Raw genomic sequence first — 288,358 nt, forward strand, 5'->3', positions numbered from 1 at the left:
ATGATAAAACATTTCTGATGGTTTTAAATCGAATAAAGTGAAGCTGGACTTTCAGAAATTAGATCAAAATTCAAAACACACTCAGACCTGCAGCGATTTATCGATTCACCTGTTAAATTGATCACAAACTATCTCAATAATCAGTTTCAGGCATTTTAATAAACGGTCCGACTGAATCTTCTCAAAGATTTTGTCTTTTAAATATAATTGGTAGTTTTTGAGTTTCTTAATAAACGAGTCACCCCATTCCTGATCTAATAAACTGATTTTACAACCAATGTTAGCGTTGGCAGTTAAAACTGATGTATTCGCCTTGAGAGAAAGATTCCACTATGTTCCATTCTTTTCAATTATTAATCAACGATTGATTGTTAACATATCTGAGCACTGATTCTAAATTTCCTCAGAAGAAACTAAAGATGCAAATTTGAACAGTTTCCTCAATCAAAACTCATATGTGCAGCGATCATTATTGATTTTAAATTTAAAAAATAATCCAACTGCTGCAGCTGCTGAGTCACATTTAGTTCAATGTTTTACGTTTGGGACTGTTTGGAAAAAAAAATTATCAGAACCACTTCATCAATGTTTCAATGAATCTTTAGAGACAAACAAAAGGCCACAAGTAATAATTTTATTCATTAATCACCCAACCAGCTTAAGTATTTAATTTAGATTACTAATGAAAAGTTTAAATGTAATAGATTCTAATAGTTAATCAGTTTAAGTAATTTTGTAATAAAAACTGTCTAAATTCTGTGATTTCAGCTTCTTCAATGTAAATATTTTCTGGTTTCTTTTCTCTATTACAGTAAATTGAAGATCTTTGGATAAAACAAAACATATGCAGAAACTGATCCACATTTTGTACCTTTTGTTTGACATTGTAGACCAAACAACCGATCAATAAATTCAGAAAATAATCCACGGATGAATAAATAGGAAATATAGTTTAGCTGCAGTTCTTTTATAGTCTATTAAAAATGTTCAGTTTATTGTCCTGTGTGACACAAAAACGCTGTAAGTACGACAGTCACTAAAATTATCAGTAGATTAGCTTCCCAGTGTTTTCTATCAGTAAACTGAGTTTCTTTGGACATGAGAGACACAAAGACGCCACTTTGGACAAACTGTTGAATAACTTTATGTAAAAATGATGATTCTGATATTTTACAGCAACATTTCCTGAATGTTTCAGCGTCGGATGGTAAAGTGGCAGTTACTACATCCTGTTAAACACTCTGTTACAGCTACAAACTATCTACAATATGTTCAAACATCAACAGTTCTGACAGCTGCAGAGAAACTGTCTAATGTCCTGTTTCCAGTATTCACACGAACATGCAACACAAAGAGAAGCAACTAATCCTCATGTTCAAGAAACTGCAACTCTGGAGTTTTACTTGAAAATGGCTCAAAACTCATTTTCAGTTTTCAAAATCATAAGCAATGACATCACTGATGATCAATATTGGATTAATCAGTGCAGTTTAGTTAAAGCGACCCTTTGAAGTGTTTACACGAGCTGATTTCAGTCACTTTAACCGGATGAACTGATCTGCAGCCAAAAGCACATCAGAGGCTGAATGCATGAAATGCTAACGCTAGCAGCCTGCTGTGTATTACTGTGTGTGTCTGTCTTTGTGTTACAGTGTGTGTGTGTGTGTGTGTATGTGCGTGTGTGTGGTGGGGGGGCGGAGAGGGAGCCGGGCGGGCTCCAGCTGTCCGGGGCTCCTCTCGGCTCCATCCACGCTGCTGCCGCCAGCCTGCAGCAGCAGTCTGCCCGCCAGCTGCCCCTCCGCCCCGATCACCTCCACCACAACAGCCCCCAGTACTAACCAGGTTCTCTATCGCCGCCTGCTCCAGAAACTTCTGTGCCGCCTCCAGTTCATTCCGATCTGGAGAGAGAGGGGGAGAGGAGGGGGAGAGGGTGCTTCAGTGTGATGGAGCTAATTAGCTGACAGTTAGCATCTGGCTAACACACGACATGAGCCCGAAGCTGCTGGTTGAACCGGTTCCACAGCTGTCAAACACAACACACTCACACAGTTTTCACATTTTCTCCTCAAACACTGAGGGTGGTTCCCTACAGAGGGACTCCTCCGGTGCTACCAGCCGGTCCGACTGAGAAACATGCCGAGGCTGCAACACGCTTGTTAGCCGCCGTTGAGCAGGAGGCTCGGTTAACATGCTAGCCGGCCAGCGGGACACGTTTCAGGGGACACGAATAAAGTTTTGTGGCCAAATGAAACAGCAGCAACTCGCTGTAAACCTGCGCAGCGCAGGTAGACCCACATCTGGAGGGACTTTTCTGGCATCCTCGCAGCGACTCTGCGGTAACGTTAGCCGGGGCAGGCGTGCGAGGAAGCGGCCGATAGTTTGAATGATACGAGCTAACGGCTAACAGACTAGCGGAGCGGCTACAGCAGGCATGGGCAGGGTCGCTGCTCCGGACCCGCTGCAAGCAGCTGACAGATCAACATCCGTGGAGACGCATCGACACGATGCTGCCATGACAGCGTGTTTAGGTAGCTTCCAGCCGGTATAGCAGCTCAATGACACCGCGCAGCTGCAGTTAGACGACCGGCAGAGTGCGAAGTCAGCAGCGGTGTCAGGCCGGAGCGCTAGCTGGGTTAGCATCAGCAGCTAGCGAGGCATTTCCCTCCTCCCTCCTTCAAACTTTCACCGGCTCACCGGAACAGCTCGCCGTCGCGCAAACACCGCCGCTGCTGGCCCGAGGAGCAGCCTCGGAGCCCGGCCGCGGTGTGTGAGCGGAGCCCGGGGCGGATTCTCACCTGGAGAGACGGTTTTCTCGAGGATAGTGATGAGCTCCATTCCGTCCCCCGGCAGCCTCGCTCTTCACTCGGACAGTTTCGGTTGCCGCGCAGCGCCCACAGCGGATTAGATTTCTTCCACGGAGGTGAGTCGGTGCCAGCCACAGGGCGGGTTCGGTCGGTGCTGGATAGGCGGAGGTTCCCCGGTGCTCGCTCGGTGCTTCTCACTCGGATGTTGCGAGAAACGGTAACGGCTGTGGCGAACAGAAACGTCTCGTGGATTCACCGCCGCCCGTTCGCATCCTGTGTTGTCGGAGGGAAAGGGCCGCGCGCTTCTCTCCCGCGGAGGGATATCACGTAGTGACGCTGCAGGGCGACGTGCTGCGTTCAGGGACCGCAGGACTATTATATTATATTATATTATATTATATTATATTATATTATATTATATTATATTATATTATATTATATTATATTATATTATATTATATTATATTATATTATATTATATTATATTATATTATATTATATTATATTATATTAGATTAGATTAGATTAGATTAGATTATTACACACATATCACAATTTTGCAATAAGCAGCATATTTGCAAACCATAATGTGGCGAATAAAAGTCCTTAAAATACTTTGAAATTAACTGAATTAAATTAAACTTGTGTGATTTTATTTGTCAAGCATTTCAAATGTAGTTTTGAGTAGACATCTGAGTATTCATGAGTAAAACCTTTACAAAACCTGAACAGTAATGTTTTTGCTACTCACACACAGTTTACACTTTTTATGTACATTTTGTCTGTGTTTTTAATAATTATGGATGTAAATGAGGCTGTAAGATGTTGTTTAATAATCTTTATTCATTATGATCGTTTCAGTCATTTTTCAGAATCTATTTCTGTTGTTGAATCTGTTTCATTTGTTCTTCTAATTGTACTTTACTAAAAAGTGGCTTTAATTTGAATTCAGAAATCTTCAGTTTAGTTTGTGTGTAAATATAAGATCTGCTGTGTTTTATTGAAATTAAATTAAGCTTAACAAAATTCAGGAAAATGACTGAAAATGAGCAAAAAAAAATGTCTTCAGTGATGTTTATCCTTTGTTTGATGCAGCTGTTGTCAGTTGATCTATCTATGATGTTTATGAATTCTAAAGTTTTTTTTTTTTTTACCAATCCTTTGACGTTTTATTTACTTTGGTTTTGACCTAAAAACTGATTGAGTCTTAAAGTTCCGACAGTAAAGTGTGACTTCTGAACGCAGCAGGACACTCCTCTTCACGCGCGGCCCCGTTTCCTTCTCTTTGGCGCGCTGTGCCGCACACGCGTTCACGTGAGCGCGCCTTGTTCCGGATCTCAGTACTTTTACTTTTGTGGTACTTTTACTTGAGATTGTGGAACTTTTAACTGAATTAAAGTTTCTGTGAGTTTTTTGTTTGTTTGTTTGTTGTTGAATCCTGATTCCTGATTGGATCGTTGGGTGTTCTCTGTTTATCATTCTAAGCTATGCTAACGAAGAGATTACATGTTGTGAATCTGCGCTACATAAATAAAACTGAATTGAATTAATAAAAAACTTCGGATTCTGAATGTTTTTGTCTTTTTTGTCTTTTATTTGCTTTCAGTCTGAATTAACAGAAATAATTTGTGTTATTGAAGACTAAAACATAAAAAGTTCATTCAAACACACTGGTGTAGAAATGTTTCTCTGAGTACTTTAGTTACATTGAGTTGAAGATACTTTTACTCAAGTAAACCTGTGGTTGAACTGATTGATTTGTGTGTAAACTCGGATCATAAAGTTTTAACTAGTAAATACTGAAGTGAAGTTTGAGTAGAATCGATCAGATTATCTGCTGAGTGAGTTTTTATACTGCAAATCTGTGCTCCAGTAAAAGTACTGTTCATGTTGTACTCAGCTACAAGTAATCTTAATTACTTTTTAAAGCATCATTAACAGCAGAGACCCCCAAAAAATATCAGCTTTTCTCTGCTAAAAATGAACTTTTTCTCAGTTAATATTCAGATGAAGAGCTTGAATGAAACCAACAACAGGAGAGTTCACCTGTTCACACCTGCTGCTCTCTGATTGGTCGGTCTGAGAACACGTTACCTCATTGGTCACAACAAACCAGATAAAAGGTCATCAGTTCATTCAGCAGCTAATTATCTTGAGAGTAGACAAGCTATATTTAATTTTGCGGAAAAATAAACTAAGTGAAGTTAACTTCAGCTTTTAGTTAAAAAATCAAACACAAAACCCACCTGATTTAAATAAACCTCTTTAATTCTAAAACATTATTTTGATGGTTGACGTAATGACAACTTGATGTTTTGTGTGATTTAAACTCTGATTTAAACTCAGATTTAGGCCTTAGTTGATTTAAAATTAAAGTGTTTAAACTTTGTGAAATCTCCCTGAATGTTCAGAACTCAACTTTATACATGTGTATATTTATATATATTTATTTAATACTTGTTTAGTACAGCTGTTGGTTGTTTGTTATACTGTTGTTTTTTTGAAAGTGCCAACAAAGTTTCATTGCAGAAATGCAATGAATCCTTGAATCTTTAAATCCTTTACCAACTTGTGTCTTTGACTTTGATAATTAAGCGCATAACATTTGAAATAATGTTGAAATAACACAACCATTTAATTAATAAGTTATGACAAATAAAAACAAATCAGTTTGTGTAATTTTGCAAACTTAATTAACTTTCACTCAAACTAATGAAAGGAACCATCACTTACGCTGTAAGATTTAAAAAGAAAATCTAATTTACTAATTCAGTAAAAATTTGAAGTGACAAACCTGATTTTGATGCTTGACAGAATAATGATGCATCAACTTCAGAATTTGTAGAATTTAAATCAGATTTCTGCATCCGTCAATTAAAAACTGAACTCAAGCTGAGATAATTTTTTCTTCAAACTAGTTCAGGATTTAAAGTCTAAAGTTAAAATATCTGTGACTGAATCAATATCAGAAAATGCAACAAGCAGATCAAACATCAGCTGTTATCAGGTTAATGTGGTTCAGAAAAACTCAGTGATCTGCTGCTTTGACTGTACATGTGTTTTTAGATGAAAATTGAATAATACATCCACGAAAAAAGTCCAAAAACTCAGAATGAAGCAGAAATATAATCTAAATAACTTATCTTTATTTTCTTGAACATCAAAATAAGGTAATACACTGTTCCAATGTAGTTTAAACTTTTAGAATGTAAATTAAGTCATGTATTAATTGTCTGATAGCGAAAAATAATCAATAAATTATGCCTGAAATTGATTCATGTTGTTGGTTCAAGCCTGCAGCTTCTACAAACTCACAGCAAAAACTAAAATCTAAAAGTGTTTTCAGGTGAAATAATGAAACAGGCGGTAAAAACAAACCCATTGCTTCTTTATTAGTCATTTTACAGTAGTCACTCATACGTAGCTGCCTTGAGTTGGTCTTTTTGTGTCTCTTTTTATTGTTTGTTCCAACTTCTTCCTCATTTTTTCATCATCAACACAATGGAAGAATCATGGACAAAGTATAAAAAAGAACCAAACACAAAGAAAAACAGGATAAAATGCCCCATTTCACAACAAAAAACTACATTTGGCAAACGGTGAGGATGAAGGTGATGAAGACGATGATCCAGTGCATCTTTAAAACATTGACAAAGAGATTCAGCTTTACTAAGACTGAGGAGCAGGTGAGACGTGTCCGGCCGTCTGATTGGATAAGAGCTTTCAGGGATTATTGTCCAATCAGATCTGAACTCCTCACTTGTTGCTGGGTGAACTTTGAAGCATCATGAACAGAGCATGTGAGGCGTCGCCACCACAATACAGTAAAAAACATCAAAATCACAACAAATACAAAAATAAAGTATAAAAAAATGACCATTCACACGTCAACAGTTGATCTGGTGCGTTTATGGCACAACAGGGCGTCATGGCAACAGCTCCTATAATACTTTAATTCACCTCGAAGTTGCAGCAAAACAACGCAGTGCTGCAAAATTCACTCAGATAAAAGAGCAGCTGCAACTGACAGTAATTTCACTGATTCACCTTTTACCAGTTCACTGTGAAAAACCTCCAAACATGAGATTCAGTCACAGCAGCTCAAACATTTAGATTTACAGCCAGTTAAAACCAAACACAAGCAGCAAATTAGAAACAAGACACGAAAACTGAATTTTTCTTGATAAATCATGAGAACGTTGATCACATTTACTTTAATTTTCACTCCTAAACAGAAAATGGACTTTTAATCTCAGTCCAAGACAAAACTTTAGCCCCTGTCAGAAGCTAACGCTAGCTCCTCCTGCCTCCATATTTCCCAGAAAATATTCATTTTTGGTCCCATTTCATGAACTTTATGTTCTCTCAGTGGAACACAGAAACCACTAACTAACATGGTACCAAGAAGCTAATGTCAAAAAAGCTAACCAGCATGGATCAAGCCAGAGTTAGCTCGTTGTTCAAGCTCGCTAATGTGAGCTACATGTTAGCAGCTGAAAACAGAATTTGCCAAATTTCACTTAATAATGTCTGAGAACGATGCTCTTGGTTTACTTAATTTTCACTCGACTAAATAAATCCACTTTTCAGTTGAGCCTAAAGCAAACTGTTAACAATCTCCATCTAGCAGGCTAACATAAGTTAGCTAGCTTGGAAAACGAGTAGTCTGGAGTTAATTTTTTAAATTTTCATTTTTGCATTTTTTGGGTATCTGAGTGGAAACCTGAAACCAGCTAAGTCACATGTAGCAATGAAGCCAACATGGTACCATGAAGCTAATGTGGAAAAAGCAAACCAACATGGATCAAGCCAGAGTTAGCTTGTTGCTTAATTTTATTAATAAGCTAATGTTAACATAGCTGGGGATGGCAATCTCCTGCTAATTTTCTCAACATAATATAATCGACTTTTTTTTCAGTTTTTGTTTTCCTGACTGATTTGCAGACCTGCGCTAACGCTAATCAGTGTTAGCATGTTACCTCAGCTTGCTAAAAGGCTAATTACACAACTTGCTGTCAATGCGGAGCTAAAGTGGGGGAAATGACCACTAGAACCACAAGAACAAAGTGTGGTTAGCTTTCTAGCTACTGCTGGCTAGCCAGAGAAAATGGCTGCTTGTTCTGTCGCCGTGACTTCAACAGTTGACTCTGTTTCACATGTTTGTTCTTCAGGTTGAGAACAGTGCAGAAAGTGAACACCTGAAACTGACAATCGCACCTGTTAGCTGATATGGAGCGATGAGGCTAACAGGACGCTGTGCAGCTAACTTAGCGGAAGCTAACCAACATGGTAAGCAGAACAAGGCAGTAAGACGGAACTAATAGTGATTACTGGTGACTGTAGGCTGATGTGCTTGATGTGGTCGTGAACATGATAAAACACAGAACATGAACAGAACCTGAACAGAACATGTCCCACCCCCTCAGTGCTGCTGCCTCACATGATGGCAGCCGAGTTCACATACATGAAGAAAAACAACAGAAGACATGAAGACTCTCCACCACGTCAGAAACATCACTTATGAAAGTTTGGATTTAAATCTGCAGACAAAGATTTACTGTTTTCACGTGAAACTCTAAAAGAATAACTTAGTTTTAACAATAACTGACAGGAAATTCAGACAGTTTTCACAAGTGAAGCCCCTGAGAAACCACAGAAGCCCATTTCAGCCAAGAAAAGAAGAAAACAGGATCCGTAAATCAGGATTAAAACGGACTAAATCTGAAATAGTAGACTCTAAATTAAATTAGAAGATGGTGAGTCGAGATTACGAGAAATCAATATTATGGGAAGCATTAGATTTACTCCATCACAACCATGAAGTCTATAAATCAGATATGTTGAGACAACTCAGGATATAAAACCTGAAGTCATGATTATGAGAGAGTAATAATCTAAACCCTGATGAGTCACGATTATCTGATATGAAAACAAGATGAGCAGACAGAATATCTAGATTCTGATGAGATAAATCTAGATCACAACAGTCAATATTTCTGGACAAGATATAAATCAAGACTTTGAGACAAATCCAGATTCTGATCATGTAAATTGAAATCATGAACAACCTAAATCAACATTATAAATCCCAGATTCTGATCAATCAAAATCATCCGATTGGAAATAAAAGCAGGACATCAAGATTCTGATATAGTAAACTAAGAACATGACAAACTATCCCGATGTAATAAGTCAAAATTTCAAGACAGTAAATCCAGATTATGGGACAAAAGTCAAGACTATAAAATAAGTCCAGATTTCAAAAAAGTCTTCGATTCTGATTTGGTAAATTAATGTTTTGATAAACTAAATCAAGGAAATAAGTCGAGCTTTAGGTTGGTAAATTATGGGATTTGATAAACTAAACCAAACTTACAAATCCAACATTATAAAATAAATCCAGATTATGAGACAAATCGAGATTCTAAAACATGAACTAGCATTATGATAAACTATATCCAAGATTAGAGAAAAAGTCAAGATCATTACAGTAAATCCAGATTCTGACATGAATTTGAGATTTCATGGCAGTAAATCTAGATTACTGGACAAGTCGAGGTTATTGTGATTAAATTACATGAAGGTTATGAATCAGAATTGTGACATAGTGACTTAAAGACTATAGTAACTCTAGATTCTGAAATAAATCCAGACTTTGAGGCAGTAAATCCAGATTATGAGGTAAATCAAGATCATGAGAGAGTAAAGACAGGTTATCATGACCTCAAGATTAAATCTTTAAGTAAGAAAACCTCCTGATCTCAATTTATCTCAGCGTTGACTCACATCTTATTACTTATTGTCCATGTTTTCTTCTTTTCCAGACAGAAACGGGCTTCAGTAGAACACACATTAAGTTTAATCAACAACGTTCAGGACGTAGAAAAACAACGAAGGAGTGAGAATGAGCAGAAAACTATCAGGAATGTGGAAAATAAATTAAACCTCAAAGAAAACAAAAAACACAAAATACTCCTGAGAAAACACACCATGTAGAAAATCAAAGAGGAGTGATTGAGGCGAATGTGGAGACATCGAGGCTCACACACACACACACACACACACACACACACACACACACACACACACACACACACACACACACACACACACACACACACACACACACACACACACACACACACACACACACACACACACACACACACACACACACACACACACCTGACCAAAGTTCACCTGCCGAGGAAACAAACTAACTGCAGCGTTTAAAGGAACAGTCCCGCATTTTAGACAAGATGGAGTCAGTTTGGAGCTGGTTAGCCTAGCCTAGCTTAGCCTAGCTTAGCCTAGCTCAGCACAAAGACTGGAAGGGAGTGGCTGGTCTGAAGCCACCCGCTAACATGTCCAGCTCAGATCTACTGTCAGAACATGTGATCCAGATGATCACGTGGGAGATTTAATAGTGAAATGATTCCTCCAGTTTACAGTTGCTCGTGTCCAGACTCTGAAACAGTTCATGTTTGTGTTCAGATCAGACCTGAAGCACTGACAGCATTGAATCTGTGCTTGAGGTTTGCTGCCGGAGGTTCACGGCCTGAATAATCCGACTGTAGCTCAGAGAATCAACTCAGCCTGACGAGCCGATGAATCTGTCGGTGGATCAACAGAAGATCAGTTGTCCTTCCAGCTGTTTCAACATCACATCGGTGAATTAAACATGTTGTAGTTTTGGAAGACAAACTACTTCACCGTGTCGGCGACATCGTTTCATCTTCCAACAGGTCGGACACGATTAATGAATGAATTTAGAGAACAGTCAGCGGATTTCTGTGTGAGGACGCTAAATTAAATATGGGCTACTGGACCGGATCATTAGTTGTGGTGGATTGTCATCTTAAAAACACAAGTCCAGCAATGTTTCCAGCGTCTCTAACATGAAGAGGAATTCTTGATTCTTGATCAATAGTGACAACCGTTGTTAGCTGCAGCTGCTAACGGGAGATTTCTGCTGTCTGACAGAAAACATGATGGAGGCGATGAAGAAAATCAGCTGGTTACCGTCGATAGTGGCGCTCTGCTTGAATAAACTTTATTGGAATCGTCTCTGGACAAGCCTGACTCCGGTTTGCTGGATCAACAGACGGCTGTGGTTAGCTTAGCTTAGCACAAAGACTGGAAGCAGAGGGAAACTGTTAGCGTAGCCGCGACCTCCCTGCAGCCTGTGGTGGTTTTAAATATGGCGGTCAGAGCCACAGAAACCCAACATGGACATGATGAGGGCTGGATGAGCAGTGCGGTGATTGGTCGAAGAGCGGGAGGACGGCAGGACAGGAGGGAGGAGGAGACGGGAGGAGGAGGGAGGAGGGCAGGAGAGGAGGGAGGAGGTTTTCAGGGAGGGGGCGTCATTTACAGTAAACTACAGATATATACAAACACCCAAAATTGTACAGAGAACAAATATGTACATGCTCAGGGTTTCTATTTAACTATTACCCACAACTTTCCCAAAGTACATTCTCCTCCTCCTGCTCCTCCTCACCTGTCTGTAGTGTAACCAGGAGGGGGCGGGGCTCGTCAGCCACCTGGACTGCAGTGTCACCTGACATGGAGGACTTTAGCTGTTCTTCAGCAGCGTTCTGTCTTCAGGAGGACAGGAGGAAGAAGAGGAGGAGGCCGGCGTGGAGGAGGAGGAGGAGGACGAAGCAGCGACGGCGGAGGAGGACGAGGACGTGGAGGAGGAGGAGGGGAAGGAGAGCAGCTGTCCGGCCTCAGAGGAGACGAGGCAGCAGGAGCGCAGGTCCGCCGACTGCAGGGAGCTGCAGCGTCGCAACAACGCAACACACTGATCGGTCACCTTCACACAACCTGCAACACACAGGAGATGGTGAGAGAGGAGGAGGTGGTAGAGGAGAAGGAATTAAAGTAGGAGGTGGTAGAGGAGGTGAAAGGAGAAGGAGGTGGAGAAGGTGGTAGAGGAGGAAGTAGTAGAGGAGGTAGAGGAGGAGGTGATAGAGGAGGTAGGGAGGTGGAGGAGGTATAGGAGGAGGTGGTGCAGGAGGACATGGTAGAGGAGCAGGAGGAGGAGGTAGATAAGGAGGTACTAGAGGAGGAGGTGAAAGGAGAAGGAGGCAGAGGAGGAGGAGATAGAAGAGGAGATGGTAGATGAGGTGGTAGAAGAGGTGATAGAGAAGGAGGTGGTAAAAGAGGAGGAGATAGAGGAGGAGATAACAGGTGTGTTTCAGGTGTGTTTACCTGCCAGGTTGATGTGGGTGAGGCTCTCTCTCAGGGGGGAGATGGGGGAGGTGAGGGTGTGCACCGTCTGGTCGGTGATGTTTCCACACTGACTCAGATCTAACCGGGACAGGTGAGGAACGTAACGAACCAGCAGGCGGGACGAGAGGTCCGTCAGGTCCAAACCGGCCAATCGCAGCTCCGTCACGTTCTGGAACCGCCCCACTCTGGTCTCACCGTGAGCTGACGGACCAATCAGAGAGCAGAGAACCTCAGAATGTTCTCTTTTAAACTTTTAAAAGCGAAACCTTCCTGTGTGGAGTGCTGTGATGCGGGTCAGGTGGGCGTCTCACCTGTCCTGGTGTCGGGGGGCGGGGCCAGCAGCTCCCTCAGGTGAGAGTCTTTCAGGTCCTCCACCCTGCTGAGGTCCAGCAGCTTCAGACAGGGACAGACGGCCTGACACAGAGCAGAGACGGCCGGCCACGCACAGCCAGACACATTCAGCTCCAGCAGACCTGAGGACAGGTGAAGACTGGTGAGACGCAGCTTCAGACACAACATCCTGAAAAACTACAGGAGCTTCAGTCAGTTTGTTGTGTTGCATTGCTTTTAAATGACTCCAACTCCTAGTTCTTTATCTGCAGTAACTTTATTTAACGATCAAAGCTTTATTTCATACTATGAATGTTTCCAGAGTTCCAGGTCCTTGAAGGTCATAGACGTGGGTCCAGATTTATCACGTTTTAATGGTTTTTTTTTTCATCATTTCTGAGCCTCCTAACTTCATCGGTACAGCAGATAGACACATGGCAATTTAGGATGAAAAACACATTTGAGTTCTGGATAAAGCTGCTAAATGTTAGTATGAAGGTAAAACATTGCTTCATTAAGTAAAGTTACTGCAGATACAGAATTAAGGGGAGGTTTTCAGGTCTAGCTGATTTCATAAAGGATCAACCTTAGAGCAGCTGCAGACCAGTGACACCAGCAGGTCACACTGTGAATTACAACACCACCTGCATCTACACCTGAAATAGTTCATATCTTTATTATCTAATAAGAAAGCGTGCACACTGACAATCTGTGATATTTAAATTGGAAACAATCATTTCAAAACAAGATGTGGACTATTTCTCTGTCAGCACTGTGTGTGGATGAATACGTGGGTGCTTGGTCCAGGTGAGCCCAGGTGTGTTCATGTTACCTTGTAGGCGGTTGATGAGCCACATGAGCTGCTTCTTGGAGATGTTGGTATAACCCAGGTTCAGGGAGACGGGCTGGCGGCGGATTATACCACTCAACATGGGGGGGGTGATGGAGCGCTGCCGGCTCAGGTCGATCTGAGTCCACAGCCTCTTATCACAGCACCTGGACAGGAGGAATGACAACACCTGAGACTCACCTGCACTCAGAGCAACTCTGAGGTACAACAGGAAGGAAGTAAGGAGACAGAGAACAAGCTCCTCCTTCGTCTGAAACTCTCACTATAAACTGACAACACCTGACAGCAACACCAACAAAACAACATGCATCACTGCATCTGAACTGTGTGGTCCTGGATATAAGACACCGGTACACCTGAGTATAAGACTAGTGTGAATATAAGACACCTGCAGCTGAAGGACCGGTCCTGAATATAAGACTCGTCTCATATGCAGGACTGGTCCTACATTCAGGCGTGCTGTACCGCAGACAGGTGAACAGGTGAGCACTGACCAGCGGCTCCAGGTGCGACACACCCTCATGCAGACGCACAGCTCTCGGTGGCTCAGGTAGGTGAAGACTCGCAGCCAGACATCGCGGGTCATGATGTGGGCGGAGCCACAGTCCAGTGGCAAGCAGCTGGGTTCAGGGCAGGTGGGCGGCGGCCGGACCAGGTGTCGCTCCATCTGAACGGGTCGGGGTGGCGAGGGCACGGCGGGCGGACTGCGCTTCATCATCTGAGAGCGTGGGGCGAGGCGGGACGGCTGCGAGCAGGGCGACGCAGCCATCGCTGACATCATGAGGCCGCTGGCCCCGCCCCCTCCCCCATTGGAGGTGGGGATGGAAGAGGAGGAGGACACGCTGTTCTTTGACGTCTGGTTTTTACTGTTGCTACGGATCTTGTTGCTGCGGCTCCCGCTGCCTTTGACCCCGCCCCCTGCTCCCACGCCGTGTCTGTGATTGGTCAGAACTCCGCTGGCGTTCTCCTTCTCCCCCCCCTCCCTCCCACCTCCTCCCGTCCCTCCTCGTGTCCGTCCATTGCGAGCTTCCTGCCCGTTGCTGCGCTGCTTCCCCGTGAAGCCATCATGCTGCGAGGACGGAGGCATCTGATTGGAGGAGAGGGGCGAGGGTGGGGGCAGGGAGGTGGAGTTTTTCCTGGTCCTGTCAGAGGTGGGCGTGTCCTCATCCTCTCCATCTATCTGCCCTGTTTTTCGCCCTCGTGGCGGTAGTCCCGCCTCTCTCCGCCGGGCCTTGTCCCCACCCCCTCCAGCTGGCTCCTCTTCCCGCTCCTCCTCCTCCCCCCGCCCCCCCTCCCCCTCAGACTCCTCGCTGGCGCTGAACCCGAGTTCGGCGAGTCGGCGGACTCGTTCTCGTTCTCGTTCTCGCTCCCTCTCCCGCTCGCTGCGACTCCGGTCTCGCTCCGCTCGGCCCCCGCTGCTGTTTCCGTAGACAACAGGAGGAGGCGGGGCCGGAGAGGAGGAGGACGGTGAGGAGCCCCCACCCTGCTCCCCTCTCAGTGAGTCGTCGGAGTCGGACTCGGAGTCGGACTCTGAGCTGGAGGAGGACGAGGACGAGGACTCGGGCCGGCGTTCCAGTAGACACATCCTCTTGAAGCGCTCTAATTTCTCTCGGTGATGGGAACGCTGGTCGGCACTTGACGTCCCTCCGCCTCCCCCTCCTCCCCCGCCGCCTCCCCCCGGCTGAGAGGAAGAGGAGGCGGAGCTCTGAAGACCTCCAACTCCGCCCCCTGAGGACGAGGTGGGACCGTTGGACTCCACCCCTTCCTGTTTGGGTTTCTGACAAAGAGAACAGAGGATTGAGCGACTCAACGAAAACAATGCCTGAAAGTTTCAAAAACTAATAATTTAGAATTTCTGTCAAAATGAGTCTTCAATATCTGTAGTGACTCATCAGTTCTGAAAATAAACAGTGACAGGCAGAAAGTGAGTCTGGGCAGATTTCAGGTCATTTTTAGTCACTATAGACACATTATACAACATTCTTGTTAGTTCGCATGTTTTTCTTTAAAAATAATTTGGAATAATTCTAGACAAATTTTAGGTAATTCTGGAGAAGCTCCAAATTTTCATTTATTAATTTTTTTTACTAATTTCTTGTTCCTCTTGGCATGTTGTTTTTTTTGTTTGTTTTCCATTTGTGATCATTCTGGATGCTGGTCATTGTGGAAAGAAATTGAGTAATTCCAGGAAAGTGTTCAGTCGTTTTGAAGAAATTAATATTGGACCATTTCTTGTCAAATTTTAGTAATTTTTGATTTGATCTTTTTTTAAAAAAAATTAAAGAATTATTGGTAATTTTAGCTAAACTGTAGGTTATTTTTGATTTTGTTTTGTCACATTTTTGACAAATTTTCGTCTTTCTGGATAAATTTTGTAATTTTTTTGGTAATTTTTTTTCATTTCAGATCCATTTTTTTGTTTAATGCATTTTCAGTCATTCTTTTTAAGACAAGTTTTGAGTCATTTTTCATGTTTTCATGTCAGGTTGAACATATTTTATGATTTTCAATAATTTCTCGGACAAAGTTTATTTGGAGAAGGGAGTTTGTACTTTTTGCCAGATAAACACTGTTTTGTCTTCTTGGATATGAAGAACACAATGTTCAGATGAAAAGCAGTTTGTTGACTTGACAATGGAGCAGAACTTCAGAATCACAATGATTTATTGCCAAGTAGATTTATACATAGAATGAATTGGTGTTTTGGAGCAAAAATAATAGTAAAATAGTAACATATAGATAAAAAGTGTTTTCTGGAAAATTTCAGCAGTGCTGCAGGATCTCTGATGTGGTGAAAGTCACATTAATTAGGCAGTTCTGGATAGGTGCAGTCTCAAACTTTTTTGCATCACATTAAAGGAAAGGTAACCCAAGTGGTCCAGCAGCTTTAGGACTTGAATTAAGAGCTGTGCAACCTGACAAACACCGACGGCACACGTGTTTTCTAATGTAATACAGAATAGTTTTTACAGCGTATTTTGGCTTCTTCTGGATCAATACAGTTGACCCTCTATCTATAATTCTGCAGTTTCAACCAAATGGATAAAAAGAAAAAAGGCTTCATACCTTTTTGAGGCGTTTCTCGTGGCCACCTTTCATCTGAGAAACAAACAGGAGACTCAGTCAGACTTTTTCCACACACTATGTTAACATCACAGAACTGCAGTTTTAGTGTTCAAACTACAACACATCCCATAATACTGATGCTCACAGTTGGTTAGAGAGAAAATGAACAGAAACCAGATTTAGTGTTTAGACTGTGACATCTGGATGGATGTAAAACTGATCTGGAGTCAGTTTATTTTTTACCAGAACTCAAGATGTGTTTTTCCTCCTAAAATGTCATGAGTTTATCTGCTGTACTGATGAAGTTCTGAGGCTCAGAAATGATGGAAAAAGTCCATTAAAAAGTGATAAATCTGGACCCACTTCTATGTATTTAAAGGGCGTGGAACTCTGGAAATATTCATAGTATGAGGGTAAAACTTCGATTATTACTAAAGTTACTGTAGCTACAGAACCAGCTGACTGAAGAGGTTTGTTTAGGTTTAATTGATATTATTTGTGCTGATCCTACAGAGCAGCTGGGTAAGCAGCCAGAGAATAAAACTAAATAAAGACCGATTCCATATTTAACACCTAATATGGATCAATAACCAATAATCGATGCTGTTTGAGGAGGCTCACCTTCTTCTTGGGCCCACTGTCGGCAGGAAGTTCCTTCTCCTTCTTCCTCTTGTGCCCCCCATCCGCCCTCCCCCCCTCCTCCAGGGAGGGCGGGGCTTTCTTCTTCGGGGGCGGGTCATCGGTGAGCTTCCAGCGTCCCACCTCCCCGTTATCCAGCCGCCGCTTCCCCGAGCCGTCCGCCTGGTCCTACACACAGCAAACAGACACATCTGTGCTCTGGGAAGAACATCTGGAACCAGAACCCCGGCCAGGTTCTCAGGTTCCTCATCAGAAACATGCTGAGAACCTTCAGTGTGAAACTAGGATTAAATCATCAACATTCACCCTGTGAACGCAGTTTTTCTCTGATTTTCTCATTTTAACTCAACCTCATTTCTCTCTGCAATCTAAAGTTCTGCAGTTCCATGGAAACAGAACAACATGAGGAGTAATTTTGACCAAACTTTAAGTGACGTTTTTTCATTCAAGACAAATTTTGAGTCATTTTGGACATTTACTGACCAAAATTAAAAGAGAAATTAAGTTAAGAAAGTGTGGTATTTTTAGTTTTTAGTCATTTTTGAGCCATTTCTTTCATTTAACTCAATTTTAATTCACATTTATTTTTCAACAATGTAATTAAACTGGAATCAACATTTTCACAGGATTTGATAAAGCCATGAATTCTTCTTGAAGAGCTATTTGATTTGAAATGTGACTGAATTTATGTTTATAATGAAACTGCCCATGACTTTTTTTCATCTACCTCACCTGCAATTATGCACAATAAATGTCACATTATTTATAAGTTATATCTCTGTACATATATGTACTACTGATTTGTATTTGTAGATTTCGGTACACATTCCCTTGTTTTTATATATACATATATCTATGTTCATTCTGTTATTTGTACATAAGGAGTAACGTCAGGTGTAGTTTCATTATAATCTATAATTATAACAAAACTCATTCTGATTCTTTTCTTGATTTTTCATCCTCAGCTTTAAATTTTATGCTTGAAATGTGACCTTTAACCTTCCTATAACCTTCAAATTTACTAACATCTTTTATCCTTGGGGTCAGTTTGACTCCAGCAATGTAAACCTCCAGAAAATCAATATAATCAAAATTGTTCCCCAAGTTTATGCGTCGGGTACTTTATGTGTGTTTGTTGGCTCCCTAAATAGTCCTTTAAATAAAGCAACTCCCCACCCACTCCCCTCATACATCCATAATACCTGGTACATGACGATAGAGAACATTACAGATTACAGTAAAATCTAACTGACTGACCTATAATTGCAAACATTTATCTTTTGGGTGTTTTAATGGCTTTATATAACAAGATGGCGCCGCAGATGGCAGCCTTGGCACTAAGAATTTGTTTTTGTTTATTTCCTACTGTGTTTATATATTCCTTTCTAGCTGTAAATTTCTGTATATATGGTGTTATATTTAATTTTATTACCACTATTTTCTTTCTTCTCTGTTCCTCTTTATATAGTTTATTTTTTATTATTCTCTTCTGTATTTCTCGGGTGACACCAACTGCTGAAACCAAATTCCTTGTATGCTGTCAACGTACTTGGCCTTTAAAGCTAATTCTGATATTATTTCAAAGTACATATTTTTGTTATCTATAACATTTGGAATGAAAAATAATTTCTGTTATCAAGAACAGTAACATGTATTATGTTCAGGGTCAATTTGACCCCAAGAAAAAGTAACACAATTTCAGAAAGTTCAGGGCTAAAACCTTTTGAAGATTATAAAATTGCATGTTATGACCTAAATATCACCCAAAACAGTAATACTGTATTTATTCACTTTTCATTCTTGTATATATCGTACATATTATTGCTGTTATGATAATTATTATCATTACTGTACATATGGTTAGTGCTGCTTTGAAAGATGCTTGCTGCTGTAACACTGGAAATTTCCCCTGACGTGGGGATTAATAAAGGATTATTTTATCTTAACAGTCAAAAGAAAATTGTGCAAAATGTTCGTATTTCTTATGTTTTATACTGCTAAAAGCCTGGGGTCAATTTGACCCCAGAGAACACTGATGCGTACATGTATACAGGACATTGAAAACATATCATCGTGTTAATTATATGTTTACCCAGTTGCCACCATTAAGGTAGGAAAAGTCTTTAAATAAGAAGCAAAAAAAATGATGTCAATCATTGATTTAGAGACGTTAAACATTGATTGGGGTCAAAATGACCTCAAACATAATAGGAAGTTAACTAACGTTTAACCAATGTTTACACTCTTGTCTCAGGACGTTTCTGAATCTACTGGGTTTGATGTGAATATTAACACCAGTTCAGCTGCTGCTGGGAATCGAGGTGTTCCAGTGTCTGTACTGGGGTGACTCTCACCTTACTGGTTTTGCCCTCCTTGTGGCACTTGGGACACTCCCAGCAGTTTGGGATCTCGTCGTTGATGATTCCTTCAGCTTTGCCCATCTGAGGAGGAAACAGTCGCATCAGTTGAGATGAAAGCAGCACAATCATCTGCAGATCCAGTGTGAGTTTCAGGACTGTAACTAAACTGATCCTCTGGCTGAGATACCTGTCTCCAGTCTGTTGGGTGTCTGAAGCAGCAGATGGTGTTTCACAGGAATTATTTTTACTCTTACATTCACTAACACACCTTGTTCTCTCTGCTTCAAACAAAAATTTCATTTTTCTCCCAAAAACAGAGCTTTGGTGTGAATGTGGAATTGAAACAGCTCCTCATGTTCTCCTCTCTGCTGCTGCAATGACCCAATTTGTCATCATTAAAGTTTCATTTACAGAAATTTGAGTTAAACCAAAATCTGTGTCTCTGCACCTGAAACAGGATTTATCCACTGAAGATTTCCTCAGAGCACCAGGTCTGTTAGCTGCAGGATGCTAATAGGGTTAGCATTTAAGGCTGCACACTGTGTAGACTTCGCCTCCATATTTAAAAAAATGGGCATTTTCCCCCCAATAAAAACAAAACCAGGACTCAGTCTGTAAATGTATAAGTCCTGAATGTGCAGAAAGTTTTGAACATGAGCAGAAATCTTTTTTGTTTCTGAATGAATTAAAATGAGTTTATGAGCAGATTTAGAGGACTGAAAAATCAAACCTAAAGACGAACTGACGTATCATGGAAATTAAATGCGAAAGAGTAATCCAGAAGACAATAAATGTTTGAAGAACTACACGGAGCTCATGACTCACTTTGTTCCTGGTATTAAACCAGTATGCGCTTGTTTTGCTTTAATCCAAAGATTTACAGTGACTCAATATTTGGAAAATAGTTTAATCTGAGAACATGTGTATAAACAAATGTAGAAATATATATAAGGGTATTCACTGACCTTGGAAGTTTTCCCTTTATAGTTCTTGTATTGACATTACTTTGGAGAAATCTGGTTTCACTTTGGCATGAAAAACAAATTTTGAGTCATTTGAGACAAATTTGTCATGTTGGAAAAACTTCAAGTCCTTTTGGAAAAAATGAATCATTTTAGACAAATTCGAGTCATTTTCGACAAATGTTGAGTCATTTTGGACAAATTTCGCATCATCTGAAACAATTTGAGTCATTTTAGACAAATTTTGAATCATTTGAGACAAATTTCAAGTCATTTTGGACAAACTGAGTTATTTTGGGCAAATTTTGCGTCATTTGAGACACATTCCAGTCATTTGACAAAAAATTTTAGTCATTTTGGACAAATTTCACGTCATCCGAAACAGATTCAAGTCATTTGGGACAAATTTTGAGTCATTTCAGACAAATTTGAGACATTTAGGACAAATTCACGCAGCATGTCACTTAATTATGTTGGATATACTTTATACTGAAATGAAGCAGCAGCTGCACCACTTCTAACAGTTCCAGATAATTGCTGCTGATACATGAATCTGTTTGTTCTGCTGGGCAAAGGTGATGCAGCAGCAGATGTGTGATCAGGTGTGTGATCAGATGTAAGACCAGATGTGTGACCAGGTGACCCACCTTCAGGCAGCTGGGGTGGATGATCTCGTTGCAGATGGTACACTCCATCAGAGAGAGGCTGAATTTCTCATCGTCCGATTCCACCGTGTCCTCCTTTCCCGCCTCTCCACATGCAAAACACACCGCCGTGTGAGGCAACACCGGCTGCAGACAGACAGGTGAGTCAGACAGGTGAGACAGGTGCATCAATATTTTCAACTTTTTAATTCTAAAGCTTCATTTAACGCTAACAAAAGGTCTCCTGCAACATCACTGTTGCATCATAACGTCAGCAGTGTTTGGCTGATGCCATGATGCAACGATTTCAGAACAAAACACAAATAAACTGGACAATATTCTGTCTGCTGTTCCAGGTACAGCTCACAGCTGAATGTGAGTTCTGGTTGGAGGTTATTAACCTCCACAGAAGTCTTTGTCATGGTGCCCCTTGCTAGCTAAACTCCCACAGTGCTCTCTGCTGACCAACATGAATTGTAGTCTGAGTGACGTCTCCTCTGAGCTCTACAGTATTAAACAGTCAGAGGCTCCACCTGGTGGAACAACCAGGTACTACAGTTGATCAATGATACATTTACTGACATGATGTAAAGAAATCAGGTTATCTTCATCTGTTGGAGTTTGTGGAGCCACAGTAAATCCGACCATCAAACACTACATTTATCCTCTAATGCCACATTTACCCTCCAATGCTACATTTACACTCTAATGCTACATTTACCCTCTAACGCTACCTTTACCTTCTAACGTTACATTTACATTCTAATGCTACATCTACCCTCTAACGCTACATTTATCTTCTAATGCTACATTTACCCTCTAACACTACATTTATCTTCTGATGCTACATTTACCCTCTAATGCTACATTTACCCTCCAATGCTACATTTACCTTCAAATGCTACATTTACACTCTACTGTTACATTTACCCTCTAATACTACATTTACCCTCTAACACTACATTTATATGTCTTATCAGAAAAATGGTATCAGATTGAAAGACAAAAAACCCCTCAACCCTAATTACAATGAACAGAATTCAAAAACATGGCTCATTTAAAAATCAAGATTGGAATATTGGTGTTGGTGAATTTTTACTGTTAACGTCAGTGATTAAGTCTAAGGGATGAACAGGTTTTCTTCAGCAAATTAAAACCTGTGATTCAGCTTCAGATTTCAGAATAAACCAGCAGTGATGTCACTTCATAACGACATAAAAAATAATAAATAAAGGAGGAGGAGATGTGCTGGTCCTTCAGCAGACAGCAGATGGCGTCTCTCCTTTATCTTCACCCCTCCTCACCCCTTCTCCTCTTGCATTCCTCTGTCCTCACCCCCATTAACTGAACCAACATCCTCCCGTTTCTTCAGAATCACAAACAGATAAACAAACAAACGGATAAACAAATGTCCAACAGGGATAATCTGAGCAGCAGAGCTCGGTGTGTTAAAGCATCTCCATGGATCAAAGCCAAACCCTCTCACAGCGCCAGCAACCATCTCTGGTTGCCACGGAAACCCAGCATCGTCGCCTGCTGGGCTCCGCTGATGCTATTTGAAGAATCGACACACACACAAAAAACATAAATCACACCTTCAGTGTTTGAAGAAGACTGAGCATGTGTAGGTGTGTGTGTCTATCTCTGTGAGGACATTAGCTCACATCAGAATCAGGCAGCGTCCTCACAGAGATGCCAGAACCAAAGTGTGTGACTTCCTGGAGGTGTAACGGGGGGATTATGTGAACATGTAAATCTGAGCCGTGTGTAGCAGCAGCATGTTCTCAATGTTCTGACCAGAAGTATGCGGACACGTTCTGTTCTGCAGGTTCAGTTTCACATTAATTAAGGATGAATCTCCAGTCAGTGGACACATGAAGTCAGTTAAAGCCACGACAGACACCAGCAGATGTACAAATGTGCAAAGACAGATGTGGAGAACCAGGCCGATGGTGACCTGATGGACTCTACATGAGCTCTCAGTTGTTCTCTGGTTCTGTAGGAGCTAAAAGGAACGTTCTCATCCTGAAATATTCCTGTTAGTGCTACTGAACTGCGACAGCAATGTTTCACATGCTACGCTCGTGGAGGCTATAGCTAGCTGGTTCAGACTGAAGAAGTGTATGACATAGTCTTGTTTAGGTTCATATAGCAGCTTCTTTTGTCTTGTTTGAGCTAACATTAGCTTGTTTAGGTTAACGTAGCAGTTTATTTTTCTTTGTCTAAGCTAACATAGCAGCCTATGTAATCTTATTCAGGCTCGCTAACATTAGCTTTTCTATGCTGACATAGCTTATGTTTTCTTCTTTAGACTAACATAGCAACTTAGGATGTCTTGTTTAGGCTAACGCTGTAGCATAAAAGTAGAAGCTTATTCCATCTTAAAGTATCAGCTTCTGTTATTAAATTAAGGCTAATGTAGGAGCTAACATTACATTATTTAGGCTACAGTAGCAGCTTATTTTATATTCTTAAGGCTAATGTAGCAGCTAATATCATGTTATTTTGATAGGAGTAGAAGCTTATGTTATCTTAAAACAGCTAACGCAGCAGCTAATGTTATCTTAAAACACTACGGTATTTTCTGGTATTTTATTAAGGCTAATGTAGCGGCTAACATTACATTATTTACCCTACAGTAGCAGCTTGTTATATTTTCACAGCTAATGTAGCAGCTAACATCATGTTATTCTGACAAAAGTAACAGCTTATGTTATCTTAATAAAGCTAACACAGCAGCTAATGCTATCTTAAAGTACTAGCTTCTGGTGTTTCATTAAGGCTAATGTATCAGCTAACATTATATTATTGAGGCTACAGTAGCAGCGTATGTTATAGTTGTAAGGCTAATGTAGCAGCTTAAATCATGTTATTTTGACAAAAGTAGCAGATTATGTTACTTTAAAAAAGCTAACGCAGCTGCCAATGTTATCTTAAAGCATGAGCTTCTGTTATTTTCAAAGCTAACGCAGCAGCTAATGTTATCTTAAAGTACCAGTTTTTGGTATTTCATTAAGGCTAATGTAGCGGCTAACATTACAATATTTACCCTACAGTAGCAGCTCATGTTATCTTCTTCAGGCTAATGTAGCAGCTAACGTTACTCTATCGTGCTGTATATGTGCTGCAGGTTCCTGTGGACTAAAGTTTGTGCTGAAATACATTCATTTCACTGTTGTTTTTTTTGGTCTTAAATCTGATGTCAAGTGTTTAGGGATAAACTGTAAACTGCAGATGTTCACCCAGAGAGTTCTGGTTTAGTTTAATTTATATTCAGCCTCAAGGAGATGTTCTGAATTCATCTGAAGATTATTTTAATTCTGATTTGTACATTAACATTAGAATAAGTATAATAGTAAATACTTGTTCCTCCAATCAGTGAATAATCCTGATCATTTGACTGAGATTGTGCAGACTGTTTATATATATTTTGTGTCTGTAGGTTTTGTTATGATTTCAGTCCATCCTGGATGAATGAATATAGAATCTACAGTCTTTATGATGTTATAAGGTCCACACAGCTGCTCTTATGTTCCGTTTTATACATTTACCAAGAAATTCTGAATATTTTTCCAAGTAAACGAACCTCATTATCATTTAGGGAAACAAACGATGCAGTTAGACACTTTATTGGAGGACTGACGGAGATGTTCACACTTTAAATGTTATTCTTGTTAATTCAGTGCTTCATGTGTGGACTAACAGCTCCTTCTGGACGTTGCTGTCCTGAAACGGTGCACGTTGGCGGGTTTACATGTGTCTGATTGTGTGTCACCGGGAGGACCAGCAGTCAGAACACTGATGCTCCTGCAAGGTTCCCGATTGATCCAGAACCTCAGATACCTGCCAATCATCCATCAATCACCTGTCAATCAGTTACTGCTGTGTGTGTGTGTGTATGCGCGCGCTCACCGCCGTGCACTGTCTCAGCAGGCAGGACTGCTTCATCCGGCCGGGCCCTCCGAACTTCTTCATGTCCTTACAGAAGTGGCACTCTCCACACTCGGTCCTCATGCAGGCCTGGCAGCGCCGGCACCGAGTCCGCCTGCGCCTCGCCCCGCCGCCAGCCCCCCCGCCCAGCGCCTTACTGCCCGACATCCCCGAACAAGTCAGCTGGACCGACGGACAGAACAGACAGACAGACGGACAGACAGGACAAACAGCGTCAGACAGGCAGCAGAAATATGGTTCTGATCTCACTCAAACCCTTGAATCAATGAGCCTTAGTCCTGTGAGTTTACCAAATAACTTTCAGGCGTTTCGACAACACATTTCAGTCATTCCCTACGATAATTCATTCTATATAGGCTACAGAATTTTATTAATTTTGGAGGTGCATGTAACATTTTTGAGGCATTTCATAATTATTTTCCCAGGCCATTTATTAACATATTTATGACATTTTTTTAAACCTATTTTTTCTGAAATATCCCAGACTATTCATGAATTTTATGTTTATTTAATATTTCTCAAGCATTGTATTATTTATATTATTTATTATTGTTTTAGATATTTCACTACTTCATTTATTAATAATCTATGTTTGGCATTTTATGAATGCGTTTGTGTTTTGAGTTTTTCATAATTTTTTTGTAGTCATATATTTGCTTACACAACGAGAAAAGATCAGCAACGATTAATGATTAGTCTTTTCAGCTGTTGGTTGTAGGAAACATATTTCTCTGATTTTTTGACAAAACGGTTTCTGAGAAAATAACTGACAGACTGATCGATAAATATGAAAAACTTTAGAAGTGAAAAGCTGCTGATGTTGGATTTTCTTCCAACTTTAAAATCACTTCAGATAAATCATTCTGCTGATTATTTCATTTCAGATTAGTCTCTGATTAAGCGTTTGTTCTCTTAACTGTGGGAGACTGAAAAAAGTTTTAATTTTTCAGCTTTCAGTTCCTCAGATCTGGATGATTATGCTCACAGTCATTGATTTTCTTCTGGCTTGTCGATCAATAATCAGTCTTCTGTCAATATTGAGCAGATCTCTACACATGCTTTTAAACATCTGATTTTCCATTTTCTTACTTCTATTTATTGCACCAACACTTCTGTTCTTGATCCAGCAGATTTTTGTCTTCTTTGAAATACTCATTTTTCTGGAATATTTGACAGTGAATAACTGAAAGGTTACAATAAGAAACTGGAACTGGTTTAATTTTGGCCAAAGATTAAACAATCGTGACAAATGAAACTAAATTGGCTGATGACCTTTTTAAAATGTCCTTTCTGTTTGATTTTCTGGTCTTTGCTGCTGTTCTTTTCATTTTAATAAACCAGTTCAGTGACTCTTGATCTCAGTAAATTAACTGATTAACCGTCTGATCTCTCTTTAATTTGCAGACTGAAGCTCTGAAATATTATTTTTCCTGTAATGAAAATTGAGAATTTTTGGCTTCTCTCCTTTTAAAACTCAATTAAAAAAACAGAAATATATAAACAATGATTAAAAGAGATTTAAAGTTGATGAACCTGAAACAACAGACTGTCTGTAAAACTGATTTCCTCCTCATTTTCTGATCTTTGCTGCCGTTTTTGTTCTTTTCATTTTAATAATCAGAGCTGCAACTAACGACTTTATTACAGATTAATTTCTGTCAATTCATGGATTCACTGTTTGGTCTCTGAGGTCTTTAATTTGCTGCTTTTTTCTGATAGAAGCTCCGTCTGGTTTTAACAGGAAAATCAGAATTTCAAGAAAAACTGAAACTGTCACATTAAGAAGCTGGAAAACTGACTTTTCCTCCACAGAAACAAAAGTTACGTTATTTACTGGAAGTAAAGTCCAAATATTTAAGAAGCTTTAAATGTTTCATCCTTCGACTTCACGTTTGGGTTATTTTTTTAAAGCAAAAAATATAAAAAATTTCCAGATTACAGCATTGTGACAAACTGAAATGTGAACCGAAGGTTTTTAGAAAAATACAGAGTTATTTTCTCATATGTAAAAGTCAAAAATACCATTTTAATCAGCATTTTATATATTTCATTTAGAGTGTTCTTTTTTTCCACCGCTTTTAAATAATACACAACTATTCTGGTTTCTATAATTCCGGTTAAACTTCTCTTGGTGTTTCTATTTAGAAATTTGAACATAAATTCTTCATTCTCTATATAAAACACTTTGAACTACTGGTATGTATGAAATGTACAGTACAAAAAACTTGCCTCATAAATCTACTTTAGTGAATGAAAACAACTGATATGCTTCAGTAAAATGGTTGTTTAACTAATAAAACGATCAACATTTTCAAACGTCCTGTTTTACTTTCACCAAGAGTCCAAAATCTAAAAAAAATATCCAGTTTATGAAGATAAATGACAAAGAAAAGCTTCATCTAAAGTTTGCTTCTACTTTTAAATATGACCAAAATTAAAACCATCAGTAGCCACAGCTCTGACTTGCTCAATCTGATCAGGATATATTGATCAATATTATAACGGGTGAGGAGATTTGAAAGGGATCCAACTAATTTTGTTATATAGTGTATGAACGTGTTATCAATGCAGTGATATTGATCGATCAGTGAAAAGATGAGCTGATAATCAGAATTCAGTCTGTAGACGGAAACAAATGCAGCAGAACAGAAGAAAACTGGATCTGAAATGATTCCAGTCGACTGACTTTATTTGAGTTTTGGACAAAAAGACGTCTGAAAAACATTTTCTTTCTGTTCAAACAAAAGCAGCGAATTATGACAAAACTTCCATAATGAGGCTGGAATCGGACAATATTTGGAGTTTTCTGATTTTTGCTTGATAAATAATCATGTCTGGTTAAAATAAATACATTCCTCGTGTTTTAATGCAGCTTGTTGATAAATCTGGGAGTTGCTGTTGGAATCTGTCTGGATAATCAGTTACTGAGGAACAAACTGCCTTCAGCTAGAAACTGAAAAAACAGATGCAATGATTAATCGATTATTTGTCTGTTATTAAATTAATCCCACACTATTCTGATAATCGGCTGATGATATTATTTAATTTTTTAATAAAGACAGTCAAAGTTCTGTTCTTATCTCGTGACAAACTGAAGATCTTTGAATATTTGAGGAAATTGATTCACATTTTTTCAGAAATAACTTTACTAACTACAACAGCTCTCTCAGAGAGGTGGCTAAAGGATGATTTTTACCAACTGAAACACAAAAATGACCTGGAGTGACCAATGGATTAGTTGATCAATAAAAAAAAATCTATCAGCATCTATTTTGACAAACATGAGCTGCTTCTATCTTCTCAAATGTGAGGATTATAAGCTTTTCTTTGCCAGATATGACGATTATTGGAATAAATACCTGAACTGAGGAACAATTAACATGGTCTTTAATTATTGATTAGATGAAAATCAATCAGCAGATTAACAGTGTGAAGAATTTCGTGAAAATTTTTACTCAGTATTGTGAAACTGTAAGAAAACTGGGCTTTGACTGGCGTTCTCACTATTTTCTGACATTTTAGAGACCATACAGCTAAAAAATAATCATTAACATGCTGGAGACAAACCAGGAAGCTCTGAGCTGCAACCAATAATCATGAATTCATTGATCGCCAGGAACCTTAACTAATAATAATTTATTGATCAAATGAGCTGCTTTCTCTCTTATATGTGACAGCTAATTCAACAAATGTCTTGTTTTGTCCAAAGATCTTCCGTTTACTGTCATAGAGGAAAAAAAACAGAAAATATTCACACTGAAGAAGCAAAGAATACAATTTAGAGTGCTTTTATTTAAAATTACTCAAACTGATTATCAAAACAGCCTGAGATTAATTCAGTGACTGAGAACTAATCCAGTAATTTGAGCAGTTCTACCACATTGTAAACTTGTGTGATATTAACAAACCGTGAAGCTCAGATCTGCAGCAAATACCCGATGAAGCAATCATTTCACGCCCAGGAACATTTCTCGATAACCGTGCTGATAATCAGTTCTTATGAAGCAAAACAATTTTCCAGAGTATTCTGCTCAGATGGCTGTTGGCTGATTTCTTTGTCAGCTGTGATGGAAAGTCAAACAGCTTCAGATTTAACCCCGATGACCAGAAAAAACAACCTGGAGCTAAAACGTGTTTGTGCTTCTTCCGATCATGTCTATACGTTTGACCGGACAAACTGTTAGTCGGTTATTCGATAAGACACCTTGCAGACGCTTCGATAAAGAGTTAAAGGTTAGTTGCAGCCTTTAACAGCGAGCTAACACAAGTTAGCAGCAGGAATAATGAAGATGCGCATCTGGCTCCACTTGGAAGTAGCAGCTAGCGGCTAACGGCTAGCGCGTCACAGTAACCTACATTCAGGAAGCACGAGCAAACACACCGACACCTGCACCGGTAACACACCGATTGTTGTGTTAATTAAATAATCACACACCTGAGAGGACGCACTCTGCCCCCCCACCCGCCCCCAGGCTGTAAAGGTGAGCGTGTTAGCATGTTAGCAGGCTAGCAGTCCGTCTGTCCGCCCCCCGCAGTAAGCTTCCTCTTTCATTATGTCCGAGCTCCGTAAAGAGCCGTTGGGCAGGTGGACGAACGAAAAGTCGGCCGCTAACACTCACCCACACATGGACACTGCGGCTCACCTCTTCGTATCAGGTCGCATGCTCCTGGGTCGCTCATTAGAATGAATATCAGCCACCAGTTAGCCAACGTTAGCTTCTGTGTAGCGCAGCTAGCCGTCCGCTTCCTTGTTTCTTTCTCCGCCAGGCTGCTGTTAGCTCCCGGGCTGCTTCACATGCGTCCCATGGCGTTAGCTCCCGGTGCTCCGGCTAGCTCCCGAGCTAGCCCAACGGCCCCGCGGCGGCTAGAAATGTCTTTATTACCAAACTGATCGATATCGATAAAGTGAAGGGCGCAGTGCTGCTGCCCGTTCACTCCCCCCCTCTCTCTCGCTCGCTCTCTCTCTCTCTCTCTCCCCCCCTCTCTCGCTCGCTCGCTCTCTCTCTCTCTCTCCCCCCCCCCCCTCTCTCTCTCTCTCTCTCTCGCTCGCTCGCTCTCTCTCTCTCTCTCTCTCTCTCTCTCTCTCTCTCTCTCTCTCTCTCGCTCGCTCTCTCTCCCCCTTCAGCACGTTACAACGTGTTCCTCGCTCTTCTTCCCGGGGGGCTTCAAAACACACACAACGGCAGCGTCTTCAGCTGCCTCTCGGTGGTAACCCTCCGCAGGAACTAGGCCCCGCTCACCGCCGCACCGACACCAGCACCGTATCTGGGATAAAGCGCAGCGCACAGCTATTGTTCTCGGCTCTATTGTGTGGCAGTTGGCTGCGGTACCGTGCGTGGCTCGGTTCAGTGTCGTGGGTCGGTGCCGTGACACGTTGAACCCCCGCACTGATTACATCACACAGGTGACCGCAGACACGCGTTGCGCTGCGCTCGGAGGGACACAGGCGGTGAAATAAATAAATAAATGTAGTAAATAAAATATGGCAGAGAAAAGGTGCACGCCCCGCCCCCTGCGTCGTGACGCCACCACGTAGCCGGTGCATAAAGGCATTTTGGGACCTGTATTTTCTTAGTGTGCCGTTTGAAAAATATACATCAAATTAATAAATAACAACAAAAACTAATGTTTTCTTCTCTAAAACATCAGAATTAGATGAAAACGGTTTTTGAAGCAGCTAGATTTCTTGGAAACGCTTGTTTAAAATGAGGACGTGTTTTTTTAAATGTATAATCTGTACAATATGATTATCAACATATGAAAGAATCAGTGCTCAGATGTATTTTTTGTTTATTTTTATTTTTCTGTAATTTTGTACTTTGCTCTTTAAGACCGTAAATTTCCCCACTGTGGGATTAATAAAGACTCGTAATTTTGTAAAATATTGCCCATAATTAATCATTCAAATTAATCAGGCAATTTGGTAGAGTATCTGTGACTGTACTGTTGCTTACCTTAATATTCAATTAGTCAGGTCAAGTTGCTCTTTATATATTGTAGAGTTTTATTGTTAATATGTGAATTAACCAGATCAGATCTGTATAACTGACAAAATTGTAGCATCTTAGTATTTGAATAGTCAGGCAAATTTATATAATTAATAATATTATAGGTTCTTAAATTTGCGTGGTAAATAATTTTCTTCACCCTAGTAGTTATATATTAATTTGTAATTTATATATTATTATAATGTCCTAAACATAATATTTTACAATGTTAGCCTTAGTATCGAAATTACTCAATTAAATTTGTTTTGTATACACTCTTGTAGGATCAGATCTGTTGCAGGGTCTTAACCATAATAACCAAAACCCAAGTCCAAAACCAGTCTAAATTCAGTCCATCAAAACCAGTCTATAACCTGTTTTCAAAAAGTCCCACACCAGTCTCTAACCTGTATAAAAAGAAGTCCAAAACCAGTCTAAACCAAGTCTGAAACTAGTCCGAAAATACTTTCAAAATCAGTTGATCAAGTCGACAACCAGATACTAAGTCAATTTAAGTCCAAAGCCAATCATAATCGAGCTAAACCAGTATAAAACCAGTTTATTGTGACAGTATTTATAATATTCTGACATAAATAACAGACCCCCCTCCCCACTCCCCTCCCCCTGCCCGGCCTCTCCTGATGCTAACAGCTAAGCTAGCTCCGTTAGCCTCAGTGATCAGTGTCCTCGGTAGAGACGCACCAACTCCATCCACACTCCGGTGCTGATAGACCGCTCTGACCTGCCAACATTGCCCGGCACACGGACGGCCCGCTCCCCGCAGAGACGCAGAGTTCAGGAAGCAGGTGATCAAAGCTCTGAAGATGATTAAGCTCTTTTCCCTGAAGCAGCAGAAGAAAGACGAGGAATCTGCTGGAGGAAACAGAACCGGAGCCGGGGGGAAGAAAGCCAGCGCGGCCCAGCTCCGGATACAGAAAGGTAAGCTAGTTACCACCGGCGGCCCGGTTAGCTGTGCTGCCTGCCGGCTGACCAGTTACCAGTAAACCGGCGGTGAACACGACCCCCCACTGACCGGGTACATGAGCCCATAAAACGGCTGTTGTTAGAACTCTGAAGCTATCTGTTAGCACGCTGCTAACCGCAGCTAACGCCGCTAGCTGCTGCTGCATTTGAAAACAAAACGCAGGCAGGAGCTGACCGTTTGAGGCTAGCAGGTTAGCACACAGCTAACACCAAACAACACAAAGTGCGGAACTGTTGTGCTCTGCTGACCAGCAGCACTGACAGCCCCCAAACAGCGGTTTAAAGGCTGGTTAGCTAACAGCAGGTAGCTTTAACCAGCTAACTTGCTGTGTCAGCTCTGTGTCTGATTGTCTGAAGGCTGGCAAACTAGTTCTTTTCACCTGACCGGGTGTGACTGAAGTCAGAGCACACCTGCTGACAGCTAACCAGCTAGTCCAGGTGTTGGAACACTGTTGTCTCTGTGTGGTTCATCATCTTCCTCAGAAAGTCAATGACATTTAGGAGGTTCACAACCTGAACACTCAAAGCTACACACACTGACCAGGTGAATCAGCTGACCAGAGCACACCTGTGAACAGACAGGTGTGACAGGAGGAGGGTGGACCTGAGGAGCTCAAACCAGTCGAAGACTAGTATAAAAACAGTGTTGACTCAGTCCAACACCAGTCAGAAACCAGTCTATCACTAGTCTGAAATTAGTCTAAGACTGGTATAAAACTGGAGTAAGGTCAGTCTGACACCAGTCTACAACCAGTCCTGATCCAGGTTATGACTAGTTCATAACCAGTCCTGAACCAGTCTAACACTAGCCCAAAAGCAGTCTAAGACTAGAATGATAACAGTGTACAGTCAATCCAAATTAAGTCTATAACCAGTCTAAAACCTGTATAAAACTAGTACATAAACAGTCTATAAACTAGTATTAAATAAGTCCAAAACCAGTTTAAAACTAGTCTACAAACAGCCAAAACGAGCCCTGAACTGGTCTAAAACTAGTGTTAAAGCCGTTTAAAATCAGTGACTCCAATACTAGTCTGACGCAGGCTTGTACCAGTCTGAAAGTAGTATAAAAACTGTAAAGTCGGTCCTAAGCCTCTAAAACCAGTTTAAAACCAGTCTAAAGGGTTTATAAAACTGTGTAAAGTCAGCCCCAAACTAGTCTATAACCAGTCCTAAATCCCTTTAACATCAGTATAAAACCAGGTTATAATTAGGCCTAAATCAGCCCAACGCTAGTCTACAACTATTCTAAAAACTGCCAAAAACTAGTTTAAAAGAGTCTAAAACAAGTCCTAAACCAGTTTAAAACGAGAGATGCACCGATTAATTGATTCATCTGTTATCTGTCAACTGTGAAATTAAAGGCCAGTTACAGTGATCAGTTTGAGTGATTTAAATAAAACCTACAATCAGTTTAGGAGCAGCGATTCCTGGATCCTGTGTCCAGTAGTTTGTAAAATTGATTGACACTGATGATAATAATGTGTTTACAGGCTGCATTCAATCAGTGCTTCTGCCCAACCAGCTGCAAATACAGGAGAAGAAGAAATGTTTTTCTAACTTCACTGAACAGTCAGTCCAAAATACTTTCTGATTATTAGTGAAATATTAGATTTTTATGAACGTCACACTTTGTGGTTAACGAGTTTCAGCAGCTTCACTCTCATTTTAATATGAATCAGCTCTAAAACCCTCTGAACTATCCAGCAGCAGTTACTGGCTGTTTTTACTTTCTTTATTTTTCTCTAAAATCTAAAGTCCTGCATCTGTGATTGTTTATTTTACAAAAAATGGGGGAAATCATGGAATCAACATGTCCAACATATGTCAAAACCCTGGAACAAATGTTGTCACCACATACTGTAGATAATTAGCTTTTTTAAAGAATAAAAGAGGATTAAAATTAGATGAAATTAAAAAAAGAGTCAAAAAGCAACCAAAATGAGACCACAAATGACCAAAAGAGATTGAAAAAACCACAAAGCGACAAAAAATGACCACAAATAGATAGAAAATGGCCACAAAGAGACCCAAAACGAGTTCATAACAAACCAGATATGCAGCACATTACCTAGTTTCCTCTTGCTGCAGCAGCTGTTGCTTTGAGTCAGACTTGATTTCCCGGTTGCTGTGGGTGAATAAAAGCTGATTGTGTGTCTGTTTGTGTTGCAGACATCAATGAGTTGAACTTGCCAAAGACGTGTGAGATCAACTTCCCTGATGACGACGACCTCCTCAACTTCAGACTCATCATCTCACCAGACGAGGTGGGTGCTGCTGCTGCTGCCAGAAAACAGTAAAACCTACATACATAGATGTACAGGAGAAAGTCTTAGTAGAAGAAAGTGTTGAATATGTGTGTTAGAGATCAATCAGTTAGTTATTAACTCATAAATTACTCTGCTTACTCTTTTAATAGTTAATTAGTTTGACTCATTTTTAAATACAACGGAACAAAAATAAAATGACGAGAAAGTGATAAAAAGATCAGAAAGTGGCTTAAAACAAGCAAAAAGTGAAACAGACAACCAGAAAGCGATGCAAAATTTACCAAAAATGGACACAAAATGAACAAAAACTGACACAAAACAACCAGTTGGTGATGAAAAATGAGATCCAGTAAGACAAAGACACTTGAGCTGCAACAGTCAGTTCACTTGTTTTCAGCTATGAATTATTATCCAACACTTTTAATAAGGTATCTATTAGTTTGAGTCATTTTAAAGATAGTAAGTAAATCTAAATTCTGTGATTTCAGCTTCTTCAGTGTGAATATTTTCTGGTTTGTTTTCTCTGTGACGGTAAACTGAAGATGTTTGAACTAAACACGACATTTGAGGGAACTCTGATCCACATATTTAACATTTTCTGGCATTTTAGAACCAAACAGCTGATCGATACATCCAGAAAATCAACCACAGACTGATGAAAATAACTGTTAGTTGCAGCTTCTATGTAAAGTTTAACAGGCGTTATCCTTATTTTTAAGATGAAGATGGATGCTGGTTTGCTGAGACTTCTTCTCTGCATTAAACCGAGGACAGACTGAATAACATGTTTGTGTTTGTCTCACAGGGTATTTACAAAGGAGGAAAGTTTGTGTTCAGCTTTAAGGTGAGAAACTCCTTCACCAGAACACAGCAGCTTCACTGATTCCATTCATTCATGGTTAAAGAGCAGCTGAGCAGGTTCACTTTAACAGGTTAAGCCTAATGTTTATAATGATCAGTGTTACAGAGAAATAACATCAGAACCTCCTCAATCATCTGGTTCTTCATCTACAGTAACTTTATTAATAGTCAAAGTTTTACCTTCATACTATGAACATTTCAAGAGTTCCAGACTCTTGAAGTTCATTAAGATGGGTCCAGATTTATCACTTTTTAATGGACTTTTTCCATCATTTCTGAGCCTCAGAACATCATCAGTACAGCAGATAAACTCATGACATTTTAGGATGAAAAACACATCTGAGTTCTGGTAAAAACTGTAGCCAGGTCACCACACAAACACAAAATTACCCCAAAGATTAAAAAAATGATCACAAGAAGATGAAACATCCCAACAGAAGCGCTCAAAATCACTACAGAGAGACACAAAGTCACCACAAAATGATGAAAAAACACCAAGAAATTACGAAAAACCACAAGAGAAACACATGATCTTACCACAAAGTGAGATGAAATCACCACATAGAGACAGTTACCACATAAAGATGCAAAATCACAAGAAGAAGACACAAAATCTGTACAGAAAGAGGTGAAACTACAACAGAAAGATGCACAGTTTAAACACTAAATCTGGTTTCTGCACATTTTCTCTATAACCAACTGTGAGCATCAGTATTATGGGATGTATCATAGTTTCACATAGTCATAGAAACAAGCATCGGTACCCTGGATGTGTTTCTGTTTTCTGATAATTTTCCAGAGAAAACTTTAATGTGGGATCGATGGTTTTGGACAATGAAAGGATCTTTTTACACACATTTTATTAATGTTTTCAGACATTTTATGAATATTTTTCTCTGCTCTGTTGTTTGGAGAGTGTTTGTGAAGTTTCTAGTTGCTGCTGCCTGACTTCACTAAATCTCCAGGACCCAGATGTTAGTTCAGACAGTAATACCAGGATGGAGTCCCTCAGGTCTACTTTCTGTGGTGACAAATAAACTCCCCTTGGTGTTTCAACCTGAGGTGTGTGTGTGTGTGTGTGTGTGTGTGTGTGTGTGTGTGTGTGTGTGTGTGTGTGTGTGTGTGTGTGTGTGTTGCAGGTAGGACAGGGTTACCCCCACGACCCCCCCAAGGTAAAGTGCGAGACGTTGGTGTATCACCCCAACATCGACCTGGAGGGAAACGTCTGCCTAAACATCTTAAGGTGAGTTCAGGTGTTGCGATGAGAACGTTCAGGTGGAGTTTTGGTGTTTCTGACTCTTCTTCTTCTACCTGCAGAGAGGACTGGAAGCCTGTTCTGACAATAAACTCCATCATCTACGGTCTACAGTATCTATTTCTAGTGAGTCCCAGAGTCCACCAAAGACAATCACTGCATTTACTGCTGCTGCTGATTCTCCGTCTTCTCCTTCAACTTCTTCTACTTCTCCTCCTCCTTCTTTTCTTTCTTCTTCTACTCTTTCTTTTACTTCTCCTTTCTTCTTCTCATTTGACATTTGTAGAGTAGAACAGCTATTTTGGTGATAAATTGATGGTGTAATTAACTGACTTCTTCCTCCATCCTTCCTCTGTCCCTCCTTCCTCTCTCCTTCCTCCTCCCTCCCCCCTACCTCCCTCCCTCCTCCCCCACCTCCCTCCCTCCTCCCCCATAGGAGCCAAATCCTGAGGATCCGTTGAACAAGGAGGCAGCAGAGGTTCTCCAGACGAACAGGCGGCTCTTCGAGCAGAACGTCCATCGCTCTCTGCGCGGCGGCTACATTGGCTCCACCTACTTTGAGAGATGTCTTAAATAACTCGGTGTCCCATGATCCTCCAAACTCCTTCCCTCTCCCTCCTCCACCCCTCACCTCCTCCTCCCCCGTCTCCTCCCCCTCCCCTCCTCAGTCCTGCTCGTCGGCCGAAGCAGGAGCTGCAGCGACAGGAAGCAGCACGCCAGAAGACGCTTTTCTGTTTTAAAACAAAAGAAGAAGAAACCCCACCCTCCCCTCCTCCCTCTCCTCCACCCTCTGCCTCCCCCCTCCTCCCATGTTTCTCTGTTTTACTTCCAAGACGCAGCATTCAGCCGTTTACACGCCACGGGGGGGCGCCAACATCACACACCGGACTGGACTCAAAGATGGCCGACAGCGAACCGCTGCCGAGGACGAGGATGATGATGGACAGGGGAGGCGGGTGTAGGTAGTCAGTGAATGTTGCTCGGTGATTCGGTGAACGCCACAGCGCTGATGATGATGATGATGCCCACGTCGTTTATTTTTTTATTATTTTTAATTCTGCGTGGCGAGGACACCTGACATTACACAGGTGGTCAGAAGGACACGCCCCCTCATCCATCCATTACACATCGGTCAGCAGCAGCAAACTCCAAACGCCGTCTCGGACTGTTGCCCCGGCAACCTGACAGTCGCTCCAGTGAAGGAGGAGCTTGTGACCCCAGTGTGGGACGAGCTTGTAAATTGGAGGAAGCAGATGCGCCTTAAACGTTCTCTAATAGGATGGACAGGTCCGTGGTAGTGCCGGCACTGGGGGAGGGGCTAGTGGGAGTAGGAGGAGCTTGTGTTAAATGAGCAGAGGACAGTGTGTGCTGGTGGTGGGAGGGGCTTATGAGACCCAATAAGCTCCTTTTAACATTCCTCAAAGCCGGAGCTCAGGGTGGATTTATCCTCCGACTACAACAGCTGGAGAAGTCAAACCTGCAGGTGGTCGCTGCTGATTGGCTGCGGGTGGTCGGGGGTCTCTGCTGATTAGCTACAGGTGTGACAGGTGGCAGCGAACAAGTGGAAACACGCCGGAGTACATCAGTTTGGAGTTTGCTGCTACGCAACACACACACACGAACACAAATCACACACAGCGTTGATGGGTGGAGCATTGTATCAGGTGGGCGGGGCTGTTGTGGGGTGGGGGCGGTCGTGTGTTTGTTTAAAGGGAGGTGGGCCGGGCTAGGGGGGAGGGCAGCATTTGATTTTCATTTGGGGGGGTTGTTGTGGGTGGGGGCAGAGGGGGAGGGGCTTAAAATGTTACGACTCTATTGTGTATATTGAAACCCCAGCTGTTCACATTGACTGCAATATGATTTATGTTAAATAAAATATGAACTTGACTGATTGTAACTGGTGACGTCAGTTTAACACGACACAAAAACTAGTTCAGATTTTCAGTTTCATTACAGATTAAAAGTGGAGAGTCATTTCAGAGTTAACATATAATAAACTTTATAGATGAAACGCTTTTCTACCGATGTTATAAAATAAAAGCTCAGATTTATCCAAGCAGCTAAAATAATGTTGGATTCATATTTCATATGCCAGAAATATGATAAAATTGAAAAATGTCTGGACAGGAACTACAGAAACACTGCCTCCTACAGGAAAAGAGTGGAACTACAGAAACACTGCTCCCTATAGGCAGAGACAGGAACTACAGAAACGCTGTCCCCGACAGGCAGAAACGGAAAAACTACAGAAACACTGCCCCCTATTTCTAAAGACTGGAACTACTGAAACAATGCCCCCTACACGCAGAAACAGAAAAACTACAGAAACACTGCCTCTACAGGTAAAGACTTGAACTACAGAAACAATGCCCCCTATAGGCGGAGACAGGAACAATAGAAACACTGTCTCCTATAGGCAGAAACAGGAAAACTACCGAAACACTGCCCCTACAGGTAAAGTCTAGAACCACAGAAACACTGTCCTCTGCAGGGACAAACAGAAAAACTACAAAAACACTGCCCCCGACAGGTAAAGACTGTTACTACAGAAACACTGGCCACTACAGGTAAAGGCTGGAGCTACAGAAACACTGCCCCCTATAAGCTGAGACAGGAACTACAGAAACACTGCCCTCTACAGGCAGAAACAGAAAAACTACAGAAACATTGCCCTCTACACGTAAAAACTGGAACTACAGAAACACTGCCATCTAGGCAGAGACAGAAACTATAGAAATACTGTCCTCTACAGGTAGAAGCAGAATCTACGAAAACTCTGCCCCCTACAGGCCGAGACAGGAACAACAGAAACAACAAATCAAAATTCAAATAACTTGCATTCATATTTAATTAATAATTTCCCTTTTATTGCTTTTATTTCCATTTCTGATCATTCTATAAACTGAGAGTCGATAGAAAACCACAATAAAATCTCATGAAAACTGTAATGAGGTTAGATACCGCAAACTGTTTTTGCTGTTTCTCTTTTTACTATACAAAACATTTTAACAATCAGCTATCTGTGCTGAAAACTTCACTATTTAATCTTCTATGAATCAAAGCCACTGATGGTGAATGTTGTTTATGCAGCTGCAGTTCCTCTCATGTCCACTCATGCTGTGGTCAGATTTTGACTGTATTAAAGTAAATGGGGAAAAATTACGAAGGCCTTTCTGTGCCAAGAGGCAAAAGAACTGATGGTGAAAATAAACTGGGACTTTAGGGAATTAATGACAACATTAAATCACAACATTGAGAAAGTACATTAAATGTTTTGATGTAATATTTCAGTTTGTGTAAAAATGATGCTGTAATCTCATAGTTTTGCCTTAATGTCATTTTTTTAACACATCATAAATTTGAAATAGTCTAATCTCAATTTCTGAAAGAGTAAGTCCAAATATTTTACCATAATTATATTCATATTCTTAACATAATTTTTTTTCCCTTGACACAAATGGGCTTCCATACACCCTCATGGTCTCTTTAGAAATACTAAATTTTTTTAAATTTTTCTTATTTACACAAGTTCAATGTCCTTCAACAAAAAGCAGGTTTTCTTGCTCAGTTTGTGTCACAAGCTGATTTTAGTTTTTACAAGAAACATGAGAATCTTATTTCCACATGATCTTTTGTTTATGCTATCCTTTTAAAACAACCTTTTCATGTAATATCAAGATAATTTTGATGTTGATACTACATTTATTTCTATGACCACGTTTACAGGTTTCATTGTCAGAGCACTTTGCTTCTTTTCATTAGAGCTGCAGTTATTTTCGATTAGCAATTGGCAGAAAACTGACGAATATTGTGAAAGAATTGATGATTTTTTGGTTTGGTCTCTTTGGTTTTGTGATTGAATAAAACATGAAAACATGATCTTCACTGTTTTCTGGCATTTTAACATGTAAAATAAGGTGTCATTAAGATGACATACTGACATTAACTGTTAGATGTGTCTATCACAAACTTTCCCTCTGCAAAGCTCATGAACATTCAGGATAACATGAAAAATATTTTGTTGTGTGAAAAGGAGACAATGTTTTTATCTACCAACAGAAACTGAGAATTGTTTTTACGTCACGGTGAGATTAAATATCTGTCAAAACATCTTCAGCCTCCTCCTTCTCCCACCATCCGTCCTGTTCTCCGGTATGACCCTGAGGTCCAGGTCCAGGTCCAGGTCCAGGTCCCTCAGGCCAGCTGGTGCTGTGTGGTCATGAGAACCAGGGGAACCTCCTTGTCTCCGGTGCCCAGGAGAGGGAACATTCTCTCGGTGAACTCGGAGGATCCGTTGAAGCTGTAGATCTCTGAGCCCGACTTGACGTTGTAGAAGGACACCTGACCCTCGTCCACGTCCAGGAAGATGCCCACTTGTCGCAGCTTCTGAGTGCTTTTCACCTGCAGGACACACAAACAGTTTTTAATTAAATCTCCAGAAGCAGAATAGTCAAAATGACACATTGGATGAAAGCAACAGATTTAAATTCTGACTTAAATCGTAAAACGCTTTAGTAAATGTGTGCAGCTGGAGCAGACCTTGGTCAGGGGCGGAGCGGTGAGCGCTCGCAGCTGGCTGCCGCTCCACCAGAGGGCGTAGTATCCGTTAGAGGGACTCATGTCGAACAGGCCTTTCCTCTGAGCAGACTCAGTCACCACGCCCAGTTTCCAGTCTTTACTCTCCCCCACAAACACCTGCAGACACACACAGGTGATCCGGGAACACTTGCACCTGGTTTGAAGATTAACTAAACCTTATCCTGAGTCAAAACATAAACCTGAAACTAAACATGAACATGGACCTAAACATAAACATAAAACTAAACTTAAACCTAAACCTGAGCCTGATCCTGAACCTCAGTTTGATCATAAACTAAAACTGATCCTGAACATGAAAGGAAACCTGAATCTAAACCTGAACCAAAACCTGAATCTAAACCTGAACCTAAACCTGAATCTAAACCTAGACCTTAACCTGAATATAAACCTAAGCCTGACCCTAAACATATACCTGATTGTGAACCTGAATCTCAGTTTGAGCATTAATTAAAACCAACCCTAAACATGAAAGGGAACCTGAACCTAAACATAAACCTGGGCCTAAACATGAGCAAAACCTATCGTGAATCCAGGCCTGATGCTGAACCTGAACATAAACCTAAGCCTGATCCTAAATAGATACATGATCCTGAATCTGATCCTGAATGTATACATAAATGTAAACCTGATCTTAAATCTGACTTTGATCCTGATTCTGAATATAAACCTACACCTGATTCTGAATCTTTAATCTGAACCTGGACATAAATCTAAACCTGATCCTGAGGTTTGTAGTATGAATCCAGATTAATACAATAGCAAGTATGTAGAGTCTAAAGATAAAGTACAGCTGTAAAAAGTGAACCATCATTGGATTACCGAATGCCCAGAGTGAAACCTGATGTCACCTTCCAAACCTTGAATCCCGTTTCATAATGTCTGCCACAGGTTCTAATCTTGATCTTGAAGCTTATCTTGAAACCTGATCAGAAATCTGATCTTAAACCTAATCTTAAAACAAATCATAAACCTGATCCTGATTGGAAAGTTGTTCTCAAACCTGACCTTAACCTCAATCTTAAACCTGATCCTGATCTTAAATCCGGTCTTAAACCTGGTTCTGACCTCCCAGTAGTGGCGTCCGGTGCTGAAACCCTCCTTGGCGATGACACAGGACCAGACATCGAACCTCTGCTGGCTGTTTCTGTAGAACTGCAGCTTCTCGCCTCTCTTCACCTGCTTCCTGTCCTCGGACAGGATGAGGAAAGGATACGCCGTCACCGGGTTCAACGTCACATCCTCTGAAACAGGAAGTAACCAAACCGTCAACCAGAACCACAGAGAGATGCACCCTAGAGTAACCACACTGGGTAAAATGAAAGGAACTCTGAGGAAAAACATCCAGGAAACATCTCCAGCAGGTTCTGGGAGTTTCTGTCTCATTCTAGCTCACTGTGGGTTCATTTTTCACTGCAATCTAAAGTCCTCCAGCTCTATGGAAACAGGACAACATGAAGAAGGAGAGAGAAAACTCAGAAATGTCTTCTGTCAGTAGGAGTCAGAATGATGAAAATCAGAAATGTTTAATTTACTAAAATATAAAAACCTGGATCCATCATCATCATCATCATCATGTTTCCTCAGGTGTTAAAACTCTGAACTAATGTTGTTGCCTTGTACTGCAGATATTCTTCTATGTCCATGTTTCCTCTCCAGACTTTTTCTCACTACTCTGCTCATCAGCTGCAGAAAGATGTTTCCCATGCTCAATGTATCTTCAACAACTTCCTCTGTTCACTGTTTCTGAGCCATGCTGCATTTACTTTATTCATCCAGTAGGTTTGACTTTCCTCTCAGTCTCTCTATGGAAACACTGCCTGCAGTTCACCTGAAAACTCTCTGAATGTTACACAAAAATAAATCTAATTATGCAGCAAAAAAAAAAATACAAAACATGAAAATACTAAAAGGCTATTTTAAACAAAGTGATGAGAGTTGAAGCTCACCCATGTAGACTCGAGCCTTCTTGTGTCCTGCAACACAACAAACATCACAATAACATCTGATTATTACAAACATCTTCAGAACAAACACAAGTACTAATAAAAGCTACTTTTATTGACAGATGACATTTTACTGTCATTTACCTACTACAGGTACTTAAAAATGATGATTTTTACATATAAAAAAATAATGTAAATAAGCAACAGTAAAAGTCTGTTTATACATGAGTGCCTCCAGAATAACTGCATCATATTATATTTACACACATACTGTAATAAGGTTACATGTTGGTCAGAGGAGCATTAATGATCTGAATCTTTCTTAATGACAAGTCTAACTGTGAACCTTCAGCTACGTACCTGAAACCTGTTTGTACTTCTTCAGATCTGAGGGAGACACAAAGCCACAATCAGTAACAGTCAACGTCCTGCAGCTTTAACTCAAACACCTGCTCAGGTGAGCTTCTGCAGAAAGACACTGAGACTCTGAGCCCTGAACTCGGACTTCAGGCTGCGCTGAGTCCTGTCAGCCTCAGCAGAGGGCAACAGAGGCTGATCCAGGAATAATAACAAAATGATGAATGTTTCTGAGGGAAAACTTTCTCTGTAACCTTTGTTTTCTTCTTGAACCTTAAATTACTGTTAAAAGTGTTGAAGAAATTTCACTCTTAGTCCTTTGAAGTTTGGTGTAGTGGGTTGTTTACTGGTATTCCGGCATAACGGTGGGCTGACCAACACAGAGCATGAGTCTGTGAAGGTAATCCGACCCATAACATCTGTAGAGTTCACAATTTACAGGGAAGGTCAGAGGGTAGGGAGGGACTGTATGTAAATACAAGAGTGAATGGTGAATAGTGATTAATTTGCATATGGTTGCTAATCGGTAACAGATGGTAATACAACAAAAAACAAAAGGTGGTTGAATGAAGGAATCTGGCAGACAACAAAAGGTAAGAGATGAGGATTTTGGCAAACAATTGCAAATAGCAAAGGTGCAACAATAAAAGGTAAGAGGAAAGTTTGGCAGACAGCAACACATAAAAGATGAAATAATTGTGGATAAACTTGGGAAATGGAATGAAGAAGTAACATGTGACACTAGAAAGTATCTGTAGCAAAAGATGCGTGCTATTCATCAAAAGTGATGAAGTTCTCACAGTAGGAACATCACAGATGCACATTCAGTCAGACTGATGTTCAGACTCTCGGATTCCAGATGTTGAACTCACCTTTCAGAGACCACTGACTCTTCCTCAGACTGGCCGAGCTTCCTCTCAGACTGAGCATGCTCTCTGCCACCATCAGGTCACCTGATGAAACTACAACACAGACGACACAAACGGTTCACACCTGTCTGGAAACTACAGACACATGTGTAATCGAACATCTGGACCTACAGGAGCCTCTGGAGCCTCGGGATCGAACTTCCCCCATGCGGATGTCGTCCATCTTGTCTTTGATTTCAGACAAACTGCTCTTTACGTCTCCCAGATGGAGTTGAAGCTGGAACTCCGACGCCTCATCAACCTCCTCATTCTGCTCCTCAGACAGAGGAGCTGTGGCCTCCTCAAAGCTCTGAGGACAGGAGAACAGGAGGAGGAGGACAGGTGTTACTATAGGTGTTGGTACAGGTATTACTTCAGGTGCTATAGGTGCTACTACAGCTGCTATTACAGGTATTGCTACAAGTGTTGTTACAGTTATTACTTCAGGTGCTACAGGTGTTGTTACAGGTGTTACTACAGGCGCTACAAGTGTTGGTACAGTTGCTACTAGAGCTGCTACTACAGGTGTTACTACCGGTGCTACATGTATTACTACAGGTGTTACCATAGACTGTATATATACAGTCTATAAGTGTTACAGGTGTTGCTAGAGGTGCTACAAATGTTGCTACAGGTGTTAGTACATTTGCTACTACAGGTGTTGCTACAAGTGTTGCTACAGGTGCTACAGGTGTTGGTACAGGTGTTACTGGAGGTGTTACAGGTGTCATTACAGGTGCTGCTACAGGTGTTGCTCTGCAGGTTCCTGACATTTAAGCCAACAGGTGCTCAGTTCTCACCTGCAGGAACCCGATGTGATCCTGACTGATGGCCTGCATCTCCAGCGTGGCTCTCCTGTCCGTCAGCTGTTCAAGCTCCGCCTCCAGACGGTTCACCAGCCCCTCCCCCTTTGACATCACGGCATCCAGCTGGTTCTGGATCCCGCCCACTACCTGAGACCGGATCCTGTCCAGGGAGGAGGAGACTTCGTCCAGCAGGTGTTCTACCTCGCCACGCTCTCTGTCTGCATAGTTCTGCACATGATAAACACAGCTTATCAGGTGGAAACGCAAAAACAGCTGCAGAACAACAACAACACACAGTTTCTGTGTTGTCATTTTGTGTCTCTGTGATGTTTTGTGTCTGTGTGGTTGTGTTGTGTCTCTGTGTGGTTGTTTTGCGTCTGTGTGGTTGTGTTGTGTCTCTGTGTGGTTGTTTTTTGTCTGTGTGTGGTTGTTTTGTGTCTCTGTGGTCATTTTGTGTTACAGTGACTAAAGATGTCCGACCTGGACTCCCTCCAGTTTCCTCTTCAGCTCGGTCACTCGGATCTCCTTCTCTTTGATCCGGTTCAGGATCTCCTGTTCTGTTCTCGCCACCTGTTTCTGAACACGAAGAAGAAAGGCAGCTTTAACACAAACGGTCCATCAGAACCAGATCAACACTGGATCCTGTTCTGTTTCTACCTGTTTGCCGAGTCTCTCGGTTTGGACCGAGACGGTTTTGTGGGTCCGATGTTCCTCCAGGACGCAGATGGCACAGATGCAGCGCTGACATGTCCTGCAGTACACCTGGACACATGAATGCATCAGGAGTAGACATTCGAATCATGCTAACAAGCTATGCTAACAGGCTAACAAGCTAACTGTCACCTTGGTGGTCTTCATCTTTACCTTTATTTGGTTTAATGTTTAGTGTGTTGTTGTAGTTGTACTGTAGTTCTTTTGATTAAATATTTACTATAAATACATCTAAAATAATTAATGCATTTATTGACACAAAATGTGACAGTATGAATTCTATTCTTTGTTTTTTATAATTTTTTGTATTTATTCTAGTTTATTATTTAATAACTTTATTATTAATGAGATCACAATGTGAGGGATAACCTCCTTAAATAGTATTAATTTTTGACAGTTTGCTCAATACTTGTGCAATACTTCTGTCAATGAAATAGAAAAGGCTCTTTTAAGATACATTTTTACATTGATTTTTTTGCACAAAGTTACCTTTTTAATGTTGAATACAATCTTTTTTAATTTTTCCCCTTATGGTTATTGTCAAGGGAACAGAAGGTTTTTTGACTGATCTGAATATTTAAAATAAAAATGTAGAAATATTTTTATTATCAAACGTATTATTTGCTCTTGTATATTAGAACAAGCTGAAAATAATTATTACTTCTAAAATATTGTTGAATAATTATTACATTAAAAAATAAACGTTATTATTAATACACAGATAGATATTTGACAACAAAAAGTATTGATTGATCTGAAAAATGTCAGCAACAACAACAACAATAATAATAATAAAACAATAATAATAACAACAATCACAATAGGAGTGTAATTCTGCTCACCTCCAGCAGGCGGCGGTGTATGGAGCAGGTGCGTCCCCTCAGGGCCTCCTGTGGGTCCATCAGTGGGTGTTTGGCGTAGAACGGTGTGGTGTGATGCGGCTGCACATGCTCAGTGCAGTAGGAGGCGGTGCAGGTGAGGCAGGAGCTGACGGCCGGCTGTTTAACACCTGTGCACACGTCACACCACACCACCTCCTCACCTGCCGTCACCGCCGCCGACAGAAAGGGGTTCGTGCTCGCCATGTCTGTTACGGTTGCCATGGAGCCCGGCGTGCCGTTACTGACCGGCAGCGGCGGCGGTAAGCCTGCGGCGCCATAACGGGCTAGTTTGTATTTGTCTGCGATGAGAGCGAAGACTTTGTTGATGCTCAGCTGAGGACGTTCATTGAACTGACGCTTACAGAGAGGACAGGTGCAGACTGGACTGGAGGCCCAGTAGCCTCCGATACAAGCCTGCAGAGAAAACAAGCTACACGTCAACTAAGGCCTCAGGTCAACTTAAGGTTCTATCCACCTGTCCAGACCATGCTGATCATTCAGTCTGAGTTTCCAAAGACTTTTAGAACTCTGAATGTTCGAAGGTCTTCTGGAAATATGACAAAATCTGCTGAGTCATAAATATACACACAGAAATGTTAATATTTTGGTTCTGCTGGTTTCTGTCTACAAGCTTCTGGTTTATCTTTGACTCCTCCAGAATTGGTGCAGTTCAACTAAATTTGTTCTTTCTGACTCAGACTTGTTTCTTCAGGTTCTTGATGGATTTAAGTTAGAACTTTGGGGAGACTAGTCTAGAACCTTCATTCTAGCCTGATTGAATCATTTCTTCACCGCGTCTGATGTGTGTTTGGCCTCATTGTCTTGTTGAAACATCCAACTGTGTCCAAGATCAACCTTCTGCTGATGGTTTCAGGTTTTTCTCTAGAATGTGGAGGTTATCCTCCTTCTTCATTGTTCCATTTACTTTGTGTAAAGTTCCAGTTCCACAGAGCATGATACTGACACCTCCACTGATTTGGTTTGGTGTTCTTGGGGTTAAAGGCCTCACCTTCTGTCCTCAAAACATATGTCTGCTCAGTTTTTGTTCCATCTGACCACAGAACTTTCCTCCAGAAGACCTTTTCTTTGTCCATATGATCAAACTTGAGTGGAGCTTTAAGGTTCTGCTTCTAGAGGAAGAACTTCCTTCTTCATGGAGCCTCTCAGCTCATGTTGATGTAAAACATTGTGGACACTGACAGCTGTGTTCCAGCAGCTTATCATTCATTCAGATCTGCTTTTAGCCAATTCCTGGTTGACTCTTGATCATCCTGACTGATTGTCTCTCAGCAGCAGGTGATGGTTTGTGTTTTCTTCCTGATGGTGGCAGCAACACAACTGGACCATGACCTTTATACATACAAACAGATGATTTTGGATCTGAAACTGCTTTGAAATGTCTCCAAGTGACTTTCTGACTTGTTCAAGTCAATGATTTGCTTTTTCGGATCTTTGCTGAGCTCCTCAGACTTTCCCACTGTAGTGTTTGAGTCTAATGAGTGGATCTAATGGGTTCTATTTATTTACTAGATTTACACAACTTTCTACATCACCAAAACTAATTATTTAAGTTGCTGTTTACATATTTTTGACGCAGCAGGTTTTGTCATATTTCCAGAAGAGCTTTAATAAATCTATGAAGAACCAAGACTGACATGATAAACATGGACTTTACCAGTAGATGTAAACATGTTCATGACTACAGGTGGAGGCCTCAGGTGTGGTGCAGCTCACCTGACAGAAGTTGTGTCCACACGGTGTGGAGACGGGATCATTGAACAGGTCCAGGCAGATGGAGCAGGTTAACTCCTGCTCTGAGAACAGCTCCGGAGTTGCAGCCTCGGCCATCGTCATCCTGCAGGACGGAATAGAAGACGTTAGTGAGATCCTGGAGTAGAACATTTCTGCTCCATTGATCTGTTAAAGTGATGCATTCTGTCATTCAGACACTTTAATGTTCCTCATGTGAGACAAAACACATCAGAGTGTCGTTAATAAACTGAGAGAAAACACTTCCCTAGAGCTGGAAGCAACAAACTCAGCTTCATAAAAACTCACATTAGATTCATTACTGGTGATTATTCTTAATCTAAACCTCTGCTCTGTTTTTAATTACAGAAAGCTTTTCTAAATCCTTCACACAACTCAGAGTTTGTTTCCTGTGTCTCTGTGATGGTTCAGTTCAGACTATGTTGTAAAATTGCAGAAAAATGTGTTTTTAAGGCTTATTTTGTCTCTGAGCTCATTTTGTGTCTATTTGTGTTAATTTTACATGTATTTGTGTTCATTTTGTCTCTTTGACGTCATTTTCTGACTGTTTGTGTCGTGTTTTGTATCTTTCTGTGGTCATTGCGCACCTCTTTTTGCTCTGTGACTTTGCAATAAGAACAACTCGGAGTCGTTTCACAAACCACAACCGTGCAGCAGTGAAGCATCAACCAGCTGCAGGTTTCACCGAGGATTCACCACAACCTTCGAAACAAACTGGAGGAGAAGCTGGTCTGCAAACATTTCCTCCATCCTTAAAGATGCAACATTTAGATAAAAAACTTTCACTCTCAGATGACATCTAGACAAAGTTAAAGCAGCAGAGAGCAGCTTCTGTCTGCAGAGAATCACTGATGAACAGATAAACATCGCCAGAGTGCTGAGACACTGAAGGAAACTAAAACCAGACAGATTCTCTACGGAGTTCTGATCCGTCTTTCTCTTCGTTTCTGGGTGAATTTTTGCTGGTGCATCGTGATGGTGTCTGTGATAATAACATTCTCCTGAAGAGGAATTCTCACTGAATCTGAAAATATGAGCACTGCAAAAAAAAAAAAAAATAAATAAATAATTGCGTTCAAAAACTGTCAAAACTGTGACAAGAAAGAGCAAATATATGTAAAACAATGATGTTATCACTGAATAAAATACAATAAAACTGCATAATTTTATGGTCACACTACTATTTGTAAAAATGGAGGCTTCAGATGTGAACATAGTTCAGTTTTTCCTGATGTTTTTACAGTTAACATGTAAATTAATACTTTTACCAGTGATTTTACAAGTTATCTGGAATTTAACAAAACAGGAAAATTCATAAAGATGGTTAAAGAATTATTTATTCTTAAACAGTTTTCTGCTCAAATAAAAGCAAATAGGTGTATTTTTATTTTTGCTGATTTGAATACAGTAAAATATATTGTGGATTTTTGGAATTATTAACTCTCATGTTGTCCTGTGGGTCAAAATTGACCCGTTTTAAAAGAAAAAAAATTTTCACAGTGAAACTTCTGATGTCCACATTTTCAACATTTTTGGGAAATCTTTGAACATTTTTGGTGGAAAAAAGGAAATGTTGAAAAGGTTTATTAAGAACATTCACAAAAAAATCAACCAAAATCCAGCGAAATTCGCTGGATTTTGGTTGATTTTTGTGTGAATGTTCTTAAAGAAAATATTGAAGTTTTACTGACATATGTGTAATCACTTTAGATATTTTTAGGATTTTTTGGGAAGATTTCTACTCATGTTTTGAAAATATTTACAAGAATTTCCTTGCCAAATTTTCGGATTTTTTTAAAAAAAATAATACTTTTAAGGGAAACTTTAAAGGAATTATTGGAATTTTCTTCCTGAAGGTTTTGCAAATTTTCAGAAATTTGGTGAATTTTTTTGCTGATTTTTTGACTTGTTTGTCAGACAAGGAAACAATATTTTTTGGTGCCCATAAATGAGGACAACAGAAGGGTTAAGAACAAAACAGGGAAAGTCTGTAATATGCCAGTAAATAACAGAGTTAAAAGTGTTCATATGTGTGCTTCAAGTGAGAGTTCAGATCTGACAAAAAAACAGCAGCAGTCAGACATTAATGAATTTAAAGAATCTAAACATCTGTTTGGTGTTTTCACGGTTTTTAACGTCACTGAGCCTCAGCAGATATTTCAGCTGCACATTTAAACCTCAGCAGGATGAAGGAACCAGGACAGACCACATTCCTCCTGAAAACACATGAACTGCGACACAGAAACAGCAGCAGGTGAGTCAGAGGAGGAGACGGAGCAGGTGGATGGAGGGGGCGGAGCCACATCACCTGTACATCAGGTGACACAGTTCTATAAATAAACAATCTCAGTTTACTTTCTCACAACCTCCGCTTGTCTCAGAATCTTGTTTTTCTGTTTCAGAATGTTGACCTCTTAATCTGGATTTACAGTCTGACGCTCTCACCTCAGAATCTTTACAATCTGGATTTTTGATCCAAAGTTTTTCTGATCATTTGTACAGAAAAAGTGTTTTCGGTCAGTTCAAATTGTGAAACTGCTTATTCATTGAACAATTCTAGCCAAACAGTTTGTGGCAGAAAAACTGTTGTTGAAGCAGTTTATGATTTAATCACATGAAAATAACAGGACTCAGTTAATAGAGTTAATCTGATCATTTGGTGAGCTGAAGGTTTGTTGAGACTGAACAGAAAGAAACAACCAGCAGCTCCTCAGATGTTGATCTGAATAAACTGGACAGAAACTGGAAGCACTGGAACTGATGCAGCGACAAACTGCTGATTCACTCTCTGTGCTGTTATTTACTGCAGAGGACAAATCTGATGAACAGAAACAAATCCTTCAGAAAGACCATATTTAAAGTTCAGGCTCCAAAGTAAAAACTCAGTGAAGCAAAATGAATCCAGCTGTGATTTCCAATCAGTCTAACTGATGAACATGGTTCTAAAATGAGCTGAGAACAGCAGAACTTTCTCAGTTCTGGATCTATGGACTGTGTCTATCTATGTCTGCATCATGGCTCCACATGGAAAACAACTGAACAGAGGAAGTGAAAAATCTGACTGTGAGACTTTACAAAGTTGGAAACGGATCCAGGAAGGTCTAAAACCAGTGAAGCACAGTGACAACAGTAATCAGGAGGAGACATAGTACCACTAATCAGAGCTCCCTAAATGACTCCATGGTCAGTGAACTACTTTCACAATCTAGCTGTGATAAACAGACGGCAGCTGCTTCAGACGTGGCACAGCGGTTATCAATGGAAATCAGAGTTTGTATGAAGCTCAGACAGTGTGAAAGACACTTCAGAACATCAACCTCTATGGATGAAGGACAAGAACAAAACCTGGCTGCTGCTCAGAAGTAAACTTCCAGATTAAAGTTTGCTAAAAAACATGAAAAGAAGCCTGATGACTGTTGGAGAACATTCTTTGGTCAGATGAAGATAAGACTAGTTGGGCTCAGATGGAGTCCATCATGTTTGGTGTGAACCTGACCAGGACTACCACAGTGAATGCAGAGTCCTGACAGTGAAGCACGGAGGTGGGAGTGTGATGATATGGGTGATGACATTTCTAGATGCACCATGAATGTCTGAGGATAAACCAAAATACTGGCTGATAAGATGAGTCTGCAGAAGCTGGAAGACGAGGAATATTCCAGCAGGAGAACCATCCAAAGAACAACATCACACAAAAGCTTCTACACAGGAACAAAGTGAAACTAGGACCTGGACAATGTGAAGGGATCAGAATGATAAAAGATGGTGCCGTTGAAGAGAAGCAGCAAATCATCCCTCAGAAACACTTTCCAGTCTCAGCTGTGCATCTTTTTAGAGAAGGATTTATTCTGCAGTGGAACTGTGAGCCCATTCTAACAGGAGGCTAACATGTAGCGAACCAGAGGCTAACCAGAGGATCACATTTGGCTAAAAACAGAAAGCTAATATGGAGCTAAAAGGAGGAAAACAGAAGGCTAACGCAGGGCTAACAGGGGGTCAAAAGGAGCTAACAAGAGGCTAAGTGGAGGCTAAAAAACTAACAGGAGGCTAACATGTTGCTAACCAGAGGCTAACCAGGGGATCACATTTGGCTAAAAACAGAAAGCTAATATGAAGCTAAAAGGAGGAAAACAGAAGGCTAACACAGGGCTAACAGGGGGTCATAAGGAGCTAACAAGAGGCTAAGTGGAGGCTAAAAAAACTAACAGGAGGCTAACATGTAGCACAACACACAAAAAGACTACAAAAAGACAGAAAATGTCAAAGTGAGACACAAAATGAGAAAAATGACACACAAAAAACAGAAAGAAGACACAAAACTGCCTCAGAGGCTGTAAAACAGTAAATATTTAAATATGTGCAGAACGTGGAGACAACAGGTTCTGGTGTTTAACATCTAAGGAAACGTGGTGGACGGTGGTTCAAATATTCAGAGAAAGCTTCTTTTTCTCTGGTTTCCGTCATTCTGAGTCCAACTGACAGCAGATATTTCTAATTCTCTCTCCTTCTTTCTTGTTCTCTTTTCACAGAGCTGAAGGACTTTAGATTGAAAAATGAACCACAGTGAAGAAGAAAGAGCCAAACTGCTGCTCAGAGGGTTGAAATTTGTTTCCTTCATCCAGCTGTTGGATGGTGAAGGACAGATGTTCGTCTGCCGGCGTCTCTCAGTTCTTCAGTTCTCACCTGCAGACTGAACTGAGGATCCCAGGTGTGTCTGTCTCGTCCAATCAGGACGGTTGGTCTCAGGTGGGTTCAGTCAGTCTGCTCTCTTTGATTAAAGGAGGCTTTAGTTTGTCCTTCTGGGTTATTCAATGTAGATTTTATCCAATAAATATTAAAAACAGGCAACGTTTACATATTAAACTAGAATCCTCCTGAAACCTTCAGCTGAGTTTGTGGATCAGACGTTTGATCCCTGAACTGATGAGAAAAATCAGCTGATCTCAGTTTTTATGTCGTAAAATCAGATTCAGGTTAAAGAGTTTGTGTAAAATCAATTTAAAATCAATAAAGTAAAACCAAGATGAAACAGAAAGCTGCAGCAGTTTCTTACCTTCCTCAGTGAGAGCCGAGCTGTTTCTGCCGCAAATCCTGAAACTCCTGTCCATCCGTGATGTCATCAGTGGGCGGAGCTGACAGGTGCAGAAGCTGTCAGATGAGTTTGAAGGAGGAGACGCTCGTTCTGCTGCAAATCAGTTTGAATCTCAGTTCAAATATGTAAACTGTGACTGACCAGAAATCACTTCATTGATTCAGCTAAAAAAAAAAGGTTTTCTTTATGCGTTTCCTGTTCATGAAATTTTGACTGAAAACTGCAGGTTTAAATGAAACTGTTAGCAAAACTTCCGAGATATGTTTCGTAAATTAAACTTTAAGCATTAGAAATGATTCATCTGTGGTGATTAAAAAAATGCATCAATATTAAATTCTCTTCAATGCTTGTTTAATTTCCGAATTTAGGTTTTTGTTAAAACTTAAGAACAAATTCAGAGAAACTAAAACACAAAAAGATATTCAATAAAAATACCAAAAAATAAACAACAAACACAAGTAAATAAAGTCAACTCTGACACAAAAGCCTGCATATATATAATTAATGTGAATGTAAAATTGTATTAAATGGAAAAATAATTACAAAATAGCATTTTTAAAATATATATATATATATATATATATTTTTTTTTTAAAAGAATATATCAAACCACCTTTTTTAGTTTTAATTTATCCGAATTTTTTATTGGAATTTATTTAACTTTATATTCATTTTTATTATATGTGTACATACAAAAATAAAAATGTCTGATAAAAATAAATATAAAATAAAAATTCTTGTCATTAACTTTAGTGAAAACTAAAATAAATAATAAAGTCAAAGAAAAAAATAACATAATATAAATTATTACTAATTTAACTGTAAATTTTTATGCAAGAATAAAATTATATATGTATATACACACAATATATATATAAAATTAAATGCAAGAATTTCAATTAAACAATAGCTCAATTAAAAATCTAAATAATTAGATTAATAAAAATAATAATAATTTATGCAAGAATCTACATTTCTACAGGGTTATCATATATAAAATAAATATAAAGTATCAAAATCATCAAAACAAATATAAATTAGTTATAGCATAATATTTACATGATACATTTCAAGTTATTATTCACATAAAAATGAGAAGAATCTAAGTGATATAATATTCAAGTGATGAACTTTGAGAAAGTATTTTTAACGAGGGTCAGTGAACGTGTCCTCAGAGTGGACAACCTTTAACCTCTGACCTGCTGCAGGTGATGATGACGGTTGAAGCTGATCTCTGAGAGGATGAAAGTTTGTCGTGCTTCAACCTGAAACAGACGGACCGGACAGGGAACATTCCTGTCTGTGTGTGTCTTGGATCCAGTTTGGCGGTTTGCATTCCTGCCTCCTTATTGGCCGGTTCAGCCTGTGAGCTGTGCAACTGCTGGGACATCATGACACACCTGGTTCACCTGTTCGGAGGCTCAGCAGCGACAGAAACCAGCTGCTGGTGAAACTAAGAATAACCAACGATGTATTTAAATTTGCTTTATAAATAAATTTAATCTGATCTTAAATTTAATGAGAGCAAAAGCATACTGTGTTTTTTTAATTAAATAAAAGCGCTAAAATAAAGTTACAGTTAAAGTCTGACCCTCTGCAGGAATTTCAGAAGTTAAATATGAAACCAAATAAACTTATATCTATGATGATATGAAGTCAGAAGAATGAGATCAAATGATTTTTAGGTTAAATGATGAGACAGCAGAGTTCGATCAGTTCAAGACTCTTTACTTTAAAAATCAGAAATATTTGTTTAGGTACAAGCTCGGAAAATACACATAATTCAGTTTCAGTTCTGTTTTGAGATCAAACAAACAATAAAATTCAACGTTTGTTCTGAGGATCTTCGGTGTTCGGCTCCTCGTCACATTATTTACACACAGTTCGTCCTCAGAAGTCTTTGTAATGCAGCAACCTGCACAAACACAACACGTTAAAGTCGGTCTGTCTGTTGTCACACATTTAAACCACTATTTGAAAATACGATACGATCTTAATAAATCAGACTCAAAACAACCTCATCGTCATTTTCTGCAGCTGTCTGGTAGAGTTTTGTGTCTTTGTGATCTTTTTTTAGCCTCTTTTTCAACAAACATCTAAAATACTAAAAGCTAACATCCAACAGTTGCTATCTTGCTAAGTGCTAACATGCAAATACTGGCACATTTGATGCTAATGGTTTAGCTTAGGGATAAACATGGATGCTGATTGGCTGTCTCACCTGAAGAGGGGGGCGTGGCCTTTGTTGTTAGCCAATGAGAAGAAGCCGCTGTTTGGGGAGAAGTCGAGGCAGCTGGTTCGATAGACGAACTTGTTCTTGGCAACGGGGAAGTTGGAGAAGACGGTGAGGCTGGCCATGTGTACCTGAGGAGACAGGTGAGGGTTAGTGCTCTTCATCATCACCATCGTCATCATCATCGTCGTCGTCGTCTTACCAGCCGTGCGGCTTCGTCCTCGTCTCGGGAAGCGATTGCGAGGATCTCAGACGAAGGGTTGAAGGCGAGGGAGGTCGCCGAGGTCAGCAGGTTCATCACGGCCTTCAGAGGCTTCGGATTGGCCGAGTTAAGACACGCCTCCTGGGAGTAGATGTTGACCACACCTGACTGAGAGCTGACACACAGACAGCAAGTTAACGATGAACAAACCCCAGATATGACATAGACATGACAGGCAGCTGTCAGCCAATCAGACAGCTGGATGATCATGTGGGCGTGTCTTACCCACAGGCCAGGTACTGTCCGTTAGGAGCCGCAGCGATGGATGACGCCCGAACACAACCGTCATCAGAGAACTTGTTCATACACCGACTGCTGCGCAAATCAAACACATACACCTCCCCCTCCTCTACACACACACACACACACACACACACACACACACACACACACACACACACACACACACACACACACACACACACACACACACACACACACACACACACACACACACACACACACACACACACACACACACACACACACACAGAGAGAGAAGAGTTTTCAGTGTCATGAAGGAGGCTGTTTTAACTTGCTACATCACCACGGTAACTGATGCTGCTCATCTATGTCACCATGGCAACTGATGCTGCTCATCTAACCCGCTCTGAAGAAGCTTCTGTTCAGAGTTTGGGTTCAATGATTCAAACCTCCAGGTGAGCAAAAACTGTGAACAGGTCCAGTATAGTACACAATGTACTGCAGAATGGGTACTTTTACTTTATTTTGATACTTTCACATCAGTAAAACTTTTGCAGGACTTTTACCTTGAACAGATTATTTTTACTGTCTTTGTCTCACCTGAGTTAGCGAAGATTTTGCCGCTGTCTGCAGAAAACGCGACGCCGCTGACGTCTCCGTTGATCTTCATGCTGCGAACCACCTCCTTCGTCTGAACACAGTTTAGAGAATTATTCATCTGATCTTCTCTATCTGACCTTGTTGAAGTCTGATTCAAGTCGTTTTTAATATAAAACAGCCAAATTTAGAGATTTTTGTTTTTGTTTTCTCCAATTCAGTCGAACGTAAAAACATCAAGTGGAGTAACAAGGACTAAAAACCTGAATGTTCTCAGTGAAATTTGATATTTCAGAAGAACGAGGTTCATCTAGACAGTTTCCTTAACAGCAGTGCAACAAGACACCTCGCTCTTTAATGTCCAAAATTTCTTTCTCTTTTCTCCTTGAAACACCAGAAACACCTTCTTTTATCTGTTCTAATGTGTGAAGTTTTCCAGGTGATTAAAGAAGATGATGGAGAAGCAGAACCTTCTGACAGCAGAAGAAGAATCACCTTCAGTGTGAGCAGATGAAGGTATCCTCGAGATCCAGTGAGCAGCAGAGCGCCTCCTTCAGGACACACCGAGAACTCCTTCACCCGAGCTTCATTCAGACCTGGATACAAACAGAGGAAGTTAGACCGTCAAAATAAAAGAAAGAAAATCAAATTGAAGGATGTTCTCAGATTGTCAGAAGGTTCCATCAGGAAAATGAACCAAATCTAAACTGAAAATCATCAGATTTCATCTAATTTATTTACTCTCCATGTGTCTGTCACATTCTCAGCTTCTGTAACGATCTGATGAAGCTCAGTGTCTGTTTTTTGATTCTCTGCTGCTTCCTGTTGAAGCCCTGCAGCAGCTCTGACCTCTGACGGTGTGAACAGGTGAGACTCGGCCTTCCATCATGTCGTACAGGTAGAACATCTTGTTCCTAAAACTGGTGGCGATCACCGTCTCTCCGTCCCGGCTGAACTGAGCCTTGTGGATGGGGAATCTCTCCAGGTGGATGCTCTGGATCTTCGGGTTAGTCTTTCCGTCCACCTGCAGGAGGAACAGGTTACAGTCAGGTGATCATCTCCACCAATCAGGATGGAGGCAGGAGGAGGAACAAACCTGGAAGAGGCAGACTGATTGGTCAAGGCCGGCGGTCAGGATGACCTGAGCTGAGGGATGGAACTGGACGGTGGTGAGTCGGTCCTCTGAGGACCGACAGCTGTTGGCATGGAGACACTTCTTCATCTGATGGACAGAACAGAACTTTAGAGAACCTCAGATGTTCAGTTTGGACCAAAACACTTATGACTGTTTCAGAGTTCTGTTTGTCTGATCTTTTAGATCTTGTTGTTTTCCTACAAAACACTAAATCTACCGTAATTTCCGGACTATAAGCCGCTACTTTTTTCTCACACTTTGAACCCTGCGGCTTATACAACGATGTGGCGAATGTATAGATTTTTACGGGCTAACGAGCTTCATGCCATCAATACATTTAGCCTCGTCACATCAGAATGAAATTACCGAACAGGTCACAGTGGACCAACGAAACTGTTCGAATTAAATCAAACACACTCACACTAAATTCTTCAGATCGGTCATTTTGGCACTTCATACACACCCTCATCATGGAAAACACACGAAGAAATGCATATGATGCAGATTTTAAGTTAGAGGCAATCGATCTGCCTGTTGAAAAGGAAATAGAGCTGCTGCATGTTGGCTTGGCCTCAGCGATTCGATGGAGAGACGTTGGAGTCGGCAGCGTGAACTGACTCAGTGTGTTTTACTGCTGTGTTCCAGGCACTGTTCGGAAAAATGCATTTATTTAATTAAAAGTTAAAAAAAATCTTTCTGTGTAAATATCTCATGTTAAAACGTGGACACCTGCGGCTTATATATGTACAAAACTTTTTTTCTTTTTAACGCTCTTGTCGTCCTGCGGGTCAAATTGATCTGTTTTAAAGTTTGAAAATGTGGAAAAAAATATTTTCACAGTGAAACTTCTGATGTACACATTTTCAACATTTTTGGGAAATTTTTGAACATTTCTGGTGGAAAAAAAGAAACGTTTAAAAAAATGTTTCTTTAAGAACATTCACAACAAATCGTCATTTTGTTGTAAATGTTCTGAAAGAAAATATTAGAAGCTTTACTATATATATATATATATATATATATATATATATATATATATATATATATATATATATATATATTTATTATTTGGGATACATAAAATGTATATATAAAATGTGGGAAAAAATTTTTTTTTTTACACATTTTCAAAATGGGTCATTTTTGACCTGCAGGACGACACGAGGGTTAAACACAAATAAAAGAATCTTAAAATCAATCCTGAACGTAACTGGAAGCCAGTGAAGTGAGGAAAGCAGCAACATTCTGTGCTCGCGTTTCTTTGTTCCCTTTCGACACTTGGCTGCTGCATTTTGAACAAAGTGTCATCTTTTCTGATTCACAAGCTGAAAATTTCTAATGGAAAAAAGACTTTCAGTCACAACTCAGTTTAGATGTTTCTGCAGCATCTCAGATTCTCTTCAGAGTTTTTACATTTGTTATTTAGGACCCAAAACTGTTTTCACACCTGAATTTTTATATTTTCGCCTTCAAAGAAAACCTGTAAATCCGGGTTCAGTATCACCACAAATAAAACTAACAGCCATGAAATATGCTGAGAACAGATAGAATAGTTTCATCAGATCACAACGACTGAATGGATCCAACACTTTAATTATTGGACCCTGAAAATAAACCTGAGGCTGGTTTTGTGTCTCTATAAAGTTCCTGTAAGAGTACATATATGGATGGATCCATATTTCTACTAAAATACAGTCTTTGGTCGACATTTTACCAACTTTTGAGGCTCTAACATCAGAAGAATCTGATCTGACGACATCATGTTACTTTTATAACTCAGAGTGAAAACAGAAAAATTCTCTAAATTCTGCTAAACTTCACAGAACTTAGTTTCATGATTTAAATGAATAAACTCTGAACAGAACCAGAGACGGTGGAGGAACGCTGCCGTGTGAAACGTCTGTCATCGTCATGTTCTGCTGCTAACTGATCAACTCTTCATCATCGTCTGCTGTTCTGCAGTGAACCTGCCACTCAGGTGCTGCGTTCAGGTGACTCACTGACCCTCAGGATGCCGCTGGGCAGACTCTCTGAAGACGCCACGAAGTTCCCCGTCCTCCTCAGCAGGTCATCTTCATCATCATCGTCTTCGTCGTCATCATCATCGTCGTCATCATCAGCAGCTTCAGGAACAAACACACCAAGTTCAGACAGAAGATTCACCTGAAGCAACAGGAAACTGTTTTAGTTTTAAACTCCACCTTTCTTCTTCTTCTTTTTTTTCTTGGTGCCGCTTTCAGCCCACGATGGAGTTCCTCCCATCGCCTTCTGGAACCTGGAACACAGCGCGGTCAGTAAAACGGCTGTGTACAGGTGAGAACAGGTGTGTCCAGGTGTGTACAGGAAGGAGAGCAGTAACTCTGTACTCAGGTGTGTGAAAAGTAAATGTGTTCAGTGTGTTTTAGAAATGTGAAGTGTGTGTATACAGGTGTGTTCAGGTGTGTGTTTAGGTGTGTCCAGGTGTGTTCAGGTGTGTGTTTAGGTGTGAGTCCAGGTGTGTGTTTAGATGTGTGCAGGTGTGTCCAGGTGTGAGTCCACGTGTGTGTTTAGATGTGTGCAGGTGTGTCCAGGTGTGAGTCCAGGTGTGTGTTTAGATGTGTGTCCAGGTGTGTATCCAGGTGTGTACCCAAGTGCGTGTGTATCCAGGTGTGTTTAGGCATGTCCTATGTGTCCAAGTGTTAGTTCAGGTGTGTGTCCAGGTGTGTGTTTAGGTGTGTATCCAGGTGTGCACTTACTGCTCCCTCATCCTCTGCTGTAGTTTCTGTTTGGACATGGTCGACTCGGCGTCTCCCTTCATCAGGTTTCTACGGTAACGATGCCTCATGTCCACCCTGAAACACAGGTGATGTTAGTGTCGTCATAGTAACCGAGGCTGCAGGTGTTCGACCAGAGACTCACTCTTCCTCCAGCTCGTCGTCTTCGTCCACCCAGGCAGCTTTCCTGAGCGGCTGCTGAAGGGCTTCGTCCTCCAACTCGTCGTCTTCATGCTGCACCAGCAGAGCTTCAGCCGGCTCCTCCTCGTCCTCCTGGAGGTTCACAACAAGTTGAAAGTGTTGTTGAAGTCAAGTCCTTCTAGCAGAACATTCAGTGTTGTGTTACTCCTAAAGACCAACTCGGTGTTTCAGCACAGATTCAAGACTGTTTGCACTGAAACAGAAACCATCACCTGTTAGGAAGGTTCTCAGCCAGGACGCACCAAAAACTACTTTTAGCGATAATTATGGAGCCGGATTCAGTAGAACACATCAAGAACTCTGATTTCACACTCAAACACTGATGTTTATGAGAAAGCGAAGATTAAATGAGTGACATTTTAAAGAGAGTCTGGTGGAATACTGGTTTTCATTGATTTCAAGAAGGCTTCTGACTCAATTGACAGAAACAAAACGTTCCAAATTCTACTGGCATATGGAATCCCTATTCCTATTCTTGAAGCAATAGAAGTTATGTATGTCAACACTTGTGCGATAGTCAAGATTCCTGAAGGCAACACAGATCTCTTCTCCATAGACACCGGAGTATTTCAAGGAGACCCTCTACCATCTTTCCTCTTCATCATCTACTTAGACTAAGCACTGAGAAATGCAATCTTTCCCTTCGATGGTCTGACCCTAAAGTGTCGTCAAAGTAGAAAACACCCTGAGAGAAGTCCTCTCAGATCTTGCATTCGCAGATGACATCGCTCTCCGGGAAAACACTCTCAGTGAAGCACAAGACCTTCTGCATCGGGTAGAGTGAGAAACAAGACTGATTGGACTCTTCCTGAATGCTGGAAAGATGAAGTTCATGCACCTTAACCCAACATCTGAGGAGATATTGCATGCACTAGATGGGTCAGAAATCGAAAAAGTTGACGATTGTTCCAACTTATGGTGAAACAGAACCACAAGAATGAGTTTAAAGTCTATTAGTTTATGTTTATAATGGCGCAGAAAAACCTCTTCTTCTGTCACATTTAGTCCTCAAACAAATACCTTTGTCTTGAGCAAGAACACTGATTATTTTCTGTCCTCTTACTCAGGTAAAGTGATGCTTGTCAACAACCAGACAGCCGAATGAGTCCTCACTAACTAGAATCCATAAAGATTTATGAACTTTGTTGTTGGACTAAGATTCTTCTGTCCAGGACTGAGAGAACGTTAAATTATCAGATTTTTGAACTGGGTCTGGTGAGAACTTCACCTCCTCCACGAGTCTCTCCAGCAGCTCGTCCTCGGCCCCGAACACCAGCTCCTCCAGCAGCTTCACCGAGCCGTCCGTCTCCCCCAGCATCGCCAGCCTCTTCACGTTCTTCTGCCGCTTCTCCTCTTCACTCTCCGGGTCGAACGTCAGCGGTCTGGGTCTCTTCGTGGCCGGTGTCCCGTCCTCGTCCTCCGGCAGCTTGATGAGGTTTACGTCCTCCATGTTTCCCCACCGGGCGCAACCGGAGTCCGGCCAGAAAAAACACGAATTTATCGGAACCGAACGAACACGTGAGACCGAATCAACTGAATGTTTTCTGTCGGCATGCAGCAGGAACAGTTCGCACATGCGCAGAACAGTGTTTATGGGATCACGTGTTCACCGGTGACCTCTGAACCAGGAAGAACAACAGTCCGCCGCCTGGTGGTCGGAGCTGCTTTTTGATTGTGTTTAATATTTAATAAAACACTAAATTATTGACACTGAGGTATCTAATGAACGCTACTAATAAATGAAACACAATTTAATAAATTATTTATAAAAATTAAGCTATTCTTAGTGACGTCACGGTGATTTTTACGGAACATTTCGAAAAAGAAAACGGAGACAAAAAATCTACTTCAAGTGTTAATATGAATATTAAAACCTAGTAAGAAGTATTTTTAATTATTCAAAAACCTACAATGTTATTACATGAATTTACCTAATTCAAAAAATCATTAGAAGTTTAAATATTAACATTATCACACTACAATGTTATCAATGCATATACTAACCTTTAATGTTAATGTTACTAACCTATCTGTCTGTCTGTCTGTCAGTAAATATTTACCTGATTGATTTCTATATAAATAACAAAAATAAAGTTAAAATCCAATGTCAATATTAAGAAATACAATATTTTTTCTTAAAATGTCCCTGTCCAATTTAAAAATGATAGTTAAGGCCTCACCATATTACTGGTATATGCATTTATTACCTTCATTAAAAAAAAAGTCAAACCCTCCATGTATTATTCTATTATATACTAAAAGTAATTTCTAAGTACATAAAACGCAATAAACATCAGAAAATATCTCCCAAAACTCAGTTTGTAAATGAATATGTTTTTGGAAAGTTGCATTTTTGACGTTTTATCTCAAAAATTTGACATTTAAGTGTTATTTAGGGTCCGAGCACCGACGGTGCGAAGACCCTATTGGAATGCAAGGAATTATTTATTATTATTATTATTATTATTATTATTATTATTATTATTATTATTATTATTATTATTATTATTATTATTGTTATTATTATTAGGGTCCGAGCACCGACGGTGCGAAGACCCTATTGGAATGCAAGGGTTTATTATTATTATTATTATTATTAGGGTCCGAGCACCGACGGTGCGGAGGACCCTATTGGAATGCAAGGAATTATTTATTATTATTAGGGTCCGAGCACCGAATGGTGCGAAGACCCTATTGGAATGCAAGGAATTATTGATTATTATTATTATTATTATTATTATTATTATTATTATTATTGTTATTATTATTATTATTATTCTTTTCCGGACTTTTGAATTACCTTTTTGGCGGCCTTATCATACCCCAAAACGCATCAAACGTGGCATGCTCATCAGGCCTCGCGAAAAATTTGATATTTTATGGGAGTTGCGCATGTGTGTGGCAAAATGGCTCCATAGCGCCCCCTGGAAAATTGAAAATTTGGTCATTAGGCCAACTTGCACGATGTTTCATGTACAGCTACAAAATTTTGTATGCATATTCAGCACATCAGGAAACCCAAAAAAGTCAATCATGACCACGCCCTAACACCAACAGGAAGTCGGCCATCTTGAATTAGCTGTAAATTTTTCAAAATTAATAACTCATCGGGGATAAGTCCGACAGACGTCAAATTTGGCCAATATATGCAAACACGCGACCTGATGAAAAATTATCAAAATGTTCATTTCATTTCAAAGGGCGTGGCCATGGCGACTCCCAAAAAAATGGATCCTTCACCATGAAACAGGAAGTGGTGTCTAACTCAGCTGCACATGGTCCAATCTGCCTGAAATTTCACGTGTGATCAATGTCCAGCCCTGACAATATCCATGTGGTTATATACATTCACAGTCATAGCGCCACCTTGTGGTAGCAGGAAATTGACATTTTTCACACTTTGATGTGCTATTCTTAGCACGTTGATCAGATTCACCTCAAATATGGTAACATAAGCCTGAACACATTGATGATGATTCCCAAAGAAAATGGTGACTCGTCGTCAAGGGGCGTGTCTGTGGCGGCGCGGCGAATTTCGATTTCTCGCCATAAAAATTGAATTATTAATATCTCAGCTGGAAATGATCCAATCCGGACCAAACTTGATGTGATGGACACCAGTCCGGTTCTGAACACATCCACACTCATAAATTTAGAAATACTCATAGCGCCACCTATTGGCAACAGGAAGAAATTGTCATTACATTTGCACGTGCCATTGCCTGATACTTTGTCATATGATTCTGAAAATTGGTCAGGTGAGTGACCACACATTGACGATGGCACAGTGTGAAGATTTTGACGATTCATAAAACGCTGTTGCCGTGGCAACGTATCGTTGCCGGAATAAACAAAGTACTTTTTGACAGGTTAAAAATGCTCAAATGCTCGCCAAAATTGCCACACATATCTGGACCGGCAACCCATTTCAGATTTTAGGGAAACTGCACATGTGTTTGGCAAAATGGCTCCATAGCGCCACCTGGAAAATTTCAAACATTTACTACGGCCAGTACGTGTCACCTAGAATTATGAAACTTGGTAGGCATATGTAACTCATCAAGACACACAAAAATGTAATTGACAGCCATGCCCAAAACCCAACAGAAAGTCGGCCATTTTGAATTATATGTCATACGTTTTGACGATTTTGGGTCATTTTTGTACATTTTCAAAAGCTATAAACTCACATAGGGTAACACCGAGAGAGCTGAAATTCGGCCAGGATGTACTCCAGGCATGGGTGATCAAAAGTTATCAAAATGCTCACCTTAAGTCTGAGGGCGTGGCCATGGCGGCCTCGTGAATTTTGATGCTTCGCCATGAAACATCAACTGCTGTGTAACTGCCCTAAACATGCTCCAATCTGCCTCAAACTTTACAGGTGTGATCAGAGTCCAGTCCTGATCACATCCATAGGCCGACATAAACTCTCGGTCGCAGCGCCACCTGGTGGTTGGAAGGAAAAGCTCTATAACTAGCCTGGACATGGTCCGATCTGCCTGAAATTTTACGTGTGATCAGAGTCTGACCCTGATCACATCCATAGGCCAATATACACTCTCGGTCGCAGCGCCACCTGGTGGATGGACAGGAAAAGCTCTAGAAGTAGCCTGAATATGCTCCAATCTGCCTGAAATTTTGCACGTGTGATCAGAGTCCAGCCCTCATCGCATCCATAGGCCGACATGCACTCTCGGTCGCAGCGCCACCTGGTGGATGTGCGTGGATTCGCCGACCAGCAAGGATGCGAGGACCCGTCCAACGCTGCTTGCAGCTTTAGTTTACTTTTTGATCGCAACAACTTGTCAAGATATGGAAATGATTTTAATTTGATATTCATTTCCACGTGTAGTAATCCTGACACCACAGCATACAAACTAAACAGGAACTATTAAGGAAGAAGTTTCGGTTATCTCCCTGCCTTGTAAATGGAGAAAATTTATTTTTAAAAAATGCATAAAAGTTTTCTTGGTGCATGAACTGAGGCTGCTGACTGACCTTATATTGCACAATGTTCAATGTCTTTAAATATTTTCACAGTAAGGATTCATCTGTCGATCTATCTATACCTGAAACCTGATCCTCTGTATATAGTCTTCTACATGTTTGTTGTTTTTTTTTTTTTTTAAGAATAAAGTCATCTGTATATAATGCTATGGGCAATTTTTGCACCGTTTTTTTCTTATTTATTCTTGCACTGCCTTTATACTCTTATACTTTCTCCTTTCCTAAGGAAGAAGTTTCGGTTATTTCCCCAGTTATGTTTGAAATGTAACATTACTTCTTCAGCTCAGTGCATCAGTGATCATATTGGTTTAGTGGTTGGAAGTCAATAAAACATTAGCGTCAGTCAAATTGAATGCGTCAGTGGATGGAAGTGGTGGTTGCCTTGTGCTGCTCTTCACTTGACTGCAGCTCCATGGCTCCATCTGCTGGACGGACAGAAGTGCAGCAGCTGATGGCAGCTTCTTTGACCTCACGCTGATGTCAGACCCACAGATTAGGGTTTATTTCAGATATATATAATAGAAAATAGTAATTAAAAAATAAGCTGATGTTGTATTTTTGCAGCAGTGAGTTTTACAGGGTTAAGAGCAACCAGTCAAAGGTTATTACTGAGGATTTTAAACAAAAACATTCAGGCAAACAGTTAACATCATAGGGTGCCTGACATGTTTGTTTTTTTCCGGGTCGATACAGATTTTTTTGTAATCAAGGAGATCAATAACCAAGATTTGGAATCACTACACATTTGCAGAAAAAATAAAGTTTTTGAACAGCACATAAAGTTAAGTTAAAATTAAAATAATCACGAGTTGCAGCCTTTGCTTATTTATGTTTTACACGCTGAAGTTGTCCTTCAGTGTTTCACTGATCAGATTGTGCTGTGGGCAGGAACAAGATCAGAGGGAGGCAGCTGCAGCAGACCCAAAGTAGTTTCACATTCATTTATCTGATCAGATTTCAGGGGGCTTTTTTTTTTTTTTTTTTTTTTTTAAGAAATGGGACCAATAATTGAAAACATGCTAAATATCAGATGGGATCATTGGTGTCACAGGACATCTGCAGACACAGGTCAAAGATTACAAGGAGTTTATTTAACGAATGAAACTAAAACCAACACAGAAAGGATAACTAAACCAAGGTGAAAACAAAAAGGGGAAACCAGACTAATTGTAGGAGAAAGGTTCTGGTTTCAAAGTCTGTGGTCTGGCAGAGAGCGGAAGAATGAAGAACCGGGCCTTCGTGGATTAAGGTGATTGAGAACAGGTGAATCAACCCCCACACCTGTGAGAGAGATGGATGGATGGATGGATGGATGGATGGATGGATGGATGGATGAATGGATGGATGGATGGATGGATAGATAGGTAGGGAGGTAGATGGACCATAGATAGATGGATGGATAGGTAGATCCTGCAGTGGGGAAATTTTCAGTGTGGCAGTAGCAGATAGGAAAAAAGTTAAAAAAAAAAAAAAAAAGCAGCACTCAGTGCACAGATATAAATAGATGCTTTCTCCTTAGAGAAGAAATAGAAATGCTTGTAAAAAAAAAAACCCTGTGAAATTGCACATATTGACTTATTTACATTTTATTGCAGTTACTTCATGGGTGATCTGAACTACTGGGAGCAGGCTTGATTGAACACAGTCTGACTGCTGCAGGAAGGAAGGACCTCCTTCAAACATCGTGGGTGAAGCAGTGTGTCCCTGAAGGAGCTGCCGGTGATGGTCCTGTTTCCTGCAGGGGGTGGGAGATGTCCTCCATGATAGACAACAGCTTTGTCATCATCCTCCTGTCTACCACCAGCCCAGGACAGAGCTTGCTTTCTTAACCAGTTTCTTTAGTCTCTTCCTGTCTGCAGCCGTGATGCTGCTGCTCCAGCAGACCAGTCCATACAGGATGGCTGATACCACCACACAACCATAAAAGGTCCTCAGAATTGCTCCCTGCACCCCGAAGGACCTCAGTTTCCTGAGCAGGTGAAGTCTGTTCTGACCTTTCTTACACCGTGCGTTGGTGTTCTATCTCTAGACATGTTTGAATGTCTTTATCAATAAATGCTCAAACATATGTTGAGTGTCAGCTCAGCTCTTTGTTCCATACATGTAAATGTTCCTATGTGATTGGTGTCTTGCAGTCAGAGTGTAAAGAATTGAAGCTGTCAGAGGCTTTCTGTGGTGAAGAGGCTGCAGGACATCAGCTGCTCCAACAGGTGAAGCCTTTGTTCTTTGGCTCCAACCAGAAGCAGCAATAAATCAGCATGAGCTGCAGCTTATCCACCTCATAGAGTGTATAATAAAGAAACCAAGAGGTTTTAGTTGATAGCTGTCGCTAGCAGTGTGTTGTTCAGGTTGTGAGGAGAAGTAAAAAGCTTAAGGCACCTGGTATTCCCAGGTAGTCTCCCATCCAAATACTAACCAGGCCCAACCCTGCTTAGCTTTGCAGATCAGATGAGATCAGGTGTATTCAGTCTCAGAAACAAACCTCACATGATTCAGATCTCCACTCACACCTTTTATTTGTCGTTTGGTTGCGCCAGTACTAATTGATAGCATCATTGAAGCAAAGTTAGAGTAACATCTTGTAGGACACCTGGTGTAGAGGTAAGTTTTTTGCCTCTCAAATCCACCTTAGTACCTTTATTATCTTCACTTCCTTAATACTTTTGTGTACCATCATTTACAAAAACTAACAGCTACACCCAGTAGGAAGGATAGTGCAGTGGTAAGTTATCTGCCTCTCATCCAGGAGGTCCTTGGTTCGAATCCAGCTCAAGGCTCTTTTAACACTTTTTACACATCCACCCTGCAAGAAAGAGCGCTATCGCAGGTCCTTCATTCCATCTGCTATAAGACTTTACAACATCAGCATCACTGGCTGATGTTAACATAAACTGGACTATATCATTACCACCCCAAACCATAAAATCTGCACTGACATTCTTGCACTGCACATCTCTGCACTTTTAAACTTTATTTTTATTTTTATTTTTTCTGTTAAGCCACTTTACCCTCATCTGTCACCCTTGTATATATTGTAAATATTATTACTATTGTTCTATTATTATTTTATTCTTATCACTATGTCTACTGTTACATAAGCTGCTGTAACAATGTAAATTTCCCCTGGAGTGGGGAGAAATAAAGAACTTTATCTTATCTCATCTCTTATCTTATCTTACACTTTGGCTGCATGACAACCTCTTGCAACCATCATTACAACAAACTCCACCAAGGACCTTGTGTGACAGATAGCTCACACAGAGGGTGTGTGTCTGTCATGTGGACGGTCATGGTTCGAATCCCTGCTGGGAACCTTGTGGAGGGTGATAGTGGAGTGGAAAGGTTGTGGTGTGGAGTGGAGTGTGACTGGACTGGATCTGGGAAAAAGGAAAACCAGGAGATTTACCCATAAGCAAGGCACGAAGGCACGAAGGCACGAAGGCACGAAGGCACGAAGGCACGAAGGCACGAAGGCACGAAGGCACGAAGGCACGAAGGCACGAAGGCACGAAGGCACGAAGGCACGAAGGCACGAAGGCACGAAGGCACGAAGGCACGAAGGCACGAAGGCACGAAGGCACGAAGGCACGAAGGCACGAAGGCACGAAGGCACGAAGGCACGAAGGCACGAAGGCACGAAGGCACGAAGGCACGAAGGCACGAAGGCACGAAGGCACGAAGGCACGAAGGCACGAAGGCACGAAGGCACGAAGGCACGAAGGCACGAAGGCACGAAGGCACGAAGGCAAATTTTGCCCAAATGTAAAAAAAAAGCTTGAGCAGAGTGGGGGATTGAACCTGCACTCTCCAGGCTCCAAACCACCACCACTACCTCTGGACTACCAGTCCTACATACCCAAATACAGGCTTTTCTTCTATTCGTCAAGGCGGTGACATCAACACTGAAAAAAAAAAAAAACAATCCACAAAATCAAAAAAAGAAGATAATCTACCTACAACTTTTAAAGAACACGCTAAAAAACACAATACTAAAAAGTCACACTCTTCTCCTCATCACTCATTTTTACATTTTAACACAATTTCAAAGCCACACAAATCACATTCTTCATGTCAAATCACTTCTCTTCACTACAAATGGGAGAGAACAGCAAACAAATAAAATACAACTTATGGCTTAAATATCTTCAAAATCTCTTTGCTATTCCTCTACATTCAAATTCCTCAACACCACTCAACAATCACCTGCAGGATCTCTTACTTCTTTCTTAGCTCTGACAAAACATCTTCAAGACTCTGAGAAGACAACTCATTTTCAACACATTTGCTGCTTCGTCTAAGTGTCCACACACATCTCCAGTCATCCACAGGCCTCACCACTGATCAGCTGCACAAACTTACATGTTAAACTTCTCCAAAGATAAAATACAGGCCCTTCTGTCTGATCACAACTTTTACTGGTGGCTCATATTTCAAGTTCATTTCCTTGCAAAGTCTTTATTTTGGATTAAAGTGGGATCTGTGACCAGGCAGATCACTTGTTTATTCTTAGCATTTGGATTTCACTGACATTCCTGTCATGTAGAAAAATAGAAATATCTTTGCATTGATTCAGCTAAACTAACTGCAGACACTGAGAGGCGTAAAGTTCAACAAATGCTGTTTTTATTTACTTCACTGGTGACATCAGTAGATGCTTGCAGTGAAACCACCACTGCAAATATTTATGCATTTAAGTATTACAACTGAAAACTCCCTACAAACGTCCACTTCTAACACCACAAACATTGTCCAGAGGAAATGATATTAGCTGAACATAAAAACATGTAAAACAGCTCTGATGCTTTCATCCTGAGCTCCACTCAAACATTTCACTGTGCAGCAGCTCAGCAGTTTGTTTAAGAAAAGCATTTAGGTTCAATCTGTGAAGCCCAAAACCCACCAGCTTTGAAAAATGACACCATTTACCAGAGTCACAAACTGTAAAAACAGAAGGAATTGTTGGATTTTCTATGTGAATGTGTCGCCTCTCTAGTTAACTCACCCGGTTACGTCTCCATCCTGACGCTGCTCTGCTGGACCGGAGCTTCTGGACCAGCCGGGTGGACCTTCCTTCACAGATCTTCCCGGTGGGAGTGATTCTGAGTCGGCCTTGGTTGACTGCAAACTCCTTAAAATGGACACATGAGAGGAAATCGTGGACAAATCGATACAACAGCTTGTTCGGTTTGTCCTGTTCTTAAATGGGTAGAAAACTGCTGAGAGCTCTCAGTTCAATTCAATTTTCAATTCAATTTTATTTATATAGCGCCAATTACAGTCAAATTGTCTCGAGACGCTTTACAGAACCCATATGCCTGACCCCCAGAGCAAGCCAAAAGGCGACAGTGGCAAGGAAAACACCCTTTTAACAGGGAAAAAAACCTCGAGCAGAACCCGGCTCTAATGTGGGGGGAACCATCTGCCTGCTGGCCGGGCGGGTTGAGAGGGACAGAAGAGGTAGAAAGGTAGAGATAGAGGGGTAGAGGTAGAGATAGAGGGGTAGAGATAGAGAGGTGGGGGGGTGGGACACAAGGACCATAAAACACAACCACACATCTGAAGCATCCAGCATCCAGCTCTGGGACCAGGGACACTCGGAGAAAGGACACAGAAAGAAACAGAGTGAATGTAATGCAATAATGGTATATGTAGTAAATACATAGGTAGTTAGAGAAGGGCTCAGTGCATCAAGAGAGGTTCCCCAGCAGTCTAGGCCTATAGCAGCATAACTAGGGGCAAACTAAAGGGACGTCAAGAGGGGAAGTCAGTTGTGCAAATGAAAACACCAGCATACCCCGTCAGGGTCCCCCAGTCAGCCCTAACTATAAGCTTTGTCGAAAAGGAAGGTTTTAAGCCTGGTCTTAAAAATAGAGAGGGTGTCCGCCTCCCGAACCCAAACTGGGAGCTGGTTCCACAGGAGAGGCGCCTGATAACTGAAGGCTCTGCCTCCCATTCTACTTTTAGAGATTCTAGGAACAACAAGTAAGCCTGCAGTCTGAGAGCGAAGAGTTCTGCTAGGATAATATGGTACTATCAGGTCTTTAAGATATGATGGAGATTGGTTGTTAAGAGCTTTATATGTCAGAAGAAGGATTTTGAATTCTATTCTAGATTTAACAGGAAGCCAATGAAGAGAAACCAATATAGGAGAAATATGATCTCTCTTGCTAACTCCCGTCAGTACTCTGGCTGCAGCATTTTGGATCAGCTGTAGATGTTTCAGAGAGCTATTGGGACAACCTGATAATAAGGAATTACAGTAGTCAAGCCTAGAAGTAACAAATGCATGGACTAGTTTTTCTGCATCACTCTGAGACAGGATGTTCCTGATTTTCACAATATTTCTCAGGTGGAAAAAGGAAGTCCTACAGATTTGTTTTATGTGCGAGTTAAAGGACATGTCCTGGTCAAAGATAACACCGATGTTCCTCACAGTAGTACTGGAGGCCAATGTAATGACATCCAGAGTAACTATATGCTTTGAAAGCAATTCTCTAAGATGTTTGGGGCCAAATACAATGACTTCAGTCTTGTCTGAATTTAGTAGTAAGAAATTATAGGTCATCCAGGTCTTTATGTCCTTAAGACAATCTTGCAGTCTAGCTAGCTGATTAGTTTCATTTGGCTTCATAGATAAATACAATTGAGTGTCGTCAGCATAACAATGGAAATTAATACAGTGCTTCCTAATAATGTTGCCTAAGGGAAGCATGTATAATGTGAACAGTATTGGTCCTAAGACAGAACCCTGAGGAACTCCATGATTAACCCTAGTATGCTCAGAAGAGTCATTGTTGACATGCACAAACTGGAACCTGTCTGATAAGTAGGATTTAAACCAGTCCAGTGCTGTCCCTTTAATGCCAATAGAATGTTCTAGTCGCTGTAATAAAAGTTTGTGGTCGATTGTATCGAATGCTGCACTAAGGTCCAATAAAATAAGTATAGAGACCAGTCCATTATCTGACGCTATGAGAAGGTCATTAGTAACTTTCACCAGAGCTGTTTCTGTGCTATGATGCACTCTGAAGCCTGACTGAAACTCTTCAAACAAGCTATTCCTTTGTAAATGTTCACATAATTGATTTGCAACTGTTCTTTCCAGAATTTTGGAGAGAAATGGGAGGTTGGAAACTGGTCTATAGTTGGCTAAAACATCTGGATCTAGAGTGGGCTTTTTAAGTAAAGGTTTGATTACAGCAACCTTAAAAGCCTGTGGTACATAGCCTGTTACTAGAGAGAGATTAATCAGATCTGACATTGAGGAATCAGCTCTGACAGAGTGTTGCTCTGACTCCATGTGTGACTGAGGCTGGAGTGAACAGAGCTGCTGCTGCTCAGATGCAGCTTCTTATTAGCACAACAACAGACGCTGCGTTCACTACGTCTGTGGATGTGGAGCTGATAAAGAGGATCTTCACCACTGACCTGAGCTGCTGCCACACGGTGAGACGTCCAACAGAGTCACTGAGCAGCTGATGATGAAGAAGATGAAGGCTTCAGGAGGAGGTGGAGGAGGAGAAGCTGCAGGGCCACATGAGACACTGAAGAGACAAACCAGAAATGATTCACACACTAGACATGAAGAAAAGAAAACATCAGAGAGTGTAAAATACAAGAATGAGTCCTGAACATCACTGGTGATGAAGCTCGAGGCAGAAAAACTCAAACACAAACTGCCTCAACAACAAGTTCATTTCTATGGTCAAACTGAGAGCAAGAATTCCTGGAATATTTAGTAAATCTAAACTGTATTTCTGAAATTTAATCCAGACAGGAGAAATATTGTGCATTTTAATATTCGTGTGTGCTGTCCCGATAAGCGGCTGGTGAAGGACTTTCTAAGTCTTATTGCCTCTTTTAATGTGGTTCAGTGTGTGTCGGGTCCCACACATGAACACGGACACACGTTAGACCTGGTTCTGTCTTATGGATTGTCTGTGTCGAATATTGAGATCGGTGATAACGTATTCTCTGATCATAAGCCTGTGATTTTTAATGTCAGCTTTCCGTGTGCTGGTCTTAAATCCAGCGCTCCTGCTCGGTACTGTCGGGTTTTTGAACTCTCTCTCTGCCGGTCGCTTCTCCGCTGCTTTTAATCAGCTCTGCGTCCCCTCTAGTTTATCCTCTATGGATACAGAGGAACTCAGCTCATGGTTCCATTCTATTCTGTCAAGGTGTTCTGAACTCCGTGGCTCCTTTAAAGACTGCACATCGTAGAGCAAAACTGGAGCCCTGGTTCAACGACGCAACTGGAGCAGTGAGGAGGGAGTGTGGTAGAGCTGAGCGCAGCTGGAAGAAGGACAAGCTGCAAGTGTCGTTTTTAATTTTAAAAGACCGCTGGAGAGACTATCAGACTGTGGTTAAGGAAGCCAAAAGAGCTCACTTAGCTGGAGTCATTGAGTCAAACCGCCACAACCCTCGAGTTTTATTTAATACCACTGACTCAGTTTTAAATGCTCCCAAGCCGGTTTGCCAGGAAGCATCCATCGAACTGTGCGTCAACTTTCAGGAGTTTTTTATTGATAAAGTTGTTAGTACAAGGGCTCTGATCTCAGCTCCTGCCGTCGACCCCTCTGCCTCTGTCTGCTGCCCGGCTGGGCTCCATAAATTTCAGCCCGTTACTCTGTCGTTTTTCATAGACACTGTCGGCCACATAAAGGGTCCCTCACGACTCCATCCCGCCTCACTTTTTAAAAGAGGTTTTTCCATGTATTGGGCAGTCAGTTTTAACCGTCATTAACAGCTGTCTGTCCACTGGCGTGGTCCCCCACTAGTTTTAAACACGCTGCAGTCCAAACACTGCTGAAGAAACCTGGCCTCGACACCACAGTTTTATCTAACTTCAGAACAATCTCCAAGCTGCCCTTTCTTTCCAGAATTTTAGAGACAGTTGTTCATGCCCAGCTGAAGTCCTCTTTAGATGAGCACAACGTACTGGAGGTTTTTCAGTCTGGTTTTCAGACTCTGCATAGCACGGAGTCAGCACTGCTACGGGTTTTTAATGATGTTCTCCTGGCAAACGACTCTGGGGATGATGCGGTTCTTGTTCTTAGCCAGTCTGCTCTAGCGCGTCTCCAGTTGGCTCAGAATGCTGCTGCTGCCCTCCAAAATATGAGCACATTACGCCTGTTTTAGCCTCCCTCCATTGGCTCCCCGTGCGCTTTAGGGTTGCTTTGAAGGTTCTTTTATTTGTTCTTAAAGCCTTAAATGGTCTGGCCCCTCCCTACCTCTCTGAGCTGCTCCATCCTCATCCATCCTCATCCCTCCTCACCAACCCTCAGCTGTTCAGCTGCTTCTGGAGGTTCCGAGGTCTAGGAGGAAGCTCAGAGGAGATAGAGCCTTCTCTGTTGCTGCTCCCAAATTGTGGAATAATCTCCCTATGCACATCAGAGAGGCTCCCTCACTGGCGGTTTTGAAAAACAAACTTAAAACCTATTTTTATTCACTGGCTTTTAACACAGCATGAGACTCTGCTTCTGTTTTATTGTGCTGCTGTCTTAATATGTGTATGTTTTATTTATTGTTTTAATGTTTTATTTCGTTGTTTATTGTACAGCACTCTGTTTCAGCGGCTGCTGTTTTAAAGCGCTTTAGAAATAAAGTTGAGTTGATTTGAGTTGACTTGCAATTTAAAGTCAGTGTTTCTAGTTAGGGTCCGAGCACCGACTGGTGCGAAGACCCTATTGGAATGCAAGGAATTATTTATTATTATTCTTTGGCGAACTTTTGAATTGCATTTTTGGTGGCCTTATCATACCCCAAAACATGTGAGACTTGGCATGCTCATCAGAACTGGCGAAAAATTTGATATTTTATGGGAGTTGCGCATGTGTGGGGCAAAATGGCTCCATAGCGCCCCCTGGAAAATTGAAAATTTGGTCATTAGGCCAACTTGCACGATGTTTCATGTACAGCTACAAAATTTTGTAGGCATATTCAGCACATCAGGAAACCCAAAAAAGTCAATCATGGCCACGCCCTAACACCAACAGGAAGTCGGCCATCTTGAATTAGCTGTAATTTTTTTTTAATTAATAACTCATCGGGTATAAGTCCGAGAGACTTCAAATTTGGCCAATATATGCAAACACGCGACCTGATGAAAAGTTATCATAATGTTCATCTCATTTCGAAGGGCGTGGCCATGGCGACTCCCAAAAAAATGGATCCTTCGCCATGAAACAGGAAGTGGTGTCCAACTCAGCTGTACATGCTCCAATCTGCCTGAAATTTCACGTGTGATCAGTGTCCAGCCCTGACAACATCCATGGGGTTATATACATTCTCAGTCATAGCGCCACCTTGTGGTAGCAGGAAATTGACATTTTTTACATTTTGAGGTACTATTCTTAGCAGGTTGATCAGATTCACCTCAAATTTGGTGACATAAGCCAGAACACATTGATGATGATTCCCAGAGAAAATGGTGGCTCGTCATCAAAGGGCGTGTCTGTGGCGGCGCGGCGAATTTCGATTTCTCGCCATGAAAATTGAATTATTAATATCTCAGCTGGAAATCTTCCAATCTGGACCAAACTTGATATGGTGGACACCAGTCCGGGTCTGAACATATCCACACTCATAAATTTAGAAATACTCATAGCGCCACCTATTGGCAACAGGAAGTAATTGTCATTACATTTGCACCTACCATTGCCGGAAACTTTGTCATATCATCTTGAAAATTGGTCAGCGGTGTGATTACGCCTAGACGATGCCACAGTGTGAAGATTTTGACAATTCATAAAACACTGTTGCCGTGGCAATGCATCGTTGCTGTAATAAACAAAGTACTTTTTGACAGGTTAAAAATGCTCAAACGCTCGCCAAAATTACCACACATATCTGGACCAGCAACCCATTTGATATTTTAGGGAAACTGCACATGTGTGGCAAAATGGCTCCATAGCGCCACCTGGAAATTTTCAAACAGTTACTACGGCCAGTACGTTTTAGCTAGAATTATGAAACTTGGTAGGCTTATCTAACTCGTCAAGACACACAAAAATGTAATTGACACCCATGCCCAAAACCCAACAGGAAGTCGGCCATTTTGAATTATATGTCATACGTTTTGATGATTTTGGCTCATTTTTAGACATTTTCAAAAGCTATAAACTCAAACAGGGTGACACCGACAGAGCTGAAATTTGACCAGGATGTACTCCAGGCATGGGTGATCAAAAGTTATCAAAATGTTCACCTTAAGTCTGAGGGCGTGGCCATGGCGGCCTCGTGACTTTTGATGCTTCGCCATGAAACATCAACTGCTGTGTAACTGCCCTAAACATGCTCCAATCTGCCTCAAACTTTACAGGTGTGATCAGAGTCCAGTCCTGATCACATCCATAGGCTGACATAAACTCTCGGTCGCAGCGCCACCTGGTGGATGGAAGGAAATGCTCTATAACTAGCCTGGACATGGTCCGATCTGCCTGAAATTTTACATGTGTGATCAGAGTCTGACCCTGATCACATCCATAGGCCAACATGCACTCTCGGTCGCAGCGCCACCTGGTGGACGTGCGTGGATTCGACGACCAGCATGAATGCGAGGACCCGTCCAACGCTGCTTGCAGCTTTAATTAAATTTAACTCAGTCACTTGAATAGTTTGACTCTAAAATGTTGCTGTCATTGAATCGGTCTGTGAACAGATGTTATATTTTTACAGTTGATTCACTGTTTTGTTCTTGATTACGAGTTTATTCAGCAGAAGGAAATCTGATTAAGACACATTTCTATATTTACAGTGACAATGAGCTGCTGAGAGCAAACAGAGGTGACAGTAACTGATGAGTTTATTTCAGAGCATGCTGTTAGACTGGGACTGAACCTCAGCATCAGTCGCAGCTGCAGAGAAGCTGCAGGACGCATTCATCACTGCAGTCGCTGCAGCACATAAGTCACCTTAGACAGCCAGCAACACGTTTCCCAGTGTTTTAGTAGCTTTGTACAGACTCTAACTGACAGATTTACAGCAAACAGTTTGTAAGGCAAACAGACGAGGCGTTGGGGGAAAGGGCGTTTAACGCTGCAGGTAAAGATGCATCACCTGCACAGGTGCAACAAGAGCCACGGCTGGTTTTTAAGTACAAATGCTCCTCAGCGACACAATGCAAAATTAGAACATTTTTAAATGGAGTCTGATGGCAAAAAGCTAAAACGTTCCTGTTGTCTGTTCAGGAGCTTCACAACATAAAACTGATTTTAAAGTCTGGTGGGAAATCCAGAAATAAACAAGGAGGAAGCTGCACTTCAGACATGATGCATCTGTAACTGCAACTGAAGCTGCAGATCCAAAGAAGAAAAACAGTTCAAAAGAAGAAGAAGAAGCAGAAGAAGAAAATCCACACCAGAGAATAAACCACATTAAACAGTCCGTTTCAGCTGAGCAGGAAAATGACAGAAATCCTCAAACAGACATTTTTTTTCTTCAAACCTGGAATCATTTTTATCAGTAAAACTTGAGAAAAGTGCTCGATCACATGATGTAAATGTCTAAATGAAAATCATGAGTTCAGTCGTACATGCAGAGAAAAAGAAGAAGCAGCACTGAGAGAAAATGTTCGTTTTATCAGCTGAGAGACAAAAAGACGAACAGATGAGATGGGAAAAGTCAAAATAATCTGAAAAAAGAGTCAAATTTACAGACAACTGTCCTCATTTCAAAAAAGAAGGCAACAAGAAAGTGAGAGCAGAACTGAAATGATTACCAATGGAAATAAACAGAAAGAGACATGTTTTGATTTAAAAAACTAAATGTTATAAAAAAAATTCACATCATGAGAATAAAGTGATGATATTTTTTACAAACAAGTAAATGTTATCTAAGTTTTAATTTGACGAAACTCACTGAGAATAAAGATTATTAATGACTAAAAAGTCTTAATTTAAAACACTTAGATGTTTGGTCATATTAATTTCAAGGAAAAAGTCAAACAGAAATAAGCTCAAATTATGTCAGAAAGTTAATGTTGAGGGAAAAGTCACTGTGAGATCAATAATGTCTCAATTTTTACACAGAAAGTATGAAATATTATTAAAGTCTATATTTAAACCCAAAAAAGCAAAATTATGATGAAAATAATGAGTAAAGTTTAAAATCAACTAAATTAAATGTTCCAAAAATATTTAAACAAAAAAGTCACAACATTAAAAGAATAAAATCTAAAATAACTTCAGATAAAGTCAATGTTGAGGGAAATGTGAATAAAAAAATTAAATATTACACAGAAATATCTTCATTTAGGACGTTTAAATGTCTGATGAGTAATATTATTGTAAAACCAAAGTTACAAGTATTTGCCAAAAAAGCAAATGTCACAATAAAAGTCTTACATTTAACCCAAAAAAAAAAAAATCACATTATTGGAATATTGGTTTACTTTTAGGAGAAAAACTGAACATTCTGAATTTGTTTTACAACTTTTGTCAACACTTTTATCACATTTTTATCTTTTTACTCTTAATATTGTGACTTGTTTGTTAGTAGAATTATTGTGATATTTAGTTGTGATTTTGTTATTTGTAAAATTATGACATAAACATGAAAAATGTACTCAAATTATCATTTTGTACCTAAAATCAACAATTTACTTTTGTATGCTTTAGAAATAAAAAGATTTTTCTTGTAATATTAATTATTGTTTTACTCATGAAAAACACTTTTACTTGTTAATATTTGAATTCTGTGATATTGTCAATTAAAATTCTATGGCTATTACAACAAACATGTTAAAACGATTCTTTTGTGGCTTTAATGTGACTTCATGAGGTTTTACTGTAGAATTTAACCATCATAACGTTTTAAATTAATCCTGACAAAATCAAATGAACTTTAGTTTTCTCACTTTTTTCTCTTCATTTGTATTTGAATGTTGCTGTTTTTTTTTTTTTTTTTTTTTTAATTTTGACCATAAATTAACAGTAGTTTTAAGAAAGGTGACTTTTAACTCTCAACATCAAGATTTTATTCTCAATAAATTAAACTTGTTCTTCTGAAAGTCTGAGAATGAAAAAGACTTTAAATTATTGATGAATCTGATGATTTTCTGATGTAATCAAAGCGTTGATCAGAAAAGATTCTGATTTACTTCTGAAACTTCTGCTGCTGCTTTTCTGCCTAAACAGTCAAGAATCATGGGAAATTACTTAACACTGCATGTAGAGAACACACACACACACACATCCACAGACACACACACAGACAGACACACACACATCCACAGACACACACAGACAAAACGCAGAAATAAAGTCGACACTAAGTTCAGTTTGTCGTCGCTGCAGGAAGACTTTCAGTTGGATGGTTTGTTCCATCACCCACCCCTACAGTTCACCAGCATGGTACGATCCGCTGAAGGAGGAGGAGTCAGCTGACCTCAGGTGATCTCAGGTGAGTTTCTGGGGCTCACTTCAGTCTGTGTTGGCACATTAAGACCTGACCTGCTCAGAACCTGACGTCTGTCTGCTGGAGGTCACACTGATGACATCACCAGGACAGGTGATGACATCACCAGGACAGGTGTGTTTAGTAATGTTGATGAAGAAGCAGGTGAGTATTTACAGTGTTTTCATCCCAGACTTAAACACGACACCACAAGAATTTCAGTTTATGGACCCGTAACATCCAGGCACAGGCCCAGGTCCAGGCACAGGCCCAGGCCCAGGTCCAGGTCCAGGTCCAGTTCTGGGTCGCTGCGGCTTATCAGGACCTCCGAGTTCTGATCATTACAGGAGCAGCTCCACATCCTGTGAAGCAAATTTAACTTTTTGTTGTATTAATTGATGATGTCATCATTTCTTCTGTCAGGTCTGGATGTGAAACAACTTTAATCGATAATCAGAACAGCTGATCTACATCTATTGATTGATTTAAGCTCCAAGTGTCTCAAAACATTGAACTGCTGCTTTAAATGTTCAGATTCAGCGACTGTCGGTTCAAACTGGTTTTCTCTGAAGAGAACAAACTCTTCACGTGTTCAGGCTGAACATACGTGTCGTTCCTCTGCAGCGGCTTCACGTGTAAAAACAAAAAGTGCAGGTGCAAACTAAACAGTGTAACCAGCAGGCGACAGACCAGGATCTTCACTTCCTGTTTCGTCTCTGAAGCCACTTCCTGCTCCCTGGTCCTTCAATTCGCCCGTCTCTCTCTGATTGGTTGGTCTGCCCCTCTCTTCAGCCAATCAGCTGTGAGTACAGATGAGGCGACAATGGAGAAGGCGAGGATGACGGGATAGTGAGTGTGTGTGTGTGTGTGTGTGTGTGTGTGAGAGAGAGTATGTGTGTGTGTGTGTGTGTGTGTGTGTGTGTGTGTGTGTGTTCCAGGTGTGTGCCGCTCTTCCTTGTTCACCTGCCGACAGGTGGCAGTGGAGGAGCTCCTCTCATCACGGAAACTAAAAAGCAAACAAACAGAGGAAACATGTTACGTTGCTACAGCTAGCGTTAGCCACATGCTAAGAGCTAGTCTCTTGGTTTTAGCATTAGCTTAGCACTATCAGCAGAAACAGTTTCCAGTGCAACTTCAGCAACATCTGCTGCCTTCAAACACTTCTGATAATTCAATAAAACAACCCCAAAATATTAAATACATATCATTAATGTCTTTTCACGTCATGTAGATTTGTTGTTTCTGTGTGCGCGTACATTGTATCTGGAATGGGAAGTCCAGTATGATTAGTCTATTTATTGTTTATGTTGTATTGTGTAGTTTGCTTTTAGTTCTATTATTTTTATCTTAGTTTTATTATTTTTATCTTTTGATCATATTTTTACTCTTCTTTACAGCACCTTGGTCAACTCTGGTTGTTTTAAAGTGCTTAATAAATAAATTTTTGAAAATTCTGACTATAAATAAATGCTAACAATCACATAAAGACAGTAGAAGAAGTAAATATGCACCTCTGTTGGCCTTGCTGGGGTAGATCTTGGTGAAATGTCTGTACTCGTCTGGAGGAGGAAAGTCGTCCCGAGGATGAAACGAATACTTGGACTCAAAATCATCTGCAGGAGGAGGAGACATGAGTTCATTCCATTTCCCACTTCTTCAACCAAAACACTTCAAGTCAGATCAGGATGCAGCAACAGAATCAACAATTACAGTTGGATGAAGGAAAGAGGAGAGAACAGATGGATGGAGGAAAGCACCATGAAAAGAATAAACAAAGATTCACCAACAGAGCCCTGTAATAAAATATGTGCTAGAAGAGTCCCCTTATTGAGGCTTTTCACTGAATCAAGTCAATTTAATTAGGATTTCTGACAAGAAGTTACAAAAAAGACTCTTTCATGTCAGTGAAAAGCAAGAAACACCTAAAATTGCGACTAAATTTGAGATGTTCAGTAGCAAAATCAAAAATAATAGCAACTAATATTTTTCTGTTAATTAGACTACAAAGTAAAAAACTGATCGACTGATTGAGAAGCCAATAAGGGTTGTTAATCAATAACACAGATGATGGACAGACAGAGGTGGACTCACCAACAAAGGAGCGAGGGATGGAGGAGGAGGAAGAGGAGTGTCCGTTGCGGAGGGGAGGGGGAGGCGGGGGAGGAGCGGCGGGGGTGCGGGTGGGAGGGGGAGGGGGCTTTCCTCTGGTGGGGGGGTCAGAGGAGAGGGAGGGGCTACCATGTGTCCTGTAGGGGGGAGGAGGCGGAGCTTCTCTGCCACCCGCCCTCGACGACGACTGGACCGGAACAGGAGGAGCTGAGGGGGAGATCAATATATCTGATCAATTCAACTGATCAATACGTCAATACAGCTGATCAATACCTCAATACAGCTGATCAATCCGTCAATACAACTGATCAATACGTCAATACAGCTGATCAATACAGCTGATCAATACATCAATACAGCTGATCAATCCGTCAATACAGCTGATCAATACAGCTTATCAATACAGCTGATCAATACATCAATACAGCTGATCAATACATCAATACGTCAACACAGCTGATCAATACGTCAACATAGCTGATCAATTTGTCAGTATAGCTGATCAATACATTAATACGGCTGATCAATACATCAATACGGCTGATCAATACGGCTGATCAATACGTCAACACAGCTGATCAATACGTCAACACAGCTGATCAATACGTCTACACAGCTGATCAATACGTCTACACAGCTGATCAATTTGTCAATACGGCTGATCAATACATCAACGCAGCTGATCAATACGTCAACACAGCTGATCAATTTGTCAATACGGCTGATCATTTCATCAATAAAGCTGATCAATACAGATGCTAAAAACAGTAATTTTAAAAAATCTAATAGATCAAAGTAAATGTACCAACACATAATAACTAAATGTATCTGATAAATAAAAATATTTTATTAAGTAAAAAGTTACAACCAAATACTGAAAATTATAAAAAAATTATTATCAATAATCTAACATACAATACATTTAAATTATATTATTTGTTACATAAAGTAAAAATCTGAAATAATACAAATGAAGGAAAAAATATTGCAATTAAAATATTCACATTAATGTAAATATGAAAGAAAACATATTTATTCATATATAAAATGAGTGAAGCAACAACAGAGCTAAAAATTTAAAATCAGTTCAATAAAACTAATTAAATATATCAAATTCAATTAATGGGATGAAAAAATTGGAAGCATCTTTTTAAAAATTGCCTAAAAAACAATCAATAATACAGAAAATAAGGCTGTAAAAAGTTGTGACAGAAACTCACTGGACCTACATTTCCCATAATGCACCTGTTTCCTGTGTAACCTGATGACATCACTTAGCGTGTTGAACCCTCACCTGCTCCTCGACCTGGCGGCTCTCTGACAGGGGGCGGTGGCCTGTTGGCGCCCTGCTGGGAGGGGGTGGGTGACGCAGGTGGGGGTGGAGGGGCAGGGCCTCTGGTGGGGGTGTGGCCTCCAGGTGAGGGGGCGGTCCTCTTGTTGCTGAGCGAGTTGTGGCGCTGTGGCAGTTCGGGCACTGCCTCGCCGCCGACGGTTGGACCGTTAGTGATGCGATAAGGCGGAGGGGGTGGGGCCAGAGAGGAGGAGGAAGGGGTGGAGGCAGGGTTTCCTCCTGAGGTGGGCGGGCGCCTGCTGTTGCCAGGAGACGGAGGAGGTTTGGAGGGGAGGGGCGGGGTGTTGTTGGGAGTTGGGGGGAGGGGCTTCTCTCTGTTGTAGGAGGAGGAGGAGGAGGGAGGGGAGGGGGCATTGCCACGGCGACAGAGGGGTGGAGGCGGAGGGGGGGCGGAGGAGGAGTGCTTCATGCCGGTGGAGGGGGAGGAGCCTGCAGAGGAGGGGGAGGAGGGGGACAGGTTGGGGAGGGAGGGGCGCTGGGAGCGACTCGTCTCCATTGGCGACGACGCCTGAGGGGAGGGGCTCTCTGCATCGTCATGACGATGGCTGGGAGGGCGAGGTGCAGCGCCACGAGTGGAGGGAGAACGTCCAGAGGAGCCGTCTGTAAACAAACAATGAACAAACAATAACAACGGTGGGCTAAAAATACAAATCAAGTATTTATGAACACATTATCACCATAAACAATCAATTAAAAATACAACAGGAAAAGAAAAAGTAAGAAAAACACAGAAATGTAATTAGTGAAAAGCTTTAAAAAAAAAAAAAAACTAAAAATCACAATTACAAAATGTTACAAATATTCAAAACAAATCAAAATTAACTATAAATTTCATAATAAACTGTACCAACAAAATACAAAAAAAATTAAAAAATAAACCAAAAACAAGGAAATAAAATAAGGAAAATATAAAATAATGCAAAAGTATAAATAAATGATGAGAATTGTTAAATAACAAGATAAACAGCAAGAGCACTCGGCGCAGTACTCCGCCAAGGTTGCTCAGTTGACGTATCATTTCCGACGGAAGAAATCTTTAATAAAAAATGACCTTGCGCTGAGTACAAGCATGTGTTATGCATGTGCATGTTATGTATGAATACCAAATTGCATGTAAATTACTCTTATAAAGGTCTGTTGATCAGTTAATCACTTTTGGCAAGCCTTTGTTTTGCTAGTGTTAAAATAACCATTCCCGCCATGCTTTTATTTTGAAGGTGTATTTTTAATATTACGGGCTTTTATTTTGTCACCATTCCAGCGGCATAGGAAGTGTTTATCTAAGAGGCGGTTTCCTGACATGACAAAGACGCTGGCAAAAAGTCCGAAAATTCACATAAAGATGAAAGAAAACGATTCCAGCTGTTGCTGTCTAACAAAGGATGTGTCTAAACTTAGAAGCAGCTGCAATGGAGACAAGCTCTTATGGTGTTTCCCTGAAGAAAGGAGTGAAGGACAGAAAGGTGAATTTGTTTTCAAAATAAGGCTGATGGCTGAACGTAAATAAAGGCTTTGTGAAACATCAAGAGCTTCACCATTGTCTGGCTGGGGTTTGCTACATCATGTGACCTAAATATGTAGCGGACGGCGGGAATTGATGGGACTCAGAAACACCCCACAGTTTAATCATTTGTTCCTTGTATGATTTCCAACTGATAAATCAAAGTCATTTTGTAGTAGGATCGCAATCATGTGATCCATCAGCAGGTAACTGACACACGTCATGGTTACAGCGACGCCGTGTCAGCAGCTATATCTCCTAATGGGAAATCCTTAACAAATCCGTGGATCCAGACTATAAGCTGCATCACTGCCAAAATCTAATCACTTGGTCCTTGTGTCATTTCTGACCTTCCCTGAAAATTTCATCCAAATCTGTTGGTCCATTTTTGAGTAATGTTGCACATGGACAGACAGATTCACAAACAAACGAATGCCAATCGTCACATAACTTCGCCGTTCCTTGGTGGAGTAATTAAAAATAAAAACATTTATTCGCTCCTCACCTCCGACTGGCCTCAGTTTGGGAACTCCACCTGTGAACAGGCCTCCGATTGGTGGAGTAGAACTTGATGGGCTGGATGCTCCGCTCCCATTGGCTCCTGCTGTTGCGGCTCCGCCTCCTTTGGGCTCTGAGAACCACAACCATTGGACAGGTGAGTGAAGGCTCTGCCTCTGGGGGGCGCTGCTCTACACTGACACTATGACGACACTACGATGACATCACGACGACGGATGAGTTAGTGTGTGAGGCGGGATGCAGGTGAGGTCAGGCGACTACACTCAGGTGAGGGGGGGAGATGAGGTGAGGTGACTTTAAATTGAAATGTTTACGCTCCCACGCAGCTCCGGCGACGTCATCGACAGCACAATAGTCGGAAACACGTTAATTATAATTTATGACATCACAGATGATCAGAGCTGTACGCTCACTAATTCAGCAATAATTAATCACAACATTTTATTGACTCTAAGACATTTTATCTGTGAGGTAGGGCTGGAAAAAAGCCAAACTACACCAAGACAAGGTAGGTAAATAAAGGTCACATCATGACTCTTGTACAGTGTTGCATTATGGGTAGTTAGTAGCATGAATGCTGCTAAGCTAACACGTGTTCTGCTGTTTAAAGTCAGTCGGTCCCAAATGTGTTCATTAGCTCTGATGAAAAACTGAAAACTTTCTGAAATAAATGAAACGTTTTGTTCCACAGCGTGAAAACAAACAGCTAGTCGCTAACGGCTAATAACAGAAGTTTTATTGGAAACAAATGTTTGCTACTAAACTCTGAGAGCTTCGGTTGTAGCGCTGCATGTGTTTCTGTTTAACACACAGCTGTAACTGACGGCACTTTAATGTAGTTTTGCTGACTAAATTAATTATTCTTTCGTTTTCGTTCACACTTTTAGGAATCTTTTCCACCAACTTGATGTTGTGACGTATTTCATTGTACGATGGAAATAAATTCATGATGACTGAACAATAAGCATGTTAGTGCTGTATTGGTTTGTACCAGAGTTTGCTCTTATCTCACCATGTCGAGGACAGACGTTTTTCACATCATGTAAAAACTAAAAATCAAAGAATCTGATTGGTTTTGTGTCTGTTCCAGCTCTACTGTGAGATAAAGTGTCTGCAGCTGCTTTTAAAGGATAGTTCTGGTTGATTACAACTCGGTTCATGTCTGTGTTGAACTTTCCTGCAGGAGAAAACAGAAAACTGATTCTGTGACAGCAGCAGGAGGCGATTCGTGATGTTAATGCGGGTAAAAATCAGAGCCGAGTTGAGATTAATCAGAAATATCCTTCAGCAGGATCCTCAGAGCTGTGCAGCAAATATGAAGCTTCATTCTGCCAAAAATCAGACGTCTGCCGCCCACTCAGGCGTCACAAGTTCAGGAACGTTCTCTTGTAATTAAAAACAAACGCATTTTGCGTGATTGATGTCTATCAGATCCAAATATTTATATTGTCAATTATTGGTCATCAGTATCACTGAACAAACCAGTTAGAATCAAAAGCCCTGAAACGTAGTGACAGATTCCATCAGATCAAATGCTCTGAACCACATGTAAGTCAGTAGAAGTCATTTTAAATGAAGGCCTGCTGCTGTTGGAGGATTCATGTGACTCTCTGTTCAGGAAGGAAACTTTGCGTGGACGGCAGACGTGTGACCTGACGCAGCACCAGTGCAGCTGTGCAGGAAGCTGCAGCGTCTGTTTAAGCAGCCGCTCCGTCACCTTCCACCAACCAACAGTTCAACCTGCAGTCTGAGACCACAGAGCCCAAAGAAACAGGAGTTATAGCAGGAATATGAAGAGCCTTCACTGCAGTCAAAGTACAAACGGAGACACAAACAGAAGCGAGCGTCAGATGAGCGACGGGAAAAACGTGAGAAACAAACATGAACAAACAGCAAAATCTGAATCTGATGTGTTTCTGTACAACTTATTTGAATCCTCTGAACTGAATCGTGACATTTCAGGAGGTAATCAGAGCCTCATGTTTTCCTCGTCTTTTTTTATGTCTGTGTGTGAATAGCTGTCATGTGTTTCTAATCGCTCAGTTTTAGATAAGATTGCAGGCAGATGATGGTGCTAATTAGAGGTTTCTAGCTACGGTTAAAATATCAGTTAATTCGTTCCGTTTTGTAATGGTGGGTTTGTTATTTGGACTTTATTCATTTATTGACTGGGTTTGTAAAAGATTGCATTTTACAAAAATCTCTTCATGCATTTTGAATAGATAATTTTAAAAAATATAAATTAAAAAGTAGAAATATGTTTAAAAATTCTGATAAAAAATATTAAGAGCAAATATGTTAAAATGTGATAAACTGCCTCTTTTAAAATGCAGTAAATCCATGTGGTACAAGACTGGGTTAAAGGTAACTCCGTCATTTAGCTCATAATTTGTTTGCTTCAGTTTATGTAATGTTAAAAATGACAAACATAAATTAAGTAAAATCACATTTATGTCAATGAGGTGAAATTGTTGCATAAGGAATGTTTGCTACTATTTGCTGATAATGTGAACACTGTTCCTGTGTGTATTGTTTGAAGGTTTTTCATCTTAACTTATCTTAACTCATCAACTTATGGACTTGTGAAGTTGCTGTCTTTGTTAACCTGTTACTGTGCTACCACTGCAAAATATAAGACAGAAAGAAAAGAAAGCAACTGTCTGATCAATGAGTGGAGTCCAGCTAAAAACAGGCAGACAAAGCATCCAAGTGGGGAAACTGCATATAAACTCTCAAAATCATCAATGAAAATCGCTAGTCCTTCAAAGTGGGGGAACATTTTACAGACCGTTACTGACTTTAAAAATGTACATTTTCCTTTGGTTCTTTGAATTAAGGATCATTTCATCCCAAATCACCTACTACATAGAACAGTGCCTGATCAATCATCTTCTACAGGTCAGCTGATCTCCTACAGGTCAGCTGATCTCCTGACCCCGCCCCCCCGTGGACAGGAACATGGCGGCTGTTTAAACTGAGCAGCGTCCTGCAGCAGCCGTAGTATCAGAGAGATGGAGGTCTTACTCTGGCTGTCCTCGGTCCTGTGCGGCTCCTCGGGCGGCGCCCCCTGCTGTTTGGGCTGGCTCTGCTGCTGGTGTAGGTATTGGTATAAGCGAATGTATGGGTGCTCTGTGGGGGGTGTTTGGCTCTTTGGTGTTTGAGTCTTACTGTCGAGCAGCGGAGCGCTGCGGTCGTTCACCACCGCCACCTTCCTCAGCTTGGTGCCTTTACAGATGTCAGACAGCAGAGCGCCGCGACCTTTGGCCTCGTCCCTGCTGAGCTTCGGGGGGCTGGTGTTGGCCTGGGGGAAGCAGAGGGGCAGTTAAGGCGGCAGTGAGGGTAAATTAAACCCGACAGGCAGGAAACAAGCAGGACCTCAACTAGTGGTGTGTGATACTGCAAGATTTGGTATCGATCCAATACCAAGCAAATACAAGGCCAGTATCGCAGATACTGATACCAATACTCCAGACTAAGTTTTTCAGTAATGTGTAGGTTTAGAACAAAGGTTAGGCGCTGTATATGGTCCAGATCTGGAAGATGGGGTTGTAAATGCTGACAGGGTCTAAGACTCAGACTAATTCCTGGGTCGGTTTTCTGTGCATCACGCAAGAATCTGGGTTGCCGATGAAATCACAACGTGAGGGATGACCTCCTTAAACAGTGTTCATTTTTGACGGTTTGGTCAATATGTGTTCAATACTTCTGTTACTGAAATAGGAAATGCTGTTTTAAGATGCATTTTTACATTAATTTAAAGTATTGATATCTTTACACAGGTATGGTTGAATATCAATACCAACGCTGGTATCGATATTAGCAATATTTGGATCGATCGGCCCACCACTAACCTCAACACATTTAACTGGAAATCACATTAACACATGACCTTTGGAGTAAAGAAGTAAAGAAGCCACTATAAATGTGTTTTATGCTTTCTGTTTCTGTTCATTTGTGTGTTGTTTCTCTCTGTGTTGGTTTATTATTAACTCTTCTAGTTCTATCCCATTCATCACGTTAAACAGAAGCTCACAGGCCTGTCCTGTCATCATAAAGGACATGAACAGGTGATGATGATGATGATGATGATGATGATGACGATGAGCGTCCTTACCTGGCTGAAGGTGGGGGGAGGTGGGGGTCCCCCTGGTGGAGGAGGAGGGGGAGGGATGGGCATCCTGCTGCAGATATAACACACACCTGATCACCCTGAAACACAATCACTGAATATTATTGATCCGATTCATTCATCAACAAAACAGAGAAAAATGTTTTTTCTTTCCTGAAGAACAAACAGATTTTTTTTGTGTTTAATCACAGTCCTGCTCTGATCTGATAGAAAAACAGAATATTTCTCCATCAGACCAAAACCTGACACTGAGTCTGATCTGCTGGTCCAACTGGACCTTCATTACAGTTCTAACAGTTTCGTGATCTATGAGCTGCTCAGGCCTGGAGGAGGTTCACATAGAGATTCTGCAGATTTCTGAGCAGAGAAACCTTCATTCTGTTTGTGACCAGAAGAAATGTGGTTGCTGCTGCTTTCTCTCCATCCAGAGCAGTTGTGGATTATTTAACAGTGGTGTCTCTGCAGACTGTTTAAAACCTGCTTTCCTGTTCTGGTGAATATATTTAAATAAAGACCAGTCCAGTGCTTTCTACCATCAGACCTCAATAAACCTTCTTCATTCAGTAAACTGGCCTGTATCCTGCAGCCGGTCAACAATCAGACCCATCATTTTATTTAACATCCACATTCTGGTTCCGGACTCGTTTATTTTGCTCCTTAAATCAGAACAAACTGCGATTCTGTGGCTGTTCCTCAAGCTAGCTACATTAGCTCCTGGCTAACACCGGCCCGGCTGTGGCTGTATATAGGATGCTAAGCTAACATGTTAGCCTCCGCGCTCATCTGTTCTCCAGCTGTTTGCAGTAATACTGAACATCTGTCCGGTCAGATTGAACCGCAGCACAGCGCTCTGTACGCCGCTGCTTGTTGGCGCTAGCTAACCCTGCTAGCCCAGCCTGCTAGCCCTGTGTTAGCATTAGCAGCAGACCTGTGCAGCATCAGCTCACAGCCGGACAGGTGAGATAATTGTTACCTGCGAGCGTCACCGCCTCTCCGTCGTTTAGCTCATACTCGGATTTCGGCGGTTTTCTGGGTTAAACCTCCGGCTGCGGACCGTTAGCTCCGTTAGCTCGGTTAGCCGTTAGCCTCCGGGCTGCAGAGCTCTGATTTGATTTCTCCTCAGTCAACACAGGAGCACGTGACCTGAGCCGAGGACATGCACTGCTGCAGCTGCATCTCCTGCACCGGAGCATGCTCAGTCAGCACACAGCGACACGACTGATACTGATAATATGACATTAATAATACAGATAGCAACACTAGTAGCAATATGAATTCTAACATTAGAATTAATTATGATACTATCAATGACACGAATAGTAATACTGATGTGAATACTAATGCAAACAAAATACTAACACAAACTATTGATACAAGCTAACACTAATAATAACACTAATACAAATCCTAATTGTGATGATGCTACAATTAATATTAATACTAACATTAATAGCAGTACGAATACTAATATTACGATTTTTATGAATATCAATACTGCTGTTCCTACGAATACTAATAATGATACTAATACTGAACAGCAATACTGAAATGAGCATTAATGGTAATAAAACTAGTAGTACATGCTAATCGTCATAATGATACTACTAAGAATGAAAAACTCACAGGAATACCAATACGATATTTTACTTGGTTACTTGTGTATTTTTATTTATTTCCTGTTTTTATTTTGGTTGATGTTGCAATTATAAATCTTTTTTTCTGTTTAAAAAATGATAAACAATCCTAATTATACATTTTCAGTATATAAATAATAAAAATGAGCATAATAAAATGGGAACAGTAAATGACAAAGTATAAACAATTGGTATTATCATACATTTCAAAACAGAATGGATGATTATTCACAATCATTAGAGCTACAACAATATTATTTGTGTGAAATTTAATCAAGCGAAGTTGTTCTTACAGAAGCTTAAAAACAGTAGAAGAGGAATTGTATGTATTTATTTATTGTATTAATGTTCTACATCTTCGAATGCCTTTAAATTTGTTTCGTTGTCTTTTCATACGTTTCGTCTCATTCAGTTTTTTCTGTTTATGCAGTTTTACTTCAGGTCGGTTGGTGTCACTGTTGGTTAATTTATACCTTTTTTTTTTTTAAATAAAGGTTTTTTTTAGCTAGCCGATGATTGGCTCTACGGCTTAAAACGTCAGGGACAGCCGGCCAATCAGAAAACTCATAGTACCGCGGACATTTCAAAACACAAATGGCGGAGGTTGGAGCGTAAGTGTCAGAAAATATTAAATATTTACGGCTTTATGTTGGCAGTAAACATGTTGAGGATTCATTTGAAGTGTTTTAGAACCACTTTAACGTTCAGGCCGAAGTTTTATGTCCAGAATTATAAACCTAAAATCTTTAAAAACACGAGAATTACTGGCAGTGGGCGGTGATAGTGAGCTAACTGAAGCTAACTAAAGCTAAATGACGTTTGTTACATGAAGCTCTGTTTGTTTGTTTATTGTTTGTTTGCTTTCAGTGCGCTGCAACGCTGTGACCCGGTTCTCCTGGACCCCTGTGGAGACCCGGAGCCGGACTGTGCCGAAGCAGCCCGGATGGTTCTCAACCTCACGGTGTGTTCCTCCACAGTGCTACTCAGCCAGTCATAATGCTGTTTGTAAAGCACGTTTAAAACACCACAAAATCGATCGTATAAGTCGCGTATCAGTTAAATTCACTTTAATTCAATCTATTTCAAATCAGTTTTTAAAAAGAAATTCTGCAAGGGGCAATTAAAAATAGATAACAAGCGATGATTTAATATAACCTGATGTTAAAGCATAACATCATGTGATAAAGAGACGATAAATATTTTGTTAACCTGAACTACAAGTATTTGATGGTGGTTAGTTTATTGATATAGCACTTCTATAAATAATGTATCTCTATATATTGATAAAATGATCATGATCACATGATGCTGACAGCTATGTGTGTCTGTGTGTAGGAAAGTCGTAGAGTCCAGAAAGTTTTGTGGCGTCAGGTGTTTGTTCTGGACTCAATGATGTCGCTCCTGGAAGGTCTCGAATCTGCCCAGCAACTGATGACGCAGTCTTGCCCTCCCCAGCCTGGTAAATACATACAGTAACCACACAGTACACACTCATGGAAACACTGAGGTCTTGACCCATCTGAAAAAGTTTTGACTTGTCAGCTTTGTCTAGATGTCCACCCACCTGTAATGTTTACACTTGTGTGTGTGTGTGTGTGTGTCAGAGGGCGGAGCTCACGGCAGGTGGAAGGCTCTGAAGGCAGACAGCAGGTCGGGGTTGGAGGAGACGGAGACGATGCTCAGATCTCTGCAGGACCGAGTCCAGCAAATACACAACAGAAGAAACACACTCACACAGCTGGTTCAACAGCTGCACAGCAAGGTCAGACACACACACACACACACACACACACACACACACACACACACACACACACACACACACACACACACACACACACACATATGCTCTCCTCCTCAAAGCTCATCTCCTTGTCTCCGCTCCTTGTCTCCTCGTCTCCTCCAGAAGCGGCAGTGTGCACAGCTGGAGGAGTCTCTGCAGAAGGCCCAGGATGCTTTGCAGTCATGTGATCGTCAGCTGAGCCAGCTGAGGGCGGAGTCAGAGGCAGCACTCGGTCAACTGATTGACTGGCAGCGACTCAGAGACGAGTAAGTGAAGCGATGTTACGTGACCCCTGGTTCGGATATTCTGATTGGTCGCTGACTCTGCTTCCTGTCCACCTGTCAGGCTGCAGACCCACCTGTACGCCGTCCAGGACGTCATGCAGATCAACGTGCTGACCTTCAGCCAATCAGAGCTGTGTGTGGAGCTCAGGCCATGGCCCGCCTCCACCCTGTCATCCAGTGAGCTGGAGCCGCTGAAGCTGTCAGTCACCTGGAGCCATGACGACCGCTTCAGACTGCAGGTAGCCTCCAGGTGTTGATGATGTCATCAGGCTCCTGTATCTCTTGAGTCAGAATCACTTTTGAAGAAAACATTTGCTTTTGTTTGTCTGACCCCAGTTGTATTCACAAAGTTAATGCATTGACAAAAATCAAAAACCAGATTTAGATTTAACTTCATCGGTGTCTGTTCCGCTCTGCTGCACTTTAACACTTCCTGTAGTTCTGTCCTGTGAACACGTCGTGTCTTCTGTCTTTTTGTTTTCATCTTGTGTGCCTTTGCTGTTGTTTTGTGTCTCTTGTGTGTCGCTCGGAGCTGTTGTTTGTTCATACGTGTTGTGAGAGCAGATCAGCAGCTGCAACTGTCGTGTGTCTGTTTGGTTCAGTTGTATTGATGGACAGATTGTCTCCTTCACACTGAACCTGTAGCGTCCAGGTGAGTCCACAGCATCTCTCTGTTTGCAGGTTAGTGACGGGACGGTCGGTCTGGTGGACGACTGGATGTCGGGCCGGCGGGTGGAGCTGAGCGCCGCCCTGCTGGGGGTGGTGCAGTGTTACGTGGGGCAGGTGGAGCTGCTGTCGGAGATCCAGGCGCTGAGATCCAGGTGAGGCCTCCGATCAGTGATTAATAAAAGTTCTCATTCAGAACTCCTTTCCTAAACAACACGTCTTGTGTTTGCAGTTTCGCCATCGACTGGCGTCCTGCTCAGCGCCTCCTGATCTACCTGAAGACGGCGTCACTGGTGTGTCACCTGGAGGTGGAGGAGGGGTACCCAACCAGCGGGAAAGCTCGACTCCTGTCAGTGCGACAAGACGGACAACCTCTGGACACATCTGGACTGAAGGTAACAACTTCTGACTCACATTAGTCCAGTTAGTTATTGAGAGCATTTAACTGTCTAAACTCCAAACAGCAGTTGTCTTTTTTCCTTTCCTCACTGTGGACTCATTCATCAAAATCAGCCTCAGATGTAAAACATGAAGCAGTTTCTAAGTCCACACATAGAACACCAACATCTAGACCCCGATGAACACCAGTTTCTGTTTCCTACCAGGAAGTCACATCAACATTTCGTCTAAATATCTGAAAACTGGAACCTTGTCCTGTCAGGCTTTCCACACATCAGATTCTACTGAAGTTAGAGCCTCAAAAGTTGGTGAAATGTACACCAAAGACTGTGTTTTACTAGAAATATGGATCCAGTGGTGGAAAAAAGTTTTCGGACACCCTTGAAATTTTACACAGTCTGAAATATTATCATGAAATATTAATGGGAAAATCTTTTTTGTGTTTCAAAAGGTGTGGCTGCATCAGACAGATACAAATTCAAATGATACTTTTTTGCTTTTCGTTTTTTTTTTTTTTTTGTTTATATTCTAGTTTAGATTAGTAGAGCCTGTTTGCAGGTTCTAAAAGTCAACTACCTGGTGTCTCTGTCTGTGTTTCAGCCTCCTAAAACTGACCTCAGTCTCACCAACTGGTTGGTGTTTCTCTGCAGCAGTTCACTCATCTGATGGACGTTTTATTCTTCTCATTTCTTTTCTTTCTCTGTTTCTCTTCTTTTGCTCTTCGTCCACTAGATGTCGCTCTCTCACCTTCATCCACATTCAGCTCCTTCTGTCTGTGTTTTTTTTGGCATCAAAGTGTAAATAAACTTTTTACACCGACATCAAACCTGCTGAAACATGAATTCTTAAGTACACACTCTGATTCTGACAAATAACTCACTTAACAATAGAAAACACATTTTCTCAGCCTCAAAGTTTTCAGCTTTCTTCACTTTTTACAGTTTATTTTGTTGTCACTTTACTTTAAACAGATAAAACTGCACTTTTTGCTGATCAGTCCACACTTAAGCCTTAAACACTACTATGTTTTAAATACTACTATGGTTAATTTGTTGTTTTAATTTAGTTATTAATTTAAAGGCACAGTTGAGTCTTTCTGGGCCTAAATGTGACTTCCCGACCTTGAATCATATAAAAGAAACAAAGAAAAGTTTAATAGGTTTGTAAACAAAAACAACGATGAGCAGAGCTTTAATTTATGTGTATAAGTAAAGTTCTTACTCCATTAGATCTGCTGGGCTCCAAAAACATGAGAAAGGAGTTTAAATGGTTAAAAAAAAAACACACACACACAAATACAATACACAAAGTTTAAATGTATAGTACACAGGAACATTTTATAAATTAAATGATAGACATAAAAACAACATGAATAAAAAAATCTCTTAAAAAAAATATATAGACCAAAATACACATTTTTCAAAAAGCTTAAAAACCTAAAATACATTTAAAAATGTAAATAAAAGAGTGCATATTTAGTAAAGAATTAGATGATAGAAATAATACACAAAATATTGCATACAATAAAAAACAATAAAATACATTGCATAAGTTTAATAAACTAAAAACATTAAAATTTTAAGCATAAATGGCAAAACATGTTTGATAAAAATCGGAATCTGAACTGATAATAAGAATAATAAAATAGAGAATAATAAGCATCATTTTGAAAAATGAAAAAAATTAACAAACAATGATGAAATTAAAAAATATTTAAAGAAATAGAAATAATACACATAAATAAAATTTTAAATGATTCATACAAAACAAAAAAATAAAATAAACAAAAAATGTAAATAATATTTTTAAAAATAAATTTTTGCTATTAAAAATGTTAAATACTAATCAAACAGATTAACAGATGAATAGTAAATGTAATAAAAATATAAACATTTAACAAACCGGCACAAATATAAAGAGCCTGAATGTGTTTGTGAAGCTGCCATCAGGAGGCGCTGTTTACTGCTGTTTCCCACAATGCACTGCTGCTCTGCTACTGTACTCTGACATAACACACACACATGTACACGTGGTCCGGTAACACACTGCGTCTCCAGCAGAGGTGAAATTAATGATTTTAATCATTAGAGACTTCAGGCGGACTGAATTATTCAGTGTCCTTCTGGTTGTTGTTTATTGAGGCTTCTCTTGCTGCTTGTTGAATAAACAAACTTTTCTTCAAGCGTTAATAATCTTTTGTTTCATGCTGCTGATGAAACAGAAACGTGTCAATGAATATAGAAGGGTTAAATCGTTTTTTAAAAAAGTGTGAACGAGTGAATTCTGCAGGTCAGAATCTAAGTGGAGTTTGGTTTAAGGAATATTTCATTGTGTATATGTTATTTTAACATAACAAAACTGTCTGGAAAATGAAAGATCTGCACTTCTCAGACATTTTAAAATGACACCAGTTTGATTTAAGGTGAAGTTGAAACTGTAAATGTTTATTTCAGGTTTGGTGTCATACGTGTGGAAATATTAAAACGCTGGCTGGAGTTTGGTGTGAGGAAAATCAAAACTTTATTTTATAGACGTCTGTAGTTTGGTATCAAAAGTGAAGAGTTTTAGAAATATCAAAAACATGAATAGTTTGGTTTGAAAAAAGTCAAATCTTCAGGTTTCTGACTGAAGTCATAAATCTGACTGACATGAATCAGTAGAAAAGAGTAAAATCAAAACTCTGGAGTTTAGTTTGTGGCTGTGTTTGGTGTGAGGTTTAACTGTGGTGTGCTGTTTGATGTTGTGTATGGAATCACAGGAGTGTCATTATAAAACACAAATATGTTTAAAAAAAAAAAAATAAATGTGGAAATATAAAGAGGAATGAATTTTAAAAAGTGAATCTGTTAAAAATACGGAAATAAATGTGTAAATATAAAGTGGAATAAATAAAAGAATAGTTAAATCTGTTAAAAAATAAGAAAGTAAATGTGGAAATATAAAGAGGACTAAATAAAAAATAAATCTGTTTTAAAAATAAGGGAATAGATGTGTAAATATAAACAGGAATAAATAAAAAATGTATGAATTAATTTAAAAATATGGAAAAATAAAGGTAAACTTTGTCACTACTCACCCTGGACAGAAAGCCCTGCCCAAAGCCATTTAATTGACAGCTCAGTCCATCAAGTAAAAGCAAAGGCAAAATGGGAAAATAAAAGGAAAAATCAAAGTGAAAACGGAAAAGCAAAGATAAAATTTACCTTTATATTTCCATTTTTTTGCTCTTTATATTTACACATGTATTTTCTTATTTTTTAACAGATTTATTTTTTATTTATTCTTTTATTTATTCCCCTTTATATTAGCACATTTATTTTCTTATTTTTTAACAGATTTATTTTTATTTATTCTTTTATTTATTCCTCTTTATATTTACACATTTATTTTCTTATTTTGTAAAAAAAGGTTATTTTTTAATTTATTCCTCTTTATATTTACACATTTATTTCCTTATTTTTTCAACAGATTAATTTTTTTATTTTTTTTTATGTATTCCTTTTTATTTTTGCACATTTTCCCCTATTTTTTAACAGATTTATTTTTATTTGTTCTCTAAATTATTACTCTTTATATTTATACATTTATTTCCTTATTTTTTTAAACATTTATTTTTTATTTATTCCTCTTTATATTTACATACTTATTTCCTTATTTTTTAACAGATTTATTTTTATTTATTCTTTTATTTATTCCTCTTTATATTTGCACATTTATTTCCTTATTTTTTAACAGATTTAATTTTTTTTATTGTTTATTCCTCTTTATATTTACACATTTATTTCCTTATTATTGTTATTTTTTAGCAGATTTATCTTTTATTATGGCACTCCTGTGATTCCACATTTTTGCCCCAGACTGGGGTTTTTATATTGGAGGACCAGGATTATATTTGTTGTTTGCAGACATGAAGTTTCTTTGACTTCTGAGGAGAAAAACGATGAATCCAGAGTTGAATAATTTCCGATGTCCTTCTGCATGTTCAGCTGGGACACAGTTTCTAAACTTGTTATGTAAGACATCAACAGTGTCAGGAAGCGGCGTCTGAACCGGATTGAAACTGGGACACGTCTCCGCCTGCTGCCTCCTCATTGGTCAGTGGGGATGCTGAGGTCTGGAGGCAGCCGGCCAATCAGGGAGCAGAGATGAAAGTTGGTTATGAGGCTGCATTTCGACCTACTTTCTCCTCGTGTGACTCACTTTTCTTCTGAATCTGTCTGTGAAGCTGCTGCTGCCCCACAAGTCTCCGAAACACTCAGTAAAAACTCCAGCATTTTAGTTTCTCATGTTAGATTCTGTCAGAGAGAAATCAAACCCGGATCAGCTGTCATCACCGAGGTCCTAACTTCACCTGTTGCTACTTCAGACTGAGACCAGGGGAAGGAAAAGCAGAAACAAAGAGTGAAATCATTTTTAAATTGATGGGTTTAGTCGAACGGGGTTAGAAGTGTAGCAGTTTAAGTTTGGTGTCAAAGACAAGTGTTAAATTAACCGAAATGTGAATGAAGTTTGGTGCAAAGAAAAGCAAAATCTAGATGTCTGAAGTTGTCAAGAATTTTAAAAATATCAGAAATCTGAATGGAGTTTGGTAAAACCTGCAGATTTCTGACAGACTACACTAACTCGATTGTAAAGAATGTATCGATGTAAAATCATTAAAATATGACCAGAGTTTGGAGTGAGAAAAGAGAAAGAGAAATCTGCAGGATTCTGACTGAACCTGGGTGCAAAGAATGAAGAATTCTACTTTTAAAACTATGACTATAACAATTAGGAAAGGGTAAAATCATCAGGGATCACTGGGGTTTTGTTAAAACGAGAGTAAAAAGTCTAAAAACTGCAGCAGTTTGACCCAAGTCAGATGTCAAGACGACATCCTAGTTAAATCATCAAAAATCTGAATGGAGTTTGGTGTAAAGAAAGTAAAAGCATGAAATCTGCTCAATTTTGACAGAAATTGAGTATCAGGAATGCAGGATTTTTTTTAAAAAAGCGGGTGTAAAATCATGAAAAATCTGAATGGAGTTTGGTGTGAGGAAAGTAAAAATAGTAAAACTGTAAATGTCTGAGGTTTATGTGAAGAATGAGGAATTATTCTATTTTCAAATGACCAAAATGTGTTTATTTAGCATCAACGGAATGATGCAGTAATCGAGTGTTTACTCGGGTTCATTGTTGAAATCTGCAGTTTTTCTCGACTAAATTCCAGACTTTTGACAGTCGTTCATGTCAGTCAGATTTCCACCAAACTTCACTCAAACTCACCGATTTTACTTTCTTCAAACCAAACTTCATTCAGATTTTTAATAATTTTAAAACTCCTCATTCTTGATGACAAACTTCAGATGAAAAGCTCAGAAACAAAAAGAATGAAACAAAAAACAGACGTTATTCTTCAGTGTATATTTATATATTTATATAATGTCTTTACAACATAAAACAGAATAAAATACATACATCAGAAGGTCTCATTTCCATCAGGTGCAACACTGATACACTCATAATATCTGCACAGGCATATTTTCATATTAACAAACAATAAAGATGCGGAAAACATCTCAGTCCCCAACAGTTCAAGTATCGCTGGATATTTGTGTTTTTGAGTATTTACAGGTTTCATACAGAAGATCTGCTGCATAACGTTGGTATGAGGCACCGCAGCGTCTCATTGGTCGCTGGAGCTGCTGCTTCTGCGTGTGATTGGCTGGTGGTGTTGGAGTCTGAGGCCCTTCCAGCCAATCAGAGTCTGTTTGGAAGTTTCTGGATGTTCCCCAAACAGTCTGGAAGAGTCTGACGTTTCCCGTTTCCTCCAGAGTCAAAGGAGCCGCCGCAAATAAACCAGAATTTAATTTAAAAACTGCAGATCTGTGAGTTCAGCGCAGCTAAAAGAAAAAGATTTGATCCCAAAGTTGGTCAGTTTGTAAATAATTCTGGTTTCTAATAGATTTATGGAAGTTTTCTGCACATGAGGAGGTAAAGGAGACACGATTGTGACGTATGTGACGAGTGATGAAGATTCAGCAATTATCTGCACGACAGTCTTAGTAGAGGCAGAGAACGTATTAAACCACAAATATAGTAAAAATAGGACATATTTACTGTATTCAATCAGAACACATGATGAGTTTTGAGATCATTTTAGTTCAGTCACACAATGAAATATGCTGTAAAAGTTATTTCTACCTGTGGAATTATCAGTGTAGCTAGGCTAGGCTAGCAGTGTTTGAGCTAAGCTAACATTGAGGTTGTAATATTAGCGACTGTTCCTTTAACAGGAGACTCTGGAGCAGCAGCTCTGTGAGCAGACTCTGATTTTGGCGCAAAGCCGTGTGCTGAACAGTGTCAGTCTTTACAGTGTCGACATCACGGCGGCCGGCGAGCGTGGTGATGTCACGGTGAGGTCATCAGGCGTCGATGCGGAAGGACAGCAGCTTCTCAGAGTGCATGTTGTTGAGCGTGCGCAGGTCGGGCAGCTTCAGCAGCAGTTTGGTGAAACGTGGCGAGTCCATGTTGAGGTGGTTGTTGCCAGGGGCGACGGCTGACTTGTTGACCAGCAGGCGCAGAGCTCTGATCAGGTTCTCCTGCAGCTGCTCCACCGACGCCACGTTCTCGATCCCGGACCGGTCTGGAACAGCAGAACACAGATTCAGCTACGGTTAGCTAACTCTCAGAGCTGGTTGCTAACTAGCTAACTCTCAGACCTAGTTGCTAACTAGCTAAATCTCAGCCCTAGTTGCTAACTAGCTAACTCTCAACCCTATTTGCCAATCAGCTAACTCTCAGTGCTGGTTGCTAACTAGCTAACTCTCAGAGCTAGTTGATAATCAGCAAACTCTCAGAGCTGGTTGCTAACTAGCTAACTCTCAGTGCTGGTTGTTAATCAGCTAACTCTCAGATGTGGTTGCTAACTAGCTAACTCTCAGTGCTGGTTGCCAATCAGCTAACTCTCAGAGCTGGTTGCTAATCAGCTAACTCTCAGAGCTGGTTGCTAACTAGCTAACTCTCAGAGCTGGTTGCTAACTAGCTAACGCTCAGAGCTAGTAGATAATCAGCTAACTCTCAGATCTAGTTGCCAATCAGCTAACTCTCAGAGCTAGTAGATAATCAGCTAACTCTCAGATGTGGTTGCTAACTAGCTAACTCTCAGACCTAGTTGCTAACTAGCTAACTCTCAGAGCTGGTTGCTAAATAGTTAATTCTCAGAGCTGGTTGCTAACTAGCTAATTCTCAGACCTAGTTGCCGGTCAGCTAACTCTCAGAGCTGGTTGCTAACCAGCTAACTCTCAGAGCTGGTTGCTAAATAGCTGACTCTGGTTTTGTCTAAATCAGAGACATATTTGGTGAAGTACAGTGACAAATCGACCACCGTTCCAAAGATTGACAGGTGTCATAACAGTGGCTAAGGAGGTGGGGCTTAACAGCAGGTAAATTCAGTTGCTGCTCACCTGCGGACACCAGCACCACGGCGGTGAACAGGCCCAGCTCCTCGGCGTTCAGCTCCAGTGCCGCCAGCTTGTGGCTGAAGTCAAACATGGCTCCCAGCAGCTCGCTCATGCCCATCGCCTTCAGCTCCTCCAGACTGTAGGTGGCGCCGGAGATGAACGTCACCGTCTGCTCCTTCACGTTGAACAGCGTCGCAAAGCGCACCATCAGCACCTGGACAGGAAACAAGCATGTGACTTCTGCACCTCTCAGCATGCACCAATAGAAAGGAATGGCGGTGTGACATCACAGAGTGTCGTACCTCGAAGGTTCCCGCCTTCAGCAGCGTCACCTGGTCGTTCTGCAGCAGAGCGCTGAATCCTGGGATGTGTTTGGCGAACTCCACCACCTCCCTGACGGCCGGTGTGAAGGACAGCGAGAAGTCCTCCCAGATCTGCTGCGGGCTCCTCAGAGGGTCAGCGTGAGGCTGCATGTTCATTGGACACGCCTGTGGAGAGAGGAGCCCACAATCAGCCAATCAGGTTGCAGCTTGCTAAACCCCAAACAGTCATCATCCAATCACAGCTCAGTGCCAACACCACAATGTAAAAATGCTCTCATCAGATTGGTTCTCACCAGAACAATCCCCCTGTGGTTCTTCATTGGACAGTTCTGTTCCTGGGTCACATGATCGGCCAGCCTGTCTCCTCCAATCAGGTTAGTGTTATGCAGGATCCGCCTCCCCCTGCCGTGGTGATGGTTCATGACATTGCGTTCGTTGTTTGGTGACAAGTAGCACCCGGTGCCCAGGTTGTTGTTGTTGTTATGGTGATAGATGGTGTTGAGGCCGTTGGCACGATAACCATTGGGGCAGCGGTTGGGCCCCCAAAGCTCCGCCTCCCCGTTGTGGTGGTGGGCGTGGTTATTCTGTTGCTGCGCGGGATTGGTCAGCTTGTCGTGGGCGTACAGGAAGGTCTCACGGTGAGCGCGGGCGATGGCGGCGACGGTGGAGTCGACACCGGGGCTGGGGGGTGGAGGGGAGGGGGCGGGGCTCTGACAGATTGCGGGTGGGGAGGAGGGGCAGGGGCTCTGACAGAGGGGGGGCGGGGGAGGGGGGGAGGAAGAGAAAGACGACGCCGGAGGGGAGGGGGAGGAGGGGATGAGGGGGAGGGCAGGGGGCTGACGCTGGGCGGCGATGGTGACGCCGGGACATGGCGACGAGGAGGATGAAGAACAAGAGGAGGATGAAGATGCTGAAGATGAAGACGACAGGCTGGCGAGCTGGAAGTCGCTCTGCAGCTGGTTGTTCACCATGTTGTTCATGGCGCTCTGCATCTCTGCCAACATCCGCTGCTTCTCACGCTTCGGGATCCGACCGAAACGAACCGCTGAGGACAGAAGAAAAGGAAGAAGAGGAGGTGTTACTGATTGTAGTCTAAGAAAAAAAACTCTATCACCATCTTTATTTAGTGGATGGCGTACAGACAGACAGGTGTACAGGTGTGTTCTCACCGTCTCGACTCATGCCCACAGACAGACACTTCTTGAAGCGACACTGCTGGCAACGGTTCCTGTTGATCCTCATGATGGTGCAGCTCTCGTTCTTCAGACATTTCTTGTACTGGATGTTCTGCTGGATGCTGCGACGGAAGAAACCCTGCAGAACGACACGGACACGGCAGTCAGAAACACACCTGAACACCTGTCTGAACACCTGAAGACCTGTCTGAGCGTCTGAACACCTGTCTGAACACCTGTCTGAACACCTGAAAGCCTGTCTGAACACCTGTCTGAACACCTCAACACCTGTCGGAACACCTGAACACAACATTAAATCTTTAACGTGGTTCTTTCAGCTTTCAGAACAGAACACGTTAGAATCGGTGCTGATGGAGCTCTTTTCTCACCTTGCAGCCTTCACAGGCGTGGACTCCGTAGTGGAAACCTGAGGCGACATCTCCACAGACCTTACAGAGCAGCACCATCCCATTCAGCTCTGGAACACAGACTGGTGGTTAGCCTAGCTTAGCATCAACAAACAAAAACAGGTCTATTTTTTCCGATTTAACGCAAATACAAGAGCCGAGTTCCTTCATTTCTGAAGCAGACTAACTAGGTTCTTACTGGTCAGACTGGCCACAGACTTGCTGGGCGACGTCCTCAGAGATCCTCCATCGTCGCGGCCTCGAGGAGAACCTCCAGATGAGGAGGAGGCCGACGAGGAACCGTCGTCTCCGGCAGAACCAGAACTGGAGCCACTGCTGAAGAAGGGCGGAGTCAGTGAGGAGGAGGAGTTCTCGCTGTACATGGAGACCGGACTGGTTCTGGTCGGAGAACCTCCACAGGAACCCACGTAGGAGATCACACCTCCTGCAGGAGAGCAGAGGAACCCAGGTCTGAAACACTGATGAACACCTCGAATGACGAGACTCGACCTGACTCAGATCAAACACTGCTCAGCTTGGGACTTTTTGTGGTCGATTTGTGTTTTTGTGGTTGATTTGTGTTTTTGTGGTCAAGTTGTGACTCTTTGTGGTCGATTTATGACTTTTTGTGGTCGATTTGTGTGTTTTTGTGGTCGATTTGTGACTTTTTGTGGTCGATTTGTGACTTTTTATGATCGATTTGTGCGTTTTTGTGGTCGATTTGTGTTTTTTGGTCGATTTGTGTGTTTTTGTGGTCGATTTATGCCTGTTTGTGATTGATTTGTGCTACTTTGTGTTGGGGAAGCTTTACTACTGACAGATGAAGACGTGACTCTGGCTCTGCTGCAGCTGCTGCCAGTACGAAGCTCCGACTGGAAACCAGTGAACGAATGGTTCAGTTCAGTGACCTCACGCTGCTCGGCATGAGGGGGCGGAGCCTCCGCGCGGGTGGGAGGGGTTGTTTGTGCCTGGATGTTTCCGTGTTGCCGTGGTATTGGAGAGGGAGGAAGGGGGAGGGAGGTAGTAAAAGTTCAAAACAAACAGACTTTCTAGGAATTCGAGGAACAGAGAGGGGGAGGGTGAAGGAACAGCCTGTGTGACTTTGAAACACCACGTGTTGTTAGCGTGTATGTAGGAGATATGTGTGTGTTAGTGTGTCTATGTAGATGTGTGTGTGTGCGTGTGTAAATGTGTGTGTGTTAGCGTGTGTATGTAGGAGATGTGTGTGTGTTAGTGTGTCTATGTAGATGTGTGTGTGTTAGTGTGTCTATGTAGATGTGTGTGTGTTAGTGTGTCTATGTAGATTGTGTGTGTGTGTGTGTGTGTTAGTGTGTCTATGTAGATTGTGTGTGTGTGTGTGTGTCTATGTTGGAGAAGTGTGTGTGTTAGTGTGTCTGTGTATTAGATGTGTGTTAGTGTGTCTATGTGTATTATTGTGTGTATGTAGAAGCTGTGTGTGTATGTGTTATTGTGTCTTTGATTTTTGCCTTTCAGTGATCAGTTGTTGTTTTTTGTGTACCTCCATCATCCCGTTGTGTGTCTGTGTGCGTCTGCAGCAGGTTGTGTACACAGTGTGAGGACAGTGAAGCTGAAACATGAGCTGCTAAATCAGTGTCGTGAGTGTGTTACTGTGTGTGTTCCTGCGATGTAGGTGTGACTGTGTTGACGCGACGCTGCAGCTGCACGTGTCAGAGCTGCATGTGACCAAGCCTTTTGTATGAATGACACACGGTCTTAATTCAGTTACACACGCAAACACAGACAGACAGACACACACACAAACACGTCGATGCAGCATTACTCAGGTTGAAACTGATCACAGAAATCTGATTCAGGCAGTTTAAAGTCTCAAAAAGGACAAACAGCTGATTAAGAAACTGAGAAAACTTAATTTCACTGACACCTGATTGCTGTTCAGCTGACAGGAAATCTGTCTCTTTGGATCATTTGTGTCTCTATGGTTGTATTAAACTGATTTTCATGTTCCTCTGTACACTGATATCAGGTGTTGTTCAGGTGTTGTGTGATGTTGTCAACACGTGGTGAGTCTACACATAGTCCCAACTCTGATCCGTTACACATGTGATGTAACACAATGAGGCCAAGACAACAACAACACAACATCCTGCAACACCTGAGACACACAAGACCGAGACTCCTATGAAGTACTCATAGGTGTCTTGGTGGCCACCCTAACTTGTCCTGCTTTAATATATTTAACAAACTGACATTACTTTGTAGAAATCTGTCATCACTTTGGTATTAGAGTCTTTTTTTTTTTTTTGAAAATTATGCTACGAAACTCAAATTAAATTGACCCTGATTCAAGGTTGAAAAGCAAAAATAAGAGAAAACTTTCAAGGACAGTGAATACCTTTATAAGACACTGTAAATACAGCACTATAATGCAGTACTTTAGTGATAAACACCACTGTAACGCAGTATTATAGTATTATACATCACTATAATGCAGTACTTTAGTGATATACTGCACTATAATGTAGTACTTTAGTGATATACAGCACTACAACGCTGTACTAGAGTAAGATACACCACTATAATGTAGTACTATAGTAATATACAGCACTATAATGCAGTACTACAGCAATCTACAGCACATACAACTCTATAATGTAGTACTTTAGTGATATACGGCAATATAATGCAGTATTATAGAAATATACATCACCATAATGCAGTACTATAGTAATATACAGCACTATAATGCAATACTGTAGTAATATACATCACCATAATGCAGGACTATTGTAATATACATCACCATAATGCAGTACTATAGTAATACACAGCACCATAATGCAGTACTATAGTAATATACATCACCATAATGCAGGACTATAGTAATATACATCACTATAATGCAGTACTGTAGTAATATACTGCACTATAATGCAATACTGTAGTAATATACATCACCATAATGCAGGACTATAGTAATATACATCACCATAATGCAGTACTATAGTAATACACAGCACCATAATGCAGTACTATAGTAATATACATACATTAATCCCCAGCAGTACTTCAGCAATCTACAGTACATACAGCTCTATAATGCAATACTGTAGTAATATACTGCACTATAATGCAATACCGTAGTAATATACGTCACCATAATGCAGGACTATAGTAATACACATCACCATAATGCAGTACTTTAGTAATATACATACATTAATCCACAGCAGTACTTCAGCAATCTACAGCACATACAGCTCTATAATGCAGTACTTTAGTGATATACAGCAGTACTACAGTAATCTACAGTACTACTTAAATGTAGTACAGTCACAGTGAATCCTCCCCCTCCTCCCTCCTCCCTCCCTCGTGCAGGAGGCTCGTGTCCTCTGATTGGCCACGCCTCTCTGACACGTGCCTCTCCCACACAGCCGGCTCTGCAACGGGACTGGCTGCTGCTGGCCCCGCCCACCACGACACCTCCTCCTACTGCACGCGTTCTCACGTTCTGCCATTCCTCACACACACACAGACACACATAGAGACACTGATACAGACACACACACAGATACAGACAGACACACACACATACATGAACACAGACACACACATATATGAACACAAAAAACAAATGACTGAAGCACAACTATATCATATACTATATATTATACTGAAGGTACAACATGTTTATATGACTGTTAGTGTCTCTGTAGCTGATGTGTGTGTCTCTTTGTGGTTGTTTTGTGTCTGTGTGTGTCTGTTTTATGTCTTTTTGTGGTTGTTTTGTGTCTCTTTGTGGTTATTTTATGTCTTGTGGTTGTTTTGTGTCTGTGTGTGGCTGTTTTATGACTTTTTGTAGTTGTTTTGTGTTTCTGTGGCTGTTTTGTCTCTGTGGTTGTGTCTCTTTGTAGTTGTTTTGTGTCTGTTTGTGGTTGTTTTGTGTCTCTTTGTGGCTGTTCTATGTCTTTTTGTGGTTGTTTCATGTCTTTTGTGGTTGTCTTGTGTCTCTTTGTGGCTGTCTTGTGTCTTTTTGTGGTTGTCGTATGTCTTTTTGTGGTTGTTTTATGTCTCTTTGTAGCTGTTTTTATTTTATATATTTTAACATTTTCACAAGGGAACATTCTCTTTTGTCATATAGCCGTTGTGTGTTTTATTATCGTTGTGGGTTATTGTGAGCTTTTGTCGGTTGCTCTGAAGCAGTTCATGCAAACAGGCCCAATTCACATTTTGTCCTTAAACGTTTTGCAACATTTGAAACGTCTGCTTCAGATTTGCTTCGTAACTTTCAGGAAACGCAGCAGGTGTGATTGTGGTTTAGTACGTTTCCAGGGCGACGGCATTAATGCAGTTATTCACAGGAGGTGAACATGACTGAGAAGGAGGAGGCGACCTGCTGGTGACACCAGCTAATGAATCTGAATCAGGACAACCTGCTCTCTGAGCTACATCTGCCCTCCATCCACCCCAAGCTCCTCCTCCAGCTCACACAGTATTTAATGGTTCAGTTTGAGGGGAGTTCAGAGATGATCTTCACTGTAATCAATCAGCTGTTTGGTCTCAGAATTGCTCAGGTGTCTTGTTTTGTTCAGTTTACTGTCACAGAGGAAAGAAACCAGACTGAAAACTGAACTAAAGTCACACAAATTTACCACCAAACAACCAGAGAGCCACAAGAAACAACCTGAGGACACAGAACTACCACTGTGAGACTAAAAACAAAACAAATCAACCACAAAGAGACGCACAACACTGTCATAGATGAGAAAAGAAATTTAAAAAACATCCACATTTAACAAGCTGCAATTATCAGATCAAAGGAGTTTAATAGTTGATAACTGATTGATTGATCGCCGCAGCTCCTCCATCACAACTTGCTGTGTGATGCTATGAAACGGAGACCACAACTCCCAAGGTGCATTTCACCCATCAACAGCCAATCACAGCTGCAAATTGTCCTGCTGTGTAGAAACCTGATGAAACACTCAGCACTTTAAATGCTCCTGATCACATGGAGGCGGTAACCATGGAAACAGGCTCCTTCTCCACAGCTGCAGCAGCTGAGGATCATGGGCAATGCAGTGTTTTACATTCCTCCATTTGAAGCTTCTGAGTATTAAATCAGTTTTAGCTGAACAGGATGTAAAAAAAAAAACTGAACAAACAGCAGTTAAACTTAAATCAAGTCATTCATGAGCCCAAAATAAAGTCTGAATTATTAGCGCTGTAAAAAAAAATCTACGTTTTTAACACTTTTAAATATAATTTTTGGAAAAATTTGCTGTTATTTTACAGATTTTGCCTGTTTTTAAAATACAGATGATAATTAGTGACATTAAACAAAAAGGTATTAATGTATATGTGAATTTAAAATGGAAATGTGAAGTGAAAATGATGCTCTAGATTAATGTGAAGATCAATAAATAAATGTCTGAAACCTAAAAATCAGCTGCAGAACAAATTTTCTGATGTACTGAGTCAGACAGACACTGACTCATTCTACAGAGTTTAATTAGTCAGGATTAACTCCACAACGTGACCAAACCCACTCATCTCAGCCTGACCAGTGAAGGAAACCATCAAATCTGCATATTTTATGTTTAAAACTTGATCTGAGTTGGGTTCATTCTGATGATCACAGCAATCAGTACTCTGATTACTTTACGTTTTCCTTCGAGCAGCTCAGGAGACTCTCAGCTGATCATTTATACTTTCAGATTCCATCCTGATCAAATGATGTAACCACCTGGAACTAATTATTTCCTTTTAAAATTGAGTCACTGTTAACCTTCCTGTCATCCTGCGGGTCAAATTGACCCATTTTAAAGTTTGAAAATGGAAGAAAAAAATATATATTTTCACAGTGAAACTTCTGATGTCCACATTTTCAACATTTTTGGGAACTTTTTGAACATTTTTTGGTGGAAAAGAAGAAATGTTAAAAAAGTTTATTAAGAACATTGACAAAAAAATCAACCAAAATCCAGCGAAATTCACTGGATTTTGCTGGATTTTTATGTGAATGTTCTTAAAGAAAATAGAAGTTTTACTGGTATATATGTAATCACTTTAGATATTTTTACTCCTTTTTGGGGGGATTTTTTGTCATTTTTTTGAGAATATTTACAAGAATTGTCTTGCCAAGTTTGGGGGATTTTTTTTTTTAAATAAAACTTTCAAGGGAAACTTTTAAGGAATTATTGGAATTTTCTTCCTGAAGGTTTTGCAAATTTTCAGAAATTTGGGAATTTTTTTTTCTGAATTTTTTGATTTTTTTTTTCAGACAAGGAAACAATATTTTTTGGTGCCCGTAAATGAAGACGGCAGGAGGGTTAACACAAAAAGTGTCACTAAACATCAACACAACGTTCACTAGTTCATACTGCAGGATCGATATTAGACCAGAGGAGATACTGATCACATCTATAATGATCAGCAGCTGGTTATGAGGTCTCTGATTGCCTGAGCAGATATTTAAATATGAGCTACATGACTCATCAATAACTAGATAATAATCCATAATTTACTCTATGTTCAGTGTCCAACATAAAAACATTTTAACTGTGCGCCAAGATCAATCACTGATAATCGATCTGACCAGCAGTTTGATCTGCAGAGAAACAGACAGCAGCATTACGTAATGAGCCCAATCCGTCCGGCAGCCAATCCCAGCCGAGCTCGGTGAAAACAAAGCGCACATGGCCCGGTGTCCCGGTCCATGTGAACCTGCAACGGCCGCTGTGGGCGGGCGAACGCGCAAGCGCCCACGCACACACGTACCAAATCCACCCGACACCGCGCGACCCGCCGACCCGGCGCCGTCATCGTGACCCAGTTCCCCGAAATGCGGGGCGGATTCACGGTGCCGGTCCCCGTGATGACGGCGGACATGTGCGCGCGGCTGAGGGAGAAGAGGAGGGGGGTCCTGAGTCCGAACCACCGCAGAACCTGAACCACCGGGACCAGTTCATACACGTTTTAACTTTCATTATTATGATGCTTGGAATGAGAGCAGACACACCGAGCACCGGACCGGAACCGCTGAAACACCACAGCACAGAGCGTCAGCTCAGTTATCGATTGATCGATCGATTGATTAGGTTTGATGATCAGTGAGGGGCTCGTTCTCCGGTTCTCCAGCTGGTTTTGGTTTCACCTGCTGCAGCATCAACACTCCGTTTATCCAGGAAGGCTTTGTGGTGAGGAGGTCCTGAGGAGTGTCTCGTCCAAACAGGTTCTGAGTCTCTGCAGCAGAACTCGGAAGTGAAAAGTTCCGTTTTCTAACAGAGCCTCAGAACCGGGACCGAGCAGGTGAGCGGTGAGAACGGAACTCAGCTCCAACATTCACACTCAAACCGACCAACCCGCGGACCAAAGGTGAGTTATTTACCTGTACTGCTGTCGTTGTTGTTGTTGTTGTTGTTATTTGTGTCCATGGCGGTGGTCGTCATCCTGATCCCGGTACATTCACGGAGGAGAACCCAACAGAGCTCGGGTCCGGTTCTATTCCATGATCGCGTCTTGCGCTGTTCTGATGTGTGTCCGTCGCACGAGGACTCTGTCATCTGCTGCACGCGCTGCTCTGTGTGGTTCAAACAGGGCGCGCGCGCAGCAGCTCTGATGATGATGATGATGATGCGAGAGCTCGCGAAGCCGCACGCGGCAGAAAACGGGACCATGTGACCGCGGGGAGAGCCTCGTGCCCCAGTGACACAGTTTCCCGCCCTCCTCCGAGCTGCACGCACTCTTTAAATCTCCGAGCACGTGGAGTCGCCTCTGCTCTGTGCTCTGCAGGGGATTGTGGGAAATGGAGGCGGAGGGTGGAGTTATAGTTTTATTGTTTTTGTTGTGTTTAATCAACCTGTGGAACCTAATGTGGTGTTGAAAGTATATTTTAATTTTATTTAATGAATGTATTATTAAGTATAGTAATAATATATTGATGAAAATTCTGCATTATATGATTTTATAAAAACATTTTGATATATTAGCACCCTATAATATTATATATCTATATCTATATCTATCTATCTATCTATCTATCTATCTATCTATCTATCTATCTATCTATCTATCTATCTATCTATCTATCTATCTATCTATCTATCTATCTATCTATCTATCTATCTATCTATCTCTCTCTCTCTCTCTATATATATATATATATATATATATATAAAGAATATGTATTAGTCTATTTTACATTATTAATATCACAACAATTTCTGTATTACTTTTAGTATATTTATAATTATATTACAATATTATGACCAGTTTCACTTGCTGCTGTAATAGCAGAAAATGTTTTTCAGTCTTGCACGATGCAGGTTTTATATTGTTTGTGTGGTTGTTGTTTAGCTGTTGTTAAATGACAAAAATACTTGAAGTCAAACAAATGATGCTGATTCATTAAGACTGTTGTTGGTGTAATGATCAACAATATAGAAAAGAGTCTGATTTAATAATCTAAGTGCTTAATATTGCAACAACAATAAAGATATTGGATTGAATCGAATCATTCAGTCACACAAATATTAACCATTTGTCTGGTTTTACTGCCCTGCATTGGTTTGTTCTATCTGTCACACAGTTTTTCCACAGCAGGTTTGTATTTCACACACTGAGCTTTAAAAACACTGTCAGGTCAGAAGAGCAACAAAATGATGATCTGAGACTCACCTCAGCTGTGTTTAAGACAGGTTTATTTTGTGACGTGCACAACAACCTAAAAGACACTAAAAAGACCAAAAACAGACAAACAAATATTTAAAAAAATGCACAATAAGACACGACATAACTACAAAGTACCTCAAAGAGAGAAAATGAACAAACCCGCAGAGACACAAAATTACCTCAAAGTGACATAAACGACCACATAAAGACATAAGAATCACCACAAAGACATACACAACCACAATAAAACACAAAACGACCACAAAGGGACATAAAGTCCTCACAAGACAAGAGATACAAAATGGTTTCAGAGACAAAACAGTAACACAAAACAACCGAAAAGACACAAAAAACCCAAAACAGGCAAAGAAATTGAAAAAACACAATAAGACACAACATAGCTACAAACCAACAGAAAGAGAGAAAATGAACAAAACCACAAAGAGACACAAAAAGATATAAAATCACCACAGAAACACAAAACAGCTACAATGATACACAATATATCCCCAAACAGACAAAAACAAATACAAACACACACAAAACCATCACAACAAGAAGAAGAAAACAACAAAAACAGACCAAACATGACCCCACAGCAACTTAAGCCGCGATTCCACAAGCATCTACTCGGCGCGGTACGGTTCGCCACTATTGTATCTGACTCGGCTCGTCTCGGTTTAGTGGTTTTTCCATATAGCCTCATCGTGGGTGGAGTCGTCATAGCGCAGCGAAAGTCCCTTAACGTCATTTGCGTGCGACACAAACGCAACATAACGGAGACGATGGTTCACCTGCTGCTCGGTCTGTGGCTTTCTGTCAGATTCAAAGTAATAGAAGAGTCGGAGAAAGCTGAGAGCGGCGAGTCGAAACACTCAGGAGACACTCAGGAGAGTTTAGGAGGCGATGCAGCAGCATCAAGCTGAAGACAAGAGGATATGAACGAGACGACATATGAGGGTAAGCTAATGCTAGTTCGCTAGCTATCGTGTATCAGCTTTCATCAGGCGTTCCTGAGCTGGCTGCTGCAGAGTTTGCATTTACACCTGCCTGAATTCTTGGTCGTTGGTCTCGCTGTTCTGATCATGCTTGCAGGCATTTACACCTGCAATAATAATAATGCGAAAATCAACCATGGTCTCTGTTTACCGTGTCTTACCGGTAATAAGACGTTGCTGTTGACAGTGTCGGTGTCCGAGCTGGTACTGGTGTCGAAGCTGGTGCTGGAGAGGAGCCGCTGCTGGTGGTGGAGAGGAGTCAGGGGAGCTGGGGGCTCCGCGACGGAGGTGGAGTAGGCTTCGCATGTGGAAAGGGATTCTTGAACAGAAATAATCATTCACCCTAAGTACACGAAAAATACGACATTGTAACTTGTGAAAAAAATAAACCTGTACGACCACTAGCTTAGTTCGTCATGCAGACTGATGTATTAGCTTCTGAGAGCTAAACGTTAGAAACAGCAGCACGAAATACAAGCAGAGCACGGAGCTAGCGCTGATGGCTAACTAGCTAGCACCGATGGCTAACTAGCTAGCACTGATGGCTAACTAGATAGCTTATTGTCTGCTACAGGAGACAACAACGTTACTTTCTAAATATACTTGTTTGCTTAAAAGAAGCTTGCCACCAATGGGATAAATGATGTAAAAGTTTCTTGAAGTCACAAAACACTCACCGTCCTCGAACGTCTCCAACATGCAGCAGCTGAGTCTCCCTCTTGTTGCTGGCGGTGCGGTGCCAGTCAATAGCTCCCATTAAACCTCTTCCAACACCTCATGGTTGACCCACCCCGGCCGTTGTGGTCCTTGGTGGACCAATAGTCATTTTTGAACTTTTTCAGCTTCTCCCTACACTGCTTCATTGTCCTCTTTATATACAGTCTACTGTATATGTGAGCGGCCATCCGCTCAGAGACTTCCTGATAAACTTTCTATGTCCAGCTCCCTCTGTATTCTTTGGTCCACCACCAAAGACAGAAAAGTCTCGACCTCTTCATTCACCCACGGTACAGGTCTGGCTGTCATATTAAAATTATGAAGACAGAGAGGTCTGTGAAGAGCAATGCGCACCGTCGCTGTTTAGTTTTTTTTAAATGCCGGTTTTGTTTTCGTGCTGGAGTCGCTCTCGTGTGTCGTCACTCCCTGTCCAATCAGTGGGCTGCACTCCTGTCCAATCAGTGGCCTGCACTATGTAGACGTCACATCTCGGCTCACTTCATCTCGGTTGGAACCTCAGCCGAGGAGGTACGGAAAATCGTACCTGATACCATGCACTAATCCATATGGAAACGCTCGCAAACAAAGACGAGCCGAGCAGCACCGCGCCGAGTAGGTGCTTGTGGAATCGCGGCTATGGAATGGCTTCACAGACTCAAAGCTGCAGTGCGGTTGTTTGTTCGTCCAGCAGGAGGCGCCACCGTCCGTCAACAGTAATGCAGCAGCGCCATTTCCCCCGCAGCTGAAGAAGAAGGAGCGGAGCGAAAACATCCAACAGTTCCACCTCAAACCCTCCTGAGACGGATTCCTGCCATGGAGGTCCCCGGACCGGACAGCGACTGGAGGAGCCCGCAGTTCCGACAGAAAGTCGTGGCTCAGATGTGAGAAATGTTGCTTAAACGTCGCCTCTTTCTCGCTAAGTCACTGTTCGTGTTAGCCGAATGGGCTTAGCTAACATTAGCCTAGCTCGGATGAGCGTCAGCTCAAACCGTGCGTGGAAAACAGCAATTTAAGAGCATTTATTAGAACAGTGAAGATGGCCTGGGTCCACAGACGGGTCTGTATCCACACCACGAACCGCCCGGGTACTCTCTTTAATTCGGCGTCAATGAAATGTTCAGAATAACGCTCAAGCGGAAATTTCTGTCAAGTTTCATTATTAGCCGCTAAAGCTAATCACTTAATACGCGGTTACAATTAACTCTCCTTCTAGCTTTGGCTGGATAGCATCACCACAATAACCCTTTAATATCACTTTATATAAACACTTGTAATATTTTACAGTTTTATATGTGTATATAAAACAACGTAATGCGGTTTTACTAACTTAAACAGGACTGAATGTGCTAATTTATAGCATCGAAATGAAAGTAATAACATGTTATTGTTATAGATGTATAATATCCCCAATATATGCACGTAAACATACACATTTCACATATAAGAGTTTGTTTTAACCTCATTATTTAGCCACATATTTATATTTAATTCGATGGGTATAAGCTGTACTAGATGGTGATTAAATCAAAAGTTCAGCCCAATTTCAGCCCAGTTCTGACACAGTTTCAGGTAACTGGTTTTAGCTTCAGTTGGATGAAAACACCGTTATAATCCATTATTAACTGGTCACACACTCAGCTGTTTGTAGCATCTTCACATGTCATAGATCACAGTTTAGATCTCAACCTGATTGTTGGACCAGTTTCAAAACATTTCAGGGAAATATGAAAACAAAATGTGAGACTCTGCTGCAGGTAAAGTCATTCCCCTTTGTTTCTGTGCTGAGCACCGCATTAGTATGACACAGGTGGTTCTCTAACTGTGTCATGTAATACTTGTTTCCATACATTTTTAATATTAATTTGGATGAGTGAACTTTTCAATAGTCCAGGAGAAGAGATGCTGGTGTAACTGAGGAGGAAGTCCCAGAACACAATTAATACCTCGAAATAATCGATAATCTGAGTAAATCTGATGATATTCAACTACTATGTCCTCCTCCTGACTCAACTGTTTACAACAAGGAAATAATATTAATAATACAAGAATAAAACATGTTTTCATTGATATTTAGTTACCTGATGTCATATTTAGTTTGTTGCAAGTTAAAATACACATTAACCTCACAAGGTTAAATGTCGAGGTCAAGACCCTGCAGGGTTACTCATGATAAACGTTTTAGATTAAAACCCTACAAAAATGACAAAAATAGAACTATACCAACTATGATGAATATTGTGGTAAGACGTTATAGTATTAATAATTATGGGGATCGGATAATTTAAAGTTTAGGTTATGATGCTACCAAAACATACATGAAGCCCAACAAATCCCTGGATCTCTGTTAACAAGTCTTTTATGTCATTTTTTTCCCTGCAAATTTAAAACAGTTCTATATGTAGTTAAGGGAAGCATTAATACACACAATATCTGCTGTGAGACTGAAACACAAATGACATGATTAGACACAGATCTGTTGTTTATTTATTCAAATGTTTTATATGATCACATTTAGCATCAGTTTTTGTTCTGGATATAAATAATATTATTGTATCTCTGTTTATTTAATATCACTTTTACACATATGTACAAACAGACACACTTGTATATCTGATATATGTTGTGCAGTGTTATTCTGTGTATAGAACATATTTGACGTGATTTAATTAAGAGCTGCCACAATTCCGAAAATAATTTTAGGAATGAGAATAATTATCTCACAGGTTCTAGGTTCCCCAGTGGGAGGATTTTCTGCATTTCTTTGCATCAGTAAATTAATAATTTCTGGAGTTTGGGTTCTCGGTTTGTTTAAACTGTGTGAGTGTTATAAAAATGTTCCTTCACCTAATTTACTGTAGGTGTATAAAACCACACTGATAACTACTTATCTATGAATAAATCCATAATTTCAGCGCTGCAGTTAATTGTCACACAACGAAAATCATTTTTACTGCAGAAAACAATGAATATTCACATTTTAAAATCTACAACTGCCTATCTGGAATCTACAGTAGCTTTTCTTTGTATCTACTCTCAGATGTATGTTGCTTCGGATAACAGCGTCTGCTAAATTAAAATTGTAGAATTTCAGTCATTTATATAAAACAAAACAAGACGAGAGCAAAGAAATGAAAGGGATGAAGGTGTTACTGTGTCATCAATTATCTTCAATAAAAACAAACTGAATTTACCGACAAATACTAATGAAAAGACAGAACATATGAAATGTAGATGGAAAAAAATATTTCTGTTCAGTAATTAGACTGTTTTCTTACGAAAATAATGATTTGTGTGTTCCCCAGTGAAGAGGCGATGAGAAAAGCTGGAACTGCAAACACAACACACAAGTCCAGCAACGACATGGAGAACCACGTTTACGTGAAGGCAAAAACCAGAGTGAGTTGTTTGTGTCTCTTTGTGGTTGTTTTGTCTTCTTTACTTACATTACAAATGTGACAAGAAGTTTATTTATTTGTGGAAACTTTGATAATTCCCCACAACATAATAATCTTTCCATGATGATGTTGTCTGTTTTCCAGGAGGAATATTTGTCTCTGGTGGCGAGACTCATCATACACTTCAGAGACATCCGTAAGTCCATCCTCCACTTATTAATATCAGATCAATAACTGAAGCTGATCACATTAGTCGTTTTCAGTCAGTGCAACGTATGAGGAATAGGACCGCATCAGTTAAACGTTTCATTCTGTGAATCTCCAGAGCTGTTCACATCCTACTTTTCATAGTTGCAATCAGTTAGCTCTGGAGGCTAGCTGTTTCCATCAGCTTCCAGTCTTTATGCTAAGCTAAGCTAAGCTAAGCTAACCTGTCCTGACTCCAGAGGCATGAGCCGGAATGAACATCTGATCACAAAGACAGAAATCAGTCAGCCTGTTTTCTTCTGTTCAGATGATCCATTAATCAGGTTAAATGTTCTTTGCACTTTCATCCCGACATGATTTAATGTTGTGGTCAGTTTAGTTTATCACAGCAGAGAAATCGTCAGACCTTCACATTTGACTCTCTGGAATCAGAAGTTTTGACCATTTCGATGGTGAATGTCTGATAGGTGAATGAATTGATTGACTAGTTTTTTGTTTGTCTGTAACAGATAAGAAAGCTCTCGGGGGTCCAGGTATGTGAACTTCGTCCCTCTTCGGTTCTCTTTTCATTTCCTCGCTGTCTTCTGTCCTCTGCTGGACCTGTCACTTCAGACTCATGCCGTTCATGATTTCTGCTGTGCATGTTGGAGCTGCGTAATATTGTCTGTTGTCTACCCCTCTGCTAGATCCCATGAATGCCCTGACTAACCTGACAGGGGTTGGAGGGGGCCCAGGCGCCATCGGCATGGGGCCTCGCCCCGCCGGCGCTCCAGTGGGTGGCATGGGGGCCATGGGGCCGATGCAGATAGGCCAGCATGCCATGGCAGGGGTGTCTGGAAACCCACAAGCCAGTGAGTGTTTCCTCCATGTGTGTGTTCAGTGGATGCTGGCTGCAACTGAACGGCTCATTCTGGCCTCAGCTCTGATTTTCAGTCTCTGCTTCGGCACGTTGTGTGTTTGAGTTCTCCTCAGCCTGGTCTGAGCTGCTGCTCCGTCCTTCACCTGCTTCTCCTCTGCAGTAGGAGGTCCAGGCCAGATGCCCATGCAGCAGATGGTGCAGCAGACGCAGGTGCAGCAGAACACATTGCAGTTCCAGCAGTTCCAGCAGACGCAGGTGCAGCAGCAGCAGAACGCCATGCAGCAGCAGCAGAATGCTGCCATTCAGCAGCAGTTCCAGATGCAGCAGCAGCTGCGGGCGCAGCAGCAGATGCAACAGCAGCAGCACCAGAACCAGCAACTGCAGCAGCAGCAGCACCAGAACCAGCAGCAGGCAGCCCAAAACCAGCAGCAGCACAACCAGGTACACCACAGTGAACACTCCACTGGACATCCTTAGCTGGCTGAAAAGATGTTTAACATTTATGAATTTGATTATCTCAACAACAATTTGCATCATCAGTCCAAACTCTGATCCAACATGTTTGTAGTTACTTTATGAGGAGGCAGAACTCCAGTTTGAGATTCTACAGCATCGTTCTGACCAGTTCACACTTCATTTAAGGATCTAAAAGAATAAAGTAGATCTGAAAGTGGAATTACACCCAGTCAAACTTCAGTAATGAGAAACACATGGATGGGAGACACAACGTCAGACATAATGTCCTGGAAGAAGGACGATGTGGAGATTGGAGATGTTCTTTGTGACCTATTTCATCACAGATATCAGCAGCATCCAGTGAGACTGTTAGATGTAAACTGTCTCTTTGTAGGTGCTTAGGGGTCAACAACCTGGATATTAAGACACAGAAGTATCTAAAATATGGATATCAGCAATATCGCAAACCGGGGAGGGGGTTATTCGGATCTCAAAATGAATATCCGGATACCACTGTCGGGACCGGATATTCGGGTCCAGCCCTAATTTCCACTAACCAACTTTTGAGGCTCTAACTTCAGTAGAATCTGATGTGTGGAAAGTTAGAAAAGACAAGATTCCAGTTTTTTGATATTTAGACTAAATGTTGATGTGGACTTGTTGGTAGGAAACAGAAACTGGTGTTCATAGGGTTCTAGATGTTGGTGTTAGATGTTTACTGCTTCATATTTAATTTAACAACAAATGAGGTCATTTTTGTCTTAATGTTCACATACAGACACTGTGGGAGCTCTATGTCTGGAGACTTTGAAGTCTTCAAATATTTTTTAGGACATTTCATAAATATTTTACAAACAGTCACAGGTTTCAAACATGAAATTCTCCAACTTTTTGTCTAAGTATTTTAGAGGATGTAGTTCTTGGTCCCAAATAACAAACTGTGAACCGAACCTGAAACGTTGGAGCAACATCGCTGTCCTCCTGTTTCTCTGATGATGACTCAGTTTTATCTGTTTCTGCAGATGCATCAGACGAGGATTCAGCAGCAGCAGATGGTGCAGCTGCAGCTGCAGCAGCAACATGCTCAGGCTCAGGCCCAAGCTCAGGCTCAGGCTCAGGCTCAAGCTCAAGCTCAAGCTCAAGCTCAAGCTCAAGCTCAAGCACAAGCCCAGGCTCAGGCTCAGGCTCAGGCTCAGGCTCAAGCCCAGGCCCAAGCCCAGGCCCAGTCCATCCAGCACATGGTGCAGCAGCCGGTCCAGGCTCAGCCTCAGCCGGGTCAGATGCCTCCACACTCCCAACAGCAGCAGCAGCAGCAGCCTGGCATGGTGCCTCAGTCTCTGGCCGGACAGATGACGTCCACTCAGCACGTCCCCATCACCTCTCTGAGTCAGCAGCAGCAGCAGCAGCTCAAGATGCAGGCCTTCCAGGTGAGACGCTCATAGAAGGTCCTGGACTCTGTTTTATTCAGATTCCTTTTGTGTGTTAGACTGATGGACGCTTCGTAGTTAAACACCACCAGACTTCCTTCAAACTTTGTCCGATTTAGACGAGATTTTATTCAGATAAAATCCTCATCTTTTCCTGTCAAGTTCATGCCTTTGAACAGACATCTGTAGTATGAGACTACATTCAAAACATTCCTCAATTTAAACCTTACTTTATTCAGTTAAAACTGTTCATAAATCAAAATCATTTCTTGTGTGGCTGCACAGACATCTATGGTATTAGACTTTATTCAAATTATCCCAATTTCAGACAACTTTATTTTATTTCTTGTGTGGCAGCTTGTGTTTTTGCTGAAACTCTTTTCCTCATGTCATGATTTGAAAAAAAAATCCTACCTTCTTCACATGAAGGAAGATAGATAGAGAGATAGAGAGATAGATAATTTATTAATCCCGAGGGAAATTCAAGATCTAATAAATTCAGTCAATAACAAAACCATGTGCATATCAAACAGGTGGTGAGGGCAGCCTGTCTGTTTCTGCCAAGTGTCTGTGGCATCAGTTTACCGTCTGCCGTCCCTCTGCTTGCATGCTTTGTCCTTTGTGTGTGAAAGCAGGCCCGTGCAGCCTTGCAGCAGCAGCAGGTCCAGCAGGCGCAGCAACAAGCCCAGCAGGCCGCAGCTCAGGCGCAGCTCAACGCTGCCGCTGCAGCCGCCGCCGCTGCCGCACCTGGACAGGTGAGAGTGAAGCCGCCACAGTGCTTCATGCGCAACAAATCGAATCGCACAACACTGAATCCAGCAGCAGAACCATCACTCAGATTTACAGTTAGATTAAAGACGAGTAATCGTACGAGCTTCAACATAAATCAGCTGGACTTCTCTCGTAGATTCTTGAAGACGTTTCAAGAAATGTTCTTAAGAACCTAAAAGAGAAGTCCAGTTGATTTCTACTGAAGCTCCTACGATTACCATGACCAGGATGACTGAAAATCTACGCAACATTTTAAAGACGGGTCTTTCATTCAGGCAACTGTGGACCAAATGTTCATCATGGGACAGATTTTTAATCAATATATGATCTCTGATAGTATCTGAACTAGGACTGAAGGATTTGGAGAAATTGTCTAGTTGAGATTTGATCAGTGATATAAACTTTACACTCTGGGTCAGACCTGCCGAGTAACATATACCTTGAACTGCAGTGTTTCCTATTTGCTCATCATATTGTTTTAAGCTTTGGTTTAAAATTGATTAGGGATGCAAATTTTAAACACTTTTCTGAACCTGTAGTTGCAAGTATGATCAATCAAAAATCAATTAATCTTTGAGAGGTATCAAATACAACTGGAGTTATTATACACACTAAAAGAGCTATTTTAACTGCTGACACATGACACTTACCAGTAAAGACACTTATTTAAGGAATTATTGGAATTTTCTTCCTGAAGGTTTTGCAAATTTTCAAAAATTTGGGGATTTTGTTTGCTGATTTTTTTGATTTTTATTAAGACAAGGAAACAATATTTTTTTGTGCCGATAAATGAGGATAACAGGAGGGTTAATACTGTAGAGACCAGAGGAGGCGTCACTCAGACTACAGTTCATGTTGGTAAGCAGAGAGCATTGTGGGAGTTTAGGTTAATGACCTCCAACCAAAACTCTGGAGTTTACGACCAACTGGGATCAACTAGATCAGAGTTCTTACATCATAGCGACAGATGGAACCAAATTATGTTTCTGTTGACATGAGGACAGAACAAATGTTCACTCTGCTCAGTTAGCATCATCAGTTAATCAGCTATTGATTAATAATGTTGCAGATCATAAAGAATTTTTCTCTAAACTGATATCTTCAGCTTTCTGCCACAGAAGCTGCTTGAACTTCATGACAAAGGATCAGACTGAGGTTCATACTGATACAGATCGCTTAAAAATTCGGCCTCGATATTGATCTTTGAGATCGCATTGGCAAATGATCGATTAATCATGAGCGTTCCTTAAATCGATCAATTTTTTCAGCTCACAGTTTTGGCAGCGGGTTTGAGATGAGATCGGAGTTGCTGTCTTCAAAGTTAGTCTTTACATTCTCAAACAAACATGCAAGTTTTCCTGTGAACATTTTGAAGCTGCTCATCACCTGCTGGTACCGGCACAGCTCAGGTAAAGTCAGCAGCTCACCTGTGCTCACCTGTCCTCTCTGATGTCATCCTCCTATGAAGCTGGTCCGTCCTGGGATGCAGATTCCTCCCCGGCTGCCTCGAGCTCCTCTCAATCCCAACATTCCTGCTCCAAACGCTGCCACCGGCGTTGTCGGAGGACAGACGATGAATCAGCAGGTATTTATCCCGGTCTGACTTCTGACCTCCATCTGTCCACACTGGGCTTCTGTCTGCAGCTTTTAGAGCACCAAACCTCACTGAGAATGTTCCCAGTTTTAGACGTGACTGTATTCAGCTGTTGTGTGGCTGCACAGACGTCTATAGCACCAGGCTGCATTCAGAAAAATCATAATTTTAAACTTGATTTTAATCATTTATTGTGTGGCAGCACAGTCAACTATAGGACCAGACTTCATTCAAAATATTCACAGTTTTACACTTAACTTTATTCAGTACTCTAATCAGTTCCTGTGGATCATATATGGGCTTTTATTAGGTTTGATACTTTTTACAGTGTAGAATGAAACTGGGGATGTAAATAAATATGCACTGTAGAAAATAACAAACCTCTGCTTTGATATTTTGATTTAGTCTTTATTGATCAGACTGATACTCTGATCAGTTTGAGCCTGAAGCCTCCTCTGATTGGTTCGTTCTGTCTCCAGGTGCAGCCGCATTCCATGACGTCATCGCCCTCCCCGATGCAGGTCCAGACACCACAGCCAATGCCGCCTCCTCCCCAGCCGTCGCCACAGCCGCCCACATCTCAGCCCAACTCAGCCAGGTACGGTGGCATCACAGGCTGCACCTTGTTTCCAGCTAATAGACTCGTCCCTTTACCAACCCTGCTCTTCTGTGCAGCTCCGGCCCCACGCCGTCTCCGGGAGGCTTCCAGCCCAGCCCATCCCCTCAGCCCTCGCCCAGCCCGGCCACGTCCAGAACCCCCCAGAACTACGGAGTGCCCTCCCCAGGACCCCTCAACACTCCAGGTAATAGACAGATCCCTCCACCTGCCGTCTCATTCACAGCTGCTTCCTCGTGTTTTAAAGCCGTGGTAACTGATTTGTTTCTGTCTGCAGTCGAGATGAAACGATCATCTAATAAATCTTTCTCTGATCCTTTAATAAGGGATTAACTGTTATCGTAAATTTAAATGCTTTAGAATAAATTAGAATCAGATATTTTATTGATCTCTCATTGAAAATTGGGTCACATTAAAAGAGACACTAATAAAAATATTAGCATCAAGATATGAATGTAAATGTGTTAAAGAGACAAATATACAGATAATTTAATCATCTGTGTTCACTTTATAGAAATATTTAGTTTGCAGAAATATTTATTATAACTGCAAACTAAATGCTTTCAGGTTTTTGGTTGAAAAAACTGAGACATTTATATTTTTTCATTCTTCATTGTATTAATTGGAGCTGCAGCCACTAATTATCAACCGTTAAATGAATCTCAAACTATTCTGACAATAAGCAAATCAGTTTGAGTAATTTTTTAAAATTAAAAAATGGCAAATTCTGTGATTGTAGCTTCTTCAATGTGGTTTCTTTCCTCTGACAGTAAACTGAAGATCTTTGGTCAAAACACGACATTTGAGGAAACTCTGATCCACATTTTTAACATTTTAGAGACAAACAACTGATAACCAACAGTCCTAGCCCTAGTGTTTATTATTATCTGTCATTTTCGGTGTTAAATCATGTAATTTACTGTGTCTTGCTGTTTTGTTTTTCTATTTTACTTCATCAGGACCAGTTGCTCCGTTATCTGAACGTATCTTTAAACAGACGTGTTTCACATTTTCACCTCACGGGTTTCAGATTTCATTCAGCACCAAACAAAAATCACCAGAACCAAAACGAAAAGAGTTGAGAATAAAAATAAATACACAGTTCCCGAACTAGTTTTATTCATTTGGGTTCATTTACTAAAAATAATGGATATTTTCTTTAACAAATGATCAAAAATAACTGGAAAATGCAGAAATTTCTGTCAGATTGTCACAGACTTTACTGTACATAGCTGATCATCACCTGCCCTGTCCTGATCTGTCACCCCTGTCCTCCTTGTCCTCACCTGTCCTTCTGTTCTCAACTGTCCTCATCTGTCCCCTCTTGTCCTCACCTGTCCCCCTGTCTTCCTTGTCCTCACCTATCTCCCTGTCCTCACCTGTCCCCCTCTGTCCTCCTTGTCCTCACCTGTCCTTCCGTTCTCAACTGTCAACTGTCCTCATCTGTCCCCTCTTGTCCTCACCTGTCCCCCTGTCTTCCTTGTCCTCACCTATCTCCCTGTCCTCACCTGTCCCCCTCTGTCCTCCTTGTCCTCAACTGCCCCCCTTGGCCTCTTTGTCCCTACCCGCCCCCCCCATCCTCACCTGTCCTCACCTGTCCACAGGTAACCCCAGCTCGGTGATGAGTCCGGCTGGAGCCACATCTCTGGAGGATCAGCAGTACATGGAGAAACTGAAGCAGCTGTCGAAGTACATCGAGCCGCTGCGACGGATGATCAACAAAATCGACAAAAACGAAGGTCTGTCTCGCCGCTGACGCCGTCTTCCTGTTTGTGTTTCTGGGTTTATTATGGCACAACAACACACCAGAAAACAAACAACAGCTGAAGAAATACGGAGACACTGAAGAATCATTGGAAACATACACAAAGAGAAATTCTGCATCTTGATGTTCATTACCAGATTAAATATCCATGTTATCTAGAACTAAAATCAGAAAAAATAAAATAAATAGTTTATTAAATATAAAACAACTGTCACATCATGTAAACCAATTAGTACTTAAAGGGTTAAAATCCAGAAAATGAACAAACATTTGAAAGTTGTGATTGAGACACTAATATGAATATAAACCATTATTTAATCAGTTAAAGATGTTGTAGATGTTTTATTGTTAATTTAGTTGTTGTTTGTGTTTGCAGACAGAAAGAAGGACCTGAGTAAGATGAAGAGTTTGCTGAACATCCTGACTGATCCAAACACCAGGTAACATTCATCCACCTGTTTCCTCATTCTGCTGCTTTAAATAAACACTAATAATAATAAACAACAGAACCTTCACATTAAATGAGTTTCTGTGCCGCACACACAATCACAGAAACTCTGGAAGCTCAGATTTCCTAAAAAAAAAAAACACAGAAATGAAGGGAGACAACGATAAAATATGTGAAAAATGGGATGAAAATCACAAAAAAGATGTTCTCAAATAAAAATGAAATATCAAAAGACCAAGCAAAAGCCACTGACAACTTCAGATTAATATATAGAATATACAGAGGGTCCTCGGTTTACGACGTCCTCGACCTACGACGTTTCGTCGTTACGTGGAACTAGTTGACGAGTGGAGTGGAAGAATACGTCGCCACGCGGTGCTATAAGACGGTTTTGTTCACATTCTCCAGTTGTACGCCACCTTGGATTGTGCTACATTCACCAACTTTTTGTCCTTCATTATGGCTCCCTAGCGTAAGTCAGACTCTTCTGATGCTTCGAAGAAAGGAAAGCCATCTCCATGTGTGCCGTCTTCGCTGCAACGTAAAAGCTGCAGCTGTCCAACTAGTTAAACTCAAAAGGAATCATGAGTCGAAGCAAACTTCTTTACTTGACTTCTTTACTGTGGCTCTTGATACACGGTTGTGTGGTCAAAATATTTAGTTTAATATTTGCTAACAAGGTTTCATGGTTCAACATAGGACCTTTGTAGGGTGCAACAGTGCATTTTAGTTGAACCGCTACAAACTGATCAATATCGTGATGCACGTAACGGCTTTATTTACATTTTCTCTGGAGTTCTGACTTACGGCAAAAAGCGACTTACTTTAAGCTGTAGGAACGGAACTCCGATAGTAAGTCAAGGACCCCCTGTATATATTTTTTTAATTGCTTTAGTGTTTGCTTTTGGAATTTGACGAATACTTTCATAATTTAGTTGTTCCTTGTTGAGTATAAATAAAGGCTGAATGAATCAGAGGTGTAAATCCAGAGCAGACATTTGGTGGTTTCAGTCTTGGTCCTGTTTTGCTGCAGATGTCCTCTGAAGACGCTGCAGAAATGTGAAATTGCTCTGGAGAAGCTGAAGAACGACATGGCTGTGGTGAGAACGATGTCTGCGTTTTTATTCACCGTTTCCTTTAAATAGTTGCTGTTTTCTTCACTAAAGTGTTGTTGGATTCCTCGGTGACGTTGTGTCCTGTTGCTTTAGCCGACCCCCCCGCCCCCTCCAGTCCTCACCAAGCAGCAGTATCTGTGTCAGCCGCTGCTGGACGCCGTCATGGCCAACATCCGATCTCCGGTCTTCAACCACTCGCTGTACCGGACCTTCGCCCCGGCAATGAGCGCCATCCACGGACCCCCGATCATGTAAGAAACTTATCATCGGACGGTTCAAACCCTAAATCGAACAAAGTTCCTCCTGATTCTTCCTCTACAGTAACTTCATTAACAATCAGAGTTTTGTTTCATACAATGAATATTTCCAGATTTCCAAGACCTTGAAGTTCATAGAGGTGGGTCCAGATTTATCACTTTTTGATGGACTTTTTCCATCATTTCTGAGCTTCAGAATGTCATAAGTACAGCAGATGGACTCATGATGTTTTAGGATGAAAAACACATCTGAGTTCTGGTAAAAACTGACCCCAGATCACCACAAAAAAGGTCACATTATCACACAAAGACACAAGATCACCACATGAACAAGTTAAATCACAAAAAAAAACACACAAAATTATCACAAAGATGAAAAAAATTCCCAGGACAAGATAAAAAATGACCACAAGAAGATAAAGAAATCCCAACAAAAGCATTTATAATCACTAGAGACACAAAATCACCACACAAAGATGTAAAACCACAAGAACACACAAAATCTCAACAAAAAAGGTGAAATTACGACAGTTTGCAAAATCACCACAAAAACATGCACAATGTAAAGACTACATCAAATTTTTGTTCATTTTCTCTTTAACCAACTGTGATCATCAGTATTATGGGATGTATCAGAGTGCAAACAGTAAAACTGCACCAGTTTAATGTCTGACATAGAGTCATAGAAACAATCATTGGTACTCTGGATGTGTTCCTGTTTTCTGATATTTCACCAGAGAAAACTTTAAAAAGTGCATTCTAGGTAAACTTTTTTTGGCTATTTCACTTGTTTGTGTGGCAATCATGTGTCTTTGTGTGGTAATGTCACCTTTTTCGTGACGATCTGGTGTCAGTTTTTGCCAGAACTCAAATGTGCTTTTCATCCTAAAATGTCATGAGTCTATCTGCTGTACTGATGAAGTTCTGAAGCTCAGAAATGATGGAAATAGTCCATCAAAAAGTGATAAATCTGAACCCACCTCTATGTACTTCAAGCTCCTGGAACTCTGGAAATATTCCGAGTATGGCGATAAAACTTTGATTATTAATGAAGTTACTGTAGAGGAAGAACCAGATGGTTCTGAGGAGGTTCTGGTTGATTTTCATGGATGAACCCGTTTCGTCTTCAGGGGTCCGAATGTCTCCGGCAGAAAGAGAAAACACGAAGAGGACGAGCGTCAGACCATCTCCAACATCCTGCAGGGGGAGGTGGCTCGCCTCGACGTCAAGTTCCTGGTCAACCTGGACCCTTCATACTGCAGCAACAACGGCACCGTGCACCTCGTCTGCAAGCTGGGTGAGGATCAATACAGCCGTTCAGTCAATCAGTACATCAGGTCCAGGAGCTGCTGAGGTGTTTAACTCAGCGTCTTAGATCTACATGCATCTGATCAGGAGACACCTTTAATTACCCACTGAATAACATCAAGCGTCAAGAAGGTTTTTCTTTACAAAATGCTAATAAGGAGAAAAACTATTGATTCATCTGAGTTCTGTTCCTCCAATGTCTCAGTTTCTGTACAGTTTACTTCTTTGCTATTTGGCACCCAACACTTAGTTCTGTCAAATGTTTTGGCTGAATTATTAATTTAAAAATATAATTTTTGTATTTTAGAATAGAAAAGAATAAAATAGAAGATTTTAATTGTCAATTTCTTGATTGACAGACAGACGGACAGACATAATGTTACAGCAGCAAAGACAGAAAAAGCTGGACAACAAAAGAGCAGCGCACAGTGGATATAGTGCTCAGATATAAGTAGATACTTTCTCCTTTAAGAGAAGAAATATAAATGTTTCTAGTGTTAAATATAGAAAAATAAAAAATAAGACTATATATCCAGGACATACAGAGGAACCAAAAAGACGTTTCTCTCACACCTTTCAGTGCCATACATTTAAACAAGGATCAAAATACAATATAAATAAAATAAAGTAAAATATATAAAAGTCCACCTATGAACTGGCAGTTGTGCAATATAGGACAGCTCATTGAGGTGATAGTAGTGCAAGTATTGTAACAGCTTGTTGAGATGTACAGTAGTGCCAGTGGTTATGAGTCTTTATGTGCAAGAACAGGTTCAGTATCTCCAGAAATAAAACTAACAGCCATGAAATGTGGTGAGAAAAGACAGAACAGTTTCATCAGATCAGAATGATTAATTATTGGTCCTTGAAAATGGAATCAATTGCAGAATGTTCAACCAGGCTGGTGTTGTGTCTCCATAAAGTTCCTGGAAGTCTATATATATAGATGGATCCATGTTTCTACTAAAATACAGTCTCTGGTCGACATTTCACCAACTTTTGAGGCTCTAACATCAGTAGATTCTGATGTGTGGAAAGTTTGACAAGACAAGGTTCCAGTTTTGACCTATTTAGACTAAATGTGGACTCATTGGTAGGAAACAGAAACTGGTGTTCATAAGGGTCTAGATGCTGGTGTTCAATGTTCAGAGTTACAAACTGCTTCATGTTTATTTAACAATGTATGAGGCTGATTTTGATGTAGAGGAATAAAATCAATCAAAAATTGAACTTATCAAATGTTCAAACACAGAACTATAGAAATGTTGTCATCAGGTTCCCTGTTGTTGGTTCTGTTCCAGATGATAAGAACCTCCCCAGTGTTCCTCCTCTGCAGCTCAGTGTTCCTGCTGATTATCCTGATCAGAGTCCATACTGGGCCGACGATGGAGAACAGTACGGTGAGGTTCTCCTCCTCACAATTAGTCAGCTAATCATTCACATTCCTCATCTTGTCAGTGTCCATCTCCATGGTAACCTCCTGTATGTGTCCATCCCCATGGTAACAACCTCCTCTGTGTGTGTCTGTCTCCATGGTAACCTCCTCCTATGTGTGTCCATCTCCATGGTAACAACCTCCTCTCTGTCTCCAGGTGCAAACTCCTTCCTGCAGTCGGTCCACAGAAACATGACGTCCAAACTGCTGCAGCTACCGGACAAACACTCGGTGACGGAGCTGCTCAACACCTGGGCTCAGAGCGTCCGGCAGGCCTGTCTGTCAGCCGCCTGAGGCCCCACACCTGTCTGTTCTCTGCACTGTGGAGTCTCCTTATCCACTGTAGTCCTGATGCATTCTGGGTAAATCCAGCTCAACCAACAGCTCGGCTCGATGTGAACCTCCTCATTCAGTTTGTAAATAATAATAATAATCAGAACTGCAGTTTGTCCCCACTCATACTCTGCTCCCTGAACGCATCATGACTCGGTTCTTTGTGTTGGACGGAAGGTTCCAGTTTGGTTCTGCAGAACTCGTCCGTCTGATCTGTAAATGTTTCTCTGCTTTCATAAATAAAACGTGCTCAGTTCAACTTTTTAAATCCAGAACTTTATTCCTGTTAAACATTTTCCCTCCAGCAGCGTCTGTTCCTGTTTAACTGGCTGTAAAATGAAAAGAAGCTTCGTTAACATTTTACAGGTTTTTAGACGTTCTAGAGCCACTGCAGCAGAACCAGAACCGAACATAAAGCGGCAAAAATCTGCAGAAGAAAACATGATTTGACATTCGTTGTGTGTTTGATCCAAACAGCAGGGGGAGCTGTTGGAGCTGCAGAAGAAGAAAACATGACACCAACAGAAACCAGCTTCATTTGCAGTGAAATGTTTTCTAGTCCAGATGTTTAACTGGCTGAACTCTGACAAGTTTCTGAATGTTTTTCTCTCCCGTCTCATTTTTCTTCACAGTGGTTCATTTTTCAATCTAAAATCCTGCAGCTTCATGGAAACAGAATGACATGAAGGAGAGAACTCGGATGTCTTCAGAAACAACCTGGAATCATCACGTCCACAGATTTCACCAACACTGGAAAAAATCATTTAACTATTTTAACTTTACAGCCTCGAAAAACTCCGTTGTTTTTTAATGTTTTGTGTCTCGTTTGTGTTTTAGGTCTCATTTTTGCAGTTTTTAAGTCTTGTTCGTGTCTATTTGGGCCAGTTCTTATCTCCTGTCAGCACATATTGTAGATCTTTAAATAGTTCTATTTTTACAGCCTCGACAGTCAGCATTTTTGTCGTTTTATTGCTCTGTGGGGCAGTTTGTATCTTTGTGGCCGTTTTGTGTCATTTTTATATTTCATTTCTGTCATTGGGCGTCTTGTTTCTGTCGTTTTGTCTCCACATTCTATTCTATTCCTCATTCTACTATTTCCATATTTACAGACTTTGTTTATTTGCTACAGGTTTTGATTTTTAATCTGTGCTCCGCTGATTTTTTATTTTTTTTGGGCGGGGGGGAATAAAAACACAATTTGTAAAAAATTAGAAAAAAATTTATTAAGTTGAGCTAGAAACGTTCAGAAGCTGAGGGAGAAGGCTCTGTAAGAGAGGTTGGTGAAGACGTCGATGTGGTCACTGCTTCCTCCCACCGTCAGCACCTGAAACACACGACACCTTTACCTGACGGGACGTTCACTGACCCGCCGTTAACATGGGAAAAACACTCATCCACTGCATCAGACATCACCAAGAGTTACAAAAATTTGTCACGTTTATATTTTTACATTCATTTTAAAAACTTAAACTTCACTTTTTTCCTGAAATGAAACAAATGTTTGGATGTAATAACAAGCTTCCCTGCCAGCAGGAAACACTATGTTGTGTTCAGGGACTCACCCGGTGCTCAGTGCTGTTGGTGTTCAGCTGCAGTGTGTTGAGGCTCTGAGGAGTGCAGGGAATCTGAGCTTTCACCTCCCCGCCCAGCAGACAGTGGGACACGAACGCACCTTCACCCACCGCCAGGATCTACAGAACAGCAAGTGAACGCAGCATAAACACACAGAGCAGCAAGTGAGCGCAACACAAACACACAGAGCAGCAAGTGAGCGCAACACAAACACACAGAGCAGCAAGTGAATGCACCACAAACACAGAGCAGCAAGTGAACGCACCATAAACACACATAGCAGCAAGTGAACGCAACACAAACAGTTCCTCACCTTGTCCTGGTAGAAGGCCGCCTGTCGCTGGCAGCCACTCAGGGGGAAGATGGAGGTAGGAGACAGCGAGCGAAGATGCCACAGAGACAGAGACGGACCTCCACCACACAACTACAACAACACAACCACAGCAACACAATACCGTCAGTTACTCATTATCTGCATTTACCTGAAGGTAAATGTGAAGGTCTAACACCTGGATTAGACTGTTACAGTCTAATACCTTTAGTTAAATGTAATGGTACCTGGAGGTAAAAGTGACAGTCTAATACCTGGATTAAACTGTTACAATCTAACACCTCGAGGTAAATGTGACGGACTAATACGTGGATTAATTAACTGTTACAGTCTAACACCTGGAGATAAATGTGGCGGTCTAATACCTGGGTTAAACTGTTACAGTCTAATACCTGGAGATAAATGTGACGGCCTACCACCTAGTATAGAATAGAATAGAATGATTTAATTGTCATCATACATGGGGCATGACGAAAGCATAACACCTGGAGGTAAATGTGACAGTGAAATACCTGGATTAAATGCTACAGTCTAATACCTGGAGGCAAATGTGATGGTCTAATACCTGGATTAAACTGTTACAGTCTAATACCTGGAGGTAAATGTGGGTAAAACTGTGACAGTTTAATATCTGAAAACAGTCACTGATTTATGAAGCCAGCAGCCTGCTGAATGAAGTGCACTGAGCATTTAGTTACCATCCAGTCAGAGTCGGTGGTCAGACAGCTGATCCATTTACCGAACTGAGGCCGAGCGCAGCTCTGAAACAGAACCAGAACCAGGTCACTTTATTCTGATTCACAGGTTAAACATGGAGCAGAAATAAAGCAGCAGAAACAAACTCACCTCATATTTATAGACTTCAATGCAGTGAACGCACTGACTGGACCTGCTGTCTGCACACACATCAACATCATCATCACCATCTTCATCATCATTTTCTTCATTATCATCACCACCATCATCATCAGCATCTTCATCATCATCATCTCACCATCATCATCATCATCGTTCCAACATGGCTGCTCTCACTCACCCCACATCCTCACTGCTCCATCTTCTCCTCCTGACAGGATCTCAGCTTCTCTGTCTCTGACGCTCACACAGTGGATGTAGTCTGAGTGGCCCTGAAGGACGTTCTGGAGACAGAAAGAACCACGTCACACAACTGGGACAGACCTTAACCGGACCAGGACTGGACCACAGCTAAACCAGAACTGGACCAGACATGATGTGACAGTGATGCACCTTGAAGACTCCATGTTCCAGGTCCATGATGTGGATGTTGTTGTCTCCTCCTCCCACCACCAGACTGTTGTCCTGACACACAAACACACAACACATTAACAACAACCTGCAAAATATATTTAATGTGTTTGTGTGTTTTTTCTCACTCTGGGGTTGATGATCATGGAGTTGATCTCTGGGATCTCCAGACTGGACCTACAAACACACAAACACTGAGTCAGTCCTTCTGTCCTTCAGTCCAACAAGAACAAACACAACAAACAGTTTCCTCACTTGTAGTTTGGTCTCTTGGTCCACAGAGGTTTGACGTTCTGAGGAGACACAAAATCCAACATGAGACAAACAGGTTCAGGTTCAGGTTAAGGTTTAGATTCAGGTTCAGTTCTTCACCTTCTTGGTGAGTTCATTCCAGCTCCAGGCGCTGATCTCTCCGTTACCTGCACTGAGGAGGTGAACATCAGTGGACAGCAGGGAGAAGACTGGACCTTCATGGGCTGGAGACAGGAGGAGGATGGAGGAGACAGGAGGAGGATGGAGGAGACAGGAGTTAAAACTGAGTTCACCTGTTAAACTGAGTCCTCTGCAGGTTAAACTGAACTCACCTGTGAAGGTCAGAACTGGCTTCTGATTGGCTGCTGTGGCATCTGGACTCAGAGCTGCAGAGAGACTGAAACACAGAGAATCAATCAGATCAAACTAAACCGATGGATCAATTGGATCAATCTGAACCGATCAGTGAGAGCTGTATAGGTGTGTGAGGGTATTGATCAGGACACTGGTCAGGTGTGTGATGTTGCTACAATACAGGTCATTGATCAGTGCTGTCCCACCTGAACACTGCGATCTCTCCATAGTTGTTTCCGGCTGCCAGGAATCGTCCGCAGGGAGAGAAGCTCTGAGAGAAGACGGACATGTGGAGGAGCTGCAACCATTCAAACACTCTGTTAATCACATGGCTAATCAATAAAACATATGATACAAAAGGTTTCTTTTGCAGTTGTTGTTGCTGCACTAAATCTGACTTTAAGCGCATTTATTAATATTAATTTAACATTATTACATCGTTTTAAACATCCATCAGATCACTTGAAGATGCAGAAACTGTGGAACAAACTCCACGTGATCAAGCAACACAGCTGACTAGTTTATCAATGAAACAGCTGAAACCAGCCGAATGATACAGCAGCTTCACTGTAACACTCACATGTTCTAAAACCTGCAGTTCAATGCGAGATGTGTCACCAGTAAGAAAATACAGTCAAAATTAGCAGAATATTTAACGGAGTTTGGTTTACGTCGCTATCTCGCTATAAAAGCGAATATTTGGTGAAACAGTTGAAACAACGATCAAAATGAACTTTTGTAAAGCGTTTTTGTGTTTCCCTCTGCGAACAGAACATAAATAAAGGAGACATTGAGGTTAGTAGCAACATTAAGAACAATACAGCAGACTTTAGCACATTTTAGTCGAAAATATGAGCGGGTTTCTTCATTCATGGTCAGAAAATAAAGAAATAAACCCGTCAGAGGGACGAATTTGAAGAACTTCACCTCTACAGGACCCATCCTGCTGCTGATCCTCTCGAAGGCGCAGAAAAACGCGAAAAACACAGAAAATACCGAAGCAGAGCTGCGAAAACTCAAGCGGCGCCGCCGAGAGGGAAACAAATGAATGGAGGCGCGGAAATATGACGTCAGAGCAACGCAGGGAAACAGCAGTTTTTTTCACAAACACATTTTTTTTTTTTTTTATTATAAATACATAATAATCATTAGGACAGAAGGAATATAGAAATGTTTTGAAAACAAACAACAGAGTACGACAAAATGAAGTCATAAATCTTAATAAAAATATATGACAAGAAAAACCTCATCTGATTATGTTTGTGATTTTTTATTATATCATTCTTATTGGACCATCTGTTAAAAACAATAAAAAAGAAACTAAATATCTGAAAATGTATAAAAAAAATTTTCAAAAATGTTTGTACACAATATTAATTATTTTATTGTGAAATGGGGAAATATTTTATTTATCTGTAGCAAATTGAAACAATATTTTTAACCCTCCTGTTGTCCTGCCGGTGGTGTTGACCTGTTCTAAAGTTTGGAAGTGTGGGAAAAATTTATATATTTTCACAGTGAAACTTCTGATGTCCACATTTTTGAGAATTTTTTTGAACATTTTTTGATGGAAAAAAAGAAATGTTTAAAAAATGTTTCTTTAAGAACATCCACAAAAAAAGAAACCAAAATCCGCTGGATTTTGGTTGATTTTTTGTGGATGTTCTTAAAGAAAACATTTGAAGTTTTACTGATACACATGTATTCACTTTAGATATTTTAAGGATTTTTTGGGAAGATTTTTACTCATTTTTGGAAAATATTTAAAAGAATTTTCTTGCCAAATTCGGGGATTTTTTTAAAATAAAACTTTTCAGGGAAACTTTTAAGGAATATTGGAATTTTCTTCCTGAAGGTTTTGCAAATTTTCAGTTTTGGAGATTTTTTTGCTGAATTTTTGGATTTTTTTTCAGACAAGGAAACAATATTTTTTGGTGCCCATAAATGAAGACAGCATGAACAAAAACGATGAGATATTTTAAAGTGTAAAATCTTTTTAAATCTACCAAATGAATAAATAAAATCCAAACTATTCAGTGTTCAAAAAAGCTCCTTGTTTGATATTTATGTACAATAATATTCATTCATTATTAAACCAGAAAACATTTTTTATAATTGTTTATGCAACTAACTATTTTTTTTAATGATTGATTAATCTGAACTGGTGTGTTCCCAGCAGATGATATTAATACAGTGTCTCACCTCATCCAAGCGCTCTGAGGATCAATATGTTCATTGATTTCATGTGATGTAGCTACAGCAGCCTTCAGAGAGCTGCTCTTTAGCTTTAATAAAGAAGCTCTTCAGTGCTGCTGTAAATCTGCTGCTGCTGATTTAAACTCACTGCGTTCATGTTGTTGTGTGTTTTTTCAGCAGCAGCAATACAAAAACAACACCAAAGCTGACACGAGATCAGAGAGTACTCAGGATATTTGTGTTTTTCTGTGAACGAAACTGAAATTTTTAACAAACGTTTCTCAATCTAAACAATCAGCTACAAACCTCAGACTAATAATTTTATCTGTCTGTGGTCATTTTGTGTGTTTTTGCTGTTTCTAAATGTGTCATTGCGGTCATTTCCTATCTCACTGTTGTCATTAGATGTTCTGTCCTGTTTTGTGTCTCTGGAGTTTGTAACATCCCAACAGTAAATGTGGAACAGAACCTCTCTGGTCCAGCAGCCTGGTGGCCTTCAGTGCTGTCACCATGGTAACCGGGGCCACAGCACTGTGGGAACTCTAAGATCATCGATCGGCTGATTGATAAGTGATCGATTATCCGGAGGGTGCAGCTGCCGGAGGGGTTCTCTGATTGGTCCTCGGGGTGTCCAGGTGAGTCTGTGGGCTGAAGTTGATTAAATGACCTCGGAGTGTCATTTGGCCCGGCAGCAGCAACCCGGAGCGGCTCGGTTCGGCTACAGGCCGAGCGGCAGCAGCTCCAGCGTCCGCCTGAGCTCCGCTCCGAACGGGCCTGAGTGGTCCCGGTGAGCCGAGCAGTGCCGGAGCGGCGACAGTCCGCAGCTGCAGGCGCAAACTGCCGCTGCGCTGAAATTTCCTTCTGCGCATGATGACGCGCCTGTCGCGCCGCGCCGCTCAGCTAGCAGCGGCAGCGGCAGGAAGTGAAGCGGCTGCTGAAGCGGCGGCAGGGGGACGGAGCCAAGAACCAAAAGTCGGTGGTGGAAGAAAATAACCATGCCTAATCCGTGAAACCCACACATTGTGCATCTTCACGCCGTGCATCGTTCACCTGGCGGGCGCAGAAGCCATTTGAGGGGTGAGTGAGGCGCGTTAAACGGCGGTAAACCGAGGTTTTCCGTCAAAGCGGGGCCGCGGTGTGTTTGTCGAGATCTTTGTGTAGCTCCGGGCTAGCCTGCACGGCTAGCTGCGCTGCTAACCGCTGCAGCGGCGAGAATTTAGTGTGATGGCAGCCTGAGTGCGTTTACTGTAAAAAATGGAGCTCGGCCTCCCGGCGGGTGTGTGTGTAGCTGTGTGTTCGGTCTGTGTGTTTTCGTTGTGTTTAACTGAGTTTTGTTCCGTTCTGCCATCGCGGGGGGTTGCTAACTGGCTAGCCAGGCGCTAATGCTAACGGTAGCGCGGCCGTGTTTCTGCCTGTTTTCACTTTTTTATCCGGGAAGCGTTTTTTAAATAAAGTCAGAAACTGTCGCAATTCGCTCTGCGGCTGTTTTACTTCGTGTTTTTTCACTGAACGCTGCTTGGAGCTCCTCTGAAGCCGCGCAGCAGCTGGTGTTTGTGGGGCTAAAAGGCGAGCTAACCCCGCTAGCTGGGGGAAAATGGCTCGCTGCTGAAAGCCATTTTCCGATGAAATGGGGTCTCAGTGAAAGTGGGCTGATGGCTGCAGGTCTCCTGGAGCATCATGTCGGAAATACTCCAGCCTCCTCCGGCCGGACGCCCTCCGCTCTGCTGTCCGGCCGGCCGCGCTGGGGCGTCGCTCCCCTGCTCAAAGTGGGGGAGTCGGACGAAGGAAATGTCGGCGAGGCTCGGCGGTGAAGAAGCCCCGCTTTGTCCCGATACATTCCTGCCGAGGCTGAACCCGACCGGAGGAGACGGGCCAAGGTCAGGGTGCCCCGCCGCCAAGAATCTCACTTTAACGGGGAAAGTAAACATTGTTTCTCTGATCTGGAGTTTAATGCGGAGTTTAATAACAGGTGGGTCGTGTGTGTGTGAACAGAGCCAGGGTGTCTGCCTCCATCCGGGCGGCCGGACACAGCGTGGCCGCCAGCAGAGCGACCTGCTTGGCTTCTTTGCGAGCGCGGAGCCGCTTAATGAAGCAGGCGCGGTTTGTTTACATGATGGACTCAGGAAGGAAAAGTTGGAAGGAAAAAGTAAAGAGACGTGATTGGCTGCAGCTCTCAGCCTGATCCAGTGTGAAGGAGATGCTTCATGTGTACAACCAGTTCACTGAGGCTGGAAGTCCTGGAAATAACCAGGAAACATGCAGCAAATAATGCAAATCTGTAAATCTGCACTCAGCATTAGGAGCAGGAAAACTACAGTTACCTGGAATATTTATTTCCAGAAGCTGATGTCTTCAGATTTCTTGTTTAAGTCAATTAAAAGTGCACAAATCTGTTTGCAATGGAGGACATACAACAAGTTTTAAGTCACAAAATTTGACTTTCTTCGCCCCACAATTTTCACTTTTGCTTCATCAACCAGTTATCTAAACTGTTATTTTGTGTCAGTTAATTATCTGTCTTTTCTTTGACTAGTAGATAATTTTACTTTGAGCAGAAAAACCAACAGTGCAGTTTTCTGTTTGTCCTGAACAAAGTAACAGATACTATATATTAATTATACACATATTATATAATATCTTAATTGATTAACATGCTGATTGTTTACTTAATAAAATATCAGTTGTATTAAAATGGTGGTGAAGTCTTGAGCTTTCCTGATTTGTTTGACCAAAGTCCAAAAATTTTTTCACAATGGATGAAAAGCAGCAAATCTGCACTTTTAATTTGCTGAAATCTGCAGTTATTTTTCACTTTTGCTAGTAAAAGGACTGAATTTAATTATCAGTCATTTAATTGACAGATTGTTTCAGCTCAGTACCAATATATTATAAAATGTATTTATATGCAAATTTGTATTTATGCATAACTCTAATAATAACAAGAATTTCATTATCAGTTAATCAGAGAGTTACTTAACGCTATATATATCTTTATTATTGAAAGATAGATTATTAAAATATGTAATATTGATTAAATCATGTTAAAGAGCTGACGGTAACGTCTCAGTTTGACTAAAATTTCCAAATGTTCAGTTTTATGTTGTTGGAGAGAAAAGCAGCAAACCTTTAGTTTTGAGTCATTAAAATGCACAAATATTTGACTTTTTTGCTAAAGGACTAAAATGATGAGTCAGTTAATTGAATAATTGTTTCAGCTCTGTACAGTATATTAAAATCTATATTTATATGCAAATTAGTGTGTTTAGATAATTGTAAATGAAGTAAAGCAGCAAATACAAAGTAACCTGTTATGTTTAAGGATTGGATTTAGTTACCAGTTCATCTTTGGATATTTATTTTCATTAGTAGAACAGTCAGCCTGATTAAATGTTCATTTCAAATGTTCCAAATATTTGATTTTGTGTTGTATGAGAAAGAAAAGCACCAAAAACTGTTATTTTTCGGTTTGTCTGCTATATAAGAAATCGGCTAATGGCTTCCGCTCTGTACAGTATATTTTAAAATACTTATTAAAATTATAATTTGTACGTATGTGTTATATACATAAACTGTTTGCATTCAGATTCAGAAAACTTTTGTCCCCGGGGTCCAATTAAAAAGGCATGTAGAGCAGGCAGTGCAACAATGACATAATAAGAAACAGGGATAAATATATATATACAAATCTAGAGCAAGTAATAAAAATAAAAATAAAAAAGAGAGAACCATATAAAGGATAGATTAAGTAAATGTCTGAAAATCAACTAAGAAACCAGAGGAAAAACCCAGTTCAGAACTCTACAGAGGATCGATGGATAGATAGATGGATGGATGGATGATAGATATGGATGGATGATGGATGGATGGATGGATAGATAGCTCTGTTCGTAGTTTTACTTCGGTGTCTGTCAGTATTTCCATCAGATTTTCCTCAGATTTCTCTCAGAGCTGGTAAAACTGAGATTCAGTGTAAAATACAAAGACAGGTGGTGATTCCACTGAACAGAATAAATAAACCAGACTGAACAGGGGTCTCACAGGTGTTTGAGTGTTTTCCCTAAAATATAATGTTTGTGTTATTTTCAGCATGAAGTGACTCCATTTGTGTATTTTTATCTCTGTCATCATTTAAAGACGTAACTTTGGACCCTGAAAATGTGACGGTTGTTATTCGGTCTTATAGATTAACGGCAAAAAGAAACGATAATGACAATGATTGTTTCTGCTGCACTGTTTCCTGTCTTCAGTTTTAAAGCTGCTGGTGTTTGTTTGTTTTTTTTGTCTTCAGCTGAAACTCAAGGCTCTGCTCCAATGAAAATGTCCCAAATTGTTGAAAAATGTGCATCAGAGTTTCCTCAAATCTCTCATTTAGTCCAAAGACATGCAGTTTACTGTCGTAGAGGAAAGAAGCCAGAAAGTATTCACACTGAAGAAGCTGAAATCAGAGAGTTTAGACTGCTTTTATTAATGAATCAAACTGACTATTTGATTCTCAGAATGTTTGGCAATTAATTGTTTTGAGAGTAACAGTTGGCATTTATTAATTGCTGCAGATCTCACCTTCACAAAACAACAACCTGGATTTAATCAGTGTGACTTAATTAATGAAGCTATTAGGATCATTTTAATAATGAATTATTCAGTGAGGTATTTTCTTGATTAATTTTCTGGTTAATAAAACTTCAGAAATGATGAAATCTGATGTTACTTAATGTGAGGAATGTAAGACATCAAAAAGCGGGATTTCTTTATTTTCACAACATGAAAGCAGCAAATCTTTGGCAGTTTTCCTTCAAAAACAGAACAATCAGTTCACTGGGGATGCAAATGATTGTTTTTTTTTTTTTAAATTTAAGAAAAATGTCTGGCAAAGCAGTAAAAAGGAACTTTTATCTAATTTTACCACATGAAACCATCGTTTTTTTGGCATATTTTTCTTACCAATAGCATCTGATGAATCAGTTGACTAACGTATGATCTACAGTCCATCAATCTTTATATTGTACACCAGTGCAAATTTCAAGCACTTCAAACATTCAAACAGTTGTTGAATGATGAGAATTTACATAAAAAAGCAATAATTAAAATGAACCTTTTCAAACACAATTACAGTGAAATAAATGATAGAATAAAACACAACAAGACCAGAAAAACATGCAAATCAACCACAGAGAGACAGAAACAAATGCAAAAAAGATGCAAAACGGATTTAAAAGCATCTCTTTGACCCACGGAAAGAGTATGAGATGAAAACATACACAAATACATGCAAAATAACAGCAAAGAGACAACGCAATAAAAAAATGCACAATATAGACAAATTTTTTAAAAACCCACACAGGATGCGCAGAATGATGAGAAAATGATCGAAACAGACCAACAGTGACACAAAATGAACAGAAACGAGGTGGCATCAATGCAACAAACCCGCAAAAATTATTCTAAATGAGTACCAAGAATCACAAAACAACAATGATAATAAACAACCACAAGACAAAAGAAGAAAATGTTCTGTCAGGTTTCCTCTAATTTGCTTTTTCTCATCGTTTATTTTTCACATTTATTGATGAATTTCTCCAAGGTTCTGTTAATTGACTGATAATCGGGTTTCTGTGAAGTATTTTCTGGCTGCAGCTTCACACAGAGTTAATTATTATTACTTATCAGATCTGAATTTGACGGATTGTAGAGCTGCAGTTATGAATTCTTCTAAATATTTAGTCTATCGATAAAAAAAGAAAAGGTTTGATAGTTTCAGCTGCTTTATATTTGAGACATTTATTGACATTAGACATTTTTACAATTTAATTTTCTGAACCAAACACCATCCTGAGTTAAGTGATTATTGAGCCTGTTATGAGGCGAGCAGAATGCAGAATAACAACAATCCTCATATTAAACATATTTGTCATAAATGTTAAAATAAGACTATTAATTAATACGTGTTATTAATACGAAATAGGATAATAAAAGACTATACAATTACTTAACATTTAATACCAATAAATATAATAGTAAATGTATTAGTAATAATGTAACAATAATGATGATAATAAATGTAAAAATTAGTTTTTTTAAATAAAATGTTATTATTGATAGTATTAAGATAATTACAGCCAAATAAACAAGAACAGAAAACATCTAAAAATATGGAATGGAATAGTATTAAATATACTAATAATCCTGGCTGCAAAATAATTCGAAATAATCATTATTATTAATAATAATAATAATAATAATAATAATAATAATAATAATAATAATAATAATAATAATAATAATGCACTAAATAAATAAAAAAATTCAAAAGAAATATTTTAAAACTTAGTAATAAAACTTGACAATTGAGATAATAAAGTAATAAATGGTGAATAAAAATGATAGACTAACAAATTTACTGGTTAAATGCACAAATAAAATGAAACTGATTAACCATTAGTTAATGAAGAAGAAACAATTTTTAAAAAATAATTAATCCGCACATATTTTGATAATTTACAAAACATTTAGAATTTTTTTTCTTAGCAAAAATGTGAAACATTTTCTGGATTTAGGCTCTAAAATGTGAGAATTTGTTTATTTCCTGCTTCTTAAATTAAAATAAAATATTAGAGAATCTCACTGTGGCATTTTCTTCATTTTCTCATGTTTTATTGACCAAATTATTAATCAGCTATTCATGAAAATAATCAGGAGAATATTTCCTATGAAAAGCAATCTGATCTAATTGATTAATCTGCACATTAATAAACAGATGATAGTCATTACTTCTGTTTCTGTCTGATGAATGCTGCAGTTTGGGGGCAAATATTAATTAATATTTGATACTTTAACAAATATTTAACTCATTTTCATCTTTTGGACAGTTTAGGTTTTTAATTTTTTTCTTATTTTGCCTCCAGCTCTTCTTGTTTTAGTTAATTAATAAGCTGTTACATTGCTCTTTTTAAAATGGTTTTGTTGTTTTATCTTATTGAGGTTCTTATTTTCGTTTGCATCTTTTGCTTACTTGGCTCTGTTATAAATAAATGTGCCTAAAGAATTGACCAAGACATTTGACAGTGTTAAAATAAAGATTTTACTAATTGATGAATGCTGTTAAATGGAGATGTTAATCAATAATGGCCACCAACTAATTTATCTGTGTGGTTACATAAAATAAGTAGAATCATTAAAGCAAATATTTCTTTTTCTTATCTTAAAGAATTGCAACAACATTCAAGCCTTGTTCAAAATCGGGGTGAAATAAAGTTTATCAGGGCTGCAGTTAGCGATTGTTTCTATCATTTGTTGATCTGTGAATGAAAATCATCGTGACAAGTTTCCAAAGAGCAAAGTTATTGTAAGTTGATTTTTAAGACTTGCCACCTTGCTCTGTCAGTAATGCTCTTTTGTTTCTTTCTACAGTGATTCCTCATTGGCTGGTGTGACCCCCACAGGCCCGCCGCCTCCCAAGGTGGGCCCTGATTGGCTGGACCTGCACTGATGGCTCTAGGGGAGTAAATGGCCGCCGCCCCCACCCTCAGCTGAAGAGCTAAGCCCCGCTGTTTCCTCCCCCACCTCCCTAACATCACTGTTCATTGCTTTGTTGTGAACCGTGATTCCCTCCAAACGATTTGCTGTAGAGTACTATGGCAATGCATGATATGAGTCGTGCCAAGGGTTTCCCCTGTAAAGAATGTGATATGGTTTGCCCGAGTACTCCAAGTCTTCTAGAGCATATGAAAGCACATTATCAGCAAGAAGAGACCGGACGTTTTGAGTGTGAACAGTGTGGCCGAATCTACAAGCACGCAGCTAGCCTAGCCAATCATAAAAAGTCTCACGAAGTAGGTTCATTCCAGTGTCCTGTTTGTACACGTACGCTGCCCAACGCAGTGGCATTAAAGAACCACCTGCGGATCCATACTCTGTCCCCCAGTAGTGCCCACGCAGAGGAAGAAAGCGAAGAAGTGCCTGAAGAAGCGGGCCACGACGAGAGGGAGTACGGCCTCGCCCAGGACCTCTCCGACGGGTTTGGACGCTCCCATTTGAACAATAGTGGTATGGGACATAGTGTCCTGCAAAGCCACGACACAGACGAACACGGAAAGAAAGGCTCCCCTGAATCTGACGACGCTTGGGACAGACCGTTCAAGTGTGACCAGTGTGACCGAACCTACCGGCACCACGGTAGTCTGGTGAACCACAAGAAGTGTCACCAGCAAGGAACTTTTAAGTGTTCTGTGTGTTTTAAACAATTCAGCAACCTGGCTGCCCTAAACAGCCACGAGAGAACTCATTCAAAGTTCAAGACTCCTGGGGCCTCCATGGTGAGCAGCAGCAGTAGCAGCAGCAGCCTCCATGACTCGGAGCGCAGCGCTGGCACCCAGTCGTCCCAGAGTGATGACACCGCCTCCTGTTTCTGCCACCTGTGCCAGGTAGCACTGCCAAACAAGGCAGACTTCCAAGAACACATCCTGCTGCACAACGCGGCTTCACCATCCCTCGGCCTGCCGCGCAGCTTCCCAGGCATTATGCCTCACAATCTAAGTGCGGTACGGTCCCCGGCATACACCCCAGCCTTGGGAGACCCTCTGCCCTTGCCACCCCTGCCCACTGAGAAGAGAGGTCCCTATGACCCCATAATGGGTCCTCCAGTGAATAACCCCATCTACACATGCGCTTATTGTGGCGCAGGACACCCAGATCTAGAGACCCTGAAAGTCCACTATCTAACCCATGATCCCCACCCGGCCTCCCACAGTCAGGACAGCTCCATCCTCAACTCGGACACTCTAAGTTCTGGATCACAAGGCTCAGTGTCTTCGCCATCTGGAGGCCGAGTGCCTCAGGCTAACTCTCCAGATGATGGGGAACGACGCTTTAAGTGTGGGGAGTGTGGCAAAAGTTACCGGCATGCAGGAAGCCTGGTCAACCACAAACGCTGTCATCAGACAGGCCACTACCAGTGTACCATCTGCTGTAAGCAGTACCCTCACCTGGCGGCACTGCACAGCCATCTGCGGAGCCACAAAGGGCGTCCCTCCAACCAGCCTATTAACAATGACAGCAATGACTGGCTGTCACCAGAGCCGCTAACTCTAGACTCCCAGCAAAGTTATGTCCAGGAAGGCAGTGGTGCCACAACTCCAATCTCACTACCAGGAAATCTGGGCGATGCTGCCCATTTTGTACCAGATGGGGGCCACAGCAGTGGGTTGGACTCTCTTGAGTTCCACGACCGCTTTGATGGCAGTTCGCTCTCCCAGAGCAGCTCTGCTCACCGACAGGCCGACAGACACGTGTGTGCCGACTGTGGTGAAATGTACGGAGATGTATCTGGCATCAAGTCACATATGTGTCCCCGCCGTGGCCAGCAGCAACAGCAGCCACAGCAGGGCAACATGTCCAACGGTTTTATGGGGAACATGAACTACCACAGCTCAGGTGGAACCTCGCTGCCTGCTGGAAGTTCCAGCAGCATGAAAGAAGGTAGCAGCCAGCGGCAGTACTCCCAGAGTGGAGGCAAGCGAATGGGGAGCAATGACAAAGATGATGATGATGATGGAGAAGTGTATCAGTGTTCGGTGTGCGGCAATCACTATGCTAGCCTCAGAGCCCTCAGGAGCCACCTGCGTAGCCATGCCAACAACCCAACTGGGCCAGGGCCTTCCAACCTGGAGCAGGAGTGGAGGATGATCTGCTCCACTTGTGGACAGAGCTTCTCCAGGAAGCAGGACCTGCTGAATCACCAGTTAGTCCATGGCCCCCAAAGGCCAGACGGCCAGCAACAGGGTATTGGAGGCAGTTCAGCAAATGGCAATGAGAAAATGGATGGCCGTAACCACATTTGTGTTGATTGTGGGATGTTTTTTGCTGACCGCCACCACCTGATCACTCACTTGTGCCCTGGAAAGAATCGAGCCAGCTCGCTGAATAAGCCAGGCCTAAATGGAGCCAAAGGGATGTCTGGAGGAGATGGTGTGGGTGGCGGAGTTGCTGGAGGAAGCCGTGATGTTGGTGGTGATGGACGTAGGCCAATGGTTGACCAAAGTGACAAACCCCACAAGTGCGACCAATGTGGACGAGGATACAGACACCCCTGTTCCCTCCTCAACCACAAGAAGTCCCATAAGACTGGTGTTTTCCGCTGCCTGGTGTGCCAGAAACGCTACTACAATCTGCTAGCTCTGAAGAATCACCAAAGGACCCACTTTGACCTGAAGAGGTAGGTCCTTCATTTTGTAAATTTTGCTTTTGTTTGGACAGGTGCAAAGAGGTTAAAGTTACAATAACAATTACACACTTTTTAAGAACTGTATCTGTGTAGCTTTGTCGGTTATCCAGCTCATGGTACCTAAAGGCTTCTGTTGAAGGCAGCTGGACTTCTTTTTGGTTCTTGAAGACCTTTATCTCTCATCAAAGAGCCTGCCACACACCCTATGTATTTATCAGAAGGATAAGGGACCCTCTCTTGAGGGCAACAGTGTCCACATTCTGGACAGTGATTATAGATGGATTGAGAGAGCAGTAAAAAAACATATATGTTAAACTGGAACATCCATTTATATACAGAAGAAGACTTCTACAACACCACCTCTCAGGTACTTATAATGCAGTTCTGAGATCCCTACTCGGGTAGCTCCACCACCTTAAGTGATATGAGCCGTGGGTCCTGAATGGGCTCTAAGCCATGTGATATAGTCGTGAGAATAGATACCTGTAACTTCCACAAACAGTTTGAGCTGAGAAACTCTGTTGGATGAAGATAAAATGTCTTCAAGAACCAAAAAAGAGAAGTCACAGCACACCTCTACTGAAGCACTTAGGTTTAAGAAACTCAGCAACATTTGGCAGCTTTCCACTGCAGACACCCAGGGCAGGTAGGAGGTGGTGTGATGATTTACAGGACCAGCCCCCTATCGGCCCTTTCAGCTTTTCTGTTTCCATTGTACTGTAAAATCAAACAGGTTCAACCGTGATGTTCACTTTGAGTCAATGACGAGAAGTAGTTAAAAGTACGTAACTCTAGTTTTATATAGGAAATAGGACAATAGAGGTTTTCTATGTTCGACTATATGGTTCTACAAAGACTATTGAAGAAGCTCAAAGCAACCCAAATTCCACAAGTGCCACATTAAGGTCAAAAATGTGAGAGAAGTGTTCTTTTTCTGCAAATGAAAGCAAGGAAATAAAACATGAAGAAAATTAAATCTATTACATTTTGTGACTAAATTTAAACTCGTATGAGCACTGGGCATTTTCTGGTGATTGTGACAAACAACATTGTTGCATCACTTTGCATATAGCTTGGCTGACTTTAAATGATTGTTGGACTCAATGTGGTGGCTGACAAGATTTTGTTTTAGTAAAGAATTATTTCCAGGGTTGCGGTTAAGTAAATCATAGTAAGATTGCACCACGGCTGTCCGCTTTATTAGGAATTTGCCTGCAGCCACAAAAGAAGGCTCCACAGCAGGCCAAGTTGTCAGTTGAAATTTATTAACTTCATCAGAGGTTTTCTTGTGTTTTCTTCACTTCTGCCCTTCCCTTCTGCAGGCACAAATGTGAAGAATGTGGCAAAGCCTTCAAGATCCAAAAGCAGTTGATTAACCACCTCCGTCTCCACGAGGAGCACCGGGCCAAAGGTCTTGTACGGACCGGCCCAAATGGTTCCCGCTTCCAGCAGCCTGGCCCCTCTCAAATGCAGACTATGAGAGGGGAGTCATCAAAGGGCCAGGTGATGGGGGTCAAATACAGCCACCAGGGCTTCAAAAAACCTTACTCTTCGGCTGGTACTTCCAGGCCTCAGAAGTTTGACCCCGCTGAAAGTGGACGGCGGCCGTTTGCCTGTGAAGAATGTGGGAAGACCTACCGCCATGCAGGCAGCCTGGCCAACCACAAGAACCTTCACAAAATCGGGGAGTATCACTGCAACGTTTGCAACTCCACATATCCCAACAGGCTGGCAATGAAAAACCACCTCCGCCTCCATTTCGCCCAGAAGAAGCACAACTGCCAAGAGTGCGGCAAAGGCTTCCGCACCCAGAGGCAACTTGCCACCCACACTACAGCAGGCCTGTGCAAAGGGCCGCAGGGCCCCGGGGCCCAGATGGATTTTGAGTGCGATGGCTGCTGCGAAGGCTTTGCCACGGCTGATGAACTTGCAGCTCATGACTGCCCAGCCCAGCACCTGCCTTCGTCCTCTTCCACCAACACCTCCACCAACATTAGCTTGGAGAGAAGCTCCGTGGACTTGGACTCTGATGAAAGACCTTACGCCTGTGACCTCTGCAGCTGCGCCTACAAACATGCCAGCTCCCTGCTGAACCACAAGCACACCCACAAGACGGGCAACTTCCGTTGCAATTTCTGCGACAAGCCCTACACCAACTACATGGCGCTGCGCAACCACATGCGCATCCACACACAACGGAAGAAGCACATCTGTCACACATGCGGGAAAGCCTTCCGACTGGCCAGGTTCCTCCGCAACCACCAGAAAGTCCACGAGGAGGGTGCTACGCCGTTCGGCTGCCCCACCTGTGGGAAGAGTTTCCAGGGGAGGTCCGGTCTGGCCAGGCACCGCTGCGGGGACAACCAGGTAGGCATGGAAGTCAGGAGGAAGGCCACTGCACCCACGGGAGAGGGCGAAGAGTGTCGGTACACGTGAGTTCTTGTCAGTTGTTTGTGATTTTTCGAAGTTGAAAAAACAAATAGTGAAGATAAATTTAGGTCTCTACATGTCTATTACAGGTATATGATCTCCAATCCGGCTTCCTTGGGACCATACGCGTGCCGGAATTCGGATTTTTCTGAAGTTTGGACAAATTGAATTAGTGGAGAGACCAGATAAGTCAACCCCATTTGCTTTCAGTCAGCATATATCACACACTTTAGATTTTAGGCTACCTTCAATCAAACATTTCATGTTTAGATGTACTGTTTATGTGCTTTGTTTTCTTAGAAATCTCTGACACAGATTTAAATTAGTATTTTGTTTGTAGCATATTAGCAAAATTTAAAGTTTTGATGTGTGTTCCTTGCTCTTGTTCTGATTGTGCTTGTAGTCTGATTTGTTTGTGCTTGTTCTGATACTGGCCAGCTATTAGACTAGAAACTGCAGTTATGTGATGGGGCTGTTGCATTTTGATGTCCGAAAGGGAAGATTAGGAAGTATTTGGAGCTAGCTGCACTGCACATGTCCAGAGGTCATCATGCCTAGCAGGATTCTTTATGACAGCACAGTAGCTGCTAACTAACACGGTCGAGGTTCTTTGATGGATTTCTCATCACTACATTCAATAATGACTCAAAGGAGGCTGAGACAGAAAGTCTTTGAAACAGTTCAGATGTGATCAAAGCTGTTTGATTTGTGCAGTGCAGGAAGCAGCAGATACCTCCCATTTCCCTACATGAACCCCAGCTGTTTGTGCATAGTTTCTTCTATGTCCTCTTCCCTCACCCATCCAGCAATCCTCTCCCCCAATGACCTGTCTAGAAATCATAACGTTAAATGGTGCACCACTTTGTAGTAGTGTTCTTTGAAAGCTTTAAGCCGGATTTCAGATCATATACCTGTATGTGCAACATCTTAGATAATGTTTGAGTAATTCTAAAGAAAAAGTGGTAACCAGTAACTGAGAATAATTTGGCTAGAACTGTGAAACCAGGCATCCATGTTTCGTAACTAACCTCCCTTTGTTTCTCTTCTTTCCTCCCCTCCCTCCCCCGTTATCCTCCCCCTGTTCTTCTTTGTTGGTCTCTGCACAGGTGTGATCAGTGCGGCCGTTCCTACCGCCATGCCAGCTCCCTCCTCAACCACAAGAACACCCACACTGTTGGTATCTACCACTGTGCCGTGTGCCTCAAGACCTACTCCAACCTGCTCGCCCTAAAGAACCATCGCCGTATTCACTCAGAGACGCGGCGCCACCGTTGCCATGACTGTGGGAAGGCCTTCCGTGTTTCCTCTCAACTCTACAACCACCGACGTGTCCACCAGAAGCAGCGGGAGCTGACCTGCCGGTCCTGCCAGCGAGCATTCCCTACGCAGGCTAGCTTCAGGCTGCACATGGAGATCACCCACGGCCAGGTGCCACAGCCCCGCCAGCCCAGACCCCAGCAGCCCCGTCCGGGGGGCTCCCAGGAGCTGGGCTGGGGGTCAGGACTGGACCTCACTTTGATGCAAGAGCAAGGACTTGACCCCGGCAGCATGGCCAAAGCCCGCAGCCGAGGGGGCAACAGTGAGGTTATTAAGTCCCATGTGTGCGACCAGTGTGGGCGGTCTTATCGCCACGCCAGCTCCTTGCTCAACCACAAGAACAGCCACAAAACCGGAACCTACTTCTGCAACTCCTGCCAGAAGGAGTTTCCTAACCTAATGTCCCTCAAGAACCATCGGCGCATCCACACCGAGCCCAAGCGCTACCAGTGCCCCGATTGCGGGAAGTCCTTCCGGGTGTCCACACAGCTCATCTGCCACCGTCGCATCCATACCAAGGAGAAGCCGTTCTCCTGCCAGCAGTGCGACAAGCGCTTCTCCTCCAAGTCCAACCTGCGGCACCACATGAAAGTGCACTGGAGCGGCTCGACGGCGCCCCCTCCCATGGCAATGAGTGCGCCCAACTTCCTGGGTATGCCCGGCGGCCCCTTCATATAAGCTGTGGGTGAGGGCGGTGGGAGGTGGGGGGGAGTCACATGCCATGGTTTCTGGAGATGCCAAATCGTAGCCTAGCCTTCCTCCTCTTTGTGGTTGTCCATGTGTGGCTGTGGTGTGTGTAGAGGACGGCTGCATGACAACAGACTCTGACCACAACATGGACGCTGCACACACACATGCACACACACACACTAAGGACTCAAAATGGAGGACGCACACACACACTCCCTCGATCGCCGGTGTTCCCACAAGGTGCGGTGGAGTCCGGCTGCCCCATACACTGACTGACAGGCAGACTGGACTGTAGACTGATGGACTTCGCTGCACCTGCCTTACAACTGCTGCATGTTGTTCAGCCGGGCTCCTCCTCGCTGGGCCCCACACAGCTGCAGAGACCGAGCCGATCCAGACTGGTTCTTTGAGCCCGGCTCATAGAGACTCGCAATGGCGACTGTTGGGGCTCTGCTTGTTTTCGTTTCAGCCTCGGGAGCTGATTGGTGGGCTGCCGCAAGAGTTTCTCTGTGTCCCGCCTCCATCCTGTCTCTGACGGTGTTTTCAGGAGTTCGGTGTGGATGAAATGTTCGTGTGGCCTTGTCACAGTGTTTTAAACTACATTCACACAAACTGTTTTTATCACCAACATGTAGAGTCAGGGCAATTTGTTTTTTGTACTTTCATGTTTTGGCGGGAGGCAGCAAAGACTTGTGGGAACCTTTAGGACTGAAGACTTTGGTGTCTGAGAGTCTGCTTTAAATATGTGTGTGTGTGTGTGTGTGTGTTTGTGTGTGTGTGTGTGTGTGTTGCAGCACCGAGATGAGCTTCATGTTCTCGTAGCTTCCTGACTCCTCATTCTCACATGTGGACTCTGAGCTGCAACGCTGACCGAATCGCCATTTTCTCTCGCTAAATATTAGAAATCGGAATTTCAATTTTCTCCTGCAGCTCTTTGAAGTTTGATTTGATCAGCTTGTCAAAATGATTTGATGACCTGGTGTTTGCATCCAGTGTTGTTGAAGGGTCCTGTTTTTGTTGAGAAGCCGAAGCAGAGTTTATACAGTGAAATCCAACAGACGACTGTTTGCTTCATGCGGAGGTGGTGTCTCATGATTCAAAGCTGGAACCGACCTGTCAGTCAGGAAGGTTTGAATCTCTTTTTGCACCTTTTATTTGTTAAAATGTCCAGACATTTTTAACCTGTCTTGTGGAATTAAAGCTGCAAATTAACATTTAGCAATCTGTGATGCAGCGATCAGTCAGCTCTGGACTCACCTACAGTATAAACATTGGATCTGTATTGATCCAAAGAAAGTCTTGGCAGACTGACAGTGTAGCTGCTCTTCAACCAAATGACCAAACACAGAAATAATTATGATTCATCAGTTTATTAGTAGAATGTTCCTCAGAGCTCCAACTTTACCTGCAGATTATCAGCCTGAATGAATCCTAAACCAACACAACAGCTGCTAGTAGCAGCAGATTAAATCACTGTAACCATGTTATTTATACTGAGATGATACAAACAGAGCAGCTGCACACATTTAGAGGATTTCTAAAAATATATCTACTTGTGATCCAGAACTATTGAGGAATAAAACACAGACCAGTTACCTGCTGTTTTTAGGTGATCCAGATGTTGGTTGTTGAGCTGCTGATACACACACTGCTATGTGTAAAGTTCAAACTCCATTTTTTTTTAAAGTTAAAATGCAGAAACACAGACAACTTCTTTGACATCAGTTAGTTTAACTCCCAGTAAACATTAACTAAGTCAGCTCTGACAGTCTGCATCAAGCTGGACCAGTTAAAAGTAGTGAAAACATGGAGATGTTAAGTCTGTTTCTCCTCCTGTTAAAAGTAATGGATTATTCCTGGAAGGCTGTTGCAGATGAACACAAACCAGGTTAAGGTGACTTGTTAGGTTCCAGAACTCGTCCTTCTCAAGTTATAGTACATAACATGTTGAACAGTAAAATAATGGAGCTCTGGAGATGAAAATTAAAACAATTTTCTTAACCAGTAGTCGACCTTTTTATCAGTCAGTAATCATTAAGATAAATTAGACATAGTGGACATTAAACCATTTGCTGAGGACGATGATTTTTATTCAAACCCGTATTATTTACTATAAATCAGCTTGAGTATGTGTTACCCATTTGGGAAAACTGTTACTATGAACTTCCACAGACGTCTTTGTCATGGTGCCCGTTACAGCTGATCTACATTTACTGACATGCACGGCCTTCCTCTAATTCATAAGTTAATATAATTTTATTCGCTTAAAATATTGATTAAGAGTTAACCATTGACATAACATTTCGAAGATGTTGGGATGACGTTGGAACATTTCACTGGATCCTGAGCTTTGGTCGGGATACCGATAGTTTTTTTTTAGAGCCAGTATTAATGATTAAAGAGAGCAATATTTGAAGCTGAAAAAAATAAAATCTTTGTGTCAGAATGGCACAAAATGCAGCACAAAACTTTTCATCATTTATCCCTCAGTGGTCTTGGCTGTTACTGGTTATGTGTAACCAATTAGGTTCTGGAGCTGCACAGAACCAGTGTTTTAATTTATTTTTATTGGGAATCTGTTAAAAACGTCGAAAGGATTGAAATTGAAGGGTTCAATAAGAGATTTGTCAGCTGCAGATCAGTCTTCAGACACCTCGTTTTCAACTGTAGCAGAGCAGCTGTAAAGGTTTAAAGGCGGAGCTGAACTTGGGAGACTTCAGGCCGTTGTCAGCAGCTTTATGTGAACAGAGTCGAGCTGATTTTAGGGGAATAATCAGCAGCTTGTCTTTTATCCACAACAGTCTGAGTCCGACTCCTGCAGGAGAATCGGGAGATGGCGTCCTGCAGGTTCCAGTTTCGGTTCGAGCTTCGGTTCTCGGCGTCCACATGTGCGAGCAGGAGGCGAGTGGTCCTGATCTGCCTCTGGCTCCACTGAAAAAAGCGAAGAAGGCTGAGGAGCTGGTGGTGTAAATTGTCGGACCTGAGTTCCTGTATTGTAATCGTTGTTCTGCAGTTTCATGAGAAGGAAAAAAGACGACAGATCCTGTAGTAATGCATTTATTTATATGATTATTATTATTAACACTTGTAATGGACAGCGCTAGTCTTTAGGATGTGTGAGTTTAGAGCTGTGTTGATGTAAGCACCCCCCTCCTCTACCCACAATGCCCTGTTCTGTGGAGCTGACGGACTCACCACACTCTGTTGTGTTGAACGGTGGAAACTTCTTGCCTTCTTTTAAAAGTGATGTTGTGACCGAGCCTTCCCATCATCCCTCTCTTCTTCCATATTTATCTTCTCGCCAAGTTTGACTGAACCTCCCCCCTCCTCCGGTCCTCATCAACTTTTTTATGTTCCACTATATGGTAACCTCTTGTATTTATTGGTGTTCTTTTCCTTCTTTTATTTAATTTGGATTGTTGGAGTTTCAAACGGCGTCTGTCAGCGTTTTCAGGAGCACTGGTGCTAGTTTAAAAAAGATAAAAAGTGAAAGCCGTGCAGTGACCGTCAAGTGCTGTAGGAGTCCATGTGATCTAGAACACAGAATAATAACTGTACATTCTCTATTTTTATTTGCCGTTCTGTCCCTCCACCACGGTTGGTTCTCTCTGTTTGGACACTTTCCCGCCTGCATTTCAAGTAGCTTTTAGAGACGAAGAAGACGATTGGTTTGGAACAACTATAACCCCCCCACCCCCTTTTTTTTGTTTGAAGTTCTAACTTTTTGTTTCCATGCATATATATGTAATGCTTACTATACACTTTTATAAACTATGTTTTGATAATTCATTTCTTAACAGAAAAACTTGTCCATATACTATAACCCTTACTGCTGAGTACTGAAAATAAATAGCTGAAAAAACACAGCAGAGCTCACTGTTTTCAATCTGTTCACACATTCAGGGTCTCTGCAGGGATTCAGCTCTAAAAAAAAAGCCTTCAAGAAGTTAAAATATTTTCCCAGCCTGCTGTACGCTGTAAGATCAGTTATTGGTTGTGTTACTGTGATCTTGTTTAAAATCAAGACTGGTTGGAAAAATTGGCAAAAAATGTTGTCATTTTCCCTTATCATTTATATGGTGGATAAGAAAAGACTGAACGAACACATTTTGATCATAAAAAAGACTAAATTAAATGTACGTTTAGGGATTTATCTCTGTGTATTTCTAAACATTCAGCACAGTCAGCTGACCAATCAGCTGTCGACTCCAGCTAGGACTGCCCACCTCATTAACATAAACACTCAGAAATGACCTGAATTACAGTAAAATGTAGAAATAGAGAGATTTAAATTTGGCACAATTTTAAATGAAATTCTACAGTCTGTAAATATATCTCCTTTCTAGAAGTGTCTGCTGCTCCCGATTGGTGTAAAAATGGTCTCATTTTAGACCAACAATTTAAAATCTTCAATTTAAGCTGAGACTAGAAGAATTCTGAAGTTTGAACAAGATATTTGCACATCTTTTCGATCATTGGATAACAAAATAAAACGGCTGATGATAATTTGTGTCATGACAAAGTCAGAGTTTTGATACCCTGGTGAATGAAGTCCTGCTGGTTTTTATTGACTCTCTGGACGTTTGATCATCAGTCAGGTGTTAAACTGTGTCTCAGGTCTGCACAGATTTTAAAGTCACTTTGGTAAACCTGCAGAAACCCTGATATTCAACATGATGCTGCAACAATTCAGTGGCCATTTTGTTACAGTGCAAGAAATTTAGGCAGGAAGTCCTCGCATCACAAGTCACCTGCTTTTGATGTGGATTATGACTGACTTATTGAAACACAAATAAACCAATGGGTTTTTTTTGGTTTTTTTTACCAGGAACAGAATGACAGTGAGGTGCTGTCAGACCATTCTACATAGCGCTGTGTAGAATGGTCTGACTATGTAAGGCTACTAGGTTAGTCACTAGCATAGTTACGAACAATTACCTTTTTTTACCTTCCAGCAGCTCTATACAGGACATACATGTTTATTTAAAGTTTCTACGCTGTGACTACTGCTGGCAGTAAAACCAAAAACTACAGTTTTATCCAAACATTCAGGCAGAAACGCTGTTAAAGATCTTTATTATTGATGTTTTCTATCAGTTTAATGATGTGAAATAGCTTCTTTCCTTTTAAAACACACTGTTTTAGCTGCTTACTTTGAATTCATTGCCAGAAAGTGACCACCTGTACATTATGAACTGATTTAAAGATAAAAATGATCTCTGTGGTTTAATAAAACAACTCAAACCAGAGGGAACAGATTCATCAGCAGCAGACAGTGAAAGTGGAGCACCGAAGGTTCCTGAAATATGAAGTAAATTCAGCCGTCGGCCTCCACAGTTTGATGCTGAACATTTTCATCGCTTCGTGGTAGAACAGGACAGTAAAATCCAAGAGTTTATGAATGAAATATTAGAGGGTTGTTAGTCACATCCTCATTTTAACCGTTTACCTTTTCCACTAGTTTTAGCTAACTCTTGTTAGCTGTTTACTGGTTGCTAACTACAGTCCAGTCCAGTCATCAAGTATTTGGACAGCAAAAAAGTGAACAAGCTAACAGACTAATGGACCAACAAGCTAATGGGCTAATAAGCTAAATCACTAACACCTGGACAGGCTAACAAGTTAATAAGCTAAGAGACTAAGAACAGACAAACAAACAAGCTAACTGACTTAAGAGCTAATGGACTAAGAGGCTCTCAGATTAAGAGTATCAGGCTAACCTGCTATCAAGCTAACAGTCGAACAAACAGTCAAGCTACCAGGCTAACAAGCTAATGGACTAACATACTAACAGTAGAAAGACTGAGCGGCGATGATGTTCAGCATCAAACTGGAGGCTGACAGCTGAATTTACTTCATATTTCAGGAACATTCGATCGGTTTCTGGGCTTCAACCTTCAACATCAAACAGCAAATAATCATATTTGGGCTTTAAAATGCTTCTCTGTTTCTGCAAAAGGAAACAAAAGAGAAAAAGGCCCATTACAATTCCTTCCATTTGTTAAATAACTTCTCATTTGAATATCACAACACAGACTGATTTCACCTAAAGACAAGATTTGAAGCTTGAAGTTAATGTGAATTTAACACTGTTATGAATATTTTTTTATCTATAGAGATGAAAATGTCCATTTTTGATTAAATTAAAAACATTTTATTACTTCAGTGGAGAAACTACATGAGACTGGGCTCAAAACATCACCAGCCGATCTCTTACAACCAGTTATTTTTGTTTGTTTCACAAGATTTATTACATTTTATGTGTAACTACAATCTCATTCAATAGTTTGCATTAATTTACAGAAATCTGAATATTAAGCTTCAAAATCACAGCCAAAGGTTTTTACAGAGCAAATTTTTAATATCTGTCAGCAACTAGAGAAGGATGAATTTTCTTTGTTTTTAGGAATAAAATGTACATGTGGTTCAGGCTGTGAATGAATTCAGAATATAGACAGGAATAAAACGATAGAACAGGAGGAAAACTCATTTTAAACAAACACCCTTTAAAAATGTGAATAATTATGTATAGACACAAACTGACAAACTGGTAAAATCAGCACTTTCATGTGTGTTTTGGATGTTTTCTCTCTACAAGTCGACTTGTGGAAGCAAAAGATCCCAAAATCTCAACTCAATTAGTGCGTGACACAAAGTGTTTTTGTCAGTCGTGTGTTGCAGTAATGCAACATGAACAGAAGAACTGGAGGATATTTCTGCCCTACTGTCACATTAATGTACCTGTTTTAAATGTGGCCAGTAAAAGTTCAGTCAATACATCTGTAACGGTCTTTTTCTGTTTAAAATGTCTTGTTCTCATGTACAAAACAAAACAACTGAGATCTTTGAGGTTTTCTGATCATCAGGTTTGTCAGGAACATGAACTCAGGTTCTCTGTAGCATCTGGACTAAAAAGAACATATAATGTTCACATGAAGCAGGTCAGAATCTAAAAGTTTATGTGTATTTGAATGTTTCTGTAGACACATACATTTATGAAGCAGCTGTATGTGATTATACAGAAGAACAGGAGCTAATTAGCTCACCTGTTACGCCTCCCTTGTTTTCATCTTCTAGAAGTTTACCTCTCGTGACTCTTCTAAGTTATTGAGGAAGCATCAGTCCAAGTCTCAGCAGGAAGCTCAGATATCAGGTGTAGGTTCTTCAGTTCGGACTGATGGGGATCTGAGATATTTATTATTAAACCCTTGATTGCCTTCATACAGATGTTTTTATTAAACTTACACACTCAAGGATGGAGGTGAGGATAATGATGAGCCACTCAGGATTATAACTTCTGGATGAGTGACATCAGAAACCAACTTCTCTTCTGTCAAACCTTCATTCTACAGAACTGTGAACATCAGAGAACAGTCTGGCGACATGAGACAAGTCAATGAATGAAGTTAAGGAATGTTAATAACTGACCAGCCGCCGTTTCTGTGCTCGACTTTCAGTCTACACACAATAATTCAATTTAAAATGCTCAAAGAACAGTTTATTTTAAAAAGTACCCGAAGAACCATTTCAACAATGTTCAGTCCTGAACCAGACGGCTGCACAAAGAACTATGTTGAAGGTGGTTCCACAACCCTTTGATGCCAGTGTGAGTCAAGAAATAACCATTTTCCATTGGATTTGGGTCAGTTTTGACCCATGTTGCGCATCAAAGGGTTAAAGAACCTCTTTCCGCTATTTGCTCCTCTGAGGCACCTTTGGTTGTTCCTGCTAACATGCAACTAAAATGTTTTTTTCTATGATATAGCTGTGAAGAAACACTTGGTTCCTTCCAGCATCTGTATTTTCTTAAGAGTGGGCTCCATATTTTGTTGCTTTGTGATGGTTCTGACTAATTATCTCTAAATTGCAGGACTGTAAAGATAATTAGCATGAAATGTATTTAGTTAATGTGACCTCAGTCTGAACTTTGGACACTTTCTCTTCTCCTTCATCCGTCCATTCACTACAAGAAACAAGAACCTCTGAGCAGCAACCTACACACTGAAAATAGAAAGTTCTGGTGAAGTTTGGTTCTTTTGGTGAGTTTTCTACTTCAGTGACAGTTCTCACCTCCCAAATGTTCCACCAAAACTGTTTCTTATAAATGTTGCTGCATCCTTCATTAGCGCCGCCCAGTATCGGTTCAAACAACTCAAACAGTCCAGAGATGATGAGGTGCAGTCAGACCATTCTACAGAGTCTAACCTGAACCTGGTGTTTGTCTCCTCTCAGATCTAGTTTCCAGCCGCTCCAGGAAGTTCGTCTGTGGTCAGTGTGGTCGGTCTTATCGCCACGCCAGCTCCCTGCTCAACCACAAGAACAGCCACAAGACCGGAACCTACTTCTGCACCTCCTGCCAGAAGGAGTTTCCTAATCTGATGTCTTTCAAGAACCATCGGCGCATCCACACCGAGCCCAAGCGCTACCAGTGCCCCGACTGTGGGAAGTCCTTCCGGGTGTCAACGGCGCTCATCTGCCACCGTCGCATCCACACCAAGGAGAAGCCGTTCTCCTGCCAGCAGTGCGACAAGCACTTCTCCTCCAAGTCCAACCTGAGGCACCACATGAAAGTTCACTGGAGGAGTCCAACGTCGTCCAGAGGCTCCGCCTTCCTCAGCGTCCCATCCAGACCTTTCTGAAGCAGTGCTCACTGTGACCTCAGTGTGGACGAACACAACTAACCCATCCCTGAACGCCTCACTGTGAAGTTTAACCACAGCTGAGGCCTTCAGACTGAAACCTGCTGCAGCAGTTTAGTGAAATTAAATCCACTTAACAGACTGGATCCAGCTGTCAGCTCTGAAATATGCAGGCAAACTCCTTAATTTAACATTTTCAACCAGCTTCTCCTGCAAAATCTGACTTCAAATTCAATACGAACATGTAAATATTTCTGTCTAACACAACACAACCTGAATTTCAGCATTTGAAATCCAAATCAGGTTTAAGTTTCTTTGATTTGAAGAATTTGGATCGACGTCAGACGTTCAGGTTTGACCTGGTTAGCTTAGCTTAGCTTAGCCTGGCTCTGTCTGCAGCTCACTGATTAGCATGTTGTAGCTCGTTTGTACAGAAACCAAAGTGTGAGAAGAGCCAGAATGTGCTAAATTTTTATGTATCTTTAACTCAGTATGTTAAAGAATCAAACATCTTAATATTAGTAATGGTTTAAAATGTCAACAGCGTTTAATTTCACTTCAGCTCTTCAGTTTATTATCAGGTTGACGTCTTTTACGACCACATCGCTCAAACCTGAGGCGATGTTTTATCCTCTGAACTTCTGAACAAACTGAAGCTCTTCTGTTACTCAAAGTGAAACTTTATTCCAGTTACTGATCAGAGTTACTCAGCTTCGTTTTCTTCTCTGATGACATTTTAAAAAATTCAGTTTGTGTTTGCTTCACCTCCACGGATGGACTGTTAACAATATGTTGGTGAACAGTGTTGGCCTGGTGGTTTACAGACTTCTGGACAGCTGGATGATGGGTCTTGTATAATTTTCTTTAGCTCTGAGTGTTTTTCTACTGCGGAGGACAACAACTGGATCATGTTCCTCCGTCTGTTGGCTCAGATCTGCTTCTGGGAGTTTCTATGTCTGCAGATACTAAATCCTGCTGTTCTTTACCTGTTGAAATCTGAGGGAGAGTCAAAGTCAAATCTGGATTATGGAAGTGCATCAATACATAAGTGTCCTCTGATGTCACCACCGTTAATATTCAACCGAAACACGTCATTCCATGAAAAATCAATCTCACATCCATCTGGTTCTAGTGATCTTTTTTTTTTTCCAGGGTGTTCCAGGCCCTTGAAATACATAGAGGTGGGTCCAGATTTATCACTTTTTAATGGACTTTTTCCATCATTTCTGAGCCTCAGTACAGCAGATGGATTCATGACATTTTAGGATGGAAAACACATCTAAGTTCTGGTAAAAACTGAAACCAGATCTGTTTTATATCCATCCAGGTGTCACAGTCTAAACATTGAATCTGGTTTCTGTCCATTTTCTCTATAACCAACTTTGAGCATCACTTAGTTTGGACAATAAAACTGAATCAGTTTAATGTTTATGACATAGAGTCATAGAAACAATCGCTGGTACTCTTGTTCGTGGTCATTTTATATACAGTTGTAGTTATTTTGTGTTTCTTCTGACCAGGACTACCACAGTGAATGCATAGTTTTTAGTTAAACTTTCTAGGCTCTTATCAGCGGGTGTAGTAGATGGTTGGTCAGAACAAGTTCTACACAGCAAAAGCATCATTTTACTCTCAAAATAGACATGATTCACTCTGTGGGAATTTTTTTTTCCTATATATGCACACACTAACTAACTGTATTGGTCAAATGATGGAAAAAGTCCATTAAAAAGTGATGAATATGGCCTTACCTGTAAGTAGGTGTAAGTAGTTCAGGGACCTGGAAACCTGGAAATATTCATCATATGAAGGTAAAACTCCATGTCAGACCATCAGTTCTCCACTTAATTCAATTTTTATTTTGTGACTTTAGTCTCGGTTTCACTCACTGTTTAATTTTGTTTAGTTTAATTGTCACTGCATCAAACTTGTTACCAGAAAAGTGTAATCAGTGACAGCAGAGATCGTTTGGACTCCTGGCGTCTGGTTCTGACATTCTCTGGTCTTTTGTAGATGATAAATCTTCTCTGCATGATGAAAACTGACAATGAAGATCCTCGTTTTGGTCAGAGGTGGAGATAAATTTGTTCTCCTGGATCATCTGAAAGCTTCGTGCAGTTTAAAGATGTGAACCAACTGAAGACAAACCTGCTGGTTCACACAGATGTCCGTATCTTCTGACTCTGTTTCTGTTGTCACATGTAGTTAGAGGGCTGATGATCAGTAGAACATTAGAAGTGATGATTGTTCCTCTGCTGACCTCATGTTTGGTCGAAGGTGATGCGTCAGGGCGGGTTGTGGCGGCCATTTTGGATCCCTCCCTCAATCTAAATTTCTGCATTCACTAAATAACATAAATTCATAGACGTGTTCTCATATTTACAGCTGTTTTACTTTGTTGTAATTTCATGACTGACAAACAAATCTCGCGAAAGATCAAATTTAAAAGGAAACAGCTCTCACTATGAGAAAATAAGTTATGAGAAGAAGAATCGTGTTGTTCTCATAATTTTTTTTTATAATTCTCAGATGTTTTCTCAGAATTTTACAATTCAGAGCTTTAAAACAGGACAAACTGAGGAGGTTCTGAGAAATTCTTCTTCCAGGTCTGAGATACAGAATTGATCATTATTACAAAGAAAACAAGAAAACTCTCATATTAAATCCATATTTGGGAACTAGGAAATTAGTTTTGCGCAAGAATGAGAAAGCTCATGTAATTAAGTCATAACTTTGAGAAAATCTGTTAAAAGATCTGTGAAATTATCATGAGATTATCTGATTTCAACAAGATATTTTCTCATAATTACCTCAAGTTTACTATTTTCATGTTTTCTCTTCTTGATGAGAATTTCAATTGCATTTTCCTGAAATCTGAATCATATAATGAAACACTAAGCATGATAATTATGATAAAACATCATAATACTGTATTTATTCATTACAACAAATTTTCATAATTTTCATCACATAAGAAAAATCAGAATACAAAACTCTTGTCTAGTAATTATGAAAGTGATCTCATGGCTATTTTCTGATGATTCTCTGATTCTCTGATGTTTTCCCTAAATTGTAGATTGAAACTTTTAAGGACAAGAAACTGAAGAAGTTTTAAAGATGAGAAAACTTGAGATTTGGTCATTATTACGATCAAACAGGAAAACTCTCACAAAAAATCCAGATCAAGTATTTAAGACCTTTTTTTTCCAGCGTTATGAGAGATGCTTTGTAATCCTGAAATGAAGTCAGAGCTTCTCTGATAATTATGAGATTATTTGTTTGAATATTTGTCTCAAAATTATGTGAATTATGGGAAAGCAAAAACTGCATAATGATGCTAATATTTTCTATTAAGTCACATTTTAGTAAAAACTGGAGAACTGAGAAAACTTTCTTAAACTGTATTTATTATGATAGTTTCTCCTAAATTTTATCATGAGAAAATTAGAATTATAATAAGTATATATCCTCATATAATCATGAGTTCTGCGTTAAGACAGAATATCAAGAGTATCGTCAGTTAAAATGAAATATTCTGAGAAAAAACTCAGATTTCTGTCCTCAAAGTTGTAAGTTTATTATGTAAATACATTTAACAGATGTTAGCTACACATCTGTTGTATTGATTCATCTCAATTATTTAACCAGCAATTAGTTTTTCTGTAAATCTGTGACTTTAATCTCAGAGACTTTCTGAGAGAAAACTTTAATATTCACTAATGCTTTGTTTAGATTAATACTCTAATTTCTGAAAAAGTCACAGTGAAAAGGAAACGCCTTTATGTGTGTTTAGTGACTGAATTTCACTTCTGTACATTCTTGACTTCAACATCGTTGATGCCTAAGTAGCCTTCATTTGAACTAAAAAAAAGTTTAAAATGAAAAAAGGTGGAATTAGTTCTGATTTATCTGTCTCAATATGCTCACAATGATCTGTTTTTTCAATCTGGGGATTCAAAATGGCGCAGCAGAGAGTCTTGGTGCTGTTTGATGTATTGTTGCTGTTCGTCTGTGACAGTTTTAATATACAAACTCCTTTATACTCACCTGATAGTAAAAGTGCAGATAAATGCCTTGAAATGTGTCTTTTTTATTTCTAGGTTCTAATCGAAACATTAAAAGTGTTTACTTCTTGGTGTTTGACACAAACTATCATTATGTGGATTTTTTTCAGCATTACTTACATGTAAAACCCTGTTTTTTATCAGGTTTTTAGTACAGTTTGGTTGAAATTCTGAAGTATTAATATAGAAAGGTGTAAAATGAGAAGGTTAAATAAATCTGGAACAAAACGACTTCACAGTGGTCTGAGTTTCATCTCAGGATTTAAGACATTTCAGGAACAAACATAAAACTTTAATGACATGCTATAGATTTAAAAATCTGTTTAAGAGTTTTTAAGGGAGTTTGTGCAGTTAGCATTATTTTATCCATGACATTTATAAATGATTACAGATAAAAATCTATCAAATCTGACAAAACCTCAATCAGAATCTCCTCAATCATCTGATTCATTTGAGTTCTGGTAAAAACTAACACCGTGGCAGATTTACATCCATCCAGGTGTCACAGTCTAAATACTGAATCTGGTTCATGTTCATTTTCTCCATAACCAACAGTGAGCATCAGTGTTATGGGATGTATCACAGCGTCAACAGCAGTAGTTTACTGTCTGTGACATAGAGTCCTACAAACAATCATTGATACCCTGGATGTGTTTCTGTTTTCTGATAATTCACCAGAAAAAAACTTTAAAAAGTGCATACTGGATAAACTTTCAAGACTCATATCAGCATGTGTGATAGGTGGTTGGTCAGAACAAGTTCTAGACAATGAAAGGAATATTTTAACACAGAAGATACCAGGATCATCAATGGACAGGATAGCGTCGGGATAAGCGTCGGGATAATTTTTCGTTATTGTCATAGTTTACCTTTCAAATTGTAAAATCTGAGATCTTATTTCCATAATGATAATTCCTGCAGCATCATTTCCTGTAGAAAAGCGTCTTCTTGGAGTTTCTGGGTGCTTCCTTGACTATGTCTTTCCAGGGACTCCACAGTTCTCCTGGAGGACTTCCAACGCTCACGTGGGCAATGACATAGAAACCTGGAGGAGGGTGATTGGGAGGAACGGTCTGATCTGAACCCAAGTGGTGTTTTGTTATTAGACTTCTGCGCTAAATTGGCAGTAACAAACTCCATGTTCAACCATGAGGTGGCTCATAAGCGTACCTGGTACCAGAGCACCTTAGGCCAAAGGTGTAGTTGTACTTTGGACTTGGCTGAATGTCTTGGACACTCGGGTGAAGAGAAGAGCAGAGCTGATAACTGATCATCACCTGTTGGTGAGTTTGATCAGATGGACGGCTGCTGGACAGACCTGGTAAACCCAAACATGTAGTGAGGGTGAACTGAGAACATCTGGTGGAGACCCCTGTCCATGAGGACTTCAGTTCCCACCTCCAGAAGAGTTTCTCCTGCATCAGGGCTCAGGTAGGGAACGTGGAATCTGAGTGGACCAAGTTCAAAACCTCCATTGTAGAAGCTGCTGTTAGGAGGTGCCTGTCATGGCGGCAACCTAAAAACCTGCTGATGGACACCAGCATTGAAGGAAACCATCAGACTGAAAATGGAGGCTTTTTGGTCCTGGTTGGCTGGGGGGTCTCATCAAGCAGCTGACTGGTATCAGTCGGCCAAAAGGGCTGTAGCTGTGGAAGAAGCAGACACTCGAGTCTAGGAGGAGTTCAGAGAGGCTGTAGAGAAGCAAATTTGGTTGGCCTCGAGGAAATTCAGGAAAACCATTCAACGTCTTAAGAAGAGGAGGCAGGACTTCGGCCCAGACTGTGGACAGTCGGAGGCAGAACAGCCGACCCAAACTGGGGACATTGTCCGGTGGTGGTAAGAGCACTTTGAGGAACTCCTTTACCCAGTTAACAAGAAATCTGCTGAGGAGGCAGAGCCGGAAGACTCGTCACAATCTTCGTCCATATCCATAGTAGAAGTTGCTGATTTAGTTAAGAAGCACCTCGATGGTAAATCACCAGGTGTGGATGAGATTCTCCCCAACATGCTAAAGGTTCTGGACATCGTCGGACTGTCTTGGCTGACACGCCTCTTCGGTGTTGCATGGTCATTGGGTACTGTACCTGTGGAGTCGCCGACCAGGGTGGCAGTTCTCATTTTTAAAAAGGGGGACCGGATGGTGGACTCCGCCAGGGCTTCCCCTTCTGTCTCATCATGTTTGTGGTGTTCATGGACAAGATCTCAAGATGCAGTTGGGGTGAGGAGGACGTCCGGTTTGGGAACTCAGGATTGCATCTTTGTTTTTGCTGATGACGTGGTTCTTTTGGCTTCACCAACCCCAGCCTTAAGAGTAGGTTGCAGTCAAGCATCCAAGACTGAAGCCACGGTTCCCTACAGGAAACCAGTGGATTGTTTCCTCTGGGCAGGGGGAGGTGCTACCCCAAGTGAAAGAGTTAAAATATCTCTAAATGTCATTGTAGAATTTTTCAGAAATTTTCATTCTAAATGATCTGCAGGCCGGGGGATCAGTCAGTAAAACCAGGTGAGCTGTGGACATCACAATGCAACTTCAGGACTTCATTAGAAACTGGTTTTAAATGAAGAAAGTGAAGACAAATAAAAAGACACAAAGCAAGAAAGGTCGCGTGATGCCACAGAAATACACTGAACAATCCTTTTCTTTATTCATTTTTTGTTATCGTTTCAATATGTCTGTCAGGGTTTGTTTTTTTCAGTTTTTATTTTAAATTAAAATTTTGACACACTTATAAAAGACAGCATCTGCATAGAGTTGTCATCTTAAAGATCCATGAAGGGGGGAGGGGAGGGAGGGGGAGAGCGAGAGAGGAAGGGGGAGGGTGAGGAGGGGGAGGGGGGAGGACGGGGTGGGTGGGGCAAAAGGGGTAAAGAAGGGGGGAGGAGGGGGAATACTGGCACGTCACATGAACTAAACAGAACAGCCAACAGCAGTACGAGAGAGGGGGGAGGAGGGGGAGATGGGGAAGGGTGTTTTTAGAGGGGGGAGGGGCGGGGGAGGGAGGGGGACAGATCGCTTTTACATTACGCTACGCACACATACACACACACAAAAAAAACGGGACACAAGTTGCATTTCCGGTCAAAGTTGCGAGTGAAGAGCGATCGCCGTGTCCTCGTTCGGTTTGGGAATATTTTCTCTCACTTCACGTCTCTCACCCGCCGGTTCCCCCGAGTTTACCTGCCGGGAAACTAAAACCAACAGAAAGATGCAGGACTTCTGCTTTGGCGTGTTCGCGGTGTCTAAAATTTGGCGAGTCGGTGCAGGAGGAGGCCTGCGGCGGTCGAAGCGCCTCTGCATGATAAAGAAAGCCCTTGTTTCTCTGAATATTGCACGCTGTGTTACGATAGGCCTGTGTGAGGCGAGAGGGCGGGGCCTGACGGTAGGCGGCACCTCGAAGCCCTCGAAGGTGTGTTCAGGTAAAACGGAACTCCATTTGGTTCAACCTTCGATGGCTTCGAGCGGCCGCAGATCTCCTCGAGGAACTCGGCGAGGACTGAACGATCGAAAGGAAGACAGTGAGGTTTGTCGGCATGTGATTTTGTTTCTTCCAAAAGAATTTAGGCATTGGGAAACAGGGCCCAGACCTTGCTGCAACAAGAGTAGCTCTAGATTGCAGTTTTCGTGTGACGACCAGTGAGAAGATGCTGACAGAAGTGTGCTTTTACTGAAAAGTTTCACGAAGCAACTTGACTTACACAGCTTGACGTTCTCACAGGCTGTTTGGGATATGGCTACTCGCTGGAAAGGTGCAGGCTAATCTCTGGGGGAGGCAGGCGGGTAAAGAGACCCAGTTTCAGGATGTTGTTTGGCGAGCTCGCTGTGGCCGAGAGGCGAACGGCGAGAGAGAGAGAGACGAGAGGAAACCGCTAACAGGGCTTCCAAAGTGATCAGGGGGTGTGGCCTGGAGAGCCCTGGAGGCGGGGTTAGTTTTCCTAATATGGAGGGAAGCACTTTCATCAGAGGAGCCAGTGGGCGGAGCCTCTGGAGCTGGGCTGATGGGCGGAGGTGAGGTTTGGCTGCGTTTACAGAAACCTGCCAGGATCTTTGAAGAGTTTAAAGCTGCGACGCGCCGTCACACCTGTAAACCCCGCAGGTGAGCGTGAACGCAGCGTCTGAACCGACGGACGCTGGAAGCTACTTTTCTCTTTCCTCTGCTGTCGCCACTCAGCCAATCAGAAACAAGATCAGGTGTGTTTACGGGAGGGCGGCGGGCCGGAGGTGAGGACGGGGGAGAAAAATAAAGGACAGAGATCGAACTACATGTCAACTTTGACGGGAATAGATATCTCAGTAGATTTATACATAGACATGCAAGTCATTTTTTCTCTCTTTGAAGTTATTTACAATAATTACATAACACAAAGAATCCAGTTTCAGTTTGACAAAATTGCGAGCATTCAATATTCAATATTACTACTATTATTTATGATAACATAACTCCTTTTCTTTAAATCATTGCTATTACAGAATCGTCAGAACCTCCCTTTTTTCTGTTAGTTTGATCACTTTGTGTGAAGCCGTTCTCCCTCTTACTGCATTTTATTCTCATTATGGTAATAATAATAATAATAATAATAATAATAATAATAACAATAATAATAATAATAATAATAATAATAATAATAATGATAATAACAAGTGTCTTTCCTAATTGCTATGGCAGGGATAATGTGGGCGTGGTCTGTGTGGCCCCTCCCCTGACTCCTCCCACCCCTCCCACTAGGGAACAGAAACACTGATGCAAACCGAATACTGTCAGAGCAGAAATGGGCGGAGCATCAATGGAATCGCCGCGGTGGCTCCTGCTGACGACAGCGGGCCGCGGCCACAACAAACAAACAAACAAATTCATCACTTCACCCGGAGCGGGGCACCGGACAGGTTTTGGTTTTTGAAAAATGGTTTCAGGAAGACAAAAATCATCGCAGAGCAGAGTTTAAACGTCCGACGGCAGAGGAACGAACTCAGATCCTCGTCAGTTTGCAGAAATAACTGCGCGGTGCGTCGCGTCCACACGGAGACCACGAGTCAGCATGTGAAGCAACGCGCCAGCTAATGGCTAACAGCTAATGCTATCTTTGGAGGCGTGGTATCGTACCCAAACTCCCTCCAGATGATTTTCTCCTGCTTCCGACGCCTCGCTCCGACTCACACAGCCAGAAGAAGCAGTAATGGCTACACACACAGTTATAGAAACGCAGTATGTTGATGTAACTTTATATATATATTTATATATTCTTGCGTATATATGTGTCTTGAAAGGCTGCAGTCGGTTGTCGCAAACAGAAAGATGCTCGCTGCAGGTCCGAGTGAAGCTAGTCAGCAAATGCTGCATTCAGGTGGAAATCGTTTATAGCTCCTGATTTTAATTTTCTATGGTGCTCATGTTGTAACTTCGAAGCAAAAGTAGTGTAAAAAACAAAAAACAAAAAAAACCCCTATTTTTCTTTGATTTATTTGTCAATTTATCCATCTGATATAAACCTTGTAGCCTTTCTTTTAGTCCTCCGGATCACCGCTAACAAGTTTTGAGACCAATAATTCTGGTGTTCAGCCCATCAGAACTTTGTAGGAAAAAGACGGACAACAAAAATAATAAAAGTGCAGCAAAGATATTCGCTTTCCAGAAAGTCTTCACCGGTGGTTTGTCACCACAGTTTGCCAGCAACGTTCAATGTCTACTAAGCTTCTGGTAACACAATCAGCCAGATTATGTTTGCTGTAGACGGAGTAGAGAGGAATAAAGAAGAATATCGCTGCTTCTTTACACCATTCCTTATGTTCACGTGATTAACACCAACAGCTCGGACTGTGGATGGAACTGCGAGAGAAGAGCTAACCAACTAGCGAACCCTGAAACTCTGCGGCGAGCATCGATCCTGCAGCGCCAATACGACTGGTAAACACAGGAAATAATGACACCAAAATAACAGCAGTCTATAAATAAAGAAGAAGAAAGCACCACCGTCGTCTCCGTGTTTGCCTCAGTGAAGGAGAAGCGTACGTATGCTAACTTTTTTTGATTATGCGTCAGATTTTTCACAAACGAACATCTACAGGCGCAGAGGAAAGGAAAGGGGGAGTGGCTTAAGATCAATATCGGACAGGTTTGATTGATGGACATGCAGTGAGGGCTGGTGGTGGGCGGGGCTTGCTGTTTTCTTTATTTCTATATTTATTCTCCGTTTGTGAATCTCTGTGTAAACTCGACTTGCTTTGTGCTCTTTGAAATTAGCGGCGAACGTTTTGAGAACACGAGGGGAAATGCTTTGGTTTGAATCGGGTAAACAGAACAATATGTAAATATGTCTGATCTCTTTTGTCGCAGTTTAAATAAAAGTGAAATCAGAGGAGCGGCTGCAGCCCGCCGACCTGCGATCAGACGCTTCGCACATCTACACAAACTTGTGCTGCTGCAACACACACAAACACACACACATTTGCAATCTCGACTCGCTGCAGAGGGAGGGAGGCATGCTGCACACACACAACGTTAGGCGGAGCTTCGGCCGCCGTCGCTGCCAACAAGCAGAGAAAACAGCGGCGGGAAACCCAGCGGGAGGTTTGGAGGTCAGTGTCGGGGGGTCGGGGCGAAGCGGGATGGAAAACTGATCACCTTCAACAAAACGTTCCAAACTAAACACACAACGTGTTTTAGATAAAAATGCTGAATAAGTTGGAACGAGAAAGCCAGAAGCTAATGTGCTAACCAAACATGAGTGGTAAAGATGGACGCCAGGGTGGGGGGTGGGCTACAAAAAACACCATCATGCAAACTCCACAAAGCTTTTGCATGCCTTTTTTATTATTATTATTATAATTATCACACAGCGGTGTGGGCGGGGTCGACCCTCGTCTTTTCGTACAACAACTACAACACAACAGGAACAGGAACAGGGAAGACACGAGGACGGGGGCGCCGAACGCTCGGACAGACTCACGGAGCCGTTCGTTATAACCGATAATGCCGTTATGGTTCTGTGATGTTTGTCCGCTTTACAGAAAACACGCACGCGCACACACACACACACACACACACAGACACACACACATGGCAAAGCAACATCAGTGTCAACAAGCTGGCTGGTGCTACGACAGCATCCTCACATCGTCTTCACCGCCGCCTGACCGCTGCTAAACTACCGCGACGACTGTGACGCCACCTGGACAACCATCGACCGCCGAGAATGTGGAGTTAAATGTGGTGGGGATGAATGAAGCAACAGGCAAGTCAGTTAAACAAGTCGGAAACATCCAGGAAAAATCTAAAGGAGAATATTTTTAACCCTCTGAACCCCAGAACCTGTTGGCTGGGTTTGACAGAAATATTATCTGTAAAAGAAATACTGCAATTTCAGCAATTATCAGTTGGAAACTGTAAAAAATTGAAGAAAATGGCCAGTCCTTGAACTCCTCCTCTTAGATATGTGGTTCTGTTGGAAAACTAAATTTATCAAAACCACTTTTCTACATGTCTCGTTTGAAAATTCACAAAAAACTAAACTGAAAAAAGTATGTGTATGTATGTGCAGCCTCCATTTGTTTCTAGTGTTGACTTCGTCATTTCCACATCATATCAGTGTTTTTTACAAACAGATCTAAAAGAGAGTTCTTTCTCCTTCGTGATGTTGTTTCCATAGAGCTGCAGGACTTTAGACTGCAAAATGAACCACAGTGAAGAAAAATGAGACATATAAGATAAAAGCGTCCAGAAACTCCTGCTGGAAGTTCAGAGGGTTAACTTGCTGCTGGAAAACACTCAAAAAGACAGAGGCAGCTATGAAACAACAACAGCAGAGAAACTGTTCTAAATCTACTGACGACTAAATTCTCGGAGGGTTTTTGGGGCGTCTGCGAAGCTTTGGTGAACACAGAAGTCAAGTTTTGGTTTTGGGAGATCAAATAATAAAATAAAAACTCCTCTCATCTCCACACTTGAAGCTAAAACTACTCGTATTATCCTCTACACAGCATCACGGACACCTAGAACTAATGGCACTAACTACTCCTGAGAAGACACAAAGCAGCGACCGCCTGCTCAAAGAAGCAACTCGCAATAGTTTTGTTTACTTCTTGTCAGAGCGTAGCCTCCGGGAGCAACAGAAAACTCATGCAGAAATGAAACCAGAGAAAAGGGATGAGCTAGCTAGCTCGCTAACACCTTTTTCTATCAGATGACGCTAATCTTATTGCTCTAGACTGACTGTTATGTGAGTGTAAGGTGGTGTTTGTGGTCATCATGCAGCGAAGGCCTCAACAGAAGCAGATAAGCCTCCGTATCACAGAGCCTGAGCGATAACAAAAACCTAAGTGTCCAGTCGGGGCAAAACACACCAAGTTATCACCTGAACACCCGTTTACAACAAATACAGTCTTGAAATGTAACACTGTTATGTCCCAGTCAGCAGCAATGATGTTCCTCAGTTGTATTTAGAAATGGAAGTGGTTCTGTGCTCTACCTGCTAATGCTAACACAGTCTAGTCTATGTTTTAAAACAACAAATTTAGTGTATTTTACTTCCAAGTTTGTAAAGTTGCCAATGGAAGTGCCTTTTCTGAAACTGTCTTTTATCCATCACGCACACAAAAAAATGTCTCCAACAATGAATGAAAATAATCCCCAAAAAACAGTCTGCAACAAACGGCTTCCACATGAAACACAAGCTAACGTTAAAGCATGCTAAGCTATGCAGTCTATGAGGTGGGACAAAAGAGAGTTTAATGGGAGTTTTCCGGTGCATGAAAAGTTACAAATACGACGTGTTCATGCGTGTTGTGTTATATGAATGTGTGTGTGTCACATGTTCCACCTTCCACAGAGAAAATCCACCACTAAGAAACCTTCACACACACTCAGAGATGGAGGGACGACACGAAACACTGAAGGTCGATCGGTCACAGGATGCGTCGCACCAACACAGCAGCACCACGGCAACAACGAAGCGACAAACGTTCCCCATCGAAAACAAATGAACCGGGTTTTTGTTTGTTAGTAGTGTTCTTGTTTCTTTTACTTTTTGATGTGTTCTCTTCGTTTTTTTGGAATCTACCGGAAGAACAGCTGCGACAGCTTGATCCTCATTGGCTGGCTCAGTTCGGGGAGGCGGGACGAGTGTTTCTTTTGATCTGAGCTGCATAGATTAACTGTCCATCTCCTCCACCTTCCTTCAACCCTCCTGCCCCTCTTCCTTCCCACCGCTCTCCTGTCAGGGTGTTTCATGCTATTTTGCTGCCAGCCAATCAGATCCCTCCCTCCCCGTGCTCTTTGGTTGGATTGGTGTGACAAGAAGGGGAGGCTGTTGTCGTGGGAACCTGTCATGCTGTTTCCTTACATGGCGTGTGGCAGGTCGGGCTGATTCGACAGGCTGACGGAGGTGAATGACAGGAGTGAGCAACCAATGAGGGGTGGCCTAAAGAGGCGGCCGAGCCCGGAAACAAGGGGATGGAGCGGGTTCTACCGGGTTCTACCGGAGCCAGAGGGCGCTTGTCCTGTAGGTCACGATCTACACTCGGGAACGTTGGTTCCCGAACGCAGCTCGTTCTCCAGAATGTTCCAGAAGCTAAGATTCGTCCCACAGAACTCCCACCCTGCCGCCGCCGCCATCACTGTCCTCGGAGACTCCCGGAAGAAAAAAAACAAGAAAAAAGGCAAAACAAACAAACAAACAATGTGGTATTGTAGCTGATGAATTTGTACAGGTAGCTAACCCATGTGTTGCTTCATATGTTCAATACATTTACATCTGTAATAAATATTTGTACCCTCTTTTGTATATGTAGTTACGTCAGCTATAATGTGATGGCGTTTTCATTGTGTTTTTTCTTTGTTTTTTAAACCCCACCCTTGAACCCGAGGTGTTTCCTCTTAACTGTGATTGGGTCGATATCTTCCTAGCTGATTGGTTATCTGTCTTGCATTTGTGTTTCAAGTTTTTTGTGGTTGTCGTCGTCGTCGTTGGTGTTTCTTTTCTCTGCTGGCTGTCGGTTGGACGGTCAGTCGGTTGGTCGGTCGGTGTCTGTCGTCACGGCGGCAGGAGGCGGAGCGTCTTACATGCCGAGCGTGCCGCCGATGGACGACGCCAGGACCACGCCAAGGATGACACAGCAGATGATGATCATGATCTTCTTCTGCAGGGCGACAGGACAAACAAAGGCATTGGTTCGCCAGCAGCAGCCGAGTTTCCATAATCCTGTTTTTATGCACATCTGCAATTTGTGCATAAAAACCTGAGTGGAAACACAGAAAAATTAAACATATCGATTTAAATATCAGAAAATTCTGCAGGATTTACCTTGTTTAGTAGCTACTAGATATAGCTCCTGGTCTGAGTATTTGGGAATTAGAACAACTTCCCTCCTACTTTAGGGGGGCCTGGATCTTTGTTCTCACCGCAAGAACTTTTCTGGTAGAGCTTTTTTCAGGGGAGAAGAAAATCTCTAATACAAGGCAGGTACTTCTTTCAGTCTTTCTGTTTTTACATTAAGATTTCACAGCTTCAAATGTGACATTAGCTATAGTTCTATGAGTTTCACCAACCTGCGTCGAGATCTCCAGCAGTTGTTGAAGATTGTGCAGAAGTGCCATCTGTTGAGTAGGTACTCTGTTACCCACTGAAAACGGCCATAAGAAGGTTCTACGGGGACTGTTCCTGCAGTGTTTATGATGTCCTTAAATGACAATCTTTACTTTTTTGTGAGGTTTTTGGATATTACTTCCTAGAATTAAAGTTATCTGAACTGCCTGCAAGTTCCTGCAGTGGAAGATGGCTTGTAGACTCCCATAACAAACCTCCATTTTTCTGTTTCCTCTGTGCTGGTAGAACTGGACTCACAGAAACTACTGTTTGTTTTGTTTCACTCAAAGTTCAATTCAAAGCTGGATTGTACACCACAGTGGAAAAGCTGAAAGACAGACCTGTAGTGGAGTAGGTACTCTATTCACCCCTGAGAGAGGTTCTACTGTGGGCAGAACATAAATAAAGGTTTGGGCCATCCAAAGAAGTTGAGAAACAGCCCACTTTCTGAAGGTTCAGGAACTTTCAGCTCCGGACTTTAAGGCTTCTCAGAAGGTTATTAGTCCTTGAGGAAAGTTCTTGTGGAAGCAGGCTTTAATTGGAACTTCAGAGAGCTTGAAGACCTCACCCTGACTTGTCGAGGCAGACGGCTGCCCTCCCAGAGCCTAGTTCTGTTGGGGATTTGTTCTTGTTAAAGGGAATTTTTTTCTGTCCACAGTCAGCGTGTTTTAAAGAGAATCTTTGGATTTGTTGGTTTCTCAGCATATTTTTTAAGGTCTTCATCTTACCATGTGACGAGCCTTGCCACAACCAGAGTTATGAACTGGTGCTATTTAAATAAAACTGATGACTCTGGTAAACATGTTACCTTGCGAGCCTGGCTCTGGTATTTGACAGCCTTCTTGGTGTCGGAAACAGCTCGCTCCACGTAGTCAACGGAGTGCTCCACGTTGTACTCAATTCTGTCAATCATCTCTCCCTGAAACAAACAGAGGATTTAACGCTCACACTGTCCAAACCACCTCTGACGTGCTGCATCAGCGTCCGTCCTCACCTGGCTCTCCACCAGCATGGCCATGTCCACGAACATGTCGTGCAGCTCGCGGATGCTGTTTTCCAGCTTGATGATCTCGGTGTGTCGGGTCTCGATCTCGTTCAGGGCCTGCTTGGTCATCTGAGAGTCCATTTTGATCTGCAGCGCACGTCACAACATGATTTTACCTTGACACTTTGAAAATACACCATATACTACAGAATAACTGTCCTGATCCTCATTTTGATTTGGTGATGTCTGGCTGGAGGTGATTAACTGCAACATAAGTCTTTGTCATAGTGCCCTGTTACCGGCTAAACCTACACAATGCTCTCTGCTTAATCTACATACATTTTCTGACATACATGTCCTTCATCTTCTGTCTCCAATAAATTATTAATGGCAATTATTGATTAACCGTTAATCATTAGCATGCCTAAGGTGCTAACTGGAACCAAAACAAAAAGCTTCTTTGCAGTGATGCCACAGAAAAGGTGCCTCAAAGAACCAAAAAAAGAAAAAAAAAAAAAAGATATGTGACAGTTAATGACCTCCGACCAGAGCTAAGTCGTTTGAAACAAACTGGGATCAACCGGGACAGAGTTCTTACATCCCAGCATCAGATGTAACAGTAGATTTTGTGGCCCGTTTTATTTGCCTGTGACTAAAATCTGAAATATCAGCACAGTACAATGTCCAAGGTGCTTGATTTGTATCATAAATTAATCAATTACTGATCAGTAATGCTGCATTTATTAAGAAATTTAAACCAGGGAATGGGGTTTGGTTTGTGCTGATCCTGATTAGTTAAAATTGCCTCATTTCACCCCGATTTGATCTGAAGATCCTTACCGGTAACATAAACAACAAAATGTGTGTCCAATAACTCTACATTTCTTTTAAAAAAAAAACAACACATTTACAAATGAAATGTGTTAAAGTACAAGCTTTAAGATTTCTTGTCTGGGCCTTTTGTGCTGCTTTAAACTGCTGGTCAGTTACACTTACCTGCTCACGGTAACGGAACACCTGCTGTAAACTCAGTTCTCACGGACTCACCTGGCTCTGACATCACAGGTGGGCATGGCTTCAACCAGGTTTGCAGCTCAGTGTTCAGTTACATCAAACATCATCAGCGCCGCCACAAACAGGAGAGCTTTTACTTTGAAGGAGCCGATAACAACATGTGCCTTCAGAATAAGAGCTCCCACGGCTGCTGGTGCTCGCCCTCCTCCTGCCACCCCTTTGGTCCTGTGATAAGGACTGTGTTCACTTGATGTCTCAGCGCACCTTGTGGCCATTCAGCATCCCCAACGTTTCAGGATGCAGAATGGCGCAAGTTAAAGAGCTTAGGTGCGGTGCTTACATCATCGGTGAAGACGGCCAGCTTGCCACTCTCCAACATGTCCTCTAGCTCCTCGTTGGTGGTGGTTCTTCCAGCTGCAAGCAGAACACAGAGAGGAACGTCATTTAGAACCAAAAACACCTCAAATGTTGAGTTTTACACCTGACAGGGAAATTTTTACACGTGTCAAATTTTACACCTGAAATGTCAAACTTTGCACCTGAAGCAGCAAATTTTTACACCCGAGATGTCACGTTTTACACATGAAATGTCAAGTTCTGCACCTGAAGCTGAAAATATTACACTTGATCCGTGAAGTTGCACTTTAAACATGAAGTTTTAAACATAAAGCACAGAGTTTTGTATCTGAAGCACAAAGTTTTGCATCTGAAGCCAGAAATTTTACACCAGAGGCGCCATGTTTTACACTTGAAATGTCAAGTTTTAAACATAAAGCATCAAGTTTTACACTAAAAACATAAAATTTTACACCTTTACCTCTAAGTTTTACACCTGAAGCACCAAGTTTTACACACAAAACATAGTCTTACACCTGATTTATCAGGTTGCATTTCAAATGTGAAGTTTTCAATATGAAACATCAAGTTTTATATCTGAATCATCAAATTTTACACCTGATACGTCATGTTTTTCATTTTTTGAAATGTCAAGTTTTACGCCTGAAGCATTAAATTTTTACACCTGAAGCATCTTATTTTATCGCTGAAGACAGGTTTCATAAATCTGCACTGCACACAACATCAAACTGCAGTTCCGTCCACATACTTTGGGCCATGTGGTGTATTTCCAGCAGTGTTTGAAGGTCAGCTGAGAGAAAAATAGCTGCACTCCCTCTGCAGTGTTTGCTGTGTTTATCTGTCTGCATCAGTGTGTGTTGCTGTGCATTCATATCCACTGTCTGCTGAGTGTGTTTGTGTTGTTCTGTGATGTTTATCTGCACACTGAGTCGACCTCGTTCATTATTTACAACACTGAGGTACCTGAACGCCGGCGGCTGCAGTCAAACATGGGAACGGTTAGACTCTTATGTGTTCAGGAGGAGGATAACATGTGAACAGGCAGCAGTAGTTTAACTACATTTCTCAGGAGTGTTTTCCGTTGCAGGAACATGTGGCTGTTTTGGGGCGTCCTCAACCTTTGTTTGGACCCTGTAGAACATTAGACATTCTAAAGTTCTGCTCTGGGGAAGGTAACGTCTGAATGACCCTGAAAAACTGCTGAACAGCTTCTTCTTCTCTCCAACATCACCACCAACAACATAAAGTTCTCCTGATGATCTAACAGAACAAACCTCCAATGTTCTTTTACCTGATGCTAAAATAAGTGGAGATTGTTAATTTATCTATTACACATAGAACAGATATATAATAATTAGGTCCCACTCCGACCGCTCCTATGAGAAACCAGTGCTTGCAAAAGGTTCCGAGGTACGTATAGAATATGCACAAACTAGCATTGGGGGAATGGATACGCTGTCTCGGCTGCAGTCTGAATGAAAGTGGGATGATGCGAGTTTGCGACAATAGGCGTGAATGGGTCCTGTAAATGCTGCTGCAGCGCTGGTCGTCGGTACTCACTGATCTCCAGCTGTCTCTGGATGCGATCTTTGCAGCGGTCGCGGTACTTGGACTGCGTGGTGTTGTACTCAGTCATCACCTCCACAAACTTGCGTGACAGCGTTGAGTGCTGCAGCAATGCAAGAAGAGAAGAAGAAGAAAGTTTCTTATTGAATAAATCACTTTTCAAAACAGGACTTTTCAAGCAATAGTTTAAATCTGTTGCTAAACTTGTGTTGTTTGTACTTTTCTTTGTAGTTTCTTTAAGCGTGTCTTTAATTAGTTTTATCTGGGCTTTTTTATTCAGCTTCATGGTGTTCATTTATTCACTTAGTGCTTCATCCAGTAGAGATATTTAAATAAGAATTATTCAATCTCAAATCATCAGAGTCCTTCTGCTTGACCATCTATGATTTTCTTGAATCTTTCTGGATAAAGCAGGTTTTTTCTCACACTGAAATCTGAGGCTGTTTGAACAACAACATCCCAGGAACTATTAAAGATAAAAACCTGAAATTTTCTCTGTTATTTTTCATCATGTCATTGATTCAGAAACTATAATATTGGACAAGTTGATCAGTAATATCTGATTATGCATGAAACATGAAAAAAATTGAACTGAATTGAATTGAAACTTCTACCTTTGAGCTCATTAACCAGAAGTCAACTGGTGATATTTTCTGAACCACATGCATGCCACAATAATACAAAACTAAACACATATTTTGCACATATAATTGTTCTAAAAATGTAAAGATCTGAGATGGAATCACCAAAATGAGCAACAGCTGTAATTACTAATTGAGACTGATGGAACTTTCCAGTAATTTAGCTCCATGTGTTCACTATGAAACATTTGCACCTTTATTTCTAATACGTGTGGACATGAGGGGAGTTATTTAACCTGTGTGTCTGTGGTTGTGTAAGCGGCTGCTGTAGTTCTGCTCTGATCCACCAGGAGGCAGCAGACTGGTGGAGAGCAGGGGGGAGGCAGCAGCCAATGACAGAGCAGAATACTGCAGGGTCACATCACAGAGATGAGACAGGCTGCGGAGGCGAGAGGACACGAATGGCAGCGAGTCACATGTTTCCTGCTCGACATGAAGTGACCACATGCTGAAGCTCTGCACATGCTCAGTAAGACGCTGAAGCTCTGCACACGCTCAGTAAGACGCTGAAGCTCTGCACACGCTCAGTAAGACGCTGAAGCTCTGCACACGCTCAGTGGAACAAAAATCTCAAATCCTGCAAGAATGACAAATCTTCCATCTACCAATCCAGTGGGGCTCAGATCAGAGGCCCAAAGTGTGACGGATCCCCGAAGCAGAGCCTTCATATGAGGACGCTGTTCATGGTTCATGTTGAAACATCAAACGGCCACAAACAGACCACAGACCGACTGCAGACACACATAAAGAAGCCACTACAAGAAGCACAATCATCACAGAGGCTCAAAATAACTCCGGACAACAACATAAACCAACAAAAATGCAAAAGGAGACACAAAATGAACACAAATTTAAACTACCTGCAAAATGAGCACAATCTGCTTTTAACTGACTGCAAAGACGCACAAAAGCTCCACAACAAGATCCAAAACAACACAAAAGAGATGCAAGATGAGCAAAGACTGCAGAATGACAGCAGAGACACCGAACAGCCACGATGAGATCCAAAAAGAACACAAAACAACACAAAAAACAAAGATGCAAACAGATGAAATGCAAACTGATTAAAACTAACTAAAGATCCACAACGAGATGAAAAATGTAAACAAGGAGACTTAAAATGGCTCAAAGCAACAACAGAGAAACAAAAGTGACTCAAAATTAGCAAAAAAGAAGTAAACCTGTAAAGCGACGAAAGGGCCACTGTGAGCAAAATGAAAATAAAACTACACAAAATGACGAGACAGACTCATAAAGACGGCAAAGAGACGAAACCAGTGAAAAATAGACGGAAAGTAAAGACAAAGAGATCAGAAATGACTGTAAAGATGTAAAGATGTGTTTCTCTGAGATGCAAAATAAGAACAAAAACAACAAAATGACCAAACAGACCACAAAGAGTCTGAACCAATGAAAAGAGATTTATCATGATCACAAACGAATTCAAACTGTCTGCAAAGACACAAGAGTCACTACGAGCAGCAGAATGTCCACAGATGACTCTAAACTAAGAGACAGAAACACAAACCAACAGAAAGACGTTCACAATGAAGAAAAACTACACGAAATGACCAGACAGCGATCAGCAGATTCAACACAAACTGGTTTAAAAAAACACAGAAACGTGAATCGTTGGTCATCGAGTTTTGTCTCATAACTGCATCTGAACAGAAAAACGTGAAAACCAACAACAGAATCCAGCAGGCTTGTTGTGTTTGATGCTGGAGGAGGAAGCAGGTGAATCTCACCTGTGTCTTGCGGATCCTGAGGTCCGCTGATGATCTGTTGAGACCCTCCTCCTGCTCGATGCTCTGCTCGATTGCTGCACAAACACACAAACACCAGCCACAGTGAGTTCAAACTCAACAAATGACTTCCATCTCTCTGAGTCTCATCATGATAAACAGTCCATAAACGTTCTGCACTTGTATCAGTCTTGATTCTCACTGAACCTCCTGCAGAACCTGAACCAAAAAACACTCAGCAACAATCAACCAGTTCAGGTTTTAAACTATTCATTCATATATCATTTTAGACTAAATTCAAGTCATAGTGGATGAGTTTTGAGTCGGTTTGGAAAGTTGACTGAGAACTTGCTTTAAATATTTTGGACAACACATTTTTATAATTTTAAACAAACTTCTGCCAAATTTCAACTAATTTTAAACAAATGTAGTTATGAGAAAGTTTTAATGAATTTTGATCAAATTGTGAGCAATTTTTGTAACTTTTTTTCATTTTGGAAGTTTGGAGTTTTTCTTTGGACAAGTGTGAAGTCATTAGATGTTTTTTGTGAAGATTCTGAGTCATTTAGGACACATTTCAAGTAAATTGGCACAAATTTCAAACCATATTGGGTAAATTTTTGTCATTTTGGAAAAGTTTTTGCCCAAGTTGCCCAGTTTTTGGCAAGTCTTTGTCATTTGTCAAATGGTGAGTCATCTAGAACACATTTCAAGACATTTTGGGCCATATTTTGTCAATCTGGACAAATATTATGTCATTTTTGACATACTGTGAATCACATTGGGCAAATTTCTATTATGTAGATAATCATTTAGAACACATTTAAAGTAATTTTGGATAATTTTCTGTCATTTTGGTCAATGTTGAAGTAATTCTGATCTAATTTTGAGTAATTATGGGAACAATGTAATGAATTATTGAGACAAAATTGACATTAATTTGAATAAAATGTAAGAAACTAGAGAAGACTCCAGAGGTTTCCACCTGCAGCCTCCCACCTGTCTCCGAGGACAGATGGAGGTAAAAACCTTCCTCCTCCTCCTCATCAGCTCATCACTCATCATTCAGCCGGTGGGGGGACAGTTTAATAATGTGTGGATATTCTGGTCTGTGGACGCCTACAGAGCTGAGATCACTGCAGCTCTGCAACAAAACAGTCAGCAGGAAGCTCAGACCTTCACTTAACACCCGATAACTCCTCATGGAAATATCTCAGCACCTGGTTAATAAATACAACGGAAGGAGACTCTGACAACGTGGAGACAGAAATCACTGAATTCATTAATATGAATGGAAGGTTTGGACACTGAGCATCTGCCTTGGAGGGAAAAATGAATCAAAAATAATTTTATTATTTAATTCAACATTTCTTAACACTTTAACCCTTCTTGTTGCTTTGACAATAAAGTCTATTTTGGTGGTGATAAAAAAATATTTAAATCAACGTCCACATGATGCACCATAAAACCAGAGGATACTTTTCATTAAAGCTATACAGCACATCTTATAAACGTTATATTTCACATATTTTTTGTTCATAAGTTGTTAAGAATTCTGAAATGTGTTTATATATTGCAGAATGTAGCTTAGGTTGATGGGTAACTTCTTCATATGGACATGAACTGTAAATGCAGTAGAGGCCTCCACACACCAGGGGGCGCTCCAGAAAACATATGTACTTTATAAATTACATTAATATTATTTATGCTTTCATGTGTGAACAGGTGCTTTTATGCTTCCGTTATTTGTGTTGGGCACAATCAGTGATTCATTATCTGCTGACTATTTTAACTAATTGATAATTTGGCTTGTCAAAGTGTATAAAAAAGTGAGAAACGCTGATGCAGTGACCCCGAATCCACAGTTACACCTCCACCTCCAGAACCACCTGGAACCATGAGATGTTTATTCAAATAGATGCCAGTTAGTTTTCTGTCAATCAACTTAATGATTAAAAGTCCTCAAATATAAATATTTATGCAAATGTGATTTCTAGAAAAAAAATATAAAGTCCAGTAAAATAGTTTCACTGAGAATTTTTGGTATTTAGTTTATTATCATCTGTTGTTTTAACCAGTAGATCATTGTTTTAAATTGGTGTGTGGATGATGGCGTTTGTTCCCAGTGAACACGCTGCTCATTGATCCAAACTAAACTCATATAAAACAAGTGCAGCTCCCAGAATTGTTAAAATTTTGAAAGCAACAAATACATGAAATCTGAATTTTATTAGAGCTGTGGTTGTTTTGTAAATTAGTTTTTTCCAGCATGTCTACATTGAACATCATTAATCAGAATATAGACCTGAATATTGAATTGAAAGAGTTTTATTGTTCAGATTTTATTGGATTCGTGAAAAAACAAAGAGCAAATTATAGTTTTTCAAGAAAAATATGTGTCTGCATTGTACATTTATTTAATGTAGACAAACGAACTAAACAGTTTATGCTTGTAAACTGTGTAGTTTCTGTTCTATGAAGCTCTTAAGATTACCATGAAGTAGGTGAGTGAGAATCTTTATAGACACTGTTTGTCTTGCAGTCGTGCTATGTAGCTCTCTCGACGACCGCTAGTAGCACAGACACAATATGAACATGCTGATTAAATAGACCTGATTAGATCGTCTTCATGCTTTTTAAAACATGCAAAGATACAGTAAAAGGGAGGCACATACAGAAACCCTCAAGGGTTTTAGGATCCCTATCTGCTTGTTTCGCTTTAATTCTGGTGGGCCGCTCCGTTTAAAGTGTGAATACTGTGTAATGAGCTCAGTTGCCTGCAGGGGGCGGCGATCAGACCACAGCCCTTCAGTTTAGCTGTAGGTGAAGTCCTATGAGGTCAGACAGACTCAGATCTGAGTGTTACAGACAAACTGAATATCACAGCTGATAATTAACTCATCAGCTGAGACTCTGTGTGTGTGTGTGTGTGTGTGTGTGTGTTGTGTCAGGGGGAGGCGCCATGGTAACCGGCTGCAGGTCTGTCCTGGTGTCATGTGACTGTGATGTCGGTGTGTCTCCAGGGTTTGATGAGACGAACTGAAATGCTTACATAATGTTTTCCACTGAGTGTGTGTTCTTGTTTTACTGGCGTTGAGGGGACCCAAACCAGTTTGGTGCCAAAGCGGCAACCGAGTCATGTCCCCATAAAGAAGGTCGCTAAGTCTGGGGGTGAAGGCCTGGTCCGGGGTGAGGATAGGGTTAAGGTAACGTTCCAGAAAATGAGTGAAAGTCAATGTCGTGTCCTCTGAAGTGCAGGAGACATGAGGGCGAGTGTTTGCTGGCTCGTGGCCCAGCTGCTCGCTGCTGGATCCGCCATGACTCAGCAATATCACACGGCACTGATGGTGTGTGTGCGACAGTGAGATGAAAACTGGGTGAGTAAGCAACAGATTGCGAGTCCTCGTGTCTGTTTGAAGACGTCTTTAGCATCTTTAGCATGTTTATTTGTTCTTACGTAAAACTCTGTCCTGACCACAGCTGAGCTCCAGAAATATAATGTAAAGATGGAATGTATGCATGAAGGTATTGCCCTCCTGGTCGTACTGTTTGCTTTGTTCTGTATTTTTGGAATTGGTGTAAATACCAGATTCAGATTCAGATTCAGATTCACTTTATTGTCATTGCAACAAGTGCAACGCAAGGTAAGATGCAGGCCATACAGTGCAAAATACAAAATATATATAAAACCTTTGTAATGATAAAAACAAAAACACGAAATGACAATAGCAGGTTTAGTCATTTTTGACAGGGTTTTGAGTCTCACAGGACAAGCAGAGAATCCATTTAGATCTTATCAGTTTCCACAAAGATCATGAGAATAAATTCACCACTAAAGGTTCACATCAGAGAACACTTATGTATGTCAAACATGTCCCACTAGAATAATCCAACTATCCCAATAGAGCTACGAATTTGGTTTGATTCACAGTTAAATTACACCTACAGTGGAGCCTGAAAATTAAAAATATGTTCTATATGGAGAATCTTTTTGAAACAGCAGCACTCGGTTTTATTTATTATTCTATCTACCAATATATTATTCTTTGTGATGCAACCCGTCAAGCCTGCTCCATCAGTTATTAAAGGTCAATAAATATTACTTTAATTATTGTGACCAAGAATTCTATATTAAAGCATTCTACATGTTTAGTTTTGTAATATTGTGACATGCAGCTACATGTGGTTCAGATAATATCACGAGTTGACATTTCATCTTTAATAGTTCTTCAGCTATTGTTGTTCAAACAGCCTGAAATTTGAATGTGAGAAAAAACCTCCTGAAAGTGAGATGACGGAGAGTTTAAAAAAATGACAATCTCAGGAAATAATTCATATAACAATGTAAAATTTCACAGTTATCTTTGGAAATGTTTATATTTTATACAAAACAGATCTGGCAAATCAGAGACAGTTGAAAAGAAACTGTTGTAAAAGTTTTATAACTTGAGATGGAACGATTCTGTTTGATGTTTTACTGTCACTGATGAGAACATTGTTTAAACGTTTTAGCTGTTGGGGGCGGAGCCTAAACCAGAGGACGACCAATCCGCAGTCAGGGATGCTGTGTGTGTGTGTGTGTGTGGATATGTGTATGTATAACAGTGGTCATTGCCTCGTGGTGATTCCAGTTTTAGTTTCATCTCCACCATTAGAATGAACATACAGTCTGTGTGTCTCTTTTTACACACATCAACATGTTACGTGTGTGTGTGTGTGTGTGTGTGTGTGTGTGTGTGTGTGTGTGTTACGTGTGTGTGTGTGTGTGTGTGTGTGCTACAGTGTGTGTGTTACAGTGTGTGTGTGTGATCCATCCTAAGGCTCTTCACATTAAAGCAGTAATGTCCTTGAACCCAGATCATGAACCGACTCAGTGTGTTTCTGGTAGCTTGAAGCTCATTGGCCAGATTCGTTCTGTATCTGTGTGTGTTTCTGTGTATTTCTCTGTGTGTATTTCAATGTATGTGTTTCTATGGTGTGTATTTCTATGTATGTGTATCTATCCGTGTGTGTGGTCCTACACATGTGTTTCTATGTCTGCATATTTCCATGTATGTGTTTCTATGTGTGTGCTTGTGTGTGTGTGTTTTTATATGTGTGTGTTTCTATGTGTATATTTCTACATGTGTGTGTTTCTATGTGTGTGTTTTTATGTGTGTGTTTCTATGTGTGTATTTTTCTGTTTCCATGTGTGTGTTTCTGTGTGTGTGTGTTTCTGTGTGTGTTTCTATGTGTGTGTTTCTATGTGTGTGTTTGTGTCCCAGTGATTACAGTTTGATAAATCGCTGCTCCTGTTTGTGAATATTTCCTGCTACTGAAGGTCGAGCTGCTCTCTCATCCAGTGAAACGCCGTAAACCTTCTAATAAAGCTGCACAATAAAATAAAACCGTCAGCGTCTAAAAGGAAGCAGCTCATTCCCTCGACACACCTGTCCTGCTGCTGCATCTTCACTCTGTTCTCACATTAAAGCTCCAGAAACCGTCACAATAAGAATAAAGACGTGAATTTTAAGGAAACTTCCAGGTCCGAAAATATTCACAGCATGAAGGTGAAGGTTAGAAAGTTGATTCCGAGGTCAGATTTGGTTGTTTGCTGCTGCTCTTCGATAGTGTCTGTGCTAAAATGTTCAGTACTTTGGTCGACTGGTTTGTAATTTGCTGTCTGAATGAAGCAGATTCTTAATAAAGCTGCAGCCTCTATCATCCCTTAACGTACCTTTTAATTTTGAGCGGACTTTATTGGCTGTCTTCTTGATGTCAGCTGTGAGATCCTCCAACTCCTGTTTGGTCTCTGCAAACAGAAACACATCAATAATTATATTAATAATCAGATTTCTCTTTTAAAATATCATTTCAAACTAGCTGTGTGTTTCAGAAAACGACATTCTGGTGAAGAAAAGTGAGTTTATTCATAAAATATAACATCTGACTTCATTTTGTGCAGTAAAAGTACTAATACCACAGAAAAATATAGTTAAAGAAAATAAGAAAAGTAGAAAAATGTTTCCTGCTGCTCATAAACAACATTTTGTGATTCTTCTACATCAGGCTGCACATTATTGCCAGTTTCAATTTATCTAATAAATGGTAAAATTAATGAAAAAAAAATCATAAAATAGTGAAAATAGTCCCTCAGAGTGAAACCCGCTCAGTGTTCGTTTATCAAAACCTCATTAAAAGCAAAAAATGTTCACATTTAAGAAGCTGGAATCCTAAAACTATTCAACATGAATTATGAGTTAATAATTGTTTTATTTGTTATTTTATATCTGCAGAGACAACGCATCAAAACATAATTTACCAGCCATAAAAGTGAGAAATATTACAGTGAAACTTGCTAAATTCTAAATTATTAGGTATTAACTCCTTTATTTTTCTCACATAACTGCAGAGACAAAAAAATATATATCAACTTATCTACACCTAAACAGCAATAAATGCTAATTAATACAATAAAAATAACAATTTCATCATCAAGTATTATATAGTTTAATCAGCTTTAAACTACTAAACTGTATATCAGGCTGCAATATATGATTATTTTCAATATAACTTGTAATTATTTAGTTAAATAAACAGAAAATAGCGAAAAACTGTCTAGAAAAAGCAGCAAATTGTCACATTTATGAAATTAAATGTTATTAGTTATGAACTTTTTTATTTTTCTTGCACCTTAAAAATAACAAATGCTAATTAACATATTATTAAAACTAATAATTCAATAATGGAATACAAAATAATCCAGCAGTCACAGGATCATTTTAGAGTTTGGTTTTAAATGCCAGTAAACGAAACATTATTTGTGCAGGAAATGAACTAAATAATTAACTTAAACAGATCAACATGATGCTGGAAGAGGAGGAAGAAGAGGAGGAAGATAAGGAGGAGGAGGAGGAGGTGCAGCAGCAGCAGTAGCATCGCATCATGTCAGCCATGTTGGGGAGGACCGACTGCAGCAGTCAGATTTACGAGCGCTGCAGAGCAGTTCAGCCTGTGACTCACCCTGATCTCCATCTGACCGCCTGCCTTCACTCCTGCAGCTCAGCTAGCTCATGATGCTAAAGCTAATAACATCTCTATGGAGACTCCTGCATCTCAGTTAGCACATGATACTAAAGCTAACTGATATCTCAGTAAAAACTCATGCAGCTCAGTTAGCATGTGATGCTAAATCTAAGTCAGGATCTCTGTGGAGACACTCTGAAACTCCGGCACTTGAGATAGCATGTGATCCTAAAGCTAAGTGATATCTTAGCCAAGAGTCCTGCAGCTCAGTTAGCGCATGATGCTAAAGCTAACTGACATCTCTATGCAGACTCCTGCAGCTCAGTTAGCACATGATGCTAAAGCTAAATAATATCTCTTTGGAGATGCTCTAAAATTGTTTTAACTCAATTAGCACATAATGCTAAAACTAAGTGATATCTCAGTAAAGATTCCTGCAGCTCAGTTAGCATGTATTGCTAAAGCTAAATGATATCTCTATGGATACACTCTGAAACTCCTACAGCTCAGTTAGCTCGCGATGCTAAAACTAAGTGATATGTCAATCGAGAGTCCTGCAGATCAGTTAGCATGTGATGCTAAAGCTAAGTGATATCTCTATGGATGCACTCTGAAACTCCTACAGCTCAGTTAGCTCATGATGCTAAAGCTAAACGATATCTCTATGGATACACTGTGAAACTCCTAAAACTCAGTTAGCATGTGATGCTAAAGCTAAGTGATATCTCTATGGATACGCTCGGAAACTCCTACAACTCAGTTAGCATGTCATGCTAAAGCTAAGTGATATCTCTATAGATACGTTCTGAAACTCCTACAACGCAATTAGCATGTGATGCTAAAGCTAAGTGATATCTCAGTGGAGATGCTCTAAAACTCCTTTAACTCATGTGATGCTAAAGCTAAATCAGGATCTCCGTTAAACTCTGAAACTCCTTTAGCTCAGTTAGCATGTGATGCTAAAGCTAAATCAGGATCTCTGTGAAGAAACGCTGAAACTCATTTAGCTCAGTTAGCATGAGATGCTAAAGCTCAGTAAGACGGTTCAAGGTGTTGAAATAATCGACTGTTCTGATTGGTTTCTGTTAACAAATTAACTTAGTTAATGAGGCTGAAAAGTAACACACACACACAGTCAGTTTGTGTTTGTGTGTTCTATTGTGTATTGATCAGAAGGTGAAACATGTTGGTCACTTTCACATCATCAACAGCAGCTTCTGATCAAACACATCAATGAACCTATAAACCATTAAGTGACACCTGATTATTGACATTCTGGACAAATTCTGAGTAATTTATTTCTTCATTAGTCATGTTAGCGAACCACAGAAGAAGAATCAAATATCTAAATAATTTCTGCAGTGAAGATTAAATCTGAACATTATGAGTCTGTGTTCTAGTGAAACCTCGTATCTCCGGCTGCAGACAGGAAGTGACATCGAGGGCGTTGGTTTTGTGATGCCGGTCAGACCTTTATGAATGGCAGAACTACATCTGTACTCGTCTGCTCTCACTACAACTCCCATCATGCATTATTCAGGCAGAAACACTGAAATGCATTTTGCATGACGGCGCTTGCAGCTGAGAGCGAGCTGACCCAGAACCGAGCAGAGAAGAAGAAACGAGGCGACATGTTTTCACCGGGAGGAAGAAGAAGAGTCCCAACGTCCAATCACATCAGCGGCACGTTTGTCCGTCCGCCGCTCTGACATCATCGTCTGACATCACATGACTGTTTGAGGCTGAGTCTCACCTGATGATGAATCTGAAGCTTTTTCTCTCTTCTTAAACATTAAACGCTATATGAAAAGATTTGATTTTATGGATGAAACAAATAAACTGTAAAAAATGTTAATGTTCTGGAACCGAAAAAATAAATCTGCAATAGAAAATAATCATCTAATAAAAAACTAACTTTTAATGATTAAAATGATTTCCTTTTCTTAATTTTTAATGTGTGTAGGTAATCAAACTGACACATTTTTATAAATTCACTGATAGAATTAAACTTGAATTTACCTCCAGTTCCATCTATTAAATAAATAGCAAATATTTGGGCATATTCAGGCAGCTGCGGTGCCAAAAACACTGTAAAATAACAGAAAACTATTCAACTCATAAAAATATAACAATTTTCCTTGATTAAAATACATTTTCTAGCCTTAATTTTACATGCCATCATGCTTATTTTTTTGGCTTTTTATTGTTTATTGAAGGATATTTACATTTAAAAATGATAAAAACACTCATTAAAAAAACTATACATATATATTCTTTTAAAAAGCTACAGTTAAATAGAATAATAAATAAATGCATAAAGATCTAATTTCATATTATACACTGATGAAAATACATTAATTCAACATTTTGGTTGTGAAAATGAATAATTAACTATTCCAGATGTCTGTGATTTAATAAACGAATCTGAGTAAACGTAACAGACTTATCCCTGTTTATTTACAGTATTGATCTGGAATTTAGCAGTTTTATTTATGAAATAAAAAGAAAATATTAGTGAAATTCTGATGAACTTATACATGTATTTTAATGGTATTATTATGTAAAAAAAATAGATTTCTTGTAAAAAAAAAATTTAATGTTTATTTAGAGCAGCACTTTCATCTATTAAATAAAAAGCTAATATTTGGGAAGTTAAGATCAGTTTGTGAATGTGTTTTAAGTTTCTATGTTAAAAATGTAACTTATATTGCATTAGATATATAAATCCACCATCTGTTTCTGTAATTTTAATAGTTTCTTATGAGTGTATTTGAAAGTTATGGAAAAAGGTGGAATATAAAACAGAAAAATTAGGTAAAAAATATTTTTGTGAGAAAACAAAACAGATTTTCATAGCTTTTGTGAAACCGAATGAAGAATGAATTTCTTATTTCAAGAACAAAAAGAATGAAATAAAATAATAAACACAAACAACACAAAATATAACTATAATCCACTTTGAAAAAAATGCAGCAAAACAATTGAAGCAATTTCAGCTGCACCTGTTAAATACAGAACTGTGATTTTTTAAATGTTTTCCACATGAACTTACAGAGAAGCAGCTGAGGATCGTCGCAGGTTTACGTCATGCAGATTAAACAGGCAGCAGAAAACACGAGCACGGAGGAAAAGAAAGAAAACAGGAAGGAAAAGATGGACAACAGAAAATAAAAACATCATTTATCGTCATGCAGAAACAGCAACATGCATAACAAACAGGAAGTCAAATGAAAAGAGACAAACAGGTAAAAATGCTCAGCAGCTAAACAAACTGCTCAAATCATCAGTTAGAAATCAAGCACTGAAGCAAAGTGTTGATTTCAGGTTTAGTACAGTTTAGAAAATGAATAATAAAAGAAATCCATCTTTTATAATAATTTCCTGACTGATGGTTGCAATAAAACAACCACAACGAGATGTAAAGAGATGCAAAATGACGACATAAAGACTCAAAGCTTGCAGAAATACAATTATAATCTCCACAAAAAGACACAAAACTACTACAGAGACACAAAGAGAAGCAAAACTACTACAAAAAAGTACTACAGACACAAGCCTACTACTAAGAGACACAAAAACTACAACAAAGAGACACAAAAACTACAACAAAGAGACACAAAACTACCACAAACACACAAACTACTACAAAGAGACACAAAAACTACAATAAAGAGACACAAAAAACTGCAGACACAAAACTACCACAGACAAAAAACTACCACAAAGACACACAAAACTACTACAAAGAGACACACAACTACTACAAAGAGACACAAAAACGACAAAGAGACACAAAACTACTACAAAGACATGCAGAACTACCACAAAGGCACAAAAAACTACTACAAAGAGACACAAAATGTCCACAAATAAAATCCTAATTGCCACAGAAATGACTCACAGGAGCTTCTTTGGTTCTGATTTTAGATTATGGATTCCAGACAATAGATTATGGATTATTGATCAGAGATGACTGGCAGTGAGGGTCTGTTTTTTACATTATAGATTACTGATCAGATCTGATTAGTGCTGAACTTCTCCGTCCTGCTGCACCTGAACATCTGCAGCTCTGTCGGCTCCAGACTCTGACAGCTGATTGGCCGGCGGCCCGAGTGCTGACACTGAGTCACTGCTGAGTCACGGCGTGATGAGGCTGTGATTCGGAGTCGCTCTCTGGCCGCCTGCCAGCAGGATCACATTTCACTGTGAGCTCTGGGTCGACCGACTGCAGCTCTGTGACACCGATCAGCGCTTCGGTCTGATCCAGTCTGAGTGCAGCAGGCGGAGGGATACGCTGCTGCTAACAGGAAATAGTCCCACAGCGACCTTATGTTCAGGTTAAACACCTGAGAGCCGAAGCTGAGGGAGGATTTATCAGCAGCTGCTCCAGTTAATCACACAGTCCTCCATCTTTGTAGTCCATCTGAAACCTCTTTTGGAGTCATTTTAGGTCTTGTGTTAGGTCTTTGTAGTAGTTGTGTGCCTCTTTGTAGTAATTTTGTGTCTCTGTGGTTGTTTTGTGGCTCTTTGTAATAGTTTTGTGTCTCTTTGTAGAAGTTTTATGTCTCATTATAGTCATTTTGTGTCTCTGTGGTAGTTTTGTATCTCTTGGTCTCTCTTTGCAGTAGTTTTGTTTTTCGTTGTAGTACTTTTGTGTCTCTTTGTGGTAGTTTTGTGTCTCTTTGTGGTAGTTTTGTGCCTCTTTGTAGTAGTTTTATGTCTGTTGGTGGTAGTTTTTGTGTCTCTTTGTAGTAGTTTTGTACCTTGTGGTGGCTTTGTGTCTCTTTGTGGTAGTTTTGTGCCTCTTTGTAGTAGTTTTGCGTCTGTTTGTGGTATTTTTTGTGCATCTTTGTAGTAGTTTCATGTCTCTGTGGTAGTTTTGTGCCTCTTTGTAGTAGTTTTGTGTCTTTTTGTGGTAGTTTTTTTCTGTCTTTTTAGTAGTTTTGTACCTCTTTGTGGTAGCTTTGTGTCTCTTTGTGGTAGTTTCTTGCGTCTTTGTAGTAGTTTTGTGCCTTTTTATAGTACTTTTGTATCTCTTTGTGTTAGTTTTGTGCATCTTTGTAGTAGTTTTGTGCCTCTGTAGTATTTTTTGTCTCTTTGTGGTTGTTTTGTGTCTCTTTGTAGTACTTTTGTGCCTCTTTGTAGTAGTTCTGTATCTCTTTGTGGTAATGTGCCTCTCTTTTTTATTTACCTTGTTTGGTGTCTCTCAGTGAACTTTTTCGCTTTGTTGTGGTACTTTTGTGTTTTTTTTTCAAGGCATTGTCATGCTTTTGTGTCCCCTTCCAATTGTTTTTGTTTCTTATTAGTTGTTTTGTATCTTTTTTGGTCATTTTGTGTCTCTCTGTAGCGTTTATGTCCCTCTCCCTTGTCATTTTGTCTGTTGTGGTTATTTTGTGTCTGTTTTTAGTTGTTTTGTGCTGTTTGTTGTACTTGTGCATACCTTTGTAGTAGTTTCATGTCTCATTGTGGACTTTGTTGCCTTGTTGTGGTCATTTTTCATCATATTGTAGTACCTTTGTGTCTATTTCTGCTCGTTTTGTGTCTCATAGTAGTAGTTTTTCATTAAGTTGTACTTGTTTTATGTCTCTTTTTAGATTATTTTTGCACCTGTTTGTAGTAGTTGTGTGTCTGTTTGTGTGATGGATTTGGGTTTTAGTTTCTGCTTTTGGTTTGTAATTCATTCCTGTGTTATTTTCTGTGCCTGTTGTCCTTTTCCCATTACTTCCTGTTTTATTTTGAAAGTGCTTTAAGGTGGTTTTCCCTCCTTTTGGCTGTTTGTCCCCTTTAGTTTCACCTGAGTCCAGGTTTCCACCTGTTTCTGCTGCTTGTGCTCACCAGGTTTGTGTTTTTCACTTTTTTTTGGATGCTTTCCCCTGGATCGCTGGTAGTAGTTGTGCATCTCTTGTGTGTTGAGTGTTGGGCCTGTTTTTAATACTTTTGGGCTTGTTTGTAGTACTTTGTGTCCCTACCTGCTTGGTTTGTGTCTTTTCACAGTAGTTTGTGTCTGTTTCTAGCAGTGTTGAGCTGTTTGTAGTAGGGGTGTGTCTGTTTGTAGTAGTTAATGTCTGTTTGTAGTACTTAGTGTTTGTAGTAGTTATGACTTTGTTAATAGTAGTTTTGTGTGTCTTTCTGTTTGTTTTGAGCCTGTTGGTAGTCGATTTGTGCTTCTTTATAGTGGTTTTGTGTCTGTTTGCAGTAGTTGGTGTAGTTTGTTTTACTTTTGTGTCTCTTTCCACATGCTTTGTGTCTGTTTGTAATAGTTTTGTGTTTCCATGTAGTGGTTTTGACCCTGATTGTTGTAGTTTTGTGTCTATTTGTAGTAGTGTTGTGCTTCTTTGCAGTAGTTTTGACCTTGTTTGTGGTAGTTTTGAGCTACTTCGTAGTAATTTTGTTGTGTATTTCCTCCAGTGCTGTGAAACTGTATTCAATTGCAGGAAGTTTCAAACACACCTGTAATTCTTCAAAATAAAAGCCTCTGCTGGTGAATGCGATCAGAACAGTAAAATAAAAAGATAAACTTCTACCAAACTCCGGCTGGTTGCTGAGGGATGTTTTTATCTTCTTCCTGTTTGTTTGTTTGTTTGAATCTTTGGCCTGCAGCAGCGTTTAAAGCTCGACTGGTTCGGTCCCTGATGAGCTGCTAAAATATACAAAACCAACAACACACTGGGGACACAACAACACTCTCACTGCTGAGCTTTACCAGAACCATCATCACAACCACTGCAGCTGTGGTTGTGTGTCTCCTAGTGGTTGTTTTCATGGCACTGTGTGAGTTTTGTGGATGTTTTGTGACTCGATGACCTCTGGAAAACATTTTCTGATCGTTGTTGCCGAACGTTCTCCCATTGGTTTCATGGAATGTTCTGAGAACGTTTTATAATGTTTCCTCAGCATCAAGGCTAAATGTTCCACCACAGCTCTGTTGTCCAACACCCTACCCTCACGTTCTCTGGAGAACATTCAGGAAACCTTCTATGTGCTGCTTCAGTGAGTGTCAGGTGACCAACAGCATTTCTGGACTGCTGTGTGTTTGTGTGTCTGTTTGTTTGTGTTTGTGTAACATTAGAGATCAGATCAGATAAACTTTATTGATCCCTCTCTGGGAAAGTTGCATGTTACAGCAGCTGGATGCAAACAAGACGTGTTGTGTTGTGTGTCTGTCTGTCTGTCTGTGTGTTCTTACTTTCATCAGGGTTGTGTGTCTGTGTTGTGTGTTCTTACTTTCGTCAGGGTTGGGTGCGGCCAGGATGGCGCTGTGCTGCTTCTTGACCTGCTCCACGTCCTCCGACAGCTTTTCTATACAGCCTCTGATCTCCTCCACCTGAACGCAACAACACAACAACACAAAGTTCAACACTACAACAACATGACCAATCATAACTCAGTTTTACCAAGATTACATCAGTAAAACCACAGACCGTTCCATGGTTGTTTTGTGTCTTTTTGTAGTTCTTTTGCATCTTTGCAGTTGTTTTGCATCTTTTTGTAGTTTTCTCTTTCTGTATATTTTGCATCTTTTTGTAGTTTATTGTGTCTCTTTATAGTTGTTTTGCATCTCTTATAATTGTTTTGCATTTTTTTGTAGTTGTTTTGCGTATCTTTATAGTTGTTTGGGTCTCTTTGCAATTGTTTTGTGTTATTTTGTGTCTCTTTGTAGTCATTTTCTGTCTACTTGTGGTTGTTTTGTGTCTCTTTTTAGAAGTCTTGCATCTGTGTGTAGTTGATATGTGTCTGTTTGAAGTCACTGTGTTTTTCTGTCATAATTTTGTGCCTTTTTGTTGTTTTGTGTGTCTTTGGGGTCATTTTATGAATGAATGTGAATGTGAACTGTCTCTTTGCAGTTGCTTTAAGTCTCTTGAAGCAGTTTTTTTTGTCTCTGTGAGGTCACTTCCTGTCTCCAGGTGTCTCATTAATGTTACAGAACTTTTGATTTATTTGTCCTAAATCAGAAAGTCTCTGATGAATGTCACAGCTGATGTAGGATTTACATGTGTGTGTTTGTGTTTCAGGTGATCAGCTGACTGCAGCTCTCTGTTCTCCCACCACAGAAGAAGAACCAATAATGCTATTGATCGCTGCTGTCAGCATCCGATCATCTAATCAGCTGTGAACTGCTCAGGTGAGTCTGTTCTGCAGTTACTCAGTTACAGTAAACACACTCAGTGTTTCTTTAGCTGTAGGAGGCACTTCTGATGGAAACACCAAATATATGATGGAGTTTTAGCTTCTAAGAGTTCATGGTTTGTTGATTGTGCTTCCTTGGAATCACCAGAATATGAAAATGTTTGAATTTTAGACATATAAAGACATTTGATGATGTTTTAAATGCATCACATCCTATAATAAAAATAACACAGTCTGGGAAAGGAGGCCAATTTCTGTGTTTTAAATGTAATTCAATGAGGGTTTAAACACTCACCTGTTCGAAGAACTCATCCATGAAGTGGTCCCTGTCCACCTGCACCACCTCCTCATCATCGTCGCTGTCCTTAGCCTGCACACAGGAAACAGCAACTTTAAAAGAGGCTTTCATTTTGAAGCTCCACAACTCTGCAGCCAGATTGCGGCTTGATGGATCTTTAGTCTTTAGTCACTTTGTCTCTTTGTAGTCGCCTTAAATCTCGTTGTAGTCGCTTTACGTCTCTCTAGAGTCGCCTTATGTCTCTTTGTATTGTGTCTCTGTAGTCACTTTACATCTCTTTGTAGTCTTTTATGGCTTTTTCTAGTCGCTTAATGTCTCTTTGTAGTCATTTTATGTGTCTTTGTAGTCAGTTTCTGTCTCATTGTAGTCAGTTTGTGTCTCTTTGTAGTCGATTTCCATCTCTTTGCAGTCTCTTTGTGTCTCTGTTGTCTCTCTGTTGTCTCTTTATGGTCTCTGTAATTGTTCTGTCTTTCTGTAGTCGCTGTATGGCTCTTTGTAGTTGGTTTCTGTGTCTTTGTGGTCAGTTTATGTCTCCTAGTAGTCTCTTTATGTCTTTTTGTAGTCACTGTATGTCTCTGTCGTCTCTTTATAGTCACTTTATGTCTCATTGTAGTCTTTCATGGCTTTTTATAATCTCTTTATGTGTCTTTGTAGTCGCTCTGTGTCTCTTTGTAGTCGCTTTATGTCTCTTGGTAGTCAGTTTACATCTCACAATCACTTTGTCTCTTTGTAGTTGGTTTCTGTCTCTGTGTAGTCAATTTCCGTCTCTTTGTAGTCTCTTTGTCGTCTCTTTATAGTCGCTTTATGCCTCTTTGTACTCACTTTGTCTCTTTGTAGTTAGTTTGTGTCTCTTTGAAGTCACTTTATGTCTCTTTGTAGTCATTTTATGTCGCTGTTGTTGGTTTACATCTCTTTGTAATCATTTAATGTCTCTTTGTGGTCATGTTTGTGTCTTTGTAGTTGCTAATCACTAGGGTATAAACACAATCCTGCAGCAAATTATTTTCTGATTTTTTAATTGATATTGTGTTAATAACAGATTCAAAGAGAGACGAGCTGAAACTATAAAATGTAGGAGGAGCAAAAAGCTGTAAACACACTAAGAAAAACAGCGAGTCCACAGCGGTACATTAAAATACTACAGCTTGATAGGATGCAATAATCCTACAGATTATTTTCCCAGATTAGTCGATAAACAGTCAAAATATTCCAGGATTATTTACACATCTTCAGCAGGCAGAAAAAAACCCCTCAAATTATTCACTTTACCACCTTGAGACACAGAGAAGAAGCAAATCATCAAAGTTAAGAAGCTGGAAGCAGCATCATGTTGTTACTGTCATACAAAAGAACACAACTTCATTTTCAATTAACCTCAATAAACAAGAGACGGCAGTAACCTCGTTAAGGCTGCAGCTCATGATTATTAAAACCAAATTCATTCCAGACTTCTCAAGGCTCTGCTGCCTTAAAATATCATTAAAAACATTAAAAAAAAACAGAAATCTGCACAAAACACATCTTTAACACATCTTTAACTCTATGTTGTTTCAGTTTCCAGTTACAGTGTATGGATTTCTGTTTTTGTATTGATGTGTGTGTCTCTGTGTGTTTTAATGTGCATCCTAGTACACAGTATTATAAATGTAGTATTGCAAAAGTACCAACATGTTCTACCACATATAGTCATATGGTGCAGAAACTTGTTTTTTCTGATGAAATATTCTGATGGAGTATTCTGATGAAGTATTCTGGTGACGTATTGTGATGACATTTTGATTAAGTACTATGATGAAGTGTTCTGATGATGTATTACAATGGAGTATTGTGATGGAGTATTATAATGAAATATTCTGATGAGTTATTATTATAAAGTATTATAATGAAGTATTCTGAAGTATTCTGTCACAATTATATGAGACTGCATGAACAGAGTGCTTTGTGAGAGGGAATCAGAGTGCAGGTGAGCGCTGGGGGATTGTGGGTATTGTAGTCCAAAATGAACTTTATATGTTAAATGACTGACAAACAATCTGAGATTAAATTATAACTTCAGATAAAATGAATTAAAGTTTTCACTGACAGAACATGAAAAAAATAAGTTCAAAAAATATCTGCTGATGTCTTTCCTGAAATCTGACAAACTATATTCTATTTATTATTCAATATTCTAATATTAGCATCAAAACTTGCTGAACTGATCAATTTCTCCTTCATCCAACACTACACAACAACACACAGAAACCTATACACATGCATACATAAAACACACAATAACACACTCTACTCCAAACAAACTTTGCTGTAATATTTAAAAAGTCAGTTTCTGACTTAGAATCTTCAGATTTTCAGTGTTTTCAGTTCAAGGCTACAGCAGAGAATTCTGGGAAACAAAGTCCAGCTGACCATAAAAACACAGCAGCAGAAAATACACATTTAGTTTGAAATAATCACAAATCTGTGTGTTTGTGTTTCTCCTGCACAACTGATCAGTCCAGACAGAAATAGACGATCAGCTGCCTCCATAACCTGGGAAAGTTGCATGTTACAGCAGCTGGATGCAAACAAGACGTGTTGTGTTGTGTGTCTGTCTGTCTGTCTGTGTGTTCTTACTTTCATCAGGGTTGTGTGTCTGTGTTGTGTGTTCTTACTTTCGTCAGGGTTGGGTGCGGCCAGGATGGCGCTGTGCTGCTTCTTGACCTGCTCCACGTCCTCCGACAGCTTTTCTATACAGCCTCTGATCTCCTCCACCTGAACGCAACAACACAACAACACAAAGTTCAACACTACAACAACATGACCAATCATAACTCAGTTTTACCAAGATTACATCAGTAAAACCACAGACCGTTCCATGGTTGTTTTGTGTCTTTTTGTAGTTCTTTTGCATCTTTGCAGTTGTTTTGCATCTTTTTGTAGTTTTCTCTTTCTGTATATTTTGCATCTTTTTGTAGTTTATTGTGTCTCTTTATAGTTGTTTTGCATCTCTTATAATTGTTTTGCATTTTTTTGTAGTTGTTTTGCGTATCTTTATAGTTGTTTGGGTCTCTTTGCAATTGTTTTGTGTTATTTTGTGTCTCTTTGTAGTCATTTTCTGTCTACTTGTGGTTGTTTTGTGTCTCTTTTTAGAAGTCTTGCATCTGTGTGTAGTTGATATGTGTCTGTTTGAAGTCACTGTGTTTTTCTGTCATAATTTTGTGCCTTTTTGTTGTTTTGTGTGTCTTTGGGGTCATTTTATGAATGAATGTGAATGTGAACTGTCTCTTTGCAGTTGCTTTAAGTCTCTTGAAGCAGTTTTTTTGTCTCTGTGAGGTCACTTCCTGTCTCCAGGTGTCTCATTAATGTTACAGAACTTTTGATTTATTTGTCCTAAATCAGAAAGTCTCTGATGAATGTCACAGCTGATGTAGGATTTACATGTGTGTGTTTGTGTTTCAGGTGATCAGCTGACTGCAGCTCTCTGTTCTCCCACCACAGAAGAAGAACCAATAATGCTATTGATCGCTGCTGTCAGCATCCGATCATCTAATCAGCTGTGAACTGCTCAGGTGAGTCTGTTCTGCAGTTACTCAGTTACAGTAAACACACTCAGTGTTTCTTTAGCTGTAGGAGGCACTTCTGATGGAAACACCAAATATATGATGGAGTTTTAGCTTCTAAGAGTTCATGGTTTGTTGATTGTGCTTCCTTGGAATCACCAGAATATGAAAATGTTTGAATTTTAGACATATAAAGACATTTGATGATGTTTTAAATGCATCACATCCTATAATAAAAATAACACAGTCTGGGAAAGGAGGCCAATTTCTGTGTTTTAAATGTAATTCAATGAGGGTTTAAACACTCACCTGTTCGAAGAACTCATCCATGAAGTGGTCCCTGTCCACCTGCACCACCTCCTCATCATCGTCGCTGTCCTTAGCCTGCACACAGGAAACAGCAACTTTAAAAGAGGCTTTCATTTTGAAGCTCCACAACTCTGCAGCCAGATTGCGGCTTGATGGATCTTTAGTCTTTAGTCACTTTGTCTCTTTGTAGTCGCCTTAAATCTCGTTGTAGTCGCTTTACGTCTCTCTAGAGTCGCCTTATGTCTCTTTGTATTGTGTCTCTGTAGTCACTTTACATCTCTTTGTAGTCTTTTATGGCTTTTTCTAGTCGCTTAATGTCTCTTTGTAGTCATTTTATGTGTCTTTGTAGTCAGTTTCTGTCTCATTGTAGTCAGTTTGTGTCTCTTTGTAGTCGATTTCCATCTCTTTGCAGTCTCTTTGTGTCTCTGTTGTCTCTCTGTTGTCTCTTTATGGTCTCTGTAATTGTTCTGTCTTTCTGTAGTCGCTGTATGGCTCTTTGTAGTTGGTTTCTGTGTCTTTGTGGTCAGTTTATGTCTCCTAGTAGTCTCTTTATGTCTTTTTGTAGTCACTGTATGTCTCTGTCGTCTCTTTATAGTCACTTTATGTCTCATTGTAGTCTTTCATGGCTTTTTATAATCTCTTTATGTGTCTTTGTAGTCGCTCTGTGTCTCTTTGTAGTCGCTTTATGTCTCTTGGTAGTCAGTTTACATCTCACAATCACTTTGTCTCTTTGTAGTTGGTTTCTGTCTCTGTGTAGTCAATTTCCGTCTCTTTGTAGTCTCTTTGTCGTCTCTTTATAGTCGCTTTATGCCTCTTTGTACTCACTTTGTCTCTTTGTAGTTAGTTTGTGTCTCTTTGAAGTCACTTTATGTCTCTTTGTAGTCATTTTATGTCGCTGTTGTTGGTTTACATCTCTTTGTAATCATTTAATGTCTCTTTGTGGTCATGTTTGTGTCTTTGTAGTTGCTAATCACTAGGGTATAAACACAATCCTGCAGCAAATTATTTTCTGATTTTTTAATTGATATTGTGTTAATAACAGATTCAAAGAGAGACGAGCTGAAACTATAAAATGTAGGAGGAGCAAAAAGCTGTAAACACACTAAGAAAAACAGCGAGTCCACAGCGGTACATTAAAATACTACAGCTTGATAGGATGCAATAATCCTACAGATTATTTTCCCAGATTAGTCGATAAACAGTCAAAATATTCCAGGATTATTTACACATCTTCAGCAGGCAGAAAAAAACCCCTCAAATTATTCACTTTACCACCTTGAGACACAGAGAAGAAGCAAATCATCAAAGTTAAGAAGCTGGAAGCAGCATCATGTTGTTACTGTCATACAAAAGAACACAACTTCATTTTCAATTAACCTCAATAAACAAGAGACGGCAGTAACCTCGTTAAGGCTGCAGCTCATGATTATTAAAACCAAATTCATTCCAGACTTCTCAAGGCTCTGCTGCCTTAAAATATCATTAAAAACATTAAAAAAAAAACAGAAATCTGCACAAAACACATCTTTAACACATCTTTAACTCTATGTTGTTTCAGTTTCCAGTTACAGTGTATGGATTTCTGTTTTTGTATTGATGTGTGTGTCTCTGTGTGTTTTAATGTGCATCCTAGTACACAGTATTATAAATGTAGTATTGCAAAAGTACCAACATGTTCTACCACATATAGTCATATGGTGCAGAAACTTGTTTTTTCTGATGAAATATTCTGATGGAGTATTCTGATGAAGTATTCTGGTGACGTATTGTGATGACATTTTGATTAAGTACTATGATGAAGTGTTCTGATGATGTATTACAATGGAGTATTGTGATGGAGTATTATCATGAAATATTCTGATGAGTTATTATTATAAAGTATTATAATGAAGTATTCTGAAGTATTCTGTCACAATTATATGAGACTGCATGAACAGAGTGCTTTGTGAGAGGGAATCAGAGTGCAGGTGAGCGCTGGGGGATTGTGGGTATTGTAGTCCAAAATGAACTTTATATGTTAAATGACTGACAAACAATCTGAGATTAAATTATAACTTCAGATAAAATGAATTAAAGTTTTCACTGACAGAACATGAAAAAAATAAGTTCAAAAAATATCTGCTGATGTCTTTCCTGAAATCTGACAAACTATATTCTATTTATTATTCAATATTCTAATATTAGCATCAAAACTTGCTGAACTGATCAATTTCTCCTTCATCCAACACTACACAACAACACACAGAAACCTATACACATGCATACATAAAACACACAATAACACACTCTACTCCGAACAAACTTTGCTGTAATATTTAAAAAGTCAGTTTCTGACTTAGAATCTTCAGATTTTCAGTGTTTTCAGTTCAAGGCTACAGCAGAGAATTCTGGGAAACAAAGTCCAGCTGACCATAAAAACACAGCAGCAGAAAATACACATTTAGTTTGAAATAATCACAAATATGTGTGTTTGTGTTTCTCCTGCACAACTGATCAGTCCAGACAGAAATAGACGATCAGCTGCCTCCATAACCACACACACACACACACACACACACACACACACACACACACACACACACACACACACACACACACACACACACACACACACACACACACACACACACAGCAGTATGAAGCTGCATTTTATTGTTCGAATCATTTATTTATTGATTTATTTTGTAACCAGACTAAAGTTCTTCCTGTTTCTAGATGTTTGGTTCTGTTCTAGTTGACTTTTATCCGCTGGTTTATAGAAATTGTGCTTTAGAGTTCGGTTTAATGAAGCAGTTTATAAGAAAAACAAACATTTCTTGGCTTCACCTCGTTTCATGTGGCTGTTTGTGATTTCTAAGTGTTTAATTGTTAATTAGTTGTTTCTGTTTAAGGCTTTAATGGACTTTAAAAGTCTCACTTTGATTTATAGAGGCTTTTAATTAATTCTGTCAAGTTAAACACCACAAAATGCACACGAGCTGCACTACGTTACCCATGATCATCTGCTGCCACATCCTGACTACATTACCCATGATCCTCTGGTGTCACATCCTGACTACATTACCCATCTCTGCTCAGGTCAGAGGCTGCAAGTTAAAAAACTAAATCTTGACAACAGCTTCCTTCAGCTCTCTGATTGGATGTTTGCTGATGAAATGCATCATGGGAGTCGTAGTTAAACACTCCACATCAGCTGATCAGGTGTGTGTCTCCAGGTGTTTCAGCGTCTCACTGTGAGGTGATGATGATGTCAAGTACACAACAACAGCCTGAGGCCACAACGTCACACAAAGACACAAAAACACACATTTGTTTGAGCCGCTGAGCATGATGGGAAACACTGCTGCTCTCAGGTGATAAGATCCTCCACCAATCAGCTGCTGGCCTCGACAAAAGAAACACACAAACACACACACAGAGACACACACCTGTCAGAGCTTGTAAAGATGGATCAGAGCAGCAGGGGCTGATGGGAAGTATTTCAGCAACACAATGAAGAACAGCATCATAGTTACAGTATTTAAAGTACTGTTGAGTATCAGTTACAGTGTTTAAAGTACTGCTGAGTATCGGTTACAGTATTTGAAGTACTGCTGAGTATCAGTTACAGTACTTGATGATCAGCTGACTTTATTTCCGGTTTCACTTTAATATAAAACTGATTTCACCAATTAAAACTTTATTTTCTGGACATTCGAATCAGAAAATTTGACATTTTTAAGGTATTTTTAGTCTAAAATCTGCTTCATGATTCATCCGGAGCGTCTTTCTCTTTTCATGAATCCGATCTTATTTGTGTGTTTCAGGTTTGTTGAGCGTCTGAGTCGAGTCCCTGAAGGCATCGCGGCGACAGCAGAGGACTCGTCGACCTTCACTGATCTGATCTGTGAGACATCCAGGAGATAGACAGAGCCGCCAGACAGCCAATGCAGCTGCACGTGAGTCAAGTAGCATAAAATACGTGAATAAGATGCACTAAAACTGAAAAAATAAATTCAATAAAGCAAATTAGACTAAGAGGAATAATATGAAATAACATAAGAAAATAAAAAATGCAAATTAAACTAAAATGAATATAATAAACCAATTATTAAAATGTAAATTAACATAAAATCAAATAAAAGAATTTAAAAAACAAGCAAAATGAATATACATAAAAGCCAATGTAAAACAAACAAAAAATTAAATAGAACTAAAATTTTAAACTTATAGAAACAAAAAAATTAAATAAAACCTGTTAAAGCTCAATTAAAATAAAATAAAGATAAAGAGATTTGAGTAGAAAGTAAAAATAAAGATAAAAATGTGTTATTTATTTCACATCTTTGTGCTTAATTTGACTCTTTAAGTATCATCACAATAACATTTCCTTATATGTCACTGTCAGCCTCAACAGCAGCCAATCAGCGTCCTCGCTGTCTTTAAACGGGCCAATCAGAGCCTCTCTGCCTGTTTTCACCACCTATATACATAAATAAATCAATATAAATACATATATAATGTATGTGAGGCTTGATGGATGCAGCTCTGCATGATGAAGACGTTCTTTAATAATTGATGGGACTGAAATGTTCTGCAGCAGAACTGGAACCTTCAGATCTGGACCTGATGGTTCCTCCTGTCGCTGACTAACTGTTGGTCTGCGATCAGCATCTCTGCATGAATGTTTAATCAGCTCTGCAGCACGTCACTCCACCTTCTTCACTCTGATCCAGTGCGTCCTGATGGAGGCAACCTTTGGACTGAGTCACAGGTTCCTCCAGGAAGTAGCCACGGCCCAAAAACCTGAACCTAACTAAGCCTTGACAGCAGCTTCAGCTTTCTGCAAGTCTGTTTACAGTGACTGATTTACCAGCTAGACACAACAACCACAAAGACAGAAAACCATCTAAAGACACAAAATAACCACAATAACATGGCAAATGACCACACAGACACACAGAGCTCTCATGACAAATTTGTCCTGCACTAAACTTTCAGTCTTACGCTAAAGAAACAAACTGGAGTTCCACGTTTGCAGCAATCAAGGACTGAATTATTTTTGGAGATTTTCATAATTATTCATGTGTATTCACATATTATTATATTAAGACATTTACAACTAAAACAAGCTGCAGGAAACAATAGAAATTTAGTTTGTCTGTTGACGTCCTCACTGTTTGGACGTCTGTTTCCGGTCAGACTGAGCATGTGCAGATCACAGCTTTGAAACATGACATTTAAAAATCAGAAATTCTGCAGCACATAGAAATATTTTAGTCAGTAAACTCTTTAATCAGGCAAGGAAGCTCTGAAATAACAAGGACGATGAACCTGACTAATACCTGGATACAGTGGAGGAGGTTAATGAAGTGGAGGAAGTTAATTTATTTCATTTCTATACTTCATCTTTCTCATCCACTTTTATATTTTGTATTTTATCTATGATTTATTTATCATGATTTTAGCTCATAATCTACCTCCATCAGGCCTTAAATCCTCAAATAACGAGATAAATTAATTTAAATATATAGAAATATATGTAACAATGAAAAAATAAACAGAACTAATGATAAAGTAATCAAAAAAATTAATTAGCATTTCACATGCTGTATGAGCAAAGTGACAAATATATATTCTTCAGTATTAAATGATTAAAAATATACTATTAAATTAAAATCAGAAGAACATACAACAGTAAAGTGAACATTTTAGATAAAATTTAATTTCAAAACTACAATTAAATTGTTAAATGTATAAATTTAGAATAAGTAAAGTTCACTATTACATACAAACATAAAATGAAACTATATTTGTGATGAAATATTGATAAAACTAGAACGCTATCAGATGATATGTTTGTTGTCATGGTAATGGAATGTATAAATACTGTTTAAAACTATAGAAATTATATATATAAATCTAATGAAAATATAATTGAGAATAAAAATCATTTTGCTGTTAACAAGACTAATTTGTCATGTGGCTGTGTGGAACATGTTGTCCATCTGTTAGTGTGTTACACGTAAACAAACACGTCTTACTTCGTGTATGTTTGAGATTAAAATCAAACTGCAACCAACTCGACACCAAATGAGAATCAGCAACTGAAGAACTGAATGGAGCCAAAACACAAAACAATATAATTGAAAACAGCCTGATACTGTCTTATTAAATACAATAAAATACAATACGGTACTATACTATATTACACAATAAAATATATGATAGAATATAATGAGTGCAGAAATAAATGTCCCGCAGTCAAACTTAATATCACGACACTAAACTGTAACATAATGCTAAACAATCGGATGCTGAATGACATAACATGATGCTGCACAGCTTGAAAATAATGTTAAATGGCACATTGCAATGCTAAACAACATGCTACACAACGCAATACAATGCTAAACACCATTAAAAGAAGCTACACAATACGATGATAAATAGCATGATAAGAAGCTACACAACTTGATAAAATTCTAAATTGTATGATATGATGCTAAAAGGATGTGATAGGATGTTACAATAATATTATACCAAAAAATTTGATTAGATGCTACACAGCATGATCCAATGCTAAATGGCACCATACAAAGCTAAACTACATGCTACACAATGCAATACAATGCTAAACAACATGATATGATGCTAGACAACACTACATAATGCTAAACTACATGCCACACAACATGCTATGATACTAAATGACATGATACGATACTAAAAAGCATGCTACACACCTTGATACAGTGCTAAATGGCATGATATGATGCCAAACAATGTGGTACGATACTAAAAGGCTTACTACATACCTCAATACAGTGCTAAATGGCATGACATAATGCTACACAGCTTGAAAATAATGCTAAATTGCGCTATGCAATGCTACACAACACATTACAATGCTAAATAGCATGATAAGAAGCTGCACAATTTGATAAAATTCTAAATTGTATGATATGATGCTACATGATGTGATACGATGCTACAATAACGCTATGTCAAAAAATTTTATTAGATGCTACACATTGTGATGCAAAACTAAATGGCACCATACAAAGCTAAACTGCATGCTATACAATGCAATACAATGCTAAACATGATACGATGCTACACAACACTACACAATACTAAAAGGCATGCTACACACCGTGATACAGTGCTAAATGGCATATGATGCTAAAGGATGTGATATGACGCTACAATAATACAATGCTAATAAATTTGATTAGATGCTACACAGTGTGATATAATGCTAAATGGCACTATACAAAGCTAAACTACATTCTACACTTAATGCAGTACAATCCTACAGAGCACAATATGATGCTACACAGCTCGATAAAATGCTAAATTGCCCTCCATGTGATAAAGATCCATCTTGATGTGGTTCAGTTACATTTTCAAGTCCAACATTTAAGTCAACAATAATTTGAGTCAAACAAAACAAAAACTACACGGGTTCAGTGGATTAAATGAATATTTGATGAAGTTTGGACACTACACACTGTGACAGGCTAGATTCACAGCTGAACTGCATTTTGGAAACTGAAATCGAGGTCATGAGGTCGAAGCAGGTCAGAGATGATGAAGAGGTTTCAAAGCTGTGGCTGTGTTGCTGCAGCTGATGTTTCATTTATTTCATACATGGACTAACGAAGCTTCCTGTTAAACACATATGTGTACATGTGTGTTTTTACGCCCAAATTAATGTGATTAATGTGACTGAGCGAGCAGCCTGAAGCTCTGCAGAGAGGTGGAGGAAGAGGAGGATGAAGATGACTGGGGGGAGGGGAGGACGGAGCTGAGCGGGGGAGGGGTGAGGATGGGGGAGGGGAGTCAGTGATGCTGCTGCTGTTCATATAACTGGAAGGAACCCTAACCGAAACACTGGCGGCAGCAAAATATACAAAAATACATGTTTAAAATTTGTTTTCTTTCCTCACTTCATACCTCTGAGCTTCATTATTACTCCAACAAGGAATGCAGCAAAATTATGTGATGATCAGTGTGCGTTTGTGTGTCCTTCTGTTTGTCTGTCTGTGCACAACATTATTCAAAAACAGACCAACAGATTTGGATGAAATTTTCAGGGAAGGTCAGAAATGACACAAGGACAGTGTTTAGATTCTGGCAGAGATGCGGCTTATAATCTGGATCCACGGATTTGCTAAAGATTTCTGTATTATTGCGAGATAGCGGCACTGTGTCACTGTAACCATGACAACAAGTGAACGCTACATCAGCTGCCTGCTGACGATCATATGATTGCGATCCTACTACAAATCCACCGCTGTGGGCTTATGGGGACTGATCCGTTACAAATCATACAACGACTGAGTACTGTGCTCTCTGACTGCTTTTCTTGTTTGTTTTTTTAAACGAAAGTAAATAGATATTTCACGTCATTACGGCAAATTTCCACATTGAAGTTTGTTGTTGTAACTATGTAACAACCTATAATAAATAAAGCTAATTTCAGTGTAGTCAGAATAAATTGGTCTCTAATAATTGCAAGAAAACGTCATAAAATGATCCCACAAAAACACCTTTTCTTTACAACAAAAGTTTACCATTTTAATGTTATAAAACAGATTTCAGTGTTTGTTGGTTTACTGAGGTATAAAGTGTACTTTCAACATTTGTAAAAGAAGATGATGTGATGTGTTGTTGTAATGAGAAAAATGAATTTTTATGCTGGTGTCTAATAAGAACAAGAAAATATGTTATAAAATGATCCTCTATGAAGAAGTAAACCAGCTGATAGCGACAAAATTTCTCATAAAAGCAATAAAACTTGCATTACTTTCTACTTTTCATGTTATTTCGACGTATTTCCTGGTAGAACAAGACCAAGTGATTCATTGTTATGACAAAAGTTGTTTAGAAATATAAAATAAATTCATAGAAAATATCTGTAAAATAATGATTTAGTTTTAGGTGTATTTTTATTCAGTAAAATGGTGAAGTTTTATGGTCACACATAAAAGATCAAATCACTATTTGTGAACATACAGATTTTTGATGTGGATTTTGATTTACAATGTTTACAGTCAACACTCAAGTAATTTTTTTTCTGTGATTTTCAAAACAACAGAATATCATAAAATGTAATAAATTAAAACCATTTTCAACTCTTTATATACACATATTTGATGTGGAAATAATTCAAAGTATTTTTAAGGTAAATATGTAAATTATTACTGCTACAAGTTATTATACTTGTTATTATGTGTATTTTCAAAATAGGTAAAGTCCGTAAAATATTACAGGGTAAAAATAGGTTTTAAACTTTTTCCTTTTTTTGCAGTTAAATTTGAAGTTCTGAGGCTCAGAAATGATGGAAAAAGTCCATTAAAAAGTGATCAATCTGGACCCGCCTCTATGTACTTAAAGGGCCTGGAACTCTGGAAATATTCGTAGTATGAAGTAAAACTTTGATCATTAAAAAAGTTACAGGGTTTTCAGATTTGGTTGATTTAAAATCTCTTCCTTTCAGCTCTTTCCTTCTTCTTTTTGATATCTTTTCCTTTCTTCACGTCTCTTTTCTGTGACTGTCCCTTCCCTGATATATTCAATTTCCTGTATTTCCTGACCTTGACTTCCTGTCTGTCGTCCTCTACTTCCTTCCTGAACATATTGTCGCCTCCTCACTCTGCTCGTGTTGTCATGCAGACTTAAATCAGGACGTTGACCTCAGGTGTCAGAGTGTGTTGTGAAGCCAGCAGTGTGTGTCTTTGCATGCATCACTACACACACTGTACATGTGTGTGTGTGTGTGTTAGCAGCGAACCACGCCAGCAGCTAGCCATGTTACCCACAATCCTCTGGGGTCTCTGGCTCGACCCAGAGTCCATCTGTGCTCCGAGCACAAACTGAATCCACCTTCAGAGGTCTGATGGTGATTCAGGATTCACACTCAACAAGAAGCCGAAAATCTGAAACCTGCAGCTCGACTCTGGAATATTCTGGTTCCTGTCAGCATTAAAACACAGGTGGAAAATTACACCTGATGTTTTCTACATATTGTCTTTTTATTACGACAAATTGCTGTTACAGAATTTATCCAACACACTGTAAAGAAATCCAGAAAAAATGCTGAAAATCTGGCAGGAAAAGAAAGACATGAAATACTGTAGTGTTAAAAAAAAAATAGCAGATATCGATCATATAATGATAATTTTAGCTGATTTAAAGACACTATCAGTAATTTCACAGTCAGACATTGCAAAAGAACAAATTTCTTTATGATGAGGATGCTATTTTAAAGATGTAATAAATTAATTACTAATTTTGGTGACTTTACTGAATATTCTCAAGGAAAGTCTTCAAATAGCAGTGAGACATCCAATTTTTTCATCCTTCATGTACTTTTTTCTTTCAAAATCCAACAAATATCTGTCAAATAATGACTCTTTTAGCTCATTTAAATACAGTACAACAGTAATTAATAATTTACAAGAACAAATTTCAGCAAAATACACATTCATGATTAGGATGTCATTTAAAAAAGCAATTATTAATAGATTTTTTCAGTGATTTTACTGGATATTATCAGTAATTTAACAAAACAAGGAACATCAGTAATATAACAGTTCAAAAATGTATCCAATATTTTTCAGTCATTCATAAATATATATTTTCTTCTTTCAAAGAACAACATATCTGTAAAACAATGGCATTTTCTTCCTGATTTAAATACAGTAAAATACAAATTTTATAGTCACACATTTTAAAAGAACAAATCTCTCTAAAAATACACTGTTTAAAAATATAATGAATTACTAGTTAATTGTTACTTTTTTGGTGATTTTAATAAATATTCTATGTAATTTAAGAAAACAGAGAGAAAGTCTTAAAATAGCAGTTAAAACTATGGGATATACGTTTTTAAAAATTCTTTATATGCTTTTTTCTTGTGAAAACAGCAAATATTGGTCAAATAATTATATTTTTAGCTGATTTAAATAAAGTTAATATGACACCAAGATGTTATTTGCAATTCAAGAAAAAAACTGTAAACAAATGTATTTAACATTTTTCAGTCCTTTATGTACATGTCCTTCATGTTTTTCTTGCAATTAGCTCTGAAAAAAATCTGTTTGCTTATATAAATAAAGTAAAACCGTCTTTCTAATTTTACTAGTTATCTAATTTAACAAAACAGGGAAAGTCTGTGAAATTACAATAAATTACAGATCAGAGGAAAAACTTCAAGTCCATCTATAGAAAAGATTAATTTGCAATTAACAAACCGTTTCTGTGTTTTTAAGAGGTAATAGTTTCAGCAATTTTCCATGTTTCTTTGGGGCTTGTCCAAGATCTAGAAACCTGTTTTCTGCTTTCTTAAATAAAACAAATTTACAAGTTTTCTGTCATTTTGAGTCATCTTGGATGAGTTTTGAATCATTCTGGACAAAATTGCAGTAATTCTGGAAAAGTTTAAAGTAATTTTTAGTAATGCTGGACAAGTTTTCAATCATGTGGAAGAATTTAAAAGTAATTTTTGACTGGTTTTGAGTCATTTGGACACATTCAAATAATTTGGGGTTTATTTCATATATATATAAATATATATCTATATGTATATCTATCGATCTATCTCTCTCTCTCTATATATATATATATATATACATATATATATATATGTATGTGTGTGTTTCAAGTCATTTCTAGTAGTCTTGCATAGGTTTTGACACATATGGGACAAATTTTGTGTCTTTTTGAGAAACTTTGAGTCATTTTAAAATGATGGAAATAAATTGAAATATTAAAAGCTATTTTAAAAATGGAGAATCCAGTAATCACAGAAATTAAACTTTCTTCTGATCTCCACCATTTGTGAGTTCTCTCTCCTTCTTCACGTTCTTCTGGTTCCACTGAGCTGCAGGACTTTAGATTGAAAAATGAACCAACAGCGAAGGAAAATGAGACACAAGCTGCTGCTCAGGATTCAAAGAGATGATTCACACGTTTCCTTGTATGAATAGAAAACAATGAGGTGATAAATCAGGTGTGACCCTTAGAAGGTCATTCATACATCATCACGTCTTCTCTATTCAAACCAAAAAGCCGCCTGCAGTCAGTTCAAACGTGACGACGGATTCAACTGGACAGATTCAGGATTTCACCTTCAAAATGCTTCACAGCTCATTTTCTGTCGCTGAGACACTAATTTATACCAAAAAACAAGAAACACAAAGCTGAGATCTGAGCAGAAACAGTAGAAACAGTCGAGTCAGAAGACGAGTGACATCACACACACACACACACACACACGCACACACACACACAGCGTCTGTCTTCTTTCTTTATTTCTTTGGGTCTATAAATAAACGGTCAGACTTGTTGTTCTGAACTGAGGAGACGCCAGAGGGACGGACGGGGTGAATAGAGGGACAAAAAGGACGGGCAGCAGGAGGACGGGGCTTTTAATGGGGCAGTTAATGGATTGGAGGTAAAATACCACAGTACTGCACTCAAACACTGTAGTTGAAGTACAACATTTTGAGTTACGTATGTGATTGTATTGATGTGATTCAGTTTGACCACTGACTTATTAGACATGATGTCTCATATTCTGACATATTTATTAGTTTAGTTTAACTTTGAGTTTTTACTCTATAACATTATTCTGACTAGTCAAATCAGCAATTAGAGATATCAGTAATTTAGTTTGGACTGTAGTTAAAATAATAGCTGCAGTTACCACTTGTCAGACACTTATAATACAGTCCTGATGTCCCTAGTATTCTTGCATCTTTACTAGTTAGTTTAGCTTTGAGTTTTTATTCGCAATACCTATAATATTATTGTAACCAGTCAAAACAGCAATAAGAGTTTTCTGTAATTCGGTTAAGATTCCAGTTATAATACAAGTTGCAGTTATCACTCATCAGAAACTACTACTACAGTCCTGATGTCCCTGAACACCTTTTAATGATCTTTAACATTTTCTGCTGCTCTCTACCTTCTTACATCTCAAACAGGAATATTTTCACTTTGTTGTATTTATCTGATAACTTGGCTAAGTTTAGTTTAGTAATATGAAACATAATCAACAATTAAATAATGAAGTTATGTTACAGACTGTGATCAAAACTTTATCATTGAGGAAAAACTCACAAGCAGCAGATTTAAAATCTTTTTTAGTAGCTGCAACACTGAAGCAAGAAATGAGTCAATAATAAATGTGACATTAAAAGTACAACTACATAAACAGCTACATATGTATTATTGTACAAGTATTTATTTGAATAATTGGTATTTTTTTCTTTTACATGTGACTTAAATTATACTGTTTTACTGTACTTAAATCTACAAAAAGTCTCATTATTTTACAGATGTTTGCATTTTTAAAATATATAGTATGGCTTGACAAATGGCACACAATGTTTAGACTTCAGAAATTCCATTTATACATATACATTTTTTAAAGCCAAACTGTAATTAGTCACATTCAAAATCTGGATTTTTTTTTTCAAATACTAATTTGTTCCTCTACAATGTGTGATCATAACGTTACACTGTTTAAATGTATTTAAATCTACAAAAGTCTCATTATTTTACTGATATTTGCTGTTATTTTAATCTTTTTTTGCCGTTTTTGAACACCACAGTATTCCACCATTTTAACATTTTTTAGCACTTGCTTACAGATTCTCACAGTTTTTTAATACAGTTTTGTTTTTACAGCGAACAGATATTAAATGTTAAAACAGTCTCTACTGTAGAGATTCAGGAAAACTACTGGTGTATATTGCATTTTTAAATAATCAGACTTTTCCATGAATTATGTTTTAGCTTTCAGCGTCACTGAGAGGAAAAACAGACATTTTTCTGTCTACATTAGAATTTGCATTTAGGACGTTTGCTGGATTTGTATTCAGCTCAAGAAACCCTGGAAAGGATCTGCAGGATCACTTGCAGATTTCTGATCGCATGAAGAGAATCTTCTGCAGCGTCCTCCCCCTCCTCGCTGCACCGAGGCACTCTGGGTAATCGAGCCATTTTCCCAGGATGCAGTGAGTCATGGAATCAATATATAATCTTCTTTTAGTCGGTGGCGGCTGGCAGGCGGCTCTGTGTCCTCACAGCGCAGCTTCTACCTGTTCGCTGCACATTCAACAGAAATCATCCTAATATCTGATTTCAGCAGGATTTTACTCAGCAAAGAGCAATAATCTGATCTCAAAGCATCACAGTCGCTCAGCTGTCAGACTGGAGGAATTCAGATCACAGCTGGATGTTTCTGCACAGTCCTGACTTCATCACCACAAAGACTCACTTCTGACTATAAATAAACTGAAGTGAGAAAATAGAAACAGAAATTCGCAGATTTTCAAGACGTGTGAATTCATAAGAAGAATAAAATCAAATGAAAAAACATTAAAAATGCATTTTAAAAGAAATATCCAGTAGAGCAGCATCAGAAATAATAAATTGTCCACCACTGGCTCCTAAAACATCTGTTAAATCCATTGGGCATCACACCTGACATAGCATCAATAAAGTATTGATCAGGTATTGACATTGACACGTACCAATAAGAATCACAGCAGAGCTTCTCCTCACAGTATTGATTGCTGAACGTGGTTTTATCTGTGATTTATTTAAACCTGAATGTGAGTCTCATTTCACAGTAATTAATCCACTTCTTGTAAATAAACCACAAACCTATAAAGAACCTTCCTTCAACCTTCAGAGAACATCTGAGCTGCAGGGACGAAACTCTCATGAACAGGATGAAGCTGTATTGGTTTATTGGTGACACACACACCTCAGCTACACGAGCCACAAACTTGGATATTTCTTTGTTTATTGGTTAAAATAGAGAAGAAAGAAAATTAACGAAGACGTATAAATCAACTAAAACCAGAGCTTCTGAATGAAGGGACCGAATGGCACAATTACACAAAATAACCACAACGAAACACAAAGCAAGAGACATTAAATTACCACAAAACAACACCAAGCAACAACAAACAGACCCAAAATGACCTCAGAAAGATGCAAAGCAACACAACAGAAAAGACGCTAAAAAAACCCACACAAACGGAGATAGAAAAATACTAGAAAGAGATTTAAAGTGAACTGAAAACAATCATGAACTACACAACTCACTGCTGCACTAAACCAGGCGACTTTAAAACACAACCTGACAAACTTCTACCTGAGCTGAGGTCATCCACAGGTGGAAACACCTTCATGGACACCAGACACAATGATGTCACACCTGCCACGTGATTCAGTTTAAACCTGATTTACTTTAAAGTGAACATTCACACTGATGCTCTGTGAACAGTGTAAACCGGATTCTGTTTAATTCAGATTCGGTTTAAACCTGATTCACTCTTTCATTCCTCTGGAGTATTTCTGTGTTCAGATGAACGGAGCATCCTCATGGTTTCATTATGTCTAAACAGCTGTAGTTTGATAATCGGTCAAATTGATTATCAGCTGCTTAGTGACTGAACCAGCTGACTATTCATTATCGATTAATTAATGAATCTGAACAGACGTTGTGTGTTTGTGGTTCCTTAGCAGATATGAGGTCAAATATAAATGTTCTCGAGTTATTAGAACCAAACGTCCTTCAGGATCAATTTCCTGTAACGCCCTGATTCCAACTAAAGGTTCCCCAGAGACACGTTTGTGTGTGTGCGTGTGTGTGTGTGTGTGTGTGTGTGTGTGTGTGTGCGCGTGTGTGTGTGTGTGTGTGTGTGTGTGTGTGTGTGTGTGTGTGTGTGTGTGTGTGTGTGTGTTCAGGCTGCAGGTAACTGTGACCTAAATCTGTTTTTTCTCTCATATGTAACACAGATGTGGTTTTCTTTCAGGACACAAAGACCCAGAATCCTCCTCTCTGTGGTGCAGCGTGACATCAGAGGTGGCGTGACATCAGAGATGGAGCGTGACATTTCAAGTGCACCGTGACATCACTGGTAATGTTTGGGAACTCATGCAGCAACAGTCTAGATTTCTGTTTGCAAAGCGACACCAAATGACCATAAAGAGACACAAAACGACTGCAAAAAGACACAAAACTACCTCACAGAGGCACAAATCAACCACAAATAGATGCAAATGACCACAAAGGGACACAAAATCACTGCAACCAGACTGAAAACAGCCATAAAGAGTCGCAAAACTGCCTTAAAGAGACACAAAATGACCACAACAAGACTGAAAGCAACCTCAAAGAGACACAAAGCCATCACTAACACTAATTTCATTCTAACTCATACAAAACAATTCAGGGCTGGAGCATTTAAAAATAAAGTCTCCTTCATTCAACGTGTAGTTTGATTTTAAGTGAAGTCTGTGAATGTTTCCCAGTCCGTCTCCAGCCTGAGCTAATGGACGTCATGTGCAGGAATCTATTTAAAGGAGGCAGCGGTGGAGCTAGAGCTCCTCGCCTCAGCCATCCACAGGCCTTTTAATGCCTTAATTCAATTCAATAACTGCCTGTAATCACTTTGGCTCAGGACTATTTATAAGCTCTTCCTCAGCTGGATCCACTGCAGACTGGAGCCGCTGTCAGTGTGCCCATGAGCAAGACACTCAACCTTATTTAATGATTTCTATATATTTTAAGGCTTTATAAACCCTCCTCACACTCTTATAAACACTTCCTATACTCTTAAGCACTGTCTACACTCTTAAACCTATGTAATTGTAACAACATAACATTCGATATGGGTACTCACCAGTGAATATACAACTTAAATGATGATGATGAATTAGCTGTAGTACTGATGATGATGATGAGATGAATGTATTGCACAGTGAGAATGGACAAGGGTAGATGTTGAATGTATTCTATACATGGGAGATTGAAGAGACTGATGTTACGAGCCAATCAGCAGCCAGTGCTGTACGCTATGCATTTTATTTCCATTTAATATTCTTTTAATATGTTTTAATTCAAAGTTTTTATATTTGTTAATATTGCTTTCAATTTTTTAGGCTAGAAAATGCTTATTTTACCTCAAAAATAATTTAAATATCTATATACAGCAAAATCTCGTGATACAGCGAAAAATCCGCGATAATACAATTTGAACATCTGCGACTGCGAAAAGTGAACCACTGTAAATGATTTCCATCATTCTGAGTCTTACTGACTGAAGACATTTCTGACTCTCTCTCCTTCTTCATGTTGTTCCATAGAGCTGCAGGACTTTAGATTGAAACATGAACCACAGTGAAGAAAACTTTAACAGAAAATAACTTTTTTTTGCTGTTATTTGTTGAAATAATTATCAATATCAACTGAACAAAAGCAGTTCATTAATTGAGATACTTTTTTTAGATTTATCACCACGACCTAAATGTGAAAACCTCATTTAAAGACTTTAAGTACACAGTTGAATTAAGTTTTCTGTCAAAAATAAAACATCACTTAACAATAACTGTCCAGTCTCTCCGCACACGTGTCTGTTACACTCTCGAGTTTCAACGTTTTTATTCAAGCTTCCATTATTTAAGGTTCTTCTGACATGACAAATAAAAAGACTTGGCAGCGAAGAGCAGATGATCAGCCACAGCGCTTCATTTACGATCAATAAAACCACTTAAACGCCGTTTAATCTCATCGTCCTGTGAGCCAGAGGACACACCTGTGACATCAGCATGACATCACCGGCTCGCCTACATTTCCCATCAGTCCACGGCGAACTGTGGTCATCTGTAACAAGGCTCCATCTGATTGGCTGATTGATATTTAGATGCTGAATCAACAAAACACACAGAAGAAGAACAAGATGGAGAATAAGAAGTGGGAGGAGGAGGAAGGTGAAAAAGAGGAAGATGATGAGGAGGAAGAAGATGAAGAACAGGAAGACGAGGAAGATGAAGAAGAGGACAAAAATGATGAGGAAGAGGAAGATGATGAAGAGGAAGAAAATGACAGAGAGGAAGAAGAAGAATATGAGAAGGAAGAGGAAGAAGAGGAAAATGAAGATGAGGAAGAAGAAGAAGCAAAAGCTTAAGAAGTTGCGGAAGACAAAGAAGAAAAATCAAGAAGAAGGTGAAGATAAAGAAGATATAAAGCCACAGAAGAAGAAATGAAGCAGCAGCAGTAGAAGAAGAAGAAGAGGAGGAGGAGGAGGAGGAGGAGGAGGAGGAGGAGGAAGCTTGCTGCTGCTCGCTGAGTTGTGGAGGGGGGAGGGGTACATCTATAATACATGAGCACACACACGCTCATAAAAACACACATAGGAACACACAAAACACACAAAGACACACACCGACGAGGGACGATTACAGGGCCATTAAATGGAGATGCAGCCATAAATCACATGACCACCTCCTACTGACCAATCAGCCCACACAGTCAGCAGATCAGCTGGTCAATACCACGTAGGAGGGTGTGTGTGTCAGTGCTGCTGCTGATGTGAGGACCGACACACACACCTGCCATGTGAGGACGCTTTTAGAACAAAAGGACTTCTGGAGTTTGTGGAGGACATATGTAGAGAAGAATTATTGGTTCTGGACAAAAACTAAAGTCCAGTTAAAGAGCAGGACTGTCAGGCTCAGTCCTCACAAGTACAGACATACAGGTGTGTGCTTGTGTGCAGACTAATAGGGAATTACTAATCTAATGAGGACACAGTCAGCTCTGAATGAGCTGCAGCTCACCTGAAAACTCTCAACCTCAGTGTGTGTGTGTGTGTGTGTGTGTTCTCTGTGTAAATAAAGCTCCACCTGTCTGCTGCTGTCAGGAGAACAAAATAAACTGAGTTTTTATTTTTTATCGCTACGACAACCACACAGAGCCCCGCCCATCCCCCCACCTGCTGCTGTAATCAATGAGACTGAAATAGGATACACAAACACACACACTATCAACAGTGTATCAGCAGGTTAAAATACGGCAGCAGCTCGTATCTGCAGCAGAACAGCGAATGCATCTCTGATCTGCTGCCTCAGCACGTTCTCATGTTTGATCTATCAGACAGACAGAGGAACTGCTCTCTACGAGCACAGGAAGAACACCTGAAGGCAACATAAATTCCTCGAAACCAAACTCTGAACCAACACCTGAATGCACCACAACATCCTGAAAACCAAGCTCTGAACTAGGGCTGAAACGATTCGAGTTATTCGAGTAATTCGATTACTAAAATTCCTCGAGGCAAAATTCTCTGAATCGAGGCTTCGTTTAATCAACTACATGCTAGACCCCAGGTCACGAAATGACAGACCGCGGTCCGAGGTTGGACCCAGACTTCATTTGATACAAACCGGGTCCTTAAATTTTATGGGACGCTTCTATTTCTACCAGTACAGCTTTTCTATTGTTTACTGCAGGAGTGCCCAACCAGTCCGCGGTCTAAACGATTGTCTAAACTAGCCGTCGGTGAACTAAAACAAGGACAGATTCAGCTACTACACAGCTTATTTCTCTCATCACGTGCTTTCAGAGATATTTTCCCCTGAAGTGTTTTTGAAATAAAAGAGAAAGTTTGCCTTGGAGCCGCTATGTTTATTCCACGCATCTGCTGGACTGTCAAGCTGAAAGCTTGGTCACATGACAATGTAGTGGCCGCTGAAGCGCAAGCGCTGTCACGTGACAGTGTTGTGGCCCACTAATGACCGGCTACCATGCATGCGATTTTCAGATGCGGTGTGTTTACATGCTGGAAAAACACATCTAGTGGACACGTACCTTCACTGTATGTTTTCTGTAAGTATTCTGGCACCGTGCCGGAATTATGGCGTGCGGTGCAAAAAAAACAAAAAAGAAGATAGCGCTACATTGCCAATCGAGTTCATCTACCAATGGAATGAGGGGAACGCAGCTTTTGCTCTCAACCAAACTAATATCACTAGCCAATGGGAAGTAGAGTGAGTGCGGGTCTTAGAAAGATGTTGAGATCCAGCTGCATTTGAGTCCATACCGGCACTCAGAGAGCGCAGTATTCCACCAAGGCTTCTCAGTCATCGTATAATTTACTATAATTTACTATATATAATTTCACTTCCGCTTTTGATGCTGTAATGCACATGCCTAGAGCGGAATCTGATTACTCGATTAATCGCCATGATAATCGATAGAATACTCAGTTACTACAAGAATTGATAGCTGCAGCCCTACTCTGAACAAACACCTGAAAACACCAGGATGCCCGGAAAACCCAAATCTTTACCAACACCTGAATGCACCACAGCTTCCTGAACACCAAACTATGTACCAACACCTGAACGCACCAAGATGCCTTAAAAAACAAATTCTGTACCAACCCCTGAACACACCAGGAGGCCTTTAAAACCAAGCTCTGCAACAATACCTGGAATACCACAACATCCTCAAAACCAAACTCTGAACCAACATCTGAACGCACCACAACATCCTGAAAACCAAACTCTGAACCAACACCTGAATGCACCAGGAAGCCTTAAAAACCAAACTCTGAACCAACACCTGAATGCACCAGGAAGCCTTAAAAACCAAATTCTGAACCAACACCTGAAGGCACCAGGAGGCCAGTGACAGCAGCTGCTTCAAAGGGGGGCTTGCCTGACATGACCAAGCACTTTCCTGAAGCAGGTGGAAGCATGACGCGGCACTTCGTACTGCCTTCAATCTGCTGATTTCTAAACATCTGAGTATCATGTCCTTTTAAGCTACAGCTGTAAAAAACAAACTGAAATATTCAACACTCACCTGAACTCACCACATTCACACCCTGATTTGACAAAGCTGCTCTCAGAAAAATAAAGGTTCTTAAATGGTTCTACAGAAGGCTCTCACCAACTGAAGAACCTCTTTGTTTAGATGATGATTCTTAATTCTGTGGCTCTTCAAGGTTCTTCGGGTTTATTGGAGTTTTTTGGTTTGCAGGTACCACCATGAAATCAGAGCTGCAGCTGAACATTATTTTATTTCTGGAAGAATCCTTTGATCGATAAAACATCAGAAAACAGAGAAATGTTTTCACAGCTTCACAAATCACAGTCTGACATCTTAGAACATTTTGACCAACAGAACCCAAAATATTCATTGTGTTCTAATAGAAGGAACCCAGAACTGCTGTGAATTCTTACATTTGACTTTTTGCATAAAAATTATTTGAGATTATCCAGTTATCAAAACAGAATCTGGTTCCTTAAAGAACACAATTTAGCAGAGGTCTTTTAAAGCACCATTGCCCAAAGGAACCACTGTGATGGTTCTTTGAGGCACCTTGGGGTTCTTTAAAGGCCCTCTTAATAAATGGTTCACTAAAAATGGAACAAAACTGGCTTATATACGGTATCAACTATTTTTGGCTCCAGTTAGCACCTTTATTTATCAGTGTGCTTATGGTGAAATTCCAATTTACGAACAGACCTGAACTCATCACGCTGCACAAACTAAAAACACTTTTACAGAAACATAAAAACCGTCATATAAAGGTGTCAAAGGGGTCACGTTAAAGAACTGATCATGTTTTATTCCACAGCCATGTGAAACATTCATTATTACCATGATTATTCAATTATACTGCAGGTTTAAGCGATGAACAGTCTAAATTCATGAAAAAATATTCTGTTTGCAACCAGATATACTTAAAATCTGTCAGTTAAAATGATTATTTTTATTTGACACTTTAAATCGAAAACTGCTCAACAAATTGTGTGTGTGGCTCGAAACTACAAAAAATAAGACAAAGTGCTGAAAACAGAATCTGTGAATGAAAACTCTTGGAATGAGTGAAATTGTTTTGAAACTAGACTGAAATAAAACGATACAGGACCCGAAGTAACCTGAAAAAACAAACATGTGCAGTGAGGAAGATGGGTGAGGAAGATGAGGATGGTGAGGAGGATGAGGATGAGGAGGATGGGGAGGATGATAAGGAGAATGAAGATGTGTGAGGATGGGTGAGGATGGGGGAGGATGGTGAGTATGAGGATGGGGAGGATGAGGATGGATGAGGATGATGACCATAGTGAGGATGGGCGAAGATGGGGGAGGATGAGGATAGGAAAAGATAGTGAGGGTGAGTGGTGATGATAAGGATGAGGATGGGGAGGATGATGAGGATGGGGGAGGTAGCGTCTCCGTGACGATGACATAAAATCTGTGATCCACGAACATCTGTGAGCAGCTGCACGGGTCTGAGCCAAGATGGCCGACAGTGAAGAGAAAAATCCATCTAAAGAAATAAACATTGAAACTGAAGTCGAATTTGACAAATAATCACTAAAATTACCAACTAGTAAACTGTTGTAGGTTAATAAATCAATGTCTGCTCTTTGTTTCCATGGAAACTAGAGCTGCAATTAATCATTATTTATTATTCTCGATCAATTAATCAGCTGATAGTTTCTAAAACACCAGAAAATGTTAAAAATGTGGATCAGTTTCCTCAGATGTCTTAAGTCCAAAGATCTTCAGTTTACTGTCACAGAGGAGGAAAGAAACCAGAAAATATTCACACTGAAGAAGCTGAAATCACAGAAATTTGACTTTTAATTAATCAATGAGCAGAATAGTTTGATGTTAATTTAACACATGAAAACTAATCAATTAATCTTTTTAATTCTGGTATAAAAAGCTGCTAAATCCAAATTGAAAATCTGAATTATTCACAGCTTCCAAACTACAAATGTGTGAAATTTGTTCTTTATAAAATGTGGTGTTGGTTTGTATTTAATAAAAATATTCTCATTATAACGAATATTTTCCTGCCTCACCATCATCATTAGACGCAGCTACCAGGTGAGTTTATCTACCTGAACTGTTTTCTGTTTCAAACATTAATATCTCTGTGAACGGTGACAACTTTAAGTCCTGGTTATTGTTGTTATATATACGTTATAATATGCTACACACACACACATATATATATATATATATATATATATATATATATATATATATATATATATATATGTTACATATATGTTATATTGTCGCTTATCATTTTCAGCCAACCAATCACAGACTAGATGGGCGGGACTTGTCACCATGGTATGGAGGTTAAAGACTCATATTCTAATCAGAATCAGGTTATTTTCTAAACCCAAACAGTCCCTGAACTTGACCAAAGTTCTAACATGTAAAAGTGAGAAATTCTAATAAACTGAACCAGGAAGTGAAAACAAGAACAACAAATGAACTTCATTCTTCAATGGAACCAGAACTCTGGTCTAAAAGAACTTCAACAGGCTCTTGAAGGAACCGTCTTTAAGATTGTTCTGGTTCTACTTGGATACCAGGACTTGATCTTCACTACTTTAAGCGGGAAACTCTGAGGGAAGAATTTACAGCATTACAACATTAAATATGTTCTCTAAAGAACAAATGAAACTGCAAAGATACCTCATAGAACCACGAACACACGGTTCTGTTCAGCCCCATAAATGCTGCTCCGAAGAACTTCAGAAAAAATAGGTTCTTTCAAGAACCATTTTCCTGACAGTTCTTTGTGGAACCACCATCTTCTATTTAGGTTTCAGGTCCTGAGAATTAGTGAATGTTTTAAAGCAGCAAGTTTTCCTGTAAATGATTCATTTCATTGGTGTTTTTATTTTTTCAGTGTTGCTGCTGTGATTTACTGTAGAACCGATACGTTCTCTGCATTCACAACAAGAAGGTGCTAACTAGAATCAAAAGTAGTTCTTTGCACTGATGCCAAAGAAGAACCATGTTGAATTCTACAAAGAAATATTTAGCCAGAGGTTCTTTTAAGAACTTACAAAGGCATCTCAAAGTACCATCAAAGTGGTTCCTTCAGGAAACAGCAATTTAGGAACTTTAGCAAAAATAAGTTCTGAAAGGAACCATTTTCCTGACAGCTCATTATGGATCCACCAGGTTCTATCTTTATAACAGGACTTGAGTCAAATGTAAGAATCTGCAGCAGTTCTGGGTTCCTTCATTAGAACGTATTAATATTTGGGTTCTGGACTGTTGGTCAGATAGAACATCATGTTCTAAGATGTGAAACTGTGATGAACATTTCTCTGTTTTCTGACGTTTTAATGATTCATCCAGAATAAAGTCATGTTCAGCTGCAGTTCTTCCACCAGAGAACTTCAATAAACATGAAGAACCTGCAGAACTTTAGAATGTCTTTTCATTTTAAGTCTAACTTGTAGAACAGTTCAGGTTTGATGCAGCTGCACTGTTCTGTCCTGGATGTTGTCTAAAACAGATTAGATCCGTTCACATGATCTTCCTCCTTTATTCCAGAATTTAGAGATTATTTGAACCAGTTCACTTTGTTTCTTGATCAGTTCTGTGCAGAACATCAGACTTCAGGTTCTAAACATCAGATCTCCATCAACCAAGTAGCTCTCAGCAGGAAACAGATATTTTCATGTTTTTTTAAGCTTTGGTTCAAAATGAGAAACTGATTCTGACATTAAACTCATTTTTCTCCTGTTCAGCTGTTTGAAGGATCAATTCAGTGAACAACGAGCTGAAACACAAAGAACCTTTAGAATTTTCTGCTAAATTTCTAAACTTCCTACTAAAGTTGTTTGAAATCAGGACAAACATTCGCATGGAAACACGGTTTGAGGGTTTTCTACAAAGTTGTGCTAAAAATTTTTCAGCTGATTTAAACAGAAAGAAACAACATGAGGAGTTATTCTGTTCTAATTTGTTTCAAACCATCAGGATGATGGAGGAGAAGATGGAGGGATCAATAGATGGATGGATCAATAGATGGATGGATCAATAGATGGATGGGTGAATAGAGGGAGGGATCAATAGATGAATGGATCAATAGATGGATGGATCAATAGATGGAGGGGTGAATAGAGAGAGGGATCAATAGATGGATGGATCAATAGATGGAGGAGTGAATAGATGGAGGGGTGAATAGAGGGAGGGATCAATAGATGGATGGATCAATAGATGGAGGGGTGAATAGAGGGAGGGATCAATAGATGGATGGATCAATAGATGGAGGGGTGAATAGATGAGGGGTGAATAGATGGAGGGATGATGGAGGAGCACTGATGGATCAGACGGATGGACAGCAGTGCGGTAAAAACTCCAGTCTGCTGAGGCTGTCACTTTTTAAATGCAAATCACCTACACACACACACACACACACACACACACACACACACACACACACACACACACACAATTCAGCTGCTGATTTATTGATCAGAAACTATTGGTCAGCTTCAGCCCCCAAAATATAAATGTGAAACACTGGAGGCAAAAACCAGCGTTAATGTGAGAAACTGTCCAATAACCAACAGATTATAGATTATAGATTACTGATAGATAGATAGATAGATAGATAGATAGATAGATAGATAGATAGATAGATAGATAGATAGATAGATAGATAGATAGATAGATAGATGAACCCGGTTGAACCCGGTGGTGTCGCGGCTCATGAAGCTGCTGCAGAGTTTGACCAGCTGATGTGACCCCCCCCCCCATAAAATCCCCGCCATCCGCCCAAACCGCCTCCATCAGCTGTTCGCTCGACGCGGCGGCAGAAAACACCGCATCGCTCCTGCTGCCGCTCACGCGGCAGAGTCTCCGGTCTCACCCTGCGCGGCGCTGCTCGGCCATGAAATGGGTGAGGCTTTGGGACAATAAAGCCCCCCCACCAACCGTCAGCCCCTCTCCTCCCTCCACTACCACCGGTACCGGAGGAGCGGCAGCGAACAGAAGCGGCAGTTCGCGCCGCATCCTTCGCTCCACCTGCATCCTGATTCATCCGCCGCGTTTCGATCTGCTGCGCGCCTGACCACTGAACACCACCACACACACACACACACACACACACACACACACACACACGCGTGCGCTCGATATCAGGGAGGAGGCGCGCGCCGGCTGCAGGATGCGGCCTCGGAAAAAAAAAATCACTGCATTTCAACTCCCCCTCCTCCCCCCTACTCCCCCCTACTCCCCCCATCAGGTCATCCAGGCACGCATGCACGGACACGCGCGGCCGCATTACAATTAGCTCGCATGGCAGGTTTGGGGCCGTTTTCCCATCATGCACGCGGCGCTGCATGAGGACGGAAAAAAGCAGCGCGGCCTCTGCGGCCGCCGCGCGCAGCCCGCCGTCAGCTGCCAAAAACACTGAAAATAAAGGTGTCCGGTGCCGCCGTGACCTCCAGCCGCCGCTCAGCTCCGCACCGACACGACAGTCTTTGCAGCCTCCGCCTGCAGCCGCAGCAGGAGCCGCCGCGCCGCCGCCGCAGAGGCGACAAACCCGCACAAATCAGCCTTTTAGCGGCTTTTCTGTCCACCGCTCTGCGCACCGCCGCTCCTCCGGTGATGCAGCGAAGCGGCGGAGGCCGTGAGGCTGCGGGAGGCAGAGGGGTGAGGGGGGAGGGGGGAGACATGGAGGCCGAAGGGAGGATGAAGAAAGAAAATTGTCGCTTACGCTTCGCAGTTCCGCCGTACGGTCCTTCATGGTGTCGCCGCGCCGCTGCTAGAAACCGGAGAATCGGCCGTAGTCCGGGAGGGGAGGGGGGGGAGGCTTCAGCACCGCGTCCTTCGTCGTTCTGCTCCGAGCTTCACCGATCCTCTCAGCGGCTCCGCTGCTCGGTGCTCGTCGGTTCTCCGGGACAGACAGAGATGGAGGGAGGAACGGCGCGGTGTGACGCGTCTCCGCCTTCTGCCGCTTCTTGTTCGGGGGGATTTTTTTTTTATCCGCGCGGTCTGTCTCCTCCTCGACTGGTTCTGCGGTTCGGTTCCGTTCCGCTGTGGCCCCCCCTCGGTCCGCGGTCCTCCTCTTCCTCCTCGGTGGTCGCAGTGTGGCCCCGCAGCGCGCAGAGAGCAGCCGGTAAACGGACCGAGAGAGGAGGGGGAGGGGGGAGAGTGGTACTGATGCTGCAGAAAGAGAGGGGAGGGTGGAGGAGCAGGGGAGGGGGGGCGATGCGGAGGGGATGGTGGGCCAGTGCGCAGGCGCCAGCTCCCCGCACCCCACCCCACCCCACCCCACCCCAACTACCCCTCCATCAGGCCCCGCCCTCCTTCCTCCATCTTTACCTGCTGCCTCCCCTTCCTCCCCACTCCTCCTCTCTATGCAGCGGGGGGGGGGGGGGGAACAATCTGTTCAGTGTCCTTATATGGTCAGGAGGGGGTGGGGGAAGAATTATGGTCATATATGTAAATTGGAGCCTGAACACTGTAAAAACAATCAAATAAAAGAATTCAAGCAACAATTTGTTTCAGTTATTTTTAGTTCAGTCAACAATCTGCACTGTGAAAAGCAGAAACCAAAAGTAATTTATAAAGTTATTTATATTTTTTAACAGCTTTGAATAGTGTAGATCAATTTACCATTCATTTACAAATTTTGTGCAGTTTTTTGCTGTAAAAAAACATCCACATCAAAATAAAATTTTTATAAAAAAGACTCCTAATTTGTTCTTTTATAACATCTGACTATAAAATTACATAATTTTTACTGTTTTCAAAACAAAATTATCTTTTTTAACAGACATTTGCTATTGTTTGAATGAAAAGGTTTATATATTAAGGACTGAAAAATGGTAAATAATAAACAGTTAAAAGACAACATTCTTTAATAATCATTTAGTATAATTTGCAAATTAATTGTGAAGAAAGGCCAAAGCTGTACAGCCATATTATCTTACAACATGCTAACACTGATTATTGTCCTACTGTTCTAGCTAATGCTAACATAAGCCACATTAGCCATGCTATATGCAAACACTAATTATTGTCCTATTGATATAGCTAATGCTAGCATTAGCTGCATTAACCACACAACATGCAACCCTGAGGATTTTTCTATATAATACAGTAACACTAATTATTGTCCAATTCTTGAAGTTAATGCTAACATAAGCCACATTAGCTGTACAACATGCTAACTCTGAGGATTTTTCTAGTGTAGCTAATGCTACCATTATCCACATTAGCCATACAATGCAGTAATGCTAATTATTGTCCTGTTGTTGTAGTTAATGCTAATATAACCACATTAACCACACAACATGCTAACAATGAGTATTTTCCTGTTATTGTAGCTACTGCTAGCATCAGCCATTGTAGCTGTACAACACTCTAACACTAATTATTGTCCTATTGTTGTAGCTAATGCTAACATTAGCCACATTAGCCATACAATATACTAACACTACTTATTGTCTTATTGTTGTAGTTAATGCTAATAGAAGCCACATTAACAACACAACATGGTAACACTGAGGATTTTTCTACTGTAGTAGCTAATGCTAACATTAGCCACATTAGTAGTACTATGCAGTAACACTAATTATTGTCCTATTGTTGAAGTTAATGCTAATAGAAGCCACATTAACAACACAACATGGTAACACTGAGGATTTTTCTACTGGAGTAGCTAATGCTAACATTAGCCACATTAGTACTATGCAGTAACACTAATTATTGTCCTATTGTTTAAGTTAATGCTAACATAAGCCACATTAACCACACAGCATGCTAACAATGAGTATTTTCCTGTTATTGTAGCTAATGCTAGCATCAGCCACAGTAGCTGTACAACACTCTAACACTAATTACTGTCCTGTTGTCTCACCTTGATTCACCTTGTCTGAGCTGGTCTCAACTGCTGGTCTCACCTGGTCTCCTTTGGTCTCACCTGGTCTGAGCTGGTCTCACCTGAATGCACCTGGATTCACCTGGTCTCACCTGGATTCAGCTGGTCTCACCTGGATTCAGCTGGTCTCACCTGGATTCAGCTGGTCTCACCTGAATGCACCTGGTCTCACCTGGATTCATCTGCTCTCACCTGGATTCACCTGGTCTCACCTGGTGTCCTCTGGTCTCACGTGGATTCACCTAATCTCACCTGGATTCACTTTGTCTGAGCTGGTCTTCATTGCTGGTCTCACCTGGATTCACCTGGTCTCACCTGGATTCACTTGGTCTCACCTGGATTCACTTGGTCTCAGCTGGTCTCACCTGGATTCATTTGGTCTCACCTGGATTCACTTGGTCTCAGCTGGTCTCACCTGGATTCACCTGGTCTCACCTGGTCTGAGCTGGTCTCACCTGAATGCACCTGGATTCACCTGGTCTCACCTGGATTCAGCTGGTCTCACCTGGATTCAGCTGGTCTCACCTGAATGCACCTGGTCTCACCTGGATTCAGCTGGTCTCACCTGAATGCACCTGGTCTCACCTGGATTCATCTGGTCTCACCTGGATTCACCTGGTCTGAGCTGCTCTCACCTGGATTCACTTGGTCTTACCTGGTCTGAGCTGGTCTCACCTGAATGCACCTGCATTCACCTGTTCTTACCTGGATTCACCAGGTCTGAGCTGCTGCTGTGGTTCATCGTGTTACTGAGACTTTACTTTAGCAGATAGTTGTAATAATAATGATACAGATGTTAATTTAAAACCTAAACAACTCTTTGACTTCCTGTTTTTTTTTTTATTCCTGATTTTTCTTTCTTTGGGAAACATTTGAATCCTAGTGCAGGACTGAACCATTACCAACTTCTGTAGGGGGGAACTTGGAGAACTCCACAGTTTATTACCAATTATATATAAGTTCAGCCTCTTTTTATTCAGTCTGAACTCAGTGATGATGCTGAATACTGATGAGGTCTAAGTGTGGAGATACCAGGTTCTCTGAGGTTCTGAGGTTCCTTCCGTCTGGTTCAGAGGAAACTATTCATCATCTTCTCTTGTAAAATCTTTATTTAAGATGTTTGTTTCCAGAAGAGCTGATTTATTGTTTCCTTGAAGGTCTCTGAATTGATCTGGTCCATTCTGGAGATTTAGTTCATCAATAATTCACCAGAAAAGTCTGAAGTAACATCGGGACAAACTCTTCTCCCTTTTAGTTTTTAGCTCTTTCATCTGCACACGTACAGAACTTGTTGTGAATTCGCTGTTTGAAAACCAAAGGGACAGAAAAACAGACAAAATGTAGCGATTATTAAACAATGTGTGAGGTGGCGGATGATCATTGGCTGTCGGTCATGTGATCAATAATCAATAATCAGCTCAGAGAATGTTTACACTGCTCAGTCTGGGAGGCTGCAGTGTGTGTTTGTTGTTACTCTCAGCAGTGTGTGTTGCTGACAGCAGCTTTAATTGTCGTTCAGTGTTTCCTGTAATGTGCAGTTTGCTGCGTTGTTGTTGTTGTTGCTGCAGGTTTAAAGTCGACTCTTTAATGCTTTACTCTGCACATTGTTCAGTTTTACATCCATCCAGGTGTCACAATCTAAACACTAAATCTGGTTTCACTTTATTTTCTCTACAATCAGCTGTGAGCATCAGTATTATGGGATGTATGCTTTTTTTTGTATTACCTCCGTGCTTTACTGTCAGAACTATACATTCACCGTGGTAGTTCTGGACACAAAATAACCACAAAAACACACAAATCTGCCACTGACTAAATCTATTTTTGTTCATTTCCTTCTGTAACCAACTTCAAGCATGAATATTATGGGATGTATCATAGTTTAATATCACAAAGACACAAAACCGTTGCAATGAGAACCATCAAAACGTCACTAAATGGCAAAAATAAGGCAACAAACGAGACGCAAAACAACAAAGTGACAAGCCAAATGGCTACAAGAAGAAGAACTTGTCCCAAAGACAACTGGAACTATAAAAAGCTGAAGCAAAATGACAGACAGGAGACAAGAAGTGACAAAAAATGAGGAAAAAAACAACAAAACAAGAAAAAAAACAGGCTCAAAATGACCAACCAGATCAGTTTTACATCCATCCAGGTGTCACAATCTAAACAGGAAATCTGTTTTTGTTCATGTCTTTCTATAACCAACTGTGATCATCAGTATTATGGGATGTATCCTAGTTTAAACCGTTGAATGTCAATGACAAAGAGTCCTAGAAACAATCATTGGCACCCTGGATTTGTTTCTGTCTTCTGATATTCCACCAGAGAAAACTTTAAAAAGTGCATTCTGGGTAAACTTTCAAGGTCTTTGGGTTCGTTTTGTTTTATTTTGTTAGATTACTTCCTCTGTGAGTTTTCCTGTTTCTGTGTCACTCTGTTGGTCTACATGCCTTTTCTGTGACTTCCTGTTTTATTTTGAATTTTATTTTCCTCTTGTTGCAGGTGTTTTTACTTCTGTTTTAAATATAGCTTTGACTTTTAGTTTCTCTTTCCTGGTTTGACTTGCAGGTGTGTTGTTCGGTTTCAAGAATGAAGCTTTGGCCCATTTTAACTCAAAAATCAAGAAAAACAGCAGCAAAATTCTGAAGACAGAAGTCAGAATATTTCTATAAAAACTATATTTATTCAAAGCAAAAGTTGGAATCATTCTAGAATGAAAGTTTAACATTTAGAGAAAAATGTTGTCAAATGTTCAAAAGAAATTGTTCAAAATAGAAACAGAACTTGTGTACAATCAAAAATCATAATTGTTTAAGAATAAACGTAATAAAGGTAATATTTAGAAAAAATTGAGGTATATAAAATGTTTTGTTTGTTGTATTCAGTATAAAGCCATTACATGAAAATTAACTTCACAGACACAATAAAAAAAAGCACAAAATGATTTATTTAGAACATTTTAAGAAAATAATTCAAGAAAAAAAATGCCGCAAAATTGTTCTGTTTGAGGAATAAAGGTTCAGCATATTGTGGCACAACAATGTGACTGTTAAGGAAACTGAAGTAAGCCTTCAAAATAAAAGTACGATAGAAAAATAAAACAAATGGAGTAATTCGAGAATAAAACATTCAGAGAGAAATTGGATATTTTGAGCAAAAACTTTAATAAAAACATCTGAATATTTCATCGTTATTTATGTGAAAATAACAGATTTTTTAAGTCCTCTTTTCTTTGTTGTGTTTTAAAATTTTTGTTTTGTTCTTGTGTACATTTTTTAAAAGTTGTAGCTTTGAATCAGCCTGAAACGTTAAACTGTGTGTGTGTGTGTGTGTGTGTGTGTGTGTGTGTGTGTGTGTGTGTGTGTGTGTGTGCGTGCGTGTGCGTGTGCGTGTGCGTGTGCGTGTGCGTGTGTGTGCAGGAAGTTGCGCTGCGTTGAAACTGTCCAACTCATCAGAAAAGTTGCCTCCTGAAGAAGCAACAGAACAAATTGTTGTCAAAGCTTCAAACAGATTCTGTCAGAAAATATTCATAATCAAAAATATTTGATTTTAAAAAGCTGTTTTCATTCATTGAAGAAGAGAAGAATCAGTGAGAGTTTCAGTTAATATGAAAATTATTTCAAAAGGGTCACTTTCTTTGTTTTACCAAAGTTTTCTGGGGTTGAAAGCTATAGAATTTATCTAAACATTGTTGGAACGTACAGGTAACGTTCAGGTAACGTTCAGGTAACGTCTGTATTTCATCATGTTTGACTTTTCATAGAACAGTTACGCAACGTCTGTGTTTGCTGAATCAGCTGCTGTGAGGTTTTTTATCCTTCTGAGGATGCAGCACAACAACAACATTAACAACAGCAAGAGCTAAAACAACAACAGCTACAATAGTATCAAAAACAATTACAGCTACTAAATCAACAACAACAACAGCTGCTAAAACAACAGCAACAACAGCAAAACTTACAACAACAGCTATAAAAAAAAGCTACAAAAATAAGAATGGCAACAAAAACAACTACTGAACTCCAGCTACGTCGTCTCATCTCACACCTGAGCTTAGTTACATGCATGTTAAACACACAAACAACAACAAATGATACACAACAAACACAAACAGACAACAAACCAATAATGATTTTCTTAAGGTCAAACTGCAGAAGCAGGCACATTAATAGAAAAACTTTCACAAAATACAAAATACTGAAAAATGAGTGAAAACAATCTAATAAACGCTTCACTGTATGGGATGTAAACAGTTAAAAAGAGATATAAATTATTACAAAATAAACACTATAATACCTAAACAATCTGACATATAATACACTTAAAATGTAAAATAAAATATGATTTTGATTGTTAAACATTATCAAACGTTAAAGACAAACAAATGAAAGCAAATTTTTTAAATATAATAATAAATCTGAAAATACTTCTAATATTTTCTGAAATTTTTGGAAATGTTATACAATAAAAAATTACAAAGCATTTTGAAATATTAATAAAGGAAAGAAATAATCCATAAAATATTTTTGGAAAATCCTAATATGACGGATGGAAAAACTATCACAAATCACTTAGTAAAAAAAATTAAAGAGAGATCATTCCATAATATATTAACATCACTCCAAAGCAAAGCAATTTATTAAAAAAAAACAATTGCAAGCAACAATACAAAAAATGGAAAATAAATCAAACATGCAATAAAGTTGGAAAAATGTTGAAAAAAATATCAAAAAAAGAATGATTGTTAAGGTTGTTGAGAAAAAATACAACAAAACTGTATAAATGTGTGTATATGTTCATTCTACATAATAGGATATCTTTAAAATAATCATTTAAAACTAAATAAATAATCATTATAAACAATATCACTCTGTGATGTAATGACATTATTCTTAAAAGAATATTTCAAATATGAAATCATTTTAAAATATGATGACATATAATACAAAAATTACAATAATAAACAGCAACTTAAAAAATAACAAAAAATATACATTATTAATAAAAATATCTATTTTAAAAAGCAAAATAAATATAAAATGAAGAAATTAAGATTTTTAGGTTATTATTATTATAATTATAATTATTATAAATTACCATCTATGTTAATTTAATTATGTTGCTCTAAATATCTTAAAGCAATTTAAAAATAATTAAACAATCATTACAAATAATGTCAGTATGTGATGAAAAAAGTATTAGTATATCAATTATCAAACAGTTGTAAAATCTAATGAAATGACAGTTATTGATCAGAAATAAATGCATTGATTTTAGTGTCTCTGCTGCCTCCTGGTGGAAACTTTAAGAACTGCAGCTGATTAACAAATTCACCTTCAGCGGAAACTGAAGGACAACAGAGTGTGTGTGTGTGTGTGTGTGTGTGTGTGTGTGTGTGTGTGTGTGTGTGTGTGTGTGTGTGTGTGTGTGTGCGGGTGTGTGTGTGTGTGTGTGTGTGTGTGTGTGTGTGTGTGCGCGTGGGTGTCTGTTAGGGCTCAAGTGTTACATTTTCGTGGTCTTAAATTAAATAAAAATAGACTTTTTTTTTGTAGCTTGATTACTTTTATTTTTCCGATTTTATTTTAGTTTGGTTTAATTATTCTGTGGATGTTCTCAGTTATCCAGGTCATGATAAGTCTCAAGCAAGCATAAGTTATGGCAACTGGACTAACCTCGTGTGAGTCGAAAATGTTTCACCTCTCATCCAAGAAGAAGAAGCCTCTTGTATGAGAGGTGAAACGTTTTCGACTCACATGAGGTTAGTCCAGTTGCCATAACTTATGCTTGCTTGAGACTTTGGTTTAATTAATTTTATTTAAATTCATTTGTCCTGTTTTGATCATCTCATTTATTTTCGCTCAAATTTAAAAAAAAAAAAAAAAGATGATTACTTTTAATATTATATTAATTAAATCTTTGGGGTTTTTTTTACTGTTACTTTGTTTATTTTTATTTCCAATTTTATTTTATTTTAATAAATATTCAAGAATTTTATTTTTTGTCTTTATTTTCTTATAATTTGCTATTTTATTTACTATTAATTTTAAATTTTATTTTCAGAATCAGAATCAGAATCAGAATGAGTTTTATTGCCATTGTTCATGAGGTTCACAAACGAGGAATTTGACTCGGTGCAATGCTGCTACATTAAACATTTAACAAATAGTAGAGATAAAAATAAAGATAAAAATAAAGATAAAGATAAAGTAAATACTATAATAAAAGCTAACATCTACTATAATAGAAACTAACAACTAAGTACACTGTACAACAAAAAAGTGACTAAGTGAATAAAGTGACCAGTAGCAGCAGGTGGTGGGGCCACCACGTAGTGCAAATATTGTAGTGCAAAAAACAGTGGTAATTGTTGATGAGTCGGTGCTGAGCTGCTGAACATAGGCACGTGTGTGTGACGTAGAGTCATCTAGTGTTCATCAGTCTGATGTATTTTATTTTATTTTATTTTTCTTATAATCATTTTGTCACCTGGTTGTTGAAAACTACTTCATGAATACAGTTTATTTTATTTTATTGTGTTAATGTACCAGCTGCAGAAAGACACAAATTGCTGACAGGTTATGTTTAATTAAAAACATGCAGAAATTATTTTGAAATCTGGAGTTTTGCTGTGAATCAGTCGGAGCTGAAACTTTGAGGCTTTGAGTTTTCAGATGTTGAAGCAGCTTCAGAGTTTCTGTTTCTTGAAGCTTTTCTGAGGAAACGATGCAGGAAATCCTCAGATCTACTTATTAGAAAACTTCATTAATAATTCATAGATCCTTTGAGACTTTCTGTTTCCAGTTAAGATGAAAAATCTGTTTCCTCTGACAGTTCAGGGAAATGAAACCTTCAGGCGTCGACACGAAGACACGAGAGTTTTACTGAAAGTGAACTAAACTAAGAGAGGAAAAATCTTCAGATGTTGTGCAAAGACAACGGTGGTCACGCAACTCACAAAAAAAAATGAAAAAATGTGAGAAATATTCTTTTAAAAACTACAAAATACGACAATTAACAAGCAAAATGTTTAAAAAAATTAAGAAGAAATTAACTAATTAAACATTCCTAAAATGTCAAGAAATAAAAAAAGCATCTCAACAAATAAAACAAAAATAAATTAAGATATATTTGATTTTAAAATCCCAGAATTAGACAGACAAAATATGACCTATTAGAATTTATATAAATGCTCTATGATGATATAAATGATTGGATTTTGTGCAGCATGAATATAAACACACAAATCATTAAAAACAAAGCATATAAAAAAATTAATAAAATATAAAAATGGAAAATAAACAAAAAATGCAAGAAAGTAGGAAAAAATGTTAAACACAAGAAAGATAATAAATTTTATTCAATTAACATATATGTAAATACAACATTATTATAATTATTCTAAAAATATTTTTTAACATAATTACATTTTTAAAAATAAATATCAGAAATTGTATCACTAAATCATGTAATGGAATAAATTTTAAAAGAAGAAAATAAAATTTGGAAGAAATCTTAAATGTAATGAAAGAAAATAAGGTACTAAAAATGTAACTTTAACAAAAAAACTTAAATAAATTAAAGACTTTTAAAACAAAGAAGAAGAAGAAAAGATATGAAATAAAAAATCCACATGTACACAATAAAAGACAACCAAACTAAACATGATAAAAAAAAAGAAAGAAATATACACAAAACGTATTTTTTATATTAATAAATTTCAAAATGACGTGGGAGAAAATGGATGCTAGTTAATTAAACTCCAGTTTCATCATCTAGACCTTGTGAACACCAATTTCTGTTTCTTACCAATGAGCCAACATTTAGTCTAAATATCTAATAACTGGAACCTTGTCTTGTCAGCTTTTGTCACATCAGATTCTACTGAGGTTAGAGCCTCAAAGGTTGGTGAAATGTCAACTAAAGACTGTATTTTAGTGGAAATATGGATATATATATATATATATATTTTTTTTTTTTTTTTTTTTTTACAGGAACTTTATGGGGACACAACACCAGCCTCAGTTTTATTTCCAAGATCTAATAATTAAAAATGTTTTCTCTGTTGGATCCATTCAATCATTCTGATAAACTATTCTGTCTGTTTTACAGTATTTTGTCACCCCAAGTGGAGGATTAATAGCTATTATTTGTTATTTTATTACTTTGTCATACATTGCATTGAAAAATAAACTCTGTGATGTTTTCTAGTCTTAAATAAGAATTTAAAAAAAACCAACATCTGTAACCACTGATTAATTTTTCTTTGTGTATGAAAAAAATCCTGTAAAAATGTTTTTCGCTTAACGATGATCAAATTGTTAAATTTATGTTTGATATTATGTTAACAAACTTTAAAAAGTACACAATCTTTGTGTTAAATTCTCAATTTTAAAGTCAGAGCTTTGACTCTTTTAATGTTTGACTTAAAATTTACAATTTGTCATAAAAATCTTTTATTTTTGTCATGTAATTAAACGTTTATTCTTTTATTGATGTATTACATTTACTTCAAACCTGCCACACTTTCATGAAGAGAGGAATAGAGAAAATAAAACACAAAATTAGAAACACAAACAAAAAAACAAAACCCAATATATTGTCAAACTGAATAGATCAGGGGTGTCAAATTCATTTTAGTTCAGGGGCCTCCCTCATTCAGCCCAATCTGATCTCCAGTGGGCTGGACCAGTAAAATCACAGCATAATAACCTATAAACAACCACAACTCCAGATTTTTCCTTTGTTTTAGTGCAAAAAAGTACATTGTGAAAATACTGACATTTAAGGAATTTTGTTTTTACAAAACATCATGAACACCCTGATATTTCTTAAGAAACTTCAACAATATTATGCTTCAGTTTATCATTTACACATTACAACTTACAGCTCACAGAGTATCGACAAAGGAACACAACATTTAGTCACTGGTATCTGGAATTGAACGATGTAGTATTTTACTTTATGATCAAAACGACACAAGGGAGACAAAAAAGACACAAAACAACAAAAACAAGACAAAAAACAACAAATAAAGCAAAATACAAAAGGACAAAAATCAGACAAGAAAACACAAGCGAGACGAAAAGGAAACACAAACCGACAAAAACAAGAAACAAAACGATAAAAACATGAGACAAACAACAAAAATCTGACAAAAAACAACAAAACATGAGACAAACGACAAAAATCAGACAAAAAAACTACAAAAACAAGACAAAATATGACAAAAATGAGACACAAAGCGACAAAAAAATGGACAAATGACACAAGTGAGACAAAAAAAGACAAAACGACAAAAACGAGACAAAAAAACAACGAATAAAGCAAAACTCAAAATGACAAAAATACGACAAAATACACAAGCGAGACAAGAAGGAAACAAAACGACAAAACAAGAAACAAACAACAAAAGTAAGACAAAAAACAACAAAAACAAGACCAAATATTACAAAAATGAGACACAAAGCAACAAAAACATGAGATAAACAACAAAAGTCAGACAAAAAACAAGACAAAATATTACAAGAACATGACAACGCGACAAAACATCGACAAACAACACAACCAAGACAAAAAAAGACACAAAACGACAAAAACGAGACAAAATTAATGAATAAAGCGAAACACAAAATGACAAAAATAAGACAAAAAACAGAAGTGAGACAAAAAGGAAACACAAAATGACAAAAACAAGAAACAAACGACAAAAGTCAGACAACAAACAACAAAAGCAAGACAAAATGAGACACAAAGCGATAAAAAAAATGGACAAACAACACAAGCGGGACAAAAAAGACACAAAATTAGGCAAAAAAACAACACATAAAGCAAAACACAAAACGACAAAACAAGAAACAAAAGGACAAAAACATGAGACAAATGACTAAAGTAAGACAAAAAACAACAAAAACAAGACAAAATATTACAAAAACGCAACTCAAAGCGAGACACAAGCGAGACAAAAAGCGAGACAAAAAAGACACAAAACAACAAAAACGAGACAAAAACAACGCATAAAGCAAACACAAAATGACAAAAATAAGACAATAAACACAAGCGAGATAAAAAGGACAGACAAAACAACAACAACGAGAAACAATACGACAAAAATAAGACAAAATGTTACAAAAATGAGACTAAGATGACAAAAGAACAATCTAGTATTTTACTTTATGATCAAAACAACTTGTCATGGTCTAGGAACTATTTTAAATTTATAGTTTTACAAATTTACAATTTACATTTAACATCTTCTCTGTAATTTTTACACTTTACTAAGTGGGCTGGATTGGACTGTTGTTTGACGTCCCTGGAGCAGATGAAGTTTAACTCGTTATTTTCTACCGACTACGTATCGAACATCTCAAACGTCATGTAAACTGAAGAAATAACTAAAACTTTAAAGTTAGAACTTTTAATTTTAGCTTTCTGGAATCCCACTTAATGTTTTTACATTTTGGTTCTTAGTAGTTTTCACCACCAGTGAGGCGAAGCTTCCTGAGTTTTCAACATCTTTAGCTCCTTTTATTAATGACAACATTACAGATGAGGGTCCTTTGCATTTTCGTCACACTTTTATGTGAACAAAGCTGCCGGTTTCTTCACTTCACTGTTTCTCAGGCTGCAGCAGAAACACAAACTCAGTGAATCCATACGGCGGTGAGAACAGCAGCATGTGTTTTCTCTCTGGTGATTCCTTAAAAACAAGCGTTCCTAAGGACGGGCTGGTTTCCAAGGCAGAGACAATAAAATCTCTGTGGCTCAGCTATAGGACCAGAGTATATACGGCCCATACAGGACCGGAGGCCTCATAAACCGAGCAGGGCCTCATAAACCGAGCAGGGCCTCAGCAGGAAGAGGCCGACCCTTGTCCACGTCAGCCGGAGCTCAGCGGCTCAAGGTTAGAAGCTTTTCTATGGAGAGATGAAAGTTTCAATCGTCCCTGAGGGCAAACAGTCGACAGAAAAACAGCAGGGCGGTGAGCAAAGACCTGTCTGTTCAGAAAACCTGTAATCAAAGCCAGAAACATGACAATCAGGAGGTGAAACAGCAAACAGATGACACATCAGCAGAATAAACCAAGTGTTACAGCAGAGAAAATTAGTTATGGAAGACCTTTACTGCCCCGAAAACCAAAAAAAAAAATAGAAAATGTTTGGAATAATTCACACTAAATAATCATACTATTGAGACCAAAGCTTACTTTTTTAAGGGGTTATGTAAACATTTTCATGACTTCAACTTCAAATATTGACTTAAAAAGCACTTATGTTTAATATAGAACATGTAAAAAACACAGATATTCTTTCCTAATACTTCTTATCAGAGTTATTTCCTTTTTAAAAAAAAACTAATTGTAAAAAACAAACAAAAAAACTGATTTAAAAACAGAAATTACAAAAAAAAACCTGAATGTTACAACGGAGAAAATCAGTTATGGAAGACCTTTACTGTCCCGAAAACAAAAAAATTAGAAAATGTTTAGAATAATTCACACTAAATAATCATAACATTCAGGCCAAAGTTTATTTCTTTTTATGGGTTAAATTCAAATAAACTGTTTTTCTTTTGCAATAACTGTGACTTACGTAAACATTTTCATTACTGTAACTTCAAAAAACAAACAAACAAAAATTTATTTAGATACAGAAATTACAAAAATAGACTGAATGTTACTGCAGAGAAAATCAGTTATGAAAGACCTTTACTGCCCCAAAAACCAAAAAAATTAGAAAATGTTTGGAATAATTCACACTAAATAATCATAATATTCATACCAAAGCTTACTTTTTTTAGGGGTTGTGTAAACACTTTAATGACTTTAACTTCAAATATTGACTTAAAAAGCACTTATGTTTAATATAGAACATGTAAAAAACACAGGTATTCTTTCCTAATTGCTTCATATTGAAACAGAAATTACAAAAACAAACTGAATGTCACAGCAGAGAAAATCCGTTATGGAAGACCTTTACGGCCCCGAAAATAATTAAAAGGAAATACTTCATACGTAACACTCACACTTCAATATTTTTACTGTCACGTGCTCCTACACAGTGAAATGCAGATCCTGGCAGTCAGCAAAAATGTCTTTTAGGGGTTAAATTTTTAAAAAATTATTATATTTATATTATTATATAAAATTATTTTTTGTGATGACTAACGTAAATATTTTCATGGATCTAAACATCAAATTTTGCCTTTAAAAAAATTTTACCTCTGATAATGTGAAAAACACATTTTTTTGGGAATTTACACACAGAAATCACAAAAATAAACTGAATCTGATTGCAGAGAAAAGCAGTCGGCAGCAGCTGCAACATGTACAGAAGACCTTTACTGCCACGAAAACAACCAACTAGAAAATGATGACAATGATTCAAACTGAATAATTATAGTATTCAGGGCAGAAACCTGACAATAAGCAAAAATGTAATAAAAATTCTAATAAATATATTTGTTTGATGCAATAATTGTGGCCCACGTAAACATTTTCATGACTTTAAACTTTTTTGGAGACACGCTGTTAAAAAAATAACTATAGTTTGAATCTGTAGTAAAATTGAAACCTCATAATTAATATTTAAATATGTTAAACATGTTATATATTTGCTAAAATATATTAAAAAAAAAAAAGCAAAACAAATCTAAATTTTGACTTTCTAAGCAAACTAGTTTTTGTTGGGTGTAATTTTTCAAATGCAATCAAAACATTTAATTGCATTTAACTCTGAAATTGAATTTATGGTCATATTTGACCCATTGTATTGTAACTGTAATGTTATTAATATGATGTTTGATATAAAAAATCTAATTTTGTGTCTATCTACTTTTCTAAACATAACAATGTGTTTTTGTCTTTAACCCTTCTTTTTTGGTATAAATGGTCTTCCATACAGAGTGTGAGTCTTAGGAATTGAATCGCTTTTTAAATTTTTTTTTTTTTTTAAAAGCTCTTAAATGTTTCCATATGGAGCCAGAAAGGTGAGGAGAAGAAAAGCAACAATTTTAGGATACTATTAATTTGAATTTATGGTCATATTTGTCCCACTGTATTGTAGCTGTAATGTTATTAATATGTTATTTGATGTAAAAAAAATCGACTTTTTCTGTGTTGTACTTTCCTAAACATAACAGTGTGTTTTTGTTGTTACCCCTTCTTTTTTTGGTATAAATGGTCTTCCATACCGAATGTAAGTCTTAGGAACTGAATCAGGTTTAATTAGTATTTTTTTTAAAGCTCATTAAAGCTTCCATGGGTAGCCAGAAAAACAAGGAAATGAAAAGCAGAAGTGAATTTTTATAATTTTAACTGACAAAAAAACACATTAATTTTATGACAATAAATAAAAATAATAATGTTGCCCAGCTGACTATTAATTTGGATTTATAGTCATATTTGACCCACTGTATTGTAGCTGTGATTTTATGAATAATTGTTTTTTTCTTTGCGACTTCTTTTTTTTTTTTGGTATAAATGGTCTTCCACACACAGTGTGAGTCTGAGGAACTGAATCAGTTTTTTTTTTTTTAAAAGCTCATTAAAGTTTCCATGTGGAGCCAGAAAGGTGAGGAAATGAAAAGCAGAAGTGAGTTTTTATAATTTGAACTAATACTTTTTTAAAAAGTAGATTAATTTTATGACATTAAATAAAAAAAGACATAATGGTGTTGCCCAGCTGACTATTAATTTTACCAACTGTATTGCAGCTGTGATGTCATTAATAATATATTTTTTTTCTTGGCATGAATTAGCTTCAGTACTTACGCTTTTAATATCTTAAATTGATAAAAACAAACAAACAAACAAACAAACAAGCAAACAAACCACTTCAGATTCATGAATTAAAACCCTGCAGCCATGCGGCGGCCAGGAGCTCCATCGACGTCCCCTGCCCTCCTCTCCTCCAGACCCTGCCCTCTTCTCCTCCAGACCCGGCAGGGAGGGGCCGCAGCTCGGCCTATTGACGACAACAAAGCCGCAGATGATCCGCGCACGGAGCCCCGCCCTCCTACCTGGTTACCGTAAAACACCGAACAGCGGCGCCGCCGTTTTTAGGGGGAGTGTCGCCCTGCTGCGGCACGCGCTCAATCAGAGCAGAGGGGGGAGGAGGGGGGAGGAGGAGGAGGAGGGGGGAGGGGCCTCGTGTTGTGATGATGTAATCTTGAATTAAAGGACCAAACCGCAGCGTCACTGTTTAGCTGCTCATCACCTTTAAAAACTTGGTTCATAGTTCTGGTAAATACAAGCAAAACGCTGAACAATGAATTCAAATAAAAATAAGATAATTAAAGTAAAAATTCAAATTTGAATAAAAATTTTAAGTTACAAACATTATTTTCATGGTTGACATCATGCCTGAACTTTATATTTTGTGTAGATTAAATTCAAATTTGTTGTTTTCAAAGTTTAAACATTTTGTGTGTTCAAATGAAAATATAAATGAATCGGATCAAATGTTTTTGTTTAATGAATTAATTTCTAAAAAAGTTGCTACATTAACAAAAATGTGAAAACTGCTTAAAAAAATCTAATTGGAGCAACTTAATTTTTAAAATGCTTATCAACTTAAAAACATGTGTTCATAGTTCTGGTAATTACGAGGAAGCACTTAAAAATAATAAAAAACATTTAAAAAGTTAATATAAAAACTCTGATTTAAATAAATGTTTTGAGTTACAAACATAATTTTGATGATTGAATGTTGATGATGCTGCTTAAACTTAATATTGTGAGTAGACTAAACTCAAATTTGTTGTTTTCAAAGTTTAAATAGTTTGTGTGTCTAAATAAAAAAAGTGAATCAGATCAAATGTTTTTGTTAAATGCGTTAATTTCTAAAACACTAAAATAAAACATGACAGTTACTGAAGAAAATTAAATGTTTATCAAGTTCAAAACTTGACTTCATACTTTCCGTGCAAAATTCTGGATTAATATATATATTTTCCAAAAATAATATAGATAAAAATTTAAATAAAGATTTAAATAAGTTACAAACATTATTTTTGACGGTTGACATGATGTTGCCTCAACTTAATATTTTGTGTAATTCAAACTCAAATTTCTTCATCTGAGGTATTAAAGGTCAATGTAAGTTTAGAGAACTTAATAAAGCTGGCTTCAAGTTTTTGACTAAACATAGGAGCAAATTCAGTTTTCAAATGTGTCAACTTCAAAACAAGGTGTAAATTTACAAACCTGACTTAAAATTGAATTCTCTGAAAAAGACTGACAAGTTTTATTCTCACAACTTAATCAGTTAGTCAACTAGTTAGTTAGATGATTAGTCAGTTAGTTAGTCTTTTAGTCAGTCAGTTAGTTCGATAGTCAGATAGTTAGTCTTTTCGTTAGATAGTTAGCTAGTTCGTCAGTTAGTCATCTATGCAGTTAGTCAGTTAGTTAATCAGTCAGTCTTTTAGTCAGTCAGTTAATTAGTTAGTCAGTTGGTTGTCAGATAACTAGTTAGTCAGATAGTTAGTTAGTCAGATATTTAGTTAGCCAGTTAGTTAGTCAGTCAGTCAGTCAATTAGTTAGTCAGATAATTAGTTAGCTAGCTAGTCAGATAGTCAGTTGGTCAATTAGTTATTCAGATAATTAGTCAGTTAGTTTGTCAGTTAGTTAGATAATTAGTCAGATAGTTGGTTAGTCAATTAGTTGGATAATTAGTCAGTTAGTTTGTCAATTAGTTAGTCAGATAGTTGGTTAGTCAATTAGTTGGATAATTAGTCAGTTAGTCAGTTAGTAAATTGGTCAGATAATTAGTCAGTTAGTCAGCTACTTAGTTGGTCAGTTATTTAGTTAGAAAATTAGTCAGGTAGTTAGTCAGATAATTAGTTAGTCAGTAACTCAGTCAGATAGGTAATTAGTCAGTTAGTCAGATAATTAGTCAGTTAGTTAGCAAGATAGCCAGTTAGTTAGTTAGCTAGTTAGTCAGTTAGTTAGACAGATAGTCAGCTAGTTAGTGTAAATTACAATAAAAACATCTCAGAACAGACAACTGAGCAGAGCTGAAACTGAACAGAAACATTGAAAAGAATGCCCCAAATTATTTTTCCAGCTTCTTAAATGTGAATATTTAACATTTCCTCATGTTTTCATTATCATAAATTGAGCATCTTTGTGTTTTTAAAAGTAATTAGATGACTGATGCACACTTTTAACCCTGAAAAGTCAGCAGATTGCTCAATAAAATGCTGGACAGAGGATCTGAGTAATTCTATCTAAGGCTCAGTTGAGGCGTCTCTTCGTTGTTTCGTGTTTTCAGCCCTGAGTCTGCAGCTTGTTTCTTATTGAAGCTCAGACTGCAGCCAAACAGGACGGGTGGGGCTCTAATCGCATGTTGTGCTGCAGTAATTAATGCACGCTGCACAGGTGAGCGGGTTCATGGGGAAACACATAATTATACTTGAATGTCGATTTTAACAGAGGTCAGCCGACTTCAGTGTTTAAACTCAGAAACTAGCTGATTGTTTCAGACGTTACATAAGAATCATTTAGAGCTTTACTGCTCAGAGCCAAACAAACACAAACACAAAAACACAGGAAACAAAGGACGCTGGTGCACAATGAAACCTGACACACACATTACACAACACTACACACGTATGGGGTGATTCAAACAACGGTCCGTGGGCCACATCTGGACGTCCACTGACAGAATTTATTTTTTATTTATTTTGTCTTCTAAACACTAAAACGCTGAACCTGGGTCTATCATTTCATTACATTTCCGATTTAAAGACAAACATTTCAGACTTAAATGACTGACAATAATATTGCATCCATTTTAAAAATGAATATTTTAAACTCAGATTTATTATTTTTAAAACTTAAATTTCATTTGTTCAAATACAAAAATGCAGTTCAAAGTTGTTTTTCTTTAAAAATCTGACAAGTTGACTTAACTTTTTCATTCAACATACAAATATAGTCACTGCCAGTCAAAAGTTTGGACACACCTTCTCATTTAATGTTTTGTCTGTATTTCCATGACTATTTCCATTGTAGATTCTCACTGAATGCATCAAAACAATGAATGAACACATATGGAATTATGTAGTAAACTACAAAGTGCGAAATGAGTCAAAACGTGTTTTATATTTTAGTCTTCAAAATAGCCACCCTTTGATTACTGCTTTGGAAACTCTTGGTATTCTCTGGATGAGCTTCATGAGGTAGTCACCTGAAATGGTTTTCCAACAGTCTTGAAGGAGTTCCAGAGATGCTGAGCACTTGTTGGTCCTTTTGCCTTCACTCTGTGGTCCATCTCATCCCAGACCATCTGGACTGGGTTTATGTCAGGTGACTGGAGTTCAGGTCATCTGACACAGCACTCCATCACTCTCCTTCTTGGTCAGATAGTCCTTCCACAGCCTGGAGGTGTGTTTGGGGTCATTGTCCTGTTGAAAAATAAATGATGGTCCAACTAAATGCAAACTGGATGGGATGGCATGTTGCTGCAGGATGCTGTGGTAGCCATGCTGGTTCAGTGTGCCTTCAATTTGGAATAAATCCCCAACTGTCACCAGCAAAGTACTCCAACACCATCACACCTCCTCCTCCATGCTTCACAGTGGGAACCATGCATGTAGAGACCATCCGTTCACCTTTTCTGGAACCAAAGATCTCAAATTTGGATTAATCAGACCAAAGCACAGATTTCCACTGGTCTAATGTCCATTCCTGGTGTTTTTTGGCCCAAACTAATCTCTTCTGCTTGTTGCTTTTCTTTAATAGTGGTTTCTTAGCAGCTGTTTGACCATAAAGGCCTGATTGGTTCAGCCTCCTCTGAACAGTTGATGTAGAGATGTGTCTGCTACTAGAACTCTGTGTGGCATTTATCTGGACTCTAATGACTCTTGGTCTTCCTCTCCTGGGGCAGTCCTCATGTGAGCCAGTTTCGTCACAGCGCTTGATGGTTTTTGTGACTGCATTTGGGGATACAGTCAAAGTTTTTGCAATTTTCCAGACTGACTGAACTTCAGTTCTTAAAGTAATGATGGACTGTTGTTTATCTTTATTTAGCTGATTGGTTCTTGCCCTAATATGGATTCTAACAGTTGTCAAATAGGGCTGTCAACTGTGTACCAACCTGACTTCTGCACAACACAACTGATGGTCCCAACTCCATTAAGAAGGCAAGAAATTCTACAAATTAACCTTGACAAGGAACACCTGTGAAGTGAAAACTATTTCAGGTGACTACTTCATGAAGCTAACCCAGAGAAAGCCAAGAGTGTGCAAAAACAGTAATCAAAGCAAAGGGTGACTACATTGAAGAACCTAAAACATAAAACATGTTTTGATTTATTTCACACTTTTTTGTTTACTACATAATTCCAGATGTGTTCATTCATAGTTTTGATATTAGCTGTTCTCCAGATGTGTTCTAGTCCTGGTCCTGGTCCTGGACTGCGACGCTGCAGTCTGACATTTGAAGTGACTGATGTTATTTTCTGGTGCCAAAATGGCGCGGATGCCTGCCTGTGCGCATGCACGGCGTGCGCGGGCCCCGACATGTGGGCGGGATGCGGCTGCGCGTCTATTCGGATGTTTTCGGTGCTCCGGATCCGCTGAACACGCGCCGAGCAGCGGCCGCAGAGAGCAGCAGCAACCGGAGGAGACGCTCCGAAGAGCCGTCGGAGCAGCGCAGCGAGCCGCGGCACTTTTTCACGCAGCTTCCCGTCGGGGTCCGAGGGCAGGGGCTGGGCGGCGGGCTCCGGTCCAGAAGAATGAGAGAGCCCTCTAACCGGAGGGGGCGCAAACATGAACGGGGCCGTGTACATTTCGTTCTTCCAGGGCCAGCTGGAGTCCGTGCTGGAGCAGGTCGTTCAGCTCGCCGTCCAGGAAATCAGCAAGTCGGTCGGCTCCAGTCTCAACGCGCTGCTGCTGGAGACGGCCGTGAAGGAGCAAGAAAACCGCCGGCTGCGGCTCCAGCTGCAGGCGAAGGAGACCCGGGGCCGAGCCTCGGACGGAGGAGGCTCTCCGGTGTCCGGTAAGAAGCCTGGCAAAGCGGCGGGCGACGAGAGGGCGGACGGCGGCAGGACAAAGCCCCAGCAGCCGCAGCTCCACGCCCCCGGAGGGCAGGGCGCCGAGCCCGGTGGACCCACCGACACACGCCGACTAGAGCAGCGAGGACGAGTCGTGGGTAGGATCCGTTACACAACGTACACACACACACACACACACACACACACACACACACACACACAAACAAACACTCCAGTCTGGCATTGCGTAACGTGCAGCCGTTTTACGGTTTTCTGGGTGAACCGAGCAGAGAGGCCTGCAGGTGATAAACAGCCCGACAGAGGAGCTCCGGACGGCGGTGCCAGACGGTCTCAGGGCTGGAGCTCCTCTGATTGGGCTTTAATTGGAGGTGCAGCAGATGATGAGAGCAGGAATGTGGACCCTCCTCCTCAAACAGCAGCTCTGGAGTCAGTGTTGACTCTGACAGAACAGGTTTAGAGCTGCAGGTCGAAAACAAAGACACATAGAGGTAAAAATAAGAGCCAAGGCCTCGATTCTACGAGCTGCTGGCTCATAAAAGCTTTACAGGCATCCTGACGTGTCCTCCTCAGGAATGGAGGCATTGGTGGTGAAGGGGGGCACCAGGACAAAGAGCCAGCAGACTGCAGGAGGCCTCGTGGTGGGCAGGACGGTGGCCGCCATCCGCCCAGCGAGGGCAAATCAGCGTTTCATTGGGAAAGAAAGGGCCTGAGGGAGGACAAAGCTGTCGCACAGGGAAATATTCACACATTCAGCCACCGTCTTTCACTGTTTTACGGCTGTCGGTTCAGATTTATCAGCAGGAACAACGTTGGGATACGTTGCCGCCGAACGCCAACGATGTTTCCAGGGAAGTCGGAGGTCGGGACGGAAGCTTGGGAAAGTTTCTACTAACTCAGTCACAGTGGAAACGTAAAATACCTTACAAATGTAAACAACACAAAAAGAACATTGCTCTACCGCTTCGTAACTCGCACCATTAGCTAGGTCTGATTTTTCATAGAGAAATTCGTTGTGCGGACTCTAAAAACTTGCCTTTTTGAAAACTTCTGCTTAAGAGCAACAGATTTATTCTACCAACCTCTGAAATGTTGCCAGAACTGATGGTTTTTTAAAAAATGGCCTAAAACTGACCGATTTTGAATGGACACCAAACTTAGAAGTCCAACAAGCCTTTTAGCTTCAGAATTTTTGCTTGTCAACACTCTCAAATCAATATTCGAATACGTGGTGCCAAAGATGTCCAGAAACTCTGAGCTGGAAGGTCAGGACGGATTTACTAACTTGGTCCCAGTGGTGACGCAAAATATTGTTGAAACAGAAACCGCTCATAAAAACTTTGCTTTACAGTTTCATAACTCGCATCAGGAACTGAACAGTTAGCTAGTTTGGACTTTTTGTACAGAAATTTGTGGTGCTAATTCTAAAAAATAGCCTATTCAGAAACTTTTACTCCAGAGAAACACGAAGCTACAACACGACCTTCATTAATTTTGCCGGAACTCAGCCTAAAAGTGACAAATTTTAAACTGGGATCAAACTGTGAATAAAGTTACAAATTCCTCAAGTCTTTTAGTTTCAGCTTTAAGGGTTTTCAGTGGTGTCGAAACGGTATCTGAATACGGCCGACAGTATCTCCAGTGATGTAGAAGGGAACTCCGGTGTGAAAGGTCAGGAGATCAGGGCAGGAAGTTAAGGAAAATTTGTATGAAGCAGGTTATGCTGGTGATGCTAAATATTTTCAAAATTCAAACAATTCAGAGAGAATTTTCCTGTTTCGTAACTTGCGCCAGGAACCAAGCTAAAGCTAGTTCTGACACTTTTCATTGAGGAATTTGTGTGGTGATCCTAAGAAATTGCCTTTCCTGAAATGTAACCTCCAAAGAAATGCAAAATTACTCAACGAAACTCATTCTTAAACTGACAGATTCTTAATTGTACCCAAAGTTACGAGTCCGACAAGACTTTGTTTCATCTTGTTGGGTTGTGTAGGGTTTCTGAAGTTTCTTAGCTCAAGGGTCATCTCAACGAGAAGCGTAACTTGTGGTTTGATGGCAAAGTTTGTTTAAGCTACAGAAATAAAGTTTCAAATTTTGCAATTTCTGTCATAATCCATGTTTTTTAGGTGTCAGGTCAGACTTATCCTCTGGAACAGTTCTCAAACGCGTCACCGTTGAAGACCAATAACGTCTCCTGGGATGTAGATGGGAAACTTGAGGCTGAAAGGTCAGAAGATCAGGGCCAGAAGCTTGGGAAAGTTTTCACTAACTTGGTCCCAGTGTTTATGAGAAATACTGTCGAAACCCAAGCAGCCTATGAAGAACTTTACCAGATTCGTAACTCGCGTCTGAAACCGAACTGAAGCTAGTTCTGACTTTACTAGGAAAATTCACAGTGCCGATTCCTAAAAACTGCCTTTTCCAAAACTATTCTCCAGAAAAACAGTCAGCCTACGAATGCTAGATTAAATTAGCAAAAATTGAGGTTAAAAGTGATGGATTTGCAATCAAGGGCAAACTGATCAGTGAATAAGGTAACAGTGTCTTCCAGTTTCAGCTTGTTTGGTTCCGAAACTTGGTTGGTTCCGAAACTTACTTGGTTCAAGACTCATCTTTACGCGAGGATTAACTTTTGGTTCAAGGCAGTTTCTTCAATCTATGTAAGTATTTTAAAAAGTTGTTTTTTAGTGATTTTGGTTCCTTTGTTGTTATGAAATTTTGTCAAATCACAAACTGCATAAAAAGAACCTAAATAGTATAATAAAGGTTTAAACTGATATCAGGAACAGGAAACTAGTTCTGACACTTCGTAGAGGAATTCATGGTGCTGATCAAAAACAACCTTTATCGAATCTTGAACAAAAAAGAAGCACAAATATTTCTGCAGTATGTTTTATTTTCTGGAGCCGTCCTGGAATAACTTTTAGTGTAAGACCAAAAAGGAAATAAAGTTCTTTTTTGCAGTAGAACAAACCCGTGGTGCTGAGTCCTAAAAACCTTTTCTGAAACTTTTAATTCCAGAGAAACACAAAGACATTTTTCTACAAACATCTTTTATTTGCCAGAAGTGAGACTAAATGAAACTAACAGACTTCAACAATCAGGACGTAACTAATCAGAAAAAAACAATAAATAGGAGGTTCAGTTGAGTTCATTTAAGTTCTGCATGGGTTTGAATTTTGGCGAACAGAAAGAAAGTTTTTGTCAACTATGAAAAATCTCAAGTCAAGTGTTTTGATATCAGTTTGTCGACAGATTGAAGTTGTGACTCAGACATCAGGAACTGGATAGTTCAGATGTTTCTCCGGGTTAAGAGGAATTCATGGTGCTGATTCTGAAATAAAAAGACTCGGTTTTTCTACTAAAGTGTTTTTAATTTGTCAAAACAAGCTTTAGTCTAAAGCTCTCAGATTTTAATTTGAATCCTGATCAAACTGAAGAATAAAGTTTCTACAACAGCAAAAGGAATTCATGATGCTGATTCTGGCAAAACATTTCTTTTCATGAACTTTAATTCCAGAGAAACATTAACTTGTTTTTCTACAAAACCCAGTTTAATTCAGCAAAGTGATTCCTGAATTAAATCCAGTCTGAAATAATCAGATTTCAGATTTAAATCAGGAGATGAAGTAAATAAAACTACGGAATCGCCAAGTCTTTCATTGTCAGATAATCCTGTGTTTAATAGTTTAGAAACTTCGTGTTAGAAACATTCAGATTAAAACTCATTTTTAGTACCAAGAAATACGTTCTAATAACAAGCAGCAGAATCAGAAGTTTACCTCAGTAAAATACAGATCTAAAAGCAACGTCTTGAACCAGAAACAAGTTAAAACAGTTTTCTTTCAGGAGAAGGAATTCAAGGTATGAATACTAGAAAAAGACCTTTTCCTGGAACTTTGACTCCACAGAAATATTGAATTTTCACCAAAATTTTATTTGCAGAACTGAGTCTAAATAAAACCGCGTTTTAAAGTGGCAGATTATAAATGCAGGTTTAGCTGATCAGAGAAAGTTACTTAGTCGGTTTTAGACCTTTGTACGTATCTGGTTTAAAACATCCCAGTCCTTCGAGAGAATTTTGATAAAATTGTTGTTGAGTCTTTTGACTTTAGATGTTTCGTCAATTTTCCAAACACATTTTGTCCGTTATCCAAAAATGTTCGAGTTCAAGATTCGGACGTTTGAGTTTGTTTGTAATGTGAATATTCTGAGGACCTTTTTTTTTTTTTTTTTTTTTTTTTTTATTATTAACGCAAGTAAAGAAGAAACAACTCTCAAATATGAACAAAATAACCTGCACAAGGACCTAAAATGCATCTGAAATCTTCATTTTAGCACTGAAATAACCAAAGTGATCCTCAGAAAGATCAATATTGTTGTGATGAGTGTTAACGTTGGACGTTTTCAGTATATGTTCAGGGTACTCTAGACGAGTTTTGTCCACATTTTTAGAACCTGTGAAAGAAAAAAAAATATCTGAAGCCTTTTCAAATTTCAGCTAAAGAAGCCGTCATTAACACTTGGCTAAAATAAAACAGTTTTACTATTTTTAAATGCAAACAAGGAACTGTGATCATCAGAAATATAAATGAACAATCTGGAAAATTAAAGTTATTCTCTAAGAATCGAATGTTAGTTAATCAGCAGCTACAGGTTTGAAATCAGGACTAACAGTTATGAATTCGAATAATTTCCATATTACTTTGCTGGTTTTAATTGTTTTAAAACTTGTTTCTAATCTCAGCTCCAGAGTTCTTCTTAAACTGTAAAATTTCTTGTTGGTTTCTTCGGCTGTTGAGCTTCTTTAAATAAACATATTTCAGCAATTGAAACTTCGGCTGCTCATTAGATCTAAATTTGGGTCTAAAACAGATTGACATTTTCAGACTAATTCTGTAAAGTCTGAAAATTCTGATTAAAAAAGCTTCAGTTCATGAATGCAGACACAGCAGCCATTGAGCAGCGTTTGTTTTCTACTAGAACTTTTTCTGATTACACATTTAGTTTTCAACAGAATGAATAAATAAATCTGGATTTCTCCAGTTGAAACTTGCTGAGAAGTTAAATATTTATAGTCACATAAACAGTTTTTTCATATTAAATTGTTCACATTAATGCCAATGATCAATACTTTCAGTGGATGGTAACAACATTTAATTCACTTTTTTTAATGTACCATTCAACTAAAATTTGCATTACATCTGAACAGAAACCAGATTTTCTCATCAGGTTTCTTCTGAAGACGTTTAAATCTCAACGAGACTCTTAAACGTCATAAAAACACAATAAACGGTTAATTATCTTTATGCTTCAGTGACAGTAGAGAAACATTTTCCATCAGCAGGTGGATGTTACAGTTTAATTATTGATTGATCTGTTGATGTACTAGATCAATGGAAAAAAGCTCAGTTTGGTGCTGGAACCAGTCTAATTCCTGGTGCTGAGTGTTGACTCTCATTTCGACATTTATTTTGATTTGTAGATAATTTTCTGGATGAATCGATTGTCTATTTGGTTCTAAAATGTCAGAAAATGTTGAAAAATGTGGATCAGAGTTTCCTCAAATGTCTTGTTTAGTCCAAAGATTTTCAGTTTACTGTTAGAGAGGAAAGAAACCAGAAAAAATTCACATTGAAGAATCTGAAATTACAGAATTTAGACTGCTTTTTTTTATAAGAAAAAATCTAACTGAATATTCCATTATCAAAACAGATGTAGTTCCGATATGAAGTTATTTAAATGTTCAGATGTTCACAGTTAGGTTTTCGAATGTCTAATTTTATCAACCAAAAATCCAAAAACTCATAGAAAACAGTAACTGTGGTCAAAAATAACTCTTCTGTTGATTAGTTAAACATTAGAATTATTGATGATTTCTGTTTAATTGATTGATGGACGACTGGTTAAAAATTCTCAGTTAAATCTGCTGAATTTAAGTTGCTTAAATAAACACAGAACATGTGAGATTTTATCGTAAAACATTCAATTTTACTTGATTGTCACAACATCAAGATGTTTTATTTCCTTCATTAATTCAGCCTTAATTTATTTTAGAATTTATTAATCTGGATTACATGGAGCAAACCTCATTTATAATCCAGCACAATAATAAAATAGAAATGTTGTCACATGAATGAGAAAATAGCTTAAAAACTGAATATAAAAAGGCAAAATTAGTAGAATATTATTTATAATAAGACTAGTAAGAGCATTTCAGCTTAGAATAAAAACAGCTGGATGTAAAACATGAAGATTTTTATTAAGGAAAATACAAAAATGAAGATTTTTTTTAATCACATTTAAAGGATTTACAGACGGAGAACAGCTTCAGGATGAAAACAGAAAAAAATCAATTCATTTGAAATAAAATGAGACTATAATATACAGTCAAATAATGAAGGAAATCAGGTTGTAAAAGATTAATTTAATTGATCAGATCTGAAACCAGCAGAGACGTCACACAAAGTAATTGTTTGTGTGTCTGTGTGTGTTTGTGTGTCTGCCCTACACGCAGACACACAAACACAGACTCAGACTTTGTGCTGCAGCAGCAGATTCGTCCACATGCAGCGACACGTGAGGGAATGAAAGAAACGCGCCGCCGCTCTCTCGCATGCATGCACACATCTGCTCACTCGGACGCAAACACACAGAAGACACGCAAAGCTGCCTGACACGCCACCACCCTCCCCCTCCCGCCAAAACCAGGCCACCGCCATGACACGGCACGGTCGCGACCCGAGGGCCGATGGAGGATTTAACGTACAGAGATCTGAAGAGACGCCTCACGGCCAGAGGAACACGCCAAAACACAGGAACACGCCAACACAGCGACGCGGCAACACACAGGAACACACCAACGCAGCAACACATAGAAACACGGCAACACATAGGAACACGCCAAAACACTGACACAGCAACACATAGGAACACGGCAACACATAGGAACACGCCAACACACAGGAACATGCCAACACACAGGAACACGCCAACACACAGTCACGTGGCAACATACAGTAACACACTAATACACAGTACTACAGTGGTCCCTCGTCTATGGCGGGAGTTACGTTCCAGACCAACCCTGCGATAGACGAAAACATTTATTTTATTATTTTTATATATTTTAAGGCTTTATAAACCCTCCCCACAGTCTAATAGACACTTCCTATGCTCTTAAACACTTTCTACACTCTTAAACCTACGTATCTGGGTACTCACTAGTGAATATCATAGGACTGGCTCAAATGGCAATTTCTGGGCTCCGGATGTTTGGCCCCAATTAATGACGAATATCCAAATGTTCGGATTGTCAGATCGTCCAGCGAGGGGGAGGAGAAGACAAAGGGACAGGCCGAATGTTTGGATCAGCCAACATCGTCCGACGGGGCGGAAGGTCTGAATATTCGGATCTCAAAATTAATTTTCGGATACCACCATAACCGGGTGTTCGGATCTTCAGGTCCAGTCCTAGAATATAATACAACTTAAATGATGATGATGAATTAGCTACAGTACTGATGACAAGATGAATGTACTGCACAGTGAGAATGACAAGGTGAGATTGATGAAGAGACTGATGCTTCGGTCGCTGAGCCAATCAAAGCCCAGTGTGTACGCTACGCATTTAATATTAGATAGATAGATAGATGGATAGCTTTATTTGTCATTGCACACTTTCATATACAATGAAATTACTTATTATTCTTTTAATATGTTGTAATTACTATTTTTTAATACTTTTTGTATCTTTAAATTTTTTAGGCTAGGACATGCTTATTTTACCGCAAAAGCAATTAAAATAGTAAATATATAAAAATACCTATATACTGCAAAATACTGAGATATAGTGAGACCACGAAAAGTGAACCGCAGTATGGGGAAGGACCGTTGCACATGAACACACAGCAACACGCCAACAGTAAGGAGCATGCCTACATACAGTAACATGCTAACATACAGCAGCATGCCAACATACAGTAACACGCTAACATACAGTAACATGCTAACATACAGCAGCATGCCAACATACAGTAACACGCAAACATACAGTAACATGCTAACATACAGCAGCATGCCAACATACAGTAACACACTAACATACAGCAGCATGCCAACATACAGTAACACGTAAACACACAGTAACATGCTAACATACAGCAGCATGCCAACATACAGTAACACGCTAACATACAGCAGCATGCCAGCATACAGTAACACGCTAACATACAGCAGCATGCCAACATACAGTAACACGCTAACATACAGTAACATGCCAACATACAGTAACACGCAAACATACAGTAACATGCTAACATACAGCAGCATGCCAACATACAGTAACACGCTAACATACAGCAGCATGCCAGCATACAGTAACACGCTAACATACAGCAGCATGCCAACATACAGTAACACGCTAACATACAGCAACATGGCAACATACAGTAACATGCTAACATACAGCAGCATGCCAGCATACAGTAACACACTAACATACAGTAACATGCCAACATACAGTAACATGCTAATACATAGCAACACGCCAACATACAATAGCACATTAATACACAGCAACACCCCAACATACAGTAACACACCAACATACAATAACATGCTAATACATAGCAACATGCTAACATACAGTAACACGCTAATACCCAGCAACACCCCAACATACAGTAACACACTATCACACAGCAACATGCTACTGTACAGCGACACGCCAACATATAGTAATACGCGAGTACAGACTAACACATAGCGACACACTAACATACAGTAACACTATCACACAGCAACACACTAATAAGCACACAGCAACACACCATCATACAGTTACACGCTAATACACAGCAACACGCCAACACACAGCGACATGCTAACACACCACAGCACGCTAATACACAGCGACAAACTAACAAACAGCGACACGCTAACACACGACACGCTAACACAGCGACACGCTAACGCAAAGCGACACCCTAACACACAGTGACACGCTAACACACAACGACATACTAACACACAATGACACGCTAACACACAGCGACATACTAACACAATGACACGCTAACACACAGCAACATGCTAACACACAACGACACGCTAACACACAGCAACACGCTAACACACAGGGACTCGCTAACACACAGCAACACGCTAACACACAGGGACTCGCTAACACAGCAACACGCCAACACACAGCGACATGCTAACACACAGCAACACGCTAATACACAGCGACACGCTACTACACAGCAACACGCCAACATACAGTAACACACTGTCACACCACAGCACGCTAACATACAGCGAGATAATGAGGCGGTGGCCTGAACACGCTGAAGTCGGAGGTCGTTCACACCACAGCACGCTAATACACAGCGACAAACTAACAAACAGTGACACGCTAACACACAACGACACGCTAATACAAAACGACACGCTAACACACAGCGACACGCTAACACACAACGACACGCTAACACACAGGGACACGCTAACACACAACGACACACTAACACACAAGGACACGCTAACACACAACGACACGCTAACACACAGCGACACGCTAACACACAACGACAGGCTAACACACAGCAACACGCTAACACACAGGGACTCGCTAACACACAGCGACACGCTAACACACAGGGACACGCTAACACACAGCAACACGCTAACACACAGGGACTCGCTAACACACAGCGACACGCTAACACACAGCGACACGCTAACACACAGCGACACGCTAACACACAGCGACACGCTAACACACAGTGACACGCTAACACACAGGGACACGCTAACACACAGGGACTCGCTAACACACAGCAACACGCTAACACACAGGGACTCGCTAACACACAGCGACACGCTAACACACAGTGACACGCTAACACACAGTGACATGCTAACACACGACACGCTAACACACAGGGACACGCTAACACAACGACACACTAACACACAAGGACACGCTAACACACAACGACACGCTAACACACAGCAACACGCTAACACACAACGACATGCTAACACACAGCAACACGCTAACACACAGGGACTCGCTAACACAGCAACACGCTAACACACAGGGACTCGCTAACACACAGTGACTCGCTAACACACAGCAACACGCTAACACACAGTGACACGCTAACACAGCGAGATAATGAGGCGGTGGCCTGAACACGCTGAGGTCGGAGGCCGTACTGGAAAAGTAGGTAACGCTTTCACTCGACATCTGCCCACTGTGGAGGCAGACAAAGGCTGGGGTGGGGGCAGGAGGGTAGAAGAAGGCCAGGGTGGGCAGTTAGTGTAAATGATTAAATAAACCCCTGTGGAGCCGAGTGGCAGCAGAACTGATCCAGGTCCAGTTATTGTGTTCATGTGGAGCCCAGTTATGATCCTTCGCATCCAGACGGGTGAAATTAAACCTGGACGCATTTTCAAGACTTCGGTCAGATGAAGAAAAGCTAAAATGCAACGTTAAACTGCATCTGTGTCTCCTGCACAAGACGTTAAAGCTTCTGTTGGCTCGACGCAGGACTCTCTGCAGCTGCATGCTGTCAACGTGCTGCAGCTTTCTGCAGTTTTCCATGGAGCAGCTGCTGCTTTGTTGTTTCAGATTTTGGCTGCACATTTACAACAGTTCTGAGTTTCATGTCCGCCCAGTTTACCAGCTGCTGGGATTAAAATCATTAGAAACTCTCCACAGTGGCTCCATTTATCGATAAAACAGAAGCAGTCATTGGATTTACGACTTTATGGCTTTATGGCATCGTCTGTGATGTGTTGTTCTGACAGGAAAATAAACAAATCTGAGCTCATCGTCATATTTCATCAAAATCACTTTCTCCTACGATTCTCATGTAAATTTCTGTAGCTTGCAGATTCTATTAAAACCAGAACCTTCTTCCTCCTGTTTCTGGTTCTTCATGACGGACTCAGCTGAGACCAACAGTGAAACATTCAGAGAATTTTCAGGTTGAACTGCAGGCAGTGTTTCCACAGAGAGACTGAGAGGAAAATCAAAGATACTTGATTAATAAAATAAAAGCAGAATGCCTGAGAAACAGGAAACAGAGGAGCAAGTTTTTGAAGATACATTCAGCATGGTGAAACATCTTTCTACAGCTGATGAGCAGAGAAACATGGAGATAGAAAAATATCAACAGTATGAGGAGAAAAAATGACTGCAAAGAGAAAACTGTTCCAAAGACACACAAAATGACCAAAGCAAGACACAAAAAGAGAAAGAACGAGACAGATAAATGGAAATGAGACACAAAAGTACAAAAGCAATTTTTAAAAAATGACAAGTGAAAACGAACAACACAAAAAATTTATACAAACATGACACATAATTAGACAAAGGAAACAAGGCAAAAAAACATGATACAAGATGAAGAAAATGAGAGGAAAATTTAACCGAGACACAAAATGACCCCGAAAAAGCAATAAAAATACAGTGATACAGTATGAGAAAATTATGACAAAATAAAAAAAAAATTGACACAAAGTGCAACACAAACGGACAAAAATAAGAAAAAATGGACACAAAACAGTAAAAATGAGAAATGTTGAAACAAATGCACTGAAAATTCACCAGTTGTGTAGTTGCGTTGTGTAGCTGTGTTGTGTAACTATTTGTTGTGTAGCTGTCTGTTTTGTAGTTGTTATGTAGTTGTGTAACTGAGTATTGTGTAGTTGTGTAGCTCTCTGTTGTGGGGCTGTGTTGTGTAGCTGTCTGTTGTGTAGCTCTGTTGTGTAGCTGTATTGTGTAGTTGTATTGTGTAGCTGTGTTGTGTAACTGTGTTGTGTATCTGTGTGCTGTGTAGCTGTGTTGTGTAGCTGTGTGTTGTGTAGCTGTGTTGTGTAACTGTGTTGTGTATCTGTGTGCTGTGTAGCTGTGTTGTGTAGCTGTGTTGTGTACCTGTGTTGTGTAGCTCTCTGTTGTGTAGCTGTGTTGTGTAGCTTTGTGTAGCTGTGTTGTGTATCTGTTGTGTAGCTCTCTGTTGTGTAGCTCTATTGAGTAGCTCTCTGTTGTGTAGTTGTGTTGTGTAGCTCTGTTGTGTAGCTGTATTGTGTAGTTGGGTTGTGTAGTTGTGTTGTGTAGCTGTATTGTGTAGTTGTGTAGCTGTGTTGTGTAGCTCTCTATTGTGTAATTGCGTCGTGTAGCTGTATTGTGTAGCTCTCTGTTGTGTAGCTGTGTTGTGTAGTTGTGTTGTGTAGCTCTCTGTTGTGTAGCTGCGTTGTGTAGTTGTGTTGTGTTGCTCTCTGTTGTGTAGCTGCGTTGTGTAGTTGTGTTGCATCAGATTCGGCTGCAGTGATATTTTTAGCTTCAGTTCTTCTTCCTGCTTCAGAAGTCTGCTGTGTGTGTGTGTGTGTGCGTGTGTGTGTGTGTGTGTGTGTGTGTGTGTGTGTCTATCTGTCAGCAGGTTAGTCGATGACAGAATGATTAATCACTTTCAGTTTCGCTTTAACGAATCAATCACCTCTAATCCCCTGATTTACGTTGTCACAGCGTTGCCGTGCGTCGCCATGGAAACTCTGTTGTGATTGGCGCAGATTTACTCCAAAGTTTAGACAAACTCCGACCTCAGTGGATCAGTTTCAGACCTCGCCGCACGATCCCAGGATTAATGGATCAGCCTGGAGATAATCAGTGAGCCGCTGGGTTCAGGATGTTAAACTCTTTACATAAATAGTCGTTTAAAAGGGGAAATATACACGTCAAATATGTCACTTTAAAGAGGATTTTCACTTTTCTAAACCAAACGGTCTAAACTTTAACCTGCAGATGAGTCGATCGTGATAGATCAGGGGTGTTAAACTCATCTTATTTCAGTTCCACATTCAGCCCAATGTGATCTAAAGTGAACCTGACCAATAAAATCACAGCATAATAACCTATAATTAACAACAACTCCATTTTTCCTTTGTTTTAGTTCAACAAAGGACATTCTGAAAATTATCACATTTAATGAATTATCGTTTTTACAAAACATTATGAACAACCTGAAATTTCTTAAGAAAAATAAGGTCAATTTCAACAACATTATCCCTCAGTCTCCATTTTGTCTCAGTATAAAAGAAAAGTTCCCCTCATCTCACCCGATATCACTGCAAGTACCAGGATGTGATCCACTGAACACATCAGGATTTAGTAGCTCAAATGAGTCAAAAGATATAAAACAAAAACAAATGTCCCATACAGAGGACGTAAATGAATGGGCCGGGTCTCAGGAGGTTAATGCAACGAAAAATCAACATAAAAGCTGGAGACATTTTAGGAAATAAGCAGATTTTTGGTTGAGAAACAATGACATTTAAATCAGTCTGTGATTAATTATCTTTATTTGAATATTTGTTTTATTGGTCCAGTAACAGATTGTTTAAAAAAAAAAAACAAAAAAAAAACATAAAAATATTCCTGCAGCTAAAAAGTCCAAATTATTTCTTTATTGCAAGCTAGTGAGCTGCTGAAATGGGATTAATAAAGTATCTATCTATCTATCTATCTATCTATCTATCTATCTATCTATCTATCTATCTATCTATCTATCTATCTATCTATCTATCTATCTATCTATCTATCTATCTATCTATCTATCTATCTATCTATCTATCTATCTATCTATCTATCTATCTGATCCAGTAAACGACTTCTTACAGTACGAAAAACCTTGAGTGCAAACGGAGAAGTTTTACAACCTGAACATCACAGTTTTAATGTTGTTTTTAATGTTCAACTAATTTGTGATTAATTATCTTTAATAGTCGGAAAATAATTTTTCAGACAAACTTAAATCTTCTTAAGTTTTAACTGTTTTCTGAGAGTTTTCTTACTTTTAGTGTCTGCTTTACCGATGTAAATGCTGATTTTTTTTATTGATGATTAACCTGTGAATTATGTTTGGATTGATTCAGTAACAGAAACATCAGAAAAACCTGAAAGCAGCTCAAAAAAACCCTCAAAAATATTTTCATTACTGCAACGAAAAACCAAAATCATCTTCAGGCTGAGGCTTTACAACCTCAAAATCAGTGTTTTGCTGTTTTTTCAAACTGAAACCGGTTCAATCCTGATTGATTTGTCGGTTTTTGAGGATTCAGACGTGAGTTCAGACAGAAACCTGTTTTTTTTGTTTGTGTGAATCAGCAGCGAGTTAAAAATAAACGTGAAACTGAAGCTGCAGCAGAAGTCAGTGAATCAGAGGCTCCGCCCACCAGGAACACATGAACACGTGTTCATACGTGACCCACTGCTGTTGGAACATGTGTGTGTGTGCAGCTGTCCTGATCATTAATTCATCAAATCAAAGCTGCAGATAATAATTATTACCTTCAATATTAATTCATTCAGTCACAAAACAATACAATCTGCAAACTGACAGATTTTACAAACTGAAATATCAAAATGTTTTGTAGTTTTGTTCTAATAAATTAGACTAATTGTTCAGTCCTAATTAAAAGAAGCTTAATGTGGCTTGTCCTGATAAATAATTCATCAAATCAAAGCTGCAATGAGCAAAAATCTTCATTATTAGTTTGTTTGCTGAAAATTTTTTACTGCAACAAAAAAGAAGAAAAGCTGCAAATTTCACAACCTGGAAGTCAAAGTTTAGCCGTTTTTGATTGAAAAATTATGATTTTAATGTATTCTCAGTAAGATTAATTTGCAGCTGGACTGATACTTCCATTGTTGATTCATCTGCTAAATGTTTATTGATCCAGTAGATTTCAGACAATAAGAATCTCTGCGACTAAATGTGCCGTTTTCCTGATAATTGATTGAATAAAGCTGCTGCAGTCATCAGTTATCTGCTGATTATTGGTTTGATTCATCCAATAATGGATAAAAACAAGCTGCAGACAAGATCTTTCACTTGTTTGGTTTGCTTGAAAAACACAAAATTTATGATTAAAATAGTTGGTGATTGAAAATGAAAATTTAATGTGTCGCTATCTTTTATTTTCGTGATTGATTGATTGGAAATGGTGTCAATGAAACTTCAGAAAAATAGGTTTTATTTATATAATGTTTGCTATAAACATTTCAACATTTCAATTCCTCAGCATCATCATTTGGGTGTTTTTGGTTGAAAATGTTAATTTTAATAATTAATACTTGAACTAATTTCCAGTAAATTAAAGAATAACCTGCATTTAATCCTGATAATCGATGTGAGTCTCTGGATTCATGTCAGAATAAATCATACAATCATGCTGGAACCATCGAATGTTTCTGGTGGAATGTTTCTGTCCATTCGGTTCATTTTGATTCAGTTTCTTGTCATCATCTGATGGATGGACTCAGATCTGCAGATAGAAACACAGTCGGCAGTTTGTTCTCTGAACTGATGGAAACGTCATGAAGAAACTTCAGAGAACAAAGAATCGCTGTCAGATAAACAGGATAACATGAGATTAATGAAACTCCCACAAATCCAGCTGATTCCAGTTTGACCAAACATCAGAAAACAGAAATCAATTATTTCCGATTATTCAGCTGCATATTTTTCTGATTATCTGTTTTTCTGTTGTTAACCAATAATCAATAAACTTAGCACTCTGTTTTATCTCTGTCTGTAGTTACCGATACCGATATGTCACATAACATTAGCTGGCCTTCAGTATTTTCTGAATATCTATTTAACTTGTAAAATCTATTATGAGTTATTAAGCTAATAACTTTTCCCCGGTAAGTTGCTGTCCTATTTTCCAAGAAGACACTCCTCTGGGTGTTTGACATGACGTCACTTTCAAGGCCGTGCTCTTGCGAGTGATCAACGTCGTATTAACCCCAAAGAGTCGATACTGAGCAAGATGGTTATCTGTAGTTTACCTTAGTACTCGCAAGTACCCAACACAGTGCAGGACTCTGGTGTGGAGGTGGAGACATGTGGCAGTGGTGTATTTGCGACAATTAAAAAAAAAACGGAAAGAGCCGTGGTTCAGATTTAGGATTGGCGGCCCACAACTCCTAAATGAGTGTAGAGGAAACACTGAGGTGCTCCTTGTGTCATTTCTGACCTTCCCTGGAAATGTCATCCAAATCCGTTTGTCAGTTTTTGAGTAATGTTGCGCACAGACAGACAGACAGACAGACGTAGACGGACAGACAGATACCCATCATCACATAACTCCACTGCATTCCTTGGCGCAGAGTAATAAAGCCTTAAGATCTGGACCTTCGGGGGAAATAGAACAGCAGCAGACAGAACTGCAGCAGACAAACTGTCATTGATCGATCAGGAACGCATCATAGCATCACATGATACTGACATCATCACTCTCATTTCTATTCTACACATTCAGTTATAGAAATCCTCATTAATGAAGTAATCTAGTTATAAAATGCCGGTTCCTGCCGTCACATGCTGTTAATAACATTTGCTAAATATCGGTTATCAGCATTTAGAATCAGTTCATCCCTACTGTAAAAGCTTTATTTCTGACAAAGTATTATAAGCAATGTGTTGATTTTGGTCCATTATCACAAATAAAAGTCAGATTTAATCAGTTTTCATGATGAAACTTTGGGTCACAAATGATGTGTTCAGGGACCACTGTAAAATTGGTGATTCAGCTGATAAATGAAGTCACTTTTTCATTTGAAAAATTGAAGATCTAAAACTTATTTTTTCGTTAGATGTAAAATAAGAGTAAATGTAGAAAACGGTGCAAGTTTTGCATCTTTATGTTTTGGTTTGTCTGATACTTTTGTGTTCATGTTGCACAGAATGGGACCAGAACTGACAGTTTTATGAGGTTTTATGCTGCAGACACGTCTGACTGTGAGTGTTGGTTTGTGTTACTGAGGCAGCAGTTTTGTTCTGCATTCTAACAGCCTGTGGCAGGATTCTGTCAGGATTCTTTGTTCACGATGGAGGATATAAAACTGTCAGCAGGATTTACCTGTTCAGGCTGTTTCCATTCAGCTGCTGCTGCTTTTAAAGGTCGGGGGTGGGAGGATGGCGCTAATGCAACACTTCCTGTCTCTGAAAACCAGAAGGCGCAAACACTACGCAACATGTGGAGGAGAAACACCAAATCAGCACGTCGACACGGAAACCCGAAACAGCGATTAGAAAACACGTGTCTGTTCATGAGGCAACGCTTCGATGTGTCACCGAAGAAAAACGACTCCTGAAATACAGCCTCTAGTAGAAAGATTGGCAGTTAAAGAGACAGAAGACCCCAGCAAATTCCAAATGGGTCCACATTTATCACTTTTTAATGGACCTTTTCCAATATTTCTGTGCCTCAGAACTTTATCAGCACAGCAGATAGACACATGACATTTTAGCAGGAAAACACATCTGAGTTCTGGTGAAAACTGCAACCAGATCACCAAAAAAGATGCAAAATCAACACAAAAAAGGGAAAATTACCTTAAAAGAAAGACAAAATCAACACAAAAAGAGACTAAATTCACACAAAAATGACCAAAACTACCACAGACAGACATCAACACAAAAAACATGCAAAATTGCCACAAAAGGGACCAAAGCTACCATAAAGAAACACAAAAGAATAATAATTCAAAATTACTGCAATAAGGGGTGAAACTGACATAGGAATGTTTGGGGTTAATTTACATCCATCTAGGTGTCACAGTCTAAACACTAAATCTGATTTCTGTTCATTTTCTCTATAACCAACTCTGATCATCAGTATTATGGGATGTATCATCATGTGAACAATAAAACTGCAGCAGTTTAATGTCTATAGCCCTATTCGCACAGGATTAGTATTACCTGGGGATCCCTGGTAATTTGTGAATACCCCTAGGACATCTGAGTTTCTTGCAGTGCATTCGCACAGGATAAGTGAAGTCTATATTTTACTGGAATTTACTTACATTACAGCCCGGATATGATGTCAGATCTGTGCAGGTCGCAACATCTGCTGTTGTCACGTCCATGATGCACATGGATGGTCGCGCAAATAAACATTAAAAACATTAAAACCCTATGTTGTAACAATGCTATTTTTAGGGTGTTGTTAGGTTTGTGAACAAAAACCACTTGGTTAGGTTCGTGGAGAGCTTGTGGTCCGGGTTAAAATCATCACTTTTAATGTGGTATATAGTTGTCATGGCAACAGTAGTAATCTATTAAAGCAGCAACGTGACTTGAGAACAGCAGGCAGCATTGTCTGGTTAACGTCCTGTCAAGGCGTTTATATTAAGCCTGTTGAAAGATATGCTTACTGCACGCTGCTACGCATGTCATTCATCTCTATATCCTCCCAAATTTCCCTCTTCTTGTTGATCTGATTTTGCCGATTCTGTGAATAAGCCCGTTGTATATCCGCCTACTCCTGCATTTGCATCTAAAATGCTGTCGGTAATTTCCACCGCAGCCTCCATAATTCAACTGGGAAAGATGTAGAAAAAGACGCGCAATAAAAAAAAAAGGCAACTAAAATACCCCCCAATCACAGATGCAGATTTGCACGGGACTAGTATTATCGCAGGATGTCGGTGTTTGGTGGAATATAGTAGGTCATTTGCGGGGGAATTATTACTTTTCAAATTACCGACATGGCGCATTTGCATGGATTAAGATCACAGACATCCTCCGCAATTATTACAAATCACCAGAGGTCCCCAGGTGATACTAATCCCATGCGAATAGGGCTTAATACATAGAATCTCAGAAACAATCATTGGTACACTGGATGTGTTTCTGTTTTCTGAAAATCCACCAGAGAAAACTTTAGAAAGTGCATTCTGGGTAAACTTTCGAGGCTCATATCAGCATGTGTGATAGGTGGTCGGTCAGAACAAGTTCTCGACAACAAAAGGATCATCTATATACAGGATTCATGCTGTGGTTTAATAGTTTAACTGCTCCAGTTTAGCTTCTGATGACATTGGGCCAAAAATATTCAGTTAAACAGTTCAGCGAATTATTATTAACAGTCAAGGATATCAATATATGAGGCATAGAGTAAAAATGACATTCTTCATGTCAATGCCAAATTTCAAAACACTTAGATTTCAGCTGTGATTGGCTGTTTCTGGTAGAATGTGACCAATCAGGTACAGCTGTCAGTGAGACGAGACAGCACATCAGTTTAATAAAAATCACAAAAAATATCAGATCTGATAATCGTCAACTCTGATTCTGGTTTTATATTTTAGCTGCAAATATGCAGAGACGCCATTATATCAGCCTCCTCTGGTTTTCAGATGCTGATTCAGTGTTAAACTTGTTTCATCAACCTGATCAGCCAACAGTGGAACAGCCGACAGTCTCCTCATTATTTCCTCATGAGTCGATAGTTTTGTCTAAGAAATGTCTGAAAACATCAGAAGCACTGAGCCGACTTTGTCCTGTTTGTTTTCAGACCAGCTGAAGTCTGTCATGGAGCAGGTTCTGGACTTTGCGGTTCGTGAACTGACCAAGATCGTGGAGGCTTCGTTCGACGACCTGCTGCTGGAGATCACCAAGATGGAGCGCGAGCAGCAGGCGCTGGAGGAGCGTCTGGACAAGGGCGCTGAACGAGGGGGCGGAGAGAAGGGCCGAGGGGGTGGAGCCTCCGGGAGGCGTCGGGGGTCGGAGAACGACTCGGTGTCGCCAAGCGGCTCGGAGGACACCCGGGAGGAGCTGAATGATGTCACCGTTTCCAAGGAGACGGCCGAGACAGAAGGTGAGTGGTCAGGTGATGACACGACAGCATCCGAGTCTGATCAAGTCTAAGTTTTCTGTTTGCATTCATTTAAAATTTAAACCATTACAGCTCCTATAAAGTGTTCAGCCTCCCTGGAACTAGAAGTTTTTCTCTTTTTTTAAAAAAACTTTTTAACACTGCATCATGGTTAATGTAATTTGGCTTTTTTTGACAAGAACTTACAAAAAAGGTCTTTCTCATGTCAAAGTGAAACCAGGTTTCTTCAAAATAATGTCTAATAATTAAAAATCGAAATAGTGAATAAATTATTGTGTTAATATTTACCCTTTTAAAGGGGCTTTAATGTAACTCAGCTGCAGCCAGTTGGTGCTAGAAATCAGCAGTTAGTAAATGAATCATCTGAGGTCAGTGAATGTGTCTCAGTGATTGTAGCATAAAGACTCCTGTATCTGGAAGGTCCAGTCACTGATGGATCAGTACTAATAGATAGAACTACACCATGAAGACTAAAGAACACTCCAAGAAACGCCGAGTACAACTTGTTGGAAAGCATCAATCAGGATGATACAAGAACATTTACAAGTTACTGAATGTCTCTTGGAGTCCAGTTAAATCCATCATTGAGAAATGGAAGGAATATGGAACACGAGTAAACCTGACTAGAGCAGGACGTCCTCAAAAACTGAGAGACCGAGAAGAAAGAAATCAGTGAAGGAGGAAACCAAGACACCCTGTTCTTCACCAATTAAAGCTTTATGGGAAACAGAAAGACACTGTTGGAAAAAGCACGTATACATCTGGACAAGAAGACGTGGAGACTCTGAAGTCAACTGGAAGAAGGTTGTTTGGTCTGGAGCTTTTTGTCCATCAGATTAAGTGTTATGTTTGATGGACACCAAACACTAAACATCATCACAAACACATCATCACCGTTGGTGGTGAAGCATGGTGATGGCAGCATCATGATGTGAAGCATGGTGGTGGCAGCATCATGATGTGAAGCACAGTGGTGGCAGCATCATGATGTTTCTCAGCAGCAGGTCCTGGAAGGCTTGTAAAGGTAGAGGGTAAAATGAATGCAGCAAAGTCTAGAGAAATCCTGGAGGACAACCTGATGCAGTCTGAAGAGAACTGAGACTTGGAGAAGATTTGTTTTCCATCAAGACGATGAGCCGAAGCAAACAGCTGAAGCTCCTCAGAAATGGTTTAAAGACAACAAGGTGAAAGTTCTGGAGGCCGACTCAGAGTCCAGATATCAATCTAACTAAGAATTAGTGTCTAGACCTGAAAAGTTCTGTTCACTCAGAACTTTTCATGTGGAACCTGACAGAGTTTGATAGTTTATAAAGGAGAATGAGATCAAATTTCAGCGTCCAGACATTCAGACTGATTGACACCAACACAGGATCAACAAGAAAAGCACTCGGAGTGTGCAGTATTTCACCAAGGCTGCTCAGTCATATTGTTTCTGACAGATAAGTCCGCAGCTGTGGATTTGTAGTAGGATTGCAATCATGTGATTGTCAGCAGGCAGCTGATGTAGTGTTCACTTGTTGTCATAGTTACAGTGATGCTGTGCCATTATCAATGATACAGAGCTCTTTAACAAATCCATGGATCCAGACTATAAGCTGCATCACTGCCAAAATCTAATCACTTGTTCCTTGTGTCATTTCTGACCTTCCCTGAAAATTTCATCCAAATCCATTTGTCCATTTTTGAGTAATGTTGCAACAGACAGACGAACCAACACTGATCGTCACAAAGGTTCATCTTCCAAATACTGACTGGAAGGAGGAGAATATGGGTGATGGCTGTTGGAATCATTTACTTTAGGTTTTATATTTCTAATTAATGGACAATACTTTGTAGAAATTTGTTGTCACTTGACATGAAAGAATGCTGCTTTTAAATTCTTGTCAAAAAAAAGGCAAACTATTGATTCAGTGTTGAATCGCAATAAAAGACGGTAAACCTGTGCAGTTAATTGAATGCTGTTTATGTTCAGTGTATCTGTCAGTGTGTGCAGCCTCACCTCCTCCATCCTCCCTCAGACCCGGCGCGTCCCCCGGTTCTGTCCGTCTCCCAGGACTGGGTTCCCATCCTGGACAAGGTCTTCGGTCAGAAGTGGTGCAGTGATGTCTGGCAGATCAAGGAGCTGGGCGGAGATGATGGTGGGCGTGGCCTGGGAGAGGACGGAGCTCAGCCAGCGCAGCATCTCTCCACCCCCTCGGTGACCCTGGAACCCTCCCCCTCCTCCCCCCAGCAGGATCCCCGCTGGACGCCGCTGGAGGATATGGAGGTGTTTTCACCGGACGAAGACGACGCCCAGAGGAGCCACGCCTCCAACGCCACACCTGCAGCCCCACCTGAACCCCCCCTCAGCCCCACAGGTGAGACGGTCATCCAGCAGGTTTCGGTACATGTAGAAATACAGAAACAGAAATATATTGATATCAGCTGTACAAAAAATTAAGTAGTAGTACATTCACAGAATATATTGAGACGTTAAAATAATTATGAACCAGATTTCTAATATAGAAAACAATATTTTGAAAAAATAAATAAAAAGCTGGCAATTTTATTTTTTAAAAAAAAAAAAGGTAAATCTGTATTTTTATTCTTGACAAGGAAAATAATCAAATATTAAAAATCTGAAAATATAAAGAAGTCAAAGATGTAATAGTAATGATAAAATGTGTAAAATATTGCTGAGAAAACAAAGTGAAAATATATTTTTACAGAAGGTAATAACTTGAAACAGCTGAAACTATAAAACTGCAAAAAATGAAATTCTAAAAATACGCTGATCAGGCATACCATTATGAAATGAATAGCACTTATTATCTCTTCATCATGGCATCTGTCAGTGTGTTGAATATTGTAGGCAGCAAATGAACATTTAGTCTTCAATGTTGATGCATTAGAAGCAGGAAAAATAGGCAAACGCAAGGATTTGACAAACTACTGTTCCTAAAATTGATGATGAATTTAAAGCTGGTTCTGATAGAAAGGTGTCCGAGTACACAGTGCATCAGTTTGTTGTGTATGGAGCTGCAGACTAGTCAGGGTGTTGATGCTGACCCCTGTGGAACACCAAAAGCACCAACAATGGACACATGAGCATCACAACTGGACCACAGAGCAATGGAAGAAGGTTACCTGGTCTGATGAATCACTTTTTCTTTACATCATGTGGATGGCCGGGCACTTACCTGGGGAACACATGGCACCAGATGCACTATAGGAAGAGGGCAAGCCAGTGGAGACAGTGATGCTTTGGGCAATGTTCTGCTGGGACACCTTGGGTTCTACCGTCCGTGATGCCTACCTGAGCATTGCTGCAGACCATGTACACCCTTTCATGGAAACGGTATTCCCTGATGGCTGTGGCCTCTTTCAGCAGGATAATTCACCATGCCACAATACAAAAAAATGGTTCAGGAATGATTTGAGGAGCACAACAACCAGTTTGAGGTGTTGACTCGGCCTTCAGATTCCCCAGATCTCAATCCAATCCAGCATTTGTTGGATGTTCTGGACAAACAAGTCCGATCCATGGAGGCCCCACTTGGCAGCTTCCAGGACTTAAGGGATCTGCTGCTAACATCCTGGTGCCAGATACCACAGCACACCTTCAGGGGTCTAGTGGAGTCCATGCCGGATCAGGGCTGTTTTGGCATCAAAAGGAGACCAACACAATATTAGACAGGTGGCCATAATGGTATGCCTGATAAGTGTATGTAAACAACTAAACAAAACACAATAATTCAAAAGCATATTTAAAAAAATATATGAAAAATAACTCTTAAAACTCGAGTATATAAAGATGAAATAGATAGAAAAGTCGAAAAATGTAAGTCATGAATTAATAACTACAAAAAGTCACACGGAAACAAACAAAGGTATAAATATAAACATGTAAATAAAGCAGCTGTTTGTGTTGGAGTTTGTCGCCCTCTGCTGGACACCCCCCCGTATTTCATCTGACATTGATTTTCAATTCATCAATGATGGTTTAGAAAAATGATAATTTTTTATCCTGATTAATGTCTTTAATACTTTGAACATTTTATTGTAGTTTATTGATCCACAGAGAATTATCTGATCAGGTATTGATCTGGTATCGATTGACTGGATGAAGTATTTTATGAATATTAAATGCTCGTCTCCCTGCAGGTCGCTGCTCGTCAGCCTCCATGCTTCATCGCCTGCTGACTCTCCCGTCTCAGCTGCTGGAGGACGACGACGAAGCCGCCGCCGCCAAGGAAACGCTGGTTGCCCTGGCGACAGACGGCGCCATCGAGCAGCGAGACGGCGTGGCGCTGCCGGAGCGACCAATCAGGGAGGAGGAGGAGGACGAGGATGAGGAAGACGAGGACGAGGAGGGGAAAGGCAGGAAGGTGAGACTTGAACATTAAGATTAAAAAAAACTATTTTAAAGATGTGAAATAATAATTAATATAAATAATAAGAATCTGACTTCCTACAGGTTTAAATTAATTTGTTCAACTTTCATCAGCGACAATGTTTTCACCAGAAACATCTGCAGAAACTGATTTTAAACCAAAAAAATGTTTTATTTAATGATTCAGTTCTAAGTTATTGTATAATTATTTTCATGGTTATTTTCTGATGTTGTGGATGTAAAGGAGCTCTGAATGACTGAGGTTTGAGATATTTGTTCATTTTATTCACAAAAACAATTTACATTTTCTTGTATGTGATCCTCTGAGAATCTGAAGGCCACAGTGGTCTTTGTTACCATGGTTACAACTGTCTGTATTTGTTACCCTGGTTACAGCGGTGTCTGTTTTAATAATAAGAATAATACATTTTATTTGTATAGCACTTTTCAAAACACTCAAAGACACTTTACATATAAAATCATAGTTTTGTTACTATGGTTACAGGAGACTGTGTTTGTTACCATGGTTCCAGCTGTCTCTGTGTTTGTTACCATGGCTACAGCTGTTTCTGTGTTTGTCACCTGGATTGCAGCCTTCTCTGTGTTTGTTACGATGGTTGCAGAGTCTCTGTGTTTATCACCATGGTTACAGGAGTCTTTGTTGCCATAGTTACAGCTGTCTCTGTATTTGTTACCATGGTAACAGCTGTCTTTGTTTGATACCATGGTTACAGAGTCTCTGTGTTTGTTACCGTGGTTACAGCTGTCTCTGTGTTTGTTACCATGGTTACAGTTTTCTGTGTTTGTTGCCATGGTTACAGCGGTCTCTGTGTTTGTTACCATGGTTATAGCTGCCTCTGTGTTTGTTACCATGGTTACATGTGTCTCTGCATTTGTTACCATGGTTACAGGTGTCTCCATATTTGTTACACATCTCTGTCCTTCATTTAGCATTAGCATTAGCTTTAGCAAAGCTAACTGTTTTTAAATTCCTGTTGACCGAGTTTGTGGAAGCTAAATGCTAACATGCTAACATCTATCTGTAGTTAGCTGAGCTCAGTGATGATCTGTGTTCCTGGTTGAGGTTCAGGTTCTGGTTCTGGTTCAGTGAACTCACTCTAACTCTGGTTTTCTCCTGCAGAAGAAGCGGCGCCGGGTTTGGTCTGAATGTGAGGAGTGCGGTCGGCGATTCAGCCGGATGTCGCTGCTGAAGGCTCATCGTCAGACTCACGGCGCCGACATATCATCTCCGTCGTCACCGCCGACAGACTCCGCCTCCCCGCTGCGCTGCTCCGAGTGCGGCAAGAGGTTCTCCTCAGCGACCCGCCTCCACAGCCACATCCGGACCCAGCACCCCGGCAGCCGGGCCTGAGCTGAACCTGGACCCGGCAGACCAACACAAGCTCAACAACAACCACACACCAGATCTGAGCCGGACCAGAACCAGACTTGAGCCGGACCAGAACCAGACCTGAGCCGAACCAGAGCCCGATCAGAGCCGCAGACCTGAACCTGCAGATGAACATTTGACGGTACCAGACGTGAGCAGCAGGTCTCAAACACTCTGATCAGAACCGGTATTGTAAACACTCCACAGAACCATGTCACCTGGTCCAGGTTCTGTTGTGGATCTGATTCCACAAAATCAAATTCATCAAGTCCAGATGTTTTTCAATACCCGGTTCCTCCATCGGCTCGGAACCTTCAGAACCGGATCTTCAATATTTAAAGTTGTTTGAGGTAAAAAGTTGAAACTAAACGGATTCATGAGGGATTTAATCAGAAAACAACTGAATGGTGCAGAACCAGAACCTGAGAACTGGATCTGAAAGTTTAACGGCAGCAAATTTGATTTAATTTAATTAACTGATGAAATTCTTCATTCAGGCAAAAAGTTTTTCCTTGAGTCACTGAGCCAGGTTAGAACGTGAATTTTATTTTCTTTTATTCATTGACAAATTGTTTTATCTAACCCAAAACTCAAAGAAATTCTTCTAAATCAGAAAACTGCATATTCTCATATTTTTATAAGTTACTAAGGTTTATTTCTTTAATTTCTACTTTTATTTGTAAGAAATGACCCAAATATCTGCATGTTTTAACTGAATTTAATCATATTTAAAGTTTTAATTGATTATCAGAGGAGTTGTGTTTAAACCAGCTCAAAGAAATTCATCATTTAGTTCAGAAAACTGCAGATTTTCACATTTGAACATTTCAAATAATGCCCCCCCCCCCAGTTTTCACTTTGTTCCACACAAAGCGATGAAAAGCCGAATATTTTAGCAGGATTTGAGAGTTCTGAGCTGAAACTCTGGATTCTGCAAACAGTTTTTAACTCAAAGGATTCAGTTTCTGATCCGACGAAGAAAAGCAACAAACTCACATCTGAAAAAACTGGAACCTTTTTGTTTCTTTTCTTGAAATGATTATTGATGTTTCTGAGCAGCTGTTTGGAGGATCTGATCAGGATCAAACTGAAAGGAAAACGCACACGAGGTCCTTCTTCTTCTGCTCGTGGGAAGGTGAGCGAGGCGAAGCTCCGCCCACTGCAGGGGAATTTTCTTTGCAATAAGCTTGTCGCCGTGGCAGCCGGATGCTTGGAGCTCCGCCTCCCACCTCCTGTATTTGGACGTGTACAGATGGACGAATGGACAGTGGATTTTGTACCCGTTTGGTTTTAAAGTGCCCTTTTATGGTTCCACCTCCTTTTCTGTTGTGACTTCTGATTCTCGTCAAGTGCATTTCTGTGATTTATTGGACTTTTCTGGAGAAACACGAAGAACTTGTGCTTCAGTGGCATCGTGAGTCTGAATGTGAATCTCGGCGGTTTTGTTTCCTTTTCGTTGTACAGTTTAAAGACGGTTCGCTCCTCTCCTTCCTCGGCGCTGGTACCTTGGCTCTATGAAAGCTCATTTCTGCCAGAAAGAGAACAGAAAAAATATCCAGAAAAACAACTTCAGTGGATGAAAAATAGATCTAAAACAGGATTATGATGAATTAAGGCAGAATTTTGACTTATTAAATCAAACATGCTAGACAAATTTGATTTTAAAAAATTAGGATTGTTAGATAAGTCAGATTTTTGACTGATTCAGTTAGAATTATGACATAAATCAAAATTACAACTCATTGAATCAGGATTCTGAGATATTCAGCCAGAATTTTGACCTAAAAATTAGGATTTTTAGATAGCAAGTCAGAATCTTGGCTTAAGGATTATGACATAAATCTCAATTACAACTCATTAAATCAGGATTCTGCAACATTAAGTCAGAATTTTAACGCATAAAACAGGATTATGATGAGTTAAGTCAGAGTTGTGACTTAAAAATTAGAATCATTAGATCAGTCAGAGTTACAACAATAAATCAGAATTCTGATATATTAAGTTAGAATGTTGACTTGAAGTCAGGGATTATTAGACAAGAAATTAAATTATTGAATTATTAAATCAGGATTATGAATGGTCAGAATCCTGATTTTCATTTTTTGTGTTCCATATATTTCAGCAATTTTGTTTTATTTTTTTGGCAGAAATAATCTTCCATACACCCACAACTATGAATGAGAAATTAAACAAAGCACAAAATATTGATGATTTTCTTTAGTTCCCAGGTGACAGATGTCTGTAATCAATAGGTGATCAGAAACACAAATAATGTTGACAAGCAGATTATTTAATCAGGGAACATAATTCAGAGGCTGTTAGAGAGCTTTAATTTTTATTATTTTTATTCATAAAATCCCTGCTGTTATATAGGAGCCCATTTGTGCCTAAAGTAAATCAATTTGATTAAAAAAAATCTGTTTGATTTACACAAAAATTACAATTATTGTTAAAAACAATGAGACTATAGTGATATTAATTTTATCTGACTGTTTTTCACTGTTAAAATAATAATTATGGGAGCCTATTCGTGCCAAAAAACTAACCCATGTAAACATTTTGATAGATTTCCGAAGAAACTCTTAACAAAACGATCCTTCAACACTATGAAATTATAATAATATGCCATTTTTTACTTGTATTTCCCCTAAATATTTCTTTTTGTATGGTTAAAAATAACACTTCTGCGTACCAATTGCTGCCAAAAATAGATTAAATCTGAAAATTTTGAGGTTTATCGATCAGAAATTGATAAACACAGAAATTCTAACCAAATTGTTTTTCCACACAGTAATATTATATTAATATTATACCAGTTTTCTCACAATACAGATAATACCCCCCCCACACACACCACACACACACACACACACACACAAATTACAGTTTAGTACCTAAAAATGTATCCATATGGGAGCCCATTCTTGCCAAAAACTGATGAACTGATAAATTTTACACTAGTTTGCTCTTCGTATGTCACAGTAGACCTTCAATGTTTTTCCCTAAATGACTTTTACTGACCCATGAAGTCAGGATTATTAGATATTTGTCTCTTAGTGACTATATTGTACTTTAAAATTAATATTCATTCAGTCGCATTTTTACTTAATGTCCACAGTACACTTAATTATTTCATTTCAGATATTTAAATCACCATAAATTTTTCATCACGGCTCCATTATTATGAACTGATGCTCTCTACTGGCCTCTATGGAAGACTTTCAGCATCTGAAATGAAAAACACAAGTGTACCATGCGAAGAGGACAGACTGCTCACTCTGGCTGCAGTTTGATTGAAATCATTCCGACCTTTTCATCTGGGTTGTTTTGTAGCAGGAGGAGAAGGAGGAAAATGATCAGATAACGGAAAACATTTCGGCGGTTTATCCTGATTCTCGTGTATTTGTTGTCGTTTCTGCTCCGCGAAGCTTCAGCACGAACAATCACCGTTTCCATTGTTTTTATGCTTTGTAAATGTGCGAAATGAACCTTTTTCTAGCGAGACGGTGATTCTGTTTTTACTTGTCTGAACAAAAAAAAAAAAAGTTTGTCTCTTAAGCAATATGAAGGCCAAACTCTGCTGAGCGGCCGGAGTTTGATGTGCAAGAAGAAGAAAAAGAAGCTCAGCTGTTGGTAAATTAAGCAAAAATAAACATCAGGAGTGAGAAACTCGAGGCGGGTTTGGTGGCAGTGAATCGAGAACCCGAATCTCACTTTGGTTTGATTATCGACTGTTTGATTTGCTGTCTTCGCCTCTGAACGCTGCTCGAATGACTAAAGCTTCGCTATCGTCTTAATTACCAACCGCTTTTCTGCAAACGTTTGTCCGACTTGTTGCACTTTCAGCCTCCACTCGTGTTCACATACCTCATTTTTCAAGTGTTTTCTTTGCTTCTGTTTCCACACAGACCTCATTACCTCAGAACATGTACAGCGCTGATGTTTGACCACAGTTCCATGTATGTTTTAAAGTATCTCTTTCACTTTGGATTTCACATAAGAGCCTGAAGCTGTCGGGTAAAAACACATAATACAGTTTAAAAGGGTCTACAGAGTCCTGAAGGCGCCAAGATTTTTAATATTTTTAAATTCTTTTTTAACACAAGTGTCATCCTTCATATTTATTAATCACATAATTTCCTTTAACGGGTTTATTCGGCATCGACACAAAGCTCTGATGTACGGAAGTCCGCTGATGCCACGTCAAAAAATTTTAATGAAAAAGAAATTATAAAAATCTTCATGGTTCAAAAATATTATGAGATATTAAAGTTCGAAAATGCAAATAAAAACTTACATGAGTACAATTATAAGCGTGCAAATAATTAAACCCAACATACAGTGGTGGAAAAATTTTTTCGGACACCCTTAAAATTTTACACGATCTCAAATATTTTCATGAAATATTTATGGAGAAATCTTTTTTTGTGTTTCATAAGATGTGGCTGCAATAGACAGACACAAATACAAATTATTTTTTTATTTGTTTACAAGAAAAACTAACAAAACTAAATTCTACCAAAGTGACCCAATACTCTTTTTTTTTTTGTTAATGGAACCAAGCAATTTTAACTTTTTAATGGCTTTTTAAAGAATTTGTTTAGTATTATGGCTTTGATTGTGCTAATAGAAATTACACTTGAAGACCTAAGAGTCATTCTTAATGCGATATTTCACAAATGTATGGGGTGTCCAAAAACTCTTTTACACCACTGTATTGAAATGTTTTCGTAAAAGAACTAAAAATTTTACTTAGTTGGGCCGAAAAAATTGGGTGTTGTGTTTTTTAGATAAAATTTGAATTGATGCAGTTTCATTTCATATTTTATTATTAATGCTACAATATTATTGTCTTTTTTGTGTGTTTTTTGACGTTAAGAAGAAATAAAACAACCAAAAAAGATACTAATGATGTACAAAAAAATCAAGGGGGATGAATCAAAATTAACGAAGCAGAAAATATATATATAGTAGTTAAAATGATAAAGAATGTTAAAGAAATTATGCTTTTTTCCAGGACTTCAGCAGCTCTTTGCACTGTAAACTGAATAGTAAATGAATGCTGCTGCCGTCAGGTAAGCTCACCTGACGGCAGCAGCATCATGTGACCTGCTAACCAATCACTGCTCCTCCTGTCCTTGTTTACAAAAGTCATAACGAAGGGAAACGCATCCGCTCGAAAATCAACTAAAAGAGGGAAAAAAGCTTCACTGCAGAGTAGAAATCATTCATTTTTAAAATTCTGTTTACTGAATAAATTATTGCAAAGTGTTTCCATAATGAGGCAAAACATTTTATGGAGTTTTCCTCCAAGTTTCAGTGCGATTATTAAAACAAATGTTCATGTCAGTGGTTTTGATTTTATAAATTTATGAAAATGATGAAGCAGGTTTTAGTTGATTCCCAAAATGGTAATATCGTCTAGTTATGTCTTATAATTTTACCAAATATCTGATATTTATAAGAAAAGATCTCAAAACTGCACATTTTAATCATACAATTATGAGTTCTTGTTATATGAAGAAAAACAGACAAGATCTCATGATTTAGCAAAAATAATCTGCAAAATAACTTTATTATACCATATTATGAATATAAAACATATACATGGTGTAGTAATATTTCAAGATTTGTCGCACAAATATGAGATTAATGTGATGAATAGCAGATCGGAGTCGTAATTATGTGAAAGAAGTTGTTCATATTTGAGATGTTTTCCCATAATTGCAGTTCATTATGATAAAAAAAATTATATAATTAAGAGAAATCCTAATTATAAAATAAGGCACGTGATAATTTAATAGTTTTCTAAATGTTTTAAGATCTCATCTTTGTGAAATGAGGGCGTCATTTCTCAGTTTTGCAATGCACATATCCAAAATTTCTCTGAAAATTAAGACTTGCAATTGTGTAAAAATCTTGACATTTAAAACTTTTGTCTGACAAATACGACATCTGATCATGTTTATGATAATTTACATTTCTTGTAATTGTTATAACTCGAGGAAAATAGTGGATTATTGTTAGAAAAGTATTTTAAAGATATCTTTTCTAGTAAATATAAAATATTATGTTGTAATTATGTGATATGGATACAGGAAGGGATGTAAACTGATGGTTATGAGAAAAGAGATAATTTTGAATAAATGATGATGTAGGAGCTTCTATCGTACTTGAGTGATGCAGAAAAATTAATAGATGTTTTCAAACTTTTGTATTTATAAGATCTTTTTATTCTCACACTGACATGAACATTTGATTTCCTGTTGTCAGAACTTGTTGGGATTTTCTTTTTATTAACTTCTTATTGTGTTGCTTTAAAAATAATTTCATCCGGATGCGTTTCTCTCCAACTTTGTTTTTAAGGAGGTCCACAGTCGTCGTTTTTCGTCTTTTTTTTGGCACTGAGACGCGTTCAGACGCCGTTCATCAGAACATATCGCAGAACTCACCTTTGTTCCTGTGAGTTTTTATCATATTTTTTGGCGGTTTCCTGAAAAGTGGCTGTGTGGTTCCCGCTTGGAGAGAAGACCATGTTACGTACGTTCGGCTTTTTTGTTGAAAAGCTGCGAACAAGAGAACAAGAAGGGAGTCGGTTCTGCAGTAAAGATTCATCAGTCGGACCTCCGTATTTATCAGAAGTCCTGCAAGTTCCTTAAAGAGACTCTGAACTTATCAGGGGTTCCTCAGGGAACGATTCGAGGTCCTCTCATTGTTTAATGGAAATGTGGGTATGGGGGACATGAAAGGGATGTTTTAGTATTTTTGAGAGTTGTACTGTTTAGTTAGCTTTATTTTTATTTGAATAGTTGTACTTTGTGTGTAATGAGACGAGGAAACTAATCCTGGAGGTGTGTTTTTTTTAGTTTTATACGTTAAGTATCTCTTTGTACTCGGTGTCTGATGCTGATGAACTGACCTGCTCGTTTTCTCATCTCAGTGTTTGGATTTAATGCAATACTTTTGATAAAATGTGCCCTTTTTTTGTAATTCAGCACTGAAAACCAAATCTGACAGTTTGCTATTTACTACCACGATTCAAAAAAAGTGCTGGATTTGAAGAGTCGGACAGTCGGGATACGGAGGACAAAGTCAGCCAACATGAAAATTAACTCAAAATTGATGTGACCTTTGACTCTGTTGTGACCAATGTCAGTTTTGAGTGAATTCTTGCCAACATGAACTTGTTGTGTTTGGCTGTTTTACTTGTGTTGATCACATCCGAATGTCATTTACGCCAAGTTCCACCTGTCAGCCATGATGATGTAATGGTGGTGACGGTTTGTTTTTTATTATTATTTCTATGACCTGTTTTAGTCGGGTACTTTTTAGTGTTAAAACTCCAACAAAACCAATAAATGTTCACAACTACCCAACTGGGCCTCCGGACTTTTATTCTTTGTGAACTGAAAAAATTTCTTGTTTGCTTTGTGTGATTCTTCTGGTGACATAAAAACACACTGAATGATTAAAAATGTTAAATAATTATGACTAAATATATGACTATGTATAAGAAAAGATCTAATAGGTTTGAGAAAATTAGCTCAAAATTGCACATTTTTATCATGTACTTATGAGTTTGTCATACACAAATGAAGAAAAATCAACAAAAAAATTATAATTTTGCCAATTTCTCATTTATTTGTTGGTAGTTTAAAACGGAAACAAAATTTAGACGTTTTTTGTTGTTTGTGTTTGGTATTTGATGGGAGAACAGATCGCACATTATTATACTTTGGAGCGCTTAGAACCCTTGAATTATCCTGTATAACCCTTTGGAACCCCTTAAAACCGTTTAATACCCTTCATAGCTCTTTATTTAGAACCCCTTAGAACCCTTTAATATCCTTTAGAAACTTTTAGTACCCTTTAGAACCCCTTAATACTCTTTATTACCCTGTAGAATCTTTTAGTGCTCTTTAGTACCCCTTATTGCCCTTTAGAACTCACAAATATCCTTTAGAACCCTTTAGTACCCAGTAGAACCCATTAGTGTCCTTTAGTCCCTTTTCATGCCCTTTAGAACACTGAAATACGCTTTAGAACTCTTTAGTATCCCATAGAACCCCCGTTAATACCCTTTTTAACCCTTTAATACCCTTTAGGATCCTCAAGAACTTTTTACTACCCTTAATACCCTTTAGAACCCTTTAATGCTTTTTAGAACTCTTTATAGAACCCTTTGGAACCGTTTAATACCCTTCATAACCCTTTATTTAGAACCCCTTAGAACCCTTTATTATCCTTTTAGGACCCCTTAGTACCCTGTAGAATCTTTTCGTGCTCTATAGTCCGATCTACTGCCCTTTAGAACACACGAATACCCTTTAGAACCCTTTAGTACCCTGTACAACCCTTTTGGTGCCCTTTAGTCCCCTTTAATGCCCCTTGGAACCCTCAAATACCCTTTAGAACTCTTTAGTACCTTATAGAACCCTTTATTACCCTTTAGAACCCTTTAGTACCTTTTAGAACCTTGGAGTACCCTTAAGAACCCTTTCATACCGTTTAGTAGTCTGTAGACTCTTTTAGTACTCTTTAGTACTCTATATTGCTCTCTAGAACCCACAAATACCCTTTAGTACCCTATACAACCCTTTAATACCCCTAGGAATCCTTTAGAACCTTCTAGTATCTTTAATATCCGTTAGAATCCTTTAATACCTTTAAGAACTCTTTATAGAACCCTTTACAAACTGCATCTGTGAAGAATCTCAAAAGTCCAAACAGAGAAACTTCAACTGTAATTTATTGTTGAAAAAGAAAACTCACAGACAAATCTGTTTTTTGTAGAACTAATCTGATTGTCGTCAACACACAGTGGAACCAACAAACTTTTCAGAACGTTACAGCAGAACTCTGACTTCACCCAAACAACCAGCTGATCTGAGACTACAAGAGATGTTTTGTCTCTTTCTAAACTTTAAACAGTTAGTTTTCTATCTTTTATGTAAACCCAGTTTTAACCATTTTTCGAAACTTTATTTAAACATTGTTCTAACCTGTTTTTAAACCCAGTTTAAACATTTTTCTAAAGTGTATTTAAACAGTTTCAACACTTGTCTAAGCATTATTTACATGCGTTCACAACATATTTCTAACCTTTAAACCCAGTTTCAGAATATTTGTAAACTTTATTTAAACACGGTTTCAACACTTTTTAAAACTTTATTTAAATACAGTTTCAACATTTTTCGAGCTTGAATATTTTTCTAAACTTGAAACGCTGTGCTCGTCGTTCCTCTGACATGCTGACGTCAGGAGTCTCGGGGCGCGTGCTGCTCCTCGTTCATTAATTCATATTAACACAGCGGTGCGTGCTGTTGGAGATCAAAGGGGGCGCGAGAGCTGCCTATAACAAAGTGACGAGCGCGCCCCCGTCCGCTCTGCGCGCACACAGAGAGCTGTGCCCACCTCCCGCCGTCGTCATGGTTACCTGCATACCCGCCTGAACGGGTACGAGCGAACGAGCGGGGAGGGAGGAAGGAGGGAGGAAGGTGAGGAGGAGGATCCAGAGGGGAGGAGAGGAGGCAGGCGGCGGGTGTTCTGCCGAGGTGGACGTGGCGGGTCCGGCGGAGCGAGCTACAAGTGACGGGCAGCGGAGCCGAACCGAGGTGGACAGCCAGCCGGCCATGAACCGGACCCCCCACAGGTAACGTACCGCCGCGTTCCGCTGCTCGCTCGGCGCTGCGGAGCCGCTTTTTTCTTCGCGCAGCCCTCCGTCGCGGCTCCGCTCGGTTTCCTGCTTTTTAACGGGCAGCCGGACGGATAATGACCGAGAGAGCCGCCGTCGGCCGCCGCTCTGGTTTGCCTCAATCAGTTCCTTTTGTGTCGGAGTGTCAGCCGCTTCCCGCTGCGGCCGGTCAGCGGGTTAAAAGTGTCCTGGGCCGCGGGGGAGGCTCGGCCACTACCGCTCCCCCCGCGGCTGCCTCTCCTCCCCGCCTCACTCTCACTTTCTCCCCCATGCTAGCAGCAGCTAGCCCCGCTAGTTAGCTTAGCAGCCGACGCTGGTGCGATAAACAAGATGGCCACTGGCTAGCTGCTAGCTAGCAGACATGGCAGCTTGCCCCGTCTTTGTACGGCAGGAGAGCGCCTGTTTTACCGTCTCCCCCCTCTGACAGGAGCTGCCGGAGGCCTCCAAGCTCCAGAACCAACCGGAGAGAGATTGTGGGTTGGATCCGGAGAATGTTGTTACTGTTAGCCGACTGAAACGTCCTCTGAGCGAAAATCAGCGCCAGATTGTAGCAGCAGTCCGGCAGTCGGTGCGGAGGCTGCGTGGCGAGCTGAGAGGCCACCTGAACGGCAGAGGGGCAGAGCAGGGACAGGTAATACAGGACAGGTAACAGGGTCAGGTACTGTTCACTTCCGAGCCGCGGCCTGTCACAGTGCAGCCTCCTGATCTTCTAATGCAAACTTTAGTGTGTGTGGGTGCGCGTGTGTGAGGCCGCTGCAGACAGTTGCATTGCTGTAGGAGTTGTTGCATGGGTTGTGTCACACTAACATGTGCTTCCATGACAGTAAACAGCAAGTGTCCTGCATCTCCTCAAGCTTTAAATTGGTTAACAAACAAAAAGTTTTAAACAGAACCCCAGATGTCCTGAACGTGTCTTTATTTCTGCACCAGCTGTAGCTCCAGTGGACGTGTCCTTCAGTGTTGTGTGAACCTGGGGCTGATCACAGGACTGTCAGACCCTGAGCTGACACCGGAGGACACACACTTACTGTACAGCGACAATACAATGTTTGCAGTCGTTTTGTAACTCTTTGTGGTCGTTTAGCATGTTTACATCTTATTGTAGTTGTTTTCTGTTGTTTACACCTCTTTTTGTGTTGCTGTTGCTTGCTGGTCATTGTGTTGTCTAACAGCGAGTTGTGGTTGTTGTTCCCTCCAGGCTGGTCTCAGTCAGGTGTGGGTGCCGACTCTTATCCTCCGTCTGATTGGCTCTCGGGGACTCTGGCCCTGCAGCCCCTCCTGAGTCCAGACCGGACCTTCATCATCGGGGAGGGGGGGGGGAGTGGAGGGAGGAGGAGGAGGAGGGGGAGCCTCAGTGATCCTTCAGGTGTAAAGCAGCACGGCGAGGAGGGTTAGCTCCGCCTCCCGCCATGACGGACTTGGAGACTGAGTGCCTGAGCCTCGGCCTGCCCCCCGAGTGCGGTTCGCCTCCGCCACCTCTGGACCTGTCCCTGCAGGGGGACTGTGGCCCGGGCCCCGCTGGATCGGCCCCGACGCCCACTCTGGCCCTCCTCTCCTCGGACTGCCCCACGCCGACACTCAGCTCGCTGGCGGCGGAGATTGCCGAGCCGCTGGTGATGCTGCCGTGCGTGAAGAGTGAGCCGGAGGACGGAGACCTGGAGCCCATCAGGACCGTGGACCTGTCGGAGATCCAGCCGCTGTCCACTGCCGAACTGGGTCAGGACCAGATCAAGATGGAGATCAGTGGCCTCGACTACATCAAGTCCGAGCACCACAGTCACCATGGCAACCACCACCTCGGCCCATTTCACCATGGCGATGTCACTGAGCTGGACTACAAGTCGCACTACGAGCCCAGCTCTGTGTTCGACTACATCTCCCAGGTAAAGACGCTGCCCACCAAAGTCCACTCAAAATTCTACACATTTTAGGAAATCTGTGCTTTCACCAGGCAGCAAAATGTAATTTCACCACCATAACACTTGTATCGCCTTTGAGGAGTAGCAGATTTATCTTCTACCTCTGAGCTGTCCCACCAAACATTCAACATCCTCTAAATTTAAGGAAATCTCAGCTTTAACTAAACTGTAAAATATAATTCCAACACTTTAACAGATCCTGAGCAAATATTGTTCAATTAGTCACTCAACACCAGTAATTTTTTACGTTTTAAATCTTTAATTGCCTCAGTCATGTAATTGGCAGCAGTAACAAATTCATCCTCCAACACTAACTTGACCCCACCAAACTCCATTCAAAATTCTACACATTTTAGGAAATCTATGCTTGAATTATGCAGCAAATAATGTTTACAAAGCTCATACAGCATCATCTCAACATCAGTCATTTTTTTATGTTTAAGTCTTCAATCTTCTTATTCAGGTGATGGGCAGCAGCAGAACATATTAGAAGTTAGTGAATTGTTGGAGTTTATCTTCCACCTGCAGAGCTGCATTTATTAATCGTTTAGTTGTCAACTTTGAAATTCATCGCCAGCAGTTTTAACAATTCATCAGTTTGAGTAATTTTAAAAGTGAAAACAGTCTGAAATCTGTGATTTTAGCTTCTTCAATGTGAATATTTTCTGATTTCTTTCCTCGATGACACAAACTGAAGATCTTTGGACTAAATAAGATATTTGATCAAACTCTGATCCATATTTTTCACCATTTTCTGACACTTCAGAGACAGCTCATCGATTCATCCAGAACCTATTCAACAGATGAATCAGCGCTGAGAGTATTTGTTAGTTGCAGCTCTGTCCAGCTGTCAGCAGTGAAAAGATGTCACTGTGTGGTCGTGTTGCATCTTGTTGTTTTTAGCGCTTTGCAGCCATTTTGTTTTGGTTTTTATCATTTTGCGGCGCTTCGTGGTTGATTTTTTTACTTTTTGGCAGGTTTTGTCTTTCGAGTCGTTTTGTATGTATTTGAAAATTTTCTGTCTGTATTGTCACTTAGTGTCTTAATGCAGCTTAATTTCTATATAACATTATTAAAATCAAAGCAAAACAGACAGATACCTGTAGAATGACGAACGCAGATGGCTTTTATTGGTGATTTCTCTGCTTAAGAAAATAATTGACTCCTATTTCTGTGGCTGGATGCATCCTGCTGCAGAGCCTCAGTCTTGATCTAATCCAGGTCTTAAGATGTTTAACAGACGGCTGTAAATCCTTTTAAACACAACCCGAGTGCCACTGAGCTGATTGTGTATCTGTAACACAAACAGTCCTCTAACGCACAGTCGTATTTTATTTGTTATTAATTTTTTCCTTGGAATATGAAGTGTTTGACATAATGAACTATTGTGTGAATGAACCTTTTCAGTCTTTTAGAACAGAACATCTATATTCTGTAGATATTGTCTCTTTGTGAAATCTGTTTGCAGACTAAAATTAAAGCTCAGTGAGTGTTGGTAGATTCCAGAAAAACCAGAAAGGTCAGTCTGCCAATTCAGGCAGAAATCAGAAAATAATTTTCTACACCTTCTCATAGTCTGATCAGAAGTTCCTTTTTCTTGTTGTTGTACTTTGGGCCAAACAGAAACTTGGGAAACCATTTTAAGAGTTCAATATGTCAAGAAATTTAACTCACAGATCCATGAAATTTAGTTAGGACACACACAGACTTTTTGATTATTGGTTAGGCAGTTCCTGTGGGTGTATAAATATGGATTAATCCATATTTATACTATAATACAGTCTTTGGTCAACATTTCACCAACTTTTGAGGCCTCTAGCATCCGAATCTGATGTGTGGAAAGTTTGACAAGATGGCAGTTTTTAGATATTTTAGATATGTAATCGGAGTCATAAATACTTTATTGATCCCTGAGGGGAAATTGTTTTTTGAGATATAGAAGTTAAAAGCTGCTTCCATGTTGAAATGTTGCACCTGTTTCCATTTTCAGTAATTCTAAATGTGTCCTCTGCTGGATCCATTCTATCATTCTGATCTGATGAAATTGTTCTGTCTGTTCTCACCACATTTCATGGCTGTGGAAGTTTTATTTCTGGAGATATTGAACCCTGAAAATGGCTTCAGAGGTGTTTTTTGTTTGTTTTGAATTTAGCTAGCAACGGGCACCATGACAAAGACTAATGTAGTGGTTAATAACCTTCAGCCAGTGCACAGGTGTAAAATCAGAGTTGAATCAATTAGGACTGTTGTAATATTCTAGTAGCACATGTTACAGCTGATTTTATGACTTTTTTACAGGTGTAAAGAAAGAACTGGGCTTAGCTTGCTGCTGATCGATTGAAACATTCATAACGCATAACGACCTCTGGAAAATAAAGTAAAATCTGAGATGTTTCAGCAACATCATGTCTGACATGATACTGACCGAGGCAGTAGAGGAGGAAGCCGTTTGTAGAATCAAGCTGTAAACAGACCAAGGAGTGTGTGTTTGTGTCAGTGTGTGTTTCAGATGTGCACTGCAGCTGTGTTTTGTGGTTGCAGGTCACCGACACTCTGGAGTACATCAAGTCGGACCACCACGTGGACCTGCAGTGTTACTACACCACCGAGCTGAGCTCCCTGAAGTCCGAGTACTGCGACTCCAACGCCATGTCCACACACCTGCAGCACAACGGCCTCGAGTCCATCCACATGGCTGAGCTGCGCACCGAGCTCAACAAGCTGCGCCCTGACGCCCTGCTGATGGACAGCATGGGTAAACTGGACCCAGAGTTCGGAGGAGCGGCACTGTACGAGCTGCAGCCCGCTGAGGAGGGGAAGACCTCTGCAGAGGGGACGGCGGCGGGACAGGGAGGCGGGAGTCAGGTGGTCACGACCAAAACTCAGAGCTCGACGGTGAGGAAGCCTCGCAACATGCAGGGCGAGAAACCGTTCTCCTGCACACAGTGTGGGAAAAACTTCAGCACGCTGGGGAACCTGAAAACTCACCAGCGCATCCACACTGGCGAACGGCCCTACACCTGCTCGCAGTGTGGCAAGAGCTTTGGCCAGGCAGGGAACCTCAAACGCCACCAACTGATCCACACGGGCCAGAAGCCGTACGTGTGCGCTCACTGCCCCAAAGGCTTCACGAAGGCCGACGACCTGCGATCGCACCAGCGGCTGCACACTGGCGAGCGTCCCTTCATCTGCGCCACCTGCGGCAAGAGCTTCGGCCAATCCAAGGAGCTGAAGGCCCATCAGCTGAGCCACACCGGCGAGCGGCCGTACTGCTGCCAGCACTGCGGCAAGAGCTTCACCAAGGAAACGAGCTACCGCAATCATGTGCAGATCCACACCGGCGAGAAGCCCTTCACCTGCTCGCAGTGCGGAAAGACTTTCAGCAACTCGGGCGTCCTAAAAACCCACGAGAAGATCCACACCGGTGAGCGGCCGTTCGGCTGCACGCAGTGCGGCAAGAGCTTCGGCCGCCTCGGCCACCTGAAGGCCCACCAGCAGATCCACACGGGCGAGCGGCCGTACGCCTGCCCACAGTGCGCCAAGACTTTCAGCCAGTCAGGTCACCTCAAAGCACACGAGCAGATCCACAAGCGAGAGCGAGCGGATACGGCGAGCACCAGCAGCGACGGCAGCAGCAGCACTGTGGGCAGCGACAGTAGCTAAGACGAACCTTTAACCTCCGGAGAAACAAAGTATTATCCTCTTTTTTATAAATACTCTATATAAAGTTTCCTTATGAGTTTTTCTTACATTTTCATACCTTTTGTGCTCTTTTGCATTTTATCTGTGGGCAGGGTGGACTGACTGATTTGCTCTTATGCAAGTGTCTGTGTTATATATACTGTGTGTCTGTGGGGCAGGGGGCTGTAGATACTGACTGTAGAGTACCGCCACTTATTTTTGAAGTACTTATGATACACAAGCACAAATTCTTCAGTGACCAAGTTTGAGTACTTCTTTTTGTATTTGCTGTTTTTTACTGAAACAGACCAGCAGCTCCTGACAGAGCAGGACCCCGTTTACCGAGACCCGCCGCAAACTACTGTATGTACGTATTTACAAGCCTTTCAGACGTGGGATATGTCATGTTGCTGCTTCATCAATCCATTATTCTGTCATTCATGTTCCTCACAGCTTC

General features: G+C 40.0%; 14 protein-coding genes across 28 annotated transcripts in view; 6 read left to right on the forward strand and 8 right to left on the reverse strand.

The window, feature by feature from the left end:
* The window catches only part of kpnb1 (karyopherin (importin) beta 1), an 18,032-nt gene extending 14,917 nt beyond the window's left edge, over positions 1-3,115 (reverse strand). Inside the window, exons 1-2 of the mRNA XM_023261941.3 lie at positions 2,796-3,115; positions 1,840-1,898 (exon numbers count right to left, since the gene is read on the reverse strand). Coding sequence (XP_023117709.1) covers positions 1,840-1,898; positions 2,796-2,835 — 99 coding nt within the window. The 5' untranslated portion in view covers positions 2,836-3,115. The remainder of the gene's footprint in view (positions 1-1,839; positions 1,899-2,795) is intronic.
* Positions 3,116-6,171: 3,056 nt separating this feature from the next.
* zgc:158376 (uncharacterized protein LOC100101643 homolog) lies at positions 6,172-29,841 on the reverse strand. Of its 2 annotated transcripts, none has more exons than XM_035944293.2 (11): positions 29,463-29,841; positions 24,805-25,005; positions 20,896-21,039; positions 19,281-19,367; positions 16,909-17,094; positions 16,288-16,320; positions 13,716-14,998; positions 13,204-13,367; positions 12,353-12,514; positions 12,021-12,242; positions 6,172-11,633 (listed from the first exon to the last, which is right to left on the reverse strand). In XM_035944293.2, the coding sequence occupies exons 2-11, from the start codon at positions 24,988-24,990 to the stop codon at positions 11,383-11,385; spliced, it is 2,718 nt and encodes a 905-aa protein (XP_035800186.2). In that variant the 5' UTR covers positions 24,991-25,005; positions 29,463-29,841; the 3' UTR covers positions 6,172-11,382. The 2 variants fall into 2 exon arrangements, with proteins under 2 accessions (XP_035800186.2, XP_023117697.2); XM_023261929.3 differs by having other exon boundaries at positions 29,487-29,840.
* A 1,660-nt stretch (positions 29,842-31,501) lies between these two features.
* Positions 31,502-40,079, forward strand: ube2m (ubiquitin conjugating enzyme E2 M). 2 transcript variants are annotated; one of them, XR_008599743.1, is made up of 7 exons: positions 31,502-31,769; positions 33,987-34,081; positions 34,890-34,928; positions 36,085-36,188; positions 36,263-36,326; positions 36,637-37,707; positions 37,739-40,079. XR_008599743.1 is itself a non-coding variant. In XM_023261935.3 (6 exons), the coding sequence occupies exons 1-6, from the start codon at positions 31,655-31,657 to the stop codon at positions 36,775-36,777; spliced, it is 558 nt and encodes a 185-aa protein (XP_023117703.1). In that variant the 5' UTR covers positions 31,502-31,654; the 3' UTR covers positions 36,778-40,079. The 2 variants fall into 2 exon arrangements, 1 of the variants encoding a protein (XP_023117703.1); XM_023261935.3 differs by having other exon boundaries at positions 36,637-40,079.
* Positions 39,040-53,368, reverse strand: LOC111563050 (E3 ubiquitin-protein ligase TRIM21). Its single transcript, XM_023261938.3, has 13 exons — positions 53,229-53,368; positions 48,140-48,260; positions 46,367-46,819; positions 45,471-45,575; positions 45,294-45,389; positions 44,808-45,041; positions 44,140-44,317; positions 43,972-44,061; positions 43,103-43,129; positions 42,746-42,772; positions 41,865-42,040; positions 40,740-40,895; positions 39,040-40,601 (listed from the first exon to the last, which is right to left on the reverse strand). Exons 2-13 carry the CDS (start codon positions 48,257-48,259, stop codon positions 40,395-40,397), a joined length of 1,869 nt encoding a protein of 622 aa, XP_023117706.1. The 5' UTR covers position 48,260; positions 53,229-53,368; the 3' UTR covers positions 39,040-40,394.
* A 1,611-nt stretch (positions 53,369-54,979) lies between these two features.
* Positions 54,980-62,238, reverse strand: utp18 (UTP18 small subunit processome component). Its single transcript, XM_055005172.1, has 13 exons — positions 61,881-62,238; positions 60,597-60,724; positions 60,434-60,529; positions 59,900-59,973; positions 59,703-59,821; positions 57,660-57,785; positions 57,413-57,587; positions 57,059-57,159; positions 56,567-56,657; positions 55,988-56,111; positions 55,703-55,877; positions 55,489-55,631; positions 54,980-55,182 (listed from the first exon to the last, which is right to left on the reverse strand). The coding sequence occupies exons 1-13, from the start codon at positions 62,226-62,228 to the stop codon at positions 55,158-55,160; spliced, it is 1,725 nt and encodes a 574-aa protein (XP_054861147.1). The 5' UTR covers positions 62,229-62,238; the 3' UTR covers positions 54,980-55,157.
* Positions 62,239-77,447: 15,209 nt separating this feature from the next.
* Positions 77,448-90,832, reverse strand: LOC111562966 (WAS/WASL-interacting protein family member 2-like). 3 transcript variants are annotated; one of them, XM_055005175.1, is made up of 8 exons: positions 90,639-90,832; positions 89,651-89,745; positions 88,561-88,837; positions 85,523-85,648; positions 83,460-84,116; positions 82,295-82,372; positions 81,568-81,669; positions 77,448-81,062 (listed from the first exon to the last, which is right to left on the reverse strand). In XM_055005175.1, the coding sequence occupies exons 2-8, from the start codon at positions 89,711-89,713 to the stop codon at positions 81,016-81,018; spliced, it is 1,350 nt and encodes a 449-aa protein (XP_054861150.1). In that variant the 5' UTR covers positions 89,714-89,745; positions 90,639-90,832; the 3' UTR covers positions 77,448-81,015. The 3 variants fall into 3 exon arrangements, with proteins under 3 accessions (XP_054861150.1, XP_054861148.1, XP_054861149.1); XM_055005173.1 differs by having other exon boundaries at positions 82,148-82,372; XM_055005174.1 differs by having other exon boundaries at positions 82,148-82,372; positions 88,705-88,837; positions 90,639-90,831.
* A 1,018-nt stretch (positions 90,833-91,850) lies between these two features.
* Positions 91,851-95,250, forward strand: si:dkey-225f5.4 (uncharacterized). 2 transcript variants are annotated; one of them, XM_055005178.1, is made up of 9 exons: positions 91,851-91,910; positions 92,167-92,260; positions 92,635-92,758; positions 92,904-93,061; positions 93,206-93,348; positions 93,428-93,605; positions 94,048-94,187; positions 94,265-94,427; positions 95,164-95,250. In XM_055005178.1, the coding sequence occupies exons 1-9, from the start codon at positions 91,894-91,896 to the stop codon at positions 95,230-95,232; spliced, it is 1,086 nt and encodes a 361-aa protein (XP_054861153.1). In that variant the 5' UTR covers positions 91,851-91,893; the 3' UTR covers positions 95,233-95,250. The 2 variants fall into 2 exon arrangements, with proteins under 2 accessions (XP_054861153.1, XP_023117525.2); XM_023261757.3 differs by having other exon boundaries at positions 91,852-91,910; positions 95,032-95,250.
* A 4,569-nt stretch (positions 95,251-99,819) lies between these two features.
* Positions 99,820-111,452, reverse strand: nr1d1 (nuclear receptor subfamily 1, group d, member 1). Its single transcript, XM_023261733.3, has 8 exons — positions 111,148-111,452; positions 103,978-104,223; positions 103,761-103,849; positions 103,366-103,510; positions 102,490-103,241; positions 102,176-102,361; positions 101,877-102,087; positions 99,820-101,056 (listed from the first exon to the last, which is right to left on the reverse strand). Exons 1-8 carry the CDS (start codon positions 111,434-111,436, stop codon positions 100,836-100,838), a joined length of 2,139 nt encoding a protein of 712 aa, XP_023117501.2. The 5' UTR covers positions 111,437-111,452; the 3' UTR covers positions 99,820-100,835.
* On the forward strand, positions 110,530-130,390 carry med15 (mediator complex subunit 15). Of its 7 annotated transcripts, none has more exons than XM_035944282.2 (19): positions 110,530-111,134; positions 114,834-115,026; positions 117,448-117,541; positions 117,685-117,736; positions 118,257-118,280; positions 118,434-118,598; positions 118,767-119,047; positions 120,085-120,489; positions 121,122-121,244; positions 122,729-122,845; positions 123,334-123,452; positions 123,530-123,657; positions 125,075-125,209; positions 125,612-125,675; positions 126,717-126,783; positions 126,892-127,049; positions 128,186-128,352; positions 129,665-129,763; positions 129,956-130,390. In XM_035944282.2, exons 2-19 carry the CDS (start codon positions 114,959-114,961, stop codon positions 130,090-130,092), a joined length of 2,403 nt encoding a protein of 800 aa, XP_035800175.2. In that variant the 5' UTR covers positions 110,530-111,134; positions 114,834-114,958; the 3' UTR covers positions 130,093-130,390. The 7 variants fall into 7 exon arrangements, with proteins under 7 accessions (XP_035800175.2, XP_054861144.1, XP_054861145.1 ...); XM_055005169.1 differs by having other exon boundaries at positions 114,837-115,026; XM_055005170.1 differs by lacking the exon at positions 114,834-115,026.
* Positions 130,391-131,328: 938 nt separating this feature from the next.
* On the reverse strand, positions 131,329-134,973 carry thoc6 (THO complex 6). Its single transcript, XM_023261748.3, has 13 exons — positions 134,834-134,973; positions 134,113-134,204; positions 133,885-133,949; positions 133,673-133,776; positions 133,556-133,593; positions 133,429-133,477; positions 133,283-133,354; positions 133,071-133,173; positions 132,881-132,930; positions 132,733-132,795; positions 132,017-132,127; positions 131,694-131,822; positions 131,329-131,455 (listed from the first exon to the last, which is right to left on the reverse strand). The coding sequence occupies exons 1-13, from the start codon at positions 134,846-134,848 to the stop codon at positions 131,375-131,377; spliced, it is 972 nt and encodes a 323-aa protein (XP_023117516.1). The 5' UTR covers positions 134,849-134,973; the 3' UTR covers positions 131,329-131,374.
* A 1,942-nt stretch (positions 134,974-136,915) lies between these two features.
* Positions 136,916-163,692, forward strand: si:dkey-89b17.4 (zinc finger protein 646). Its single transcript, XM_023261680.3, has 5 exons — positions 136,916-137,179; positions 143,510-146,312; positions 147,644-148,753; positions 149,858-150,720; positions 158,991-163,692. The coding sequence occupies exons 2-5, from the start codon at positions 143,734-143,736 to the stop codon at positions 159,395-159,397; spliced, it is 4,959 nt and encodes a 1,652-aa protein (XP_023117448.1). The 5' UTR covers positions 136,916-137,179; positions 143,510-143,733; the 3' UTR covers positions 159,398-163,692.
* Positions 163,693-166,082: 2,390 nt separating this feature from the next.
* Positions 166,083-226,407, reverse strand: LOC111562951 (syntaxin-1B). 2 transcript variants are annotated; one of them, XM_023261768.3, is made up of 10 exons: positions 225,968-226,407; positions 199,623-199,697; positions 198,426-198,525; positions 186,061-186,135; positions 180,348-180,421; positions 177,953-178,061; positions 176,376-176,449; positions 175,031-175,168; positions 174,845-174,955; positions 166,083-173,590 (listed from the first exon to the last, which is right to left on the reverse strand). In XM_023261768.3, exons 1-10 carry the CDS (start codon positions 225,995-225,997, stop codon positions 173,510-173,512), a joined length of 867 nt encoding a protein of 288 aa, XP_023117536.1. In that variant the 5' UTR covers positions 225,998-226,407; the 3' UTR covers positions 166,083-173,509. The 2 variants fall into 2 exon arrangements, with proteins under 2 accessions (XP_023117536.1, XP_054861154.1); XM_055005179.1 differs by lacking the exons at positions 198,426-198,525; positions 199,623-199,697; positions 225,968-226,407 and adding exons at positions 194,574-194,673; positions 195,772-195,923.
* A 20,310-nt stretch (positions 226,408-246,717) lies between these two features.
* si:dkeyp-113d7.10 (uncharacterized) lies at positions 246,718-279,983 on the forward strand. Of its 2 annotated transcripts, none has more exons than XM_055005177.1 (5): positions 246,718-247,293; positions 266,525-266,827; positions 268,864-269,202; positions 270,989-271,212; positions 272,362-279,983. In XM_055005177.1, the coding sequence occupies exons 1-5, from the start codon at positions 246,912-246,914 to the stop codon at positions 272,587-272,589; spliced, it is 1,476 nt and encodes a 491-aa protein (XP_054861152.1). In that variant the 5' UTR covers positions 246,718-246,911; the 3' UTR covers positions 272,590-279,983. The 2 variants fall into 2 exon arrangements, with proteins under 2 accessions (XP_054861152.1, XP_054861151.1); XM_055005176.1 differs by having other exon boundaries at positions 246,719-247,293; positions 272,359-279,983.
* Positions 279,984-282,099: 2,116 nt separating this feature from the next.
* Positions 282,100-288,358, forward strand: part of si:dkeyp-113d7.1 (uncharacterized protein LOC407709 homolog) — a 9,172-nt gene continuing 2,913 nt past the window's right edge. The window contains exons 1-4 of one of the 2 annotated variants that reach the window (XM_023294223.3): positions 282,101-282,259; positions 282,729-282,932; positions 283,500-284,184; positions 286,762-288,358. The exon at positions 286,762-288,358 is cut by the window's right edge and continues 2,913 nt beyond it. In XM_023294223.3, the coding sequence (XP_023149991.2) occupies positions 283,711-284,184; positions 286,762-287,883 (1,596 nt within the window). In that variant the 5' untranslated portion in view covers positions 282,101-282,259; positions 282,729-282,932; positions 283,500-283,710 and the 3' untranslated portion in view covers positions 287,884-288,358. Of the gene's footprint in view, positions 282,260-282,728; positions 282,933-283,499; positions 284,185-286,761 lie in introns of both variants that reach the window. The other variant, XM_023294221.3, reaches the window with a different exon arrangement.

The sequence above is a fragment of the Amphiprion ocellaris genome, chromosome 19 (assembly GCF_022539595.1).
Source record: "Amphiprion ocellaris isolate individual 3 ecotype Okinawa chromosome 19, ASM2253959v1, whole genome shotgun sequence".
NCBI lineage: Eukaryota > Metazoa > Chordata > Actinopteri > Pomacentridae > Amphiprion > Amphiprion ocellaris.

What these genes read in the sequence shown, in the direction of transcription:
- zgc:158376 (XM_035944293.2), bottom strand. Translation starts at nt 24,990, where the DNA reads ATGTCGGGCAGTAAGGCGCTGGGCGGGGGGGCTGGCGGCGGGGCGAGG. An exon ending in ACAGTGGGCCCAAGAAGAAG is followed by an intron (nt 16,321 to 16,908) that starts GTGAGCCTCCTC and finishes TTTGTTTCTCAG; the next exon opens with ATGAAAGGTGGCCACGAGAA. An exon ending in GCTCATCAACCGCCTACAAG is followed by an intron (nt 12,515 to 13,203) that starts GTAACATGAACA and finishes ACCTGTCCTCAG; the next exon opens with GTCTGCTGGAGCTGAATGTG.
- ube2m (XM_023261935.3), top strand. Translation starts at nt 31,655, where the DNA reads ATGATTAAGCTCTTTTCCCTGAAGCAGCAGAAGAAAGACGAGGAATCT. An exon ending in CCAGCTCCGGATACAGAAAG is followed by an intron (nt 31,770 to 33,986) that starts GTAAGCTAGTTA and finishes TTTGTGTTGCAG; the next exon opens with ACATCAATGAGTTGAACTTG. An exon ending in AGTTTGTGTTCAGCTTTAAG is followed by an intron (nt 34,929 to 36,084) that starts GTGAGAAACTCC and finishes TGTGTGTTGCAG; the next exon opens with GTAGGACAGGGTTACCCCCA.
- LOC111563050 (XM_023261938.3), bottom strand. Translation starts at nt 48,259, where the DNA reads ATGACGATGGCCGAGGCTGCAACTCCGGAGCTGTTCTCAGAGCAGGAG. An exon ending in CCGAGAGACTCGGCAAACAG is followed by an intron (nt 45,390 to 45,470) that starts GTAGAAACAGAA and finishes CTTCGTGTTCAG; the next exon opens with AAACAGGTGGCGAGAACAGA. An exon ending in CCGCTCCGCCCCTGACCAAG is followed by an intron (nt 40,602 to 40,739) that starts GTCTGCTCCAGC and finishes TGTGTCCTGCAG; the next exon opens with GTGAAAAGCACTCAGAAGCT.
- utp18 (XM_055005172.1), bottom strand. Translation starts at nt 62,228, where the DNA reads ATGTGCGAACTGTTCCTGCTGCATGCCGACAGAAAACATTCAGTTGAT. An exon ending in CAAAATCTTCGCTAACTCAG is followed by an intron (nt 56,112 to 56,566) that starts GTGAGACAAAGA and finishes GTGTGTGTGTAG; the next exon opens with AGGAGGGGGAGGTGTATGTG. An exon ending in GGCCACGCCCCCCTCTTCAG is followed by an intron (nt 55,183 to 55,488) that starts GTGAGACAGCCA and finishes GTGTTTGTGCAG; the next exon opens with GTTGCTGCATTACAAAGACT.
- LOC111562966 (XM_055005173.1), bottom strand. Translation starts at nt 89,713, where the DNA reads ATGCCCATCCCTCCCCCTCCTCCTCCACCAGGGGGACCCCCACCTCCC. An exon ending in CTCCCCCCACCTTCAGCCAG is followed by an intron (nt 88,838 to 89,650) that starts GTAAGGACGCTC and finishes TGCTTCCCCCAG; the next exon opens with GCCAACACCAGCCCCCCGAA. An exon ending in CAGGACCGAGGACAGCCAGA is followed by an intron (nt 85,649 to 88,560) that starts GTAAGACCTCCA and finishes TGTGGTTCTCAG; the next exon opens with AGCCCAAAGGAGGCGGAGCC.
- si:dkey-225f5.4 (XM_055005178.1), top strand. An exon ending in TTCAACAGCTGCACAGCAAG is followed by an intron (nt 93,062 to 93,205) that starts GTCAGACACACA and finishes CGTCTCCTCCAG; the next exon opens with AAGCGGCAGTGTGCACAGCT. An exon ending in ATCCAGGCGCTGAGATCCAG is followed by an intron (nt 94,188 to 94,264) that starts GTGAGGCCTCCG and finishes TTGTGTTTGCAG; the next exon opens with TTTCGCCATCGACTGGCGTC.
- nr1d1 (XM_023261733.3), bottom strand. Translation starts at nt 111,436, where the DNA reads ATGGTCCCGTTTTCTGCCGCGTGCGGCTTCGCGAGCTCTCGCATCATC. An exon ending in TGTGGGCATGAGTCGAGACG is followed by an intron (nt 103,242 to 103,365) that starts GTGAGAACACAC and finishes TTCTGTCCTCAG; the next exon opens with CGGTTCGTTTCGGTCGGATC. An exon ending in TGAAGGCGGGAACCTTCGAG is followed by an intron (nt 102,088 to 102,175) that starts GTACGACACTCT and finishes TTTCCTGTCCAG; the next exon opens with GTGCTGATGGTGCGCTTTGC.
- med15 (XM_035944282.2), top strand. Translation starts at nt 114,959, where the DNA reads ATGGAGGTCCCCGGACCGGACAGCGACTGGAGGAGCCCGCAGTTCCGA. An exon ending in AGGACCCCTCAACACTCCAG is followed by an intron (nt 123,658 to 125,074) that starts GTAATAGACAGA and finishes ACCTGTCCACAG; the next exon opens with GTAACCCCAGCTCGGTGATG. An exon ending in CAAAATCGACAAAAACGAAG is followed by an intron (nt 125,210 to 125,611) that starts GTCTGTCTCGCC and finishes TTGTGTTTGCAG; the next exon opens with ACAGAAAGAAGGACCTGAGT.
- thoc6 (XM_023261748.3), bottom strand. An exon ending in GGAATGAACTCACCAAGAAG is followed by an intron (nt 133,594 to 133,672) that starts GTGAAGAACTGA and finishes GTGTCTCCTCAG; the next exon opens with AACGTCAAACCTCTGTGGAC. An exon ending in TGGAGCAGTGAGGATGTGGG is followed by an intron (nt 132,931 to 133,070) that starts GTGAGTGAGAGC and finishes ATGTGTGTGCAG; the next exon opens with ACAGCAGGTCCAGTCAGTGC.
- si:dkey-89b17.4 (XM_023261680.3), top strand. Translation starts at nt 143,734, where the DNA reads ATGGCAATGCATGATATGAGTCGTGCCAAGGGTTTCCCCTGTAAAGAA. An exon ending in GGCGAAGAGTGTCGGTACAC is followed by an intron (nt 148,754 to 149,857) that starts GTGAGTTCTTGT and finishes GTCTCTGCACAG; the next exon opens with GTGTGATCAGTGCGGCCGTT. An exon ending in GAGTGCGCCCAACTTCCTGG is followed by an intron (nt 150,721 to 158,990) that starts GTATGCCCGGCG and finishes GTCTCCTCTCAG; the next exon opens with ATCTAGTTTCCAGCCGCTCC.
- LOC111562951 (XM_055005179.1), bottom strand. Translation starts at nt 195,885, where the DNA reads ATGAAAGCCTCTTTTAAAGTTGCTGTTTCCTGTGTGCAGGCTAAGGAC. An exon ending in CGCACCCAACCCTGACGAAA is followed by an intron (nt 186,136 to 194,573) that starts GTAAGAACACAC and finishes TTCTGTTTGCAG; the next exon opens with AGACCAAACAGGAGTTGGAG. An exon ending in ACCAGAGCCAGGCTCGCAAG is followed by an intron (nt 173,591 to 174,844) that starts GTAACATGTTTA and finishes GTCGCCCTGCAG; the next exon opens with AAGAAGATCATGATCATCAT.
- si:dkeyp-113d7.10 (XM_055005176.1), top strand. Translation starts at nt 246,912, where the DNA reads ATGAACGGGGCCGTGTACATTTCGTTCTTCCAGGGCCAGCTGGAGTCC. An exon ending in GCAGCGAGGACGAGTCGTGG is followed by an intron (nt 247,294 to 266,524) that starts GTAGGATCCGTT and finishes GTTTGTTTTCAG; the next exon opens with ACCAGCTGAAGTCTGTCATG. An exon ending in ACCCCCCCTCAGCCCCACAG is followed by an intron (nt 269,203 to 270,988) that starts GTGAGACGGTCA and finishes GTCTCCCTGCAG; the next exon opens with GTCGCTGCTCGTCAGCCTCC.